Source organism: Mercenaria mercenaria, chromosome 13 (genome assembly GCF_021730395.1).
Source record: "Mercenaria mercenaria strain notata chromosome 13, MADL_Memer_1, whole genome shotgun sequence".
Lineage (NCBI taxonomy): Eukaryota > Metazoa > Mollusca > Bivalvia > Venerida > Veneridae > Mercenaria > Mercenaria mercenaria.
The window spans coordinates 70,934,409-71,222,766 of record NC_069373.1 but is presented as its reverse complement, the minus strand read 5'-3'; the positions used below and the strand labels follow the sequence as shown (position 1 = coordinate 71,222,766).

General features: G+C 35.3%; 4 protein-coding genes and 1 non-coding gene across 6 annotated transcripts; 1 reads left to right on the top strand and 4 right to left on the bottom strand.

Annotated features, from left to right (window-relative positions):
• The first annotated feature begins 7,505 nt into the window (after positions 1-7,505).
• On the top strand, positions 7,506-64,490 carry LOC123529230 (inner nuclear membrane protein Man1-like). The gene is made up of 14 exons (XM_053522220.1): positions 7,506-8,359; positions 14,057-14,088; positions 22,542-22,629; positions 39,678-39,778; positions 44,735-44,817; positions 47,107-47,249; positions 49,562-49,663; positions 51,504-51,615; positions 52,513-52,633; positions 53,214-53,250; positions 55,945-56,035; positions 56,808-56,916; positions 59,401-59,479; positions 60,857-64,490. Exons 1-14 carry the CDS (start codon positions 7,534-7,536, stop codon positions 61,006-61,008), a joined length of 2,076 nt encoding a protein of 691 aa, XP_053378195.1. The 5' UTR covers positions 7,506-7,533; the 3' UTR covers positions 61,009-64,490.
• Positions 64,491-78,123: 13,633 nt separating this feature from the next.
• Positions 78,124-96,117, bottom strand: LOC123528569 (phosphate carrier protein, mitochondrial-like). Of its 2 annotated transcripts, none has more exons than XM_045308381.2 (7): positions 96,092-96,117; positions 90,768-90,862; positions 85,614-85,918; positions 81,841-82,022; positions 81,136-81,308; positions 80,430-80,540; positions 78,124-78,737 (listed from the first exon to the last, which is right to left on the bottom strand). In XM_045308381.2, exons 1-7 carry the CDS (start codon positions 96,100-96,102, stop codon positions 78,577-78,579), a joined length of 1,038 nt encoding a protein of 345 aa, XP_045164316.1. In that variant the 5' UTR covers positions 96,103-96,117; the 3' UTR covers positions 78,124-78,576. The 2 variants fall into 2 exon arrangements, with proteins under 2 accessions (XP_045164316.1, XP_053378193.1); XM_053522218.1 differs by lacking the exon at positions 96,092-96,117 and adding an exon at positions 91,006-91,124.
• Positions 79,120-79,315, bottom strand: LOC123530621 (small nucleolar RNA SNORA53). The gene has a single exon (XR_006682316.1). It is a non-coding gene; the product is annotated as a small nucleolar RNA SNORA53 (small nucleolar RNA).
• A 641-nt stretch (positions 96,118-96,758) lies between the features above and the next one.
• Positions 96,759-97,878, bottom strand: LOC123528570 (uncharacterized). Its single transcript, XM_045308382.2, has 2 exons — positions 97,212-97,878; positions 96,759-96,936 (listed from the first exon to the last, which is right to left on the bottom strand). The coding sequence occupies exons 1-2, from the start codon at positions 97,804-97,806 to the stop codon at positions 96,827-96,829; spliced, it is 705 nt and encodes a 234-aa protein (XP_045164317.2). The 5' UTR covers positions 97,807-97,878; the 3' UTR covers positions 96,759-96,826.
• A 7,912-nt stretch (positions 97,879-105,790) lies between these two features.
• LOC123529037 (uncharacterized) lies at positions 105,791-277,028 on the bottom strand. Its single transcript, XM_053520973.1, has 13 exons — positions 276,967-277,028; positions 273,958-274,156; positions 267,846-267,866; positions 184,571-184,735; positions 142,100-142,172; positions 131,971-132,222; positions 127,611-127,736; positions 124,975-125,016; positions 118,834-118,928; positions 114,447-114,527; positions 113,375-113,581; positions 109,816-110,167; positions 105,791-109,308 (listed from the first exon to the last, which is right to left on the bottom strand). The coding sequence occupies exons 1-13, from the start codon at positions 277,026-277,028 to the stop codon at positions 109,124-109,126; spliced, it is 1,860 nt and encodes a 619-aa protein (XP_053376948.1). The 3' UTR covers positions 105,791-109,123.
• Positions 277,029-288,358: the final 11,330 nt, after the last annotated feature.

The following is a 288,358-nucleotide window of genomic DNA, read 5'->3' as shown; positions in this document are numbered from 1 at the left end:
GACATTTTTTAAATATAGGTATGAAATGGTGGTCACTGGTACGTTTTTAGGTCTAAATTTTGAGGTGATGTAGGGGTTAGTCCCCTCTTGATGGGGAAATATAGGTATGAAATGGTGGCCTCTGGTGCGTTTCTGGGTCTAAATTTTGAGAAAATAGTATTCCTTTGCCAAGATAGTTGCATCTTTGATGATAATAGGTCACTTCTCAGCCAACTCGGAGTGGGCAAGGGGGGAGGGGCACAAGCCCCCATCGGCCCACCCCTCGATCCGGGCCTGACTACAACTTCCATACAGCTACAACTCCCGTACACCTACAACTTCCATACACAGGCCCCATCTAACGCATCCTTATGGTATAGCATTTATATAGTAAGAAAAAAGAAAAGGTAGGACACTTCCGAATACCCATATTCTCTTGTTCATTAATATATGATCGATTTTAATAGAATAGAATTTAAACGTTAGTTGGAAATATTAATTTTAACAAATATATCACAAAAAGTGTTCAAATAAGTACTATTATAGCTATAAAATCGATGTTTTACATTTTGAATCGAGTCCAACATTTGCTTTGCTCCGCTGTTTCCGGATCTACGGTGCGAATATCCTCTGCGATTTCATTGGTTAATAGGTATAGTTTGACAGATACCGGGAAAATCGATATACCTCGGCTATATACCTTCATCATCATTACTTCAATAGAACTGAATGAAAAAATAGCGACAAACAATAATAAACAAAAATGTCAATTCAGTTAGAACAACTAAGGAGCGCTGCTAAGCGTGACCACAACATTATTATATCGGGCCAAGCCGGTACAGAATATAAATTTTTCGATTTATTTTCACGAAATTTTATACCTTCGATACCGAAGGTTTATTTTTGACCACCGCAATAAGGACTACAAATTCACTCCGTTGCAAACCGGATGTATACAAGCAGGGAAGATGTAGAAATCTGAAGTTCGTGGAAAATCGCTGATTTCTTTAAAAATACTGTAGTGATAAAGGTTAAACTTATGCCGTAGGTTTATTACAATAATATCAATTAATTAAGTGTATCGTTTGAACCGTACGTTCTATATTAGCTTCAAATCAGATTTGGTGTTTCGGAAGTGTCCTACCTTTTCTTTTCTTACTATATAATGCTATACCATAAGGATACCGTTAGATGGGGCCTATGCTTCCATACACCTACAACTTCCATATAGTTACAACTTACAGACTTACCAGCATCAGCTACGTCTTCATTACATTTCTGTCAGATCCTTTATCGAAACTGATCGTGTTGTACGCTGCATCATATAGTTAAGAATTAGCGAAAATAAGTTATTACAGCACCGTATTACACCGTCTTAAACCTGTTCCCATCTTCATCGAAACAACGGGCATTTCCGTAGTATCCACAATAAACGCTTGAATTTTATTCACCTTCCTTTTCTTAATCTTTTTTTAGCAGTAAATAATATACAAAATACTTGCTGTTCAATTGTATTAACAATTACTTAACAAGTTTATTCATTCAAACTTATGTCTATTTCCAGAACCAAGATATATCCATTTGCAGAACCAAGATGACGAAAGAATGAATCGGACCATACAAATAACAAATAAATCTGATGTAATAATATGTTCCGATACAAGGGCGGATATGTCACTAGAAATTATTCTATTGCATTAATACACTGGGTCGTTTTCATTAAATATCGTTCTGATATAAATTCACTCACAAGTGTACACTGGGCTTGATTTTTCGAAATTACTTTGTTCTTTTCAAAAAAAAAAAAGAGTGATATAATGACAATGTACGAGGGGTGTTCAATAAATAATGATACTCCGTGTAGAGTTCCGTAATGATTATATTTTTACTTTGAATCTACCGATTTTTATCATTCATATGGCAATTTGTTCCCAATAGATTACTCTATAAAGTGCTGAAAACCGCATTCAAAAATAACCACCGGTTTCGGAACTACACACGGAGTATCATTATTTATTGAACGCCCCTCGTATCAGCAAAATTTCAAAATTTTAACAAAGAAAGACTGATATGCCAAATCGATTTATTTACCGGCACAATTATAGGTCATATGGCGACGTTCCAGCTTTGATGGTGGAGGAAGACCCCAGGTACCCCTCTGTGTATTATTTCATCACGAGCGGGCTCCTGGGTAGAACCACCGACCTTCCGTAAGCAAGCAGGATGGCTACCTCACATGAAGAATTCAACGCCCCGGATGAGGCTCGAACCCACACCAATGAGGGGCAAGTGATTTGAAGTCAGCGACTTTAACCACTCGGCCACGGAGGCCCTATGTCAAATCGAAGTCAAACGTGTTGTGTCAGATATGAGTCAGACAAATTAGGCCTAAAAATATGGATCAAACGTAACACCCCAAATCAGACTGCGTGTAGTTAAACACGACATAATCCAAGCATAAAATTGATATGTCTAGTCCAAATCAGACTTGGTGCACCATATTGAATTTAGACACAGAACCTCGAACCCAAGTTAGACAGGTCCATATGAACATTCAAGTCCGGCATATGAACATTCAAGCCCGAGTAAAATTTGGATCATATATCCCGAACATTATACATCAACTAGGTCAAACTTGATGACTAGAACCAAATACGAACCACATCAAGGTGTGTTAAACGTGAGCCAGATTAGGTGTGTAACATTAAAGTAAGGTCCTGGTCCGAATCTCACCATATAAAGGTTTAAACAGAAACCAGGAATAATACAACTTAGGCTCGATGCCTGTTTCTGCTTATTTCCTTATCCGTACACATATTTGGGTATCTGTGGAAGGCAAAACGCAAAAAAGGACAAAGTTCATGTAAAGACGGAGGACGAAACCGCCCCCCCCCCCACACACACACACACCACCCCACACACCTCTCATGGATTACATTATATAAAGGGCACCGTAAAAAGACAGAGGCAAAATATCTGTGGGATTTCTACGACACGCTTCTTGTGCGTTTTGCCTGTTTTAAGTGCACGGCAATGCCACAGAGGCTTTCCATTGGTTCGTACAAAGCCGCATTAAATAGATTTATCTTTTTTAGTTTTGCTATTTTATACTGTATGCTACTATCAAGGCAAGTGCTTTACAGAACTTACTGTCCCACTCATCTTTCATATTCAGCTGAAAATTATAAGTAAAAGGTAACGGGTAAGAGTAGATGAATTTTTCCACTGTCCCCAACACCTCAACCATTTTATCTAGCCCTTATCACCCTTTTTGTATCTTGCATATAATTTATATGTACTTGTTGCAACCCGTCTGTTACAGTTTCCTTTTGTTGCGGGCCTATTTTGCGATGCATGGCTGTGTGGCTGTGTTTGGGATGCTCTGTGCTTCCAGGAAATCTACCCTTGCCTTTTATCTTTTCTATCTATTGTTTGAAAAAAAAACATGTCTTTTAATCCAAATGCATGACAAGATGATAAAAGAATGTCTTTCAAAATCGGGACTCATTCAGCCTGCCTTCCATCAGCTTAAGGTATTAGGCCCATAGAGTATCTCCTTGTTGAAGAGTATTCAATTTCTACCATAAACCTACTTTGTCTGCAATTTTCATGGGGGCGTAGGTTCAAGCCCCACTGGGACTAAAAAAATGTTTCCTTATTTTTCTTTTTTTCTAGTAAGTTTTTGCTTCTTTCAAGACTTGTTATTGATTTATTGTACAGAAGTGGAAAACATTCATTTGATAAGCGATTTCTTGCTGTTCAAAGTGAATTTACCACTGAAATAGAAGGGGTAGAGTTAGACATCTTTAAAAATACTGAGTTACGTGCGGTAAAAGTTCTCTATTTTGCCTTCATTCTTTAGATTACATATTGTGGAAGAAATGTAGGTAGGTTTTACTTCTGCCCCACAGTTATTTTTGAATGAAGTGAGCAAAATTCAAAACAGAGGATTCAACCTTAATTTTTCAATGTTGGAGACAGAATTCTGTCTCATTAAATCCATTTACTTGAGGCACCCTAGAAAAAAATGATACAGACACTTCTATTTTTTAGTTTTATAATTGTTTACCAATGGTTTGGTGATTCTTTCATAAAAAATAATGGTAAAATGAATTCTCTGCAAACGTTTTGGATAAAGCTCGCCACTTTGAAATTTGTCTCTACTTGAGCTTGAGGAAATACCATAAATTACACAAAATTTATATAAAAAAAAAACGGCACGGTAAAAGTTTTTAAAAATTTGCAATAAAGTGTGAAGCACGGTCAACTGTAAGAATATACCAAGCAAATGCCATTTCTAAACATTACTATTAGGGGCCTAATACCTTAAGAATAAACCTGATGTTGCAAAAAATGCAATGTAATGCAATATTGCTTGGTTATGTATAATAAGTCTAATTACATAATGCTGAAATATACTATTTAATCTGCCCGTAGACCGCTAAAATACTATTTAATTGATCCATACGCGAGAATACGTACCAAGTTGTTGGAAAAGGGCACTTTTTAAAAAGGGTGATAGGTTCGTTCCTTCAAATTACATGCCTGTTTCCCTCATCAGTTGCGTTGGGAAAGTAATTGAAAGAGTGATGTTCAAGTACTTCTATAATTAACTAAATATGCATAGTATTTCATATAAACATCTGGGGTTTTTTTACCTGGTCACTCAGCATTATACTAATTAATTGATAAAAAATCCACTTGTTTGTATTCTTCGATATAAGTAAAGCTTTCGATAGGATTTGGCACAGGGGTCTTATTTTCAAATTAAATCAGTATCGGTTTAGCGGAGTTATCATGAAGTTGATTTCTGTGATATGCAGGCTCCATAACCACAGATCCCTTCTCTAAGGCTCTCCAGTTTATTAAGTTCTGTCCATTGTTTTTCTCATTTAGGACAAAGCCATTATTTTATCTGGGGGCCATACGCCACTTTTCATGGAATTGCACACTGTGCATCATTTAAGATTCCATGTGCAACGCAGTATGAATACATCTGCGGATATCTCTAAATTATATCCTGGTACTTATAACATGTGTAAATGTTGATTTTGTTTGTTTGTTTTGGCCGTTTTTCAACAGTATTTCAGTCATGTAACGGCGGGCAGATAAGCTTACCAAGGTTCCTGGACTCTGTACCAGTATAAACCTGTTCTCCGCAAGTAACTGCCAACTTCCCCACATGAATTATCAGAGGTGGAGGACGAATTATTTCAGACACAATGTCTTTTATGAAATCGTCACGGAGAACATACGCCCGCCCTGGGATCGAACTCGCGACCTCGCGTTCGTAGACCAACGCTCTCCTTACTGAGCTAAGCGGGCAGGCCGTGTAAATGTTGAGTTCTGCTTAACCGGGGCTAGAGGGCGTTGACTATATAGCTTGCATCCCCACTTCCGTCCATGAACAGGCTCAATCAAACAGAGCCTGCAACATTTTCGTTTATGTCGTGTTAGACGACCTGTTTATTTTTCTAATTATCTATAATTGAGCCGTGCCATGAGAAAACCAACATAGTGGGTGTGCGACCAGCATGGATCCAGACCAGCCTGCGCATCCGCGCAGTCTGGTCAGGCTCCATGCTGTTCGCTTTTAAAGCCTATTGGAATTGGAGAAACTGTTAGCGAACAGCATGGAGCCTGACCAGACTGCGCGGATGCGCAGGCTGGTCTGGATCCATGCTGGTCGCATACCCACTATGTTGGTTTTCTCATGGCATGGCTCATATAACAGGCGACAAAAAGTATTTGTAGGTTCAACCTTTTCAAGTGACATGTTAATGCCGGCGTGCCTTATGGGTCTGTTCTTAGTCCTCTTTTGTTCTTAATGTACGTCAATGACATAGCAGATTCTCAGGTCAGTTTTACCAGGTTATTTGCAGACGATAGTACTCTGATCTGTTAGTTTGAATGATGCTAATTATACAGAAGTTACAATCAATCACGATATTCAAATATTGTCATTGAAATGCATGGGCACAACAATGGCTAGGGCAGTGTAACCCATCCAAGACAGAAGTTATGTACTTACTAGTCGTATCTTTTGCAAAAAAATAATAAAAATCTCCCTTCACTTTACTTTGAAAATATACAGTTAACTTTTGTTCAGACGAATTATATAAACACCTAGGAGTCACACTAATCGACTAATGAATTTGGCACTAGCATATTTCTGTTATAGGATAATCGGCGAGTAAGGTTCTAGGAACTATGCGTATGTTAATGTTTAAACTAAAACGGAAAACTCTAAACCAAATTTAGATATCATACCTAATACCAAATCTAGAATAGCCTATGCATCGGTAGTTTGGGATAACTGTACCCTATATGAGAAACAATTATTAGTTTAAAATACAATATGACGCGACAAGAACTGTTTCAGGACTAACTAGATCAGTCTCAGAATTACTTTTGAAAGAAATAGGTTGGATCACATTAGGTGATAGGAGAACAGTGCAAAAGCTAATTTTAGTCTTCAAATAGATCTACAAAAATTGAGACTCAGTCTGACTAAAGTACATCTCCTATTACGCTACGCATAGGATCTGACAACGAGCTATTGATAGCCTCGTTCTGACGACCCTTCCGCTAGCCAATCAAGAGCTAACTTACAACATTCTGCAAGCTTTAAAAAGCCTTGGATTTTGATATCTACAATTTTTGTGTCGAAAGATGTCAGACAGCCTGTTAGCTCAGTCGGTAGGGCACTTGCTTGTAAGCGAGAGGTCCAGGGTTCGAGCCCTGGATTGACTGCAATTTTTTCTTACTCTTTGACATTCGAACAAGTTGTCTGATTGGTTCAAATAAAAATACATTTGTGAAAATAAAAATAACAATAGCCTACTGGAAATCCAAAATATACAGAAGACGTGTGTGAATAGGTCGTTCTCAGATCTTCGTTTAGAAGATCAAGTACTTAAGTCAGATTGATTGAGACTTAACCAGTTATTTGAAAGAACAATTTCCGCCTACTGTTTTTGAAGATATTACCTATAACTTGCGAATAATGATGATTATGCTACAGTGGCTCGCAGGCTCGAGATAAATTCTAGATCAACCATACCATCATCTATCAATTGGTGTAGGCCTATAGACATACGGAACGCTGATTCTTAAGTTTTGAACATTCAAAAGTAAACTTAGAGAAAAGTTTAAACCACCCCAAGTTCCATCGTTTTATCTCTTAGGAAATCGTGTTTTCCGGGTCCACTATGCTATAATTAGGAATAGGTGTAGCAATTATGCAGATTTATTTCTCAATCATTTACGCGATAATCCCAGATAGGCCTACTCTTGTGGAAATACACGTATGAAGATGCAGAACATTTCTCTCTTCGCTGCCCATTGTTTGCCCAAAGACGTGAACTTTTTAACAACACACAGACTTATCACCCTTTAAGTACTTTCAAATTTCATAAGAACATGTGACATAAAATACAAAATAATATAAAATGTCTTGATTAGGTTGGTAAATTGTTTAGGCTTTTGTGCATTTCCCCCTGGATTTAGGCGAATATATGAGCATGCGCAAACTCACTTCCTGTCGATGTGAAAATGGCGGACTCGTTCAACGATGAGAGAATTGCAAATGAATTAAAACGCTTTGGTGAAACAATTAAGCTCCCTATTGATAGAAAAAAGCGACCAATACTAATTAAAAAGCTCAACCATTACTATGCCAGAGAAAATCCTCCACTGAAGAAGGGCAAAGCGTCAAGTAGAGCGCAAAGATTTGCACCGAAACCGGCGACGGCCGAGTTTAGCGATGACAGCCAAGACGAAACCGAAACTAGGCCAGAGAGAGGAAAAGGTCGAATCGGAAGAAATTCTTTAGCGAACAACTCATTTAATCGAGCCTCTCCTAGGAGACTTAGAGGCAGAGACATTGCCAATGGTGCTAATAGTAACACAAGTGAGGACAATCTGCGATTTCGTGGTGGAACAAGCAGGAACAAACCTGTGTCGGAAATATATCCTAATGAGTTTTCTGACAATGATACAGCAGATGAAAGTGTTTATGAAGTTGAAGAACAGTCTATTGGAATAAATACTACACTAAATTATGATGATGGTGACGATACCTTGGATGAAGAAGATTTCAAGCCCGGTTACATGACACGGAAGTCGGGTCCCAAAAGGAGAAAATATGATAATAATATATCAACTATAAGTCAAGCAAACACTTCAAGTAATCATATTAGTTATGATCGTACAAAATCTGGTGGTTCTTCAGAATCTGTTGATCCAAGTGAACGTGGCCATTTCATTTCTAAAACTATACTAACAGTGGTGGGAATATTCTTTATCACCCTTGGTCTTGGTTATCTCTATGTGAGAAGGGATCTTTTCTTACCCAAAGAGGCAGCTTCATCTCAAACAGGTAATATGCAGCCCACCAACTGCTATTAAAGTTATAAGCAGTTAAGAGAAGCTACTTTAGAACTCATAGGCCTGAATGCAGGTCAGTAAGTGTATATTATGGGTATGACTGAATAGTCAAATCTAGTAGATTTCGCGAAATCTAATCAAATTAGCAAAATCTAGACATAAAATGTAAACTAATGAATAATTTTAAAAATTCTTTCAAGCTTTTATTAAAAATATAGATCTACATGTGCATGTCAATTTTCAAGAAAATATACTTATATTTAGGGTGGCTTTGAAGCGAAAAACTTATACGGGTCTTGATTTCGCCCGATTGTACATGCGCGGAAATCTCAAGTGACAGGTAAAACAAGACATAAAATTTAAAGTGATGAAGTTTCTTTTTAAATCTTTTTAGGCATTTATTAAGAATATATTTCTTAGTTTGCATGTCAATTTTCAAGAAAAAATATTTATATATAAGGAGGTTTTGAAACGAAAAACGTATACAGGTGTTGATTTCACCAGATTTTATATGCACAGAAATCTCAAGTGACAGGCAAAACAAGACATAAATCTAAAGTGATGAATCTTTTTAAATCTTTTAAGCTTATTAAGAATATTTCTAGTGCATGTCAATTTTAAGAAAAATATTATATATAAGGAGGTTTTGAAACGAAAAACGTATACAGGTGTTGATTTCACAGATTTTATATGCGCAGAAATCTCAAGTGACAGGCAAAATCAAGACATAAAATCTAAAGTGATGAATACTTCTTAAAATCCTTTTAAGCTTTCATTAAGAATATATTTCTACGTGAGCATGTCAATATTTAAGAAAAAATATTTATACTCAGTATTAATTAGAAACGAAAAATACATAATTTATGGATGTTGATTTTGCCAGATGGTCAGTGACATGCAAAATCAAGTCATAAAATTTAAAGTAATGAATAATTTTTAAAATCCTTTTAATTAAGCTTTTATCGGGAATATAAATATACGTTTGCATGTCAATTTTCAAGAAAAAATATTTATATTTAGGGTGGTTTTGAAGCGAAAAACATACGGGTCTTGATTTCGCCCGATTCTAATTTCTACATGTGCGGAAATCTCAAGTGACAGGTAAAATCAAGACATAAAATTTAAAGTGACGGATATTTTTTTGAAAATCCTTTTAAGCTTTTATCAAATATATATTTCTACGCGTGCATGTCAATTTTCAAGAAAAAAATATTAATATTTAGTATGATTAATAAACGAAAAACTTATAGGGATGTTGATTTCGCCAGATTTTATACTTATTTTCATAATAAACCGGCAATACAATGAGTTAAGGAAGGTGTGAAAATAATTGGACCGTGTTGCTGTGTGACTGTGTTACATGCACGTGTCATAGTTATCAATCATCATCTCAATTGTTTAATACATGAAAGAAATTGTATTCAACAATAATTGGAGAAAGAATGCATTATATATGAATGAAGTTAAGAAAATGGGCCATATCCTAAACATATAACTTCAATTTAATTCTTAGAAAGACGTTTTCATATGGAAAATGTGTTAATGAAAAATAAATTGCAAATCTAAATAGTTACTGTTTGTTACACGTAATAATCTAATAATTGTCGGATGACATGGCACAATTTTGACCGAATGATTACCTGCTGCATTTCGCACCTCCTCAAACGTGTGAGAAAACCACCTTTGATTAAATTATCGTTTATCCCCGCTTAACTAATTGGATTAAATTTAATTTGATTAACTAATCAGCTGTATGTGACGACCGTTGTATCTTCTGTGAGATAAGATTAGTTGTTGTGTATATTGTGTTGAAAATACTTAACTTACAGAAATCAAATTTTTGTAGAAAATGATAACTCTGTATATCAACGGATTACAGTTTCGTGAAAATTGTTGGAACGGGCATAAAACACAATCGCATTATCTAGATACATCTGGAATTATTTTCGTCATGATAAAATCTTAATATCAAATCCAAGTGATGTTTAAATATTAGTGTACTGATTATACACTCATAGACTTTTAAAATCGGTCACGACTATAACTGCTATATTTTTAATAATATTTATATTACACGACTGAAATTTCATTCCTTAAAATTTTAAGATTTGATTTTGCCTCTCAGTTGAGATTCAGCGCATATAAAATCTGGCGAAATCAACATCCGTATAAGTTTTTTGTTTATTAATCATACCAAATATAAATATTTTTTCCTGAAAATTGATAGAACTAGAAATATATTCTTGATAAAAGCTTAAAAGGATTTTCAAAAAATATCTATCACTTTAAATTTAATGTCTTGATTTTACCTGTCACTTGAGATTTCCGCACATGTAGAATCGGGCGAAATCAAGACCCGTATACGTTTTTTGCTTCAAAACCACCCTAGATATAAATATTTTTTCTTGAAAATTGACAAACAAACGTATATTTATATTCCTGATAAAAGCTTAAAACAATTTTTTTAAATTATTCATTACTTTAAATTTTATGACTTGATTTTGCATGTCACTGACCATCTGGCAAAATCAACACCCGTATATATTTTTCGTTTCTAATTAATACTAAGTATAAATACTTTTTCTTGAAAATTGACATGCACACGTAAAAATATATTCTTAATAAAAGCTTAAAAGGATTTTAAAAAGTTCTCATCACATTAGATTTTATGTCTTGATTTTGCCTGTCACTTGAGATTTCTTCGCATATAAAGTCTGGCGAAATCAACACCCATATACGTTTTTCGTTTTAAAACCAAACTATATATAAATATTTTTTCTTGAAAATTAACATGCACACTTAGAAATATATTCTGAATAAAAGCTTAAAAGGATACTAAAAAAAAAATCATCACTTTAAATTTTATGTCTTGATTCGCCTGTCACTTGAAATTTCTGCGCATATAGAATCTGGCGAAATCCACACCCGTATACGTTTTTCGTTTCAAAACCACCTTATATATTTTTTTTCTTGAAAATTGACATGCAAACATAGAAATATATTCTTAATAAAAGCCTAGAAAGATTTAAAAAGAAAATTCATCACTTTAAATTTTATGTCTTGATTTTACCTGTCACTTGAGATTTCAAGAAATCAAGACCCGTATAAGTTTTTCGCTTCAAAACCACCCTAAATATAAATATTTTTTCTTAAAGATTGACATGCACACGTAGATTTATACTTTTAATAAAAGCTTAAAAGGATTTTTAAAAATATTCATTAGTTTACATTTTATGTCTAGATTTGCTAATTTGATTAGATTTCGTATATCGACTAGATTTCGCTATTCAGTCATACCGGTATATTATGTTTACTTATGTGTGTCACATTTAATCACATGTATTAAAGTTTAGCTTTGAACATCCTGTCAAATTCATAGGGCTTGTGGAAATTTGTTCAAGCTATTAATAGTTGGACATGGTTCGCACAGGCCATGAAAAGTCCTTGAATTTGATGCCTATTCCTTGAAAACTACTTGAATTTTGCAACAGTCAGAAACTACTTGAAAACTACTTGAATTTAGGAAAAAACATACAAAAGATGGCAAATAGTCCTTAAATTCGTCGGGTGCGTAGTGAAAACGGACAAACATTATAAACGGACCAAAATAAACTAAAAAACAATGAAAAAAAAACCCAACCGTTACCGCCATAAGGGCCTGCCACGGAGTCGGTGATAGTACGGTACAGTACTGTACTTTACGGGTTTTATGCTCTTTCAAGTAATTTTCACACTGTAATTTATCCGCGATGCGTTGAAGGCAATCTTGTGTTACATTAATTAATTTTGTCCTAAACTGGATTTAAATTGGTTATTTCATGTCTCAGCAACAGTGACATTGCGCCCATTTTAGTCCTTGAAAATGGAAGAAAACTACTTGAAAACTCCTTGAAAACTCCTTGAAAACTACTTGAATTTTTTTTTGGGAAGGTCTGTATGAACCGTGTTGGAGTCAAACAAATTTCTAGAAGTGTCAAATATAATATGGTTCCACTTATAAGAGAAAAAATAAGAAGTTTGATGTTGTACAGTTTTACTTAAATTCAAAATATTCACAACAGCAATGTTTTCATAACATTGGTGAAATTAGTACTTGCTAGTCTAAAGTCATGAAAGTAGAGAATGTTAGGCAGCATTTCTGGCATATTCAAAATAAATTTGTTCATCTCTGAGATCAGAAGTCAACATTAATTTATTAACCAAATTTTAAGAGTATATATAGAAAGTGAACCTTTGATTGTCAATTCTTAAGGTGTTAAATATTCAATAATTGAGATCAGTTCAATTCATCCCTATTGTTGTTGGAAGGGAAAGGTGTTATTATCTGCACTAGTACAAAATTCTCAGGACAGGGGGTTAGGTTTGAGCATACAGACCAGTCCAACATAGAACAATAATTTATTATGCATTATATATTAGAGGTGCGCGGTATTACCAGTATACCGGTAAGCGTGGTACCATCTTCCCGTGGTACGATACCGCGGTACCGTCGAGGGAATACCGGTATTTTATCAACATTATCCCTACTTCTGTTTATTTTTAATTTTCATTGTCTATGTAGCCTTCCCTAACAGCAATTGACACCATGCATGATTTTCCAATTTATATCTCTGGAATTCAAATGCTTAGTATCATTATTAGTTTTCAAAAATAACCACCCAATGGTGCAATTGAAAATGTATGATCGACCACGTGATCCCCAGTCAAAACCTTCGAAAACCTCCAGATTATTCCGTATAGATTGATGATGTCGTGGGCGCACTTGTTTTTACTTTGAGTTTGGTAAATTCGCCGAGTCCCGACTTCTTGTTTAAATGATGATTGTTTAAAATATCCCAGTATGTATTTGCATGTATTAAAAAAAGAAATAAATAGTATGGAATATATGAGTCGAAATTTATTATTTTTTGTTTGGAAACGATTTGATGAAGCCTTCATACTATTTGTTAACGTTACTGGTTTATCAAACGGGTGCACGAATCGAACTTCAAACAAGCGCGACCTATATACATGTGACCCAGTGCTTCCCTAGAGACAATATAGCGTCTTCCGACGAATACACGCTGGTAAAAAATACTAAGGGTCATTAATCTAACTAGTCATTAGTCAAGGTAATATTCCAGTGTATTTATTCTTTAATTCTAGTCAAGTAACTAGTCTTCGTTGTTGCTCATAATAAATTAAGTATTTCTGAGTTGTTTTTTTTTTTTCAATATTTTTATGACCACTACCATAGCTGTAAGTCTTACGATAAATATGGTGGTATACTGTGGTATATACCGCGGTAATTAGGAAAAAACCTTGGTATACCGCAGTGTTTTTTTCAAGGCGGTACCCAGCCCTATTATATATAGGGGTTTTACTGGAAGCAGACATGGAGTTTGAGTGAAGGTGTTACAGGTATTTGAGCGAATGAAGTGGACTGTACTCAGTCAGGTTTCAGAAAAAATAAAGAATTAGCTATATAGCTATATATAGTTTTAAAGTTACCTAAAAGCCAATAGCGAGTAATGCAAAATATGTCAAAATTAAATGAAAAATGGTCCTTAGTGCATCTTAATGACTTGACTTGGTAAGGAAATGTATATAAAAATAGATTTGCAGAAACTTAGTTTTATGATTATGTATAGCTTTTGTTTGAAAGATATGTATAAAATGTATACAGTAAAATGTTCAATGTTTATTTCAGATCTCATGGGGTTCATTTTCAAAGAAGGACAAGTAAGTTAAATAATTAAAATCCTGTTTAATAATGTGATTTGAAAAGATGGAGGCAACTTAGCCTTAAGGAATAAGGTCAGTAATTCGGTCGAAAATGTGCTTCCGTGGTGTAGTCGAAAGAAGTCCATAATAAATAGATCCTAATTTTCCCATTTTTTGCGCAAATTCGTGTAGAACGAGTGCTTTAATCACTGTTTTTCACTACTAGAAGACATTCTGCATGAAATGAGACGGTTTTCATGTTCATACACCCCACATGGCAAGTTTTGCAGATCGAAACCGGAAGTAGGTGTTTATTGCGCGGACGAGAGTAAATATGCGCCATTTTTAGGGTAGCAGACCACAACTGACTGGCATTTCACTAGGAACTACATAACCCCCTATTTTCTTTTCATTTTTTCGTTAATTTGTGATAGAACTTTCCTGAAAAATAGGTGTAGGAAAAAGTGATGTCCTCTAAAGATACGTAAAGACGACCTGAAGTTGTCGTTTTTTATATGAAACAAAGAAGGATTTGAATTACTGACCTTTAACCTATAAGAGCTGAAATAAGACTTTCTCGAAACACATCGCAATTAGTCTTAATAGTCATAGATCGGTTGCTTATGATATAAAAGGGTGTTTTCAATGCAAAATAATAGTGAAATTTGAAATTTTTTGAATTTTGACCATATTTTGAGTAGAAGCGCCTATTCAGCAGCGATTTCTGGGATTAAAAAGCCAATATTTTGTCTCCAGAATGTCAGTAAATGCACAAAATGCATCCTTTTGGGTCTTATTCATGACGGAATGAATGAATATTTCAGAATCCAAGTGAAAAATAATGCAAACGAGTGAAACTTTTACCAAAATATACAATAAAAGGGCCATAGGGCCAAAATTTAGCCCAGTAAATTGGTAGGGGGTGGCTTCTATTAAATGTCTATATTTCTCTAAAATCTCGAAATTTCGCAATGAAACTTGGCAATATGTTTGGTATTACATCTTTCTTGAAATAGAAATGAAAATTGTGTGATATTTGAAAAGAAACATTTCTTATAGGAATAAGGTCAGTAATTCGGTCGAAAATGTGCTTCCGTGGTGTAGTCGAAAGAAGTCCATAATAAATAGATCCTAATTTTCCCATTTTTTTGCGCAAATTCGTGTAGAACGAGTGCTTTAATCACTGTTTTTCACTACTAGAAGACATTCTGCATGAAATGAGACGGTTTTCATGTTCATACACCCCACATGGCAAGTTTTGCAGATCGAAACCGGAAGTAGGTGTTTATTGCGCGGACGAGAGTAAATATGCGCCATTTTTAGGGTAGCAGACCACAACTGACTGGCATTTCACTAGGAACTACATAACCCCCTATTTTCTTTTCATTTTTTCGTTAATTTGTGATAGAACTTTCCTGAAAAATAGGTGTAGGAAAAAGTGATGTCCTCTAAAGATACGTAAAGACGACCTGAAGTTGTCGTTTTTTATATGAAACAAAGAAGGATTTGAATTACTGACCTTTAACCTTAAAAAAATATTCACCTTACAAATACCATAGTAATATAAGATAAGCGGATTCTTTTTAGCTTGACTATACAAAGTATGAAGAGCTGTCCTACTCTAACCGGCATCGACGTTAGCATCCTTTTGCGTCCGCACCTTGGTTGAAGTTTTGATGCAATTTTTCTTTATCTCTGTAATTCAGGGCTCCAGATACTTTTTTTAGCCTATGAGTATTTACTCATCATAATTTTTGTGAATGAGTAAAATTGGTAAAATCTGAAATTGACTACGAATAATTTTACTCCTGAAAATTTGTAAATGTGAAAAAAAAAACAGAAATCAGTTTTATAACATATTTATTGGTTGTATCACCCATGAATTTGTTTGCAGTTCAGTTTCAATTCAGCATTCTAACTTTTGCTTCTTTTTTTCTCATTTGGCTTGCTTTGGCTTCATTGTCACTCGCTACCGAATCCAATACTTTCAACTATGTTTTGGGGATCATTTTGGTTGGTTAAAGAATGCGTCGTGTTTGTTCACTTTTTACATTCTTAGAAAGACATTTTTGTTGTTTACTCCGCATCAGAATTTGATATTTTAAATTGACACCGCTTTAAAATACACTACGATACCATCAATATATATTTCCCAACTATTTGATTTACGCACGCATTGAGTGTATAATATAGTTTAACCTAGGTTTATAGAGTATCAATCAATGTGTGTGTACCTTCAATGTGGGAGAATTAATGACGACCGTGCTCTGTTACGTACAGCATCCAGACGATTCAGATTTTGTTTACGCTAGTAAAAGTCATTGCGTGCGTTTTCTGTAATTTCATATACGTTTTTATACTCTTAAAAATGATCAGACATGCGTATATGCATTATTTCAAAGCGTAATTTACGCTGATATGCATCTTATCTGGAGCCCTGGTAATTACTTGATGGATTTGTTTCAAACTTAAAATAGTTATTCATCATCATCACTCATATCATACATACATGGCATAATAACTCTTGCGCCAATACTTTATGAATTATCCCCCTTCAGGGATTTTTTTCGATTTTGGGGATTATACCAGTTCCAGTTAGATGGGGGAAAATGCATCGTAAAGATTTGGGCAAAAAAGAAATTGATGCAGTGTTACTAATAGCAGTGGGTGGGGCAGCAAGTATGATACTCTAGTGTTTTTGGGATGACATTTTGCACATCTGGTGCTGATAGTGAAAATATTTTGTGTTTGCCTTACTCGTAAAGGTGGCATTATCCAGTTATAGTCTTCTCTATTTACGGAAAGAAAAAAAATGGATTTATAAAATACATTATATAGTAAATTTACTTTTCATTTCGTAGGTGGGGACTATCATGGGATAATGCCGTTAAAGATATCATGCTGTCTCGAAATGTCCTAATATTTGGACTAATTTGGTGTGTAACACTAGAAATAAAAATCCCAACATGAAGACTGTCCCGAAGTAGATGGAATTAAATACCTCTGATTTTTTTATGGGCAGATCAGCGATAAATTGTTTTTCATTTCAATCAATACATCAATTTTAACAAGTATTACTCAGTAATACAAAAAAATGTCCATTCACATCGTCCATATTCTAATATTTTTAGTCACTAACTATTCGTCTAATTTACAGGATGTTTACAAATTGTCTTCTACTGTGAGAAATATCCGGCAGTGTTTGAATGTGATAATGTTTATATTACAGTTTTCAGATGCAGTTTTCGGAAAGGAGTCTGCATAACCTTCCATTTATTTTTTTGTCAACTGAATTTTGGGAATTTTTGCCTTTATTTGGGGGTGGGGGGAACATACTTTTTCAGCTGGGGACAGACATTGTTTACTGGAGTCAGTTATTAATGAAGGAGGAAAATCCCTGCCCTTTGTACTTTGAATTTCAGGTTAAAGTTTTTGTGCACTTTCAGTCTATCTCAATAATGAATTATTACTAAAATTTGATTCAAACTAGAAGACATTGTGTCTGAAATCATCCGTCCTCCACCTTTGATTCGTGTGGGGAAGTTGGCAGTTACTTGCGGAGAACAGGTTTATACTGGTACAGAATCCAGGAACACTGGTTGGGCTAACTGCCCCCCGTTACATGACTGAAATACTGTTGAAAAATGGCATTAAACCCAAAACAAACAAATAAAATAGTTGTTCTGCATCATCACCCATATCATATGACACAAGGTCCATATATCTGGCACCAATTTTTTGTCGAGTCCGCTTGCGGATGCGAAGACATAGTCACTCAAATGGCTGTTTGGTGTATGTGTGTGCGTCAGGGCATCTGTCTGGATTTGTTTGTCCAGACCATACTTTTGACATGCATGGAGCAATCTTGTTTATATTTGGCTGAACGGTAACCTCAGTGAGACGTAGTGTCATGCGCAAACCTTGAGTTCCTATCTCAAAGTCAAGGTCACAGTTGGAGGTCAAAGGTCATGTCAGATCTTGACAGCTTGTTCTGACCATAACTTTGATGTGCATGGAGCAGTCTTGATTATATTTGGCATGAATGTTGACCTCAGTGAGACCGAGTGTCATGCGCAAACCCCAGTTTCCTATCTCAAAGGTCAAAATCACTGTTGGAGGTCAAAGGTCATGTCAGATCTTGTCCGGCCCATAACTTTGACATGCATTGAGGAATCTTGTTTATATTTGGCATGAATGTTTAACTCATTGAGATGGAGTGTCATGTGCAAACCCCAGATTCCTATCTCAAAGGTCATGGTCACAGTTAGGGGTCAAAGGGCGGGCTTGACATGTTCCCATCTAATTATGAATTATGCCCCCTTTTTATGCCCCCGAAGGTGGGCATATTAAAATTGCACTGTGTCCGTCCGTGCGTGACTAAGTCAGTGCGGTAAATTCTTGTCCGGGCTGTAACTCTTCCATCACACTTAGAGGTCAAAAGTTAACATGATGTTTCGTGTCCAGTCCATAACTCTGCCATCCGTGAAGGGATTTTGAAACAACTTAGCATAGACCCCTGGCTTCAAGGTCAAGGTCACACTTTCAAGTCAACTGTTAACAGGGTATGTTTCGTGTCCGGTCCATAACTCTGCCATTCATTAAGGGATTTTGAAATTACTTGGCATAAATGTTCCTCATAATGAGACGATGTGTCATGAGCAAGACACGGACCCCTGGCTCCAAGGTTAAGGTCACACTTAGAGGTCAAAGTTTAACATGGTCTGTTTCTTGTCTGGTCCATAACTCTGCCATTGATGAAGGGATTTTGAAATTACTTAGCATAAATGTTCCCTATAATGAGTTGAGGTGTCGTTTGCAAGACCCAGACCCCTAGCTCCAAGGTCAAGGTCACACTTAGAAGTCAAAGCTCTTTCTTGTCTGGTACATAACTCTGACATTTATCAAGGGATTTGAAAATAATTTGACACAAATGTTAACCATATTGAGAAGATGTGTCACACTTATGAGCAAGGCTTCTTAGGTCAAGGCAGGGCTTTTTCAGGGGGTTTTGGGAAAAAGGCCCCTGGTCATATTGGGAATTTTTAACACGGTAAATTGTCAAATTTGGGAAAATATACTGACAAATTAAGTGAGCTTTTAATTAATATATATTAGTTCAAATCTTCAGTTTTAAATTTTACTGGTAGACAGTATCCCCTTGTGAAATTTTGAGAATTTTTTTTCAGGATTGTGTTCCAATATTGTCTAAAAATACAGTAACTCTTTAGTTGTCATGCTAAAATTTTTGTTTACAGTTTGTTTTCACCAAAGTTATAACTGAAAATATCCAAAAAGTAGTATGGCAAAGTGCCTGTATTTTCGAGTGTAAAAACTGGGTCGCGAAAATATGTGACAATTGATTTTAATGGTATAAGAACTACCTGTCAACATGTTTTGGGTACTTTATTCAATTAATATTTGTGTTTTTATGCATTTTGAGAGGTTTTTGCATACAAATCATACATTTCTTCAGCAAAATCTTGTAGTTATTTTTTGCCGAGGCTGCAGACAGTCATGTTACTAAAAATAGAAACGAGTTGGTTTTTCCAACATTTTGTTTGATTTACTTGGCAAACAAAACTAATTGTGCAAGAATTATTATAGAAAAACAGAAAGTAACTGATTTCAGTTGGGAAATTTTTCATCGGATTGGGAAGTTTTTCCTCAGATTGGGAAAAATAGAGCATATTTGGCATTGGGAATGGGGCCGAATAGCCCCGTGAGATTGGGTGAAAAAGCCCTGCAAGGTCACAAAATGATATGTGAGTTTTTGCGCATACAACTGTGGCATTCTTGGGCCTACTTCGGGGGCATTTGTCACCAATATATTTAGAATTTAATGTTAATTTTGATGCATTTTCACTATATCACTTTTATTATGCCCCCCTTCGAAGAAGGAGGGGTATATAGTGTTTTGCAGATGTCAGTCGGTCTGTCGGTCGGAATGTAGACCAATCTGTTTCAGGATGATAACTCAAGAACGCTTGGGCCTGAAAGTTGATAGGGAGGTTGGTCATCACCAGCAGATAACCCCTATAGATTTTGAGGTCAAAGGTCAAGGTCACATTGGCCAGGAACAGTTGAACGGTTTCTGATCTTCTTGTCCGAAACCATAGGGCCTAGGGCTTTGATATTTAGTATGTAACATAATCTAGTGGTCCTCTACCAAGATTGTTCAGATTATTTCCCTGGGGTCAAATATGGCCCCACCCTGGGGATCACATAGTTTATATAGACTTATATAGGAAAAAACTTTGAAAAACCTCTTGTCCAAAACCACAGGGCCTAGGGCTTCGATATTTTGTATATGACATCATCGAGTGGTCCTCTACTAAGATTTTTCAAATTATTCCCCTAGGGTCAAATATGGCTCCACCCTGGGGTTCACATGATTTACATAGACTTATATAGGGAAAAACTTTGAAAATCTTCTTGTCCAAACCACAAAGACTATGGCTTTGATCTTTTGTTATGTAGCATCATTTAGTGGTTCTCTACCAAGTTTGTTCAAATTATCCCTCTAGGGTCAAATATGGCCACGCCCTAGGGGTCATATGGTTCATATAGACTTATATAGGGAAAAACTTAGAATCTTCATGTCCATAACTTACATCATTCAAATTTGGACCACATGTATAGTTTTGAGTGGCAAGATGAACCTTGACATGAGTTGACCTTGATTTTGACCTAGTGACCTACTTTCACATTTCTCAAGCTACAGCCTTCAAATTTGAACCACATGCATAGTTTTGTGTACTGAAATGAACTTTGATCTTGAGATTGACCTAGTGACCTACTTTCACATTTCTGAAGGTACAGGCTTCAAATTTGGACCACTTACATAGTTTTGTGGTCCGAAATCAAATTTGACCTTGATTTGACCTAGTAACCTACATTCACATTTCTCAAGCTACAGCCTTCAAATTTGAACCACATGCATAGTTTTGTGTACCGAAATGAACTTTGATCTTGAGATTGACCTAGTGACCTACTTTCACATTTCTCAAGCCACAGCTTTCAAATTTGGACCACATACACATTGTTTTGTACTGAAATGAAATTTGACCTTGAAATTTGGAACATTGAAAAATGGCTCAGTGGATGGTGCCAAGATCACTCTGTAATCTCTTGTTAGGTTAATAGGTTAAAGGTCAAGGTGAGATTAAACCAGAATGGTAGAACTTTTGTTTACAGTGAGCATATAATTTCTGTTCCTTGTGCAATTACTGAATGCATCAAGGGGGGCATTTCGTGTTCGACGAGCTCTTGTTTCAAAAAGGCTTTGATTCAAGCTGAATATAGTTGTTCCACATCATCACCCACATCATTTGACACAAGGGCCATAACTTTGGCACCAATATTTTATGAATTATCCCCCTTTTTACTTAAAAGTTTAGGTTAAATTTTTGATGCACTTTCACGCTATCTCTATTATTACCAAATGAAATTGATTCAAACTTAAAATAGTTGTTCCACATCACACACATCTTATGACACAAGGGCCATAACTCTTGCACCAATATTTCATGAAATATGCCCCCCTTTACTTAGAATTGATGCTTTTTCACCATATCTCTGTTGTTACTAAATGGATTTGATTCAAACTTAAAAGTGCTTGTTCCACATCATCACCCACACCATATGATACAAGGTCGATAATGCTGGCACCAGTTATGAGTTATGCCCTCTTTTTACTTAGAATTTAAGGTTCAAGTTGTGATGCGCTTTTGCTTTTTCTCAGTTACTAGTGAATAGATTCAGTTCAAACTTAGAATAATTATTCCAAATTATCAGTCACATGATACGACACATGATGCAAATGAATTTTATCCCTTTGATACATATTTGAGCCGCGCCATGAGAAAATCAACATAGTGGCTTTGCGACCAGCATGGATCCAGACCAGCCTGCGCATCCGCGCAGTCTGGTCAGGATCCATGATTTTCGCTAACGGTTAGTCTAATAGCAATAGGCTTTGAAAGCGAACAGCATGGATCCTGACCAGACTGCGCAGATGCGCAGGCTGGTCTGGATCCATGCTGGTAGCAAAGCCACTATGTTGATTTTCTCATGGCGCGGCTCATTTGATGTTTTGATACACTTTATCTCTGTTATACTTAATTTATTTGACACAAACATCTTTATCTGTTTTAATACTAAATACTTCTGACACAGACTTGAGCTATTATCCAATATCTTCATCCACATTGGAGTCATTAAACACTCCCATTGACAGCTCCAGCTTCCTCAGATGTGCCTAATTTCACTATCCAGCATCGAAATAGTCGAGCACGCTGTCTTCTGTGACAGCTCTTGTTTACTTTGTCAGTAAATATTCAACCTTTTCAGTGTTTTTCAGTTCTAATCTTTAAACAAATAAAGATGTTACAATGTGAAGCTAAAGGGATGACTGAAAAATCATAACAAAACGTTTTGCTTAATTATAATATGTATGTTTTGTTTACTTAAAGATAGAGTACAACTACACGATAAAAGAAATTAATAACGGAGCACTACCTGTTATAAACCAGCTTCATGAAGAATTAGCAGGACGGAAAGGTAACTAGAAATAAAGAATAATTTGAAGCTATTAATCATAGGAATAACAAATATTCTGAACTTTTAAAAGGTCCCCCAACCTTAGTAAAAGTTGTGTAGAATAGAATAGAATGTATTTTATGAACCAGTTTTGGACAATCACTAGCATATAAATCAAATATTGATTTATCATAACATTTCAGATGTAACAAAACCTTGATTCTGACTGATACAGTGTCCCGACAAATTTATAATCTTGGTGGTAGCCCATTGGGCTACCAGAATTTTTTTTTGGTAGCCCAGCATTTTGTACCAGTATTTGCCTAGAAATTTAAACCCCGAAATGATAAACTTGCTCTATCCGACTAACTGGGATGTGAGAATCAAAGTGGTCTGTAACAATGTTTGGTTAATAAATTTAAAAACATCAAAATAAACCTCAGTCCTGTGTGTTTGTTTCCAGTTCCGCAGACACATTCCTATCATATTAGTCTAGGTTTTTGAGAAAAGGGCCCCTGGTTAAATTCGGATTTTTTTACGCGGTAAATTGTCAAAATTAATCATATTAGTTTCAAACCAATTGAAATGAATTACAAATTTTAAGTATCCCCTAGGCCTCACCAAATTAAAAAGTTGTTCATTGGATTTGCCGCTCGTTTATTTTCAGAAACATAAAAAAAAAATTTTTTTTTTTTTTGGCTTGCGCTCGCCCCATTGAAAAAAATCAATCCAAAATTTTTTGGTGCGCTACTTTTTACTGACGTAAAAGTGTATAAATGCTTATAATTCCAGTCCCAGATTGTTCTCAAATGGATTTTAATCAAAATAAATACATACTACGCACACATCGTCTATAATAAATCATAACACTTATATTTAGTTGCATTAAAGTTATTTCCCCTTTATGCAGTTATGCCATTTTCTTCAAACGTTTACCAAATGACATGCTATAAAAATCGATTTTTTAGCTCGACTATTCAAAGAATACCGTATAACCCCGTTTAAACGCCCCCGGGGGCGATGCATTTTACGAAAAATTTGATCCAAACAATGTCAGTAACTCGTATAAACGCCCCCCTATTCATCCCAATTCATGCACTGACATATTAACCCGATACGTCATCGTACTGGGAATCTGTGTAAAGTCGCGCGCTGAGTGACGTGATCCGAGTTAAATTCGATCAATACTGTAGCGTGAATGAACCCAGATGTTTATGTGGATTTACCTGCACGTAGCATATTCAGTACTTACACACAGTAGATTTATTTGTGCCATGCCTGTTGACGTGTTTAAAAGTTTGTGTTAATAAAATGTGGGGTTTTTTTTTGAAATTCATTTGTATTGTTATGGAATTGTTATTATCTGGATATTATTGTGTTGGATCTAGGACCAATTTTTGAAGGTAAGATTTTTTTATTTTCCCAAAAAAACGTGGGGGGGGCGTTAATTAGAGGGGGGGCGTTAATACGGGGTTATACGGTAGTCTAGCTATTCTACTCACCGTGGCGTCGGTGTCACACCTTGGTTAAGTTTTTACATGCAAGTACATACAGCCATCAATTAAAGGCATATAGCTTTGAAACTTTTTTTTTCTTTTTCTAGGTCAATTACCAACCTCTCTGGGTCAAGTCCCATAACTCTGACATGTATTTTGAGCAAATTATGCCCCCTTTTGGACTTAGAAAATTTTGGTTAAAACTTTAACCAAAATTTTCTATCTCCAAAACTAATGCAGATATTGATTTGAAACTTCACATGTGTCTTCGGGGTTATAAAACTAGTTGATAGCACCAAGTCCCATAACTCTGACTTTCATTTTGGCCAAATTATGCCCCCTTTTGGACTTAGAAAATTCTGGTGAAAGTTTTGCGTGCAAGTACCCTATTTCTAAAAGGCATATAGATTTGAAACTTATTTTTTCTTTTTCTCGATCAATTACCAACCTCACTGGGTCAAATACCATAACTCTGACATGTATTTTGAGCAAATTATGCCCCCTTTTAGACTTAGAAAATTTTGGTTCAAGTTTTACATGCAAGTTACTATCTCCAAAACTAATGCAGATATTGATTTGAAACTTCACATGTGTCTTCAGGGTTATAAATCTAGTTGATAGCAGCAAGTCCCATAACTCTGACCTTCATTTTGGCCAAATTATGCCCCCTTTTGGACTTAGAAAATTCTGGTTAAAGTTTTGCATGCAAGTACATACAGATATTTCTTAAAGGCATATAGATTTGAAACTTATTTTTTCTTTTTCTAGATCAATTACCAACCTCACTGGGTCAAGTCCCATAACTCTGACATGTTTTTTGAGCAAATTATGCCCCCTTTTAGACTTAGAAAATTTTGGTTAAAGTTTTACATGCAAGTTTCTATCTCCAAAACTAATGCAGATATTGATTTGAAACTTCACATGTGTCTTCGGGGTTATAAAACTAGTTGATAGTAGCAAGTCCCATAACTCTGACCTTCATTTTGGCCAAATTATGCCCCCTTTTGGACTAAGAAAATTCTGGTTAAAGTTTTGCGTGCAAGTACATACAGCTATTACTAAAAGGCATATACCGTATAACCCCGTTTAAACGCCCCCGGGGGCGATGCATTTTACGAAAAATTTGATCCAAACAATGTCAGTAACTCGTATAAACGCCCCCCTATTCATCCCAATTCATGCACTGACATATTAACCCGATACGTCATCGTACTGGGAATCTGTGTAAAGTCGCGCGCTGAGTGACGTGATCCGAGTTAAATTCGATCAATACTGTAGCGTTTATGAACCCAGATGTTTATGTGGATTTACCTGCACGTAGCATATTCAGTACTTACACACAGTAGATTTATTTGTGCCATGCCTGTTGACGTGTTTAAAAGTTTGTGTTAATAAAATGTGGGGTTTTTTTTGAAATTCATTTGTATTGTTATGGAATTGTTATTATCTGGATATTATTGTGTTGGATCTAGGACCAATTTTTGAAGGTAAGATTTTTTTATTTTCCCCAAAAAACTAGGGGGGGGGGGGCGTTAATTAGAGGGGGGGCGTTAATACTGGGTTATACGGTAGATTTGAAACTTATTTTTTCTTTTTCTAGATCAATAACCAACCTCACTGGGTCAAGTCCCATAACTCTGGCATGTATTTTTGGCAAATTATGCCCCCTTTTGGACTTCGAAAATTCTGGTTAAAGTTTTACATGCAAGTTTCTATCTCCAGAACTAATGCAGATATTGAATTGAAACTTCACATGTGCCTTCGGGGTTATAAAACTAGTTGATAGCAGCAAGTCCCATAACTGATATGCATTTTGGTCAAATTATTCCCCCTTTTGAACTTAAAACTCTTTTGATATTTAACTTTTTTGGGTAATATTTTCCTGCTTCTGGGACAATATTTCGAATAGTCGAGCTTGGCTGTCTTACGGACAGCTCTTGTTTCATTGAACACTGGATGAAAAGAAAAATACTAATTTATTTGATAACATCAATCTGCATTATTTTGGTAAGGGTAAATACTTATTGATGCATGTCACTTATCTGTTTTCTAGCTGTTTTTACTGTGCAAATGATCAGCATTTGCATACGAAAGTTGGTGGGGTAAGGAATTTACATTTAGTAGACTAATGTTAATGCACGTTAATCTCCATTTCAGACTTTAATTGAGACTTTGTTTCAACAAATTTAATATGTTATGAAAGTTTAAAATTAGAAAAAGAGCTTACATAAGACATCATGCCCAACTTTTCTGAATCACAGCTTTGCCAGTAAAAGGGGCATAATAGTCAGAAGCTTTGAAAGTACAGAGCTATTGGTCATTATATAAAACTTAATTAAAAATATTCTATGTTAAAAAGGGGCAGAACTCTGTCTAGATTCAGACTTAAGAGTATTGTTTCTCCAGGTGTAGACTTCGACAGTAAATAACTGTTCTAAGTTTCAGATCAGAAGCTTTAATAGATCTAGTAACACTCACATAGATATTTGATTATCAAAAACTTTGTAAAGTCAGCTAAGAATACTACATTTTCATAGCAGTAAATATTCAAGTCACATAATTATGTATGTGATAAGTATGGTGTAAGGTTATGCATTGTTGTTTATTATATATTTTCTAACAGCATTTTCAAAAGCATGCATTATTTGATTACAGTGTACTGTATGACAATGTTATTACCTTTTTTTCACGAGTTCGCTTTGTTGTGCGTCTGCAGGTCAGATTTTCTCAATCCCTGGGGACTTACTTTTTAATTTAAAAGGGCTATACATTCTATTTTAAGGTTTTTATAAGTCAGTCGAGAGCCAAATGAAGACAAATATATTTCTTCGCTCTTCGCTCGCTCCTGATTTTCTCAAAAACCTAAAAAAATATTTAAATTATTTTTTCGCTCGCCGCCTCAATTTTTTCAGAAAAAAAATCCGATGAACAACTTATCAATTTGGTGTGGCCCTAGTGAAATTTAAAGAATTTATTAGCCCACCATCATCAGATGGTGGGCTATTAAAATCACTCTGCGTCCGTGGTCCGTCCGTCCGTCATTCCGTCCGTCCGTCCGTCCGTCCGTTAACAATTTCTCGTTATCGCATCTCCTCAGAAACTACTGGGGGGATTTTGACCAAACTTTGTCAGAATGATGTATTGGTACCCTAGTTGTGTCCCCCTGAAAATCAGACTGGTTCAACAATTTATGAGTGAGTTATGGCCCTTTGTTTATTTCTATAATTTACATAGATTTATATAGGGAAAAACTTTGAAAACCTTCTTGTCCAAAACCACAGAGCCTAGGGCTTTGATATTTGGTATGAAGCATTATCTAGTGGTCCTCTACCAAGATGATTCAAATTATTTCTCTGGGGTCAAATATGGCCCCGCCCTGGGGGTCACATGATTTATATAGACTTGTATAGGGAAAAACTTTGAAAAACCTCTTGTCCAAAACTACAAGGCCTAGGGCTTTGATATTTTGTATGTGACATCATCTAGTGGTCTTCAACTAAGATTATTCAAATTATACCCCTAGGGTCAAATATGGCCCCACCCTGGGGGTCATATGGTTTACATAGACTTATATAGGGAAAAACTTTGAAAATCTTCTTGTCCAAACCACAAAGCCTAGGGCTTTGATACTTGTAATGTAGCATCATCTAGTGGTTCTCTACCAAGTTTGTTCGAATTATCCCCCTAGGGTCAAATATGGCCCCGCCCCGGGGGTCACATGGTTCATATAGACTTATATAGGGAAAAGCTTTTAAAATCTTCTTGTCAATAACTACAACATTAAAATTTGGACATGTATATTTTTGAGTGGCAAGATGAACCTTGACATGAGTTGACCTTGATTTTGACCTAGTGACCTACTTTCACATTTCTGTAGCTACAGCCTTCAAATTTGGACCACATGCATAGTTTTGTGCACTTGAAAAAACTTTGACCTTGATTTTGACCTAGTGACCTACTTTCACATTTTTGAAGGTACAGCCTTCAAATTTGGCCATATGCATAGTTCCGTGTTTCAAAATGAAATTTGACATTGATTTTGACCTAGTGACCTACTTTCACATTTTTGAAGGTACAGTCTTCAAATTTGGACCACATGCATAGTTTTGTGTTCCGAAATGAAATTTGACCTTGATTTTGACCCAGTGACCTACTTTCTCATTTCTCAAGCTACAGCCTTCAAATTTGGACCACATGCATGGTTTTATGTACCGAAACAAACTTTGACCTTTACATTGACCTAGTGACCTACTTTCACATTTTTGAAGGTACAAGCTTCAAATTTGGACCACATGCATAGTTCTATATTCTGAAATAAAATTTGACCTTGATTTTGACCTAGTGACCTACTTTCACATTTCTCAAGCTACAGCCTTCAAATTCGGACCACATGCATAGTTTTGTGTACCGAAATGAACTTTGACCTTAAGATTGACCTAGTGACCTACTTTCACATTTCTGTAGCTACAGGCTTCAAATTTAGACCACATGCATAGGATTGTGTACCGAAACAAACTTTGACCTTGACATTGACCTAGTGACCTACTTTCACATTTTTGAAGATACAGGCTTCAGATTTGGACCACATGCATAGATTTGTGTTCTGAAGTGAAATTTGACCCTTGATTTTGACCTAGTGACCTACTTACGCATTTCTCAAGCTAAGCCTTCAAATTTGGGCCACTTGCATAGTTTTGTGTACTAAATTAAACTTTGACCTTAAGATTGATCTAGTGACCTACTTTCACATTTCTCAAGCTACAGCTTTCGAATTTGGACCACATGCACAGTGTTGTGTACGGAAATGAAATTTGACCTTGAGCTAGTCAGTAAGTCTTGAAATTTGGAACACTCCAAAATGGCACATTGGTGGGCGCCAAGATCACTCTGTGATCTCTTGTTTTTAAGGATTTTTTCTAAGTTGCTGATTCTAGACAGACCTTGCAAAAAATAACTACTACTTTGTCATGTTCAAACTTTTGTTTACATTTTTCACCCCAATAACAACTGCATTTTCCAAACTGTAGAGTGTGTCTGCATTCGAGTGGAAAAAATCGGGTTGCGAAAATATGTGACATTTGAATTTAACGGTGTCAAAACTGTCTGTCAACACGTTTTTGGTGCTTTGAATAAATGTTAATGTATTTATGTGTTTTGAGAGGTTTTTACTTATAAAATATACAGTTTTCTGGCATGTAGTTAATTTTTCCGGAGGTGCAGATGATCATGTTGCTAAAAATAGAAACAAGATTTTGTGGGACTTCATTACAAACAAAACATTTTTGGCAAGAAATTTCTTTGATTGATCAAAAGTTGATGGGATTTTTTGTTGGGATTTTTTTCTTTGGATTGGGGATTATTTGCTTCAAATTGGGGGAAATGGAGCATATTTGGCATTGGGAATGGGGCCGATATTCGGCCACGTGAGACAAGTGGATAAAATCCTAGCTTTATATATTTTTATACGCGTAGGCGGAGACTGTTTCTGCAGCTACTGTTGAATTTATCAATAATGGGCGGGGTTAAACTACCGTAGTTTGAACCTGTTACAACCGGATAATCATTACACATGGTCAGTTGTTGTTTATTGCAAGCTATAATGGAGTAAATGACTGGATGTTGAATTTGTAAAATATACAATGACCGGGCTACTGATGCTTTAAATTAAAGGTTGCCCATCAGGCTTGCGTCTGGATTTTTTTGGTAGCCTGATTAAAATTTCTGGTAGCCTGCAGGCTCCGGGCAATTGATTTGTCGGACACCAATTAATTTAACTAAACATAAAGTACACATATTACATTTAAATTACCGTAAAAGTACTTATTTCTGCAGGTTTAATATTCTGCGATTTTTAGCTCATCTGATTTTTTGAAAAAAAATGATGAGTTATTGTCATCACTTGAGCGGTTGTCGGCGTCGGCGTCGGCGTTGCCTGGTTAAGTTTTATGTTTAGGTCAGCTTTTCTCCTAAACTATCAAAGCTATTGCTTTGAAACTTGGAATACTTGTTCACCATCATAAGCTGACCCTGTATAGCAAGAAACATAACTCCATCTTGCTTTTTGCAAGATTTTTGGCCCCTTTTGTACTTAGAAAATATCAGATTTCTTGGTTAAGTTTTATGTTTAGGTCAACTTTTCTCCTAAACTATCAAAGCTATTGCTTTGAAACTTGGAATACTTGTTCACCATCATAAGCTGACCCTGTACATCAAGAAACATAACTCCATCTTGCTTTTTGCAAGATTTATTGCCCCTTTTGGACTTAGAAAATCAGTTTTCTTGGTTAAGTTTTATGTTTAGGTCAGCTTTTATCCTAAACTATCAAAGCTATTGCTTTAAAACTTGCAACACTTGTTCACCATCATAAGTTGACCCTGTACAGCAAGAAACATAACTCCGTCCTGCTTTTTGCAAGATTTATGGCCCCTTTTGGACTTAGAAAATATCAGATTTCTTGGTTAAGTTTTATGTTTAGGTCAACTTTTTCTCTTAAACTATCAAAGCTATTGCTTTGAAACTTGCAACACTTGTTCACCATCATAAGCTGACCCTGTACAGCAAGCAACATAACTCCATCCTGCTTTTTGCAATAATTATTGCCCCTTTTGGACTTAGAAAATCATTTTCTTGGTTGAGTATTATGTTTAAGTCAACTTTTCTCATAAACTATCAAAGCTATTGCTTTAAAACTGCAACAGTTTTTCACCATCATAAGTGGACACTGTACATCAAGAAACATAACTCTATCCTGCTTTTTGCAAGAATGATGGCCCTTTTTAGACTTAGAAAATCATGGGTAGGACAATATTTCTATTACACAAAAAAAATCAGATGAGCGTCAGCACCCGCAAGGCGGTGCTCTTGTTTCAAAAATGAGGTGGTATTAAATTTCTGCGTAACTTATTTCTGCGATGTCTTCCTTCTCATGTTGCTGGTATTTATTTCTGCGTTTCTGTATTCACCGGTTGTTTCTTTAATTTCAATTAGACAGGTACGTATTTGTTGTTATTTTGACAGTTATGTTGGCTTCCAGTTTGAAAATAAAAGTTAAAGGATACTGATGTAACATCGTCATCATCATCACAAAATGTTGAGTGTTTTTAGCTCACATGTCACAAAGTGACAGTGTGAGCTTTTGTGATCGCGCAGCGTCCGTCGTCCGTCGTCCGTCCGTGCGTCCGTGCGTAAACTTTTGCTTGTGACCACTCTAGAGGTCACACTTTTCATGGGATCTTTATGAAAGTTGGTCAGAATGTTCATCTTGATGATATCTAGGTCAAGTTCGAAACTGGGTCAACTGCGGTCAAAAACTAGGTCAGTAGGTCTAAAAATAGAAAAACCTTGTGACCTCTCTAGAGGCCATATTTTTCAAAAGATCTTCAAGAAAATTGGTCAGAATGTTCACCTTGATGATATCTAGGTCAAGTTTGAAACTGGGTCACGTGCCGTCAAAAACTAGGTCAGTAGGTCAAATAATAGAAAAACCTTGTGACCTCTCTAGAGGCCATATTTTTCATTGGATCTGTATGAAAGTTGGTCTGAATGTTCATCTTGATGATATCTAGGTCAAGTTCGAAACTGGGTCAGCTGCGGTTAAAAACTAGGTCATTAGGTCTAAAAATAGAAAAACCTTGTGACCTCTCTAGAGGCCATACTTTTGAATGGATCTTCATGAAAATTAGTCTGAATGTTCACCTTGATGATATCTAGGTCAAGTTCAAAACTGGGTCACGTGCCGTCAGAAACTAGGTCAGTAGGTCAAATAATAAAAAAACCTTGTGACCTCTCTAAAGGCCATATTTTTCATGGGATCTGTATGAAGGTTAGTCTGAATGTTCATCTTGATGATATCTAGGTCAAGTTCGAAACTGGGTCAACTGTGGTTAAAAACTAGGTCAGTAGGTCTAAAAATAGAAAAACCTTGTGACCTCTCTAGATGCCATATTTTTCACAAGATCTTCATGAAAATTGGTCTGAATGTTCACCTTGATGATATCTAGGTCAAGTTCGAAACTGGGTCACGTGCCATCAGAAACTAGGTCAGTAGGTCAAATAATAGAAAAACCTTGTGACCTCTCTAGAGGCCATATTTTTCATGGGATCTGTATGAAAGTTGGTCTGAATGTTCATCTTGATGATATCTAGGTCAAGTTCGAAACTTGGTTAGCTGCGGTCAAAAACTAGGTCATTAGGTCTAAAAATAGAAAAACCTTGTGACCTCTCTGGAGGCTATACTTTTGAATGGATCTTCATGAAAATTGGTCAGAATGTTCATCTTGATGATATCTAGGTCAAGTTTGAAACTGGGTCACGTGCCATCAATAACTAGGTCAGTAGGTCAAATAATGAAAAAACCTTGTGACCTCTCTAGAGGCCATATTTTTCATGGGATCTGTATGAAAGTTGGTCAGAATGTTCATCTTGATGATATCTAGGTCAGGTTCAAAACTGGGTCACATGAGGTCAAAAACTGGGTCACTATGTCAAATAATAGAAAAAAATGACGTCATACTCAGTTCAAAACTGGGTCATGTTGGGACAGGTGAGCGATTCAGGACCATCATGGTCCTCTTGTTATAGATACGGTCATGCCAAATAAACACGAAAAATGTCTGATTCTATAATTTGCAAACATTCTCGTCAGTGCATTGTAACAGTATTATAATTTTTGTTATCCCCCGACGAAAGTCGGAGTGATATAGTTTTGGTGTTGTCCGTCCGTCTTGCCGTCCGTCTGGAGCCATATCTAGAAAATGGTTGGGAACAGTGTTCATACCAGGATTTTTTTAAGTGGGGTCAAAGGGCCCCATGATGGCAAAAAATTGGGGACATTTGAAAAAAATAGGGGCCATGAAAGAAAAACTGATTTATATGAAAGGAAAGGCTGTATTCTTAACACTTTTCTTACATGGAGTTCAAGGTATTATTTTCGCGGTTCGTAAAACATAATTACAAAGAGAAAAGTGGACACTTCACAGGTCGCTCAACACGACAAAAACGAAACAAGTCATAATATTTTGACCGTTACCGAAACTTAACCACGGAAAGTCCGACAGCCATGAATGCGGATTTACTACGGAATTAATGTTTGTCGCCTGATTTTGGCTAAGCGGTTAGGCTATTGAGTGGTTTAGCGGTCTCGAACATGTCATCTTTCTTTGGAAATTTGTTCTCCATCGTCTGCTTTTTTTTAACGGTTAGAGAAAAACGTAAAATTGGATTTCTTTTTTCTCCGAATCGCGACTGTTTTTTTTTTGTCCGCCATTGCATAGCAACATTGAAAGCTGTATGTTGTTAGGCGACCGGAGACTGGCTACTATTTTAACATCGACCAATGAAAATGCGCGTTACGTCATCGGAAGAGTCGTATTCGATTCACAACTTCTGGAAGTCGGCTCATTGTAAATGGACTGTTTTCTGAAAAAGTGTGCGCCCAACGGGCGCTATAGGGCAAACTTTTATGCGCCAATACAGTAAATTACGCGCCTGTGGCCCCATGGCGCGGCCTGGAATGAACACTGTTGGGAATGTTTATATAAAACTTCATATACATGTTCACCACTGTTAGTTTTTGTGGCCCGTCAAGTTTCAGTCAGATTGCCCTAGTAACACCAGTTATGGCCCTTAGAAGTTTCTAGTGTTAACTATATAGGGTACTATAGATATGGCAATTTCTGCATCATAACTTTTGATATATTTGATCTAGAACTATGAAATTTAAACAGAATTTAGATCACCATACCATAATGTGGTTGTGTACACACAATTTTCTTCGTATTTATTTTGTAAATTAAGAGTTATTGCCCTTTAATTGTATAAAAATCCACATATTTGTACATAACAAACTTACCATTTGGTAGAATTTCATTAAAATTCTTTCATTCTTTTCCATGAACATTTATTGTAAACATGTGAAGTTGTGTACCCACACCTGGTCACCCCCTTACCTTGATCACACCCCCTCCCTCCCCCCCCCCCCCCCAAAAAAAAATCATTCCTTATTTTAGATTTTTTTCAAACTTCATGTACATGTTCACCACTATGAGGTTATGGGGCCCATCAAGTTTCAATCAGATTGCCCATGTAACACCATTATGTTATGGCCCTTAGAAGTTTCTAAGTTTCTAGTGTAACTATATAGGGTACTATAGATATGGTAATTTCTGCATCATAACTTTTGATATATTTGACCTTGAACTATGAAACTTATACAGAATTTAGAGCACTGTAATGTGGTTGTGCACACACAATTTCGTACGGATTTTTTTTGTAACTTCAGAGTTATTGCCCTTTAATTGTATAAAAATCCACACATTTGTACATAACAAACTTACCATTTGGCAGAATTTCATTAAATTTCTTTCATTCTTTCCCATGAACATTTATTATAAACATGTGAAGTTGTGCACCCCTCCCCCCCCCCAAAAATAAACAACATGTAAGTTGTACCATTTCCCACCTCGCTCCTCCACCCAACCATGCCCACCACTGACCATGCATCCTATGCCCCCCCTCGCCCCCAACCCCTTTACCCATTTTTTTTTTCATTTTCCATCCATATTTATAATCAACATGTGAAATTTTGTTTCCTCACCCGTTTCTCCCCCCCCCCCCCCCCCCCCCCCAAAAAAAAATATATATATATTTATATACATATATATATTTCCATTCCTTTTTTTTCAGCTCACCTGTCACAAAGCGACAAGGTGAGCTATTGTGACTGCTTGATGCTTGATGTCCGTCATCCGTCAACAATTTGTAAAAAAATGGTCCTTGGGTGGCCCCCTTTCAAAATTGTTCAAAGAATTGAATTCCATGGAGAACTCTGGTTGCCATGGCAGCCAAAAGGAAAAACTTTAAAACTCTTCTTCTCAAAAACCAGAAGCCCTAGAGCTTAGATATTTGGTGTGAAGCATTGCCTAGTGGACCTCTACCAAGTTTGTTCAAATCATGACCCCCCCCACCCCAGGGGTCACTTGATTTTACATAGGAAAATCTTAAAAAATCTTCTTCTCAAAAAGCAGAAGCCCTAGAATTTAGATATTTGACATGTAGCATTGCCTAGTGGACCTCTACTAAAGTTGTTCAGATCATGACCTCCGGGTCAAAATTGACCCCGCCCCAGGGGTCACTTGATTTTACATATGAAAATCTTCAAAAAATTTCTAAAAATAAACCAGAAGGCCTAGAGCTTAGATATTTGACATGTAGCATTGTCTAGTGGACCTCTACAAAAAAATTTTAAATCATGACCCTGGGGTCAAAATTGACCCCGCCCCAGGGGTTACTTGATTGTACATAGGAAATTCTTAAAAAATCTTCTTCTCAGAAAGCATAAGCCCTGGAGCTTAGATATTTGACATGTAGCATTGCCTAGTGGACCTCTACTAAAGTTGTTCAAATCATGACCCCGCCCCAGGGGTCACTTGATTTTACATATGAAAATCTTAAAAAAATTCTAAAAATAAACCAGAAGGCCTAGAGCTTAGATATTCCACATGTAGCATGGCCTAGTGGACCTCTACAACATTTGTTCAAATTATGACCCCCGGGGTCAAAATTGACCCAGCCCCAGGGGTTACTTGATTTTACATATGAAAATCTTCAAAAAATTTCTAAAAATAAACCAGAAGGCCTAGAGCTTAGATATTTGACGTGTAGCATTGTCTAGTGGACCTCTACAAAAAAAATTTAAATCATGAAATTGACCCCGCCCCAGGGGTTACTTGATTGTACATAGGAAAATCTTAAAAAATCTTCTTCTCAAAAAGCATAAGCCCTGGAGCTTAGATATTTGACATGTAGCATTGCCTAGTAGACTTCTACAAAATTTGTTCAAATCATGACCCCCGGGGTCAAATTGGCTCCGCCCCATGGGGTTACTTGATTGTATATAGAAAAATCTTCAGAATTTTCTACAAATAAACCAGAAGGCCTAGAGCTTAGATATTTGACATGTAGCATTGCCTAGTGGACCTCTACAAAATTTGTTCAAATCTTGACCCCTCAGGTTCAAATTGACCTAGCCCTAGGGTTACTTGATTGTGCATAGGGAAATCTTCATAAATTTGCTACATGTCAAATATCAAAAAATAAACCAGAAGGCCTAGATCTTAAAGCTTTAGCTAAGAAATTTGTTCAAGCAAGCAACTCTACTCAGGTGAGCGATATAGGGCCATCATGGCCTTCTTGTTTAAATGTTCAAACCTTCAACATGTTAAGTTGTGACTGCACAAACCTTGCCCTCACTCAGCCATGTTCAAGATATCTTACTTGATTGTGTTCTCTTAGGACATCTGTTCTTTTAAGTTCAAATGTACATGTTAAGCAGCAACATCTGGTACCAAACCACTCAAAGACAATATTTCGTTCCAGTTAAACTTCAAGCTCACATTTCAATTAAATTCATTTAATTTTAAAAGCTAAGCTTATTACAGTAAGCATATCTCATTCAAAATAAATTCTGTAGTCAGGATCGAAGTATCATACATTTATTATGTACTCTTTAACCCTTAGCCTGCTGGTGGCGATTGGTTTTGCCTTTGCGACCAGTGCAGACCAAGATCAGCCTGCACATCCGTGCAGGCTGATCATGGTCTGCACTGTTCGCTATTCAGTTAGTAAATTTTCAGTGAACACCCCTTCGAATAATAAATGGTTTTGCCCAAACTGAATGACGGAACAGTCCATTTTAGAAATTTAGCAGGCTAAGGGTTAATTAAACATTTGTTTTCTGTTAAATTGATTTTGACTAATGAAATTATTTGGTTCTTACTAACATCCTTAACTTTTTGGCGGATATATTTTTTTGCCGTTCCTCACCACAAACCCTTTCGGCGGGGGATACCAATTCATCGAATTTGCTTGTTAATCACGCTTTTTTCAAGTCCCATACAAATAATGGTAAATATGACAACTGCCAGACGAATCAGTTAACAATAGACAAAAGTATAATATATAATTTGAGAAAATCGAAACTGAGAGCTGACTGCTCAATGGTGAAAGAAAATCAGAACAAATTCGACATTTTTTTATGGTTTATTCAACAGCAAAACAATAATAAAGCTGTTCTATTATATTACCGTTACTACTAAATTTTCAACTTGATTCGTTAGCATTTGGCTACATGGTTGACAAAAGCCGATAACGCTAACGGACGTTAACTAACCGGATTATAATGGCGGCTTATATCATCGTATCACAGCATGTCAGGACAAAATTTTCTGCGGATTTTAAATCTGCGGTCTTATTGTCTTCCGCAGAAAACGCAGAAATAAAGTTCCCGCAGAAAAAAGTACTTCTACGGTATACTATGCCCATCTTAAATTAAAAATTTATTATAAATTTAAATGTTTAATATAAAGTCCTCATCAAATGTATACAACCTGGTCAAATATAAAATGCAGCTGACAGTGTAGAGATACATTGACAAAAATGGAAAGTCATGCTATGGTTAGTTTGTATATATTATTAGTTTGTCTGATTTTTGAAAAAATGTACGCGGTATTGTCATCACTTGATCGTCGGCATTGGTTAAAAATTTTTGTTTAGGTCCACCTTTTCTTAAAAACTATAAGAGCTACATCTTTGAAACTTGGAACACTTGTTCATCATCATTAGGTGACTATCTAGGCCAAGAACCATAACTCTGATTTGTATTTTGTTAGAATTATGGCTCTTTTTGTACTTAGAAAATTTGAGTTTCTTATTTAAATTTTTGTTTAGGTCCACTTTTTCCTAAACAGACTTCCGGAAAGTCGCCAGTCCGATGGACATGACTGGATTCTTAATTCAGATGCGGTCCGAATAGCCGGCATTTATCGTACCTGGAGAACCGCACCATCTCGGACAACACATTAAAATGGTGTCACTAACATATTATGCCCGGGCAGAACCGGAAAAGAAACGTAAATTAACGCCCCAAAATCGTAGTGAAAAGAAAAAATGTATGAAAATAATAGGGTTGACCGAACATTTAATGAGAAATGGACTAAAAATCGCACTTGTCTTGTATATGATGGAGAAAAGCAACATATGCGTTGCAGTGACATTTTTTTCGGTCCGGCATATTGTTTTTCGGTCTGGCAGATTTTTAGGCATTGCTGGACCCAATGTTTGGCCATTTTTTCCAACTTTCCTGAAGTCTGCTAAATACTTTTAAGAGCTACATCATTATTAGATGGTTAAGCAGACCAAGAACAATATCTCTAACCTGCATTTTGTCAGAATTATAGCCCCTTTTTGTAATTAGAAAATCTGAACTATAACTCTTTTCTTACATATTGCCCAGCTCTTGCAGACGAGCGATGGCACCTGTAGGCAGTGCTCTTGTTGTACCCCCCGACAACAAAGTTGTAAGGGGGGGTATACTGGTTTCAGGTTGTCTGTCTGTCCGTCTGTCTGTCCGTCTGTCCGTAGACGCAATCTTGTGCGCTCCATCTCTCCTTATCCCCTTGACAGAATTTAATGAAACTTCACACAAGTGATCAGTACCAACAGTAGTTGTGCATGGGGCATGTAAGGTTCTTTCAGAAAAAATTTTTGCAGAGTTATGGGACTTTGTTTTTTTGTTACTGTACTATATACATAGACACAATCTTGTGCGCACCATCTCTCCTCATCCCCTTGACACAATTTAATGAAACTTCACACAAGTGATCAGTATCAACAGTAGTTGTGCATGGGGCATGTTAGGATCTTTCAGAGACAAAAATTGCAGAGTTATGGGACTTTGTTTTTTGTTAACATACTATGTACATACAGTCTGCATATGCAATCTTGTGCATGCCTGATCTACCAAACCCTTACACACAATTTAATGAAACTTCACACAAGTGATCAGTACCAACCCTAGTTGTGCATGGTGCATGTTACATTCTTTTAGATAAATATTTTGCATAGTTATGGGACTTTGTTTTTTGTTACTTTACTGTATACATACAGTCTATATACATACAGTCCACGTAATTATGCAATCTTGTGTGCGTCAAATTGCAATGTACTGTGTCTGTGCATGCGGGGGGTACATTCATCACCTTTAGTGATAGCTCTAGTTTTAAACCAATCACAATATTGTTTATACATGTGTAAGTCAGTCACTTCATACTGCCTCACACCTCTGAGGAGAATTATGGACAAATTGCATGTTTGCGGTTAGTGAGAATTATAAAAGTATAAAAACTGAAAGACAGTTCTTTTGGAGACAGTGAGAAGATTTATAAACAAACATCAGGACTGTTAAAAGAAAGGGTAAAAAAAGGATAAACATGTTAAAAGCAGTTAATATTAATCAATGGAGCAATGTTTGGAGGGTAATCTTTTCCACAGGACTGTTGTATGGATAAAGAAAAGAGTAGTCTGAATTGATACTGAGTTGCTGAAGAGGGAGGTGTACTTGTGTCATCTGCAAATAGGTGCACCTGGGACAATAAATTTTGTGATGCATGCAGAAAATTGGGAACAAAAAGCATAAGGGAAAAAGTGGTGTGAATAGTATGATTAAAATATTAAGGCTGAAATAAAATGAAAATTATGAAAAAGTAAGAAAATAATGTATTATGAAACATTTTTAGGAAAGTATCAACTTGGAAAAATACAGCAGAGTGAAATCAGGATGCCAAGGAAAGAGGTGGAAGGATACGTAAATAAATCAATATGGATAAAGGAAAAACATGTAAGTTTCTTAGATGCATTAGTGAAGTAATGACTTACATAATGTAATTGAGGGACTTAGTTACATAGAAGAGCAAGCAGCAGTATAGCTTTTTGCCGTTTCAAGTGGTATTTAATATAAATCCAGCTTCATTTTGATGATGAATTGGACAGTCACAAGTATCGGACCTAGGATGAAAAAAAAAAAGATATATCAGAACACCTGTTTTCATCCCAGATTAAGCAAAAATTAGAAATATATAGTGAAATATGAGCCACCTTAGTTGATACTAATTTGTTTTAGCTTGATTATGATGAAAGCTTTAGGCTGGTGCCATTATCAGGAGATGTGGCCATGACATGAGTGAGGCTGGAGCCCATGACCCCGAATGAGCGTTCGACACCGTAACCACTAGACCACTGCTCCCCTCGAACCTCTTTCAGATGTTATATCAGACTGTTACATTATTTAAGAGGGGCTTGTATTTTGTTATAAATTATTTTTAGCTCCACTGTTCGGAGAATAGGGGTGCTGTTCTACTCGCCCCGGCGTCGGCGTGAGCTTTCTTGATTAAAGTTTTTCGGCAGCCTTTGTTTTTCTTTGTTACTATTGCTTATAAGCCTTATATCTTACTGTAACTTCACATTAACATTGTTCAGCATGCAAACAAAGTATGTGCAGGGGCTAGGCCCATTATACCCAAGGTAAAGGTCACCAAGGTGTTATACTTAGGTTATTTTTAAGGTTAAGTTTTTTTTTCTGTCATATCTTTGTTAATATTGCTTATATCTTACTGTAACTTCACATTAACATTGTCCAGCATACAAACAAAGTATGTGCAGGGGCTGGGTCCATTATACCCAAGGTCAAGGTCACCAAGGTGTTATACATGTACTTAATTGTTATGCCCCACTTCGAAGAAGGAGGGGTATATTGTTTTGCAGATGTCGGTCGGTCGGTCGGTCGGAATGTAGACCAGTCCGTTTCCGGATGATAACTCAAGAACGCTTGGGCCTAGGATCATGAAAGTTGATAAGGAAGTTGGTCATCTGCTGTGTCATCACCAGCAGATGACCCCTATTGATTTTGAGGTCTGTATGTCAAAGGTCAAGGTCACAGTGACCCTGAATAGTAAAACGGTTTCCGAATGATAACTCAAGAACGCTTGGGCCTAGGATCATGAAAGTTGATAGGGAGGTTGGTCATGACCAGCAGATGACCCCTATTGACTTTGAGGTCAGTATGTTAAAGATCAAGGTCACAGTGACCCTGAACAATGAAACGGTTTCCGGATGATTACTCAAGAACGCTTGGGCCTAGGATCATGAAAGTTGATAGGGAGGTTGGTCATGACCAGCAAATGACCCCTATTGATTTTGAGGTCAGTATGTTAAAGGTCAAGGTCACAGTGACCCTGAACAATTAAACGGTTTCCGGATGAAATTTCTCAAGAACGCTTGGGCTAGGATCATGAAAGTTGATAGGGAGGTTGGTCATCACCAGCAAATGACCCTATTGATTTTGAGGTCAGTATGTTAAAGGTCAAGGTCACAGTGACCCTGAACAATTAAACGGTTTCCGGATGATAACTCAAGAACGCTTCAGCCTAGGATCACGAAAGTTGATAGGCAGGTTGGTCATGACCAGCAGATGACCCCTATTGATTTTGAGGTCAGTATGTCCAAAGGTCAAGGTCACAGTGAACAGGAACAGTTAAATTGTTTCTGAGCAATAACTCAAGAACGCTTGGGACTAGTTTCAGGAAAATTGATACTTAGGTTGGCCATGACCAGCAGATGACCCCTATTGATTTTGAGGTCATTAGGTCAAAGGTCAAGGTCGCATTGGCCAGGAACAGTTAAATAGTTTCTGATCTTCTTGTCCAAAACCATAGGGCCTAGGGCTTTGATATTGGGTATGTAGCAAAATCTAGTGGTCCTCTGCCAAGATTGTTCAGATTATTTCCCTGGGGTCAAATATGGCCCCATCCTGGGGGTCACATGGTTTATATAGACTTATATAGGAAAAAAATTTGAAAAACCTCTTGTCCAAAACCACAGGGCCTAGGGCTTTGATATTTTGTATATGACATCATCGAGTGGTCCTCTACTAAGATTGTTCAAATTTTTCCCCAAGGGTCAAATATTGCCCTGCCCTGGGGGTCACATGGTTTACATAGACTTATATAGGGAAAAACTTTGAAAATCTTCTTGTCCAAACCACAAAGACTATTGCTTTGATATTTTGTAATGTAGCATCATCTAGTGGTTCTCTTCCAAGGTTGTTCAAATTATCCCTCTAGGGTCAAATAAGCCCCGCCTCAGGGGTCACATGGTTCATAAAGACTTATGTAGGGAAAAACTTAGAATATTCATGTCCATAACTTACATCATTCAAATTTGGACCACATGTATAGTTTTGAGTGGCAAGATGAACCTTGACATGAGTTGACCTTGATCTTGACCTAGTGACCTACTTTCACATTTCTTTAGCTACAGCCTTCAAATTTGGACCACATGCATAGGTTTGTGTACTGAAACAAACTTTGACCTTGTTATTGAACTAGTGACCTACTTTCACATTTTTGAAGGTACAGACTTCAAATTTGGTACACATGAATAGTTTTTTGTTCCAAAATAAAATTTGACCTTGATTTTGACCTCGTGACCTACTTTCACATTTCTCAGGCTACAACCTTCAAATGTGAACCACAAGCATAGCTTTGTGTACTGAAAGTAACTTTGATCTTGAGATTGACCTAGTGACCTACTTTCACATTTCTGAAGGTACAGGCTTCAAATTTGGATCACTTGCATAGTTTTGTGTTCCGAAATAAAATTTGACCTAGTGACCTACTTTCACATTTTTCAAGCTGCAGCCTTCAAATTTGAACCACATGCATAAGTGAGCATATAATTTGTTCCTTATGCAATTACTAAATGCATCAAGGGGGGCATTTCGTGTTCGACGAGCTCTTGTTAAGGTTAAGTTTTTTTTCTGTCATATCTTTGTTACTATTGCTTATATCTTAATATAAGTTCACATAAACATTGTCCAGCATACAAACAAAATATTTGCAGGGGCTGGGCTCATTTTAACCAAGGTCAAGGTCACCAAGTTGTTATACTTGGAAATATTTTCATGTTAAATTTTTTCGAAAGCTTCATTTACAGACATATCTTTGGTACTATAAGAGATAATGACTTGAAATTAAAAACATTTCTTTATAATCATCATCTGCATGTGTGGTTGCAATCCCCATAACTCTAATTGTATTTTTGAAAGAATTATGCCCCTTAAAGGCCTTTCATACTTGAAGTTTTTTGGCAATCTTCGCTTTCTTGATATAACTTTAGTACAATATAAATCTTCCTTTTAAAATAGAGGTCTCTTATTGACACATAAATTCTACTGTCAAATTGTCGAAGGAGCATGCTGTCTTACGGACAGCTCTTGTTCATTATGACTTGATTTGGAATGAAACAGGGTTTTTTTTATCGATCTGATATTTTTTTCATCCCAAGTCTGATGAATATTTTTAATAGCCGGCCACGAGTGGTTGGGGGGGTTATAGGAATGGTCTCTGTCAGTCCGTCCTTCCGTAACATTTCGTGTCTCGCATCTCAAGGTCAAGGTCATAAAAGGTCAAACATTTTAGCCTTCCATTTTGTGTCCTCGCTGTATGTCCTAAACCCCTTGAAGGATAATCAAGAAACTTGGGTCAAATGATCACCTCATCAAGACAATGTGCAGAACACAAGAGTCAGCCATGTCGTCTCAAGTTCAAGACGAGGTCAAATTGAGGTCAAAGGTTTGAGCCTTCAATTTTGTGTCCGCTCTTTATCTCCTAAACCTCTTAAAGGATTTTCATGAAGCTTGGGTCAAATGATCACCTCATCAAGACAATATGCAGAACCCATGAGTCAGCCATGTCAGCTCAAGGTCAAGGTCACAACTCTGGGTCAGATGTTTGAACCTTCCATTTTGTGTCCGCTCTGTATCTCCTAAACCCCTTGAAGGAATTTCAAGAAACTTGGATCAAATTATCACCTCATCAAGACAATGTGCAGAAGTCATGAGTCAGCCATGTCAGCTTAAGGTAAAGGTCACAACTCGGGGTCAAATGTTTGAGCTTTCTATCTTGTGTCTGCTCTGTATCCCCTTAACCCCTTGAAGGATTTTCATGAAACTTGGGTCAATTGATCACCTCGTCAAGACTATGTGCGAAACTCATGAGTCACCCATGTTGGCTCAAGGTTAAGGTCATAACTCAAGGTGAAAGGTTTGAGCCTTCTGTGTCTGCTCTGTATCTCCTAAACCCCTTTAAGGATTTTAATATGACTTGGCTGTAATATTCCCCTTATCAAGACAATGTGCAGAATTCAAAATTCACCCCTACCAGCTTTAGGTCAAGGTCACAACCTGAATGTTTAATGGTTCCGCCCTTTCACTATCCATAACAATGGCGGGGGATATAGCTGTCTTTCAGACTTCCTTGTTTTTTCTTATACCCTATTTTCAAGATTGTTAAACTATAACTTCAGTAAATGGCACCAGACCATGAAAAGCAAAATTAATTAATGCTCCCCTATAAAGGCATACACTTCCTGTTTAACCAAACCAGTTTCCGTATTCATTAACATCTCATCAGAAACAGCTGTAGAACTTTTAGAGACTTTTTGATTTTCTGCGCAATCTATATGCTCTACAGAGGCTAGTTGCTCTATAAATATGTATAGAAGTACCTTGATCTTAGATTCTAAAATAAGTGTTTGGAAACAAATCTCAAAACACCGGTAACTGATTGGTTGTTTCAAAGCACAAATTCAAAATTAACCAATGACAAGTCTGCATTCTGAGATTGGTTTACAATCTTGGACCAAGGTTTTGGATAAGATAAAGCACTGTCATGATTAATTAAGAAATTATATGTTAAGTTTTCTGATAATTATCTTTAATAATGTTTTGTGTTTGTAGGAAGGGGAGAAGGAAGAGGAGAAGATGAAGCTGCTGATTCTATGCTTGGCACTTATAATCAAATATCCTGAGTGGGATTTGTTGTGAGTTTCTTGTAAAACATTTTTCAGCATGTTTCTTGTTTCAGAATTGTCTTGCATCAGGTATTTGAAGATAACATATTTTAGGCTTGAAGTTTTCATATTTTACAGAGCAACAGATAAGCTGCATATATGGGTAAATACCCAATAAAATTTGCAAAATTCGCAGTAGAATTTTCTTTTAAATGGGTATCAAAACTGATATGTGGAATCAAAATACCCAATTTTCACCCCACTGCATACGTATTATTGTATGTCTTGGTAGTTTAACAGTTGTAGCTTGTAGTTTACAGCATTCACTCACCACGATGCAGTCAAACAGTATCCAAATTTATTGATATGTATAAATAATACACTAAACATAAAGCGTCTCTATGCAGTGACGTAATGGGGAATAAAGAAAATTCATTTAGATATAAAGCAAAAAACTATTATTACTAACTACTTTGATAGTAGTCGGCCTCGGTTTGGGAACAGGATGTGAAAAGTATTTTGAATGACGTACACTTTATCGAGTTGTTCGATGTATTGTTGACAAATAATTTCTGCAGTCCGCCTTCCGGCGATGGTTTCAATAAAAAACTTTCAAGTGAATGGACAAGTAAATGTCTATGGCTGCTCAAAAACTGTACACAAGACATGTGAATAGTTCAACTGAATACACAAAGTGATCCAGTAACATTTATTTTGTTTATTTCTTTGTCCTACAGCTTCATCCGTGTTGAACGCATACAAAATCAATAAACTCCCAACAAAATGCATTGACACCCAATTAAATAAAAAATCCTGGGGTAACATGTTTTAGAATACCTCATTCAGTTCAGCCAATACCCAACTCAAGTCAAAATGATGGGTGTAATACCCAGTTCACTCTGAAAGCTTATCTGTTGCTCTGTTTTGCCTATATAAAGGTTTATTTCTTACAGATAAATGGGAAACAGATTTGAAGGTTTATAAAGTCTGGTTAACCTCACATGTCTATTAGTCTTGCATAAAATTTTGCTGAACACTATCATTTTAGCTTTGCAAGTGTGAAGTTTGCAGAATAATTTCTGTTTTTAGCTCACCTGAGCACAAAGTGCTCAAAGGTGAGCTTTTGTGATTGCCCTTTGTCCGTCGTCAGTCGTCAACAATTTGACTGTTAACACTCTAGAGGTCACAATTTTGGCTCAATCTTTATGAAACTTGTTCAGAATGTTACCCTTAATAAAATCTTGGACGAGTTCAATATTGGGTCATCTGGGGTCAAAAACTAGGTCACCAGGTCAAATCAAAGGAAAAGCTTGTTAACACTCTAGAGGTCACAATTTTGGCCCAATCTTTATGAAACTTGGTCAGAATGTTACTTTTAATAAAATCTTGGACGAGTTCGATATTAGATCATCTGGGGTCAAAAACTAGGTCACCAGGTCAAATCAAAGGAAAAGCTTGTTAACACTCTAGATGGCACAATTTTGGCCCAATCTAAATGAAACTTGGTCAGAATGTTACTCTCAATACAATCTTGGACAAGATTTATATTGGGTCATCCGGGGTCAAAAACTAGGTCACCAGGTCAAATCAAAGGAAAAGCTTGTTAACACTATAGAGGCCACATTTATGACTGTATCTTCATGAATCTTGGTCAGAATGTTAATCTTGATGATCTCAAGTTCCAATTTCAATCTGGGTCATGTAGGATCAAAAACTATGTCACTTGCCTCACCAGGTCAAATCAAAGGAAAAGCTAGTTAACACTGTAGAGGCCACATTTATGACCATATCTTAATGAAACTTGGTCAGAATGTTGATCTTGATGATCTATAGGTCAGATTCAGATCTGGGTCAGGTGGGGGTCAAAAACTAGGTCACTAGGTCAAATCAAAGGAAAAGCTTGTTAACACTCTAGAGGCCACATTTATGATTGTATCTTCATGAAACTTAGTCAGAATGTTAATCTTGATGATCTTAAGGTCAGGTTCAAATCTGGGTCATGTGCGGGTCAAAAGCTAGGTCACCGGGTCAAATCAAAGGAAAAGCTAGTTAACACTTTAGAGACCACATTTATGACCATATCTTAATGAAACTTGGTCAGAATGTTAATCTTGATGATCTTTAGGTCAGTGGGTCAGGTGAGCGATACAGGGCCTTCATGGCCCTCTTGACAAAACAATTTGATGTAATCTTTACTTTGTATATCGTGATATAAATCTTGCAAAACATTTTGAGATAAAATCCATTTCAATTTATCTGGCAGTTATCTCTTCAAGTGAATGATTCATACCCCATTTAGGCCTCCTGTTTTTATTATAGGGCGTATGACCAGTATGGTAGCGAGGCAAATACTGTAGAAGAAGTGTCCATGCTGGAGAGTGTTCATGGTGACTTGCCATTATCACAGAGAATCATCTTGGCTCTATACAAGGTGCTCTATGGACTGTGCCTACTGGTTTTATGTGAGTATCTATATTTTGTTGTTTGTTTGCAGTTGTGTTTCAACTCAAATAGGCAGCTAGATATACAGTAGAAATTTAGCTTTTTTACAGTTTACTCTCGATATTTCCACTCTTAAAGTAATGAAATCCATAAAAAATGAATATATGCATGCCTCCAAATTTCTTTTCCATGTCTCTTAATAATTATGTTATATACAATGAATTTTGTCCATCAGACCAAAGTTTTCACTGCCCGCTCATTATCATATAAACCACTTGGAAGATTTTCCTAAAACAAGCCTCAATTGTTAACGTCACCAAGATCCCAGGTCACTTGGTCCAAGGTCAAAGTCACATTTAGACTAAGGTAAAAGGTCAGTTAGTTTTAATGTTTGTGCTCTTCATTTGAAGGTCAAAAGACAAATAGCTTAATTTTGTGTGTGTTTTATATCATCGAAATTGCTTGAAACTTTGATAAAAAAAAGCATCAGTTGTTTACCTCATCAGGACCATGTGCAGAGAAACCAGACCTTTGGCAGAGCACATGACCTTGGTTATAAAGTTCCAAGGTTAAGGTCAAACTTAGTGGTCAAAAAACAAATACCTTAAATTCATGTCCACTCATTATCAGTTAATTTTACAAAATAAGCGTCATACAGAATGTTATTAGGTCATGGTCAGACTTAAAGGTCAGAGGTCATGGTCACAACATTTTACCCTCCCTGTACCATAGCAGCACAGTGTCCGACAAATTTATAATTTTACTGGTAGCCCAGTGGGCTACCAGAATTTTTTTCTGGTAGCCCAGCATTTTCTTGTAGTTTTCCAGGAAATTAACCATGAAGGTACTAACTTGCTCTATCCGTACCCGACTTACTGAGATGTGAGAATAAGATTGGTCTTTAACAATATTTTGTTAATAACAGAAATCTAAATACACAAAGATAAACATTTCATTCTCTTTAATCATAATATAGAATTACAAGTTGAAGTTAATACAACATCTTATTAAAGAAACATTTTCACACAAGTATCTCTTAGTTTACAACTTAAAAGTCTTAAAATATTAAAATTGTAAATTTCTGTCAGTATTGAGATCAACTTGAGTATTTATACTTTCTATACCGGTAATCACAAATTCGTCACCTTAACGCAACAAAGTCGTATTTTATTATAAATTTATAATAAGATACGACTTTGTTGCATTGAGGTGACGAATTAGATGTTCACAAAATGTATTTAAATTGCAAGTCACTGTCAATATTCCCAGGTGGCAGTATCATTGATTGGTCACCCCTTCCCCACCCTAAGACCCCTGATACAACCCGGAAAAAAATTCTGACATTCTCAGGTGTTCCTTAATATCCCCACCCTACAAGACCCCAGATACAATCAAACTACTGTTTTGATAGTTGAATTTTTTTTTTCAGGATTGTATCAGGGGTCTTGTAGGGTGGGAATATTAAGGAACACCTGAGAATGTCAGAATTTTTTTCAGGGTGGTATCAGGGGTCTTAGGGTGGGGAAGGAGTGACCAATCAATGATACTGCCACCTTTGTCAATATTGAGATCAACTTGAGTACTTGTACATTCTATAAACATTCTATAATCTCTGGTTAAATGTTCACATAATCATGAAATGGTATTGACCAAAGAAATCGGCATTATACAAAAGACTTGTGTAGTAAATTGACAGTTTTTATGTTTTACGTGTTTTTCGCACATGCTGACAGACATGTTACTAATGACTCATTTTACGCTGGTTCCCAGCGTTTGAACTGTCGAAGCAGTGAAAGCGTGGTACCTATCATAATCAGTCGTCGGTAATGTACGAGAGGATCCGATTGAATTTAGAGATTTTGACTGGTACATCGGTCATAATTAACTATCGTTAAATCTGTCGACTTTAATTAGTCGAGCGGAGACCAGTCCACGATAGTTTGCATATTTGATATTCGTAGGCGGAGACTGCTTCTGCAGCCACCGTTGAAATTATCAATAAATGGGCGGGGTTAAATAGGACGGTTTACGACCCGTTAATCAGTACACATGGAAAGTTGTTTATTGCAAGTTACAGTCGAGTAAACAACCGGATGTTGATGATTTTGTTGGGGAGTTTTGTAAAATATACAATTACCGGGCTACTGATGCTTCAAATTTATGGTTGCCCGGCAGGCATCAGCCAGTATTTTTTTGGTAGCCCGACGAAAATTTCTGGTAGCCCGCGGGCTCCGGGCAATTGATTTTTCGGACACTGCAGCATCTGGGGGTATTACTCCCCTTGAATGATAACTCTAGTACTTATAGTCTAGGATTTCTTCTTTGATTGCAGGTGTATTTGTTGGTGTGTTGGGTATTTTTTACCTGAGGTGGCAGAATAAGAGAAAGGAGAAGGCTCAGCAGAAAGTTTATGACATGGTGGAGAAGATAATTGGTAAGATTGTGAACTTGTAGACAACTAGATAGTTTATAAGCTTTCCTGAATCAAGGCTGTTTATATAGGTGAATGGCCATCATCCTTCAATCACAATTTTGCTTAAACATCATATGCCTGAACATCTGGCCAGAATTACAGTTGGTTTCACTTGACTGCCTTTAGGGAGATCCAGATCTATAAATAGAAAAACCTTTTAATATTTTTAGCCCACCATCATCAGATGGTGGGCTATTCAAATCACTCTGCGTCCGTGGTCCGTCGTCCTTCCGTCCGTCCGTCCGTCATTCCGTCCGTCCTTCCGTTAACAATTTCTCGTTATCGCATCTTCTCAGAAACTACAAGGGGGATTTTGACCAAACTTTGTCAGAATGATGTATTGGTACCCTAGTTGTGTCCCTCTGAAAATCAGAATGGTTCAACAATTTTTGAATGAGTTATGGCCCTTTGTTTATTTCTATAATTAACATAGATTTATATAGGGAAAAACTTTGAAAATCTTCTTGTCCAAAACCACAGAGCCTAGGGCTTTGATATTTCGTATGAAGCATTATCTAGTGGTTCTCTACCAAGATGATTCAAATTATTTCCCTGGGGTCTAATATGGCCCCGCCCCTGGGGGTCACATGGTTTATATAGACTTATATAGGGAAAAACTTTGAAAAACCTCTTGTTCAAAACCACAGGGCCTAGGGCTTTGATATTTTGTATGTGACATCATCTAGTGGTCTTCTACTAAGATTGTTCAAATTATCCCCCTAGGGTAAAATATGGCCCCGCCTTGGGGGTCATATGGTTTACATAGACTTATATAGGGAAAAACTTTGAAAATCTTCTGGTCCAAACAACAAAGCCTAGGGCTTTGGCATTTGTAATGTAGCATCATCTAGTGGTTCTCTACAAAGCTTGTTCAAATTATCCCCCAAAGGTCAGATATGGCCCCGCCCTGGGGGTCACATGGTTCATATAGACTTGTATATGGAAAAGCTTTTAAAATCTTCTTGTCAATAACTTACAACATTCAGATTTGGACAACATGTATGGTTTTGAGTGGCAAGATGAACCTTGACACGAGTTGACCTTGATTTTGACCTAGTGACCTACTTTCACATTTCTGTAGCTACAGCCTTCAAATTTGGACCACATGCATAGTTTTGTGTACTGAAACAAACCTTGACATTAACATTGACCTAGTGACCTACTTTCACATTTTTGAAGGTACAGGCTTCAAATTTGGACCACATGCATAGTTTCGTGTTCTGAAATGAAATTTGACCTTGATTTTGACCTAGTGACCTACTTTCACACTCAAAAATGGCACATTGGTGGGCGCCAAGATCACTCTGTGATCTCTTGTTTCTCTTGAACTGCATCATGGATTCACCAGTCCTTGTCAGAAACAAGGTCAGGGTCCTAAATGGATGTTAAGTAGCAACAATGTAAATGTTCTTAAGAAACTTCTATAATAACTGGTCATGAGTTTGGATTATGATGCAGGTTAATATCAATTCATCCAGCTGGCTTACAGAAGGTGGGTGGTTCTGCCTAGGTGCCTACTTGTGCACGAAATAATCTCTTTAGGGTTGGAAGACTCGCCTATGCAAAATTAGTTGAGTTACTGGTGGCATAGCCAAACATAACAAGGACTTAAAACTCTACAGAAAAAAGTCAGTACTTCCAATTCTGCTAGTGCATCTCTGTCCAGTTCATTTTCTTTATAACTTTTCTTTTTGAAAAAATAGTGAAAGTAAGTTTACGTGTTGAAATTGATGTGGACAAAAGGGATGAGAAATTTTAGTCACTTGTTAGACTTACCTTTTGCACTATATTAACTTTTCAGAAATGTTGAAGGATAATTTCGAGTTGGCTGAAAGAAAGAACGACAACAAAAATTACCCGCCTTATATGGCAGTGCAGCATATCAGAGACCAGCTTATACCAGTGTCTAAACGGTAGGAGTGATAATGACGTAAAGATTATGTTCTGTCTTTGAAAAATTGGTTGTTTGGTTAAATTTTAGCATATAGTTACAGTTGGGACAAAAGGCCACAGTTGTGCTTTATTATATGCCCGAAGGGCTGTATTATGTTATGATGCCGGTGTCCGTGTGTTAGCAATTTCGTGTCGGATCTGTAACTCTTGAACCCCTTGATTTTAAAAGAAACTTGACACAAATCTTCACCACATCGAGACGAGGTGCATAGCGCATGTTTTGGATGGCTGTCTTCAAGGTGAAGGTCGCTCTTGGGGGTCAAAGGTCATATGAGTATGTTTCGTTTCTGCTATATAACTCTTGAACTGCTTGAAGGACTTCAAAAGAAACTTGGCACAAATGTTCACATCGAAACAATACGCAGAGCGCATGTTTAGGATGGCTCACTTCAAGATCAAGGTCACACTTAGGGGTGAAAGGTCATACCTTTTTTTTGCCTTCGGGCATATATTGGTTCGCATTGCAGTGCTCTTGTTTATCTTATTGTGATATAAGATTAAGAAGACCTCTTGATGTTGTTTGTTTCAGACAGGCGTAAAGAGTAGTTGAACCACTGAATGTCTGTCTGACTTAGAAATAACAGAGACTTTGTTGAACTAACAGTAATGAGGAAAACATGATTGGAAGTTAGAAATCTGTATTTGTTAGTGATGTTAAATTCAGAGAAAAAAAGAAAAGATCCGCATTATTGTCTTAACATTGTTTTTTTGTTTTTTTTCATAAACTTTTTATCCTCAGATATGTAAAATATGTTAAATATCATGTTGTGGGGAATTCAGACTTATTGAATGTGTAACAACTAGATGATGTTATTCATATTTTTTAAATTAAAGAAATTTTCAAAAAACTGTTACAGGCGTCAAATGCAGTCACTATGGGACGATGCAGTAGAATTTATAGAAAGTAATGAATCAAGGATCCGAGTAGAGACACAAGTTATACAAGGAGAGGAGTTTACTGTCTGGAGATGGCTTCAGGTACTTACAAAGTTTGTTTTTTACAGTGTTAGTATCATTTACAGTAGAATTTCAGTGATGTAAATGTGGACAGATGATGTACTTGGTGTCGGTGTATGTCGTATCAGAACTAGTTTTGTTGACAACTTGCTCCTGCATAAAAGAGTTGGATGTCAAATAACTTCTGATGTATTCCGAATAGTGGAGCGGGTGATAACTCTTGTTTAAATATGGAGTAATTGTGTAATTGTCCTGCATTTGCATGAATTACAGTGTTACATTTACTAATTAATAATATTTAATCTCGTCACAAATACTTTCGTACAAGATATAACTTCCACACATTATTTCACTTCCACACAAGGTATCTTTTCCACACAATATGTAACTTCTGTTCAAGATATACCTTAGATGTAACTTCCACACATATCCCTTCCACACAGTATGTGTCTTTTTTATAAGATTTACCTTATATCCACGCATTGAGTGATGTCATGTATGTGAAAAATCTTTATTGACTTGGAAGATAGAGTTATTTCTTGTGGGTTATTTTTCTTGCATACTGTGATTATCTTGTATCGTATCTTGTTCCATTTTTCAGGCAATGCCAAATGGACACAAAATGTGGCAGGGACAAGGTAGGCATTTGATTTTCTCTGGTAGTTTAAACCACCTTGATAGCCTAGTGGTAGAGTGCCCGCTTCTAGTGTTGGAGGTTGTGGCTTTGCTCCCTGGCTGCTTCATACCAAAGACATGAAAAATTATACTGATAGCTTCCTTGCTTGGCGTTCTGTAGTAAGAGGATAGTTCAAGGACTGGTCAGCCTGGTGTCATTGTAATGTGACTGTGTGGGGTATCATATCATGTGTCCACAGCATGATATTCCAGTGAGGTTGCACTATACAGTTGGGCATTGTGTTCACTGGTACAGGTAGACACTGTCATATATATTACTGAAAAATTATTGGAAAAGAAGCTAATACTGAACACACACACCAATAGTACATAGTGTGTTTAATGGAAGCAGAACCTCTGAATGTTTTGATGGAAAAAAAAAAATTTATGCCGCAAGACAATGTCTCACAGATGAAGGCATGTCCGCTACTTTTACAGTAAACTTTGAATAGAATTACTTTCAGTGTCATTAACTAAGTAGGTATTACATATGAATTGAGATTACTCATATAGTCTGTATAAACTGTAATGAAGAAGAAAATTCAAAATTTCTTTAAATTAGTCTGTCTATTTATGAAAATTTCTTGGTAGTAGTTCAAATAACTATCAGTGTTTTAAGTGTGGGGGGGGGGGGGGGGAGTTATATTCTTTTGAAGTAGATTATATCATTTTTTAGCTTATCTGAACTTTTTCAGGGTGAGCTTTTATTATAGGTGGATAGTCCAGCATCCTGTTTCCTATGTCAACATTTTTACTTAAACATCTCTTCTGAAACTACTGGTTAGAATTACACCAAACTTGGTAAGTAGCATCCAGGCATGGGCCTCTATTAAGTTTGTTCAAATGGTTCACCTTGGCCCCGTTTAGGGGCCGCCAGAGCTAAAAATAGAAAAACCATTAAAAAAAACTTCTCATGAACCACTTGATGGATCTTCATCAAACTTGGTCTGTAGCATCATTATAAGGTCCTTTCCCAAATTTGTTCAGATGGGGGCCTTTGGCATTTTTTAGGGGCTGCTAGAGCCAAAATTAGAAATACCTTTAAAGAACTTCTTTTCATGAACTGCTTAAAGGATTTTCATCAAACTTGGTCTGTAGCAACATTATAAGGTCCTTTCCTAAATTTATTCAAAAGGAGGCACTTGGCCTCTTTTAGGGACCGCTAGAGCCAAAATTAGAAATACCTTTAAACGACTTCTTCTCATGAACCGCTTGAAGTATTTTATCAGTGTTGGTCTGTAGCATCATTATATGGTCCTCTCCCAAATTTGTTCAAATGGGGGCACTTGGTCCCTTTTAAGCGCTGCTAGAGACAAAATTAGAAATACCTATAAACAACTTCTTCTCATGAACCACTGGAAGGATCTTCAAAGTTAGTCTGTAGCATCATTATAAGGTCCTCTCCCAAGTTTTATTCAAATGGGGGCACTTGGCCCCTTTTAGGGGCCACTAAAACTACAAATAGAAATGCCTTTAAAAGACTTCTTCTCATGAACTGCTTGAAGGATCTTCATCAGAATTGATCTGTAACATCATTATAATGTCCTCTCCCAAATTTTTTCAAATGTGGGCATTTGGCCCCATTGAGGGGCCGATAAAGCCAAAATTAGAAAAATTTACTCATGAATCGCTGGAAGGATCTTCGTCAAACATGTTCTCTCCCAATTTTGTTCAAATGGGGGCACTTTGCCCCTTTTAGGGGCCACTAGAACTAAAAATAGAAATGTCTTTAAAAGACTTCTTCTCATGAACCACATAATGTATCTTCATCAAACTTTGTCTGTAGCATCATTATAAGGTCCTCTTTCAATTTTGTTCAAATGTGGGCACTTGGCCACATTTAGGGGCCGCTTGAGCCAAAATAAGAAATAATTTCGAACAACTTACTATGAATTGCTCGAAGAATCTACATCAAACTTGGTTTGTGGCATTATTATAAGATCTTCTCTAAATGGGGGCACTTGGCCCCTTGTAGGGGCCATTAGAACTAAAAATAGAAATGCCTTTAAAAAACTTCTACTCATAAACCGCTTGATGGATCTTCATCAAACTTGGTCTGTAGTATCATTATAAGGTCGTCTCCCAAATTTTTACAAATGGGGGCAGTTGATCCCTTTTAGAAGCCACTAGAATTAAAAATATAAATGCCTTCAAAAAGCTTCTTCTCATGAACCGCTTGATGGATCTTCATCAAACTTGATTTGTAGCATTTTTATATATATATATTTTTCAATTGGGGGCACTTGGCCAATTTTAGGGGCAGCTAGAGTTCAGGCTAGGAACACCTTTAAACAACTTCTAATGAATGGCTAGATTGATCTTCATCAGACTTGGTTTGTAGGATTTTTATAAGATCCTCTTTCAAATTTGTTCTAATTGGGGCAGTTGGCCCCTTTTAGGGGTTGCTAGTGCTAAATGTAAAAATACCTTTTAATGACTACTTCTCATGAACCACTCAATGGATCTTCATCAAACCTGGTCTGTAGCATCAATATAAGGTTCTCTCATAAATTTGTTCAATTAGCCCCTTTAAGGGTCAGATGGTTAAGGTCGTCTTCAGGTGAGCGACTTAGGCCCACTCTTGTATCATATATTAAAAATTTGGAAGAAGACAAGCGTTGACTTTGTCTATAAATTGTATTGTGGAATGTTTTCAGCATTTGGTGAGACAAGTCAGGGTAGTGTGAACAGTTTACCATACGGTCCTACTCCATGTTTGAAAGTTAGGAATATGTTTGATGCAAACACGTAAGTTCTGTCTTGGGAAACTGACACATTTTGTTTAAATTTATCAATATTTGTTTGATTTTGTAGTAGCCATATCATGTGGAGAAGTAAATGTTGGTTGTTGTAGAAGTAAAAATTGATTATTTCTGTACGAAGTAGAAGTAAATGTTGATTATTTCTGTACAGTGTGGTAGAAGAAAATTACTATTTCTGTAAAGATAAGTATAGAAATAACTAAAATCAATTATTTCTGTGCAGTGTAATAGATTAGTTAGACAGCTAAACTACTTTCAGACAGTGGCTGTCTAGGGCAGCAATAAGTGTCGAAAATCAGGTTATAAATTCTATCTGATTGTTCTGTTTTAACCCTTACCCTGCTAAATTTCTGTAATGAACTTATCCATCTTTCAATTTCGACAGAACCATTAACTGGGGTGCATACCAAAAACATACTGACTGAATGGCGAACAGTAGTTCATGATCAGACTGCAAGGATGTGCAGGCTGATCATGATCTACACTGGTCGTAAAGGCAGAATCAGTCGTGTCCAGCGTGATAAGGGTTAAAACATAAGTTCTGGTAAGAAATGCAATAAAAGTCTATAAAATCTTTGATAATCTGTTGTTACATTTGATTTTAATTGAATTGGTTAAGATTTATCTTTATGGTATGTAACCTTTTACTTATCATAGCCATTTGCACATGTATTTGAAGTGGTAACATCGTTAAGGTGAGTTTTTGACTCTACATGTTCTGATTGTACTTTTTACCTTGAGATTGATTGTTGTTGTAGGGAACAGAATGTTGACGATTGGCATCTAGACATTGAGGAAAGTGTGCTAGAAAAATGTAAGGATAACCATGGTATTCTACATATATTTGTAGACAGGACCTCGAGAGAGGTAAGTTTTCTTGAAGATTGTAGATATTTTGCAAGAGCAGTCTTTAGAAATGTAAGGGTAACCATGGTGTTCTACATATATTTGTAGAAAGGACCTTGAATGAGGTAAGTTTTCTTGAACATTCTAGACATTTGTTAGAGTATTCTAAAGAAATGTAAGGATGGACGTGGTATTCTACAAATATTTTTAGAAAGGACCACGAGAGAGGTAAGTTCCCCTCTCAGAGGAGAGTATTCCCAAAGAAATGTAACAAAAGGATAATTTTGCTGTTCTACATATATTTTTGAATAGGATTTTAAAGAGGTAAGTTCACAAAAAAGTAAGAGAAATGTAAAAATAATGGTGTTCTGCATACATTTTATAGAAGATTCTAGATGAGGAAAGTATTCTAGAGAAAAGTAAAGGACCATGGTGTTTACAAGAGGCAAGTTTTTTTTCAAAGATATTATCATCAATAGGGAAATTAGGACTACTAGAGTGTTAACCTTCTTTCAGTTAGGCCACACCAAATTGGCTCTATGTTTAGTGTCCTTGAACCAGTAGATTTTTGGCTGTCTGAGCAAGAAAAAAATATTAAAACTAAAAATGCCTGGGATGAAATATTCTGAAAGACTTATTTCTATCCATTACTGAACTACTACATTAGTTGTAAACTATTTCATCTTAATGAATACTCTGTTTCAACTGCTAAAATGCCTGTGTTATTAAAACTGGGGTATGCTTTTCAGTAGTGTAAGCTTAGATCCACTTTGATATGACCTAGTGCAGTAAGTTGTGACTTGTATCAAGTGACTGTTTAATGTCTATTTAGAAATGAAATCTTTTACCTACAAAGAAACATAAAATAGATCTTTAGAATACTCTTTCAATGAATAATTTACATGTCAAATCTTAATACACACTTTCAGTATGTAATGGACATTTTTAGTAAATAAAGAATTTTTTTTTTACACAAATCCAGATGCCCATTTTGTTCATTTAGAAAGTACTTTCATTTGTGAGTTATTATTGATGAATGTGAAAATAGAATTACTTAATGAGTTCTTTATAGTATTTTTAGCTCACCTGTCACGAAGTGAAGGTGAGCTAATGTGACCGCTTGATGTCTGTCGTGCGTCATCCATCAACAATTTCTAAAAAAATCTTCTTCTTGAAAACCACTGGGCAGAATTACACCAAACTTCACAGGAATGATCCTTGGGTAGCCCCCCTTTCAAAATTGTTCAAAGAATTGAATTCCATGCAGAACTCTGGTTGCCATGGCAACCGAAAGGAAAAACTTCTTGTCCAAAACCACAGGGCCTAGGGCTTTGATATCTGGTGTGTAGCATCATCTAGTGGTCCTCTACCAAAATTGTTCAAATTATCCCCCTAGGATCAAATATGGCCCCGCCCCGGGGGTCACATGGTTTATATGGACTTATATAGGGAAAACTTTGAAAATCTTCTTGTACAAAACCACATGGCCTAGGGCTTTGATATTTGGTATGTAGCATCATCTAGTGGTCCTCTACCAAGATTTTTCAAATTATCCCCCTAGGGTCAAATATGGCCCCGCCCCGGGGGTCACATGATTTATATAGACTTACATAGGGAAAACTTTGAAAATCTTCTTGTACAAAACCACATGGCCTAGGGCTTTGATATTTGGTATGTAGCATCATCTAGTGGTCCTCTACCAAGATTGTTCAAATTATCCCTGTAGGATCAAATATGGCCCTTCCCCAGGGGTCCCAAGTTTTACATAGACTTACATAGGAAAAAAAGTTGAAAAATCTTCTTGTCTGAAACCACAACACTTAGACCTTTGATATTTGGTTTGTAGCATTGTCTTATGGTCTTAGACCAAAATTATTCAAATTGTACCCCTTGGGTGAAAAGAGGCCCTGCCCTGGGGGTCCCAAGATATAGGAAAAAGCTTTACAAATCTTCTTGTCTGAAACCATACGACCTAGGCTTTTGATATTTGGTATGATGCATTGTCTAGTAGTCCTCTACCAAAATTGTTCAAATTATGCCCCTGGGGTTAAAAGAGGCCCCACCCTGGGGTCACTTAGTTATTATATGAGTCATATAGGAAAAATACTTTAAAAAATCATCTGATCCTATTTCCAAGACTGTTTAATTGTAATTACCTGATGACCCCAAGTAATATGATGTCACATGACTGTGACCTTGACCTACTGACCTACTTTCTTGTTTTTTAAGATACAGCCTTGAAATTTTGATGACATACACAGTTTTGCACACAAATCGTAAAACTGAATTTCATTGACCATGAATGTGACCTACAGACTTTCTTAATATTTTATCATCAGTTTGACATTTGAAACATGTAGCTCATATTACTCAGGTGAGCAATCCAGGGTCATCATGACCCTCTTGTTAATGCATATGATGTAAAAAAAAGAAAGCTCCCAAAAATGTAACTGAATGAAGTAAAGATGTTCATTACTGGATTACACAAGAATGTTTGTTTTTCAGGGCTGTGTATACATAAAATGTATCAGTTGTGAAAAAGCCTATGAGGCTTATCAGGCTTTACATGGATGGTGGTTTGATGGTAATATATTTTGATCAGTTTTGTTTAGCTTTATTTAAGATACTCAACACGAAAGAAAACTTTAACTAAAATGTACTTTATTTAGGAAAGGCTCCAGTTTATTATTAGTTGTCATTTTGTGATTGACCCTAAGAATGTAGAGAGTTTTGTTAGTTACTTCACTTTAGTAGACATCTTTCCAGCTGGTCTAAATTATACCTAGGTGCCTTAAAATGTTGTCCAGATGAGCACTTTTGGTATACCCCTGCATCAAGGCTAGAAAATGATGTAACGTCAGTAAGTGATGTAAGCTTGTAAAGATATGCTCAGACTATTTCTGAACTGGATGAGTTCTAGTCTACGTGTACCTAGGCAAGGTTCAAATTCAGCTACATCTTTAATTTGCAATTTTTCAGGAATGGATTTTTTTCGTCAAGACTGAATGAAAAAAGCAACTGTGTTTTTGATCCACAGTGCATAACTTACCAGGTCTAGGGACCCATAAATCCAAGTTGAAACATAGCAACTCATAAAGAATTTCAATTAATATGTTACCAAAAACACATTGCATGCTGTGAATGCCATTATAATGGCTATGGGTATTTGTCGGCAGTTTACTAGACATTTTCATAAGGCATGTTTCGGATGTAAATCTGTGTTTATAAGGCCAACCATTCTGAGAAAGACAATACTATTGATTTACCCATCGTCTTACATTTTAAGAAATGACTTCATACTATCCTTCAAAACAGTTTCTGACCCATATGGTATGCCTTGTAGACATAAATAAAATCCACTTACATTACAGGCGACTGATCCATTTTTTTTTTTGCCATTTTTCTTCAAACACACCTACTACCATTGTTATATGACATTTAGAGATTAAATGCCCACTAACACCTACTATTTTAATTTGACAAATTAGAAAAACATGCATTCAGCCAGGCACTTGTAAGTTATTTCAAATTTTACAGAAAACATTCTATTGCTTTTTACACAAATTTCGTAATCAAAAACTAATGTCTCATTTAATCTTATAAATTTCCCTGCACTTTTTTTTAACCAATCTAAGCTGCTATTCAGTAACTGCCTGACCAAGGAAACTGAAAAATTTTCACCTGCTAAGAAATGCAAGTCCATAAAGTCTCCACTTAGTACTAACTTATTTGAAATCTGCAATTCGTGAGTATGCAGTCAAAATGTGGAAGCTCTACATGATTGCTTTTGTCACACAATAAATACTTCTGAAGTTGCATTTAATATTCAATTTGAAATTTCTGAAAATGATTACAACTGCATTACTAATGATAGCTTTGCTTAAAAGCTTAAATAGTTTTGTTCAGAAGAATGTGAAATTTAGTATCATTATAACTGAACTGGTAATATTATGTTTTCCAGGTCGTTTAGTTACGGTGAAGTATCTTCGTCTAGAGCACTACCATGATAGATTCCCCGACTCAAGGAATAAAAGATATCCACTGAAACCTTCAAAATCCGAGATGCCGTCAGTATCAAGGCCATATCATAGATCTGCTCTCGAAATGACATAAAATCTTTACACAGAGATGGATATTTGCGGAGATTAAATATTACTGCGGTTTGATTGACACTTGAATGTGTGCGAAAAATTGAGCTGAATCAGGTACAAGCGTTGTATTAGATATGTTTGGAATAAAATGATTAAGGTTCTTCCCCTGACATATATTGATTCATGTACAAAGGTCGTTTACAAATTGCCGAACAAAATGGTTTTCCTTTCATTCTTTGAAATTCTCATTCGGTAGAATTTTTATTACACGGAAGTGCAGTGTTAAAATAGTCTAAAAAAACTGTCAGGACAGAAGGAAGTATAATGTATTTAAGACATTCAAAATGCATTATTAAGTGAGATTTTTCTTTGTACTCAAGGATGTTAATCCTGTACAGACCTTGAAAAATCTTTGAATATGTTCCTTAAAGTTCTGTGTAATAAGATTCCCCCAAAATTTAGTACATTACGTCTCATTTCCTCAATTTCATATGAGAGAAAAATGGGAAGTAACAATTTTCTACTGAAACTCTGCTGTATCAAGTGCAGTACAAACTTTTCTGTCAGCCAGGTGTTTAACTGGAGTGTAACTAACAGGTCTTTGTTGACATTATTTAAATATTTACATGTATTTGTGGGTGTTAGCAGATATTGTGAACTAAAAAAATAATGTCTTTGTAGAAGATAGTGGAGGCTGACATTATTTTTCAGGGGTTCATAATATCTGCTAACAGCTGCATTTGGTATTTATGAGACTACCAGTATACAAAAAGAAAGAAACAATAAAGGGTTCATGATATTACAAAAAAAAATTAGCATAATTTAACATTAACATTTTCTACTGTGAAAACCGGGTATCTATTTTTAGACTGAAGTGCTATTTTTACGGCTGGGCCATCATGATCTTGATTGGATAATGTTAAGAAATTTTAAATGGTGCAATATAGGAATTTTGTATAAATATGGAAATACATGTTAGGGTCTTGTGAAATAAGATATTGTAGGACTTGCTAAAGATAGATGGAACAGAAACTTTAATACATTTTAGAGATAAATTTTGTTGATTGTATTATTTTATAGGGCACTGCGTAAAGGTAGTTGATGTTCTTTATAGATGTAAATATTGCTAAGACAGATTATTCTTCATGGAATCTATTCATTATGTTTTTTAATCCTTATGTTAACTGAGCATATAAATTCTTAAATATTTATGAAGATGTGTGAGAAATAAAGTTTGTTTTTTAGCTCGACTATTCGAAGAATAAGTAAAGCTAACCTACTCACCACGGCGGTGTTGGCGTCGGCGTCACACCTTGGTTAAGTTTTTCGTACCAGTCCACATTTTGACAAAGTCTTTTGAGATAAAGCTTTGAAACTTTCAACTCTTGTTTACCATCACCATGTCCAGTTATAGGCAAGAGCACATAACTCCATCTTTTGACTTAGAAATCATGGTTAAGTTTTTTGTACCAGTTCATATTTTGACAGTCTTTTGAGATAAAGCTATGAAAATTTCAACACTTGTTAACCATGACCATGTCCAGTTATAGGCAAGAGTACATAACTCTATCAAGGATTTTGACTAAATTATGGCCCCTTTTGACTTAGAAATCTTGGTTAAGTTTTTCTTACCAGTTCATATTTTGACAAAGTCTTTTGAGATAAAGCTTTGAAACTTTCAACACTTGTTCACCATCACCATGTCCAGTTATAGGCAAGAGTAATTAACTCCAAGAATTTTGGCTGAATTATGGCCCCTTTTGACATAGAATTCTTGGTTAAGTTTTTCATACCAATCCACATTTTGACAAAGTCTTTTGAGATAAAGCTTTGAAACTTTCAACACTTGTTTTCCATCACCATGTCCAGTTATAGGCAAGAGTACATAACTCATCAAGGATTTTGGCTGAATTATTGCCCCTTTTGACTTAGAAATCTTGGTTAAGTTTTTCGTACCAGTTCATATTTTGTGTAAAGTGTTTGACATATGGCTTTGAAACTTTTATCACTTGTTCATTATTGTAGTCTCTATCTGTAGGCAAGAGTACATAACTCTGTCATCTATTTTGGCTGAATTATGGCCCTTTTTGGACTTGGAAATTGGTTCTGTTTTTGTACAATTCCACGTTTTGTCAAAATTATTTGACATATGGCTTTTAAACTTTGAACACTTGTTTATCATCATGACTTCCATCTGTAGGCAAGAGTGCATAATTCTGACAACTATTTTGGCTGAATTATGTCCCTTTTTGGACTTGGAAATCAGTTAAACTTTTCATACCATTCCATATTTTGATTAAACTGTTTGACTTTGAACACTTTATTGCCATCATGGTCACACATTGCCATTTAGTGCAAGACTTATCAAAATCCACAAATACAGGAACATGGTTTAACAAATCTAGTTTTTTCTTTTGTCTGAAAATCTGTGGTAATATTTTGACTCCATTCTTCAATCAATTCTTCAAATAGTCGAGCGCGCTGTCATCCGACAGCTCTTGTTTTGTTTTTTGTAGTGAATGTAGAATATATCACAGAGAAGTGGGACAATTTTATATTTTCTTGACCATGTAGTAAGATAATGTTAAAATCTTCAAGATGAGATATTTTTGATATTCACAAAAAAAAACAAATTATCTTTGTATTTTATGCTTATTTATATTAAAATACAAATTTTGGAACAAATTGTAACCTCAGAATGGGAAACAGGCTCGTAAACAAAATCAAGTCGGAGGTATAGTGGCATTACAATAACACATGCAACATAAAGTTCCATTTCACTTTATTATTTACAGCAAAGCATTCTCCTTTAGTAATGTTATCTGAACTGAGAAATATATTATAAAGAACGGCTACAATTTTCACTCTGTTTTATTGCGAAAATTTAGAAATTAATACAAGTAGATCTGCAAAGTTGTTTCACTCACATTGTGACTGACATGGATTATATCTCACTGATAACTTTAGGTTTTTCAAAGAAAAGTATAAATGAAACAGACTACTAGTTATTATAGTACAGACTGTCTGAAATTTTTATAATATATTAATTTCATTGTCTATTAATTTTTGGAGAAATGAAACTAAAAAAACACACTTTTATTTAAATGTTCTTTTGCATATTTTGTAGGATCATGAATAAAGGGTTCATGTCATGACAGTTAAAGGATTCTAACATAGCTTAGAAGTAAGCAAAGTCTTGTGTTTACAACCATTATCTTGACAAAAGTTATATAACTATTATGTTGATGGAATGGCCACTCGTACTGACTCATAAAAACCTTCTTTATCAGGAACATAAAAATATTTCATTTGTAGCATGTTTAGAATGAGAAAAATGCAATGATTGTTTGATGATATTTGTTCTTCAGTTTGAAATAAAACAGACTTGACTGACAGTTATGATATGAAATGTCACGATTTGAAATTAGTTTCTAGCCAGCATAGAAGTTGTTCGAGATTGTCTCAAATTGAAATAAAAATTAAGAATAAAGATTTAATTTTCTATATTATTCCTTGTTATATGTTAAAGCTCCTGTAGTAATGTCCCTACTGTAAAGAAGTTTGGCGTAGGAATAAGTCCCATGTGTACTTCTGAGAATTGTAATGTATTTGTACCTCATGATATATATTATTTAAGCTTGTAACACAATATTTTTTAGATCTAAGTCGACAGAACCTCATCTGTCTTTAACAAGATCTGATCCATTAACCTTTACCCTGCTAAACTGGTCCATCTTTCAATTTGAGCAATACCATTTATTATTCTAAGGGTAGTTCACTGAAAATTTACTGACTGAACAGCGAGCAGTCAAGACCATGATCAGACTGCACAGATGTGCAGGCTGATCTTGGTCTGCACTGGTTGCAAAGGCAGAATCACTTGCCACCAGCAGGCTTAAAGTAAAAACTCACTCTCATCCATCAAAGGCTTGTCAGATTCCCAAGACTAACCACTAGAGAACCATGGTAAACCTCTGGTATGCGAGAATGTTAAACTTTTCAGGCTAAATATTAAAGTAAAAATTGAACCTTCCTTTTGGGAATGTTGGATGAAAAGTTATGCAAAACGTAAATCAGAAAAAAGTTTTACATTGTTTAAGTATTCCTTTAATGGCTTGAAAGTTCATGTTCTTTATAGGCCAGTTATGTTTACCCTTTATTTACATAAATAGACAGTTCACATGAATGGCACTCTGGTATTTGTGGCAATCCAGTAAAATTGTTTAGTGATTTCCTTCCTTCATAAAATTGTATCAACAGAATGCAATTGGCCCATTTGTATTGCAGGTTTGAGGACCAGCGGTCAAAGCATTTTAAGGTTATTAGCAGAAAGTAAATTGCATTTAAGGTAGTTCTGCATGTTCTGATCAAAAATTTTCTACAATGTTGAATTTGATTAAACCTTGATTTTTCAAAACTTCAGAAAATACTTGGAAAATCTGGCAAAAAGATAGGCACGTGTGCTGAATATTTGCTAGACTAATTTGAAACATTTTGACCTGTTACAAGTTTGCATAATGGGAGTCTATGGGAAAATCACAATTTTGATAACAATAAAATGTATAGGTTTGTTTGCTTGTTTTTAGCTCACCTGAGCACAAAGTGCTCATGGTGAGCTATTGTGATCACGCTGTGTCGGTTGTCAGTCTGTGCATGTGTCCGTTGTCAACATTTGTGTTTAAAAGACATCTCCTCCAAAACCAATGAATGGATTTTGATGAAACTTGGCCATGATGTTCCTTGGGTGGTCCTCTACCAAAATTGTTCAAACGGTTCCGCTTGGTTGCACATAGGGGCTGCCAGAGCTAAAATTAGAAAAACCTTCAAACGACATCTCCTAAACCGATTGTCCGATTTTGAAATAATTTCACACAAATGGTCCTTATGTCACCCTCTGCCAAGGTTGTTCAGATTATACTGATTCGTCAAAAAACATGGCCGCTGGAGGGCGTGGTCACTTTCCCCTATATGTATGTAGTGGAAACTTTAAAAACCATCTTATGTGAAACTGCTGGCCCGATTTTAGAATAATTTTACACAAATGGTCCTTGTGTGACCCTCTACCAAGATTGTTCAAATTATTTTGATTCATCAAAAAATATGGCCACCAGAGGGCGTGTTCACTTTTTAGCTCACCTGAGCCAAAGGCTCATGGTGAGCTTTTGTGACCGCTCAATGTCCGGAGTCCGGCGTGCGTCGTCCGTCCGTCAACATTTCCTAAAAAACTCTTCTTGAAAACCACTGGGCAGAATTACACCAAACTTCACAGGAATGTTTCTTGGGTAGCCCCCTTTCAAAATTGTTCAAAGAATTGAATTCCATGCAGAACTCTGGTTGCCATGGCAACCAAAAGGAAAACTTTAAAAATCTTCTTGTCCAAAACCACAGGGCCTAGGGCTTTGATATCTGGTGTGTAGCATCATCTAGTGGTCCTCTATCAAAATTATTCAAATTATCTCCCTAGGGTCAAATATGGCCCCGCCCCGGGGGTCACATGGTTTATATAGACTTATATAGGGAAAACTTTGAAAATCTTCTTGTACAAAACCACATGGCCTAGGGCTTTGATATTTGGTATGTAGCATCATCTTGTGGTCCTCTACCAAGATTGTTCAAATTATCCCCCTAGGGTCAAATATGGCCCCGCCCTGGGGGTCACAAGTTTTACATAGACTTATATAGGAAAAAAAAGTTAAAAATCTTCTTGTCTGAAACCACAACACTTAGACCTTTGATATTTGGTTTGTAGCATTGTCTTATGGTCCTCTACCAAAATTGTTCAAATTGTACCCCTTGGGTGAAAAGAGGCCCTGCCCTGGGCGTCCCAAGTTGCATATAGACTTATATAGGAAAAAGCTTTAAAAATCTTCTTGTCAGAAATCATACGACCTAGGCTCTTGATATTTGGTATGATGCATTGTCTAGTAGTCCTCTACCAAAATTGTTCAAATTATGCCTCTTTGGTTAAAAGAGGCCACGCCCTGGGGTCACTTAGTTTTTATGCAAGTTTATAGGAAAAATACTTAAAAAATCATCTGATCCTATTTCCAAGACTATTTAATTATAATTAACTGATGACCCCAAGTAATATGATGTCACTTGACTGTGGCCTTGACCTACTGACCTACTGTCTTGTTTTCTAAGATACAGCCTTGAAATTTTGATGACATACACAGTTTTGCACATAAATCATAAAACTGAATTTCATTGAGCATAAATGTAACCTACAGACTTTCTTAATATTTTATCATCAGTTTGACATTTGAAACATGTAGCTCATATTACTCAGGTGAGCAATCCAGGGTCATCATGACCCTCTTGTTCCTATATGTATATAGTGGAAACTTTAAAAATCTTCTTGTGTGAAACTGCTTGCCCAATTTTAGAATAAATTTACACAAATGGTTCTTGTGTGACCCTCTACCAAGATTGTTCAAATTATTTTGATTTGTCAAAAAAAATGGCCGCCGTAGGGCCTGGTCACTTTTCCCTGTATGTATATAGTGGAAACTTTAAAAAAATCTTCTTGTTTGAAACTGCAAGCCCGATTTTAAAATAATTTTACACAAATGGTTCTTGTGTGACCCTCTACCAAGATTGTTCAAATTATTTCCGATTCGTCAAAAAACATGGCTGCCATCACTTTCCTTCTCTGAATCAATAATAGCTAGAGCCTTGATATTTGGCATGTGATATCAGATTTGTAATGTCTACTGTAAGTGTTCAAATTATTGCCCTAGGTTCAAAATGTGTGACATGTATATAATATAGGCTATATATATAAAAATATACCAAACTCTGTACTTACACTAACACACTTGAAGCCCGCTAAGTGGCGTTGGTCTACGGATCGCGGGATCATGAGTTCGATCCTTGCGCGGGGCGTATGTTCTCCGTGACTATTTGATAAACGACATTGTGACTGAAATCATTAGTCCTCCACCTCTGATTCATGTGGGGAAGTTGGCAGTTACTTGCGGAGAACAGGTTTGTACTAATACAGAATCCAGGAACTGGTTAGGTTAACTATCCGCCATTACATGACTGAAATACTGTTGAAAAACGGCGTTAAACCCAAAACAAACAAACAAACACACTTGAAGCCTTGTACACAGGTGAGCGCTTAAGGGTCAATGACCCTCTTGTTTAGAGATTTGCCCATGATTAACAAGAGTGCCAGACTGTCACAAAATACGCCCGTCATCGAACTTGGTCTAATTCAAGAGGCATAATCCAAGAGTGCCTGGGGCGATTTGGGTGGTTATCACATTTGGCCGAGATATTATGCCCACAAACATTGTCGGCAAGTTTGGTGAAGGTCGGATGAAAACTGTTAGACTTAGAGAGCGGACAAGGCTAAATTTGCAGTTTTTCGAGTAATTCAAGGGCCATAATCCAAGAATGCCTGGGGCATTTGGCTGGTTAACATACTTGGCGGAGTTGTCAGCAAGTCTGGTGAAGATCGGATGAAAACTGTTTGATTTAGAGAGCGGACATGCTTTGGACGCTGACCACCGCCACGGGTGTTCACATAATATGCCCCACTCTTTCAGAGACGGACGTATAAAAAAATATAAAACTGGGCTGGATGATGTCACATTACTTTGCTATGGGGACTAGCATTTACTTTTGTCAATTGTCCATAGAAAACATATATTTTTGACATACCAACTAAGTATTCCCTACTGTACATTTTGTAATAGTTGCGCGTGTTGACGATACAGGAAGAAATGGCAGCACTTTTCCGGGTATTTATTTAACACCCCTCATACTGGACCAAGTAAATTCATCCATCATCTATACTGGCTTTATTTCACTCCCACGACGTCGAACGCCATCAAATGACTTATAAGGTACTGTCACAAATTTGTTCCAATGGGAGCACTTGGCACCTTTTAGGGGCCATTACAGCTAAAAATAGATAACCTTTCAATATCTTCTTCTCATGAACCACTTGATGGATCTTCAAGATCATTGGTCTCTCAAAATGTAAGGTCCTCTTTACAAGTTTGTCAAAAGGGGCACTTAGCCCTTTTAGGGGCTGCTAGATCTAACAAAAGCACCGCCTACAGTCTGCAAGTGCTGGTTAATATGTAATAAAAGTGTTATAGTTCAGAATTTTTAAGTACAAAAAGGGCCATAATTCTGACAAAATGCAGGGTAGTTATTTTTGGTCATATGGCGACTTTCCAGCATTTAAAATTTCATCACGAGGTCGACCTAAACAAAATTTTTAACCATGAAACTCAAATTTTTTAAGTACAAACAGGGCCATAATTCTGAAAAAATGCACATCAGAGTTATGGTTCTTGGCCTACATAGTCACCTAATGATGATAAACAAGTGTGCAGAGTTTCAAAGCTGTAGCTCTCACGTTTTTGAGAAAATGCAGACCTGAAAATATTTTAAACAAGAAACTCAAATTTTCAAATTTCTTTTTGACAAAGTGCAAATCAGAGTTATGGTTCTTGGCCTACTAAGTCACCTAATGATGACAAACAAGTGTGCAAAGTTTCAAAGCTGAAGCTCTTATGGTTTTTTGTGAAAAGGTAGTCCTAAACAAAAAATTTCACCAATGCCGACTGATGCAGACGGTCAAGTGATGACAATTAGGGGCGACTATTGAGGCCAATTTTGACTATTGCAATACTATTAATATTGCTGAAAGACTATTGCAATACTAATTTATTGCTGGTTACTATTGCATTAGTTATTGGCCACCATGTTTTATACAGTAAAACTACCAATAAAATATATTTAATCAAAGTTTCTAAGAAATAAAGATAACAGATAGAACTAAATTTATTAATTACCTCCCAGACTTCTCAGTCCTTTATGGTAGTTTTAAGTCCATGAGGTTATTATAAATAATTATTGTAATGGAGATGTAAACATTTTCCGAGGCGCAAATGAAAGCTGGCTTTTCTTGGGTTATAAATTATTGCTATATTTACTAAAATTTCAAAACATTGAACCTATCGATTGTTGAAGGAACTATCGGCTATTGTTATTGGATTGTAACTTTTCTATCAATGCATACTATCAGGACACTCAGGATCGCAATGCATCGATATTTCAATGTATCGTTACACCCCTATTGACAATACCTCATAGATTTTTTAAACAAGAGATCACAGAGTGATCTTGGCACCCACCAATGTGCCATTTTTGAGTGTTCCAAATTTCAAGACTTACTGACTAGCTCAAGGTCAAATTTCATTTCCGTACAAAACACGATGCATGTGGTCCAAATTCGAAAGCTGTAGCTACAGAAATGTGAAAGTAGGTCACTAGATCAATTTCAAGGACAAAGTTCTTTGTACACAAAACTATGCATGTGCATCAAGTTTGAAGGCAGTAGTTTGAGAAATTTGAAAGCAGGTCACTAGGTCAGTCTTCAGGTCAAAGTTTATTTTGATACACAAAACTATGCAAGTGGTCCAAATTTGAAGGCTGTAGCTGGAGAAATGTGAAAGTAGGTCATTAGGTCAAAATCAAGGTTAAATTACACTTCAGAACACAAATCTATGCATGTGGCCCAAATTTAAAGCCTGTACCTTTAAAAATGTTTCGGAACACAATCCTATGCATGTGGTCTAAATTTGAAGCCTGTAGCTACAGAAATGTGAAAGTAGGTCACTAGGTCAATCTTACGGTCAAAGTTCATTTCGATACACAAAACTATGCAAGTGGTCCAAATTTGAAGGCTGTAGCTCGAGAAATGTGAAAGTAGGTCACTAGGTCAAAATCGAGGCCAAATTTTATTTCGGAACACAGAACTATGCAAGTGGTCCAAATTCGAAGCCTGTACCTTCAAAAATGTGAAAGAAGGTCACTAGGTCAATGTCAAGGTTTGTTTCAGTACACAAAACTATGCATGTGGTCCAAATTTGAAGGCTGTAGCTACAGAAATGTGAAAGTAGGTCACTAGGTCAAAATCAAGGTCAACCAATGTCAAGGTTCATGTTGCCACTCAAAACCATACATGTGGTTCAAATTTGAATGTTGTAGGTTATTGACAAGAAGATTTTAAAAGCTTTTCCCTATATAAGTCTATATGAACCATATGACCTCCAGGGCGGGGCCATATTTGACACTAGGGGGATAATTTGAAAAAACTTGGTAGAGAACCACTAGATGATGCTACATTACAAATGCCAAAGCCCTAGGCTTTGTGGTTTGGACAAGAAAATTTTAAAAGTTTTTCCCTATATAAGACTATGTAAACCATGTGACCCCCGGGGCGGGGCCATATTTGACCCTAGGGGGGTAATTTGAACAATCTTAGTAGAAGACCACTAGATAATGTCACATATGAAATATCAAAGCCCTAGGCCCTGTGGTTTTGAATAAGGTTTTTCCCTATACAAGTCTATATAAACCATGTGACCCCCGGGGCGGGGCCATATTAGACCCCAGGGAAATAATTTGAATCATCTTGTTAAGAGGACCACTAGATGATGATTCATACCAAATATCAAAGCCCTAGCCCTAGGCTCTGTGGTTTTGGACAAGAAGGTTTTCAAAGTTTTTCCCTATATAAATCTATGTAAATTATAGAAATAAACAAAGGGCCATAACTCATTTATAAATTGTTGAACCAGTCTGATTTTCAGAGGGACACAACTAGGGTACCAATACATTATTCTGACAAAGTTTAGTCAAAATCCCCCCAGTAGTTTCTGAGGAGCTGGATAACGAGAAATTGTTAACGGACAGATAGACCACGGACGCAGTGATTTTAAAAATCAGACAAGCTAAAAAGTAGAAAACCTTTTAAGTAACTACTTCTCAGGAACTGCTTGATGGATCTTCAACTTGAATCAGTAGTATCGCTGGCGAAATCAGGGCATTTGGCTCCTATAAGGGGCCACTTGAGCTAAAAAAAATCTTTAAACAACTTCTCTAAATAAATATTTCTTTAAATGATTTTTCCCTTGAAATCTTTTAGGATTTTCATTAAACCTGGACAGTGGTTTGTAGCATCCTTGTAAGGTCCTCTCTCAAATGAGGGCTCTTGGGCCATTTACTGTTTTAATACTGAGCACAGATGTTACTATTTATGATTCAGTGAATCACTTTCTTCAACTATATTGGCTGTAAGACCATATACTTCTTTAAGAAACTCCACTGGAACTTGATAAAACCCTTGATAATACCCAACGGGCAGCCTATTCAATTCTACAGGAGATTTATATTATAACTAGATAATTATGTCCACAGGACACAGGACTGGTGTCCCCCAACCCTCACTCTTTTCATGGTTTCTTAACTCCAGGTGAAACATTTTTAAAGACATACTTTAAAATCATTTAATTTCGTGGGCATGAAATTTCGTGGTTTTGGTCAAAACGGCAATTTCATGGGGGATATGAATTTGTGGATTTTAACTTTTAAACGTAAAATTAATGGGAATTTTACTTCTTCGTTGGGATTAAATTTCGGGGATTGACTAAGCCAAGACAAGAGGGTCACTGACCCTAAAGCGCTCACCTGTGTACAAGTCTTCAAGTGTGTTTGTATAAGTACAGAGTTAGGTTTCTTCTATGTTAGCCTTTATTATATACATGTCACACACACACTTTTGAACCTAGGGCAATAATTTGAACAATTAGGGTAGACATTACAAATCTGATATCACACACCAAATATCAAGGCTCTAGCTATTATTGATTCAGAGAAGATTTTCAAAGTTTCTAATATAAAAGCCTATAGTAAGTACATGTCAGACACAGGGATGTGGACATTTTTTTTACCTTAGGGCAATAATTTTAACAAGTATGGTATACATAAAGTAGGGATGGGAACGAATACTGAAATCAATATTCGAATATTTGGTTTGCCATATTCGAATATTCGGCATGTTTTAATTGAATTTTTAAATTTCTATTAAGTGATTTGCATATACACAATATATTCCGCTGTTTAAAACGTGAATCATCGTACGTAATAAGGCCCTAAAAATGTTTGTTTCGGGTAACCTGACCCTACCTAGTTAGACCCGCCGACCCTAGTATTTTATTTCACGACTCTGTGAGTATAATCATGAACATATTTAACTAATTGTGACATAAGAAATTCTACTTATTTTCCATTACATACGAATTATTTCAGGGCCAAACTGTTGAAAACAACATTTCAAAAACATAATTATGATAAAAAGTCATACACACTTACATGTAGGACTGTAAAACACGTTTAAAAATTTGATCCCTACGAGCGTATTCAATTAGCTCAATTATGATTCAGCGGTGACGTCATAAATGTATGACATAAAGTATGATGTCATAATGATGTGACGTCATATAAAAGTTATGCTTGTAACTTGTAACACAAAATCAATATTCTGTTCATAAGTAATTTGCGAGCTGTTAGATAACTAGTTTATGAAAACTTCTTAAAATTGTAATCACAAAGGAATAAATATCTATACGTTCTATATTGGCTATGCAACACTTTCTAACCATGGGGGTAAATTGTAACTGCATATGATCCGAATGACGTATTATGCTGAAAATATAGTATTGTAAAATACGAATTATTTGCGTTGTTAGAATCGAAATAATAAATATGTTCCAATAATTTTATCAGTTATTAAAATATGGGCAGTCGTTCGGATGCGAATAATTAAACCACTCGTGCTACGCACTCGTGATTTAATTATTACGCATCCAAACTCCTGCCCATATTTTATTAAATGATAAAATATAGGAAGAGATTTATTATTTCTTAAATAGCAGGTCGTCCAATTCAAGCACGTGTCGCGCTTTTGTATTACCGCCGCCATTTTGAAATTTTCCATCGGCGTGTAAGAAGCTGACAGACTTGCCGAAGGCAGACTTAATGTCCTTCAACATGATCATATAATTATTATTTCTTCATTTTATTATAAACTACTTCAAAATTTATTTCAAATACGGCTGATTGCCCGGGCGCTGTGGATGAAAACCGTTTCAGTGGACGGTATGAAATCCTAACCAAAACTTTGCAAAAAGATCGCCAGTATCTACAAGTTTGGTTTTTTTTTTGAAAAAAAATAAATATTAAATTTGTTACATAAAACAGGCGCCAATAAAAAATGAACAAAAGATAAAAAGATATCTTATTTACGCCTGGTACAAACTGTTAATCCGTAACGATGACCCCTCGCTGTCAATTATGCATTGCAATTTTCTTGTTAATTGGACCATTTTTGACATGTATCACATTTACCCCTGTTGCAAACTGCTAATCCGTAACGGTAGCCCCTGCCAATTATGCATAGCATTTTTCTTGTTAATTGGACATCTTTTGATATACGATTAACAAACACGAAAGAACAAACGGTTTTATTCTGAAAAATTAGCATGCTTATATTGCTCCAAATAAACTATACTTAATATACACTAATTTACGAATATTCGAATTTGATTTTCATATTCGAATATTCAGCCGATTTTCCAATATTCGAATATTCGTTCCCATCCCAAACATAAAGGGAAAAGTAACCACGCCCCCTGGCAGCCATTTTTTTTGACGAATCGGAATAATTTGAAAAATCTTTGTAGAGGGTCACACAAGAATCATTTGTGTGTAATTATTTAAAAATCAGGTTAGCAGTTTTAAACAACAGGATTTTTAAAGTTTCCACTATACACATATAGGGGAAAAGTGACCACGCCCTCTGGCGGCCATGTTTTTTGATGAATCAAAATAATTGAACCATCTTGGTAGAGGGTCACACAAGGACCATTTGCATGAACTTATTCTAAAATCGGGCCAGCAGTTTCACACGAAGATTTTTAAAGTTTCCACTATATACATTATTGGGAAAAGTGACCACGCCCTCTGGCGGCCATGTTTTTTGATGAATCAAAATAATTTGAACAATCTTGGTAGAGGGTCACACAAGGACCATTTGTGTAAAATTATTCTAAAATCGGGCCAGCAGTTTCACACAAGAAGATTTTTGAAGTTTCCACTATATACATATAGGGAAAAGTGACCATGCCCTCTGGCGGCCATATCTTTTGACGAATCAGAAATAATTTGAACAATCTTGGTAGAGGGTCACACAAGGACCATTTGTGTAAAATTATTCTAAATTTGGGCCAGCAGTTTCACAAAAGATTTTACAAGTTTCCACTATATACATATAGGGAAAAGTGACCATGCCCTCTGGCGGCCATGTTTTTTGATGAATCCGTATAATTTAAACAATCTTGGTAGAGGGTGACATAAGGACCATTTGTGTGAAATTATTTCAAAATCGGACCATCGGTTTAGAAGGAGATGTCATTTGAAGGTTTTTCTATTTTTAGCTCTGGCGGCCCCTATGTGCAACCAAGCAGAACCATTTGAACAACTTTAGTAGAGGACCATCCATGCCAAGTTTCATCAAAATCCATTCAGTTGTTTTGGAGATGTCTTTTAAACAATTGTTGACTACAGATGACTTGACGGACGGACACAGCGTGATCACAATACCTCACCACGAGCACTTTATGCTCAGGTGAGCTAAAAATTAGTCCCCCAGAAATATCAATGATTTCACAGTATGCAACATAAATCTGGCCTAGCCGAGTGAAATCTAAAAGAGAACACCAGGTGCACAACTTATGCTATATATTAATTCTCATATATTTATGGACTAAGTACATTTTAATATACACAGGACACAAACTTCTATTTTTTGACCAAGTCGTGGGCCATAACTCTTGCTAAGTGGAAAAAAAAACTTGTGCACAAATAAACGTGCTGGATAATATTCCTACATGGTTTCACGACTCTTTATGTAAAATAAAGTAGTTTTAAAATATATGCAACAAAAACTTTTAAGCACTTTATGTGTATTTTATGTGTAACTTCACAAGCTATATAACAATCCCCTTGTTTTATGACTCTTAGTCAAAAACTTTTTGTTTGTTTTAGGTTAAACACCGTTTTTCAGCAGCATTTCAGTTATGTAACGACGGGCAGTTAACCTAACCAGTGTTCCTGGATTCTGTACCAGTACAATCCCCCCACATGAACCAGCGGTGGAGGATGAATGATTTCAGACAGAATATCTTTTATCAAATCGTCACGGAAAACATACGGCCTGCCCGAGGATCAAACTCCCAACCCTTGGATCTGTAGATCAGCACCCTCCCCAAATACTTGAGATACATGCGACACTTGTATGCCCTCCAAGCATTTTTCTGAAAATCATTGGCCATAACTCTGATCCAACTGATGGAAATCCAGAACAAAATCCCAGATGCACAACTTCACATGCTGAATAATATTCCTGTGTCATGACCCAAAGTCAAATACTTTTTTAGATTTGTGAAACAAACCTTTATGCCCTTTTATACACTTCTTCGACTATTAAAGTCAATGGCCAGAACTCTGATCTAGCCAAGCAAAGTCCAGAACAAAACCCTAGGTGCACAATTTCAAAAGTTGAATAATATTCCTGTGATGTTTCATAATATTGGGTCAAATACTTTTTGAGATACAGGCTATATACCAATAAAAGAAATTGTTCTTTTTTTCATATAAAATTCAGCTACTTCAGAACAATTTTTTTACAGTTTCTAGATTTTCACTCCGTCGTAGACCTATTTTCCACAAGAAATCCATACATTTGCTTCAAGAAAACGAAAAGAACAAGAGCTGTACGCATGACAGCGCGCTCGACTTTTCTCAGTGCTTGACTCTGAATTAGAGCTTTGCCAGTAAAAAAAATTTTAAGTTAAAAAGTAACATAACTCTGTCAAAATTCAAATCAGAGTTATGGGAATTGTGTCTCCTGGTGTAGACTTTGATAGTAAATAGCTATTTTGAGTTTCAAGTCAAAAGCTTTAACAGTAATAGAGATACTTGACTTTTTACAAAAAATTCTAAGTTAAAAAGGGGCATAATGTAATAAAATTCAAATCAGAGTTATGGATATTGTTTCTCCTGGTGTAGACTTTGATGGTAATAAGTATTTTAAGTTACAAGTCAAAAGCTTTGATAGTAACAGAGATATTTGACTTTATCAAAAACTTAATAAAAATTCTTAGTTAAAAAGGGGCATAATTCTGTTTAAATTCAAATCAGAGTTATGGGAATTGTGTCTCTTGGTGCAGACTTTGATTGCATATAACTATTTTGAGTTTCAAGTCAAAAACATTCATAGTAACAGAGATATTTGACTTTATCAATTTTTTTTTTTAAAATTTTAAGTTTAAAAGGGGCATAATTCTGTCAGAATTCAAATCAGAGTTATGGGGATTGTTTCTTCTGGTGTAGACTTTAATGGTAAATAAGTATTTTAAGTTTCAAGTCAATAGCTTTGATAGTAACAGAGATATTTGACTTTATCAAAAACTTTAACCAAAAATTCTAAGTTAAAAAGGGGCATAATTCTGTCAAAATTCAAATCAGAGTTATGGGGATAGTTTCTCCTGGTGTAGACTTTGATAGTAAATAACTATGTTAAGTTTCAAGTCAATAGCTTTGATAGTAACAGAGATATTTGATTTTATCAAAAACTTTAACCAACGGTGATGCCGACGCCGATTCGAGAGCAATAGCTCGACTTTTTCTTCGCAAAGTCGAGCTAAAAAGGGGTGTTGAATAATATGCAGTGAAATGCAAGTCAACTGAAGTCAGGTACCCTCATATTGCCGCATTTCAGAAAGCGGTCCGCAGAATAAACACACTACTTTCGTTTTCAAGTAAACAACTCGAAAACATGTGAATATTAGCAAGAAGTGTCCTGTTTTATGTAAAATTCATTCCACGAGTGAAATAATGCCCATTTGGCCCCCGATTTACGTGCAAATTCAAGAAAAATGGAAAAATTAGGATCTATTTATTAGGGACTTCTTTCGAGTACACCACGGAAGCACATTTTTGACCAAATTACTGCATTATTAACCTACATCCACTTTTTATGCACATTTTTTACTATTATAGTCAAGGACCATAACTCTGGTCTGGCTGTGTGAGATTCAAATTAAAACATCAGGCGCACAGCTTCCTGTGCTGAGTAACAATCCTGTGAGGTTGACTCTGGGTCAAATACTTTTTGAGATATGCACAACACAAATTCAGGCAGACTGACAAGAGCAACAAGTGCCCCCAATCAAAAATGTTTTGGGGGCATAAAACAGAACTCAAACAAGGATTAACTCACAGATCTGGTCTATTATTAAACAACTCAATTTAATAACTTTTTGTCATTAAAAATTTCAAGCATTATAAATATTATATACACCACAAAAATATCACACGATACATGCCGGAAACTTTTCCTGAAACCTTTTAATACGATACCAGCGTGGAGGTCATAAATGTAAACATGTATGATCAATTTAGGCAATCAAAAAACTCTTAAACACCTGTACAATTGGGCATTATCATCGCGTTAACCACTTTTAGTATATTAATTCAGAAACACAAACACGTTAAGTCTTGTGATTTTTTCTTTTTTGTTCAAAACACTGTTCTATCAAACAAGTTTTTTTTTACATACTTTTTGATTTCATTTCAAACTGTCTGCATCAGCAATAGGTTTCAAAATATTTCTGTCACGGTTTAATTCAAATATCAATTTATTATATCCTATGTTAGACTGTCATTAATTGGTGATGCCAAGCTTTTTCTTCAGACTTTCTGGCATCTCCGGCGGTGGTGGGCGTGGCAAACGGAAGAAGACCTTCACAGAGTCGTAGATAAACCACTGCAGGGCGGTCAGTGTACCAATCATGATAATTCTGGGGAACAGACCCTTCCACATACCTGAAATATAGAAATCATGTCAGTTAACTTTCTGAACACTCAGCGTTACCATTAAGTACCTTCAAATATTCCACCTCTTCATAAATTAAAACTTTCCGCACGAAAAAATTGTATCTTACAGACTGCTGTACTTGTATTACATTGTGTCGAATTCTTTTTCACAACTATTTAGTCGTATCTGGCAGACTGTCCACTATGCCATAGATTTCATACTGGTACTTACATGAACCTGCAGTCAAGGACAAAGGCAAATTTATGTAAACTATTGAACTAAGACTGCAAGAGTGTGCATGCATGTGTGTTGCAAAAACTTATTTTACCAGTTGGCAAGGTGTAAAACAATGGCATATAACTACATATAGACAATTATTTTATGTGGTCTTTTGTCCAAACAAGTGACAATGTAAAGTCTGATGAACAATACAATTACCAGTCACAGGATTAAGGTATATTACTTTACCACAAGAATGACTCATCCAATCCTGACATACAACCAGAGGTTGCTAGCTATCTCTCATCAAACACAGGAAGTGCTGACAAAAGACATAGGCCTCAAGACTGGATTTAAGGCTTGTGGATAATCAAATTGTGTTTACTAATTGCAACAAAGTTTAAACATTGCACCAACCTAGACTGCAATAAAGTAAATATGTGCTACAGGCACGAGAGTCTGGGTGCTCGCTGAATATGACAATGGCACTACAACAAAACATTTATAATTAAGCATTCAAATTACTGCCATACCTGACAAAATGTTGAATACTTATAAACTGCAATATTTTTGTGGAAACAAATTTCCATTTACGCCAATACTTAGAGGCTAGACTACAAACTAATATAAACATACTACAACAAATAATACCTTACAGCATTTACTTTGTACAAACACTAACTAAACCAAATCAAATCAATATTTGGCCATCAGGTACTTTCATGATTTCTTGGCTTACAAATCTTATCCTCATGGCAAGAATCCAGATGTGTCCAAACAAGTGACTGTGCAAGATAAAAATATGCCTCACAGCAAAGTCACAAAATTAAGGTATATTACTGTACCACATGATTGACTCATCCAGTCCTGACATCAAACCATTACAGCTTGTGTTACCTCTTGTCAAACAACAGAAGGCAACCCAAGACTGGATTTAAGGCATGTGGATTTTTAGTTTTACGTTTGCAAAAATGTTTTGTCTAGTTGGATGTAATATATGGCGAGTTTCCAGCTTTAATGGTAAAAGAAGACCCAATGTGCACCTGTCAGACACAGTTGGAGATTTCCTTACCATGATCCAAGATGGCTTGAACTACAGAGGGTAGATTTAAGTGGTTTTAAAGTCAGCAACTTTAACTTCTCAGCCCATTGCAAAAACAACTGCTTGTACAACTAAACCAATGTCAAATTTCTGAAAAATTATGTTGCCGGGTCCAACTCACAACAGACGGGCACTCATGAAACTAACTCTGTAGCCTCTAAGATAGAATAATCTAAAAAGCGCAGTGTATTCCCTGATAAAATATATTCAAACTCTGGCTTACATTACCTGTTTCTCTTTTGTCTAAATCCTTATTCAAGAAATAAAGTATTTAAATCAAATGAATTGCACTTGTGAAAATTTCAGATTAAAGGCCTGATCACAATGTGATGTAATATTGTGTCTAAATATGGTAAAACCTGGAAGTAGCTAACAATACCTTTGAGTCCGAGGGACTTTGCTGCATCTACGAAGTTGCTGCCTGCATCTGTGTTCAACTTGGATACAATGGTATCAGCAGGATGTGACACAATAGCACAGAATACTCCAGCTGAAAAAAAGGTATGTAATCAATTAGTATAAACCATTTTTTGTTCTAACAAACTGAAACAAATGCTCTTACGTTTTACATACAAAATGGAAAAGGAGCAGTGGTCTTGAAGTTAAGGTGGCACCTGTTCAACCTGGGGTCGTGGGTTCAAGCCCCACTGGGTGAGTGGGGTCATGACCATACCTTCTCATATGTCCCCAGTATTGTTTTTTCCAGGAATTGAGTCGAGAGTGGTTCAAATAAACTTAATGCTTCCATAACAATCTAGCTAAAATCAATTAGTTAAAACTAAAACAGTCCTCTGAAAGTTTAACATAAAGGTATTTAATTGGAAGTCACATGAGATATTCAGACAAGTTTTACCAGTGATTCTAGATCTCATACAGTATCAATCAAGTTCCCTCTAAGTAACACAAAACACCTCAACATGATTCATGAATACGAGGCGAAAAATAAACAACTCCAGACTTACTGGGTTTTTTCCACTGTATTGTAAAAGTGCATTTGAAGTCAATCTCAACCTTTAGAATGGTCACCTTGTACTTACCCTAGAGCGATAACCAAGCGGTCTGATTAAAAAAAAAAAAGCTCTTACCAATATATCCAGCCATAAATGTAACAACAAGTTGTTCTCCTTTGGTGCATTCTGCCCTTGGTTTTGGCACAACATATTTGTACAAAGCTTCTACAGTTCTCTCAAAGCAGGCAAACTTCATCATTGTGTACGGAATCTGTCGGCTCCATAATGGGACAATGCCTTTGTAAAACCTGTAATCAAACAAAATTAATAAGGATATTAAAAATTTTTTTTCTTGTAGTAACATACCCATTAGTTCCATAGTACATACATGTAGGTTTTACCTCTAACGACAGTTTTGTAGGTTTTACAGTCCCACTGACACAGTTCAAGTCATATGGTAACATTCAATGCTTATCAAGCTATATTGGAGTGAGCAGGTGCCCCTCTGTGCATTATATCAGACTCAGAAACAGGGAGGCACCTTCACAGAATCACTGACCTTCCACGAGCCATCTACATGACTTCATCATATGATGATAAAATTGAGACCTTTACCCAAAGGAATGAGAACCAGAAAGTGGTTCAGTCATGAACAGTGTACATGGAAAATGACACCCTCATTTTAAGAGCATACCTGTAGGTAATGTACGCTAAGAGATAAAAAGAGCATCCCATCTTGAAAACAAAATCATAATGACCATCTTTTTGCATTTTTCTAACTTGAACAATATTTTGACAAATAGGCATTCATATAAAGAAAGAACATGCAGCTGAACTCACCCATTCATGCCTTCTTCCCTCATGATTCTCGGTGCACCTTCCCGTAATGTTTTACTCCATCCTGGTTTGGTCTGAATTCTCACCTTGACCGACTCCATAGGACACAACGCAATATCAGCAAAGAACTCGGCTGAAGCACTGGCAGCCAAGTATAGAGAGGTTCGCCATAAGTATGCATTTTCCTGCAGTGACATAACAGTTAAAAGCTCAATAATTTTGTGTAACAAACTGATATATCTTCTTTAAATCTAGTTTAATACAAAATATGATGCTTACACTGATATTACAAAATAAGTGGTATGATATGTTTATAAACTTTATAAAAGTTAGTTAATTTCTATAAAATTTTTATTAAAATATGAAGGGTGTTCAATAAATACTTAGATTGGCCACACCGTATTCCCATTAACGGAAATTTAGTACAACTGGTACCATTACATTTTTACAACCAGAATTATGTCCACTAGCAACTGCACATATTAAATCAGAAAGATGTCACACAGTAGTACTGTACAGAAATGAGAATTAGAGTTTATTTAATAACCACAGAGGCCCAGTAGACATTGTGATGTCTTAAATGTAAAATGATCAATAACTGCACAAAAAGTTACATAAATTTCTGCAAAAGAAAATCACCAAAACTCTTTAAATATATAATATTATACGATATCTAATTTTCAAGTGATGTCTCTTTAAAATTTAACGTCAATAGGTAATTCATTCTTTAAGACAGTCATAAGTGGTCTGACAAAAAATTAGGTTCCTAGAACATTTGAAAATGTTAGCAAAACATCAAATAATGCAAGAACCCAGCGTAAACACCGACAGAAACTTCTGAATTACTCTAAAAAAGCGAGATTTTTGGTGGCACCAACAATTATAGGGTCTATGACAACTTTCCAGCTTCGGTTTTTTGTTTTTGTTGGGTTTAACGTCGCACCAACACATTAGTCATACGGCGACTTTCCAGCTTTGATGGTGGAGGCAGACCCCAGGTGCCCCTCTGTGCATTATTTCATCATGTGTGGGCACCTGGGTAAAATCACCAACCTTCCATAAGCCAGTTGGATGACTCACATGAGTTTGCTAGCTTTGATGGTGGAGGAAAACCCCAGACGCCTCTCCCTGTATTATTTCATCACAGGCAGAACCACCAACCTTCCATAAGACAGCTAGATGTCACATGACGAATTCAAGTTTAGGCTTGAACCCACATCGCTGAGAGGCAAGTGATTCAACCTTAACCACCTGACCACGAAGGCCCCCCTTAAATAAAGCAAGTTTATTTGACTTATTTTGAAAGCCTAATAACAACAAGAGATCACAGAGTGATCTTGGCACCCACCAATGTACCATTTTTGAGTGTTCCAAATTTCAAGACTTACTGACTAGATCAAGGTCAAATTTCATTTCCGTACACAACACTGTGCATGTGGTCCAAATTTGAAAGCTGTAGCTTGAGAAATGTGAAAGTAGGTCACTTAAGATCAAATTCAAGGACAATGTTTTTTGTACACAAAACTATGCATGTGCATCAAGTTTGAAGGCTGTAGTTTGAGAAATTTGAAAGTAGGTCACTTGGTCAATCTTAAGGTCAAAGTTCATTTTGGCACACAAAACTATGCAAGTGGTCCAAATTTGAAGGCTGCAGCTTGAAATAGGTAAAAGTAGGTCACTAGGTCAAAGTCATGGTGAAATTTTACTTCAGAACACAAATCTATGCATGTGGTCCAAATCTGAAGCCTGTACCTTCAAAAATGTGAAAGTAGGTCACTAGGTCAATGTCAAAGTTCTTTTCGGTACACAAAACTATGCAAGTGGTCCAAATGTGAAGGCTGTAGCTTGAGAAATGTGAAAGTAGGTCACTAGGTCAAAATCAAGTTCAAATTTTATTTCGGCACACTGAACTATGCATGTGGTCCAAATTTGAAGCCTGTACCTTCAAAAATGTGAAAGAAGGTCACTAGGTCAATGTCAAGGTCAAAGTTTGTTTCGGTACATAAAACTATGCATGTGGTCCAAATTTGAAGGCTGTAGCTTGAGAAATGTGAAAGCCTGTACCTTCAAAAATGTGAAAGTAGGTCACTAGGTCAATGTCAAAGTTTTTTTCGGTGCACAAAACTATGCATGTGGTCCAAATTTGAAGGCTGTAGCTACAGAAATGTGAAAGTAGGTCACTATGTCAAAAACAAGGTCAACTCATGTCAAGGTTCATCTTGCCACTCAAAACCATACATGTGGTCCAAATTTGAATGTTGTAGGTTATTGACAAGAAGATTTTAAAAGCTTTTCCCTATATAAGTCTATATGAACCATGTGACCCCCAGGGCGGGGCCATATTTGACTCTAGGGGGATAATTTGAACAAACTTGGTAGAGAACCACTAGATGATGCTACATTACAAATATCAAAGCCCTAGGATTTGTGGTTTGGACAAGAAGATTTTCAAAGTTTTTCCCTATATAAGTCTATAGAAACCATGTGACCCCCATGGCGGGGCCATATTTGACCCTAGGGGGATAATTTGAACAACCTTAGTTGAAGACCACTAGATGATGTCACATACAAAATATCAAAGCCCTAGGCCCTGTGGTTTTGGACAAGAGGTTTTTCAAAGTTTTTCCCTATATAAGTCTATATAAACCATGTGACCCCCCAGGCGGGGCCATATTAGACCCCAGGGAAATAATTTGAACCATCATGGTAGAGGACCACTAGATGATGCTTCATACCAAATATCAAAGCCCTAGGTTCTGTGGTTTTGGACAAGAAGATTTTCAAAATTTTTCCCTATATAAATCTATGTAACTGTAAGTTATAGAAATAAACAAGGGGCCATAACTCATTAAAAAGTTGTTGAACCAGTCTGATTTTCAGGGGGACACAACTAGGGTACCAATACATCATTCTGACAAAGTTTGGTCAAAATCCCCCAAGTAGTTTCTGAGGAGATGCAAAAAACGAGAAATTGTTAACGGACGGACGCAGAGTGATTTGAATGGTGGGCTAAAAAACATTCAATCAAATGTATTCTTTTACATTAACAGAAACTTACTTCCTCTTGAAGATGAATATTCTTATTTGTCAAAAGATACACAGTTTTTTAATGAGAAAAGTTGTTTAGTATATTTCAACAGATTAAAGGTCCAATACTAAGGAAAGTGAACATTTTAATTTCTTTTAAAAAGCACAGAAACTATTTCATTTTATTGGAAAATGAAAGTTGGTATGTAGAAATTCGAAATAAATCGCAGTATATGTACAATTATTTTTCTATGAAGTATGAAGAAAGTTAAAAAGACCTGGGGGGTCATTCTGTCGATTCATTGAAATTTCAACATAATACACATACATTTCTTTGAGTTCCAAAGACCTTCTGCAAATTTTAACCTGCCAATCTTCATTATTTAGTGTCTTGCAGAAGTCTATGCACTGGCTATGAAAAAAATTGCCAACTCACTTTCCCTTAGTAATGGACCTTTAAAATAAAATTAAATTGAACATGAAAACTATCGCAAAGTTGAAGGTATGAGCTGGGATCTGTACCTGTTACTTAAAACAAATGATCACAAAACAAATATATTTCAGTTTCAGATTTAGTGCATTTGTAATGCTACAATTACTTTTTCAATATAACACCAATTATTCAGACATCCTTGCTGGCTAATTTTGAAGTTGCGGCATCAATCTACGTTTTTTCTGAACAACCCTCGTATATCTCAGATGTGCTACTCCTAATCATACTGAGATACTGATTACTATTTTGTACAAACCTCTCCTAAGAGTCCAGAGTAAAGATTCTTGAAGACCTCATAAAATCCAAATTTACACAGGCCTTGCATAGAATAGCCAATGAAGGTTGGTGCCCATCCAAGCCCCAGACCTCTCATACCACCTTCAGCAATAGTGAGCTTGAAGCCATGTACAATATTTTTGTATTTTGCTGGATCTACTTGAATTCTACATTTGACCAAATCAAGAGGCACAACAGCTGTGTGTGTTATGCCACAACTGAGAATTCCACCAAAGCCACATAGTGCATAAAATTTTCTTGATCCAAACTCACAGCTGTATTCATCTGAAAAAAAAAAAAAAAAAAGGTAGAAAAGCAAATTAAGGATACCAGATCTCTAAATTCCAGATACTGGACAAGATATACATCATATTTCTATTTTTTTTCATTTGTTTTTTAATTTTGTCCACATAACTGAATTCTTTCACATCGTGTATGGGGTTTTGTGTAAGACTCTCTAATCAATATTACAGATATTGTGAAATGGGATACATTAATTTCTTTAGTATTATATATTATCTACTGATTAATATACATTCTAACAAGATCAGCAAATAACCTATATACATGTAGAGCAAAATCGATCTCGGGTTATTCTGCAATAAACCACTTGCGTGCAATGACGTCATCCTATCCAGGTGCGTAACACGATCGTAAAAAGTAGTTACCACTTTTTCTAACACTGTTGATACTAGTATGTCGTGTTAGAATCGAAATAAGTTCCCAAGTGTGATTTATCGTAGAATAAACCGAGTTTTTAGTTCTCATGCAAACAATATATCACTCAGGCCTACGGCCTTCATGATATATTCTTACGCATTAGAACTCTAAACACGGGTTATTCTACGATAAACCACACTTGGGAACTTATTATTTCTTAAGTATACAGTACAATCTGACTAAAGTACATCTCCTATTACGCTACGCATAGGATCTGAAAACGACCTATTCATTGCCTCGTTCTGACGGCCCATTCACTAGCCAATCAGAGCCTAGCTTACAACATCTTGCAAATCTACCTGTAGCATTGACTTTTGATATTTACAATTCTTATGTCGTAATGTATCAAATAGCCGGTTAGCTCAGTCGGTAGGCCACTTGCTTTGTAAGCGAGGGGTCCCGGGTTCGAGTCCTGGAATAACTGCGTATTTTTCTTACTCTTTGACAATCGAACAAGTCGTCTGATTGGATAACATAAAAATAGCAATAATGGAAATCCAAAATATACAGAAGACGAATGTGAATGGGTCGTTCTCAGATCTTCGTTTAGAAGATCAAGCACTTTAGTCAGATTGGTATACAGTATGATGTAAAACAAGTATAACTTGCGCTCTGTGGTATATGTGTTTAATCGAATCACAGACACTTGGGTGTGGAACACTCCCAGGCCCATACCCTAAGCCCCTCTTACTATGCATCTGTATAACCTTTTTTCATCATTTTAATGACTGTGACTAAATACAGAGTTGGTGCACCTGTGATATATTACAGACTCCGGTATGTACCGGATTAACTAAATTTGAAAGAAAATATCTTAAATGTATACATTTTGTAACCATGGTGATACTAACCCTAACCTCTAGTCAGTATATTATGCATTTGATACACTAAATGCATGCGGACATGCAAAAAAATGAGTAATTTTGCCGTGCGCTCCAATGGATAATAATTCCGCGCCTGCGCAGAATGGCTGCACCAACTCTGCAATGAGAAACATTCCATTTTAATTCCCAATGCAAATACTAATCATAAAGTGGGGGAAAAGTTATCCAAGCTTTTTTTTTCAGTGACTGGCTTAAATTCTGTAGAGATAAAAATGTTTGCAAGGAAATTTCTATATATCCACCTTGAAAATCATGTTGTGCATTACTCTTTTTGCAACTTCCCATAATTATATTTCTGGTTAACTTCAATGCAGTACATATTCTTTGCAATGATGAGCCTCAAAGAATCAAACTTTGCTCAAAACTAAACTCAAAGCGAAATTAAAGTTGGCAGATATTTTTTATCCACACTCGCTACTTACTGCTAATCGGACTGTTGATAATGTACGAGATGTCAAAATAAATGTTGAATACACTACATGTCGAAGGCATAATTTAAGCTATGCCTACTTCAGATACTTGTGAGATATTCAAGAGAAGTGTGAAAGCAAATCAAATTATCCGTCACATCAAAGTCAGTGTCGCAGTTATGTCTTTGACACTTAGCACTGAACTGTCAACATGTGCGAGTGCAAAAACAGCATTTTGTAAAAATACTTGTTTGATTAACCAAGCGATTAATTGGTATTGATACATAATTATTTGGTAACTATGGGAAATGACTTGTAAGCAGCTTGTTTTAAAGTATTAGACATTCATCGATGATTGAGGTAGAATTTAAAAAAAACTGATGCAAAGTCTTCCCACTTCTCCTTGAAGTCTCCCTGAGTCAGCATGAGGGAGAAGTGACTTCTCCCAAAAAATTGGACCAAGCTTGAGCCATGAAGTACTTGATCTTCCCTACTGTCAAAAGAATGTGCAAGGAATTCTGCAACGGTCAAAATTTTGCTCCATTCACAAATATTTCAAGCATTCCTGGCTTGTAGAGTAAATAATCATCATGCAGCAACCATTTACTCTGTCGAAAAGTTTTTTTAAAATTTCTTATGTATTCTATTTGCAGCTGTTAAATTCAAGTACTATCATGAAGAACATGTACTGCATTAAAATAAACCAAACGATAGATCTACAGGGTTCAAGCTAGCCCAGAAAAATTGGGAGAAGTGACTTCTCCCTTCAGTGAAAATAGGGAGAAGTTTTCTCAGAACAGGGAGAAGTGAGGCTGCGGGTCAAAACAGTCATTAATTAAACCGTATATTACAGTTTTGATGGTACAACACAAAGGAATAACATTTCAAAACAACACATATTTTACTTATAAGTACAAAATGCCAAGTATCAAATACAAACACACACAGTGAGCATGGATTTATGCAGTAGTTTGAAACATTCATAAATAATACTAAATCAGCATCAGTATTGTAACAGGCATGTGTAGTGTGATTTGTTGTTCGGCTCATGTGTCATGACCCCTTGCATATGCTTTATCAAATTTTGCCAGTCTACATATAACACAGTGCGATTTGCCAGGCTCATCTTCCTTCCACCAGTCAAAACTAACAATAGAAAATTAATTTTTCAATTCTTATCCATGCACACCCCTGTTTCAAACCCCAGCTGGTCAAAATCCGGATATCCAAAATTTCATGTCCGGATACTGATACACTCATAAGCATTGCCCAATTCTCCAGTCTAAAGAATATATTTCACAAATTGTGATGATGCAGAGACAATTTAACAGCACATGACAGTATCTGATATTAAAGTCTACAATGACAATACCTTTTATTGGAGAAAATTAAGAAAAATGTTCATGAAATACCGGCAAGTTGTCACCGCGAGCAGACAATCTGACAGCCTACTTTCGTTTTCAAAAAACTTTTACAAAAAGATAAAAGCTAATGTGTTCTTATCTAAAATTGATTGTGATTGATTTTTTTTGATTGAAATTAAATATCTGTTGTCTGAATTTCAATTTAATTTGTGTATAACACGGATATTTACGTCTGGCAGCCGCAATTAAAACCATACATTACGAACAACTCTGGTTATTATTCAGAGCTTTTCTTTAGGCCCTATCGGTCAATTTGCGAAGGGCTATCATCCTATAATCAGCTACTGACTCTTGCGCCGACATACTTGTGTTTTTGTTTTTATTTCCCTACTTTTGACAGTTTTTAGTTGTTTGTTTTCACACGTGATGCACACACTTTCTATCCGTGATGCACAAAATCAATTAAAGGCAATTTTGTTTCGCCTCGTTTGATTGGTGTTTCCAAAGTTTTCGACCAATTAAAATCATCCTAACGATGTTCGGTGATAGGCGGAGAATACTTTGTTGACAGGTGAAGTTTACAACCCGTAACGGGATAAGTTTCGCTAATTGATTATGTAATGTTTTTACAAGCTGATTAGAAGCTGATATATGTGATATATACATGTATGACAACTGCCTCAGGCGCCAGATTTAAGGGCGACTTGTTTTTCGCTTTTCTGTACAAACAGAGCGAAGTCATCAGAAAAAAAGCGACCACTTCGCTCACGTCGCCTAGAAGCGTGGACCCTGGATCTATGGAAAAAAATTGCAACAAAGTAAAACACTAAATGACAGATTTTGTTTGTATAGTGTGGAAGCAGTTCTCAAGCTGGGGAAGGGGGGTATTTTACAAATAAATGGAAGAGAGGTGTGTGGGGGTAATTTGGAGAAGCGATTTATTTTTGCCAGCCGTGTCGGACTGAAATCACTGAACTGGGAAAAAAAAGCACTGTTCTCATCCGAATTGGGAATTTTGTGTAAGAAACAAAGCAAATACTTCTTCATTCGTATGGTTGCGAAATCCTGTTACCACTTTTAGGTGTGATTGATTCAATTCATACTTTGCTGGCATAAAAGAATATGCTCTAAATTCTAAACAAGTTTTTGCTGATTTGGATGTCGGGATCGCAGATGTTTTCAAGTTTTTTGTTGTTCCTTTTTGCGAATATTTTTATCTGAAAAATTGGGAAAAATGGTCATTTTTTTCAATTTTGGGAAAGGGTCCGTTTTATGGATTCTATTAAAGAAATTTAACAAATTGCTGTGGAGGGACCCAATGGGGAGGAGTGTGTATTTTGGAAGAAGGAGAGGTGGGTATTTTGTGGTAACCATGGTGAGGAAGGGGTAGAGTGGTGGGGGGTTAAAATGTCTCCGTTAGTGGGGGGGGGGGGGGGGGGGGGGGAGGGGTAAATTTTTCGGAAATGGCCCATTAATAAACCAACTACTCAGAAAAATTTACTTCAGTTGTACGATTAGTGTCTGCATAGAGATATACAATGCTTACAAAAAAGATTTTACAGGAGCATTGTAGCCTGGATTGCGGAACATGGTCAAGCATTTCTACACCCAAAAATTATCCTCTGTGCCTGTGGTTTGAATGACCTTGACAAAGAAAAAATTGTCAGGTTCCTGACAGAAAAAGAAATGTAAAATATGAAGCTGTGCTGACCATGAAATAATAATACAATATCGGACAAAAAGAAATACGTTATACCTTTGCCCCCTGAACTGCACTGAAGCGTTTTGAATGGAGTTGGGAAAAGGCTCTTTCTCTGAGCCGGCTTCTCTGTCGATTTGGCCATTTTTGCACTGAAAATATAATACCTTGGTAAAAACAAAAATATAGAATGCGAAGTTGAAATAAACTATTCATTGTGTTTAAAGATTTACATAAATAATTATCAGACATAACCTTTAAATAATACCAAAAAAATCCAATGACAATACCCCACCTCTACACTGCTGGCGTGCAATCTTCCAAAGGACAGAACGGTTAAAAAGTTGATTGGTCAAAATTTTATGACGTCATAGAAACGCAACGGTATTCGCCGTTTCAGTCCGTTCCCGGTTCCTTACCATGATAGGCCAGACACCACTATCTTCCACAGACCTCTAAGGGACTGAACACCACTAAATCCGGCTGTTCATTATTTCATATAAGAACTATATCGCTACTATGGAAAAAGAAAAAGGGGTGTTAACTTTTATATAAGAAAACTACAGTTTGTTAAATACTGGTTTTTCTCTCTCATTTATTTGCTAATTTGTTTTTGTTTGCTCTGTGCTAATGCAGCGAATTATTATTTTTTGTTGATTAATGTTCTTTTCATTTATTGCTTTCAATGTGCTTGCCTATGTTTCTGTCACACCTGCTTGTACTTGTTTCATCCTTAAATGCTTGTAATTTGTACGTCTATGAGGGAGTTGCTGATCAGTTCTTCCCAAATCTGATTTGGGGTGATAATAGATCTTTTTATTAATATAACCATTTTCTAGCTATACACGATTGTGTCGATTTTTCGTTTCACTTTTTTACATGTTACCTGACCTTCTTTATGTCCTTTAGTTATATAATTTAAAAGGAGATCTTTTTATAGCAGTTTTTAGACCCATGGATCAAGATCAGCAAATCCAGCATAGCTTTAATTATGACCTGTTTGAGTTTTCTCTCCTTTTACAGCTTTTATATAATATGTTCTTAATGTTACAGTCAGTTCAAAAGCTCTTCAGAGTATATTCGCGATGTGACTTTTTCAAAAATTATCTTGATATTTCGAACTTTTCTGAAATGTTTATCTCAGTAGCGTAGCTAAAGTTTCCTGGAAATAAAAGGCATATCTAGAAAAACAATTTATTGCAATAATGCTTTAAGAAAAAAAGCTCGTTTTGAATATTATTGTAATAGATACCAAGCATTAACGCGAAATTTTGCGACAAAACATTTTCAAGAAAGAATAAAACATGCAGAAAATATTATTTATGCTGAAATGATTTCAGAAAAAAATGCACATACTTCCTGAAAAGTTTACAATATTATCGTTATTTACCTAGCTATCTCGTGGCAGAAGTAAAGAAGAAATCGCCTCACGCCATATCAACAAAACCAACGTAAGACGCAACATCAGCCGCGGAAGTAACTACTAAAGCATTTTCCAGCATAGGAATTCAGTTAAATCAATGGGCGCTACTGAAAGACCTGGTATCTATCTAGGTCATGTCCCTAGAGCGCCCTATTGTGTGTCCTAGGATCAAGTGCAATATGGAGGATATAAATAATATAACAGGTTCATCCAGGTCAAATGTTTTTTGACAATAAACATTTTTAGAGTTGCTTAAAATTCCGGAATTGTGTCTTGTTAGATCTGAAAAAAATATGTATTTAATGATTAAATTTAACGAAACAAAGATAACTAGACAAATAAATAAGTAAATAAACAATCTTTAAGGATGTATACGAGCGTTTTCTTTTCAGGATATTCGCCATTTTGAAAAATGTTTCTTCGAATATTGCTTTCAAACAAGTTTTGCCAAAAATTAATGCTAAATAATTAAAATATGGCTAATAATGTACCATTTAACCAACTAGAATATACTTTTTGCGACAATTTTTTTTTCACCCTTATTTTTGGCTGGCATTTGCCTAAAATTGACGTAAGATTTACAATGGGGTAGGGGTAGGTAATTTCAAATATCTATTAAAATAGACCAGGTTTGGTTTTGATATTTTCCTGACTGATACATATAATGATAAGCTACAATAGAAATAAAAGTTTTCAAGATAGCTCTTTATATTTTCTAGAAAATATAAATTAAAACAAAAAGAACAAAAAATATCAAAATTCACCAGTTTTAACAGTTTTTTCTTAATAAATCTCTTAGATGCACGGTGACCCGAACTTTTTTTCTTTCCATTTTGAAACATTTTTGTGTGTCATTAAAGCTGAAAATTGTTTTGAAAATCTTAACGTCAGATTTTTTTGTAGATCTAAATACGTTTTTTTCCATTAAAAAGAAAGTGGGTGGGGTGATTATGTCAACATGTAAAAATGAAAGAGATTTGTTAGTGACATTTATGCTTATATAATACTGACATCACCTTGCATACATATTAACCTGTAAGACCTGAAATCCCTATATTATTAAGTGGGATATTATGTGTTTTATATAGTATCACCATTTTTTTCAATTTTACAAAAATTCAGAAATGCTTAAACAGTGGGTGAAGAAAATGCCCTATAAAATTAAACCGAGTTCGGTGACCTGTGTTTTTTCTTCTCTTCTTGGAAACTAATTTTCTTCATCCTCACAGAGTATGACAACATTCTTAACGTTAGAAAAAATTCGTTCCGTAAATACGTCAGATTTCGCTTCTTTAACAATTTAACATTTAAACGTTACGCTAACCGGTAACGACTATAAGATTCTTTCACTGGTTGTAGGTGCAGATGGGAATTTCCGGCCTCGAGGGTAACTGTTTAGGCGGTGACGAGGTTCCTACCAAGTTACCGCCTAAACAGTTACCCGAGAGCCGGATATTCCCATCTGCACCTATAACCAGTGACAGAATCTTTTTCTTGCATACCGATATCAAGATGTAATAATAAAAATAAAATCAGTCGAACGGCTTTCTTTTTCGAACTATTTCTTATAGAAGCGTATTTAAACAAAGCGCGGGAAATCAACGTCCGTAAACAGGAAAGACGTCATGACGTTCCAAAAGACAAATAACAATGTTTTGTTCCGGTTTTGTTTTATCAGTTCCAGCGTAACGTTATGAATATTTTATAAAATAACGTGTTTTGAATCGAGAAATATACTATCAGGAACAAAGAGGAACTGTCAAGATATTGGATTTTTATTCCGTTTTTCGAAATAAAATATAAATAACTACATAAATCTTCTACATATATGTAGTTCGTAATACGTCATTTAAAGCACGAGAGTCATCTTACACCCCAGGGTGTAAGATGGATTTTTCCAGCACCGGTAAAAATACCGGAAATCCCCGTCTGGTATGCAAGAATATAAGATTCTTTCACTGGTTGTAGGTGCAGATAGGGATATCCGGCCTCGAGGGTAACTGTTTAGGCGGTAACGAGGCTCCTTGCCGAGTTACCGCCTAAACAGTTGCCCGAGAGCCGGATATTTCCATCTGCACCTATAACCAGTGACAGAATCTTTTTCTTGCATACCGATTTCAAGAATTATTAATAAAAATAAAATCAATCAAATGGCTTTCTTTTTAGAACTATTTCTTGTGGCAGTGTATTTAAACAAAGCGCGGGAAATCAACGTCCGTAAACAGGAAAGACGTCATGACGTTTCAAAACAAACAACAATGTTTAGTTCCGGTTTTGTTTTATCAGTTGCAGCGTAACGTTATGAATTTTTGATAAAATAACGTTATTTGAATCGAGAAATATACTACCAGGAACCAATAGGAACTGTCAAGGTATTGAATTTTTATTCCATTTTTTAAATAAAATATAAATTACTACATAAATCTTCTACATATACGTAGTTCGTAATACGTCATTTACAGCACGGGAGTCATCTTACACCCCAGGGTGTAAGATGGATTTTTCCAGCACCGGTAAAGATACTGGAAATCCCCGTCTGGTATGCAAGAAATTGTGCTTATTTTCTCTTGAATAAAATCATTGTTTATCGACGAGCTGCGTCCTCGTGATTTAACTCCTTCGCATCTGAACTCCAAACTATTGTCGTGTTAGTATAATTGTTTATCGTTCAGCTGCGCCCTCGTGATTTAACTCCTTCCCATCTGAACTCCAAACTTTGGTCATGTTAAGTATAATTGTTTATCGTTCAGCAGTGCCATCGTGATTTAACTCCTTCGCATCTGAACTTTGGTTTTATAGAATGACAAAATCACTGCTTGGGATATATTATTTCTTAAATATATTCGTTAGACCTACACGTTACGTTTTTCACCTTTTCTTGGATATTGTAGACGGCAATTGGGTGTCTTTTCATCTTGAATTACAGTACAGGCCGTCAAAATACTTTCCGTGAATCGGGAAATAGGCAGTCAGTTACTTATTCAATATTCAAAAAGTAAAGAAAAATGTCAACATTGTTTGGTATATACATGTACCTCTTAAAGATGCTTGGCAGAATAATAAGTGAAGTCCTCAACAGGACCACAACTACAAAAAATAACCGGACACGAAATTCCTGACAATATGCGCGTGTCTATTTTATGTTGATGAAATGTACCAGTTTCATTTCAACTGGATCGACAATGTTGGAGGAGACGAGTACATATGATTCTGCTGTAGCTGTAATATTCCAAAGTCCACATCATAACTACAGAATAAAATAATCGGATATAAAAGTGCTGATAATATGTGCATGTTCACTTTCATGTTGAGAGTATCTAGTTTCATTTCAAATGGATGAAAACAGTAAGAGGAGTCAGGTACGCAACGTTCTGCAAAAGTTCAAAAAGGGTCATAGCTCCAGAAAACTATGATAATCGGACATGAAAGTCCGACAATAAGTGCATGTATACTTCATGTTGATGATGTTTATATCAAGTTTCATTTCAACTGGATGAAAAGTTCAGATGTAGTTGTTATATATTGTGATGTCAAAAAGAAATAAAACGAAAAAAGTCAAGTCCCGATAACAAGCGCATGTCCACTTCATGTTGATGTTGTACACCTAGTTTTAATTGAACTGGATGAAAAACGAAGGAGTTGAGTACGCAAAATTGTGTGACGGACGGTTGGCCGAAAGGAATGACGGACGGACGTACTAACAGTTCAAACACTATATTCGACACCGCGGGGGTGGGGGCGTGGGGTGACGCGGGAGTAAGGGCATAAAATGTCATTCTCGAGATTTTCAAATTGTACACATAGGACTATTAAATAAAAGGTAACAAATAAGTTTTGCAGGCATGCAGGCCGTCGAGACAGGCACCATCTTTTGCCATTGAAAAATAGGTAGGTAAAATGTTGGATTGTTTTGATGTAATCAATAAACTAATATAAGAAGAATTTCATCAACACGAACCTGCTGTTCATTAATTGGAGATAGCATACGGTAGATTTGTATTGACATTTTTTTCTGAATCAAATGCCAAACTGTAGCGTAGTTCTGACCCAGGACGTGTAACTTTTACTTCAAACTACATGTGTATCTCTGTAGGTAATCTCGAAGTAAAGCACATTCATCCTTAGGATAAAGTACACCAAATTTAAATTATACACGTCTTTCAAGTTAAAGAAACGTCATTTAAGAAATGAAATATTTTTTTCGGTGTTCATGCGAAATGAACGACAGAATAGGATAGGCAAATCCATGAATCCATTAAAATCAGCCTTCCGGCCATTCTGTTTACCAGAGAGAACAGCTGCGACGACATCTAAGGAACGTTCTCCATGACTGTAGTCGGAGGTCGTCAAAACAGCGGCCCGTTATCTTTATGCAGTCGCGTCTTTCCTTTTGCTGTTCATACGAAATGAACGTCATAATTTTCAATGGAAAAGAATAGAGCGAATGTAAATATTATGATATTTAGGCCTTGAACAAGTCCGGGTAAAGAAATAAAATGCATTGTTTGGTAGCACTGTTTGTTTAGCTTATAAAGCTCAGTTCCATTATCCGACGGGCTGTTCATGAGCCGACAGTTTATACCATGACTAAAGGTTTTCTTGGAAAATCAACAAAAAGAGAAAAATCATTTGCTGTAATGATATTCAAAAAAGAAAACACTACATTGCGGAAAAACAGCAATAGGCAGACGTTTCACTTCGTGCAAACGACACAGGCCAGTTCTCTACCATCAACATATGGTGGACACGGAACCGATCCACATCTAACTTCTACCGGTTTAACCACATGTTCTTCGTCGTCTCCTGTAGCGAAATAAAGAAGTCATATAACACTGTAATTGAATATGAATTTTGTTACCGATTTTACCGGTAACTAGTTGTTTAATGTTTTTATCGTAAGTGAAAAAGTGGCTAGGAAATTTGATTTTTGTTCCAAAGAATATTAATCGATTCATTGCTAAAATACCAACCTTCAAACCTAAGCTACAAAAATACACTATATCAGGGTATTTTGTGTATTTATTTTAGGCTTTTTTTGGATATTATTCGAAATAAAAGTCATGGAAAGCTAACTTTACCTGCTCCGTGCGTAACGAATTCAAGCCCGGAGTCAAGGCATATGTAGTCGCTGTTTGCGGCCCAAGTTGGCTTACTTGCAACAACATAGCCACGATATTCTTCCGTCCAACCAGAATAACAAGTTGTTCTCCCTGGAATCATTACATGTGAAGCCCTGTTGGATCGGCAAACAGCGCAAGGGATGTCTTGGTTATATGCCAACTTCCCAAACAACAACGTAGAAACACTGTTATCAACCTCGATTTCTGTACCTCTGATTTCCGATCCCCCATTATATCCGTCAACGTATTTCCCCCATGAAGGGATTTCTGGGATGCAAAGATTGTTGGATCCTCCGCCCGACTGGTCCCACTTGTCTCCAGTCATATAGCCGCTGTATAAAAGCTCAGTTCTGTTTTCCGGCGGGCACGTCGTTCTTCCCCATCGGATGTAGGTGTGGCCGACAAGCGATTTTAACGCAGTCAGTTCGTTTTTAAGATTGATAAGTTCCGTCTCAATGTCCACTTCATCCGCGACAAATCGCCGCCGATTCTCTTCAGCAGACGACAAAAAACAAAATATCCACATAAATACTAATTTTAAAAATCTACGCATATTTAAGTATGTGAGCTTACAGATTTTTGTCCTTTCTTCTTAAAAATCATAAAGTGCAATGACATGAACTGTTGTTTGTTATCTTATCTGTTTATGTCTACGACAGTTTGTTACAACAAGTCAAGGCTAGTGTAAGCACCCAGGCTTTTGGATTTCTGACAAATATGTATACAGGATAGTCTAGGAATATTTAATCTGCACTTTTAGTCACTCTTATCGTGTTCCCTGAGTAAATCGCATCATTGCTGTGCCAGTCTTGTCGAGTGGAAAATCTATATATGTTGTTTCAGTTGATCTGTTCTGGTGGAGAAAGCCGTGAGAAAATTGAGCCAGTGGTGAGAAAGTTGTTTGTGACTAAGAGTACGGATTACAAAGAAACCATTTCTATAAATGGTTTGTTGTAGATATGGATCGGACTATGGTGGAGGAACTGATCCTATAAATACACTTTAAAAGATAACAGGAATGAAGTTCAGAGTTTTATATGTTATTTAATTTAACAATAACGTATTCTCAATATATATTAACGATAAAATATGCTTCTTACAGTAAAAATGATAAACACGTAGGAGATTAAAGGCAGACACAGCAATGGACCAGTTGCAAAGAACTACTTTCAGCCATTTAGTTTTTATCAAAGTTCTACTAAAACCATACGATATCTTTCACGATTCTAGAATATAGCGATAGTATAGTAAAGGAAATTTGGTAAACCGCTTGTACCTAAAGCTTCAGAGCTTGATTGCATTTTTGAAAGTTGTTGAAGATCGAACTTTAGAAGTAGATTAATGTTATTGTTATTGTTGCAATTGACCCAGATTGCTGGAACGTGCGTCCTTTTATAAGTGACGCATTGCTGGAATTAAGGGATGCTGGAATGCTGGGGACCAATCAAAATCCTTGACACAAAAAGCGCGCTGTCAGTGTAATCAGGTCAAGTCACAGTAAACATTAAATAATATGGAATTAACGTAAACTGTGCTGCTATAAAGAGATTAAAAGGTAAGGGCAGATACAAAGAATTGATTCAAAAAGGGGAACTGATACAATTGTCTCCGATAAACCAAAATAGAGACGAAAATATAGCGTTCCAGCATTTTCCAGCATTTTCCAGCATTGCGCGTTCAAAGCAAACAAATAGTAACACAGCTAGAGCGTTCCAGAATATTCCTGAAGTTTGCTAATTACATACTCGCTTTCGAATAAGATTTACTTTTGAAACAATCAAAGTTAACAAAACAGTAATCAGTAGCAATATAAATCAGTCATTTAAGCATTCCCTGCAAAATTACTAAAATTCATGCGCAAACATTCATAACAAAAATGGCGGACATATTCAACTTGTAAATACCGCATGCAGGAATGCTGGAAATCGAAATATTAACAAAAGTGATTTATAACAAGCAAAGATTCTCTGATGAAATCAAAGTGTTATGTCAGTACTAAACATACATTCAATGAAACTGGATTAAAATCTGTATTTTACACATGGTGAGTACTGGTACGTATAGTGAATGATATCCGGATACCAGAAAGTTCGGTTATCAGATTTCCAGCTATTACACTAGTATAACTGCGTCATGGAATATAAACAAAACTAGGCCGATATAAGTCTAAGACCACTCGTCCTTCTCATCTGATCCATGTGGGGATTTGTTACTAGCGGAGAATACGTCCATACTGGTAAAATCCAGTGAGGTTAAGTGACAACCACATATAACTGAAACACTAGCAGTTTAAAACCGACCAAATGAAACAAACAACTGACAAGCAGTTCAAGATTTGTTTGAGAGTTTAATTACCCACCACTTTCATTATACAAAATGATAACTAATTTTAACAATACTCAGTAAGGTTCTCTCTAATGAGCTCGAGTTGTTAATTAGTCGACAGTTAGAGATAGACCCTAACATTTTCATTGATAGAAATACGTTAAATATAGTATAGAAATCGATTTCCAAGTCCTTGAAATTAACAAAAATGATTTCACAAATGTACAATGTATGATAATTTTGCTAATATCAATAACAGAAATTTTAAGATTTAATTCAAAGTTGTGATCCGCAAAGAATGTCAACTCTTGCCTTGGGCTAGTACTTTAAAGCAGATATATCTATTAGTTTACTTCCCTTGCAATTACACAATAGAGTAGAAAACGAAACCAGTTTAAGACACAATATTATACATTTTTGCAAAACAAAATCATTTAGGATTTATTAATATGTGTTTGATTTAACCCTGAACCACTGGTTCCTGTGATTTTGTCAACTTACTTATGGTAAAAATTAACTTTTAACAAGCCGATAATAAAATGAAATACCAGTAAGTATTTTATAGTGCAGATAATACAGTTTTGCTTGTATCGAAGTGTCACAATAAAAACACTTTTATATACAGAACACCTGGTAGGATTAGTAAAGGTGCAATTATATTTATCTCTTTTTCCTATGCCTACGACAGTCTAAACATTGAACCAGACGGGTCTACAATAATGATCGAACACAAAAGCAGAAAACTACTGAGTTTAAATCTTTTGTGGTAATGATCTTAAAAAAGAAATACACTGAGAAAAAAACAGCCGTAAACACGCAACATTGCTTTTTTATTCAAAATGAAGACAGCAGGCGGACGTTTCGTAGAAGACAAATTTACTTCTTACAGAGGACACATGCCAATTCTCTACCATTAAAATATGGTTTGGCAGGGAACCGATCCACATCTAACGTCCACTAACTTTACCACATATTCCTCGTCGTCTCCTGCAAGAAAATGGGCATGTAATATAACCCATTATAAGATCTCGTTCCTGTTAAAGCACTGGTGTAGTGTTTGTATATAACATTTACACCATTATTAACAAATGTTCAGCATATTGCCCTTTTTCAGTCAACACTTAGTTCACTCTTATATTTTCCTATACATAGTCCTCAGGGTCAGTGCTTCGTTATGAACAGGTGCACATAAATGTCAATATTGAAGTCCTTCTCTATAAAAATCATAGATAACCAGTTGAATATAAATGCCTTTGTAATACATAAAGCTATTTTATCTACAATACGAAACTGGTCAATCAACTAGGGTATGAAAACATGTGTAAATGCTCAACACTACTAAATCCGGCTGTAAATTATAGTTATATAGCTGTAAAAATGTGCTTCCGTGGTGTAGTAGAAAAAAGTCCCTAATAAATAGATCCTAATTTTTCACTTTTTAGCGCATTTACGCGTAAACCGGGTACCAAATGGGCATTATTTCACTCGTGGAATGTATTTTACTTAAAATAAGACACTTTTCATGCTTATATTCACATGTTTTCGAGTTGTTTACCTGAAAACAAAAGTAGGGTGTTTATTCTGCGGACCGCTTTCTGAAATGCGGCAGTATGAGGATACTTGACTTCAGTTGACTTGCATTTCACTGCATACTATTCAACACCCCTTTTTCTTTTCGTTTTGTTAAAGCAAATGCATGGATGTCTTGTGGAAAGTGAAAATCTAGAAACAGTCTCAAAATGGACCTGACTGAGAAGCTGAATTTTATATGAAACAAGGAACAGTTTTTTTATTGGTATATAGCCTTATTTCATATAAAATCCACTTACTTGATAACGGTTTTTCGACGCTACAATAAAAATGAGAATGAAAAAGGGTTGTTTAACTTTTATATAAGAAAACTACACTTCATTAAATACAACCCGCTGAATTTACTCCTTTTCGCTGCTTTTAATGCATAAAATTCTTACGCCGCGAGTCTTACCTAACATACGAGTATGATAGGAACATGTTCGATAAAATGCTACACATACATACTGAAACGTAGTAGAGTAAAGAAAACACGATGTTATTGAGAAGGAAGCGAGATTATGACCATATATATTTGGACTACTTAAGACTAATCCTGCGGAGGCTTACATTTGATTCGGTAGACAAAGGCTTATGGTTAGAGACCATGGCCATATCATATGGCGCTTACGGCCTTCCATAAATCTAATCACATTTTTTCAAGAACTATATCTTAGTTCAACCAAAATATCGGACGAAAAACATACGAATAGTGATACTTTATTTAAGTAATTTCGTTTGAATGAGACAATCCCCTGTTTACATTGTTGGCATGACGGAAGAAATTCGTTATGTAGCAAATATTTTCAAAATGTATACTAAAATGCTGTAAATGCAGTAAAAAAAATAAATTTTGAAAAAAAAAATCACTTCTTGGGTTTGTTCACATGACTGAACAATCAGAACGGACAAACATTACCTTATTCTCAATTGTACGAAGTAATTTCCATTTAGTTTTTTTTTTTTTGATTTGATGAACTCTAACCTTGTTTACATTTCTTGAAAATCTCCTTGAAAATGCTATAAAAATGTCAAGTATAGGTCCACAATGAAGAAAAACAGAAACCATGAAAATGCTGTTTTAACCAATCAGAACAGACAAATATTACCTTATTCTCAATTGTACGAAGTAATTTCCATTTAGTTTTTTTTGATTTGGTGAACTCTAACCTTGTTTACATTTCTTGAAAATCTTGAAAATGCTATAGAAATTTCACGCATAGGTCCACAATGAAGAAAAACAGAAACCATGAAATTGCTATTTTAACTGGGAAAAAACTTGATGAGGATTTTTAGTTTCCTCCATTATCCGGAATCGCTCTTGATTACCTATTTAGTACTTTTATACCTCCTTGAAAATAATATAAATGGCTGTCAACTTAATCAGATATCAATATTTACTAGGTCCCTTTGCTTCGAATTTAAGCCCAGAGTCGAGGCATATTTAGTCACTGTTTGCAGTCCAAATTGGCTTACCAGCAATAACACAGTCATACTTCATACTTCCGACCGACCAGAATAAGAAGTTGTCGGCAATCTGCACAAGGGATATCTTGGTTTTGCACCTGCTTTCCGAACAACGATGTAGAAACACTGTTATCAACCTCTGTTTTAGTACCAATGATTTCCGATCCCTCATTATATCCGTCAACGTATTTTCCCACGAAAGACTTCTAAAAGGCAATCATAGATCGTTGGATCCTCCGCCCGACCCGCTGTATAAAAACTCAGTTCCGTTATCCGGCGGGCAAGTCATTCTTTCCCATCGCATGTAGGTATGACTAACTAAAATCTATCTCATTTCATTTTGGACACCAAGTTTGGCCAGATATGAAGTAATGAAACGGGATCAAAGGACAATGAAACATGTTTTTGTGAATTAAAAAAAAAGTCAGCCTCGGGAATTTCACGGATTTTTGGTTTTTGGTTTTCTCTTACGGCTGAATTTTCCATAGTACTACCACATGAACTTGATTTACATTCAGAAAATAAAATAGAACCATGTATCTTCCGAAAATTACACCCGACATGTAAAATATGACCGAAACACTCAAATGTTTGGAGCTTGTTTTAGATTGCTTTCTTGCAAGCGTATAGCCAATTAATATCAATTAGCCAGTCGTAGTTTGTCCAAATAGGCTTGCGGAGTGAGCCGATGGTTTTGTGGTATATTTAGTACTATATTAAGTGTTCAAAGGTACTCGTATTTAAAGAATAAATCTAAATCAGACTGTTTCCAAAAGTACTTTTTCCGGGATGTTTTATACGTTGTTCATTGAGGCAGCGCTTTATTTACTGGACATTTTCCTTTCCTAAAAATGATCGCACATATATTCAAACCGGCGACTACATTAAAGTTCGAAACTACTCAGACATGGAACATATTCAAAAAGCAGTTAAAGGCGTTCGCTAGAGTTTCTGTATATACATACGAGATGGGCGATTTTTACCCCGATAACAAAAATATGCAATTAAAGTTCCCCGCAAAAATGCCGATTTCAATATTTTTATTTATTATTATTTATTTGGGTTTTACGGCGCACCAACACAGTATAGGTTATATGGCGCCAAACAGGACTACAAATTTTGATTTCACATCTCATTTACATCGAAATAAAAACATGAGGTATGGAATCAAAATTTGCATACCTGCTGGAATCACCGAGTTACAGGGCAGACAACTCTTTTTTCAATACTGGCCTCGTGTTCACAAAACATTTTCAGTCACAGCTGAGTTTGATAATGAAACTTTGTTTGTCATTTATATCTAAATAGAATGTTTAAAACTAAATTTTAAGTTTTATATCTCTCCCCTGATGAAGAATTTGTGATTAGTCATTCTAATATCAAATTTCGTTGACCTTCAATTAACTTAATGTGCACTTTTCACTTTTTACTTTATGTTAATTTCGTAAGGGTTATCATATTTTCCAATCATGAAATACGGACATGGGCAAAAAAATTTCAAAATGACTTTTTGTCATTTTTTTCTCAGAAAACATTATCATTGTAATAACTTTAAGTGTATACGGCTCAAATGGACCCATACTGTATCCTAGATACGTAACTTCCGCATGTGGACTGCATATACTGAATGACTTTTCAAGGAACGTATATGGTTCTTGGAAATGAATTTGAATGATTGTTTCAGTTGGCCAACTGCTTAATTTTGTAGAATAAACCGTTAGGATACGACGTTGTTTAAGGGGATTTCTAGTTCAGTTACTGAAGCATTTGGGCGACTGCATATATATATATATATATAGTCGTTACATTCGTACACGAGTGAGTTTTGCCACGGGTGCCAGATGGTGGATCATTACTCGAGCTATGCTCGGACAATAGTATTTTTTTTCTTTTATGTACTTTGTAAAGTTGATATTTTTGTTAATTAATCTCAGTAAATTATTTGCTTTTGCTGTTATGTCATTTATGTGTTTCTTTCCTTTCAGAAGAGTTCTTCAAATGGAAGAACAAGCTTTATGTGACACAAGGGTATAGTAAAGCGCCTGTTGTTTTGAGAGCTTTGTTATGGAGTTTTTAATAGTAAAGGATTGTAGTTTACTTTCGAGTAACCCTCAATATTTGAAATTTGTCTGGATCGAACTCTGTCTACTGACCAGTCCTTCTTCCAAGCTACTAGGTGATGAAGATCAATTCATAGGGATAGCTATGTCATATTGGGGGCAATTATCCGTCAAATAGACAAAGGCGTCATCTGCAAATAATCTACATGTACTCTGATGTAGTCAGGGAAGTCATTGATACAAGGCAGGAAAAGATAATGGCTAAAGACTGAGCTTTGTGGAACTCCCGAGAGAAACAGATAATGCATCTGGTATGCAGTCACCAGTCACCACCCTTTGAGGTAATTTCTTCTGGGTAGACTCCGAATGTATTGAGTTTGTGTAATGATTTATGGTGGCCAGCCTTGTCAAAAGCCCCACCAAGTCCATTATTACATATTGTAAGTTTTGTTGGCCATTCTCAAAATTACTGAAGATGACTTGAAACTGATACTGTTCAGACACAGTGAGGAAAACTATGGTGGCATATTTCTGCCACAAGAAAGCTAGGTAGCTATCATGATAATATTCTAAACTTTCCATGAAAGATGTGCATTTTGCAAAATATTACAGCAATAAGTAATATTTTCTAGATATTTCTTTATTTCCTGAAAATATTTAAGCACAAAATTTCACCTTAATGCTCAAAACTGCAATGGGATATCTAAGCAGCTATCATGATAATATTCTAAACTTTCCAACAAACTTTTTTGTACATTTTTCTGAACGCCATTGCAATAAATTATATTTTCTAAACATGCCTTTTATTTTTAGGAAACTGAAGGCTATCGAGATAAACTTTTATGAAAAAGTCAGAATTATCAAGATAATTTCTGAAAGTATCAATACATTTATGTAGCTAAAAGATGGCAAGTGTGAGCACTTACCCAAAACGTATCGAGATAATTATGTAAATTATCGAAATAATATTTCTGGGCAAACTTTCGACTACCAAGATAATCTTTTCAGCAAATTTAATTTTATAAACATATAATACTTTAAGTATGACAACAGCTACCAAACCATCTTCTGGCAGAAATATGCCACCATAGAAAACACTAATAAGAAACAAACAGAAATATTGGAAAGAGTTTATTTTATCACAGATTTGGCGGCAACAAGTGTGAAGAAAACATGTAGTTACCATGGTTACATACAGCGGTGGTTAGTTACCATAGCACCAACCAATCAGTGACAAGTATCACAAGTCATGTGATATGGACGGAATCATAACTCGACTATTCTTGTCAAATATTGACCATTTAAAATCTAGTGTCACATGAAACAGACTTTGTAATCTCAAAAGTACTGAACGTCCCATGTCACACAAGCACTGAATTTTTATGTCAAATTTAGTTTTCTTTATACTTAAAAAAACTATGATGTTACATGTGAATGTCATAACGCTTCTTTTTTTTCCAGACTTTAGACATGGACACTTAGAATACCAGTATTTCAGTTATGTAACAGACGGCAACTAAATGGTCAACATTTGACATCCATCACTGACGATCTACATAAAATATTTCATATATCCTTTATAAATTTCATAAATAAACACAAAACCAATTAACTGGCAATTAAATATTGACAGTTAACAAGACATAAGCCAATAAGGAAGTTTTTACAATCCAAATCATTTTTTTCAAATGCAATGGTATAACAATCAATATTATACAATTTTTGAAAATATAAATAGATGTTTATCAAAAGTATTCTTCATTATAATAATAACCAGGATATAACCTTTTTATAGAAGCAAAAAACAAACCTTAGCCAATAATTTAATCAGATGTACTGTGAACTTTCATTGCCACCAAATTTCCTGGTCTGGACCAAAAAAGCTGTTTTGTGGGAATTTGAATATTCAAATTTGAAAGAGAAAATAATTGGCATCCTGATTCTTTATTACAATTTTGTAAATTGAAGAAACCACAAAGATCATCAAAAATTAGCCCTCCATAGATAATAATGATTGTACAATATAAATCTCCATCTCAATATTTTGAATTAGCAGTGCACAACCTAAATACAATGCTTCTTTTCCCCAGATTAGTCGTAATTCGAGGATTGAGTGCAAAAGAGGACTAAATGCATATAAACGAAGAAGCACATAGACTGCTTCCAACCCTGGTTATTGCAAGTGTATTTCAATATGACAATACATCATAAACATCATTAACATATCATAAAATCATACTAAAAATAAAGCAACAAACAGGTGAAGCACAGAAATCTTAACTAAGATCAAGGCAGAAATTATCTTACTTTATAAATGATAAACTGAAATCAAATTCCTTCATATGTGAAAAGTCCAAAGGTCTGACAAAAAAGATATACAAAAAACTGCTTGAAAATCACATTATATTTCCTCATCTATTGTAATATATTGTCTGAACTGGTAACAAAAGGTGAAAAATTTAACACGAAAAGGGAATCAGATTCTTTGTACTGACAAAAACGATTGTGATTTGTATATAGTTAACACTGTTTTGTTTTTTTGTGATGGCGTTCAGTTAATATAACCAGTTTTCTTGTCTGGTTTGCTCTCTGCAAGTTACAAACAACTGCCCCACATTAATTGGAAGTGGAGGATAAACAAGTTCAGACATACAGTGAAACACTGCAAGCTTGAATAACACTGGCTCGGGTACAAGGGCTCACTTGACTTTATTTTTTTTTGCTAATCCCCTTGTGATGCCAAGCCATCAGTATTTTTCTATATTGCCTTCTGTCAATTTGTCAAAGAGAACATTTCTTTTAACAGGAGATTAAACTTGCAACCTCTTGATTCAGTCTTGTAATCTACTGAGAGAGCTGACAAGGCAGGCTTACACAAGAAAAAGTAAATGTTTATCATTACAAAAATTTACACAATTTTCTATTGCATAAATAAGTACAGATGTAAACAAACAAAACTAGCACAATAGTTGGCAGGCAGGGAAAGACGAAAAAACAGACAGCAGAAATATACAACAGGTAATGTAAAAATAGGAATTTGTGTAAAAAATGCAACAATACATATAAAGCAAAAATAAAGCTATACCGGTAATTCACTAAATATATTCCTACAGTACAAATATATAGATACATGTATAACAAATATAATTTAGGACAAGCTGAATTTTTTTATCACAGACAGGTAATATTATTTTGACATGATTAACGCAGTAGTCTCCCTTCCATTGACGTCATTAACGCAGTAGTCTCCCTTCCATGTAATGATAAATTAGACTGTCTTTAAAGAACCTTGCTTTACCCAGAATTACTTCTTCTCACCATTTTTTTCATTTTTTTTTAAAGCATAAATTTTTAATGAATACTTAATCTCAACAAGTCAAAAAGTTGAATATTTTCTACAACAAAAATTAAGAAGTTTTCCAAATCTTCCTACACTGATAGTCAGAATAAAGAATCAAAAATAACTTTTCAAAGAATAAGATTGTAAAACTTTAACCAGCTCTAAAAATTTAGGACCTGTTTGTAAATAGGTATGATTCTGCCAAAGAAAGAATTATCATCTACACTTTCTTAACAACAGGTTATTCAAATATTTGAAATCTACTGTATTGTTTTTTATCAAACTGATTTGTAGACATGAAACAAATATTTACTCTTTGGCCTTTATAAAGATTAAGCAAAACAACAACAAAAACAAATTATAAACTTCTCGACAGGTACAATGACATAAAATTGATTAACAGTTGTTACAAAACAGTAAATTACAATGAAATAAGAATTAATCGATGTTTTACGATAAAAAACAGATTGTTTTCTTCTATTGGACAATGTTTTTTCTATTGGTTAACGGACAACATTTTCATCCATCTGACAATGTTTATCACAAATAAAACTTAACAGTAACATAACTAAATACTGGTACAAAACTAAAATTGTGTTGTCTTAATAGCCAAAGCTGTATCATAGGTATTGCCAGATTTCAAAAATTTACATGCACATGATGAGGTTGTTTTAAGTAATTTGCTATTATAATACATATTGAACATTCAGGGATGTCTGCCACAGCTTTTACTAGTTCAAATATTTGTTATGCACATGCATAGCATGCTCAAAAACCATGCCATAGAATATATTTTTGAAAAATGTTTAAAACAATGAGGAAATGTTTAATATATAAGCAAAACTTACAAACTATCCGCAACTACAAAACATGAAAAAAAAAATTCTTTCAGTATAACCATGAGTTCGCCAGCTTGTATAAAGACATGAATAAAGGGTAGCACTGTTTTTGACATTTGAACTTCCCATGCACTAGCTGTTTATCTATGCGTCCTTGAAGTGCTAACCAAACTAGGTCAACTCGGCCCTAAACCAATGTAAATGTATATACATTTAATCGTATTAAAACAGTTTTACATTGAAAAAATAATTCATCTTCTTTTTAGCAGTCTACACAACTGGAATATGCGACCACATCTTTGTACGTCCCAGGTTGAAATCTCCCTCTCCCACTGTAGACACCTGTTTCTTGTACTCTACGAGGGCGTGCATGCTCAGAGGTTGCCAGCTGCTTGTGTATGTATTTATTCCCAGGCTGCGTGTTGGTAAAGGTGCCGAATATCGTAACATGGAACCTACAACAGTCGGTATATATTAGTACAATTTCGTATCTAAGTAAAACTATATTAGATTTATATCTTTCTGTCTTTTTAGTGTCTTGTTATATAAAACACCACACAGGTATCACCATGAATTACTAAATCTGCATTAAAAGGTAAAGAAAATATAAAATAGCTTACAATTTCTGACAGAAGCCAGGACCCTTCCAAACTGTCTTGTGTTTGTTCATACCTTACTTAACCATTTACAAGTGGAGTAAAATCCCGTTTCTGGCAATGACAGGAACATTAAATAGCATCAAATAATACCAATAACAAAATGGCTTTCACTGATGAAAGAATAAAACCCTGACACTACTCAAAGAGGGGCTAGAGATAAAAAGTCTAAAACTTTTATCATTTTGCCACGAAGGCCCATAAAGAACTTTTGATATCAAACATACAAGATTGAAAATTTTAATTTGCACAAGTTCCATGATTTTGTCTGAAGTAGGATGTATTGCACTACTTTATTATACTCACTTGGTTTTGAAATATCTGGCGTTGCAGAAATCATTCCACCCAGTGCCGAATATGATTTTGGAACGTCACCCTGGTATGGTCGAGGAATGTCTTTATTTTCTCTCTCACCCTTGTATTTCTCGGAAAATGTTCCTTTTACTGTTGTATCTTTCTCGGATAGGAATAAATATTTCTGTTTCTGTTGTGGTTTATGTTTCCTTGACAACATGTATACCATATCATCATCTAGTGATTGCGTGACCTGTAGTGGTTTTGTCTCTCCCTCATAGTCATCCTCTTCCTGAATTGTGTTTTCATGTGCAACAAGATCTTTTGTTTTCAGCCATCGAACATAATCTGCTACTGTGCTGTCCTGTTTTAAACAATTGCAATTATAAAAAAAAATGAAATATTAATGAATTTTATCCGGTCATTAATTACATTTCCATTTACTTTATACTAATCCATTTTGAAGTGCTTCCCTAAAATTTGGATGGCATAAGAATAAGGTCGTAACCCCTAATAAAACACCAAATATGAAAGTCTTGAAAATATGTCCACTTCATGTTAATGATGTATACCAGCTTTCATTTAATTTTCAGACAGACAGTTCAAACATAATTTGCCTCCTGAGTTTTTGAAACAGGTGCATAAAAAAATTTCTGATGTTATTAAAAGTACAATAAGCCGATAACAAGAGGACCATGATGGTCCTGAATCGCTCACCTCTTCCCACATGATCCAGTTTTGAGTATGACGTCGTTTTTTCTATTATTTGACATAGTGACCTAGTTTTTGAGCTCATGTGACCCAGTTTTGAACTTGACCTAGATATTATCAAGATAAAAATCCTGACAAATTTTCATGAAGATCCATTGAAAAATATGGTCTCTAGAGAGGTCACAAGGTTTTTCTATTATTTGACCTATTGACCTAGTTTTTTAAGGCACATGACCCGGTTTCAGACTTGACCTAGATATCATCAAGGTGAACATTCTGACCAATTTTCATGAAGATCCATTCAAGGGTATGGCCATTAGAGAGGTCACAAGGTTTTTCTATTTCAGGACCTACTGACCTAGATTTTGATCGCAGTTGACCCAGTTTCAAACTTGACCTAGATATCATCAAGATAAACATTCAGACCAACTTTCATACAGATCCCATGAAAAATATGGCCTCTAGAGAGGTCACAACGTTTTTTCATTATTTGACCTACTGACCTACTTTTTGAAGGCACATGACCCACTTTCAAACTTGACCTAGATATCATCAAGATGAACATTCTGACCAATTTTTATGGAGATCCTTTCACAAGTATGGCCTCTAGAGAGGTCACAAGGTTTTTCTATTTTTAGACCTACTGACCTAGTTTTTGACCGCACATGACCCTGTTTCAAAATTGACCTAGATATCATCAAGATGAACATTCAGACCAACTTTCATGAAGATCCATTGAAAAATATGGCCTTTAGAGAGGTCACAAGGTTTTTCTATTATTTGACCTACTGACCTAGTTTTTGAGGGCACGTGACCCACTTTCGAACTTGACCTAGATATCATCAAGATGAACATTCAGACCAACTTTCATACAGATCCAATGGAAAATATGGCCTCTAGAGAGGTCACAAGGTTTTTCTATTATTTGACCTACTGACCTAGTTTTTGACGGCAAGTGACCCACTTTCAAACCTGACTTAGATATCATCAAGGTGAACATTCTGACCAATTTTCATGAAGATTTCATGAAATATATGGCCTCTAGAGAGGTCACAAGGTTTTTCTATTTTTAGACCTACTGACCTAGTTTTTGACCACACGTGACCCAGTTTCAAACTTGACCTAGATATCATCAAGATGAACATTCAGGCCAACTTTCATACAGATCCCATGAAAAATATGGCCTTTAGAGAGGTCACAATGTTTTTCTATTATTTGACCTACTGACCTAGTTTTTGAAGGCACGTGACCCAGTTTTGAACTTGACCTAGATATCATCAAGGTGAACGTTCTGACCAATTTTCATGAAGATCTTGTGAAATATATGGCCTCTAGAAAGGTCACAAGGTTTTTCTATTTTTAGACCTACTGACCTAGTTTTTGACCGCACGTGACCCAGTTTCGAACTTGACCTAGATATCATCAAGATGAACATTCAGACCAACTTTCATACAGATCCCATGAAAAATATGGCCTTTAGAGAGGTCACAAGGTTTTTCAATTATTTGACCTACTGACCTAGTTTTTGATGGCATGTGACCCAGTTTCGAACTTGCCCTAGATATCATCAAGATGAACGTTCTGACCAATTTTCATGAAGATCTTGTGATATATATGGCCTCTAGAGAGGTCACAAGGTTTTTCTATTTTTAGACCTACTGACCTAGTTTTTAAAGGCATGTGACCCAGTTTTGAACTTGACCTAGATATCATCAAGGTGAACATTCTGACCAATTTTCATGAAGATCCATTGAAAATTATGGCCTCTAGAGAGGTCACAAGGTTTTTCCATTTTTAGACCTACTGACCTAGTTTTTGACGGCACGTGACCCAGTTTAGAACTTGACCTAGAATTTACCAAGATGAACATTCTGACCCATTTTCATAAAGATCCCATGAAAAATGTGACCTCTAGAGATGTCACAAGCAAAAGTTTACGGACACACGGACGACGGATGCTGCGCGATCACAAAAGCTCACCTCGTCACTTTGTGACAGGTGAGCTAAAAATAAATGAATTCAAAGTACAGCTATAGGATTTTCTTTCAGTTAAGATTTGACGACATTAATACCAGTAATCTAAATCTGTCTGGAAAACTGGATATGCAAGAGTAACTTCCCTTATGACTAACACCGAGCATTGGCCCGCTTAGCTCAGTAGGGAGAGCGTTGGTCTACGGATCACGGAGTCGCGTGTTCGATCCCCGGGCGGGGCGTATGTTCTTCGTGACGATTTGATAAAAGACAGTGTGTCTGAAATCATTTGTCCTCCACCTCTGATAATTCATGTGGGGAAGCTGGCAGTTACTTGCGGAGAACAGGTTTGTACAGGTACAGAATCCAGGAACACTGGTTAGGTTAACTGCCTGCCGTTACATGACTGAAATACTGTTGAAAAATGGTGTTAAACCCAAAACAAACAAACAAACACTGAGCATTGTTCCAATCGTAAGTAAATCTGCATATCGAGGGTTTAATGCGAATGTCTAAGTGCATATAAATAAAGAAGCACTTAGATTTCTTTTGCATTCACCCCAAGATACGTAACTGAAAACTTCCTGCCCTCTCCTCCCCCCCTTCCCCCAACCATAAACATTCACTGAAAACTTTTTAATCAACTGATAACCCTTAACCCTTATCATGCTGGACACAAGTGATTCTGCCTTTACGACCAGTGTAGATCATGATCAGCCTGTGCGGATGCAGTCCAATCATTATCTGCATTGTTCGCAATACAGTCGATATCTTTTCGGTAAGCACCCTGTTAACAGTTAATGGTACTGTCCAAACTGGAAGATGGACAAGTTCATTATAGGAATTTAGCAGGGTAAGGGTTAAATTTCTTAGCAGATATACTTACAGAATAAAAGTCATCTTGCCAAGATGGAAGATACTGGTCAATTCCCTCACATCTCTCATGGAACTCTGGTAATGGGTTGTTAAAAGTCAGCACCTCTGTCCGGTCCTGGTTTGACACAGAAGCCCGATACATCAAATCTGACTTGTGCCGCATCTTTCGAACTCGTTGCACTCTCCGGTTATCTAATAGCCTTGGCATTTCCGGGAGCTGTAATTTGATAAGTTTCTTTTTTCAACATCTAAACATAAATCCTTCTCAGTAAGGTTAGTTTGGAAACATGCTGTCATTTCCCATAGAGTTCTGATTAAATAGAGTGAAAGAAATCTAAAAATAACGACAGAAAAATCAATCGGAGGAAATGAGAGTTAAGAAATGATACTTCAAAACAGAAAATAAGGAAGTTACTAAACTTGTACTTAAAAATTAACAGCATACCCAGTATTAGTTTGAAGAATCTAATTGTTTTATTAAAACTAAGGAAAAAGGAAAATAAGGTAAAATTTGCCTGAAAAGTATATTTTTACTACCGGTATGATGCAATTTGAAGTCGCAAAACTAAAAACTGGTTAGAGTTTGTTTTGTTTGTCATTTTAAGTCTCTAATAGCCTGAACAGAACGAAGGTTCATTGTGCAGGGTTAACACATGTTTCTTCGTGTTATAATATCTGCTGAAAGCTGAGGGGTTGGTTGGTGCCAAACCCTAACAGGGTGTGTGCACTAACAGTATCCCAATGGATTCTGCAGATGTAATAGCATAAAGCAACCATGTAGTAACGCTATTCTAGCATAAAACATGTAGAAATTTAATTAGATAAAGATTAAGCCAATAAGCGTTCATTTCCTTTTAGACTTGTTTTAATTATGCATTATAGTGCCACTATTCCTTTCTGTTCTGCCATGGAATGTGCACAAATAAAACATTGTATATACTCTTTGTTAGCATACGTTTACTTTCCGGCTGAAGTACCTCTGGAAAATGATAATTACATCAGTTTTATGCTAGAAATTTGATTTTATTCTTATGTTTGAGGACAGGATAATCATAAAAGGTTAAAAAGGCATTTTTACTAACATCGTCCTCTGTGCAGAACATTCGCCGTACTGGAATACGACTTTTCTTCAGAGACTGGCGAGCAAATGAACCGTACGCTTCCTGCAAAACATAACTCAATATAGAAGGAAGAAAAGAGAAATAACAGAGGAACTAAAATCTAGTCTAAGTGAGTTGGTTAAGATAGCACGTATCAAATAATTATTGCTATTTTTGTGATTTCCAGGGAAAAACTTGATTTAATTTCCCAATTTTTTCTATGCACACGGTGCTTTCCTGGCTTGTTCTTCTACTCTAAGAGTGAAAATTCTTTACGGAACACTTCATAGTTTAATAAAATTATAATCAAGAATCAATCAATGGTATATGATACAAGCACTTTCTAGAAATATGTAGAAGCACATTCTATCTGATGGAAATACCCAGAATTTACACATGCCAGGTAAGTTATACAGAAGTGTATCGAAACTGTTAGTAAGTGTATCAGTATAGAACTGATAAAAATCTTACTATTTTTGGTTTCGGGTTTATCCCGATACCAAAGTTAAAGTGTATTTCTGACAATCATAGCATCTTTATTTCATTCCGAATCACATCCAAAGGATGTTCATGTGCTACACAAAATAGTTCCCATTCATGAACAATGCGGATGAATTATCAATGAACAAGCAGTTCTTATTCACTGTTCACAGTTCAACCTGTAACCACTCACACTGACCATTTAGGTTATATAAGATCTATCAATGATAAGGCATTCCAGCTCAGGGTTACATCACAAGCTGGGTCAGGCAGAGTTCATCTCAGATATGAGGCACATTAAACTTGTATTTGTTTCTCATTCATGTATATTCATAGACTGACATTTAAACAGAAAATAAATCTACTAAAAACCTGCAACCATCAGACATTTCAAGGCTTTGATTCGTTTAGGTAAGTGGCTGTTTTCTCTTCTGCACTTTTTTTAGAAATCTAACACAATTTACAAATAGAAACTAATATGCATATGAAATAGACATATATGTCAATTAGTGATATCTGGATACTTTTCTGTTATTTTGCACTTAGAGACAGTTGAAAATTATAAAGATAGACTAGTTCATGGTATTTCATATTTTTACATATGAAATACAGTGCAAGTATGAAGTACTAGTATAACAATTTAACGTAGTTGTCAAATCTAACATCCTTGTTCATTATACTTGTACCATAGATGGGATAATTCTACATGTGTGTCACTTACTTAGTAATCTGACAGCCATATTTTAATTGTAAAAAATTCATGCTTTCAGAAATAATACTTCTTAATTATATATTCAGTAGTGTTTTGAATTCTGATATGCATGTTTGCAAAAATAAAAACATAAACTAACATTATCATTGTTGTTAAACAAAGGGTACATGCAAATAAACATAAATTTGCAAGGTATCTACCTTTTTTTTTGTAGAACATTATTGCACATATCTCCAAGACAACCATACTGTATTAAGGGAAAACCTTCCAATTGATGACTGCAGATTGCTTTATTTCTGAAGCTTGTCTGACACAAAAAACTAGTGCCATATATAGTCTAATACTCAATATATAACTTTAATCATCTGAAATTGGTTTCTGAGAAAATAAATAAATAAAACTTTCTAAATATAACTGAATCAGAAAATAAAGAATCTACAGTTGGAAGACTTGCTAAATCATTTTTTTTTTTAGTCTGCGATTCTACTTTTGTTAAGCTATTCAACTAGAGTACAATTTGAGCGGCTACAGCAAAAAGTTCTATATCTAATATTAACCCTTAGCCTGCTGCAGGCGAATTTAACAGCCTTTGCAAACAGCTTGGAACCAGATCAGACGCCGATTAAATCGGCGTCTGATCAGGTTCCAAACTGTTTGCTACTCTGACAATATTTCTTCCAATTTTGGAGCAAATTGAATGAACTTTTCAATTTTAGCAGACAACATTTCCAGCAGACGACAATTTATCTAGCATGCTAAAGGTTAATAAATGAAGCAACAATTTATTTTGCATTAATGATACTACAGCTCTGGTATCTCGAATTACAAGGGGAATACGAGATAACAGAAATTTGACTTAAAACAATATTTTGTCAACGTGTTTTCAAGGCAGGACTTGACAACATATTTGGGATAGTGGGAATTTTTATATAAGCAAGTTAAAGTTAACAAGTTTCAAAGTTCTGCATTTTGTTTTATTTAATTGTCACTGAAAGAAAATGTTAAGTTCTCTGTTATTTGTCACTTCTTTGGATATTTTGTTTTGTATGGCAGTCAATTAACCTCAATGTTCATAGATTTCTTACATGTATTAAACTATTCTCTGCAAGTAACTTACAACTTCCCCACAATCATAAATCATAGATGTAAATTTGAGCCGTGCCATGAGAAAATCAACATAGTGGGTTTGCAACCAGCATGGATCCAGACCAGCCTGCGCATCCGCGCAGCCTGGTCAGGATCCATGCTGTTCGCTAACAGTTTCTCCAATTCCAATAGGCTTTAAAAGTGAAAAGCATGGATCCTGACCAGACTGCGCAGGCTGGTCTGGATCCATGCTGGTCGCAAATCCACTATGTTGGTTTTCTCATGGCACGGCTCTAACGGTTTCAGTTATCAATGAAGAACACAAGCCTCGTCCTAGACTGTTTTATGCTCTATACCTACTAACTCAAATGGGCCACACTGGATTGTTTTAGTGAAATGGTACGATATTCTAAATAGAGAAAACTATAAACCACCAGTGCAATTGGTTTCTATAAACTGAAGACATTTTCAAGAAAGTATTTTAAATTGCAGATTTTGTCTTTTCTCTGCGCCAAATTCAGGGGTTACCATTTATCTATTTCAACCGAGCATCTAGCAGTTTCGTTTAGCGTACAGATCAAATTAAAACTGGTTTCATGTTCAGTATGGAAATTTATTTCTACTTAATAAAATATCATATAAATGTAAATTTAAAGGCACTTCTCTTCTTTGATCTTATTCTGCTAGACAAACTGCTTGTTTTATAAGCACTTTTGAGAACTCCAAAGTGGTAAAACCTTTTATATTTACTGTCATTAAAATATCTATTACGTAACTAAATATAACTAAAAAAAGACATCTGAAAAGAAATGCAACAGTCATAACATAATCTCAGTGCGAACTTACTGTATATGCTTCTACGTTTTATACAGTTACGTTAGTTTTGTGCTGAAGTGACAAAATTCAATCCTTCTTGGTATTACTAGAATTTTGTAGAAAATTGTAAAACCGGGAACCTTCGTCAGGGATTTATTTTCACTGTATTCGCTAACTGTCCGTATTCGCAAAAATAAATACATAAAGTGCTATTGTTGTTTTAAAAAGTCTCATGTGTTTCACAAGTTTACCATAAAATATTATTGAGAATATTCTACCCCACCCATCAATTCCTTGTATAAAATTAGCAGAATTGTAGCCTTTTTTGAAAATGTGATGTACTTTACAATAACCACTACTTTTTCAGTACACGGACACAATGTGTAGGATGATCCTTTTCTCTGAAATCATTGAATTTGAAGATGGCATTAAATTGTGTGTTCATTAAATAGTGTGGTTTTTGCCAAAAGGACAATAATTCTTCCATTTAAAATTTTATACTAACAAAAATGGGAATTTCATTTGTTTGTTGGAATTTAATTTTTTCAGTTTGCAACAACCACAAAATCAATGAAAAAGTTGATCTCTATGAATAATGTTTTCACAGTATGTAAAAAAATAGCTTCTTCTATATACAGAAAGGTTCTGACATTGTACTACAGATAATCTCCCTCCAATTATGCATGCATAGCTGCATTTTATTCAGAACAAGGAAAGAAAAACATGGACAGCTAATAAGTACAAACTTAAGGTGAAGTATCTTTTACCACAGAGGCCCAACCATTTTGACTTTTGACATAGTTTGCCTTGTACACAACAACCTCTCAAATCTATCCTTAAATGCTAGGCAATAGATGCAGGCATCAGATAGGAAGGCACTTAACTGTTCTTTAACCTTTACCCTGCTAAATTTCTAAAATGGACCAGCCCATCATTCGATTTGGGCAGTACCACTTATTATTCAAAGGGTGTTGACTGAAAATTTACTAACTGAATAGCAAACTGGCATCACTTGCCGCCAGCAGGCTAAAGGTTAACTATTTGACAGCTCACTTAAACCAGCCCGATGGGATTCAAACCTTTCGTTTACAGGGGATGCCTTAACCACTGGGCTAAAATATGTGCATTGGTAGGTATTACCAGGTACTAGTGTTTTTTTCATGGAAACCCATGGAAACATTTTGTTTCACGTGCCAGGTTTTACTGCATTTGTGTAAGTCTGCTTATCTTGCTATTTCCCCTGGCATATACTAATGTTTTATAGTCAGATGATACCTTTAATTCTTCTGGGATAATGTTATCTTCTTTCAGAAGTCTTTGGTTGGAGTCGTACCTCAATGTCTGCCAAAGAGCTTCGGCACCTGCTCGACCTGAAGACAAAGGTCAAATAAAAACATGATGATGTCATGATAGAGTACTATGTCACATAAAAACATGATGATACAACTAAACATGCTTAATGGCGTGCAAAAACATGACATGATGTTACAGCAATTCCTGAACTACCAACATGATCATGTTACATTTGACATTAATGGCAAACAAATGAAAGAAAATGACTCATTAAGGTATAATATGACATAATATAGGAACATGATCATGTTTCAAAGCATGTTTATGTTGTATAAAACAAGATAATGTCCAGTTACGGTAAAATATGACATAGAGGAACATGATCATGCTATAAAACATGTTAATGTCATAAAAACAAGATAATGTCAGATTAGAGCTATTATGTCAAACATGTACAAGGTTGTAAAGCAAAATATGGTAATTTCATAACTATTCAAACATAAAGTTCTGACACCAAAACAGGAAAATGTCTCCAATATTGTATTGTAAGGACATATTTTGCTTGCTATATACTTATAAGAATTAAAATTGAGCCACGCCATGAGCATCCATGCAGTCTGGTCAGGATCCATGCTGTTCGCTTTTAAAGCCTACTGCAATTAGATTAGAGAAACTGTTAGCGAACAGCATGGATCCTGACCAGACTGCGCGGATACACAGGCTGGTCTTGATTCATGCTTGTCGCAAACCCACTATGTTGATTTTCTCATGGTGTGGCTCAAATATTATTTTTGTGCATTTAGATGGGTATAAACCATGCTAGGCCTTCTTGCAAAGCCATTACTCTCATTAGCGATTCTTGGATGACTTGTGAGAAGTCCTAATGTGGTTTATACCGCTCTAAACACACAATATATAACATTCAACCCTTACATCTACATTAATTTTGTACAGTTGTTTACTACACACATAATTTATTTTCTTTCTATAAGTATCAGAAAATTAAAATGAATGTCAGGCGATCGATCATTCTTTTCAACATCTAAATAGAGCAGCCAGAAAGACCTGCCCTCCTTAAATTGCAATTCATGCTTTGATGATAATAGTTTCTGATCTTTATTTAAAACATTCGTAAACACAGTAAAAACATCACATATTTGTGTCAATTCAATTTTTTGAGTGTCAGAAAAATAAGTTTTAGCTGTAATTTCATGCTTTTTAAAAAAAATTTAAGTATTTTTTACCAATGACATTTTGTTTGATGTAAAAATCTCGTGCACAATTTTGCGGAAAGGGCCACAACTCACGATATTACTGCACCAATGCCGTTCTATGAAAATAAGCATGCTTTTCTTTCTATACAAAATCATATAGTGAATGATGAAAATATAAAAACAAAAATTGGGAAATGTCTGTAATTGCATAAAATCTGAATAACAGGGAAGCTCTGGACCCCTTCATCTTAATTAATTCTCTGAATTAATGACATAAAAGATCACATCTGTTGAATCATGCATTCATTATTTCCTCCCTCTTCATTCTATCGAAAATTATGACGTTCACTTTGTATGAAACGCACAAGAAAAGGCACCAAAATTACGATAACGCTGCTAAGTGATAACATATTTGCTCCTACTGTGTGATATGATGCCCAAATATAGCCAGGGAGAATGTTTCTTAGATGACATCGCAGTTTTTCTATCTGGTGAATCGAATAGCTGTTGTTTATTTTTCATGACCTCCAAATACAAATGAATTAATTTCTTAAACAAATTCATAACTTGGTGTTTTTATGGGAACACAAATATGTTGATTTCAAATATAAGTTAAAAGTATAGTTTCAGTTTTGTAGATTTTTTTAAGGGTTGAAAAATCCATGAAAATTTATACAGAGCAAAAAACAATGATTTCACGGTACCAAGATATCTGAAATATCATTTTTTCATGTGTGTGTGTGTGTGTGTGTGTGGGGGGGGGGGGGGGGGGGGGGGTTAACGTCCCACTGACACAATTATAGGTCATATGAAGACTTTCCAGCTTTGATTTGATGGTGGAGGAAGAGACCAGGCGTCTCTACGGGCATTATTTCATCATAGGCAAGCACCTGGGTAGAACCACCACCCTTCTGTAAGCCAGCTTGATGGCCTCCTCTTAAAGAATTCAATGCCCCAATAAAGGTTCAAACCCACATCACTGAAGGGCAAGTGATCTGAAGTCAGCAACCTTAACCATTCAGCCAGAGACCCCTGGCTGTATTTTTGAAAACCTGGCAGAAACAAGTTATCTGAAATATATTTTTTTACCACAAACATAGCATTTCCTGTATTTCTGAAAAAACTTGCATGTCAGTTCTAGAGTAAAAACTTTTTCTCCTGCATTTTAAATGTGGTACTTCATTTTACCATCAGCAAAAATAGCCAAGCTGATACACAATAATTACTGGAATTTTGCTGCATGTTCATAAGAAAAAATTTTGTTCTTTATTTGTTGGCATTTCATTCTTTGTTCTCTTAGATGAATGTACTACTTAAAAAAATAAATGAAATTTTCGCAGATCTAGCTTTTTGCGTCTCCTAAAATTTAGTTACCTGAAAAGTAACATACAAGATTATGGCAAAACAGCAAAGATATATGAAAGTCTTCTGTACTGAATATATATTATTTCATCTCTTCAAAGCCAAAAAATCTAAAATACATGTTTATAATGATACCTAAGTCTCTATTTCTAGATTTCAATGGCATTTTATCAACATTAAAGTTAAAGGAATACCGTATGGACACAGTCATGGATGATTTTTTTAAAAGAACGTCTTTGAAAAATTAAGATTTTAATTAAATAAAAAGAAGTATATAAAATCTGCTTAAATTTAGTTTTTGTGTGTGTGTGTGTTTTTTTTTTAATGAAATGTTTATCCTGTGCATCAATCAATCAAACCTATGTTTCAGAAGATCTTCTCAGGGAGGTAACTTGGCACTTTGCAATCCTGCCTGATTGGATTTAATAAGCATCTAGAAAACCTTTTTTTTTTGTTTTACATTTTGTTACTTCAAAAAGTAACAATGCAGAAAAGAAAAATTCCAAATGAAAAAATTCCAGATATTTATTTGGTGCCATATTATTTTTACCCAAGAGTTAATTTTGCAGCATTTTCTTATGTTTCCAGACATCATCTCTAGGAAATCTACCCAAACAATTCACCCAATTTTCTGCTTGCAGAAGAATGGCCTGTAAAATCAAACTCTAAACCCTGGCTCTGCTTACACAGTTATCACTGTAAAAAAAATCTTGACTATAAAAAACAAGGAAAACACACAAACAAATATAAATAAAATATTAAATTTGGGTTGATCCAGTTAACAACAGAAGGGGAATAACACACATGCAACCAGACGCCATGCTGAAACAGAAATGGTACCATGTCCCTGGGGATGAGGGAGTGTTGTAATACTTGTGTCCCCTGGGGGTAGGGATGACAGCTTAAAGCTTTGTTGAATTATTAAAACAATTTTAAGTACTCTATAAAATTAACCACCTTTCTTATTCAGAAAGACAGAAGCGAAAAAATGTCATGAAAGGTACCAACAGCTTGATTAAAATTGATGCCTTTCTCAACAATGAAGCAAATAAGCATTAAGTTTTAAAGGAATAAATCAGAAAATCTCAGTTTTAAATTCCTAGAAAATTTTCAGGAGTAATGAAATGGTAAGTTTTTACACACTTTCAGAATATTTTATATTTTTTCTAATGACAATCTAATTATTAACAAGTAACAAAGTCCTAAGCTTTAAAGTAACAGTTTTATATTACCATAGATACCCATGTATAATGCACACCCCCGATTTTGGCCCAAAATCCTGGGGAAAAAACATTTTTGGTCAATTTTGAGGTGGATGGAAAACGAAAGAAGAGTTTACATCGACACCGGTAATAAATTTTATTTCCGCGGCGGAGGGCAGCATCGGTCTTGCGGTACTATTGATTTTTGTTTTCTCGAAAATAAAACTAGTAAAATATTGTTTAATTTGTTGTTTTACCTTTTTAATTAACTATTTTGAATAAATAAACATAGTTAAAGATAATTCTCGATCTTTAATAAGTATCATAATTTTTGTGATTTATTAACATTTCTTTCATCAAAATACTTTTAAATTTATATGAAATTCATTTTGTTTGAAAGAAAAATAAACCATTCGATCTTTTACGGAACGTAACGGCAATCTTAGATTTTAGTAGTTTCCCTTTACCAAAATGGCGAACATCGTTAACAAACTTGTTTTGAAGTTGGAAAATTGTCTATACCTGTGTATTATGTGCACCCACGATTCGGGGGTGGTCCCGAGGGTAAAAAAACTGCGCATTATACATGGGTATCTACGGTAATGATAATTTTAGCCTCTGCTTAATTATACAATCAAGCGTGCCTTTTTATCCTATTTTTAAAGCCAGATCATTGCTAAAAGCAAACATTTTGTAGTTTGAGAGATTCATTATAAAACATTCATTTTTTATCGATTAAGTTTTATCTAGGCAATGATTGCTAATAACAGAAGAAAGTATTAATATTTACTGTCATTTTTTTTTAGTCAGATGAAATATGATATAGCAAGATAAAAAAAGTTTCTATATTGAGGGATTTGAGCAAAGCAGACCAAAATCCTCCTTTGTTTTTATGCACTTAGAACATTTTCGCTCTTTCCCCTTGAAATATGTAGTCATTTTTTCTCAAAACAGTCTGAATTTTTGAGCTATATTTTCACCATAAATATCTATAGATAACTATTTCTGCTCTTGAGATAGCACTTTACACATAAAGAATAATTCTTTGACAGATTTCATTTCAAAAATGGAAAAAAAATGTCTGGCATGCCTTAAGATATTTGTTTTGCAAGATGCTTTCTGTTTTCTAAGAGCTGAACATCTATAAGTAAAAAAAACAACTGTTTTATGCATGAATATATCCAAGTTGAGAAAATTCTGTGCATTTTTTTTAACAGAATGCTTGGTTATATCATTTTTTAAGGTAATTTTCCATGAAATTTTCAATTCTAATGGTTTCTTTTGAAACTATTTCTTTGCGTTTAATTTCATTTCGATTCCCATGTTCCAGATTAAAAATCTGCCCCAAAGCCTTGTGTTTCATCAATGAAAAGTTTTAAGAACAGTTGCATAGCAAAAAACGTTGCCACAGTGACATAATTTTCTAAATAATTACCACTGGGAATTCTAAAACTTCGGTGTTAGTGACAATTTTTTCTGCTACATGTATTTTAAAGAACATCCGTTACACTGGTTTGTTCAATTATGCCAATGTGAGTCATGCTATACATAGAGAGAATAATTATCCAGTTACTAGTTCATCCACAGAAAATTCAAGAATAAGCAGAATAGCTGAAAAATTGTCTCATCTACATCTTCAGCAATCACCTGTATTACCCAGTCACTTGCATTAAGCAGCCAGTCAGTTAAACTTCCTAAATTGACTTCTTGTTCTTATTTCAACTTGTCTTAACCTTTACCATGCTAGCATGGACACCATTGATTCTGCCTATGCGACCAGTGTAGATCAAGATCAGCCTGCACATCCGTGCAGTCTGACCATGGTCTGCACTGTTTGTTATTTAGTCAGTAAACTTGCAGTAAACACCCCTTCAAATGATAAATGGTACTGCCAAAAGTCGAAGATAGACAAGTTCATTATAGAAATTTGGCATGGTAAGGGTTAAGTAACACCCCTTCAAATGATAAATGGTACTGCCCAAATTCGAAGATAGACAAGTTCATTATAGAAATTTGGCATGGTAAGGGTTAAGTAACTAGATTGTATTACTCCCTCGGCTGGCTGTTCAAGACAAGATCAACTGACATATATATTCCAAATGATCCATATCAATGAGAATAGGGTGGATTTACTAGCACAACTTTTCCTACCCGTGTATAAATAATTATGGTCAAGTCTAAAATCAGGACATGACATAAAGGTAAATATCGACAGCAGACTGTATGAAAAATGCACAGAAATTTACATGCTGCAAAATATACAAGCGTAATAATAGGGATCACACAGACTGGAGGTCAAGGTAACAGGGGTCACACTGATTCAAGGTCAAGGTCATAATGTTTACCATCTTCGTACTCCTTCCAGTAATTGTCGAACAGCTGATCCACTTGAAAAAGGAACATTATATAAATGATAAGATATTCAGTTTAAAGAATGAAGCAATATTATATATGCTGTGAAAGAAATGTTAAATAGAACATATGTGTCAACTCAAGGTGAGAAATCTATTCATATACACTGACTAGCACACATAGGCTAATATAGGTTAAGTTTTGTATCAGCTTTTAAACATTAACTATATTACTGCACCATATTTTCCTATCAAAAATCAACAATTTATCAACAAGACCATCTCTTCATACAGTGAAACATGTTTGCTTCTATATTGCTTTTCATGAACGTTAGATTTTTTCCTCTCTGTACTTGGACTCAGTGTCTCTCAGTGTCTTTTATGGTCTTCTCGGATCAAGGAGTCCATTCCAATACAAATGTATGACAGAATTCAGCTTATGTAAAAGCTGCAGAGCTTGAGGGGTTTTCCGATTTTCATTACCTCTCCTAAAGAAAAACAAAGCAAATTGTTTTGTTGCTTTATACATTTGTTTGTTTTGGGTTTAAAGCCATTTTTAAGTAATATTTCAATTATGTAATGGCGGGCAGTTACCCTAACCACAGTCCTGGATTCTGTACCAGTACAAACCTGTTCTCCGCAAGTAACTGCCAAACTTCACCACATGAACTAGAGGTGGAGGATGAATAATTTCAGGCACAATGTCTTATCAAATCGCCGGGAAGAAGTTATAGAATTTTAAAAGATAGTCCAACAGATTATATTTTCTTACTGTTGCATTGCATGAAATTCGACTGATCATTGAATTATACTATAAATAGCTATGATAGGTTAATTATCTTATGCCACTTTTACGTGTTGCAGATACGCAGCAAAAGTTTAACAGGCAGGGCTCAGTGGACTTTATACAAAGCAGTGATGCAAACTACAGTATCATCTACTATATTTTGTGCAAAAAAATCAGAGAAATTAATCCATACATACCCCAATTACTAAGATCTGATATTTGAGAAAACTTGTTTAGAAATGATAATTTTGCAACCTTGACTGTTACACCATTTATGTTACTTTACTACAATGAAAGGCTGCTCACTCAAGGATCCATGATTCAAGAACCGTGACTCACTCCAGCAAGAACTGTGACTCGCTCGAGCAAGTCTTCTGGTCCTTGGACATTTTTCTTAAATTTTCAATGTTTGGATTTGCTAGAAACTCTGGATAACCCAAGAATTTTGTTACCCCCTCACAACTTCAAGCCATCAATGTTTAATATACATGTATATATAATAAGTACAGTCAAACTTTGTCACCTGAACTCAGATAATTCAAACAACACCCTTTGATAGAACTCATCGTCAGGTCCCGTCAAAATTCTTATATAATGTATATTGTCCGATGGATAACCCGAACAGATTTTGCTGGTCTTGTAGAGGTTCAAGCAAACAGAGTTCTACTGTACTTTGTAACAAATATGGTCACATAATAAAATGAAGTTCACCAAACTGTACTTAATATTATCCTCCTGTTTGACAGAATGCAGGATTTCAGAATATCTAGGTCAGAAGAACAGTTGTCATAAAATATGTTAGCATAAAATGACCAACTTCTAAAAGTGTGACAGCTTGATACAAAACCAACTTCTGAAAGTGTGACGGCAATACAACATGATTGCAAATGTAATCCACTGCCAGGATAAAAATACTCTGAGAATATTGAAGCCATAAAGATCCTTTTCAATAACTTTATCATATTGCTAGAAATGTTACATTTCTGTACTGGGGAAAAAAATCTAAACTGCACTTCTAGCTTTCCTTTTCTTTAGTTACTTTATTGCACTGCCATTTATAACTGAGATCTGTTGGGAGAAGTCATATAAGTAATTGTAGAAGATGATATATGACATTACTAAACTGCCTTAAACATAATGGTAAAATACTAGAAAATTCAGCCGGGGCTTACTGTACACACTTCCCTGGGGTTTGGGATTTGGGTAACCTATGATCCCTTACAGATCTTATCAAGTTTAGTTTAATAAATCTTATAATACTTTAAAATGGAGAAAAAACTGAACTGAACATAACCTCTGAATTACAGATGTTAAAATGATCACTTTATACTAATATTTTTTTTTTGTTCAGATGACTAAAATGCGAAGTCCACTGGTCTACTAGGTTGTTGAGACAAAATAAAGCTATGAACATACAGTCTATCTACCACACTCTACTTAAAGTATTAAATTTCTTTCTTTGTTCGCAGAATGTAGACATGTTTAGACAAAGTAATGTCTTCTTGTCATTTTTTTTTTTGTCTTGAAATGAAACGTACTTCATCATCATGTAAATGATCCATCATTAAGTTCTTCCAAATTTGTCTGCATTTATCAAACTTCAAAAATATTGCTAAGAATAAATTGAAATACTGTGAAATTATTAATTTTCGTGGGGGACTAATTTTTGTGGTTTTCTTTGTTTAGTCAATCCACGAAATTTAAACCCAACAAACAAGTAAAATTCCCATTCATTTTATGTTCAAAAGTTGAAATCCACGAACTCACATCCCCACAAAATTGCTGTTTTTACCAAAACCACAAAATTCCATGCCCACAAAGTTAAGGATTTTACAGTACACACCTCCTTGTCTGCGAAGTTTTGGATTCGTTTTCTTCTCTTGTGTTTTATTCTCTATCTTGGGATGAAGAAAGTAGTCCGCTTTCTTTCCATACAGTTTGTAAAGCTGCTGCTCATGCCATGGAAGTGCTGGGAAAAAAAAATCACATTTTTCAACAGTGAAAAAATATACAGGACTGCCATTAATGAGAATTTTCTCAAATCCATATCAAATTGAAATTCTTCATAACAGTAGAATCTGGTGCAGTAACTGGACCATCATATCCCCTTATGGCAAGCCAACCTCACACTTACAATAATTTTAATGGTAAAAGCTGATGTTGGTAACTAAGTTAACACTGCTGATTTAAAATCCTGCATGAAACCAAAATATTTGTCTAACTGACAGTTCAACATAGAGTCATTTTCCTTGACATTTCTTAAATTGTACAATGTATCGACAAGACAGGTCACATTGAACAAAATATTCCTAAGACATCTTATACTGAATGCTGCACTGTACAAGGTGCTGTAAAGACAGGTCATACTGTATGAGGTGTAGTCAAGACAGGTAACAGTGTATAAGGTATAATCAAGACAGGTAACACTGTATGAGGTGGCATCATGACAAGTACACTGTATGAGGTGGCATTAAGACAATTACACTGTATGAGGTGGCATTAAGACAAGTACACTGCATGAGGTGTAGAGAAGACAGGTAATACTGTATGAGGTGTAGTGAAGACAGGTAATACTGTATAAGGTGTAGTGAAGACAGGTAATACTGTATGAGGTGTAGTCAAGACAGGGTACACTGTATGAGGTGTAGTCAACACAGGTTCACTGTATGTGGTGTTTTCAAGGCAGGTTACATTGTATGAGGTGTTATCAAGACAGGCAAGACTGAATGAGATGTAGTCAAGACAGGTCACACAGTATGAGGTGTCATCAAGATAGGTTACACTATATCAGGTATAGTCAACACAGGCAATGGCAGTGACTGTACCAGGTGCAGTGATGTTGGTAAGACAGGATATTTTAAAGGAGATGTCCTTAAGGCAGGTTGTAATGTAATTTCATAATGTATCTGTTATCTTCTGAGATCTTTAAGAGTCAGTACAATTCTAAAATTAGCCAGCATTTATTTATAGCAGAAGATCTATCACTTATTCTTTCGTTATCAAATAAAGGAGATATTTTAAGTTTTCGAAGCCAAAAGCAGCAGAAATTGACTGAGTATACCTAATTAGTCCCCTACTGGTTGAAAACCAGTTTTGGGGACTATAGGAATGCTCTTTTCCGTCATTCCGTCCGTCCGCAATTTCGTGTCCGGTCCATAACTCTGTCATCCATGAAGGGATTTTAATATTACTTGGCACAAATGTTCCCCATGATGAGACGACGTGTCATGCGCAAAACCCAGACCCCTAGCTTAAAGGTCAAGGCCACAATAGGAGGTCAAAGGTCAACAGGGCTTTTTTCCTGTCCGGTCCACAACTCTCCCATCCTTGAAGGGATTTTAGTATTACTTGGCACAAATGTTCCCCATGATGAGATGATGTGTCGTGCGCAAATCCCGGACCCCTAGCTCAAAGGTCAAGGTCACAATTGGAGGTCAAAGGTCAACAGGGCTTTTTTCCTGTCCGGTCCGTAACTCTCCCATCCATGAAGAGATTTTAATATTACTTGGCACAAATGTTCCCCATGAGGAGACGACGTGTCATGCGCAAAACCTGGACCCCTAGCTTAAAGGTCAAGGTCACAATTGGAGGTCAAAGGTCAACAAGGTCTTTTTCCTGTCCGGTCCATAACTCTCCCATCTATAAAGGGATTTTAATATTACTTGGCACAAATGTACCTCATAATAAGATGATATGTCATGCACAACTTTCAGACCCCTAGCTCAAAGGTCAAGGTCACACTTAGCAGTCAAATGTTAACATAGCATGAACAGGGTCTGTTTCGTGTCCGGTCCATAACTCTGACATTCATTAAGGGATTTTAATATTACTTAGCACAAGTGTTCCCCATGATGAGACGACGTGTCATGCGCAAATCCCGGACCCCTAGCTCAAAGGTCAAGGTCACAATTGGGGGTCAAAGGTCAACAGAGTTTTTTTCCTGTCCCGTCCATAACTCTGCCATCCATGAAGGGATTTTAATATTACTTGGCACAAATGTTTCCCATGATGAGACGACATGTCATGCGCAACACCCAGTACTCTAGCTTAAAGGTCAAGGTCACACTTTGAGATCAAAGGTCAAGCGGATTTTTTTCCTGTCCGGTCTATAACTTTGTCATGCAAAGCAGGATTTAGATATCAGTTGGCACAAATATTCCCCTGGATGAGACAACATGTCATGCGCAAGAACCAGGTCCCTAGGTCTAAGGTCAAGGTCATATTTAGAAGTCAAAGGTCAAATTCAAGAATGACTTTGTATGGAACATTTCTTCTTCATGCATGGAGGGATTTTGATGTAACTTGGACCAAATGTTCACCACCATGAGGCACCCTTGTTTTTAGAATTACATCCCTTTGTTGTTACTATAAATAGATTTTATTGTAACTTTTTTTATTACTGGCAGTAGAGAAAAATCGAGACCACTTTTCTGTGGTACAGCATGCATGTTACATCCAATTTTTAGGTGTATTTTGACCTATCTCTACCTGGTAAAGAGTTTCTTGTGGACTTATATTATTAATTTTTTTTTTTTTTTTTTTTTTAAAGATTAATTTCCCTTTGTTGTTACTATAAATAACTTACATGATAACATTTTTATAATCAGCCAAAAAAATTCAATATGAAAACAACTGTGGGTTTTTATATATGCACATTTTAATCCAAGTGTGTTGTTATAATGTTATAACATATTGTATATGTAGTACAATATTGTTTATACATCATTGACAGATATCAGTTCATTATGTTATACTGCAGTAGAAAAAATTAGGTGCCTTCCAGTAGGGGACTTTGTATTGCATGGCAATACTTCATTCACTTGTTTATACTGAAACAAGATAAAAGATGTATGTATAAAACTGCCAGTAGATTTTAATGCAAACTACATGTATTGAAAAGAATCTGATGTAGTTTCTGGTCCCCTTCACAGAAACATGGTTTCAAGATATTCATAAGCAGTTTTTTATGTCAATTACTTAACATACCAGTAATATTTGGATTTTGTATCAGTCCTGTACTCACTGGTATACAAAACTTATCACATGTGTGCGTGTCTTCGTATGGGTGTGCATGTGTGTGTTTTTTTTGTACAATCCATTGAAAAAATTAGAGCTGCTGAGGGATAAAATGTCATACTGTGCGAATGAATGGAAGTCTGGATTTTTAATAGTATAGACCTGCAGTTCTTTAGTTCTACATCTTTTTTTCGTAAAGTAACATACAAATTAATAGTTTTACTTGTTGAAAAGCATGCGTGATAATAAAGAATTTGTATCTGCATAAAGTTTTCAGCATAATTATGACTTGACAATATTTTGACATGAGAAGCGCTAATTACCCCAAATTTTGTTCTATTTTTGTATTCACTTATTTGTTCTTGTGACTTCAAATGCCCTTAAAATATATGCCTCTAATGGAAGTTCTAAAATAATTGTGGCAATTTTCACAGAAAATTGGCTAAAAGAGACATTCCTGTTTATATAGTTCCCATACTACTTAAGTTCATTTTACTATCATATTTCAGTCTTTCTTTAGAACATTTGCTGATATGAGCATGAAATATGAAATTCAAGCTGTCAGGATATTTTGTGACTTACATTCATGCAAAGTACATTTTGGATTATCATGTTTTTTAAAACTCAAGAAAACTCCATTAACATCGCCATTAACCTAAAATCGTATCTTGCCCAAATCAGGCTCAAATGTGCACAACTAAGGCTACATTAAATTAAATGCCAATTGCTCAAACACAGAACATTGAGGTAGCAATTTTCAATAGTAAGAAATGAATTCAACATGAAACGTAAGACTAAATTCTCTGCTCTGACTTCCGCAGCAATTTGATTTTGTCAAATGAAACATTGTTTAGTCTTGACTAAAACCTAAGGAAGTATCCATTGCCCATTATAATACACAATTATTGCCTTTTGGTGAGGTTGACATGTGGATTTATCAGGTTAATAAATCCACATTTCGACCTAACCTAAAGGGCATCTATTGTTTCATTATTAAAACCGTGATGACATCACAGCTGGAGGTCAATACATGTTTTTGGCTCCGCCTTTGAGTCAAAACGACATTTTATCATTGATCATGTGACTACATCTAGACCAATGGAAAGGACTATAAATAAAGATATATTAACAATTCTCTTTATCTATATGGTAGAATTATGGTGAAGTATGTAAAGTGCGTATAAAACCTTTAACAGGAGTTGACTCCTTTTGTTCCTCATCCTCCTCATCATCAGAGCCTGGAATATCTGGGGTCGGGGCAACAGCTGGCAATGTCATCTTGAAAGGGTTGCTACGGCGACCACCAGGTGTAGTCGGTGTCGTCGGTGATTTTGACGGTGATGATGTAGCGGATGGTGACGTAGAAAAGGTTGACAATCCATTTCTTGGCTTCGACTTTGTCGCTTGCTTCCCGTCACGTTGTGCTTTTTTGTCTTCCTCTGAAATAACAGACACATTTTAATTTTTATATAGTTTACACTTGAAAGTTTAACCCTTACCAAGCTGGACACGATTGGTTCTGCCTTTGCGACCAGTGTATATCATGATCAGCCTGCACATCCATGCAGTCTGATCATGATCTGCACTGTTCACTATTCAGCCAGTATATTTTTGGCAAGTACCCCTATTAACAGTTAATGGTACTGTCCAACTGGAAGACAGAGAAGTTCATTATAGAAATTTAGCAGGGTAAGGTTTAAGGCAGTGGGCCCATAATGCTGATCTGCAAATTCCTTTCGTTTACATATTCTCTGTACATGATCTCGGCATTCTCTTGTTGATATGAAAAATGACTGAAGAATGTGGAAATTACCTACAGAGAATACCTAACGGCACAGAAATTACTGATTGTCTTAACTGGTCAACCATCTTAAGAAGTTAAACAGCTTTTATTCTTCTACATTAATGTCATTCTCTTGTATAAAAAGACAAAATAAATGTCTGCAAATGAATGACACCATAATGCTTAACACTGAGTGTGTTTCATAAAAAAAAAAACAAGAGCTGTCCGTAAGACAGCCAAGCTCGACTATTCGAAATATTGTCCCAGAAGCAGCAAAATATTACCCAAAAAGGTTAAATATCAAAAGAGTTTTAAGTTCAAAAGGGGGCATAATTTGACCAAAATGCATATCAGTTATGGGACTTGCTGCTATCAACTAGTTTTATAACCCCGAAGGCACATGTGAAGCTTCAATTCAATATCTGCATTAGTTTAGAGATAGAAACTCGCATGTAAAACTTTAACCAGAATTTTCAAAGTCCAAAAGGGGGCATAATTTGCCCAAAATACATGCCAGAGTTATGGGACTTGACCCAGTGAGTTTGGTAATTGATCTAGAAAAAGAAAATATAAGTTTCAAATCTATATGCCTTTTAGTAATTGCTGTATGTACTTGCACGCAAAACTTTAACCAGAATTTTCTAAGTCCAAAAAGGGGAATAATTTGCTCAAAATACATGTAAGAGTTATGGGACTTGACCCAGTGAGGTTAGTAATTGTTCTAGAAAAAGAAAAAATAAGTTTCAAATCTATACACCTTTTAGTAATAGCTATATGTACTTGCACGCAAAACTTTAACCAGAATTTGCTTAGTCCAAAAGGGGGCATAATTTGGCAAAAATGAAAGTCAGAGTTATGGGACTTGCTGCTATCAACTAGTTTTATAACCCCGAAGACACATGTGAAGTTTCAAATCAATATCTGCATTAGTTTTGGAGATAGTAACTTGCATGTAAAACTTTAACCAAAATTTTCTAAGTCTAAAAGGGGGCATAATTTGCCCAAAATACATGTCAGAGTTATGGGACTTGACCCAGTGAGGTTGGTAATTGATCTAGAAAAAGAAAAAATAAGTTTCAAATCTATATGCCTTTTAGAAATAGCTGTACGTACTTGCACGCAAAACTTTAACCAGAATTTTCTAAGTCCAAAAGGGGGCATAATTTAGCCAAAATGAAGGTCAGAGTTATGGGACTTGCTGCTATCAACTAGTTTTATAACCCCGAAGACACATGTGAAGTTTCAAATCAATATCTGCATTAGTTTTGGAGATAGTAACTTGCATGTAAAACTTTAACCAAAATTTTCTAAGTCCAAAAGGGGGCATAATTTGGCCAAAATGAAGGTCAGAGTTATGGGACTTGCTGCTATCAACTAGTTTTATAACCCCGAAGACACATGTGAAGTTTCAAATCAATATCTGCATTTGTTTTGGAGATAGTAACTTGCATGTAAAACTTTAACCAAAATTTTCAAGTCCAAAAGGGGGCATAATTTGCTCAAAATACATGTCAGAGTTATGGGACTTGACCCAGAGAGGTTGGTAATTGACCTAGAAAAAGAAAAAATAAGTTTCAAAGCTATATGCCTTTAATTGATGGCTGTATGTACTTGCATGCAAAAACTTAACCAAGGTGTGACGCCGACGCCGACGCCGACGTGAGTAGAATAGCTAGACTACCGGTATTCTTCGAATAGTCAAGCTAAAAACGGAATGAAGTGTAACCATGAAAGTACAGTTGAAACTGAAACTCTATTTCTTGAACTCTCTCATCTCAAAAGTCCTGGCACAAAATATCACAAAATATCATTTTAAGCTGAATTTCTTTTATCTCCAAGTAAACTCGGGAATGGCTTGGTCATTCAAAAAGAATAGTTAATGGCAGATGAAACTTCATATATTTCAGTCTGTTTTAAATTTTCTGACAGAAACTGAAAATGACATACAAAACTGAATACCAGTCTATTTCAAATCAAGAATCACAGCTATATCCAATCAATGGTTTCTACTTTTGAATACTAAGAGACCCTACGATTGTTAATTACGTACACAAGGGAACTTCCTTCATTTATTTCGGTACTTGTGCACCTAGGAAATTTCAATCATTCTACAGACAGCCATATGCATCTGTTCTACGCAATTTTAAAATGAGCCGCGCTATGGGAAAACCAACATAGTGTGTTTGCGACCAGCATGGATCCAGACCAGCCTGCGCATCCGTGCAGTCTGGTCAGGATCCATGCTGTTCGCTAACGGTTTCCCTAATTGCACTATGTTGGTTTTCTCATGGCGCGGCTCAAATATCCTTCCTTCAGCACAAAGTTTCAAATTTCAATGAATTCATAGTTAGTACTTAAATAAATATCAGCCTTTTGGTTTTGAAGAATATAATCTTCTACTAGATTAGTAACAATATAGCGATGTTTTCAAAAGGAATGAGTTTTAAAACAAAATGTGCTGACAAAACCTCAAATACTTCAGAAAGAGTATTGCACTTTATGTTGTTTGACCTTGTGAACTACCTTATCTACTGACTACAAAACTTCAGGCTAAGTTTGATGAGAATTTTGAATAAAAGTTTAAAACTAGAAAATGCTTTTGTAAAAAAGCGCATGTCTCCCAAAATGCAAACTCCTATAGGCAAGAAGTCAATAGGGGTCAGGAGCGAAAGTCAAAGAGACACTGATGGTTGGCTGCAATAGGGATCATCTACTTGGCATGTCCAGTCATCCCGCTAAATTTCAACACTCTTGGCCTAGTGGTTCTCAAGTCACTGTTCAGGCTCCTGTGACCTTGACCTTTGATCAAGTGACCTCAAAATAAATAGGGGTCATCTACTCTGCATGTCCAATCATCCTTTTAAGTTTCAACATTGTAGGTCAAGTGGTTCTCAAGTTATTTCCAAAAAATGATTTTACATGAACAGGCCACTGTGACCTTGAACTTTAATTGACTGACCCCAAAATCAATAGGGGTCATCTACTCTGCATGTTCAATCATCCTATGAAGTTTCAACATTCTGGGTCAAGTGGTTCTCAAGTTATTGATCGGAACTGGTTATCAATGTTCAGGCCCCTGTGACCTTGACCTCTAACGGAGTGACCCCAAAAACAATAGGGGTCATTTACTCTGCATGAACAATCATCCTATGAATTTTCAACATTCTGGGTCGAGAGGTTCTCAAGTTATTGATTGGAAATGATTTTCCATGTTTAGGCCCCTGTGGCCTTGACCTTTAACAGAGTGATCCCAAAATCGTTTGGGGTCATCTACTCTGCATGACCAATCATCCTATGAGTTTCATCATTCTGGGTCAAGTGGTTCTCAAGTTACTGACCGGAAATGGTTTTCAATGTTCAGGCCCCTGTGACCTTGACCTTTCACAGAGTGACCCCAAAATCGTTAGGGGTCATCTACTCTGCATGATCAATCATCCTATTAAGTTTCAACATTCTGGGTGAAGTGGTTCTCAAGTTACTGACCGGAAATGGTTTTCAATGTTCAGGCCTCTGTGACCTTCACCTTTAATAGTGACCCCAAAATCGATAAGGGTCATCTACTTTGCATGTACAATCATCCTATGAAGTTTCAACATTCTGGGTCAAGTGGTTCTCTAGTTACTGACCGGAAATGGTTTTCAATGTTCAGGCCCCTGTGACCTTGACCTTTCAAAGAGTGACCCCAAAATTGTTAGGGGTCATCTACTCTGCATGACCAATCATCCTATTAAGTTTCAACATTCTGGGTGAAGTGGTTCTCAAGTTACTGACCGGAAATGGTTTTCAATGTTCAGGCCCCTGTGACCTTCACCTTTAATGGAGTGACCCAAAAATCGATAGGGGTCATCTACTTTGCATGTACAATCATCATATGAAGTTTCAACATTCTGCGTCAAGTGGTTCTCTAGTTATTGACCAGAAATGGTTTTCCATGTTCAGGCCCCTGTGACCTTGACCTTTGATGGAGTAACCCCAAAATCAATAGGGGTCATCTACTCTTTATGACCAATCATCCTATGAAGTTTCAACATTCTGGGTCAAGTGGTTCTCTAGTTATTGATCGGAAATGGTTTTCAATGTTCAGGCCCCTGTGACCTTCACCTTTAATGGAGTGACCCCAAAATCGATAAGGATCATCTACTTTGCACATACAATCATCCTATGAAGTTTCAACATTCTGGGTCAAGTGGTTCTCTAGTTACTGACCGGAAATGGTTTTCAATGTTCAGGCCCCTGTGACCTTGACCTTTCAAAGAGTGACCCCAAAATCGTTAGGGGTCATCTACTCTGCATGACCAATCATCCTATTAAGTTTCAACATTCTGGGTGAAGTGGTTCTCAAGTTACTGACCAGAAATGGTTTTCAATGTTCAGGCCCCTGTGACCTTGACCTTTAATGGAGTGACCGCAAAATCGATAGGGGTCATCTACTTTGCATGTACAATCATCATATGAAGTTTCAACATTCTGCGTCAAGTGGTTCTCTAGTTATTGACCAGAAATGGTTTTCCATGTTCAGGCCCCTGTGACCTTGACCTTTGATGGAGTGACCCCAAAATCAATAGGGGTCATCTACTCTTTATGACCAATCATCCTATGAAGTTTCAACATTCTGGGTCAAGTGGTTCTCTAGTTATTGATCGGAAATGGTTTTCAATGTTCAGGCCCCTGTGACCTTGACCTTTGACAGAGTGACCCCAAAAACAATAGGGGTCGTCTACTCCAGCAGCCCTACAACCCTATAAAGTTTGAAGGTTCTAGGTCAAATGGTTCTCCAGTTATTGCTCGGAAATGAAATGTGACGTACGGACGGACGAACGGACAGGGCAAAAACAATATGTCTCCTGGGGGAGACATAATTAAGCTGAGAGTGACATAAAACAATGCTATTAAAGTTACACTATTTCACATCCTGTAAATAGTATCTTTGTACTAGATCTGATGAAAAACAGCTATAGGACATTAAAGTTTTGCATATCCAACAACCCCAATGGTTGATGTTTAGTTCTCAAAACAGATATTCAAAAACTTTAACGTAATTTGTAACACTGAATCAAAATGAAACATTGTGAATAAACCATACATACCAGTAATTTTGGGTATGTTGTTTATCACTGACATACTTAAAGTATTTTGAGATCTTTCGCGCTAAACACAATGTATTTCATACTGACCTGGGAATTAACTGACAAACAGCAATTCATTTCTTACATATGCATGTTTCTAGAAGTTTTCTTCACAATCTGTGTATGTAACACCCATTCTTTGCCGAGAAAAACGGGATTAAAGCTAAGAATTGCATGCCGTTCAATCATCAGAAAATCCCCAATAACTTATCTTTCCGCCTCATCAAGGAAAACTCATGCAAACCTCAAATACATCTATTTCTCCAGGACAGAGTGCCAACATAACATGGTAAAATCAATTAATTCTTTTCAAACTGTAAAACAGCCTGGTAGGGAAAAAAAAATCAATTCTGTTTAACATACAATAATACATTTTTTTTACCTTCGATTGTTTCAAGACCGTTCAATTCCATGGTAAATAAACCAGAATAGTGATCAATTATTCCAATTAATTCACAGCAGTAATTACATCTGAGACAATAAAGACCGCGTATTGATCAATTATATACCGATTTTTAAATGAACAAAACATGTTTTCCCCAGTGCAAATGAATATAACTTTTTTTCCATCCTAGTACACAAGTTGGGATATATGAAAGCCTTTAATCATATTAAGGTTACCAAGCTTAAGGACTAGTGACACACTACATGTACATTATTAATTTGCGCTAATCTAATTCCTTTGACAAGGGCTTAGAGAACGTGAGATTAGGCCACGGGTAATGAATTATAAATCAAACAGTCGAACAAAACAATTGAATAAAACATAACAAAATTTGCAAGGTACAATCTACTCGAAAATTCGGTTATGGCTGTCGGCGATCCATTTGGAAGAAAGATATGTGACCAGATGTAAAGAAATCAACCCAAAGTTCATAGATGCAAAAAACCTGATCTTTAATACAAATTTCTATAAACAATCTTACATTAAAGCCTTATTACTATTCTGTATCTAATTTGAAATCTGACGAGCATTTAAACCCCATTCTCTGCTTATTTGGATGCCCAAATTCTATGACAAGACCACATTTGTGAGGAAAGAATATACACTGAAAAAAAAAAGCTCTCAACTTTTAAAGTAAGCACTGCATAATATGAATGAAAATGACATTAAATGCCGGTAAGAACTTTCGTGGGCAAAACAATCTCCTCGAAACTATTTCAATGCATCAGATGCATACTAAAGTAATTATATAGAAACTGATACTTTCAAACCCGCTAAGTTTAGCAATTTAACTAGCAGCATCCATAAATGGTATCATGTGGAAATGGTGATCCTGTTAAGTCTGTTAATTTCTCTCTTCACAAACCAGAGTGTTTACCACAAGATGCTATATTCATAAAGTTGCTTTTCTGAGGCTGTGAACCACAGGAAGCTAAATGTGTAAATTTTTGTGAGGCTGAGTAACACAACATGCTAAATTTTTTAATTTTTTCTTGAAGTTGTGAACAACAAGATGAAAAATTTGAAGATTTTCACAACTGCACATACAAAAGGGTTCTTGTACATAAATAAGAATATAGTGTAATGTTGACCTTAATAATTAGCAGCAAAGGGTATATAAATGCATAAATAAATTCCAAAGTTTTTGTAAAGCTTAACCAATATACCGGTTGGGTCCAGACCAGTTTCTGGACATGTAAATCTAGAGCTATCACTAAAGGTAATGAATGTACCCCCCACATGCACTGACACAGTACATTGCAATTTGATGCACACAAGATTGCATAATTATGTGGACTGTATGTATACAGTATAGTAACAAAAAACAAAGTCCCATAACTATGCAGAATATTTATCTAAAAGAAAGTAGCATGCACCATGCACAACTAGGGTTGATACTGATCACTTGTGTGAAGTTTCATTAAATTGTGTGCAAGGGTTCGGAAGATTAGGCGCGAACAAGATTGCATATGCAGACTGTATGTACATAGCATGTGAACAAGAAACAAAGTCCCGTAACTCTGCAATTTTTGTTGTTGAAACAACCTAACATGCCCCATGTACAAGTACTGTTGTTACTGATCACTTGTTTGAAGTTTCATTATATTGTGTCAAGGGGATGAGGAGAGATGGTGCGCACAAGATTGTGTCTATGTATATAGTATAGTAACAAAAAACAAAGTCCCATAACTCTGCAAAAAAATTTTCTGAAAGAACCTAACATGCCCCATGCACAACTACTGTTGTTACTGATCACTTGTGTGAAGTTTCATTAAATTGTGTCAAGGGGATGAGGAGAGATGGTGCGCACAAGATTGTGTCTATGTATATAGTATAGTAACAAAAAACAAAGTCCTGTAACTCTGCAATTTTTTATCTGAAAGAACCTAATATGCCCCATGCACAACTACTGTTGTTACTGATCACTTGTGTGAAGTTTCATTAAATTGTGTCAAGGGGATGAGGAGAGATGGTGCGCACAAGATTGTGTCTATGTTTATAGTATAGTAACAAAAAACAAAGTCCCATAACTCTGCAAGTTTTTTTTCTGAAAGAACCTAACATGCCCTATGCACAACTACTGTTGTTACTGATCACTTGTGTGAAGTTACATTAAATTGTGTCAAGGGGATGAGGAGAGATAGTGCGCACAAGATTGTGTCTACGGACAGACAGAAGGACAGACAGACGGATGGACAGACAGACAACCTGAAACCAGTATACCCCCCCTTACAACTTTGTTGTCGGGGGGTACAATAACCTCTTTAATTTGGCATTATCTGTGAAATAGTTTAATCCCAGTCATTCTGATATTTGAGTTTCATATCTAGGAAACAGTTTTTCACAAATAAGTATTTGCATAAATTTCTACAATGACATAAATTATATCATCAGTCTTGTGTTCCACAGCATTTAGACATGTATTAAAATATTGAGGAACCAAATGGGGTACAAAGAATCAAACAATGCTGAGGCTTGACACTACCGCCATGTCATGAGAATGCTGAGGCTCGACACTACCACCATTTCATGAGAATGCTGAGGCTCGACACTACCACCATGTCATGAGAATGCTGAGGCTCGACACTAACACCATGTCATGAGAATGCTGAGGCTCGACACAACCACCATGTCATGAGAATGCTGAGGCTCGACACTACCACCATGTCATGAGAATGCTGAGGCTCGACGCTACCACCATGTCATGGGAATGCTGAGGCTCGACACAACCACCATGTCATGGGAATGCTTAGGCTCGACACAACCACCATGTCATGGGAATGCTGAGGCTCGACACAACCACCATGTCATGAGAATGCTGAGGCTCGGCACTACCATCATGTCATGAGAATGCTGAAGCTCGACCCCTACCACCATGTCATGAGAATGCTGAGGCTCAACACAACCACCATGTCATGGGAATGCTGAGGCTCGACGCTACCACCATGTCATGAGAATGCTGAGGCTCGACGCTACCACCATGTCATGGGAATGCTGAGGCTCGACACAACCACCATGTCATGGGAATGCTTAGGCTCGACACAACCACCATGTCATGGGAATGCTGAGGCTCGACACAACCACCATGTCATGAGAATGCTGAGGCTCGGCACTACCATCATGTCATGAGAATGCTGAAGCTCGACCCCTACCACCATGTCATGAGAATGCTGAGGCTCGACGCTACCACCAAGTCATGAGAATGCTGAGGCTCGACACTACCACCATTTCATGAGAATACTGTGGCTGACGACACTACCACCAAGTCATGAGAATGCTGAAGCTCGACATATGCTGAGGCTCGACACAGTCTCAGTACCACCATGTCATCAGAATGCTCTGACTCTTTTTAAATCAAAATAAGAATTTCCAAATTTACGACATAAGTTATCCTGTAACTTCCTTCTTTTTAGCCAATTTCTAAAATAATATTTTGCCTAAGTACTGTTTAATTTGGATAAACTTAAGTGTCAAGATAATACAAAGACAAGTTGAAAGTAAATTTTCAAAAATATTGTTACCAATAATAATGTTAAATTTAAAATGGGATAGTTTTTTTTCAATGAAATATATTTCTGCAAGTCACCCTCTTATCTTGTTAAGACATGTCAGAACATACAATAAATCAATAGGTAAGTATTGATTTGAGTAAAATGCATTTTCAACAGCATATAATTTACCCCCAGTTATGCTTCATTCTGTGCAAATAATGGACAACTTCCCCACACAAATCACTGGTGGAGAACAAATGACTTTAGACATAAGGTTTTATGTTAAAATTGACATCAAGAACTCTTGCCGCACCCGAGTACACACTCCTGTTCACTTGGTATAAAACTCTACAGAGCCCTAGCTACCAAGCTAAGCATGTGAGCTTCTGATAAGAAAGGAAATACCTATATGGATTGTTTGATTTGAATTGTTAGCAGACAGAATTATTAGATTAAGTTGAAAGTATATACCTAGCGACTGCTTGCAGATCTGTTGTAATTCTTCTTGTTTGGCTTGCTTTTTGGCACGCTCTGACTCTCGTTTCTGGAAATATATAAATAAAATATGTCTTTAAGATACAATGCCCTGTTTAAAAGACACCACTTACTTTTATATCACATACTTATATAGTTTCGATCGATCGAAGCTGAAGGCTGAAGCTATTATGTTCACTTGAGCAATGTCATAAAAACAAGAAACAGTTACTGGTGTCTTATAAGTGATCATATAATGCCTCGGCAAAAAAATACAAAATAACAAAATCTTTAAAATGACCCAAGGTAACTTTGTTTGCAATGAATATTCAGCAGGAAATTTTTTATTCATAAGTTTTATGCATGCCTTCAAAAATTTGTCTCAAAATAGTAAGATAATAATCAATTTTCTATTATATCATGACAATGGAGGAAAAGTGGAACACACATTTTTTTTTTTTCATTTATAACAATTTCAGTAATCTCTGTCAAGGCATAAAGCGCCACCTAGTGGTAGGCATAATTCTTATTTTCAGGATGCCTCCAGTTTTTTTTTAAACCTTTGCCGATCATTACAATTAGTACAAAGAAAAAAAAACAATACTACTATACTGCATAATTATAAACAATGTCATTATCTTTTTTGAAAAGAACGAAACTAAACTTTTCCTATTAGCTTACAGATAATAATAGAACAATGGCAAAAAACTGATTCAAAAATACAATGAAAACCAAGCTTTCAAACGACTGTCTTTCAGTATATTTCAATGCAGTCAAATTTTACTGTAATTTCTTAAACAAAAGAGACAATGAAATAGATATGACAAAACGATAACTCGGAAAGTACAGTAAATACAGTGCATTCAAACATTATAATACAAACCATGGTAAAATTCCTTGCAATTTATACATTTATGTCTTTCTTTCCATTTAATCACTCATGAAAAATTACACACGTATATTTTTTTTTTGTTTCAAACCATTTGCTATTCAAACAATACAGACTGATAACAATCAGTCACACTGCAAATTAGTATGCTTTGTTTTTTATGCTAGAGGCATACAAGTTTAAGTCTTTAAACAAGATTCAATAAGTTAGCCTTTTAAAGGTATTAGTAAGGTTTGAAAAATACCACAGCACAGATATATCTACTCTTCAAACAAGTACGGTCATAGTCAGAGCTAACAAAACGTTTGTGATACTCGTCAACCACTTGAAATATTTGTTAAGACCAAAGATATTTTACACAATTTGTTTGATGCAAACAAAATTTTAGGGCAGTTGAGCATTGAACTTGACTCTATGGAAGGGTTTGTGGGTTTGTATGGATTTGAATGGCAGTCATTTAACTTTATTTCTTGAAGGTTCTGCAGTAAAGAATTGTAACTACAGTCTAACCTGCATATAAGTACCATCCTTGAGAGTGGTCCTTATGTACAGGGGTCTTTATATGCAGGGGTCTTTATGTGTAGGGGTTTTTAAATGCAGGGGTCTTTATGTGCAGGGGTCTTTATGTGCAGGGGACTTTATGTGTAGGGGTCTTTATTTGCAGTGGTCTTTATATGCAGGGGTCTTTATATGCAGGGGTCTTTATGTCCAGTGGTCTTTATGTGTAGGGGTTTCTATATGCAGGGGTCTTTATGTGTAGGGGTCTTTATATGCAGGGGTCTTTATGTGTAGGGGTTTTTAAATGCAGTGGTCTTTATATGCAGGGGACTTTATGCGTAGGGGTCTTTATATGCAGGGGTCTTTATGTGTAGGGGTTTTTAAATGCAGGGGTCTTTATATGCAGTGGTCTTTATATGCAGGGGTCTTTATGTGCAGGGGTCTTTATGTCCAGTGGTCTTTATGTGTAGGGGTCTTTATATGCAGGGGTCTTTATGTGTAGGGGACTTTATGTGTAGGGGTCTTTATGTGTAGGGGACTTTATGTGTAGGGGTTTTTAAATGCAGGGGTCTTTATATGCAGGGGACTTTATGTGTAGGGGTCTTTATTTGCAGTGGTCTTTATATGCATGGGACTTTATATGCAGGGGTCTTTATGTCCAGTGGTCTTTATGTGTAGGGGTCTTTATATGCAGGGGTCTTTATGTGTAGGGGTCTTTATATGCAGGGGTCTATATATACGGTGGTCTTTATATGCAGGGGTCTTTATAAGCAGGGGTCTTTATGTGCAGTTGGTCGTTATATATAGATGGTCTTTCTTCACAAGTTAAAACAATATACGCTGCAATGTTTTAAATTGGAATTTAATTAAGTCATTTTTTAGAGTCAGGTGGTCTCTATTCACAGGCTGTCATTAAACACAAGTTTGACTGGAGTTGCCAAGCAATTAAAAAAATCAAGAGCAAGTCTGTTCGCCCAATGCTGTAGAGGTAAAGGTCAATGGTTCCAGGTTCAGATCTGCAATGTGAGCAGAATGAGAGTTTTATCTGCCTGCTTCTTTACTAAGCTGTCTGTATGAATAAAATCTAGGGTGGGGCTTTAAACATGGCTGAAAGGTTAAGGTCACTGGCTTCAAATCGCTTGCCTCTCACCACTTTTGGTTCAATATGTTGTTAAACCCTACAAAAACAAAAGAACCTAGAGGGAGCAGCCAAAATCAACAAATACTATTTCAGATATTTTCTTTTTCTCAACCCTCTGCCAAAGAGTTATATGTAGCAACTAATGCATTTCAAACAAGAGCTGTCTCCATAGGATGACACATGCCCCCGATGGCACTTTGAATGAATATATAGTTATGGCCGATGTTAGAGTTAAGGACCTTTGACCTATGGAACTGGGTCTTGCACGCGACACGTTGTCTTACTGTGTCACACATTCATGCGTAGTTATTTTAAAATCCATGCATGAATGACAAAGATATGGACCGGACACACCCATCAATGCACTATCATGAAAAATGACCTTTAACGTCTAAGTGTGACCTTGACCTTTGAGCTACGGACCTGGGTCTTGCGCGCGACACGTCGTCTTACTGTGGTACACATTCATGCCAAGTTATTTGAAAATCCATCCATCGATGACAAAGATATGGACCGGACACGCCCATCAATGCACTATCCTTTAATGTCTCAGTGTGACCTTGACCTTTGAGCTACGGACCTGGGTCTTGCGCGCGGCACGTCGTCTTACTGTGGTACACATTCATGCCAAGTTATTTGAAAATCCATCCATCGATGACAAAGATATGGACCGGACACGAAAATTGCGGACAGACTGACAGACCGACAGACCGACAGACTGACAGACCGACAGACTGACAGACGGTTCAAAAACTATATGCCTCCCTTCGGGGGCATAACAAATCGAATGACCTAGTTCCATTTAGCTTTTCTGAACCATAGTTTCCTAACAAGAGCTGTCACTAATGGTGACAAATGCCCCCGCAGTGCCTTGACCTTTGACCTGGTGACCTTGACCTTTGTCCTGATGACCCCAAAGTCAGTAGGGGTCATGTACTCAATAAGTACTATCAGCATGTGAAGTTTGAAGGTCCTGGATGCAGTGGTTAACGAGTAAAGTGCCTTCATGCAAAAAGTTAACGTTGTGACGAACGAACGGACGGACGGACAGTTGAAAACTAATATGCCTCCCTTCGGGGGCATAAAAAACATAGTTCAACAACCAGTGTGATGTTACAAAAATACAATTTAGAAGACCTTCCAGTGATATTTCCTGCTATATATCTGTGTATTGAACTTCAATGCTATTCCCATTGGGTCTAAGCGTGATTAAACTGATAGCCCGTAACACTGAAAGTCCAGGAGACATGCATTAACATCATGAATCCATCAATTCTATGTATATTCAATAAATTCTTAATTGAAATATTCCCACTTCACACCAAATGAACCTTTCATTTTATTGATCATACTGTACAAAACATGATTTTACAATAATGGAATACCTTATATGGAACTTGACTGGAACTATCAAATCTAAGATTTTATTGAAAAAAAAAACAACAACAAACAACACATTCAATGACATTTCAATGCTAACATTCCGTCTTGAATTAATTATGAAAACTCTCGAAACTAAATGCAAGTCAGAACTTGCTTAAGAAGGAAAGTTTCTCAATTCTTCTTGCATTAATGTTAATGTTTTCGAATTCTTTTCTTTGTTGTGTTAATTTTAAAAGTTCAAAATTGACACAGTGTAACTGTAGATTTGGTGATATTCTATAACAGTGGCTATAAGGTACTAAAGTAGCTATTTAACGTTACTGACTATTACCGAAATAAAGAAAATACATTATGAAAAAGTCCACAAATTTTAAGCTTATAATTATTTCATATTATATATTTATTGGATTACTTCCCCTTGCACAAATTAAGCTATTTGTTAAATTTTCTGGACAGCTAAAAATACTTTTACATGCTAAGTCACTAGACACAACAGAAATAAATAAAAAAAACTGACAGCAGAACTTATGAATGCACACAAAAGTTGCTTTAAATTATACATTTCTTTTAATTTCAGGGATACTCGACTTTTTCAAGAAACTTGAGAATATATGGTAAAATACCAGAAAATCTGAAATCTGTTTGCAATGGAGAGATTTTTTTTTTTAAGAAACAGGTGAAAATCTGTCTCTGTGTTTCTCCCTTTTTAAAATGTGACTGTAAAACAAGGTCAAACTGCAACGTTACCCGGGTCAAACCAAAACAATTTTGGTAAAACAACTGAAGACCTACAATTTTGCTTGTACCACACAGCTGTAAACTGGTTCCAAGGTTTAGAACAGGGTGAGACCAGTCTCAACACCCTAGCACTTGATTGGCACATTTTTGAAATTGACCAATAACAGGATACCATTATATAACCGTTATATAACATTGGACCATGGTCCAAAAGTATACCTCATCTGATTGGTTGTTTCTAAGAAACAAGTGGACCAATGGTTTTTAACCACAGGGAAAAAGGAACTTTAAATAAAAACCTCAAGCAACTGTTTGAACTGACTTAAAATGAAATTCCAATACTTCAGCTTTAACAAACTCACTTCAGCATAACATTTAATTGCAAACAGTTGTTAAGTGTCATATCACATGTTGAAACATGTTTCCTCGCAAGAAAGCAAACAAACGGCAGAGCAATAATCAATTGTTTGTCCCATTCTGACGGAAATGTGGACAGAAAATTCAATAAATAATGCAGGTGAGGAAAAAAGGAATCCACTATATAGAAATAACAACCTGTATAATGTTAAATGCAGCATAACCTAGGGCTGTCATTGATAGAAACGATATCGATAGATCAACAATATTTTCTGGTCGATCGATTATCGATTCCCATTTTTAAAAATCGATATTTTACAGGAAAAAAATTCAGTCCAGATAAATACTCTAAAATAACTTTTCTGCCTGCAAAGATGTGGCCTAAGTAACAGAAGTTGTCTAAAAAGGTCATGTCTGAACTTGTACCGTATCAGTCTTTATTAATTTTTATTTCTTTCATTTATTTCATAAATACAAATACAACACAATCAAACAGTAATATGAAATGTAGGCAATAAAACAAAAAATAACATTAACTTATAACAAGATGGTATATAGCATGCACATGAACAAACAGGTTGTTAATCTAACTTTATAATCGATATATCGATGTATCGTCGATATTTGTCTTCCGATTTATCAGTATCGTCGATATGCCTAAGACCCAATCAATGACAGCCCTTAGGCATAACCCTGTTAATGGCACATCTGAATAGCAACTACCTCCATAAAATTAGATATTGTCTTTTTCAACAGGATCAGTAAAAGAAAATTAAACTACAAATAGGGAGTAATAACTATGCATTCTTCTTTTGTTTTGTCTTTTTTTTTGTTGTTGATATTGCCATTAACGTCACACAGGCACAAATATAGGTCATATGGCGACTTTCCAGCCTTTGATGGTAGAGGAAGAACCTAAAATCCCTCTTCTGAGAATTATTTCATCACAGGCGGGTACCTGGGTAAATCTACCAAATTTCCGTAAGCCAGCTAATGTTTACATCCTCATATGAAGAATTCTACAATCTAAAACAACATTTCAAACCCCCAGCTGTGAAGGGCAAGTGAAACAAAATCTATGAACTAAACAACTTGACCACGGAGGCCCCTCAGCAAAGTTAAGACCCTAGCAGTGTTTGTTCTATAAGAATTTAACAGTACTACATATGCCTCATTAATTCTTGAGCATTTCTCAACAGTTTAAATGTGTTTCATATCCAACAAAAAAAATCTGCTGACTCATTCAACTTGGAAACCTCCTTGTTTCTTGTTTCTTATTTTTTTAAGTTTCTACAGTGTTTCATATCCAACAAAAAAATCTGCTGACTCATTTACGTGTTTCTCCTTCAGCATGTCTACATCAATGTGTACAATATCCAACCACAAAATCTGCAGACTTCTGATCTGGATACCAATGGTGTTTCTCATTCAGTATGCCATATCCAGCCACAAAATCTGTTGGTTAATTTGTTTTGGATAACCTAAGTATGTTTGTACATACTCCTTCATATCCAACCACAAAAACTGCTGACTTCTATTTTGGTATCCTCTGAGTGTTTCTCCTTCAGTATGTTTCTACATACTTTTTCATATCCAACCATAAAATCTGCTGACTTATTTGTTTTGGAGCTCCTTTGTGTTTCTTCATCAGCAGGTTTCTACAGTGTAGTGTATCCATACCTCCTGACACTTCTGTTTTGGAAAATCTCAGAGTTTCTCCTGCAGCAGGTCTCTACAATGTTTCATATCCAACCACAAAATCTGCTGATTCATTAGTTTTGGATATCATTCATGTTTCTCCACAAGCAGGTTTCTACAGTGTTTCATATCCAACCAAAACATCTGTTGACACATTTCTTACGGATGATTTGTCATACAAGAAATCTGATTTCAAATGGTGCTAGAAACAATGTATACTCTTTTCACCATAGAAAACCAGGTCTCCTGTTAAAACTTCCCTTCTTTATAATAAATCATATAATGCTTTGTTGAAATCCAGTCCTTTGTAGAGCAAGTCTTGTCCTCAGAAAACCAGAATAGCTTTGTCTAGCACTTCCATAGTGTGAAACCAGGGTAGATTTCATATGTCTACAAACTTATACAACAGTACTTGGCATGATTTGTTCTTCTTAGTCTTGTCCTTCCAGGGCTGTAAACAAGACAGAAAATTTCTTGTCTTTCCTCTAAGCAGATAGTCTTGTGCTTTCCTCTAAGACTGCACAACACAACCACAGCCGCTACCTTAAAAGTCCAACGTGCACTGGAAAAGCTAAAATTCCTTCAATTGTAGAAATGCTAATAGAGTTCAATCCTTTGCACACTGTGAGCCTAGTCTTTATAAAGACTTTATTTATAAAAATCTGGAGAACAGTGACCTATACAATATTTCTTTTCAACTGAATATGATATGTTTTGTCCAGAAAAAATAACTGCTACAGCTTACCACATTTAAAGCCAAAAGAAACATCTAGCGTCAGATTTCTCTGAAAAAATGTCTGAAATACATCTCTTTCTCGACATATGAATTCTGCGATAATATTTGTCAAGCACAAATCTCGTCAAGATAAACAGAAATTGCCCGGAAAACTGCAGCAGAATCGTGCAGATGCCAATTCCATAGAAATAATTTTTTGACAGTTATGTATCAGTGGCAACCGTTACTATATTTTGTAGGGTTTTCAAATAACAAATTCTGATTAATTCTGTGGGTAAATGACAACTTCAAAGATTAGGATGAATAATATAAGGAAATTGTATTAATTGACCCTAGAGCAATTTCTAATTCCTTCTTGAAAGGAAGCACTGGGATCAACTTAAGCTGGACTGAAACATGGCTGTGGGATAAATCACGGAACATCAAAAGTTTTGCACTATTGTTTAGTTTTATATATTTGGAAGAAAAGGCAGATAAAATTATATCAATATGTCATATTTAGAGTTCACTAACCAAATGCTATGGCTTTTGTTTATGTAGACCTAGTTTTATCACTTACTATTGTAAAGTACAGTTAGAAATAGGAAGTGTGTCTGCAAACACATATTGTGACCAAACATTGCTATAGTAGCTCTCTGCTGCTGGAGTTGAAGAAGTTATTTAAAAAGTCATACCAAATACAGGGGCACCCAAAAAAACTTCTCTAGCCAGACACACTTCTACATTGTCCCTGTGTTTCAGCTACCTTTTAATAGCAATTAAAATTAATAAATTAAAATAAAACATTGAAAATACTGTAATTCCACAGCCCAATCAACATTTTCTATCATTAATTCTATGCCATTTTGAAAGCTGAACTACAGTTAAATAGGTCATGTTAATCAGCAGAGGGCAGTTTGATGCCACAATGGTTTAACTTGAGTTACTATAATAGATGATCAAATTAGGCCAAAATCATTATGTGTACATCCTTCTTTCTACTCCTGGTAACTGAGTATTAACATTACTTTGTAAATATTTTAGACCAAGTAAGAACAAGTTCAAGAAAAATCCATGAATTCTTTCACAAAGTTGACAAGCCTTAACAGAATGTCGATATTCAAACTTTCTATACTATCAAATTACCTCCCTTTACACTGAATAATGGATGACTTTGGACGTCTAATAACTACTAAATGGCACATAAAAGAAAATGTTGAACTGAACATTTTGAACAGTACACTTGGATATTACGTAACAATTTTTGAACTCTGTTCAGTTACAATGTCATAGTCATTGTCATTGTAAACAATGCGTCTCCTTGTTGCAAAAAGGTACCATAAGCTTCTTTAATTATCAGCACTAGTTACCTTTTTGCTTTAATGGGGCAGATGGAATCTCAAACATCAATATTTTTTCCATTTTGACTTAAAATTTCGTATCAGGTGTGTGATGTCATTTGTGACAATATCTTAATGGGTACTCTGGCATTAAAAAAAGTACATTAATTAATGTCAACAATTTTCAATTTCACTCAACCCAAAGAACAAAATAATGTCCATCAATTATAACAGCAAATATGTAACATATATACTAAAACTACCATTAGCTTTGCATCAAGGAATATGAAATTACTCTTTCGGGGAGTAATGCTGAACTATAAAACTCACCATTTATTTCAGCTGCAGGACTTTGCATTTTTCTTGATAGAAATCTTTTAACCTATAATAACACAACTCTCAGAAGCTGTAGAATTAAGTCATACATTTCTGGTTCAAAATTTGCTATTTATATAAGTAAGTAAACTTTGCTTTTGTGTGAAATTTTCTCTCAGAAAGCACAAAACATGAGCATTATACAGTACAATAGAATTTCAAATGCTTGCCAAATATCATCTAACACCAAATACATCTTTTCCAAATTCATGCGTAATATTAGTTTTGTTAACAATTCAGAGCGATTTTATTACTACGAATTCCTCTAAATTTCATTTCCAAACTTTTTATGTCTTTTCTGGAAATGAAAAATCATTAAAACCAAACAATTCCTGTTAAAGTTACTACCAGGAAATTTAACACTGAATAAAAATTCATGAGCCAAAAAAAAAGTTCCTGAAATCTTAGAACGCCCGGAAAACGTGCTCACACCAAGATGGAAATAATAGTCATTAAGACTGTTCAGTGTATCCTTCTTTTCTGATCTTTCATGTCAAATATAGACAAAAGAAAAAAAAAATGTCAAATACAGTTACTTTCTGAAATGTGCATTCCAGAAATAGGACTGTAGAGAAAAACACAAATGTCAAATTTAATCCCCCACCCCCACGTTATTTCTTTAAAGCTACTGTGAGAAATCAGCCAGGTTGGTACAACTGGCGTAGGAATTAGAAACAATAACAAAATTGTGTACATGTACCGCAGCACAATAATTACTAACCAATAATCAATGGAAGCATCTGACAGATACGGAAAAAATCGGTGAACGGGAACATTAACTCTGTGTCTGTTTCAAATTAGGCAGTTTATCGGAACCTAAACTGCATTTTTAATGTAATTATTTCAAGTCATTATTATGTTTATAATGGAACATAATATACTGAAAGTTTATCTGAAGTATCACTTCAAAGAACAGTCTGAAATATTATTACATTAACAATATTAAGGCTGAAACGTCATTACAGTTACAATGTTGAGAGGCTGAAACGACATTACAGTAATAATGTTGAGAGGCTGAAACGTCATTGGGTGAAACGCCATTACAGTAACAATGTTGAGAGGCTGAAACGACAGTACAGTAATAATGTTGAGAGACTGAAACAACATTACAGTAACAATGTTGAGAGGCTGAAACGACATTACAGTAACAATGTTGAGAGGCTGAAACGTCATTGGGTGAAACGTCATTACAGTAACAATGTTGAGAGGCTGAAACGTCATTACAGTAACAATGCTGAGAGGCTGATATGTCATTGGGTGAAACGTCATTACAGTAACAGTGTTGAGAGGCTGAAACATCATTGGGTGAAACGTCATTACAGTAACAATGTTGAGAGGCTGAAACGTCATTACAGTAATAATGTTGAGAAGCTGAAATGTCATTACAGTAATAATGTTGAGAGGTTGAGAAGTTGAAACGTCATTACAATAACAATGTTGTGAGGCTGAAATGTCATTATAGTAACAATGTTGAGAGGCTGAAATGTCATTATAGTAACAATGTTGAGAGGCTGAAACGTCATTACACTAACAATGTTTTGAGGCTGAAATGTCATTACAGTAACAATGTGGAGAGGCTGAAACGTCATTATAGTAACAATGGTAAGAGGCTGAAATGGCCCGTTACAGTAACAATGTTGAGAAGCTGAAACATCATTACAATAACTATGTTGAGAGGCTGAAACGTCATTATAGTAACAATGTTGAGAGGCTGAAACGTCATTATAGTAACAATGTTGAGAGGCTGAAACGTCATTATAGTAACAATGTTGAGAGGCTGAAACGTCATTACAGTAACAATGTTGAGAAGCTGAAACGTCATTATAGTAACAATGTTGAGAGGCTGAAACGTCATTACAGTAACAATGTTGAGAAGCTGAAACGTCATTACAGTAACAATGTTGAGAGGCTGAAATGTCATTACAGTAACAATGGTGAGAGGCTGAAACGACATTACAGTAACAATGTTGAGAAGCTGAAACGTCATTACAGTAACAATGTTGAGAGGCTGTAACGTCATTACAGTAACAATGCTGAGAGGCTGAAACGTCATTACAGTAACAATGCTGAGAGGCTGAGACGTCGTTACAGTAACAATGCTGAGAGGCTGAGACGTCGTTGCAGTAACAATGCTGAGAGGCTGAGACGTCATTACAGTAACAATGCTGAGAGGCTGAAACGCCATTACAGTAACAATGTTGAGAGGCTGAAACGTCATTACAGTAACAATGTTGAGAGGCTGAAACATCATTACAGTAACAATGTTGAGAGGCTGAAACGTCATTATAGTAACAATGTTGAGAGGCTGAAACGTCATTAAAGTAACAATGTTGAGAAGCTGAAAGGTCATTACAGTAACAATGTTGAGAGGCTGAAACGTCACTAAAGTAACAATGTTGAGAAGCTGAAACGTCATTACAGTAACAATGTTGTGAGGCTGAAATATCATTACAGTAACAATGTTGTGAGGCTGAAACATCATTATAGTAACAATGTTGTGAGGCTGAAAAGTTATTATTGTAACAATGTTGCGAGGATGAAACCCCATTATAGTAATAATGTTGAGTCATCCAAACAATTGGCATGCTCCTAATGAACAAATAAACAAAATTATGCCATATTAGAAACAAAAAGCATGTTCCTTGACTACTTTTTAGAATGTTGTTTTAAATAAAATTTCTTCTTGAAGCAGTTGAGACAATTATAAAAGCTATACTTAAATATCAATCATGTCATGGTCAAAATTATTCCTTAGTTGCAGAATGCATTTCTAACGAGTTAGCAAAAATTGGAACAAAAAACATAGAAATTAAATTTTTAAAACTAGTAAACATCAAAAACACAAAAAAATTCAAAGTAGTCCAAACACGCAAAGCGGCTGGCATAAATAAAAATTAATTAAACTATTTGAATTAAAATACATATACCCATGAAACAGTAATCCAACTGCAGTGATATCCAATACTGTATCTGGTGACGGAACTGAATCAGTTTCCCTTTTATAGACTTCCAAAACTACAGAACACTTCTCAGTTCTGTAATATTCTATTTTTAGCTCAAAAAATATAAATGGCCCAGTTTGTTCTTGCCTGGAACATTTCCAAAAAAACATAGCGGAGAAATAACCCTATTGATCAATCGTCAAGTCTTTCCTTACTGATACCGGAGACTAAATTCAGTACGAACAAATTATAGAGAGAAATTCCTTTTCTAGGAAAATATAAATAGACACAACTGTAAACAAGTATTTAACAAGGAAATTTTTAAGGCAATTTACCGCACTTAGTGCAATATATAGAAACAATTTATAAAAATCGGAGTGAATGTCTGTGAAGTAGGGCTGTCACTGATCCAAGTCTGTGTAAGTAAATTGTAATAAAGATACTGTAAACTGACTGACAAGGAACAACAAATACGAAAACAGATGTTACTTAGCACTTGCATGTGGTGTACTTGCATAATGGCAAAAAATGACACGCCGAACACAGAACATTTTGATCGATTAAATTTAGAAACATTTGGATTTGCTTAATTGCTTCTAGACTTTTAAACACACTGTGTGACTGTATCCTAGAAATAGTGATATTTCTAAATACTGGTTGACTCCCAGAAATTCATGATATATTAATATCAAAGTGTATCATAGCTTAATGAGATACCAGATACCAAATGAAGTTATAACTTTTTATTTCAGTGCAGAAAATGAACCTGGCTGTATCCTTTTAAAAAAAAAAAAAATACATCTGTACTCCTTTGACAACTTCCAAACAAGGAACAACCAAACATGATCCTGACAGCTTCCCTACACAAAACAACCACACTGAATCTTGACAACTGCCCTGTAAAAAACAAGTCACAATGAATTCTGACAACTTCCCTATCAGGAACAACCTGAGTGAATCCTGGCAAATTTTCCACAAGGAACAACTACAACAAATTATGTTAACTTCCCAACAAGAAAAAAACACAATGAATCCTGACAATTACTCCACAAAAAACAGCTACAATAAATTCTGACAACTCCCCTACAATGGACAACCAGAGTGAATCCTGACAACTTCCCTATAATGAACAAGCATTAATTATAGTGAAACCCAATATCTTTCCTATAAGGAACAACCACAGCAACTCCTAACAACTTCCACACAATGAAAAATCACAGTGAATCATGAAAACTTCCCTTAAATAAACAACCACATCCAATTCTAACAACTTCCTTATTCTTCCAACAACAGCGAATAAATACAACTGTTTAAAAATGCTATGACTTTGGAAAGTTTACCTTTAGTCAGCTGGTGGCAAGCGATTCTGCCTTTTCGACCAGTGCAGACCAAAATCAGCCTGCACCTCCATGCAGGCTGATCTTGGTCTGCACTGTTCATTATTCAGTCAGTAAATTTTCAGTGAACACCCCTTTGAATAATAAGTGGTACTGCCCAAACTGAATGATAGACCAGTCCATTTTAGAAATTAAGCAGGCTATAGGTTAAGATCAATAAATCACAAGCAATATATCACCCTATCAATTTATACTATTTGAAAACACTTAGGTAAGTACTGGTACAGGATCAATGAACATTGGAACTGCTGTTTGATAAATGAAATACTGTTGAAAAACATCATTCAATTTAAAGAAAATAACAAATCTTTTTGAAACCTGTATACTATTCTTATTGTTTTAAACTAATCAAAAATTCATTACCTCCCTTTATAATGACAACAACACAATCTGCAGTTCATTCAAATTATCAAAATAGATGATAGCTGAAGAAAATATCTGAAAATGAACTTTATTCTGCATTACATGAATTAAATTATAAAATTTGCAAAATCTTTGACACTAAATAATGGAATCTGACTGGACAAGGTATCTCTTAAACTGAAAACTTGTCTGCAAAACATGAAATATACAGAAGCTATATATCTAGGGAAGCAGTAAATTTTTATAAAAGATCTTTCAAAAAAGATATAAAAGGTGCATTCTTAAAAGAAAAAATTAAGCTGTGAACAAATAATTATCATGTATGTTTCCTCTGTCCCAAATATAAATTTTACAATTTTTTGAAAAAAAAAATTAATTACACAAATTAGCCGTCATTACTGTGTGCTCCAATAATTTCTTTTCAATACCCTGAATGCCTCGCCGTATAGAGAAATAGTAATTTGACAATCACCTGTAATTTCCTATGTCAATACAATGTATGAGTAATTATTTACACAAAGGCTTTTTTCCGATAAACTATATTGATAGCACTGTGGTCATTCAAGTTATGCAAAATATGAACAAACTTGTCACGCAACCTGTATTTATCAATAAACTGCCGAGCTTGGAAGTATTTCTGAACGTTAGCTACAGGCATCATAATTGAGCCGTGCCATGAGAAAACCAACATAGTGGGTTTGTGACCAGCATGGATCCAGACCTGCCTGCGCATCTGCGCAGTCTGGTCAGGATCCATGCTGTTTGCTTTTAAAGCCTACTGCAATTAGAGAAACCGTTAGTGAACAGCATGGATGCGCAGCCTGGTCTCGATCCATGTTGGTCGCAAAGCCACTATGTTGGTTTTCCTATGGCGTGGCTCATATATAAATGGGACATATGTTCAATAATCATTTGCGGTAATGAATTAACAATCGTAATATACAGTAATGAGTTACATTCTTATTTTGTCTTTCAGCAACGGGGAAAATCGATAAACGTGAATTATAAATAAGATCTTCTAACAATTAGATCTAAGCACCGAATCAATTATTGATGGTGTGCCTGAAAGGTTGCACCTACAACTAATATAGCATCCAAGTCATGAAATATTCAGAAGTAACAACTGTTGGGAAAATTAATCTCTTTATGACATATACTGTTGCGATATTAGCATTTCTTTTTTTCGAATCAGCAGAACATGATGTTGTCAAGTGCGTATTTACCGTTATACCACTCCTTAAGCTTGCCAGATTTCTAAAATGGACTGCATGGTCCATTATTCGATTTGGGCAATACCATTTATTCAAAGCTGTCTTCACTGAATATTTACTGACTGAATAGCGAACAGCGTAGACCATGATCAGCCTGCACATCTGTGCAGGCTGATCTTGGACTGCACTGGTCGCAAAGGCAGAATCACTTGCTGCCAGCAAACTCAAAGGTTAACGATCGACCTATCAGCTTATCCATATGAAATACATTGTCAGCAATTACGTTTCTGATAATTTGATAAAAGATATATGGGTAGGTAAAAGCATGTTTCTTTGCACACCTCACACTTCTGAGTACTGCTCCTTTAACAAATGATTTACAACCTAGAACAAAAAGAACAAAACTACACTGTTACTTAGTACTCTACATATTATAAAAATTTCCGACACTCACGTAATTTTTGAATTAGAACTCCTGCACCTTTGATTATGTACGAAATCGAAACTTACCTAAACTCTTTTCCCAAGAATCGTCATTTAAACATATGAACTTTCATTAACAAAGCAAAGCTAAGTGATAAATACGTAATAACCCAATTACCTTATTTCGAACAGTTTCCTAATGGATTCTTCCATTTATTGAAAAATGTCTTGATAACAGAAAAGTCAGCAGCATTTCCTACTACTATGATTCTGCAGAATACCGTTGCTAAATATAGAAAAACACATCAGATGAAAGTTCAATATCCGATCTCCATCTCCATTCTCTGAGGTAGCTTTGTTCATGTAAGGAAAAAAGACCTGTCATGTTTATTCATGAAACAAAATCTTCCCCTATATATAGAACAATGTTGATCACACAGCTGAGTAGATATAAACAACAGACTGTCAAACTGCAATCGATATGTTTATAACAGCATGTAAAAATTCTAACCATAATCCAGTCTGGTAAATGGCCGTAGTATGAAACAATTCAAAACTCAGCAACCAGTCTCCAATTTTTCAGAACAAACACTAAATTTCTAAGCATCAAAAATGTATAGATAATACAATAGCTGCAAACTGCATGAAATTCTATGATTTCTCTTTAAATGTTAGTTTTTATTTACAATTACCTCCCTTATATAACATGTTGCATGCTACAAATTACCTCCCTGTTATATAATTATAATATAAACAACCTATTAATAAACTTCAAAATATATAATATGATGTGAAAGTGTCATGAAGTAACAACACAAAGTGTCCTGATGCACAGTAATTGGGACCCCATTGGAAATAAGTGATTAATTTTACTTTGATGGGTCATCCCAGGTATTAAGATCATAATTCTTTATTGTATTTAATAAATTATAAAGTATATTTGACGTTTTATAATATTCTAATCAAAGCATTTTAATCTATATTAGCTATTGTATACATGTATTTTTATTGCAATTGTTTTATATAATGTTTTATGATCTTATGCCTGAATAAATTTGAATTGAATTGAATGGAACAGTGACATCAAAAAGTGTCCAGCGGTATGAAATGACATTAAAAAGTGTCCAGAGGCACAAATGACACCAAAAAGTGTCCAGAGGCAAAATGACACCAAATTTAAGTGTCCTTATGCACAGTAACATCACATCAAAAAGTGTCCTAATTCATAAAATGGCAGCAAAAAGTGCCCTGATGCACAGTGACATGAAAAAGTGTCCTGATTTACATAAAGACATGAAAAAGTGTCCTAATGCACATTCATTACAAAAAGCAGCATGAGGCAAATTGACATTAAAAAGTATCCTGGTGCAACTTGGTCATATCCGAGTTAAGAGTTTCAATCATTGTGAAGAAATATTCCATCAAGAGGCACTGATTTCAAATGGTGCTAGAAAATGAAATAGGGATAGACTCTACCCACCACAAGAAGTCAGTGCTCTTGACGGCTAATCTCTCTGCTTCTCATCTCTTCAATAAACACTGCATTCATTCCAAGCTTGATTTTTCTCCAATGTTTGCGTATACCTTATGTTTATACACTATCCAGGAAAAGCTAGACACATCCTCAGCTTCCTCCTCCCTACAAGTCCATTATGAATTTGCTCCACATTATTTATAAATTCCTCCTCTTTGTGAAGTATCTGTTCAGCCATATTTTCTGTGTTCTCTTGCTCTCTGTAAAGTTTTTTTCCTCCCATACTTAAGGCATTCTGTGCCATCCTCTCTGTAAAGTATTTGTCCAGCTATATTTTAAGTGTTCTATTCAATCCTCTGTGTGAATCATGTGTCCAGCCATATCTGAAGTATTCTATACCATCATCTGTTCAAAGCATGTGCCCAGCCATATTTTTGGTGTTTTATACAATCCTCTGCATGTCTCCCTACCATATTTCAGGCATTCTATGCCATCCTCTGTATGTGCCCCCTACCATATTTTAGGTGTTCTAGCTATGCCATCCTCTTTATGTTCCCCTACTACATTTAGGTATTCCACGCCATCATCTGTATGTCCCCTACCATATTTTAGTTATTCTTTGCAATCCTCTGTACATCCCCCTACCATCTTTTAGGTATTCTATGCCATCATCTGTATGTCCCCCAACTTCATTTAGTTATTCTTGAAGCCATCCTCTGTATGTCCCCTACCATTTTTTAGTTATTCTATGCCATCCTCTGTACATCCCCCTACCATCTTTTAGGTGTTCTATGCCATCCTCTGTATGTCCCCCTACTACATTTAGGTGTTTCACACCATCCTCTGTCCATCTTCATTTAAAAATCAGCAAATTAGTATGAAACATTAAAAGTCTGCTACAAGTATACCCGAATATGACACTGGACTAAAACAAAAGCAAGATCATAAAACTTGAAGGCATTAAATCTTAAAATTACTAGACTCTCGAATTCTTTGAATTTTTCTTGATTGGCAAAAAGGTGTTTTCATAGTAAAGACACTGTGAAGAACTATATTCTTTTTAGAGCAAGTAACAATCCACGATTATGTCTGGAAAACTGTTCAAACTAGAGTTGCTTTTGAGAAAAGCACATGTCTCCCACTACTGCCTAATCACCTAAATAGCAGTCAGTCTTTATATACAGTTTACTCACTACAAATATACCTTTGAAGAGTAAAAAGGCCGATTTTGGGTAATTCAAGGGCCATAATTCTGGAGTGCCTCGGGCGATTTGGTTAGTTAATAAACCTGGTTGAGGAGTTATGGTCAAAAACATTTGGTTCAAGTTTGGTGAAGATCGGGTGATAAATGTTGGACTTATAGCGTGGACGACAATAAAAAGGCCGATTTTCGGTAATTCAAGGCCATAATTCCAAAGTGCCTGGGCCGATTTGGCTAGTTATCAAACTTGGTCGAGGACTTATGGTCAAACACATTTTTTTAAAGTTTGGTGATGATTGGATAAGAAATGTTCGACTTAGAACATGGACAAGAGTAAAAAGGCCAATTTTCGGTAATTCAAGGGCCATAACTCCGAAGTGCCTGGACCGATTTGGCTCATTATCAAACTTGCCCTACTAGAGCGCATGCACATTCATCAAGTCAAAAGGACTCCTATACTACTCAGACTGCATGCACATTCCTGAAGCCATGAGTAGTATAGGGGTCCTTTTGGCTCCAGGAATGCACCTAAAATCTGAGCATTTTTCGGTAATTCAAGGGCCATAATTTTGAAGTGCCTAGGCTGATTTGGCTAGTTATCGAACTTGGCCGAGCACTTATTGGCAGACACATTTTGTTGAAGTTTGGTGAAGATGGGATGAGAAATGTTCGACTTAGAGTGCGGACAAGCTTTGTGACAGACAGACACAGACACACAGACACAGACACAGACACAGACACACACACACACACACGGACTGGAGTAAATCAATATGTCTCCCACACCACTGTGTGGTGGGAGATATAATTACCCAAATTTCTTCCAGGAAGTCATAGAGCGAGTGACTTTAATCTGTCAAATGTCTGGATCTAAGACACTTGCTCAAATCATAAACTATTGCTGCTGGAAGGACCAGGAAAAGTACAACACCAAAATACATCAGACCAATTACAGCACAGTATCTGCAGCCTGCATATTCCACAATGAAATTAGTTTCAACACTGCTTAGTATTATGTTAACATGTCTTACAAATCTGCAGTGATGTTTTAGAAGTTTTAACTGAGCTATATATTCTCTTTCCGAGTGACATGAGGATACAAGAACATTTATATATCATTCTTATTGATTATGGCAGTTACATGGTTTAAAATTTCACAAGACAACAGTTACTGTTCATGGAGATGGTGACTTACAGGACTAATTTTGTTGCACTGACATTCATACAGATTGTTAGCTTTTACAGATCATATAAATATGACTAATATTACTGTACTAACATTCCTACAGATTTTGGCATTTACAGGTCAAATTACCAGGACTAGTTTTATTGTACTAACATTCCTACAGATTTTGGCATTGTTTTACTGCATAACATTCATACAGATTAAATTTGGCATTTAAAGGTTAGTTTTACTGCACTAACATCCATATAGATTTTGGCAACAACAGGTCATTGAAAGAGGACCCAATAACATAAGACAAGTGGTCAAAACATCACAAAATTTGAAAAATCAAGTGTCATAACTCCATTGAAAGTCACCAAATCAGATGTGCGGACAATTATGCAGGAGTAGGCTGGCAATGATCTCTGTTATGACATTTTGTATAAATCCACCTGGCAGTGCCAGGGGAATTGTGTGGACAAACTTTGTGACATACAAACAGACTGAAAGACTGACAGATACAAGGACAGCACTAAATCAGTATGTCCCCTTTCCACCTCCAACACACGTGTGAGACATAATTAGTGACCTCTAACTTCAATAAACAAATATACCTATATTACTAACATCTTCAAATCACCATACCTTCTTCTGTTTGATGATAACTGCTATCAAGTGTCCTTTACTCTTAAGAAAGCCTAGACTGGAATCACCTCAGACATTCATTATATAAACAAGAAACAATTCAGATCTGACTTAAGATTTAATGACATTTGATGAATGGCATAGAAATAACATCGAATGATGCGCCGCAGTTAAGTCTGATCTCGTTTAAATATGTTCACTTCTGTAACATTATTTGAGATTTGTCACAGAATCTTATATATATCTCCAGTATAATGTACATTCAACTGAAATCAAATAAAAAACACACACACGCACACAAGCACACACATACATACTTAAAAAAAATCAGATCTTATTGAAGGTTTAACTTTTCTTCCGACATGAATTCTGATTTCTGACTTTATCTTCTAGGTCTATTACTTTTGCCTTCCTTTTTCAGCCATCGATTCTTCAGTTATAAAAACTGTTTCATCAAAAAAGATCATAAATTTTAGAACAGCTTGTATAAAGAAGCTGAGTTATATGAAAAAAAAAAGGGAAAAATGAAAGAAAATATGTGTTCAGTGTTTTAAATGCGAATATATGGTTAATTAATGCACCTACTATATTTAGCAAATCATAATCGTAATTAATATCTTAAACCAAAGTGTACTAGAAATATATAAATAGTATATATTACCTTATTATAACTCTTCCTTCAATGTTAAACATCCTTCATGGTTTAGGTAACAATCGATTTAAAAACATTTATTAATTTATTACCTGCTCAGTTCATAAACCCTTCCGTCACAAAGCCCACTTAATTCAAACTTACGGAAAAATTTTAAAACATGAAAGTTTCAAGCAATGACATGACAAAACGATTTCAATGGACTTTGCGTTATGATTACTTTACTTCTATTTAGACTTGTGTCCAAAATTCTCAAATATGCACAAACACAAAAGGAATATTCCGCCCGAGTACAAAAAATCTTAAAGTAACCGCAAGCTTACACGTTTATAACAATACCTCGATATATACAACTTAGTGTTTTACTGTAATCCGATAGAATTCCTTCATAAACTAAAACCACTCAGCGTAATATCAGAACAAAAATATATGACCCTGGGTACCCATATAATAATCCGGCAAATAAATACCCCTAGGTTAAAGGTAATCCTTTTGACCTTCTGATCTGAAATTTTACTACGCTTAAAATACTACTTCATGTTATTAAGTCATTACTTTAAATCTTAATCCTTTTTTTTTTACAATAATAGTAAAATGTCCAGAGAAAAAATTTAAAAACTAATACCATAGAAAATCTAATATCACAGTCAACAGTATTATGTATGTGCGTTAATTGTTGAGAATACAAACTTGTTGCTTTTTATCTATGCAATTCATGTACAAAAAGGATATACATGTATATATATTTATTTTTGTAAAATTTTGTGAAACAAAGTTAATATTAAAAACAGAAGGTCTCCTTGCAAGTAAGAACCCAAGTATTTTTCCATCTCAGATCTAATTTTGTGCAAATACACACTTTTTTTCTGATAGAGCAACTAAATTCATTTTATTTTTGACTTTTTTCACACAATGCTTAGCAAAAAGTTAAACCAGTAAAAATTCTAACAACCTTTGACCATGCATATATATATATACATACACACACATATATATATATATACATAATATATATATATTTTTAAAAATTGCCAATACAAAAAAATATAAGAAACAACACAATACCTTATTTGCATACATATGCAATCACAGCATAGATCTCCAAACTCCATCTAACGCACTAACTTCTCCCTCCAAAAAAAAAATGTAATGAGAAAAAAAAAATTGACATAATTCCTGCTTCCTAGTAGATTGCTCACTGGCAGTGACAAGCATGAGGGTGAGAAAACCAAACCACTATATTATACAGTACATCTACAAACATTCCTATTGATTTCCCTACATGACCGTATAGATCCTCCTTCCATGAACATTTTCCTTCATTTCTACTCGGAACTCAATCAATATATATTGACCATGGACGCTAGGGGGAGGTTTTCCAGCTACAATTAACCGTTATACAAACCTAAATAGCGATATCGTTTTTTCTATCCCCTATTTCTCTATCCTATAGTTGGCTGTTTGCAGATATAGTTATGAACAACATGCTGTTGCAAAGAATTTTCAATCGACAATGATCTATAACAAGCCAGCTGCGAAACATTCTAGGACACAGAAATTAATCGTTCTGTCGTTAAAATAAACGAGATATGATCTTGATGCTGTAGTAATTATTTATACAAAATCATTTATGAAACAAATAAGAAATTAATCATATTTTTAGTATTTGCTGTTCTCAGTTCTGTCACTTGCTGGTGCAAAAGCTACAATAATAACTGTCACATCGGTACAAAAACTGATTAACTGCAATAACGTTAGGCAGCACTGATCACTTTTTTGCACTAAAGTGACTAATTTTATGCTTGCAACAGTTAAAAATAACCATGTTGTAAAGTTATGTATATAAGTCACACATATCACACATCTTTGAGGTATTATAATATTTGTTATATTGTTGCCTTATTTCCACAATGCTTTTACTAGCTTTTTGATAGTTTTGGGAAACGACGTTTAAAGATTTGAGTGTCTATGACTTTTGCACTACTTACAGCTTCATTGAGCTAAAATTTGGCCTGTTTATGTTAGTTCTACAAAGCCACAAATTCACTATCATACAGAGGTCATAGAGACATACCTAATGACACTAAAATCTTGATTTTGCCAAAAATAGACTTACGGCACTCTGAAATTATGGCACGATATCAAATAAAAAACAAGAGCACCGCCTTGCGGGTGCTGACACTCATCTGATTTTTTTTGTATAATAGAAATATTGTCCTACCCATGATTTTCTAAGTCTAAAAAGGGCCATCATTCTTGCAAAAAGCAGGATAGAGTTATGTTTCTTGATGTACAGTGTCCACTTATGATTGTGAAAAACTGTTGCAAGTTTTAAAGTTTGATAGTTTATGAGAAAAGTTGCCTTAAACATAATACTCAACCAAGAAAATGATTTTCTAAGTCCAAAAGGGGCAATAATTATTGCAAAAAGCAGGATGGAGTTATGTTGCTTGCTGTACAGGGTCAGCTTATGATGGTGAACAAGTGTTGCAAGTTTCAAAGCAATAGCTTTGATAGTTTAAGAGAAAAAGTTGACCTAAACATAAAACTTAACCAAGAAATCTGATATTTTCTAAGTCCAAAAGGGGCCATAAATCTTGCAAAAAGCAGGATGGAGTTATGTTTCTTGCTGTACAGGGTCAGCTTATGATGGTGAACAAGTGTTGCAAGTTTTAAAGCAATAGCTTTGAAAGTTTAGGATAAAAGCTGACCTAAACATAAAACTTAACCAAGAAAACTGATTTTCTAAGTCCAAAAAGGGCAATAATTCTTGCAAAAAGCAAGATGGAGTTATGTTTCTTGATGTACAGGGTCTGCTTATGATGGTGAACAAGTATTCCAAGTTTCAAAGCAATAGCTTTGATAGTTTAGGAGAAAAGTTGACCTAAACATAAAACTTAACCAAGAAATCTGATATTTTCTAAGTACAAAAGGGGCCATAAATCTTGCAAAAAGCAAGATGGAGTTATGTTTCTTGCTGTACAGGGTCAGCTTATGATGGTGAACAAGTCTTCCAAGTTTCAAAGCAATAGCTTTGATAGTTTAGGAGAAAAGCTGACCTAAACATAAAACTTAACCAGGCAACGCCGACGCCGACAACCGCTCAAGTGATGACAATAACTCATCATTTTTTTTCAAAAAATCAGATGAGCTAATAATTAATTAAATGAATCATAATCAATAAATAATTATCAAAATAACAAACTGTCACCTCAATGCAAAACTATTGTACCTGTTTCTTTAATTCAAAAAGCTACACTAGTTTTGCGCTGAGGCAATAACATAAACATTATTAGATTTTTAGAGGAATAGGCAATACTTGAGGCAGCTTTCATTCAGTATAGGATCAATATTATAGCTCTCTATCAGAATATATATACTTGGGTCATACCATTTGGAAAGAATTTTTTATTGTCTTGCTGCTGGTATATTTTTTCCTGATTATATGTTAGTGTTATATCTAAACAGCCCCTGTGAAATAGGTTCATGAACTTCATGAATTATCAAAATAGTTCATGAACTACAAGGAAATGTTCACTTACTTAAATTCATGAACTCTCAAGTTCATGAATATTACTTTCATTTCATGAACTTGTAAATGCAGTTCATGAACATTTCAGAAAATCCATTAAATAATTTAAGAAATTCATGAACTTGAAAATGAAATTCAGATAATGATTGAAATTGTGATTCAGGAACTACAGGGTTACAGTTTTCCCCTGTAAAAGATTTTCTAGAACTAGTGTTAAGTTCTTGAACATTCAAGAACTTCTGAAGAACTTAAAGAATTGTTCCTGAACCAGCATAACAGTTCCTAGACTGTGGTTCTAGAACAATGATGTTTCTTGACTATTGGTTCAAAAACTGCAAAAGTTCAAGAACTTACAGAACTTTACCAGTTCCTGAACAGTTACTGTTGGTAAGACTAAGAACCAAAATTGTTCATGAACACAGGTTCATTAAAAGTACTAAAATTCAAATCCTTTTTCTAGTTCAGTACCAGATCTTGAACCCAATTGTGAGTTTCTGAACTGTTCATTCATTAAACATAAAACTTAGGCTTATTACCTTTTACAATAATGAATAAGTTCATGAACTGCTCATGAATGTTCATGAACATTAAATTCATAATGTCACATGATCAGTTTCCATTATTTTGTTGCATGCTGGGAAATTTTTTGCACATGTGATTCAGCAATTTTTAAAGTTTGTGCAGCAAATAAGAAAGAAATATTTATCATACTACAGTTAGGAATGGCGTAAAAGGAACATAAGTATACTCAGAATATCAAGTAAGTAATTATAGTGTTGTCATAAACCGTTCATTTTAAAAACTATAAAATCCTTTGAAAATGTCACAAGTTTTCACGACCCTGAAGCAAAGCTAGTATCTGAATTTAAATCTTTATATTAAAGTTAATTATACATTGTTTAACTTAATGTTTTGTATTTCATACAGCAACTGTTTACTTCTTATTAAGCTCCTAATCTTACTCTAAACTTAGTTTACTGTTTTTACTCAACATGTCATTTGTTGAGGGTGAAATGACACCAATGAAGGGGAAATAAATCTTTGTTGTGAACCATAGCATTCTTCAGTTTTGTAAATTGTACTCTTTAAGACTCTGTGCTTAGTTAGAATGTTGCAAATGGTAAGTCACCAGTTCAGAAGTTTACTTTAGCTTTCCTTGCACAAGGTGCCAGGTTGAGCTAGTAATGATCGCTGTCTGTTCGTCCTACCATTTCTTTTAAACAACATCTCTGAAACTACTAGGCCAATGTTAATGAACCTTTTATACAGGAATTTTTCTTGTAACAAGCTCTACTGAAATTGTTCAAAGAATTCCATCATATGCAGATCTCTCAGGTTTCATAGTGTTACACTCCTACCGGATGACCTTGACTAAGTTTATGAAACCTGTTTTTTACAAAAATAGTTCATGAATAAAAATTCATGAGTATAAAAATTTATGTTTCATGAAACATGAACAAGATCATGAATATTGAAATTCAGGAAACATAAATTTTGATTCCCATGAATATTTATTCATGAACTATTTTTATGAACCTTTTTCACAGGGGAGCCACTCTCAAAATACAAAATTAATGTTCAGCACACAGATTCATTCAAGCTAAAGAGGTGAATAAATCGAGCTCTCATTGTTCCATTATTTTGCTTAAGCTAAAGATGTGAACATAAATCAAGCTCTCTTATTTCACAATTTTGGTTCTTAGTCTTACCAACAGTAACTGTTCAGGAACTGGTAAAGTTCTGTAAGTTCTTGAAATTTTGCAGGTTTTGAACCAATGGTCAAGAACCATCATTGTCCTACTTAAAAATGACACTTGAACTAAATAAGCACTTAAAGAGGAATAAGGGGAAAACATTGATTTAATTCATACTGGCTTGGTTATTATATAAAGCTGCTAATGAATGATCGAAAATAATCTTTTTTATCTTATTTTAAGGTGTCAAGCACATTTAAGTAACATCTGAGCTCCATTGTGTGCAAACAAACGTTAGGGCTTTGCGACCAGCAAGAACATCCATACAGTTTCTTTACCCCCATATACATACTGTTGGTTCATCATTTTCAAGTTTGAATGCGTGTTCGAGTTTAGCAGCTTTTTCAACCATTTTTCAGGCGTATAAACACTGGTGTCTACTTTCACCATTGAGTGCAATGTCCAACTTTATAGTACTGCCTCACTGGAATATCAGTCCTATTATATAATCCCCTAAATGCTGAGCACCAAGCAAGGAAGCTACAAGTATCATTTTTTCATGTCTTTGATATAACGTGGCCAGGGAGCTAAGGCCAGAGAAAATAAATGTTTAGATTCTCATCCGAATTTTGAGAAAAAATGGGGCGGGTGGGCACTTTTTATTTTTTATTTTTTAATTTGGAAATATGGTATTGTGAAGGTCAATCTGACAAATTATATTTAAAATATCACTGTATTGATATTCTAGTGTGTATTGCTGTGTCTTTGAAATGCTTGTATATGTAAAACCCATTTTGAAATAATTTTGAAATGAACAAAATAATTTTATGTCATAAACTTTTATCTTGTTTATAATGTGATAGTAAATCATTTTGTCTGATGGTTGATTGTATCCTATACAAAAAAGTAAATCTACAACAACGGCAAATTAATATTTGTCTGTTCAGTGTATTTGCAAATTCAAAATATTTAGTTCTGTCAAAGTACAGTCACGATTTTTAAAGAAAACAATCAATCTGTATTTGCTGAGCATGTGCTAAAAGCTATATCAGTGATCGATGTGATATATGATACACTTGCATGCACAGCATATTTTAATCCTATTTCCATATCTATGAAACAAATAGCGCAGTAATTCAGTATACTTTGCACGTGAAAATGGCATGTCAGGCTTCCCCACGAAGGCAAATGTCCATGTTAAACACAATTGAAATATTGAAATCCAGACAACAGATACTTATTTCTAATCAATAAAAATCAATAACAATCAAATAAGGATAAGAAAATACACTGGCTTTACCTTTTTCTAAAAGTTTTTGAAATCGAAAGTAGGTTGCCAGAACGTCTGCTAGTCGTGTGAATTGCCGATATTTTATGATCATTTCTCTTAATTTGTCATAATAAGAGGTAATGTCATGGTAAATTTTAATATCAGATACTGTCAAATGCTGTTAAATTGTCTTTGCATTACCATAATATGTTAAACATTTTCTTTAAACTCTAGAATTATGCAATGTTTATGAAAGTGTACCTGTATCCGGACATGAAATTTTGGATATCTGGATTTTGACCAATAAAAAATTTCGAGGCGGGGGGTTTCAGATAGGGGCGGGCGGGGATGAGAATCTAAAAACTAATTTTCTGTTGCCTAACCCCAACTTCCCACCACTCAAAGCAAATGCTCTACCACTAGGCTACTGAGGCGGTTTTCAGCACTTGATAAACAAACAGGTAGCATCTAGACGCAGGGACATGCAAGGTTGATCTGGATTCATACTGGTCATAAAAACTTAATGACTCTCACAGGGACACTCATTTTATGGCATTTTCCACTTTTTGAATATTCTCTTTATTAATTTTATTAGTTTATTTCCAGTCAATATTGGTTGCATAACGAAGACAGGCTAAGGGAGGTAATCATAATTTGACAATGATGTATTTCTGAAAACTTTCAGCTTAACATATCATTGTCAATGCACATCTTTAACAAATGCAGTACAATATATAGTTCTTAAATTCATAACATACCTTAGCCAAAGTATAGTTTTTCTTATACATTAAGTCTATGTAAAACAAGTGAACCTCAGGGCGGGGCCAATTTTGAACGCAGGGTTATTATTTGAAAAAAATTGGTAGATGACCACTTGACAATGCTGCAAGCCAAGTATCTAAGCCAGTTTTGGAGAAAAAGATTTTTTGTTCACATAGCAACCAAAAGTCTGCTTGGAATGGAATTCTTAGAACAACTTTGGTAGAGGACAATGGAAGGAACATCCAGGCCAAGTTTCATCAACTTCAACCAGATGGTTTCAGAAGAGATGTTAATTGAATAAAAGTATGGATGGAAGGATGACTAGATGGCTGGATGGATAGAAAATATAAATAGGTTTTGCTGGTTCATCCCCCATTTGTCCCCCACCCCCAACTTTGAGATAACTTCTATGCCATTGTCGTAAGAATGTGTTATTACTACAGAAGCTTTGTTCCTGGTTTTCTTGAAACTGCTGACTTAAAGGCATGCTGTCTTTGAATGGTCCAATATTCACCAGACAGCATTTGATTATTTGAAGAATTATCAAACCTTTCAGATGTTCCATTCTTGGCAGATTAAGATCAATTTTAAGCCATACATATGCTGTACATCGATTCTAATGCTACGTGTATCAAGGCGTTGTCTGACACATTATTACAAATGTGGGTTACAATGTGACATACCATGTAAAGTAAATTAAAAGGTTGATAAGAAAAGGCTTCAAATAGTACAATAGGTGATCACATTGTTTTTCATTTTATCGCTAAATTTAGGTATTAAAAATACCTTTTTCTTTGTATGAAAATCTGGGATGTTAACCAGTCAGAACATGAGCAATAAACAGAATATTTACAATACATAGGACAGTTTATTTAAATCTATATTCCTATAGGAAAAGAAAACTGAGCAACAACTGTTTAAATGTAAAAAAAAAAACAAGAATTATTCCACATATAAGGACTCTCCATCACAAATATTGGAGAAAAATGTTGCACAAAAAGAGGGAGAGAAGCTAGTTATTGTCTAGCATCCATTATGGTTATGATTCATAAAGCCTGGCAACTCCCGAGAGGGCTCCGTTGGTAAGAAGCATCTATATTTAAAATCATCCCATAAGCTACGTTGCATTAGCAAAATCCATATTCCCGATGCCTGGCCATTATTTCAACATTCTCAATTACGGGACACAGTGTATTAATCAATTGAGAACAATAACCATTTCATTCATATTGCATAGGGTTCGTCAATACAATACTTTTCCATTAAAATCAGATATTTACTTTCTGGATGGCAATGTAAACATTTTAGTAGAAATTTTCTGTTGGTTAGTGAACTTGAAAGAGATATCAATGTTTCGATCCATTTGTTTATCCAAAAGGGAAGAATATATAAAAATGGGTAATTATTTCATCAAAATATTATATTTTTCCTGGTTTATTTTCCAATATTCAAGTTTAGATCAATTTTAACTTCCTTCAGTGATCATAGTAACTGGAGTCATTATTTGCAATAAAAACAAGCACCTGGGTGATTCAGATGACTGCATTTAATGTCTCTGTTTCATTCCACCTCAAGAATATTATATCTGCAATATGTGCTCTGAAAGATAGTGATAACATTCAATCAATATCACATGACAGCAAGAATAAACTATAGTTCCATATGCTCTAAAAACTAGGAGCTAATCCTTCCATATATAGGCACAAGATAACCAAATAATCTTATTTTTACGAAAAAAAATAAGACAAACTGATGTCATGTAGAGTAAAACTTGATTCCAAAATAAAATGCTTGAAAAAACTAATCAGGGAATGCTGAAAAGTTGTTGAAGTACTGACAGTTAAGTGACTGATGGCAAAACATTTAATCTTGTCTGGGAAGAATCAAAAAAGGAGTAACTGGCAAAATACTGTAGTCAATTATGAAAGGTACTTAATCATTAATGCAGACAAAACATCAGTACATCAATACATTAGTTGTGGAAACTAAAGCAACAAATCTGCTTTTAAAAGTCTTTTTTTTTTTTTTTTAAAAATGCATCACAGTAAAAGCTATTCTACTTTATTTAGTCATGCAGTTGAGTAGCATATGCTTTAATCATATCATAATATATTACTGATTTTTTAACTTGGACATAAACAACTTCATATACTGCTGTTTTGTTTTTTTTTGCTTTCAAAAAGAATACTTCAAGACACAGATACATGTACACAACTCTGTTTCCTTTCAAAGGAAATAAATAAAATCTGATCGACACGGTCACATTTGAAGATTTCTTAAATCGAATAAAATGTCAACTGAATGCATCGCTGAGAAAAAGATGGAGATTTGAAACAAGACTAATGGGATTGCTGAAATTCAGAGATACTGCCATCTTTTCAAGTTGCTCTATGTTGTTTTTCTCTGACACCTGCTGTACTGACAATGTCATCATACACTAGATGTTCCCACTGTATACAATGTACTATAAATTGTTAGGATGGCAGGTGTATTTGCAATTTCTTTCCACAGAAACCTAATATGTGGCTGGGTCTGAATAGTTGTCTAGAAACAGACTGCTTTACAATATTGGTTATGGTAAAGTAACTGATGCAAAATATTTGCTTTCTTATAAGATTTTTTTTATTTATCACCGAATCACTGTTTTTGTCCAGATCTGCTGCCATAGCAACCACACGTAATTTCCATAGCAACAAAATAAAAAGATGAGTTTATTCTCTATACTGTGCTATCGCGATCTCTCCATGTACAAAGTTTCATGAAACAAGAGGACCATGATGGTCCGGAATCGCTCACCTCTTCCCACATGAGCCAGTTTTGAGTATGATATCGTTTTTTCTACTATTTGACATAGTGACCTAGTTTTAGAGCTCATGTGACCCAGTTTCAAACTTGACCTAGATATTATCAAGATAAAAATTCTTTCCAATTTTCAAGAAGATCCATTGAAAAATATGGTCTCTAGAGAGGTCACAAGGTTTTTCTATTTTTAGACCTACTGGCCTAGTTTTTGACCGCACGTGACCCAGTTTCGAAAATGACCTAGATATCATCAAGGTGAACATTCATATCAATTTTCATGAAGATACATTGAAAAATATGGCCTCTAGAGAGGTCAAAAGATTTTTCTAATTTTAAACCTACTGACCTAGTTTTTGACCGCAGTTGATCCAGTTTCAAACTTGACCTAGATATTATCAAGATGAACATTCAGACCAACTTTCATACAGATCCCATGAAAAGTATGGCCTCTAAAGAGGTCACAAGGTTTTTTTATTATTTGACCTACTGACCTAGTTTTTTATGGCACGTGACCCAGTTTCTAAACTGACCTAGATATCATCAAGGTGAACATTCTGACTAATTTTCATGAAGATCCATTCAAGGGTATGGCCTCTAGAGAGGTCACAAGGTTTTTCTATTTCAAGACCTACTGACCTAGTTTTTGATCGCAGTTGACCCAGTTTCAAATTTGACCTAGATATCATCAAGATAAACATTCAGACCAACTTTCATACAGATCCCATGAAAAATATGGCCTCTAGAGAGGCCACAACGTTTTTTCATTATTTGACCTACTGACCTACTTTTTGAAGGCACGTGACCCACTTTCGAACTTTACCTAGATATCATGATGAACATTCTGACCAAATTTTATGGAGATCCATTCACAAGTCTGTCCTCTTGAGAGGTCACAAGTTTTTTCTATTTTTAGACCTACTGACCTTGTTTTTGACCGCACATGAGCCTGTTTCGAACTTGACCTAGATATCATCAAGATGAACATTCTGACCAATTTTCATACAGATCCCATGAAAAATATGGCCTTTAGAGAGGTCACAAGGTTTTTCTATTATTTGACCTACTGACCTAGTTTTAGATGGCACGTGACCCACTTTCGAACTTGACCTAAATATCATCAAGGTGAACATTCAGACCAAATTTCATGAAGATCTCATGAAAAAAATGGTCTCTAGAGAGGTCACAAGGTTTTTCTATTATTTGACCTACTGACCTAGTTTTTGATGGCACGTGACCCAATTTCGAACCTGACCTAGATATCATCAAGGTGAACATTCTGACCAATTTTCATGAAGATCTCATGAAATATATGGTCTCTAGAGAGGTCACAAGGTTTTTCTATTTTTAGACCTTCTGACTTAGTTTTTGACCGCACGTGACCCAGTTTTGAACTTGACCTAGATATCATCAAGATGAACATTCAGACCAACTTTCATACAGATCCCATGAAAAATATGGCCTTTACAGAGGTCACAAGGTTTTTCTATTATTTGACCTACTGACCTAGTTTTTTAAGGCACGTGACCCAGTTTCGAACTTGACCTAGAAATCATCAAGGTGAACGTTCTGACCAATTTTCATGAAGATCTTGTGAAATATATGGCCTCTAGAGAGGTCACAAGGTTTTTCTATTTTTAGACCTACTGACCTAGTTTTTGATGGCACGTGACCCAGTTTCAAACTTGACCTAGATATCATCAAGGTAAACATTCTGACCAATTTTCATGAAGATCTTGTGAAATATATGGCGTCTAGAGAGGTCACAAGGTTTTTCTATTTTAAGACCTACTGACCTAGTTTTTGACGGCACGTGACCCAGTTTCGAACTTGACCTAGATATCATCAAGATGAACATTCTGACTAACTTTCATAAAGATCCCACAAAAAATTTGACCTCTAGAGTGGTCACAAGCAAAAGTTTACGGACGCACGCACGCACGCACGGACGACGGACACCGCGCGATCACAAAAGCTCACCTTGTCACTTTGTGACAGGTGAGCTAATAAAACAAGAGCTGTCTGTAAAACAGCACGCTCGACTTTTCTCAGTGCTTGACTCTGAATTAGAGCTTTGCCAGTAAAAGGGGCATAAATCTGTCAAAACTCTAATCAGAGTTAGGCCTAAAAAAAAAAAAGGTTTGTTTCTGGTTTCCCGACCAACCGTCTTTTTACCGCCGACCGTAACTTTTTTAAGGATCCCCCGAAAAAAAATAACCGACCCGTTTTCTGCCAGAGGAGTGCCGCAAAGTGTCGCAGGTACGAGACGGAACTATACGCCAAATATCGGCTGAAATATTCTTTGATGCGTCCCGAGTTAGAAAGTTCTGCCCCATGTTCACCGTCATAAACAGAAGTATGGCAGTAGGCGGAGCGTCTTTATGTTAATTAGCTACTAATAGATGTCAATCACACCACGTACCGATTGACATCTCATGGTTTGTATTCAGTACAATAACCCCTGTCATTATCAGATGTTTATTGATCAATGTGTAAAAGTTAGTTGATAAACAATGCAGCTTTAGATTATCTTAATTGTTTGCACCACTTGATAATTAGCGGTATGCAACTTATATTGTACTGTTATATGTCTTGCCTACTTAAAAATACAAGAGGACCATGATGGTCCTGAATCGCTCACCTATCCCCAAATGACCCAGTGTTCAAATGAGTATGACGTCGTTATTTCTATTATTTGACATAGTGACCTAGTTTTTGAGCACATGTGACCTAGATATCATCAAGATAAAAAATTCTGACCAATTTTCATGAAGGTCCATTGAAATATATGGCCTCTAGAGAGGTCACAAGGTTTTTCTACTATTTGACCTAATGACCTAGTTTTTGAAGGCATGTGACCCACTTTTAAACTTGACCTAGATATCATCAAGGTGAACATTCTCACCAATTTTCATGAAGATCTCGTGAAAAATATGGCCTCTAGAGAGGTCACAAGGTTTTTCTATTTTTAGACCTACTGACCAAGTTTTTGACCGCACATGACGCAGTTATGAACCTGACCTAGATATCATCAAGCTGAACATTCTCACCAATTTTCATGAAGATCCATTGAGAAATATGGCCTCTAGAGAGGTCACAAGGTTTATTCTATTTTTAGACCTACTGACCTAGTTTTTGATGGCACGTGACCCAGTTTCGAACTTGACTTAGATATCATCAAGATGAACATTCTGACCAATATTCATGAAGATCTCATGAAAAATACGGCCTCTAGAGAGGTCACAAGGTTTTTCTATTTTTAGATCTACTGACCTTGTTTTTAAACCCACGTGACCCAGTTTCGAACTTGACCTAGATATCTTCAAGGTAAACATTCTGACCAATTTTCATGAAGATCCATTGAAAAATATCGCCTCTAGAGAGGTCACAAGGTTTTCCTATTTTTAGACCTACTGACCTAGTTTTTGACCACACATGACCCAGTTTCTAACTTGACCTAGATATCATCAAGGTGAACATTCTGACCAATTTTCATGAAAATCCATTGAGAAATATGGCCTCTAGAGTGGTCACAAGGTTTTCCTATTTTTAGATCTACTGACCTAGTTTTTGACGGCACCTGACCCAGTTTCGAACTTGACCTAGATAGCATCAAGGTGAACATTCTGACCAATATTCATGAAGATCTCATGAAAAATATGGCCTCTAGAGAGGTCACAAGGTTTTTCTATTTTTAGATCTACTGCCCTAGTTTTTAACCCCATGTGACCCAGTTTCGAACTTCACCTAGATATCATCAAGATGAACATTCTGACCAATTTTCATGAAGATCCATTGAGAAATATGGTCTCTAGAGAGGTCACAAGGTTTTTCTATTTTTAGACCTAATGACCTAGTTTTGACCCTCTGTGACCCAGTTTCGAACTTGACCTAGATATCATCAAGATAAACATTCTGACCAACATTCATGAAGATCTCATGAAAAATATGGCCTCTAGAGAGGTCACAAAGTTTTTCTATTTTTAGACCTACTGACCTAGTTTTTGACCCCACGTGACCCAGTTTCGAACTTGACCTAGATATCATCAAGGTGAACATTCTGACCAATTTTCATGAAGATCTTTTGAAATATATGGCCTCTAGAGAGGTTACAAGGTTTTTCTATTTTTAGACCTACTGACCTAGTTTTTGATGGCACGTGACCCAGTTTCGAACTTGACCTAGATATCATCAAGATGAACATTCTGACCAACTTTCATAAAGATCCCATGAAAAATGTGACCTCTAGAGTGGTAACAAGCAAAAGTTTACGGACGCACGGACGGACGACGGACACCGCGCGATCACAAAAGCTCACCTTGTCACTTTGTGACAGGTGAGCTAAAAATATCTTGTAGTTTAAAATTTTTGCAGGATCCCTCTTTGTGTGACTGGCAACCTGACGGGCTGATGGACTGGCAGCCTGACTGACTGATGGACTGGCAGCCTGATGGGCAGATTGACTGGCAGCCTGACGGGCAGATGGACTGGCAGCCTGACTGACTGATAGACTGGCAGCCTGACAGGCTGATGGACTGGCAGCGTGACTGATGGACTGGCAGCCTGCCTGACTGATGGACTGGCAGCCTGACTGACTGATGGACTGGCAGCCTAACGGGTTGATGGAATGCATGGCGGGTTGGCAAACTTTAATCAACAGATCTTCCTAGCCTGTAGTAAGAACACTGTAATGTGTAACATCACATCACAGTATATCTGAATCTTCCCACTGGTGCCAGACCAGAAAGAAAATGCCGGCCTCTGTACATGTTATACCCTACCCCTAGGTATTCTATAAGAACCATGGTCATGAACGGGAAAATATACTTACCCTTTTCAATCATACAATTCTCAACTTAAACGCGAAGTTCGGTGAAAGGGTACCTAGTATATTGAACAAGCGATAATATATCTTCCAACGTGCACCAGTCACATTGTCTCAATATTCCATATTGCTGAGATTATCAACATATTTTAAGCTTTCGTCAACATTACAGAAAAAACTTGCGTGACCTTCCCTAATGAACATCCGGCAGTGAGCACATGTTAGGCGAAACGTAAACAAACAAAAACAGAATTTAAAAAAAATCACAATTTTACACTAAAACTCGAAATGATGAAAGAAATTCATCTTGTATATGATTTTTAATTTGAAATCATACATTGGTCAACATCTATTCTGTTTATTTTATTTATTTTGCACATTTATGCTGCATTTTCACATATTAGCGAACATGTGTAGTAAAATGACGATTGACATACATTTTTACAAGAGCCAATCAGAATGGTTTTGTAATCTAGAACGGAACTTCACCAGGGAAGTTCAAGCAAGTTTTTTGTGTAACGTTGAAAAAGCTATAAACTACGCGTTGTTTTTGTAAGATAAGAAGTATTGAAGAAATGTGACCAGTACACAATGGAAGATAAATTACCACTTGTTTGATATCCATAGTACACATTTACCGAACTGCGTGCTTTAGGTATGAAATGCGCAATTGAAACGGGTTAGTATATTTTCCCCTTCATGACCATGGTTCTTATAGAATACCTAGGGGTAGGGTATAACATGTACAGAGGCATTTTCTTTCTGGTCTGGCGCCAGTGAATCTTCCTAGCCTGTCACAACATTGTGATGTGTAACATCACGTCACAGTATATCTGAATCTTCCTAGCCTGTCACAACACTGTAACGTGTAACATCACGTCACAGTATATCTGAATCTTCCTAGCCTGTCACAACACTGTCACGTGTAACATCACGTCACAGTATATCTGAATCTTCCTAGCCTGTCACAACACTGTCACGTGTAACATCACGTCACAGTATATCTGAATCTTCCTAGCCTGTCACAACACTGTCACGTGTAACATCACGTCACAATATATCTGAATCTTCCTAGCCTGTCACAACACTGTAATGTGTAACATCACGTCACAATATATCTGAATATTATGTTGCACAGTAATCCGAACATTTGGGAAACTATGAAGTATGCCCTTGAAATTATCTCTGGCACTTACTCATCAAATGCCAGATTTGCATGAACAGACAACATAAGACTTTTTCAATGTAAGAATTTTAGAATCAATATTGCACACAGTCAAAGATGGTTTATTAATTACAAATAAAAAATGAACATGATTGTTGATTCAGATAAAAAGTTTCAAAGTGTTAACTATATACATATAGCGAAAATGAGAACTGATAATTGCAGCGATGTTTACAGAAAAAGTAAAATGGGAGGTTCTCTCAAAGAAAACTTCTGCAAAATTACCATTATACTGATACCTGCAGCTATACCAGTTTCAAATAAGAAGAATTTCACAGTTTCCATCAATTATTGATATAATACAAAGAAAAAAAGAGTACCATCCTCTGGTAGCTATGGAATTTTTGCACTTTGCTTTTACCAGGAAATGTTTCTACCAAATTGCTTTGACAGTAGTCCTGATGTTTTAAATGAACTGATTTGCATGCAAAGTTTTCTACTGGTATATTTAAAACTAGTTGTAACATTTGGCGGCCATGTTTTTTAGCTATAATAAAAACAAACTTGTTAAATAGTGAACATCAACAATATATTAGCTTTAAACAACAACACACGTCTTTAATCAACTGTGATCAAGGGAGATAATTTAAAAAACAATTGCATCAAAACACAAACTCAAACATACCAGATTTTATAAACTTGTCCTCCTGAAAAGAGCAAAATTTACAAACTATTATCCTTAATGAACTAAATTCAAACATCAGGATTAAAGTTAAAATGAAGGGAGGTAAAAGCATCAAGTTTAATTCAAGGGAGGTAACTGCATGCACTAGTACCTCCAGGGGCAGTTAATTCAAGGGAGGTAACAACATCAAAATATGGGTAAACTGAAGATAAATCAAAGGGAGGTAATATCATTCAAACATTTTTTAACAAAGGTGAATTGAGGTGAGGTAATTATTGGCATCAAAGTTTGAATGAATTACAGTTATATTTAAGTAAGATAATAACAGCAAAATGTGTGAAGTTAAGTTGAATTAAACAGAGTTGGCAGAACTTTAGTTAATTAAAAGGGAGTTTACAGTTTAACCATTTTATTTCCAGTTACTGTTTCCAACTATGTGCTGCACTATGCAATGTCACCCTTATATTTAAAAGCAATTCCTTGTAACCTTTGCAAAAAGGACATTGGAAAGATTGAAACATATTTCTACATACATTATCTTTAGAATTCTAAGCCCCACCAATTTCTTCTGGGTATATAAATCTGTATTTATGTGAAAAATCCAACATTTCAAAGTGTAACACATGTATTATTTGAGTCATAACGTTCAAATTAAATAGCACTAAATTGCATTGCTGGCTTCTAATTAAATTTCATCTCTTTCCAGTATAGGAGTTTAATAGTTAAAGTGGAAAAATGCGCATTTTTCAAGTACAAATCAAGCTGAAGTAGATGTGTGAGAAAAAAAGGGTGAAGGAAATTACAGCTTTTAACCCAATATAACAAACTCTTCCTGTTACCAGTACAAGATAAATACTTTCCAAATATGACTTTTCTTATTTTGACTGGGGCAGTCATTTTAAGAAAAGTCAAACTGCATGCAGGAGTTGCTTCCCTTCAACTACAGAAATCTCTACCTATAGGTAAGGGAGATCACTGCGTAGAAGACTGAAGAAAAAAAACTATTATCTTATTAGTCTGATTTCTTTATTTCTAGAGCATCAACTTCAAATACTTATGCGGCATTATCGTTAATTTAACACATTTAAATGCACAGCAACCGGAAATTGCTTTTATAAAACATTCACCAAAAACACACTATGTGCAGTAAGATGCGCATAATGCCACTTTAAATGTTGTAAATTTACTGCATGTCTTTATTTTGAAGTGTCTTTTAGCAGATACTTCATTCAAAAGGCTTTTAGCAGTAATTTATTGTTACCACTGTATATAAATACTGTTAGCTAAGTAATTATTACAAGCTTATAAATTATACAATATAAACCACGGCTAACTTACATAAAATTTAAAGACACTCGAGACCTAACAAATATTACATTATAAGGAGATATATAACTTGAGCTATCACTGGAAGTGAGCTAGATGCCATGATTTCAATTTCTTACTAACAGCACTGAATTTATTCTTCTTCTTAAGAGAGTAAAAATGTGCTAATTTTCCTATAATTAGGTTCTAGCAGAAAGAACTAATTTGGAAAAAAAATGCAGGCATTATTTAGTAGCTTATTAAGGAAGTCTCTGAGGATTTGTTTTACAGATGTCATTTGCTGACCTAATGACCTACTTTTCCAAGTGATTGGCCAACAGTCAAACCTGTATATTAAGCATGACACAACCTGGCTACTTAAAGCATAAGTGGTTGCTGAGAACAAGTAGCCACAAAGGCAAGTTCAGCTGTTTTAGCTTTAATAATATGTAGAAATAATTGCATTGACTCTTTATATAGAATTTTCTGTTAAAATATATTTTATCAGTGTTTTCTGTTAAAGCAGCCAAATGTGAATCTGTACTCTCTTCACTTTTTTCCTTTTTGCTTTCACTTGAAGTAGCGCTCTTGTTCAATGAGCTCCATATGAGCAGACAGAGATATAGTTAGGGAAGTTATACTCATATGTGTAATATTGAGTAACTAAATTCAATTGCATATCTCCTTTGTGCAACAAATTGCAAAGGCACTACAAGCCTTTATAATAGGGCAGACTTGGGTGTTTCTACTACATTTTCTTAAGTAAAAAACTTTACTGAAGTGTAATGGGAATGGAAAATTTACTGCAAGCCGTAACAACTTGTCTTCTGGTTTAAATTCTGATCATTCAACCAGAAGGTCATTGGTTTCAGCCCAATTGGGGTCACAGCTGAACCTTCCCAACTGACACCAGTACTGGTTTTGCCAGGAAACGGACTGCAGAGTGCTTCAAACAAGCCTTATAATAGCCTTCATCACAACTGAGCCAGAACAAAATTAGTACATGTATAAACTAAGTTTACTGCAGCTATATACAGAGTTTCTAAATACTGCTATTTAAAATTAAGCGATCTTAAAGACCTATTTTTGCTTATAAATGTACAGATTCACGTATGGAAACAAAATCTAAAGCATTTATGTAACTGGGTTGAGTGGTTGTGGTTATTGGCTTCATAATCATTTGTCTCTCACCACCAAGTTTGAACCCTGCAAGTGACTTAGAATTCTTTATGTCAAGAAGCCATCCAGGTCAGTCTAATAGAACGCTACTTATTTCTACGAAGGTGCCTGCTTGTGACTAATATAATGTGCACAGCGTCACCTAGGGTCTTACTCCACTATTAAAAAGCAAGAAAATCATTATATGGCCTTAATCATACAATATGCATTGTGTCACCTTGGGTCATACAGTTATTTTAGGCAAGAAAATCTCCATATGGCCTAATTTTTGTCAGTATAAACTTAAAAAATCAACACAAAATAAATAATTCAAGGGTTTGAAGTAAAAATGTCAGTCATTAAGGTAATCAATGTATCAATATAGCCATTAAAATTTATAGTATTTTTTGAAAACTCAAGGCTGCTTAAGAATAAAAACATTTTTTATCACTCTTGTAAGCTGAATGTATGAAAAATGAAAACATTTTTGGTTTTTAATAAAGGATCTAACACTTTATAATAAATGCGAAAATCTCACTTTCCAATATGATTTAAATTATTTACTTTTTGGTAAAAGTGAGGACAAGACATTTTGCTCCAAAACGTTTTCTCTACACACCTGAAAAATTGATTCTTCTTTCAATCATGAATATTCTCTTTGTTATGTTTATATTTCCGAAAAAGAAAAAAATATAGACTTCAGCTTTTGAAACAGAGTTTTGTTTTATTCATTTATGTCTGGTTCTCAGATCAAAGGTTTCTTCCTTACAATAACAGAAGAAGATTGTAGAACTGAGTTTAAAGTGAATCCTGCTATATTGGTTAAGGCCTAACTATACTAAAGGAACCAGCATGGGAGCTATCTGGTCTTGTCGCGTAATGGCGGACAGGTTTTTGAATACTAATTTTTCACTTGGCATGGCCACAGATGTCTAAATTAAAGTTGGTTTCTGTTTAAATTTCATTGTGGATGTATTTTTGACATTTGGTTGAAAAAATGGGAGAGGAGGTTGTATTTGGTGAAGTGAAACTCAATTTAAGTATGAGTAGTACTTCCAGGTCACAGCAGTGTGATTATGATGTGATTTTACAGTAAGCAAATGTGACAAGAGAAATCTCATTTAGAAGATAATTTTATATGACCCCTACTTTTCTCTTCTTATCATAACTCTGTCAAATGAATGTAAGGATTTGTTCTCTGAAATGGGTCTAGCTATGTTTGGTAGCTCTTTAAAAAACGTCAGTTTCATATAGAATATACAGGGAATACTATTTAGTGGTGTGTGACCTTAATATCCAGTACTCAGAAACAACCAGTCAGATGCTAGAGTTTTTGAGACTGGTCTCCAAACTTTTGATATGAATCTAAAGTCTATGCAACTAAGTTGGTGACCAGTCTAAAAGTTTTAAATTTGAGATCATAACAAACCAAGCAGTCTATCAGGTCCACTAATTATATAAGTAATGAAACCTGTGTCTCAGAAAGTTGCTCTCCCATTAAATTTTGCCAGTTAACAGTTGATCTCAAAATCAACCATCCATTATTTGAGATTTTAGACTTGTCTCCAAACATAGTTTTATAACCTCTAAGCCCCTTATATTTACCGTGGACATTCACATACAGCTTGCCGCAGTTGTTATTTATTCACAATTAATTCTCACACACGTCCTGTACCTCAGTCTCATATTAACTCAGTTGTCTTTTCATATGAGCACCACTGTGCAAAAACCAATGTAACAGCTTTGCGACCAGCAAAGATTCAGATCAGTGCACATACTGTTTATTTATCCCTATATTCATACTGTTCATTTATCAATTTCAGTACTTGTATGCAACCAATAAGTGAACAGTATGGCTCGAAAACAGACTGCACAGATGTGCAGGGTGATCTGGATCTAAGGCCCTAACTTAGGTTTTTGCATAGAATGTGCTCTTATATGAAATCAATCATATTTTGACAATCTCTCTGCAAGATTTCTTTCCCTGCTGCTTTGGAAGGCAAGGTTTCTATAGAGACACTTACAATACTGTATTAAAAAGTAAAGAAAAGGATTTACTGTAACAGCTAGTGTTATGTAATGTGCAGTATCTGGGAATTCAGATCATTTCATTGTTTTCTTTTCATTAGTTTCCTATCAACTTTTGACAACATCTGAATTAATGTTTGGTGGAGACAGACATAGTGATTGCAAATACTTGCTTTTTACCAGCTACTGGTCAACTAAAACTGTTGTCTTACCAACATACACTGTGTATTTTTCAACAAATGTGTATTATAATGTTTTGAGGTATAAAAAGCACTAATAATAGCTTCAATTAAACCTAAGAAATATGGTTTATTACCTATCTGTGAAAACCTAAATGCATATGCCTAACTGCATTAACAGCAAATCAAAACATAATTTTCAACCTACACTTTACTCATCTTTCATTCCTTGTGCCAAAAAGCTTTACATTTTACTATGCCACATTGCACTGACCACATTCAAGCAGAAGAGGCATGCAGTCATTTATTCTGTAAAAAGAAATCCATGCCAAATATAGACAACAATTCACTTATAACTTTTGATATTTCTAAATGTAGGCAACATGCATGTGGTCAGATGATGAGGTGGGTGTGTGTGTAGGGGTGTGCTTAAAGACATGAAAGATTATATAATATTACCTCCGTCTCAGCTTGTAACTGTTGTTTGCGTCTTTGCTGGGCATACTCGTCTTGTTTGCGTATCAACTCTTGTTGCAGGGATACCTTCTCTCGTAGCACTTCATGGTCTTCGAGTCGAACTTCTTCCTTCGCTTGGTCCCATTTGTTTGACAAATCTTCATATCTCTGGAAATACATGAGAAATAAAGACCATTAAAAATGTGTAATTGTCTCCACGCGTAAAACAAACGGAATTCCGTTACACTGTAACTGTCGTCTGTCATGTTGTTGAGGTAGAGAGCAAGCACCAAGCCCAAGAATCATAATGAGCAACTCCTGTACACATAGTCTAATGTGTTTCATGTAGTTAGCTAGTAGACTGGGCTTACGATAATACCATTCACGTCTTTAATCAGGCTGGCACCATCTTAAATTCTGAGAATCAGTTAATACCTGCAGCTAAGACTTGTGAACAATTAAGGTATTAGATCACTAATAGATACCTCCTTTTTGAAGAGTATTCAATTCCTACCATAAACCTACTTTTACTGCAGTTCTTAGGGGTGCGTAGGTTCAAGCCCTACTGGGACCAATTTTTTCCCCCCTTATTTTCCTTTTTTACTAGAAACTTTTTACTTCTTTCAAGACTTATTATTGATTTTTTGTACAAAAATGGAAAAAGATGAATCTTATAAGCGATTTCTTGGTGTTCAAAGTGAATTTACTACTTAAACAGAAGGGGTAGAGTTACACATCTTTAAAAATATTGAGTTACACGCGGTGAAAGTTCTCTATTTTGCTTTCACTCTTAGATTATATATATTGGAAGAAATTTAGGTAGGTTTTACATCTTCCCTAAGGTTATTTTTAAATGGAGTAAGCGAAATCCAAAACAGAAACACATCATTCGACCTTATTTTTTCAATGTTGAAGTATGAATTCTGTCTCATTAAATCCGTTTACTTGAGGCACCATAGAAAAAATGATATTGACATTTTTATTTTGTATTTTATAATTGTTTACCAATAGTTTGATGTTTCTTCTATTGAAATTAATGGTAAAATGAGTTCTCTGAAAACGTTTTGGATAGTGGCTATCACTTTGAAATTTGTCTCTACTTCAGCTTGAGGAGATACCATAAGTTATTCAAAATTTATAAAAAACGGCACGGTAAAAATTGTTAAAAATTTGCAAAATAGTGCAAAACACGGTTACCTTTCAGAATATACCAAGCAAAGGCCATTTTGTAAACATTACTATTAGTGACCTAATACCTTAAAACATTCTTGAATATTATCAGTTTCTCCCATAATATAAATAACTAATGAATTCTTAAGAAATTGAAAGGCTTTTTACTATCAAAACCCAAAATAGAAATAACAGGAAAAATACAAATAAAAGATTATCTAAATCTGCCTCTAAACTGATCATCTCTAAATAATGGTAACCTCTACCATAACTCCATATTTATTTTTACTTCTAATATCATTCTCATCAGGAGTGTTATGGCTTCCATATACTGGGGAAAAAAGAACTCAGTTTATGCCAAAATGCACCAGTTAATTTAATAGCACATTGCAGAACATCACAAAGAATTCTGTTTCATAAATATCAATATTTTACGCTGGAAACTGTTTGCCATTACCAACCACTGAATTGCTTTTAAGTTTAGTGCAAACTCTTCAAATGAAACACTTCCATTTGTAGATGATACAACAAATCAATTTATTTTATGATACAACCAGTCCATTCTAGATAGTATAACAACCAGTCCATTCTAGATAGTATAACATGATTACATAAATAAAATCTGCACTTTCTAGGGCAATTCAAGCTTTCTGTACCTCTCCTTGCAATACAGGTTTTTCTGTATGAAGCTTCCCGGAGCATTGTGCAAGTTTTCCTGTCAATACAAGTGTTTCGTCTATTAACCTTCTCTGGGCAAAACAAGTTTTCCAGTGCTTCACCTGGCAAGTTTTTTCTGTATTAAACTTCCATGGGCAATAAAAGTTGTTTTTTTCTGTACAAAACTTCCCTGGGCAATACAAGCTTTCAGTAATTAAGCTTCCCTGGGCTATACAAGCTTTCAGTAATGTCCAGGTCAATAAACTTGCTGATAACATGAAACATAATTTAAATTTTAAAAGTTTATGATATTAAACATAAACAGGAATATTATCTGTCTGTTGGTGACCAACTCCCTACCGATGCTACAGTATGGTAATTTGACAGAGTAAGACGTGATAAAGCCTCTGACCAGAAATCTATATATTTTGGTAGAAAACACACAAACAGTGTAATCTTACAGAACATCGGCAAGTGATTTTGCCTTTACATGTAGCTTAGTGCAGACCAAGCACTTTTGTGCAGGCTGATCTTGGTCTGCACTGTTGGCTAATTCAGTCTGTAAACTTTCAGAGAACGTAAGTGGTACTGCCCAAACTGAATGATATTATAGACCTGTCCATTAAAAAAATTTAGCAGGGTAAATGTTAAGTCAACGACCTTTATTTTTTGACATCGACCAAACAAACCATTAGATGTAAATACATTCTATCCACTATCGGTGTTAAAAAAGGCAGTTATCAGAAATTCTTCCTGACAAAGGGAAGCTATATGGAAAGAACCTGCATAAATTTCTAGGAAAATAGACCTTAATTGGATCTCCAAGGACCTAAATATCTGACAATGCCATAAACAATAATCATTCCAAAGAAGATCATGAACAGACGCTACCTACAGAAAGATAAATAAAAGAAATTTAGTATCATATTTTCATAGAGTTTAATTAGAATTTATTAAAAGGACAATCACCTTACCAGAAAATTGAAGACAAAATAAATACAAGTACAAAGGTTTCAAATTCATTACAAAACAAACCAGACAGATAGATTTTTTTTAGTGTAACCTGTAAGAGGATAGAAATGCTATGCCTTGTCATGTACAAACAGGATATTAAGAACATAGACATACAGGCAAAAAAAATGGGCAAAATGACACAGATGCTGATGAACCAAATTAGGATGCCAGTTTGGACACGGATGCTGATGCAGATGCATACATTGATGAAAGGATGCAATAAGTCTACAATGTCTTATTCTTCAAATAATTGAGCTAAACATGAAAACCAAAGCTTGTATGTAAGCTTATTTATACGCACCACCAGTAACCCATATAGGAGACTCCTCCAGAAAAACTGTTAGTAATGGGAGGATAGTGCAAGATACAGAAGATGCTCCAATTCCAGAAGAATCCCTGGTTCTTTAGCATGTCAGGTATAAAGCAACATAGTATACACAGGACTTTTATCCCAATGTTAGTAATTTTTAGTTGGAGGAGTGGGGGCTCAAAGACATGACCCCTGGTTTCATTGCAGGCAGTATGTGTTGCCACTGGACCACTGCATCCGCTCTTAAAAACCATATTTGTCTTCCTGTGTTTTTAAAGATTTTTTCCTGCTTCTATATATTTGAGTAGCATGGACAAATATTTTTTTATAATACATATAACAGCTATAGAAAAATGGAAAATAAAAAACAAGTAAAAGCTTAAATAAAACATACTATACAAACAAGATTTCTTTACACAGACCCTATTTCAACAAAAATTAAAAGAAAATAATTGAAAGAGACACCTTTTCAAAGCTTACTGATCCTGTATTTTAGGTGAATACAAATCCTGCTATATTTATCTTTTTGCTGTTTGATAGTGATAGAAAGGAAGGACAGTTTTATATCCCAACCACCTTTTTAGGAAATTTTTTCTCCATTACACATGTTATTACCTCCCTTCAGTGGTCAAACATATATTATTACTTCCCTTATGAAGTAAAATATATTTCTAAAGTTTAATGATAAACAAAATTTCCATTTTTTCTCTCAGTTTCTTATCAATGCTACATAAGGTCACATAAGCCAAATGGAAATTTACAGGCAATCTTAAGAAAGGGGCAAAAAACAGATTTTCATATTCATATAATATAACAAGATCAAAGGGAGGTAATTAAAACTGACAACCTAATATCAATTGTTAACTTTTTACAGTAAAATTTTCTAAGAAAATATTTGACATGTATAGTAAGTAACTTATGTCAGAATTATTTTATTTGAAATTGCAATCAACATTTTGCTTAAAAAAACCCAAAAAAAACAACAATTAATTGAGACTTAATTAAGGTACTTGCCTGCTAAGTAAAAATGTATTCCAAAATTTACATAGCAACAACTAATCAAGCGCATCCCAAATAGGAATATTCTTCAGATGGCACGAGAGAAAAAACTCAACATGTCAATACCGCTATTGCTTTTTACAAGTCTATGGAATCGCTTCCATTTTTTCTGCACACTTTGAATGGGGTCTTTTGATACTGTGAGTTTACATCAATATTGGCCCGTCAATACTGGCCTGTTTGAAGATCATAATCATGTAGATCAAATAATGAATAATGCATGCTGTGGTATTGATGCACGACCTTGTGTGCACCGTGTGAGAAACCTTGTTTGAGCAAAATAAATTGTTACCTAATTACAGGAATGTTTTTTCATGTTCCAACAATGTATTTTATAGTTCTATTATTTATTTGATTGTTTCTTGTATCAGGAAACTCAACATAGGATATCTAATTAATGAAGACACTTTAACATAAGTGAAGAATAAACTTGGAACAAAAAGAAGTTAAATCGTGACAAATAGAGGTTAAGGGGGGAGAGATAGGGGATGACTACCGGTATGTCTGCTTCATATAAACCACTGTATATTGTCATCTCGGTACACACATTTAAGTGTCTGAACTATACATATTTCTGAAAAGTTTTGTGGCAGACAGTCAGACACACAGAAAAATGACTGAACTCTGGAATGCACCACCTATCATTACAAAGTAACAATTAGTATTGAGGAAAGTTATATGTTCCAAAAATTTGAAATAAAAGTTGTTCATATTTCACTATACATGCTAAGAGATGCTCTTTTGATGAAATTCAAGTCTGTAACTCTCCAGTACTAATTTACATTCACTGAACTGACGACTAACTTGGAAATCTTGGTAACCGTAAGTGCTGCATCGCATGCAATCCAGAAACATCAATTTTCTCTACAAAAAACTATATAAATTTTTCCAAACTAAACAAAACTAATTTCACACGACTTTACAAAACTGTTACATTCACAAATATATTAGTACACAAACATAATATCCTTGTTAATCCTATTCTACAAAAGGAAGAATTATAAAACCTTAATTTCAAACGACGATACTCCAGAACACTGACACACTGTATGACAAACACTTCACATAGAATATGATACACTGAAATAATATACTTTTTATACCAAAAATGTTTAACTCAAATTTTCATGCTACACCTAAATATCATACCATCTGCTAAATTACCCATAAAAAAATAGTATTTTTATACCAGTCTATTTATATGACAATACACACATTGTCAATAAGGTTAATTTTCGAGCCATAAGAAATGAAGACGTATCAAAAAATTACAAAAATACTGTCATTCATTTGTATAATTACCTGAATGCATTTATATTTATAAATACCATTGCATGTTATGAATTTAATGATCGTTAAAATTTTGTATAACTTGTCATACAAATTTTATTTTTTTAAAAAGTACATATATTTGATGAAAGTAGGACTTTTAAAAATTGTTAGAATGATAATATTTTGAAAATTCACTAAATTTTATATACAAATAGCAAATACTATACATCATATAGAAAATACTATATACCAAAAGTAGTAAATATTGTTAACTATGTGGTATGAAAATCATTTAAAATTATTTACATGTAATTACCGGTAAGTGGTAACTCTGTCAATTAGCACTCAAAGAAATAAAACTGTAATAAATGTTCAATAAAATGTCCATAAATAATTTGCAATTTCAATGAAAATCCCGTTCAATGACCGTATCAATTTACCTTTGAATGTCAACACAGGGCGCACAACCCCTAATCCGTCAAAAAGTTCATTTGAGGCAACTCGTGTTTTTATTTTACACAACCAATATCCCTGCAACTTTGGGTCTCTGTGTGGCAGCATTGTGGCTTAATCACAGTTTGAACGTACATGGCCTGTCCGATCTTTGACAAATGAGAGAAAATTTATCCGTTGATCAATGTTAGAAAATCGTTAAAACCTTGCGACGCTCCAACACCGTACAATTTGCGAACAATTATAAGCATTCAGCTGGATCACCGAGTTACTCTTAACTATTATTCTATAGGCTTAAATTACTTTAGAATATAAAAAGTCACAAAACTCTTGTTCAAGTGAAAAGACTTTTTAGCAATTTTTATTTTTCAAACTAAAGATTTCTTAAGCCATGCGGAAAATAATTTTGCTTTGACAAGATATGGTTTTATTTAATAAGTTACTTAAATAATGCTGTCACAGGGCCATACGAAAAGCAGGTCATGAAAAGCTATTACTAAGCACATGTCATCATTTAAGATTTTCAAATGGCAAAATTCAAAGTGACCATGCAATTCATTTATCATTAAAGTAAAAAACTATTTCAGTTAAAATCCAAATATCTTATTGTACCTATTAATCAAAAAAGAAAATAATAGAAGCAAGAATGTTCATTATTCTTGATAGAAAAATCAAGCTATACTAATGAATATTGTTCAACAAAAGCTGTTAAAAGACTGTGCACTGATGTCTGTTTGAAGACATTCCTCACAATAATAACTTACATACAAAAAGCTTGAGGGGGTTGGGGTTAGCTGTAAGATGGAGATATGGAACCTGGCTCGTAATTGTAATTTCGTACTGCAGAAGACTTATGAATAGTTTGAAAGCATTCAGTAATTTAAAAGTAGTTCCTGAGAAATCTGGCATTGCTTACAGGTAAAAATTTAGCCAAATTTTGAAAGCATTTGACCCAGTAAGTTTTGAGATTATCTAGCTACATGCAAAACATAAGCAAAGTTTACTCAGTTAAAAAACTTGCTTACAGACAGAACTTCTGTAACATGGACACGGATGCTGATTACTTAAAGCTCTAATATTCGAAATATTTCAAACAATTATGCTCAAAAAACCTTTAAACAAATTGATTAACTTTCAATTTTCATAATAAATACAAATGATTACAAAAAGATACATAATGTATCAACTTCTGTCACAAATTTGCATAACATTACATTTTGTATGTAAGTACGTAAGGAATACTTGCGAAATAGAATGTACAACTGTATAAGAGTGAGCTTGTACTATAAATAATTAACATGTCAAATAAAGAAGCATAATTTAATATGTTCAGGAGATATTTTTATCGGCTTACACAGCATGAATGATCAGATAAAAGCCTGCCGTGTATTATCGACAATAGCAAAAAACCAACGACTGCTACTCAAAATACCGCATACAATACAAGCTGATGAATACAAACAAGAGACACAGTCGACAGTACGGTAATTTTGGTAATTGATATACCCGGCTTCTTTGCAACATGAAACCTCTTTTTCAAAATTTAACTTTAACATGAACATATTGTATGAAATTATGTACACTGGCCAAAAATATGTATACTGACATTAAAGAAAAAAAGGACACGCCACATTTAAAATAAAGGTAATGAGGATTCACAATATACCTTACTCACTATAATGTTTCTATGAACCTTGACCATGACCACTTGCACTTTTACGTTTATACGGAACTTAATGTGAAGTAAAAGGCTAGAATGCATTTTCCTTTCCTCAGTTAGGGGGAAAAAAAGAATTATTATATGAAAAATTACATAATGATTAAAGTTCCGCAGGTTTTTCTAATGCAATTCATTTTTATATTTATTCAAAGCCATAAAGAAGTCAGTTTTACAAATGTCTGTCTTTCCTATTAGGAAAATACTGAAAAAGAATGAATATCTTCTCAAAATTTCTATAAAAGGGAGGTAATTAATACTAATATAATTTATAAATTTGACTGGATCTGACAGTCAGATAATTATATAAGTAAATGGAATTTAAGAAAACCTCTACAAAAGAAAAAATATTTAAGAAATAATATATTACAGAAGAATGTTTTAATCTGTTTAAACATGACTATGAAGTTATACATCTGAGAAATTTACCCGACTATCTTCTGTAAAATATACCCAATAAGTCTTGGTACTGATCATAGTACGGACAAAGTAGTGCTGACAAATTTCACATAAATTTTGACCCACCCTATATCTTAGCACTCTTCTACAAAACTTACATGCACAAATATGGCCAAGCAATCATCCCTGCTTTTAAGCAAGCAAATCACATGAACATGGTCTACCATGTGATTACAAAATGGTAATATGCTTGGCAACTCCTGGTAAATCAATTAATGTTCATAATCAACATGCAAGTTATTATTAAGCCAAAGTCTTCAAGATAATTATGAAAGTATTCAATCTTCTTACGTCTTCCAAATAATTTTGTTGTTTACATTTTAATGCGCATGTCTCAACACCGGAAAAAGTAAATCTGATACTTTTGAATTATTTTTTAGTTTTTTTAACTCCTATTACAAGCAAAACATATTTAACGGGTGTAATATGTAAACTTTGTACATTGAAAAAATACAGCTCGGCTGAAATTCAGTGCATTTTATTCGTGACAGCAGTATTAGTACTGTACCCTCATAGGAAAGTCACACTGTGTTGGAGTTTGTCCTATACACTGAAATAAAAGAGATAAATATCATTGAAGTGCATTCAATCAGACAGACTATATTGCTGATAATTTATCAACTGATCTGTCTTTCAGATCTTAGAAGGAAACAAGAAATCACAATTAAGTTTCTGTGGGAAACCTGAGAAAAATCCTATGTATAAGGATGACATTCTGTGTTAATTGCTATCACCATCCTGTGTCAGCGTTTTGCTTCCTGACTGAAACAGTTAGCTACAGGCCATCAAATAGAAGCAAAATCTGATATCCTCTGGGGGAAAAAAACATAGGCATAAGCATTTGACGGTTCAGAAACAGTTTTCCATTTCATAATCACTGTGGTCTTGACTTTTGAGTTACTGACACCAAAACAATAGGGGGCAATCATCTATACACACCACAAGCAATTACCCTAGGAACTTCTACTACATTCTCCAGTTATTGACCGAAATGACAAACCAACACACAGACATTGGGTCCCTCTCTTCTTCAAAGAGGCATGATAAAGCATTTTTGAATTATTAGTAAACACTGGAGAAACCTGTTAAAATCAATGCAGAAATGTCTGCTTGTATTCAATCATATTTTATATATTATACCAGATTATATCAATATATTACACCAGATTTATATTATAGCGCCCTTTATTTGATAAACAAGTTCAAGGATATTTTACATAGTGCAAAGCCAGCCAAAAAGGATGACAAATTCATCCCCTACTAGTTCGGGCACAGAGGGATCTGACCAGAGGGACAGAGTGGGACAAATCCCCCAGAACAGAGAGACCGAAATCATTTTAGATACAGGTCCGTCCAGCTAACTTAACACTTTGCAAATAAAAGTCTGGTTCTTTAATGTGTCCCGTGCATAGCACCCATCTTTCGTGGGAAGAACCAGCACTGGCCTCTTAGTTAGGTAGGAGACACTCAAGAACATCTCAGAAATTTCCAGTGCCTGAACTGGGATTAGAACCCCAGACCTCTGGATTGACAGTCAAGCATCTTACCATTAGACCACTAGGCCACCAGGTATATACATCATCATGCATATTCAAATTTGTAGAAACCCTACTGATACAGAACAGAGGCTGAAGCTGGGTCAAGTAGGATAGCTGCCCCTATACTTCTATAGTCCAGCTATAAACGTACCTTGAACCAGCCTTTCGTAAAGGAATCAACCACTTTATACCATTAGCTTGCTAAATTTCTAAAATGGACTGGTCCATCATTCAATTTGGGCAATACCATTTATTATTCAAAGGGGTGTTCACTGAAAATTTACAGACTGAATAGCGAACAGTGCAGACCGCAGATGTGCAGGCTGATCTTGGTCTGCACTAAAGGCAGAATCACTTGCCACCAGCAGGCTAATGGTTAAGCTTCCTATGTTAACAACAAGAAGAGATAAAAGCTATAACATTACAAACAGATTAACCATGATCTAAGAGCAGTTTTGATTAATAATTTCTAGTTTTATTTCCCAAAAGATGTGTCAGTCAAGAGTCTCATTTGATAACTCTACAGGTCATAATAAGGTAAATGTAATGATGTCTCCTGTAATTACAAAACAATCTAAGCCTCTGGAACTTAATACATTGAAATTGCTTTCCAAAAAAGTCATCAGCTAACAGAATTGCTTCAATGTTATTATTAAGAAACATTATGTCCGTACCTAAAAATGTGGCAGCCACATTATAAAGACATTTATAATGACTCTAAAAAACAACTGTCTTACTAAGTAACAAATAATAATGCACTCAACTACTTGAAACCCATCTCCACAGAACAAGTGGAGCCTGGCATGGTGAAGCAGTCATTTCACTTTGATGATGACCTGTGACAAATTCTAAAGCTTGATTAAGTCACTCCTGAAAAATTTGCTAAAATGCAAAACTTTTGAGATTTAAATGTAGACACTGATCCAAATACATAACCTCTGATTTGGTATGGAATTGACTGCAATCTTCTGTACAAGCTGCTTTTCAATAAATACTCAGGTGAAATATTCAATCATAAAATTTCATTGCTCAGCAGAAATTCATCTGCAAATTGAAGCCACTTAAAGTAATGAAATATAGCTTCAAAAGAGGAGCAGAATGCACTAGTGGCAATAACCATAGCAAAATGCAAACAAACATGATACTTTATTTAGATTGAAAATTCCCATGATAAAATGTAGTACAATTATGATACATTAAATTCTTTGACTAGGTTTCTAAAAACCCTCAACCCAGAAAACTTAAATGTAACAAACTCTAACATGAAAAGAAGGAACATGGTAATGCCAGGAAAACAAGGTTTTCAATGTTTGTGGAAACTACTTTGAAATGATGCTAAAGACTTTAACATGAAACAAGAAACAATGCTAAAGACTTTAAAGACTTTAACGAGAAACAATGCTAAAGACTTTAAAATGAAACAATGCTAAAGACTTTAACAGGAAACAATAATGAAGACTTTAACGGTAACAATGCTAAAGACTTTAAAATGAAACAATGCTAAAGACTTTAACAGGAAACAATGCTGAAGACTTTAACAGCAAACAATGCTGAAGACTTTAACAGGAAACAATGCTGAAGACTTTAACAGGAAACAATGCTGAAGACTTTAACACTTTAACAGGAAACAATGCTGAAGACTTTAACAGAAACAATGCTAAAGACTTTAAAAGGAAACAATGCTAAAGACTTTAAAAGGAAACAATGTAAGACTTTAAAATGAAACAATGCTAAAGACTTTAACAGAAACAATGCGAAGACTTTAACGCAAACAATGCTGAAGACTTTAACAGGAAACAATGCTGAAGACTTTAAGACTTTAACAGGAAACAATGCTGAAGACTTTAACAGGAAACAATGCTAAAGACTTTAAAAGGAAACAATGCTAAAGACTTTAAAATGAAACAATGCTAAAGACTTTAACAGGAAACAATGCTGAAGACTTTAACAGCAAACAATGCTGAAGACTTTAACAGGAAACAATGCTGAAGACTTTAACACTTTAACAGGAAACAATGCTGAAGACTTTAACAGGAAACAATGCTAAAGACTTTAAAAGGAAACAATGCTAAAGACTTTAAAAGGAAACAATGCTAAAGACTTTAACAGGAAACAATGCTAAAGACTTTAACATGAAACAATGTTAAAGACTTTAACATGAAACAATGGTGAAGACTTTAACAGGAAACAATGCTGAAGACTTTAACGAGAAACAATGCTAAAGACCTTAACAGGAAACAATGTTAAAGACTTTAACGAGAAACAATGCTAAAGACTTTAACAGGAAACAATGCTGAAGACTTTAACAGGAAACAATGCTGAAGACTTTAACAGGAAACAATGCTAAAGACTTTAACAAGAAATAATGCTAAAGACTTTAACATGAAACAATGCTGAAAACTTAAACATGAAACAATGCTGAAGACTTTAACATGAAACAATGCTAAAGACTTTAACAGGAAACAATGCTAAAGACTTTAACATGAAACAATGCTGAAGACTTTAACATGAAACAATGCGAAAGACTTTAACATGAAACAATGCTGAAGACTTTAACAGGAAACAATGCTAAAGACCTTAACAGGAAACAATGCTGAAGACTTTAACATAAAACAATGCTAAAGACTTTAACATGAAACAATGCTGGAGACTTTAACATGAAACAAGAAACAGTGTCAAAATACTTTAAAATAAAACCTGGTGCCACAAACATTTGACTTGAAACAGTGCCTCAAGCTTTTAACATGAAACTATGCTACAATAATTTAAGATGAGATAGTGTCAAAAGCCTTTAAGATGAGATAGTGTCAAAAGCCTTTAAGATGAGATAGTGTCATAAGCCATTAACATGAAACCATGTCATAAGCCTTTAACATGAAACCATGTCTTAAGCCTTTAACATAAAACAATGCTACAAGACTTTAACAGTATCACAAGACTTTAACCTGAAACAATTACTGCTACAAGACAGTGTCATAAGACTTTAACATGAAAAACTGCCATAAACATTTAAGAAGAAAAAGTGCCACCATACTCATGTGTGTCAAGTAGAAGTAAATAACTCATCTGTTTCACTTAGAACAACTGGTAAATGAACCAGAAATTTACAATTCTAGTTGAGAGAGCTATCAAAGTGATGAATTTCTCTAGCACAAATGATAAACTGTATCTTGCTATGATCAATTATTGGTTACAGTAAATGAAATTGGTTCCATTTCATTTAACTAATTGTTTTACCACACTCTCGGTTAAGCAATTTTTTTTTTTGCTGCAGCCATCAAACTTTAAGTTACACAGCCGACAAAAATGGCCACAAGTACAAGCTAAACTGGCTAGATAAGCAAACATTACAAAAGCATGAGAATGAAAGGCAAAATATTTGTATAAACTAAGAGTTAGAGACTTTGAATCTCTTGCCCTCTCACTGTCGGGAGAGGCCTCGTCTTGGGTGTAGAGTCTTTCAAGCCAGGAGAAGCAATCAAGCTGGCTTATGGAACATCAGTGGTCCAGATGTACACTCCTGCCTAAAATAATGCCTGTACAGGCACCTGGGATTTTCCTCTACCATCAAACTCTAGAAAGCCACCAATATGACAGGGTGTAATTGTGTTGGTATGATGTGAAATCAAACATAAAACAAAAACAATAACAAGAGGGCCCTGAAGGTCCTGTATCGCTCAACTGACCTAGTTCTTACCCAAGAAAACCTACTAGATTTTATACAGACAAACACTTTGACCATGTTTTATGTGAATCAGGTAATTTAAAATCATTAACGAAATGTTTTCAATGATTTGACATAGTGACCTCTGGTACCCCACTTATGAACTTGACCTAGAATTCATATGGACAAACGTTTTGATAAATATTCATGATGATCAAGTTGAAAAAGTGACCTTTAAAGTGTGAACAATGTTTTTCAATGATTTGACCTAATGACCTAGTTTTTACCAAAGTGTCCCGGTTATAAATTTATCCTAGATTTCAAACTGACAAACATTCCCAGCAAGTCTCATGAAGATCAGGTAGAAAATCTGCCCTTTTGAGTGTTAACAATGTCTTTCTAACATTTGACCTAGTGACCTATTTTTTGGCCTATATAATCCAGTATCAAACTTGTCCTAGATTTCATAGAGACAAACATTCTGAAAATGTCTTGTGTAGAGTGTTACCAAGATACAACCTAGTTTAAGATCTCAGGTAACCCAGTTTTGAAATTGACTTAAGGTATTAGATCACTAATAGTAATGTTTTCAAAATGGCCTTTGCTTGGTATATTCTGAAAGGTAGCCGTGTTTTGCACTATTTTGCAATTTTTTAAGGTTTCGATGGAGGCCTTGAGAAACAAAAATCAAACAACACCAAATCATAGATAGAAAGACTTGTTTGACATGAAAATTGAACAGCATGTAAAACATGTATATTACTTTACGAAACAAGTGTCAGTATACTGATACAAACATTGAATTCCGAAAAAGAGCTGCCCAAAGGGGCTCCACTTCCGGACAGTTAAACGCCTTTAAAAACTCACCATTTTCAAAGAACTGTTGCACATGTTTGTTTTGATGCATTTGCAATAGCGTGCGAGTGGAGAAATTTCACGTAATAAGGTGGAACATAGTTTTCAGCAATTGTTTATCCTTTTTTCTTTACAAATGGCATTCATTTTCAAAGGGAGACAACTTTTTCTCAAAGATTACTTAAAATAATCGGAAAAAGTTGTTTCCCTTTGAAAATGAATGCCATTTGTACTTAAAATAATCGGGAACAGTTGTCTCCCTTTGAAAGTGAATGCCATCTGTAAAGAAATAAAGATAAACAATTGCTGAAAACTGTGTTCCACCTTGTTATGCGAAATTTCACCACTCGCACGCTATTGCAAATGCATCAAAACGAACATGTGTAACTGTTCTTTGAAAATGGTGAGTTTTTAAAGGCGTTTAACTGTCCGGAAGTGCAGCTCCTTTAGGCAGCCCTTTTCCGGAATTCAATGTTTATATCAGTATACTGACACTTGTTTCGTAAAGTAATATACATGTTTTATATGCTGTTCAATTTTCATGTCAAACAACTCTTTCTTTCTATGATTTGGTGTTGTTTGATTTTTGTTTCTCAAGGCCTCCATCGAAACCTTAACAACTTTTACCATGGCGTTTTTTATAAATTTTGAATAACTTATGGTATCTCCTCAAGCTTCAGTACAGACATATTTCAAAGTGATGGCCACTATCCACAACGTTTGCAGAGAACTCATTTTACCATTAATTTTAATAAAAGAAACATCAAACTATTGGTAAACAATTATTAAACACAAAATAAAAATGCCAATATCATTTTTTCTATGGTGCCTCAAGTAAACGGTTTTAATGAGACAGAATTCATATTTCAACATTGAAAAAATAAGGTTGAATGCTGTGTTTCTGTTTTGAATTTTGCTTACTTCATTTAAAAATAACATTGGGGCAGACGTAAAACCTACCTAAATTTCTTCCACAATACAAAAACTAAGAGTAAAAGCAAAATAGAGAACTTTCACCGCATGTAACTCAATATTTTTAAAGATGTGTAACTCTACCACTTCTGTTTAAGTAGTAAATGCACTTTGAACACCAAGAAATCGCTTATCAAATTCATCTTTTTCCATATTTGTACAAGAAATCAATAATAAGTCTTGAAAGAAGTAAAAACTTAAAAGAAACAAGAGGACCATGATGGTCCTGAATCGCTCACCTCTTCCCACATGACCCAGTTGATAAACATTCAGACCAACTTTCATACAGATCCCATGAAAAATATGGCCTCTAGAGAGGTCACAACGTTTTTTCATTATTTGACCTACTGACCTACTTTTTGAAGGCACGTGACCCACTTTCGAACCTGACCTAGATATCATCAAGGTGAACGTTCTGACCAATTTTCATGAAGATCCATTCACAAATATGGCCTCTAGAGATGTCACAAGGTTTTTCTATTTTTAGACCTAATGACCTAGTTTTTGACCGCACATGACCCTGTACGAACTTGACCTAGAAATCATCAAGATGAACATTCAGACCAACTTTCATACAGATCCCATGAAAAATATGCCCTTCAGAGAGGTCACAAGGTTTTTCTATTATTTGACCTACTGACCTAGTTTTTGAAGGCACGTGACCCACTTTCGAACTTGACCTAGACATCATCAAGATGAACAATCAGACCAACTTTCATACAGATCCCATGAAAAATAAAGCCTCTAGAGAGGTCACAAGGTTTTTCTATTATTTGACCTACTGACCTAGTTTTTGATGGCATGTGACCCACTTTCAAACTTGACCTAGATGTCATCAAGGTGAACATTCTGACCAATTTTCATGAAGATCTCATGAAATATATGGCCTCTAGAGAGGTCACAAGGTTTTTCTATTATTTGACCTATTGACCTAGTTTTTGATGGCACGTGACCCAGTTTCAAACTTGACCTAGATATCATCAAGGTGAACGTTCTGACCAATTTTCATGAAGATCTTGTGAAATATATGGCCTCTAGAGAGGTCACAAGGTTTTTCTATTTTTAGACCTACTGACTTAGTTTTTGACGGCACGTGACCCAGTTTCGAACTTGACCTAGATATCATCAAGGTGAACATTCAGACCAATTTTCATGAAGATCTTGTGAAATATATGGCCTCTAGAGAGGTCACAAGGTTTTTCTATTTTTAGGCCTACTGACCTAGTTTTTGATGGCATGTGACCCAGTTTCAAACCTGACCTAGGTATCATCAAGATGAACATTCTGACCAACTTTCATAAAGATCCCACAAAAAATGTGACCTCTAGAGTGGTCACAAGCAAAAGTTTATGGATGGACGCACAGACGGACGGAAGCACGGACGACGGACGCTGCGTGATCACAAAAGCTCACCTTGTCACTATGTGACAGGTGAGCTAAAAAGGAAAATAAAGAAAATAAATTGGTCCCAGTAGGGCTTGAACTTACGCCCCTCTAAGAATTGCAGTAAAAGTAGGTTTATGGTAGGAATTGAATATTCTTCAAAAAGGAGGTTCTCTATTAGTGATCTAATACCTTAAAGATTTTGTTACTCAGCAGAAATTCATCTCCAAACAGAATCTGATGCTATTTAAAATACTGAGATTTCGTTATGGAACTAAACTTCAAAGCAAATGCATGTAACACATATTGCTGTAACTGTTGCAAAACAATGAGACTTTATAGCGACAAAATGGAAAATTTAAAGTTCCCAAGATAAAATCTAGGAAGAATTTGATATAGCAAAAAATATAAATCTATTCCAAATTTTAGTGAACCATAAAATTCTTATTTTTTCTTTTACTGGGTTCTAGCATCCCCAAGGATTTTTAGAGTCTAATTTCATATTGATTCCATTGAAATTTTATAGCTACTGAAAGAAGTGAAAAATTGCCGCCAGACTTTTTGTCTAAAGAGTGTCAAGTGAAAATTGGTCACAGGAAAAATGATAAATGAAGCAGAAATTAGATTATTGATAGAATATTTTGTGCTTAATGTTTCTATCTTTAATTAATAATTGGTTACAGTTAACTAAGCAAAAATAATTCTTTTAATTAACTGGTGTTTCAAAAATGCATGCATGTTTGTATAGGCATGGCTTTTTAACCCTTAGCCTGCTGCAGGCGAATTTAACAGCCTTTGCAAACAGCTTGGAACCAGATCAGACGCCGATTAAATCGGCGTCTGATCAGGTTCCAATCTGTTTGCTACTCTGACAATATTTCTTCCAATTTTGGAGCAAATTGAATGAACTTAACAATTTTAGCAGACGACATTTCCAGCAGACGACAATTTATCTAGCATGCTAAAGGTTAATTTGCTTAAAATCAGTAACTTACAACCTGCAGCATGCTGAAAGCTAAACTAAGTGATGTACATTATAAGGCATACAAAATTTGAAGATGATACTTCACTTATATTAAGCATGATTATAACAAATTTCCAGAAATAAGGAACAATTTCAAATGTCGTGATTTTTAAATGGTTACAGCAAACATGCTTAAAGTGAATTTTTACAGAATAATCACTAATTATTATACTATGTGTTGCTCTAGTAATGTCTTCACTCTGAATAATGTAAATTTCCTACAGAGAACAAGCGGTCTTGATCAAAGTGCAAAAACCAGTTACTGTTAACTATAATCAACTTTTCATGGGGGAGATTGACACAATATATTGGTCAATCAAGTAATCACATTCTGTAAGTAAATTTTAGCAATAGGACAAAATCCAAGGCACAATCAATCAGTTCATCATATAAATCTGTTTGTTAAACAAATACTGTTTAAAAGGCATTTTGTTCGCTTTATGTTTATTACAAACTCTGTATAGAACAAAAAGATGTTGCTGGTGAGAAGAAGTAAGCTATAACCAGAGTTTACTGTATACAATAGTAAAAAAAGTAATGACATTTGTCTCCTCTTCTTTAGAGGCGATGTCAGATTTTTTGTTTCTATTTTGTTTGTGTTCATCCATAGAAAATGCAGATATAGGAGCAGATGTCATATTCTGAAAAATTTTCTATTTTCAGCTCTGACGGCTCCTATCCCAGTTGAAAATGATGGTTTATTACCATGGTAATTCATGGTTTACCATGGTAGTTCATGGTCATGGTACAATGGTTTACCATGGCTGTGGTAATTGGCACCATGGTCATAAAACATGGTATCAGACCATGGTCAAAAACCATGGTTTACCATGGATGTGGACCACAGTCAACCAAGGTCCATGACCATGGTCGACTGTGGTGATTATTGACTATCATAAACTGTATAAATATGAATTTGAAAGGGTTGTGACAATACATGACAAATGCAGTCTATATCTATTTTTGCAAGTCAGGTCTTTATCTCTCCGTGGTCGACCATGCTCCTGACCATGTTTTCACCAAGGTCAACCATGGTCATAACTTTGTCTGGGATGTGTAATCATGAAGAACTGTTTTAACAACTTTGAATGAGGACAATGGCATCCATTGCGAACACCCTGGCCAAGTTTCAACAACCTCTGTCATGTTTTCAAACATATCTTTTGAAGAAAACTGTTAACAAAGGGATGACAGACAAAAGACTGGGAACTGTGAGTGACCACATTACCTCACTAAAAGCACACTGTACTCAAAACCTGATGAAATAAACAAACAGAACAATGGCAGGAGAATGTTTTAACATCAGCAATTTAGTAAACACACTTGATATGATACTGAATCAAATAAATTTGTGTAAAATTTCATTATTCAGCAGAAATTCATCAACAAACGAAATACTACTTAAAGTAATGCAATTTTGTTATGTAACTTGAAGTTTCAAAGCCTGGGAGCAGAAAGCATCAGAGCAAAAAGCACAAAAAAAACCCTGATGAAAACAACATACAAAATTTAAAGCCCATACAGAAATTCCAGGGTTACAAAACAAAGTCTGAGATTAGTATTTAAGAATACAGTCCTGGCCATGCCAACAGTCAGTTTTTTTTCCTGGAATTCCCCATGGGTTTTTGTAGTCTAATTTATCATTAATTCCATTGAAATTTTATAGCTACTGATCATGCGAACAAGTGAAAAACTGCAAGGAGAATCTGAGTGTAATGTGTGTCAAGTAGAGGTGTAAAACACAATTGTGCCACAAAAGAAAGTCGATACAGCCAAACTTCGTTCATTCAAACTTGACATTTTCTTGTAAAACAACTGAAGCAAGAGAAAGAAAGCTTTCTGATTTAATTTCACTGACCCCCAGATCATACCAAAACAAAACAAGAGCACCGCCTTGTGGGTGCAGATGCTCATCTGATTTTTTTGTCTCTGTAGAACAGAAATATTGTCCTACCCGTGTGTTTTTATGATATTTTCTAAGTCCAAAGGGGCCATAATTCTTGCAAAAAGCACAGAGTACTGAGTCAGCTTTTGATGGTGAACAAATGTTGCAAGTTTTAAAGCAATAGCTTTGATAGTTTAGGAGAAAAGCTGACCTAAACACAAAACGCCGACCCCAACGATCAAGTGATGACAATAACTCATTGTTTTTTTTCCCAAAAAAACAGATGAGCTAAAAAGGAAAATTTTTAGGTATCAGAAAACTATTGCTGTATTTCTTAAATTAGGCTCTAAAACTTAGTAATGGGATACCAGAGGTAAACTGCCTTAATTATAAAGCCTTATATTAAATGACAGTTAAGTACGTATTCCTCTTTGGTGTATTGGTCAACAGAATGCAACAAATCTGGAGGTCAGTGCCTTTAATTTATTTGTACCTTTATCAGGTGTACCAACACAGTACAATTATATGGCACCAAACAGGACTTAAATCAAGTTTCACATCAAAATTTTTTATATCTGCTGGAATCACAGATATACAGTTGAACAAAAGAGAACATACCCTATTAGTCAGCTCTTACTAATCGTGCAAAGAAAAGTCAGTGGTTCCAGTTCTTTTCATACAGTTACAACCTGTCCCAGATCCAAATGGGACAGGGATTTTTAAACCCTTATCATGCTGGACATGACTGATTCTGCCTTTGCGACCAGTGTAGATCATGATCAGCCTGCACATCCATTCAGTCAGATCATGATCTGCACTGTTCGCCATTCAGTCAGTATCTTTTTGGTATGTTCCCCTTTTAATGGTACTGTCCAAATTGAAAGGTGGACAAGTTCATTATAGATATTTAGCAGGGTAAGGGTTAAAACAGCAATCTGTACTGACACAAACAAATCTAGAACCAATATAAATTAATGAATAAAACAACATTTTAATACAAGAGGACCATGATGGTCCTGAATCGCTCACCTCTTCCCACATGACCCAGTTTTGAGTATGACGTCGTTTTTGCTATTATTTGACATAGTGACCTAGTTTTTGAGCTCATGTGACCCAGTTTTGAACTTGACCTAGATATTATCAAGATAAAAATTCTGACCAATTTTCATGAAGATCCATTGAAAAATATGGTCTCTAGAGAGGTCACAAGGTTTTTCTATTATTTGACCTACTGACCTAGTCTTTCGAAGGTACGTGACCCTGTTTTGAACTTTACCTATATATCATCAAGGTGAACACTCTCACTAATTTTCATGAAGATCTCATGAAAAATATGGCCTCTAGAGAGGTCACAAGGTTTTTCTATTTTTATACCTACTGGCCTAGTTTTTGACCGCACGTGACCCAGTTTCGAAACTGACCTAGATATCATCAAGGTGAACATTCAGATCAATTTTCATGAAGATCCATTGAAAAATATGGCCTCTAGAGAGGTCAAAAGATTTTAATAATTTTAGACCTACTGACCTAGTTTTTGACCGCAGTTGACCCAGTTTCAAATTTGACCTAGATATCATCAAGATGAACATTCAGACCAACTTTCATACAGATCCCATGAAAAGTATGGCCTCTAGAGAGGTCACAAGGTTTTTTTTATTATTTGACCTACTGACCTTGTTTTTTTAGGCACGTGACCCAGTTTCAAACTTGATCTTGATATCATCAAAGTGAACATTCGGACCAATTTTCATGAAGATCCATTCATAAGTATGGCCTCTAGAGAGGTCACAAGGTTTTTCTATTTTTAGACCTACTGACCTAGTTTTTGACCACACATGACCCTGTTTCGAACTTGACCTAGATATCATCAAGCTGAACATTCAGACCAATTTTCATACAGATCCCATGAAAAATATGGCCTTTAGAGAGGTCACAAGGTTTTTCTATTATTTGACCTACTGACCTAGTTTTTGACGGCACGTGACCCACTTTCGAACTTGACCTAGATATCATCAAGATGAACATTCAGACCAACTTTCATACAGATCCCATGAAAAATATGGCCTCTAGAGAGGTCACAAGGTTTTTCTATTATTTGACCTACTGACCTAGTTCTTGATGGCACGTGACCCACTTTCGAACTTGACCTAGATATCATCAAGGTGAACATTCTGACCAATTTTCATGAAGATCACATGAAATATATGGCCTCTAGAGAGGTCACAAGGTTTTTCTATTTTTAGATCTACTGACCTAGTTTTTGACTGCACGTGACCCAGTTTCGAACTTGACCTAGATATCATCAAGATGAACATTCAGACCAACTTTCATACAGATCCCATGAAAAATATGGCCTCTAGAGAGGTCGCAAGGTTTTTCTATTATTTGACCTACTGACCTAGTTTTTGAGGGCACGTGACCCACTTTCGAACTTGACCTAGATATCATTAAGATGAACATTCTGACCAATTTTCATGAAGATCACATGAAATATATGGCCTCTAGAGAGGTCACAAAGTTTTTCTATTTTTAGACCTACTGACCTAGTTTTTGACGGCACGTGACCCAGTTTCAAACTTGACCTAGATATCATCAAGATGAACATTCAGACCACCTTTCATACAGATCCCATGAAAAATATGGCCTCAAGAGAGGTCACAAGGTTTTTCTATTATTTGACCTACTGACCTAGTTTTTGACGGCACATGACCCAGTTTCGAACTTGACCTAGATTTCATCAAGGTGAACGTTCTGACCAATTTTCATGAAGATCTTGTGAAATATATAGCCTCTAGAGAGGTCACAAGGTTTTTCTATTTTTAGACCTACTGGCCTAGTTTTTGACGGCACGTGACCCAGTTTCGAACTTGACCTAGATATCATCAAGGTGAACATTTTGACCAATTTTCATGAAGATCTTGTGAAATATATGGCCTCTAGAGAGGTCACAAGGTTTTTCTATTTTTAGACCTACTGACCTAGTTTTTGATGGCACGTGACCCAGTTTCGAACTTGACCTAGATATCATCAAGATCAACATTCTGACCAACTTTCATAAAGATCCCATGAAAACTGTGACCCCTAGAGTGGTCACAAGCAAAAGTTTACGGACGGACGGACGACGGACACCGCACGATCACAAAAGCTCACCTTGTCACTTTGTGACAGGTGAGCTAATAAACTGAGGGAAACAAAGATGAAAATAATCAAGTATAAAATACCACTACTCGGCAGAAATTCATCTACAAATAGATGCTACTTTAAGTAATAGGATTTACTAAGAAACTTAGCTTCAACATGGACAAAAAGCATTTCTAGCAATAACCCTGTAACAAAGAGCAAACAATCACAAGGCTTGATGATGACAAAACGTAAATTTTAAAGTTCCCAAGATAAAGTCCAGGATAAATAATGATACAGTTATACTCCACTTTGTAGTGAAGCACAAAATTCTTATTGTCTTATTTCTGCTTGATTCTGGAATCCCAAAAGGATTTTATATCGATTTCTCCGAAATTTTCCAGCTATTGATACAATATAAAATGAAGAAGGGCTGTCCATAAGAAAAATCAAAAGTAAGATTCACCTACTTAACTTCAACACTAAATTTTCCATGTCTAAAAATCAAGGTATTATTGGCATTAAATACAATCAAGAGGTATTGAACTTGGTCATGCCAGAGATTTAATGACTAAGAAGCCTTGTGCAAAGTTTCAAACCAATATATGCAATGGCTACTGAGGTGTGGTCTGGTAGCAAATTAGCCATGGCTTGATGGGAACAGCAACAGTTAAGACCAGACAAGTAGAAAACTATTTTTTTATTAGTCAAGTTAAAAACTGCTGTCAGACTATGTTTAATGTGATCCAATATAAATTTTGTTACTCAAAGAAAGAGTCAAGTAACCAAATACTTTTAACATTCTAATTAATGCTCATGCATGCCCATACTCAAAATTCAAATAGAAAAATGGGTACTGTGGTACTAAAACAACCTTAATATAAATTGATGCATTGTTACTATATAACACAGTTAACTTTCTAAATGATATTTTAATTAACTTATCCCATGTTTGTAATATGCCATTTGAGTATGTCCCACATGTTCCTGTAATTGTACCAATATGGCATCAGTGTACAGCTAAAATGGCTGAACAACTAATTTAATAACAAGAGCTTTCACTAATGGTGACAAATGCCCCCACAGCGCCTTGACCTTTGACCTGGTGACCTTGACCTTTGACCCCAAAGTCAGTAGGGGTCGTGTACTCAATAAGTACTATCAGCATGTGAAGTTTGAAGGTCCTGGGTGCAGTGGTTCGGGAGTAAAGTGCCTTCATGCAAAAAGTTAACGTTGTGACGAACGAACAAACTAACGAACGAACGGACGGACAGTTGAAAACTAATATGCCTCCCTTCGGCGGTGTAAAAAGGCTATTTTTTCAAATAATCAAACGTTTCTTAGAGGTGGATATTTATGTTTCACAGTGAAGCACCAGTATGGAACTAAAAGGATATAATTATAAACAAGAGATCACAGAGTGATCTTGGCGCCCACCAATGTGCCATTTTTGGTGTTCCAAATTTCAAGACTTATTGACTAGTTCAAGGTCAAATTTCATTTCTGTACACAACACTGTGCATGTGGTCTAAATTCGAAAGCTGTAGCTTGAGAAATGTGAAAGTAGGTCACTAGATCAATTTCAAGGACAAAATTCTTTGTACACAAAACTATGCATGTGCATCAAGTTTGAAGACTGTAGTTTGAGAAATTTGAAAGTAGGTCACTAAGTCAGTCTTAAGGTCAAAGTTTATTTTGGTACACAAAACTATGCAAGTGTTCCAAATTTGAAGGCTGTAGCTTGGGAAATGTGAAAGTAGGTCACTAGGTCAAAATCTAGGTCAAATTTCACTTCAGAACACAAATCTATGCATGTGGTCCAAATTTGAAGCCTGTACCTTCAAAAATGTGAAAGTAGGTCACTAGGTCAATGTCAAGGTCAAAGTTTGTTTCGGTACACAATCCTATGCATGTGGTCTAAATTTGAAGCCTGTAGCTGCAGAAATGTGAAAGTAGGTCACTAGGTCAATCTTAAGGTCAAAGTTCATTTTGGTACACAAAACTAGGCAAGCGGTCCAAATTTGAAGGCTGTAGCTTGAGAAATGTGAAAGTAGGTCACTTGGTCAAAATGAAGGTCAAATTTTATTTCGGAATACAGAACTATGCATGTGGTCCAAATTTGAAGCCTGTACCTTCAAAAATGTGAAAGTAGGTCACTAGGTCAATGTAATGGTCAAAGTTTGATTCGGTACATAAAACCATGCACGTGGTCCAAATTTGAAGGCTGTAGCTTGGGAAATGTGAAAGTAGGTCACTGGGTCAAAATCAAGGTCAAATTTCATTTCGGAACACGAAACTATGCATGTGGTCCAAATTTGAAGCCTGTACCTTCAAAAATGTGAAAGTAGGTCACTAGGTCAATGTCAAGGTCAAAGTTTATTTCAGTGCACAAAACTATGCACGTGGTCCAAATTTGAAGGTTGTAGCTACAGAAATGTGAAAGTAGGTCCTAGGTCAAAATCAAGGTCAACTCATGTCAGGTTCATCTTGCCACTCAAACCATACATGTGGTCCAAATCTGAATGTTGTAGGTTATTGACAAGAAGTTTTAAAAGCTTTTCCCTATATAAGTCTATATGAACCATGTGACCCCCAGGGCGGGGCCATATTTGACCCTAGGTGGAAAGTTTTAACAAATTTGGTAGAAAACCACTAGATGATGCTACATTACAAATATCAAAGCCCTAGGCTTTGTGGTTTGGACAAGAAGATTTTCAAAGTTTTTCCCTATATAAGTCTATGTAAACCATGTGACCCCCGGGGCGGGGCCATATTTGACCCTAGGGGGATAATTTGAACAATCTTAGTAGAAGACCACTAGATGATCGTCACATACAAAATATCAAAGCCCTAGGCCCTGTGGTTTTGGACAAGAGGTTTTTCAAAGTTTTTCCCTATATAAGTCTATATAAACCATGTGACCCCCGGGGCGGGGCCATATTAGACCCCAGGGAAAAAATTTGAATCATATTGGTAGAGGACCACTAGATGATGCTTCATACCAAATATCAAAGCCCTAGGCTCTGTGGTTTTGGGCAAGAAGATTTTCAAAGTTTTCCCTATATAAATCATGTAAATTATAGAAATAAACAAAGGCCAAACTTACTAAAAAATTGTTTTTGAACAGTCTGATTTTCAAGGGGACACAACTAGGTACCAATACATCATTCTCACAAAGTTTGGTCAAAATCCCCCTAGTAGTTTCTGAGGAGATGCGATAACGAGAAATTGTTAACGGAAGGACGGACGGACGGACGGACGGAAGGACGCCGGACCACGGACGCAGAGTGATTTGAATAGCCCACCATCTGATGATGGTGGGCTAAAAAACAATCTAAATGTCATACTTGAATGAAAAAATAAAGTCTTAATTTCAACATAAAATATATTAGCAAAAATTCATGTTCAATTTAAAGATATTTCATCATGCAACTTAGCTTCAAAGCTCTGATGGCAATGAAACATTCAACTAAGACCACATGTAACAGATAAAAATCCAGGAGTAATATCACATAGTGCGGCAAGACATAAATTTCTTCCTTTTTCTTTTGCTTGGTTCTAGTGTACCCATGGGTTTTCAAAGTCTAATTTAATATTGATTCCCTTGAAATTTTATAGCTTTTGAAACAATAACAAGAAAAAAAATGCTTTGAGACTCACTTAAATCTTAAGGTAGTTCTGCATGTCTGATAAACAGGAAGTATTATGGTGAAACATCATTTATCCCAAAAATGTAGAATAAAGCCAGGATTCAGCATTTAGAAATGAAAATCATTTTATTAATTTATGACAGTTGGTGAGTAAATTTATTACAAAGGCAACAATACTATCTGTCTAAAATTAATATATGATATTAAAACATCTGACACTAACAATTATATTCCAAATCAAAGCACTGAAGTACTGAAGGGGCGATTTTCTTGTCGTTCTGAGGGAAATTTTAGGTTCGAACCCCGCTACCCACCGGACTGTTAATGATTATGGTCTAGTCCTGTTCCTTCCCTAATATGATGGTTAGGAAAATTGATGGACCCGTAATAGTGTACCTCCTTTTTTGAAGAGTATTCAATTCCTACCAGAAACCTACTTTAACAAAGTTTTCAGGAGGACGTAGGTTGAAGCCCCACTAGGACCAAACGTTTTTTTTCCCTTCATTATTATTTCTTTCATCTAGTAAGATAAACTGTTTTTTCAAGACTTATTATTGACAAAAGCGAAAATTTTTCATTTGATTAGCAGGGCTCTGGAAATTTTGATAACTCAATCGGTCCGAAACGAAAATCCTGACATCGGCGCTACCCCACCCACCGCATTCCCAATATTACATATTTTGTAAAATAGAGTAAAGAAATAAGCATGTCATGCATTAAAACTGAGTTACCGGTCACAGCGAGTTACCATACAACGAAGACAGTTATTCAGTGTTATATGTGATCGTTACTTTGTTTTTCCTGCAAGGATAAAATTGCCGTCATTGACACCGTGTAGTAACTATCTAAAAGCCAACGCACTTGATTCGGAAACCGTATACATGGCAGATATTTTGTGATGTTTTCCTCATTCTTTGACGGAATTCTATAAATCAATGTGTCAAAGTGAATTAACGACACATATTCTCTGCAAAACAGCCTCAGTATTTTAAGAATACTTTTGCCCACAGACCGAATGTGTTATGTTATGTGAATGCTGAGATCGAATTTCCGATTTATAGAACCAAAAGGTCACGCGGGTTGGCCACAGATATTTCATTTCACTTACGTTTTTACTTCAATAAGCAACTACATTTTATAAAGTTATATGTTCTTTTCTCATTTAAACAAAATTTTTCATTTTGAAACACTTTTTAAAAGCCCAATTTTTAAACAGGGGCCACTCCGGTTTTCTTTATCATTCATGTTTGCCATTTCCATTTTTTTTTCTTTTTCTTTTTTGTACAGTCCTGTTTAAATGACGATTTCTGCACTTGTTTCAACTGGAGCCCCAAAAAATGAATCATGTATTTTTTCAAATAAAGTAATTATAAAAAACATTTTTAATCGGTTTTCCGTGTGATGTCTCTTTAAATCAAAGACCTATACTGTACATGATTAAATGAAAGTGACCATTTGTTTTTTACCCGTAAAACAAACATAACCTTTTGAAATAAACCATCCGTCGGATTCTAAAAAAAGAAGTGGATCCCCGTCGAAATGATTTGGATCCAGTCAGAAACATTTGGAAACCAGTCAAAAATGTTTAAGATATTGCAGTCGGCTGTCTGCAAACATTAAAGGATGTGCAGCGCGAGCGCTGATTGCATCACGTGCTATTACAGACCGATTATCAAAGTGACAATCAGACCAATTGACACGTTTATTGATTATCTGAAGGTGCGACCAACATTTTCCTGTTTGGGCGGGTTGGTCGTGTTTTGAGATATCAGAACCGAAATTTATACTTTTCTCCATTTTTACGGGAACCGATTTTTTTTCGTTTTTTCACTTCATGATCGGTCTGAAAAGTCAAAAATGGGTCCAAACCAAAAAACCCGGGCCCAAATTTCTGAAGCCCTGTTGATTAGCCATTTCTTGCTGTTTAAAGTGAATTTAACCGCTGATGCAGAAGGGTGAAGGTTTAGACATCTTTGAAAATACCCAGTTACATGTGATAAATGTTCTTTATTTTGCATTTATTCTTTAGTTTACATAATGTGGAAGAAATATAGGTAGGTTTTTCTTCTGTCCTATGGTTATTTTTGAATGCAGAGAGCAAGGCCATAATTTTTCAGTGTTGGAGCGTAATTTATGTCCGATTGGATCCTTTTACTTGAAGCTCCCCAGAAAAAATGTTATCGATAGTTTTATTTTGGTATAATGAATTCTCTGTGATCGTTTTGCGCAGTAGTTTTCATTGTGAAATTTGTCTCTGTTTGAGTTTGAGGAAGTAACATAAATTATACAAAATTAAAAAAAAAAACACATACACAAAAAAAACACGACACGTTAAAAGTTGTTTAAAAATGCAACACAGTGCAAAAACAATGTTAACTTATATACTGTATCAAGTTAATGCAATTATTAAGCATCACCATTCCAGGTCCACTATCTTAATATAACCTGAAATACAGTTGAAAACGGGTGTTTAAACAAAAATCGCTTACATCTACCCCCCGCCCCTCCCCCCTGAAAAGCACTTTTTAAAATATTACTTTAATGTTTCTAAAACGAACTTGTTCAGTATAAAAACTGCCAAAAAACACCCAAAAAAAACTGCCCGTTAAATCAAATAATATTATTTTTCCTTCTCAAGGGAAGGAACACTTAGGTGAACAAGTCACACTTGACTGAGCATCTAATGGATACAAGGGTATCGTCAAAGGAATCCGAATTCCCGTAGGGCGCCGCCATCTTAGACTCATGCCTATTCATTACAAATAGCCTCTAGCCCAATATGTGTTTAACCATAATTAATCTTTATTTCAATCTTTAGTGCAATACAACCACGTAAAATAACAGAACAACAAGACACAATCATAAAGTTTAAATCATGTAACTCCTCAACTGAATATATCATAGTAAAGAATCGAGATTAATGAAATGAATATGCATCATCTAAAAATAGACTCCCGCCAAAAAAAGATTATGTAATGAAATTGTCCCTGGTCACGTGATTTTTTTGTTTCTAACGTTTCAGATTTGCAAGTGCTTTCTTTTGTGTACCTTTTTTACTCTTCCAATCAGGTTTTCGAATCGTAAATGCATGTATGAAATTTCTTTGTGTTAAGTGTGCAGGTACTCGCTGGTGTAGTCGTGTGATGAAAACATCCAGAATTGGAATACAGACTGCAAGACAAATGAATGCTTCCAAATAGCATAATAATGTACTGCACTTGCTTATATTAAAAAAAACAAACTAGATGTGTGTCCATAGGACACAGGTGCCCCCCCCCCCCCCCAATCCTGCCACTGTAACATGATTTTATGACTCAGGTTAAATAATTTTTAAGATGTTTGCAACACACACTTTTAAGAACCTTATGTGTATTTTTCACTTAGTTAGCCATAACTCTGGCCTAGCTGAGTAAACTCCTAAAGAGAACAATTCACAGGCTATAAAACAATCCTCTAATGTTTTATGATTCTAGGTCAAGTACATTTTAACATACTTGTTTCACAAACTTTTTTTTTTGAGTTTGGACAAGTAGTCTGGTCTTGTGTAATGAAAAAGCTTAAAAAACAAAATAAGTCAGGGGCCATAACTCCTACAAGACTGAATGAATCTGGATGCGAAACCCCAGGTGCACAACTGCACATGCTGACCAACATTCCTGTAAACTTTGGTGACTCTAGGTCAAATACTTTTGAAGCTACGTGTGACACAATATTAAAATGACCAATTTATAAATAAGTCAGGGGCCATAACTCCTACATGACTGAATGAATCCAGATGCGAAAACCCATGTGCACAACTACACATGCTGACCTACATTCCTGTAAAGTTTTGTGACTCTACGTTAAATACTTTTGGAGCTAGGCACGACACAACACTAAAATGACCAATTTTTACAAAGTCAGGGGCCATAACTCCTACATAACTGAATGAATCTGGACGCGAAACACCAGGTGCACAACTACACATGCTGACCAACATTCCTGTAAAGTTTTGTGACTCTACGTCAAATACTTTTGGAGCCAGGCGTGACACAACATTCTCCGAAGGACAGAAGGATAGACGGATAAGAGCAAATCTATATGCCCCCACCACTTGTGGGGGGGGGGGGGGGGGGGGGGGGGGGCACAAAAAAAACAACTCTGGATTATGATAAAACTGTTAATACTTTGATTAGTTCTTAAATAGTTAAGTTTGCACCATGACAGAACATATTTTTCTCATTGCATTATTAAACATTTGTAACATAATGCTTAAACAATATCCCTTCAAAAGCATATTTTTATATGCGCTAGAAGGAACGGTTTGGTAAGCTAAATCGTGTAGTTTCTATTGTAAGTGTAAACGTTATTTCTGTAGTAAAATATAACATGTACGCTGTTTCGGTATACAAATCGTAAAATTTTCTTCTCACGTTTATTTTTAAAACTTATGCTCCCATTTTACATTATTCATATTTTGTGCTCATTATTTATTGCATTATATGCAAAATCATACCTAGTAAAAGTAATACTTTTGTTAAACATATAATTAATAATGCGCATCAACATTTATTATTGTTTGATGAGCTATTTATAGACCGAGGTCATAAGTTATAACAAAGTGGTCGCTGGAATCCCGTTTCCATTTAAACAACATAAACATTATCTAAGTGTTTTTTGATAAAATTTTAATTCGATGTTTTGTATATTTTTGTTAAGTAAGTGTGTGTATTATGTCACTGAGGTTTACCTTACCAAAGACGAAAAAGTTCCATTCATACAGATATTTCATTCATAGGGGTCGAATTAATTTACCATCATTATTAAATAATTTTCTAATGTTATCTGAAAAGATTACAGAGAGCTGCATGACATAAACATATACAGAATCAGGTAGAAATTATAGTATTCAATGTATTTTAGACAGCTATACATATTTATATGCCATACATGTTATTACTGTTCTGCTGAAATGTTAGGACTATTTCAGCCTCAGGGGCAACTGTTTACTGTACGTGTTCTTAGGCATATGGTATTAAGAGAATCTTAACCATATAGTTCACTCTGGGGCTCTAAAATCGCCCCAAAAATGTCTCAAAATTAACCTGAAATGTCTCTTTTATCATGGGCAAGTTATTACAACAAGAGATCACAGAGTGACCTTGGCGCCCACCAATGTGCCATTTTGGAGTGTTCCAAATTTCAAGACTTACTGACTAGCTCAAGGTCAAATTTCATTTCCGTACAAAACACTGTGCATGTGGTCCAAATTCGAAAGCTGTAGCTTGAGAAATGTGAAAGTAGGTCACTAGATCAATCTTAAGGTCAAAGTTTAATTTGGTACACAAAACTATGCAAGTGGCCCAAATTTGAAGGCTTAGCTTGAGAAATGTGTAAGTAGGTCACTAGGTCAAAATCAAGGGTCAAATTTCACTTCAGAACACAAATCTATGCATGTGGTCCAAATCTGAAGCCTGTATCTTCAAAAATGTGAAAGTAGGTCACTAGGTCAATGTCAAGGTCAAAGTTTGTTTCGGTACACAATCCTATGCATGTGGTCTAAATTTGAAGCCTGTAGCTACAGAAATGTGAAAGTAGGTCACTAGGTCAATCTTAAGGTCAAAGTTCATTTCGGTACACAAAACTATGCATGTGGTCCGAATTTGAAGGCTGTAGCTTGAGAAATGTGAAAGTAGGTCACTAGGTCAAAATCAAGGTCAAATTTTATTTCAGAATATAGAACTATGCATGAGGTCCAAATTTGAAGCTTGTACCTTCAAAAATGTGAAAGTAGGTCACTAGGTCAATGTAAAGGTCAAAGTTTGTTTCGGTACATAAAACCATGCATGTGGTCCAAATTTGAAGGCTGTAGCTTGAGAAATGAGAAAGTAGGTCACTTGGTCAAAATCAAGGTCAAATTTCATTTCGGAACACAAAACTATGCATGTGGTCCAAATTTGAAGACTGTACCTTCAAAAATGTGAAAGTAGGTCACTAGGTCAAAATCAATGTCAAATTTCATTTTGAAACACGGAACTATGCATATGGCCAAATTTGATACCTGTACCTTCAAAAATGTGAAAGTAGGTCACTAGGTCAAAATCAAGGTCAAAGTTTTTTCAAGTGCACAAAACTATGCATGTGGTCCAAATTTGAAGGCTGTAGCTACAGAAATGTGAAAGTAGGTCACTAGGTCAAAATCAAGGTCAACTCATGTCAAGGTTCATCTTGCCACTCAAAAATATACATGTCCAAATTTTAATGTTGTAGTTATTGACAAGAAGATTTTAAAAGCTTTTCCCTATATAAGTCTATATGAACCATGTGACCCCCGGGGCGGGGCCATATTTGACCCTAGGGGGTAATTCGAACAAACGTGGTAAGAACCACTAGATGATGCTACATTACAAGTATCAAAGCCCTAGGCTTTGTGGTTTGGACAAGAAGATTTTCAAAGTTTTTCCCTATATAAGTCTATGTAAACCATATGACCCCCAGGGTGGGGCCATATTTGACCCTAGGGGTATAATTTGAATAATCTTAGTTGAAGACCACTAGATGATGTCACATACAAAATATCAAACCCCTAGGCCCTGTAGTTTTGGACAAGAGGTTTTTCAAAGTTTTTCCCTATACAAGTCTATATAAATCATGTGACCCCCAGGGCGGGGCCATATTTGACCCCAGAGAAATAATTTGAATCATCTTGGTAGAGGACCACTAGATAATGCTTCATACCAAATATCAAAGCCCTAGGCTCTGTGGTTTTGGACAAGAAGGTTTTCAAAGTTTTTCCCTATATAAATCTATGTAAATTATAGAAATAAACAAAGGGCCATAACTCACTCATAAATTGTTGAACCAGTCTGATTTTCAGGGGGACACAACTAGGGTATCAATACATCATTCTGACAAAGTTTGGTCAAAATCCCCCCAGTAGTTTCTGAGGAGATGTGATAACGAGAAATTGTTAACGGACGGACGGACGGACGGACGGAATGACGGACGGACGGACCACGGACGCAGAGTGATTTTAATAGCCCACCATCTGATGATGGTGGGCTAAAAACAAGCATGCCAACCTATACATTTTATTTCACCATATTTATTATAGGCTATATGTTTATCTACTAATGTGATAAGTTCCATTAAAACCTACATTGTAGAAAAAATTCTGTTTGCAAAAATGTTATCAAATTGTTATTTTCTCATAGACTTCAATTATGAAAAATAATAATGTGCAAGGTTAAAATTTTTCAAATCAGTCTAGCAAAAAAACAAGCAATGACCCTACCTCTTTTATTTGCTGAATTTTCTAATTATGTTTTAAAGTTTTTAAAAATTCTACATAGTAGTAAAAATTCTGATCAGAATGTGCAGAACTACCTTAAGAGACAGTGCCACTACTTAAATGTACTGTAAAACCTGATATTTTGCACGTCTGAAAGACTGCTTCATTTAAAATTGGCAGAATATTTACAACGTCATTTTGTGTTACTTATATAAACAGTAGCATGCACCTCTGTATTTTTTTCCCTGCAAATACGGACAGTTGGGAAATACAGCAAAAATAAATCCCTGCAAAATATTCAGATTTTACAGTAACGGAACCAGATATGCAATTCTGATAATAAACTGGAAATCTACATGCAAAAATGAAAACAGTATCTAGGTTTAATCAATTATTGGTTACATTCAATGGAACTTGATTTAACAAGTGGAACTGATCCTACATTTTCCAGTTATATGTAATTGGTTGTGTTGACAAGTAATGGAATCAGTCTTTAAACAAAAATGCCTGTATGTATGGGAGGTGGTTACCGCCAAAACTAGTAAATATACAATCCATTCATAAACAAGTCAGTCAGTGCAATACATTTCAATGTCGTCTAGTTCAAAACTCCATCCCATCCAATATATTTACACTCAATGCATTGTATTTTGAAACCATTTAATACAAAACTTCATTCCATCCATTTAATCATGGAATGATGCATTGAAAAACTTGGTGCGATGCACCGTAATATGAAATCATCCAATAACAAGAGGACCATGATGGTCCTGAATCGCTCACCTCTTCCCACATGACCCAGTTTTGAGTATGAAGTCGTTTTTTCTATTATTTGACATAGTGACCTAGTTTTTGAGCTCATGTGACCCAGTTTTGAACCTGACCTAGATATTATCAAGATAAAAATTCTGACCAATTTTCAAGAAGATCCATTGAAAAATATGGTCTCTAGAGAGGTCACAAGGTTTTTCTATTTTTTGACCTATTGACCTAGTTTTCGAAGGTACGTGACCCTGTTTTGAATTTTACCTAGATATCATCAAGGTGAACATTCTCACTAATTTTCATGAAGATCTCATGACAAATATGGCCTCTAGAGAGGTCACAAGGTTTTTCTATTTTTATACCTACTGGCCTAGTTTTTGATCGCACGTGACCCAGTTTCGAAATTGACCTAGATATCATCAAGGTGAACATTCAGATCAATTTTCATGAAGATTCATTGAAAAATATGGCCTCTAGAGAGGTCAAAAGATTTTCTAATTTTAGACCTACTGACCTAGTTTTTGACCGCAGTTGACCCAGTTTCAAACTTGACCTAGATATCATCAAGATGAACATTCAGACCAACTTTCATACAGATCCCATGAAAAGTATGGCCTCTAGAGAGGTCACAAGGTTTTTTTATTATTTGACCTACTGACCTAGTTTTTTAAGGCACGTGACCCAGTTTCAAACTTGACCTAGATATCATCAAGGTGAACATTCTGACCAATTTTATGGAGATCCATTCACAAGTATGGCCTCTAGGAGGTCACAAGGTTTTTTCTATTTTTAGACCTACTGACCTAGTTTTTGATTGCACATGACCCTGTTTCAAACTTGACCTAGATATCATCAAGATGAACATTCAGACCAACTTTCATACAGATCCCATGAAAAATATGGCCTTTAGAGAGGTAACAAGGTTTTTCTATTATTTGACCTACTGACCTAGTTTTTGATGGCACGTGACCCACTTTCGAAAAAGACCTAGATATCATAAAGATGAACATTCAGACCAACTTTCATACAGATCCCATGAAAAATATGGCCTCTAGAGAGGTCACAAGGTTTTTCTATTATTTGACCTACTGACCTAGTTTTTGAGGGCACGTGACCCAATTTCGAACTTGACCTAGATATCATCATGGTAAACATTCTGACCAATTTTCATGAAGATCTCATGAAATATATGGCCTCTAGAGAGGTCACAAGGTTTTTCTATTTTTAGACCTACTGACCTAGTTTTTGACTGCACGTGACCCAGTTTCGAACTAGACCTAGATATCATCAAGATGAACATTCAGATCAACTTTCATACAGATCCCATGAAAAATGTGGCCTTTAGAGAGGTCACAAGGTTTTTCTATTATTTGACCTACTGACCTAGTTTTTGAAGGCACGTGACCCAGTTTCGAACTTGACCTAGATATCATCAAGATGAACGTTCTGACCAATTTTCATGAAGATCTTGTGAAATATATGGCCTCTAGAGAGGTCACAAGGTTTTTCTATTTTTAGACCTACTGACCTAGTTTCTGACGGCACGTGACCCAGTTTCGAACTTGACCTAGATATCATCAAGGTGAACATTCTGACCAATTTTCATGAAGATCTTGTCAAATATATGGCCTCTAGAGAGGTCACAAGGTTTTTCTATTTTTTGACCTACTGACCTAGTTTTTGAAGGCACGTGACCCAGTTTCGAACTTGACCTAGATATCATCAAGATGAACATTCTGACCAACTTTCATAAAGATCCCATGAAAAATGTGACCTCTAGAGTGGTCACAAGCAAAAAGTTTATGGACGGACGCACGGACGGACGCACGGACGACGGACACCGCGCGATCACAAAAGCTCACCTTGTCACTTTGTGACAGGTGAGCTAAAAAGTTACAATATAAGCTATTTATAGTAAAACAAAGGGAAGTAATTCTAAAAACAAGGGTGCCTCATGATGGTCAACATTTGTGCCAAGTTACGTCAAAATCCCTCAAGGCATGAAGAAGAAATGCTCTGGACAAAGTCATTCTTGTATCTGACCTTTGGCCTCTAAGTGTGACCTTGACCTTAGATCTAGGGACCTGGTTCTTGCGCAAGACACTCCATCTCATGGTGGTGAACATTAAGGATTGTTGAATTACAGACCGGACAGGAAAAAAGCCATTTTAGCCTTTGACTTCCAAGTGTGACCTTGACTTTTCAGCTAAGGGCCCGGGTTTTTTGCACATGCCACATTGTCTCATCCAGTGAAATATTTGTGCAAACTGATATTTAAATCCTGTTTTGTATGATAAAGTTAAAGACAGGACAGGAAAAAAAATCCTATTGACCTTTGATCTCCAAGTGTGACCTTGACCTTTAAGCTAGGGTTCTGGGTGTTGCACATGTCAGGTCATCTCATCATGGGGAACATTTATGCCAAGTAATATTGTAATCCCTTGATGGAAGACAGAGTAATGGACCAGACAGGGAAAAAAAACCTGTTGACCTTTGACCTCCAATTGTGACCTTGATCTTTGAACTAGGGATCCAGGTTTTGCACACGACACATCAACTCATCATGGGGAATATTTGTGCCAGGTAATATGAAAATCCCTTAATGAATGACAGAGTTATGGACCGGACACGAAACAGACCCTGTTCATGCCATGTAAACATCTGACTGCCAAGTGTGACCTTGACCTCTGAGCTAGGGGTCTGAAAGTTGTGCATGACACATCATCTTATAATGAGGTACATTTGTGCCAAATAATATCAAATATCCTTCACGGATGGCAGAGTTATGGATCGGACAGGAAAAAAGCCCTGTTGACCTTTGACCTCCAAGTGTGACCTTGACCTTTGAGCCAGGGGTCCGGGTTTTAAGCGTGACACATCGTCTCATCATGGGGAACATTTGTGCCAAGTAATATTAAAATCCCTTAATAAATGACAGAGATATGGACTGGACATGAAATTGCGGATGGACGAAATGACGGAATGACAGACGGAACAGTGCATTCCTATAGTCCCCGAAACTGGTCTTCAACCAGTAGGGGACTAATAAATAACAAACACAGAGATGCTTTTGAGAAAAACGCATGTCTCCAACTGCCTAATCATCTAAATAGTAAGTCAGTCTTTATATACTGTTTACCTAGAGCACATGCGCATGCGCTTTTTTGACACCAAAAAGGCATCCATTTGAGTTCAAAAATGCGCAAGAAATTTCAGCATGTTTGGTAATTCAAGGGCCATAATTCTGAAGCGCCTGGGCCGATTTGTCTAGTTTTCGAACTTGGCCAAGCACTTATTGGCAAACACATTTTGTTCAAGTTTGGTAAATCGGATGAGAAATGTTCAACTTAAGAGTGCGGACAAGCTTTGTGACAGACAGACAGACAGACACACAGACATGAGTAGATCAATATGTCTCCCACACCAATGTGTGGTGGGAGACATAAAAAGGGGCATGCCTTTGTGAGAAAGCAAAACAGTGTTATGGAACCTGAGCACTACATTGACTGTCAGAACATCACAGTGAACATTCCTGCAACCATACCAGTTAACATCCTAAAGACAAATCAAGATGTCAATGACGACAAACAGGTGAATGCAGTGGCTCTACAGATTCTTCATACAGTATGTCAAGCTAAGAACTTCTTTAACTATTGTACCAGTGACAGATATCAAATTGTTAACTTCTATATCTTAATCATAATTTACAATTGTAACACTTAATTAAGTGCAAGCAACTTCTCAATAAATGGTTTGGCATTACAAAGGGCAATAACTCTTGATCTAAAGTTTCAAGTTGGCCAACTACTGATCTTGGCCTACATGTTAAGACTTAAAGTTTGTATGAAATTGGTCCTAAAAATTGTGGATGATGAACGATGCACACAAGCATTATTATAGCTTTCTCCTTCTCAAAAGGTACTAAAAAATGCAATTACCTTTTTCAAAATATGCCTTAAAATGTCCATAGAATGCACCTACAGCAAAATGAATTTCAACATTTTCTGAGATAGCATATCCCCTTGACCCACTAAACAAACAACTTGTGCCTCCGCATTGCCTTTTGTCAAATTATGCCCCTAACAGCTCACACTAAACAACAGTTCAAATGCATTCAGACTATTCATGCATCATACCAAAATATGGGGTTCCTGGAATCTGCTGCATAACAGTGATCATTTTAATACTACAGATACACAGAACATTTCTGTGGCACAGGCACAGCAGCAATCACATGGAAATAAATGATCAAACAAACTTAATCCTTATCATGTTGGACACAACTGATTCTGCCTTTGCGACCAAGATCTAAACTGTCCGCCATTCAATTAATACCTTTGTGGTAAGCACCCCTTTTAACAGTTAATGGTACTGTCCAAACTGAAAGACGGACAAGTTCATTACAGAAATTTAGCAGGGTAAGGGTAAATCATGCTCTTAACACAACAGAAACAGTAATGGTTCTTCAATCAGATTATCAGCATTTTTAAAATTGCAGACTATATAAATGCCTGCAGATACATTTATGAATTAAGAGTTATCTTCTGTCACAAAATTTCTGTCAGTACCTGTAGATTAACCATGTTTGCAACAGCCCTGATCAATCAAGTGATCCCTGTGAGACACCAAATGATACATCTGCTTTTCATTATATTGTAAATACAGATTTTTGACAATTGCATTTTTAATATCCAAACTTTCTGTCTAGAGTATTGGCTAGCCATAAATGCATAGTTTCCTCCTTTATATAGTTAAAGGCCATTCCTCTTTTATAGTAGTCAATAGTTACTTGTATTTTCTTAACAACATTTTATTTATGTTGCCCGTATGTTTATGGCATGCCAACTGTCCAATTATTATGTGAACCCTGGTTCGCGGTCGAAAAACTATGAGTAACAATCAATAAACCAGGTTTTTCAAAATACTAACCTATATTTTCGAGCGAAAACATAAGACAATGTGCGTAAACCATAGTTTACGCTCGTGAACCGAGGTTTACGTTCGATAAACTAGGTTTCTCGATTGAACTATGACTTGGTCGTTATCCTAAGTTCACGCTCGAGCATGAACCTATGTTTACTGGCATAAAACTGGGTTCACAAAGGTTAACCATAGTTTACGAACGTGAACCTATGTTAACGACCGTGAACTTGTGTTTACAACCTAGACATGGGTTTATGACTGTAAATATAGGTTCACACTTGTGAACATAGGATAACAACCGGAAATCATAGTTTTGTTCGAGAAACCTAGTTTATCAAATGTAAACCTAGGTTCACATTCATAAAGTATGGTTCAAGCTCGTAAACCCAAGTTCACAGTCATAAACATAGATTCGAGTCTGTAAACTTTGGTTCACGGCAAGCCAGTTATCAGGTAATTATGTTCTTGGTCGAAAATTAGGATCATCGAATACTTACCTATATTTTCGAGTGAAAACACAGGATAACGGGCGTAAACCGTAGTTTATGCTCTTGAACCCATGTTTATGTTTATCACTAGGTTCTCAATTGAGCGTGAACCTGTTTACGAACTCGAACCTATGTTTATGATCGAAAATCATAGTTTTGTTCGAGAAACTTAGTTTATCGAATGTAAACCTAGGTTCATGCTCCTATACCCAAGTTCACCGGCATAAACATAGGTTCACGTCCGTAAATGGTCGTAAACTATGGTTCACCCATGTTCATGCCCGAAATTCATAGCTGATTTTATAATCCTACTATATCGACCGTAAACCATGGTTTATGTTTGATAAACTAGGTTTCTCAATTGAACTACGAATTTTGGTCATTATTCTATGTTTACGGTCGATATTCTATGTTCACGCACGTGAACCCCGGTTCAAGCTCATAAACCATAGTAACAAACGTTAACCTATGTTTATGACCATGAACTTGGGTTTACAAGCGTGAACCTAAGTGTACGAGCGTGAACTATTGTTTAAGGTGTTATCCTATGTTTTCACTCAAAAATATAGGTTAGTGTTTGAAAAACCTGGTTTTACGTTTGAAAAACCTGGTTTATCAATTGTTAATTCCATTTTTTCGACCGTAAACCAGGTTTCACGTAATTATTGGATAATAATGGCGTGCCATATATGTTTGTATAATATATGTAATAGTTATTGGTTGAGGAATAGGTCTGCATTGTGTTTATAGACCTGTGAGGGATTTGTGAACCGAGTGAGCGTAGTGAGTGATGTTTTCAAATCTCCTCACAGGTCTATAAGCACAATTGAGACCTATTCCGAGAATGATAACTGACTTACCTACATGGAATTTGTGTTTATTCCGAGTGCAAATATTTTTTTTGTAGATGAATAGCTGACATATTGTACTAAAGCCTAGGTATTTTCAAATCATTAGAAAGTGCTGAAAGTTGACTCCCCATTTGCAACAAAAAAGAAAAGAAAAAAGGAGTCCACACACATACATTTAGATGGAGGTGACATCTGCGTGTGAACCATGACTATAGACCAATGCAAAGGCAACTTTTGTTTTCAAGTTTAGCCTGTGTACTTTCATTTTCTTTACTTCCGGAAAAAGCTGAAGGTCGTCGTCATCATTTTCTGTGTTGTCAAAGACATAAATATGCCTGGCGAGATCGTATAGAGGATATGGATATATATAGGTATAAAGATATCATGAATGCAGGTTACGCAGAGGTGCAGGAAATTCACAGGAAATTAAGGTACATCTGTTTCTTGTGTCTTCAGATTAAATAACAGTTTCTTCTCAGAAAGAATGTTAGATTATATACACTTAAAATTATTGATCAAGAAAACAAGAAAGCAATTTTGCCAGCTCTTCTTCCCTGGTTAATTAATTCTTTATGAACCCTCATGGTATTAGAGTCAATAAAGTTTGACATAAATGGGAAACTAGATAAAACAGTTGGTATAAAACTACATCATTTTGGTTATGGGTGAAAACAAGAAATAAACATTCTATCGAAATGTTCCAAGCCTCATTACTGCCTAAACAGTTAACCTCAGGCTGGATATTCTGACCTGCACCTATAGTCAGTGACAGGTTATTTCTACTGCATGCTCTCTGCAACAAAAAAATAAAACTAAAATCTCACTTATGACTTTTGTCTTATAGTAGCCTAATATCTATGTGACCGCTGGTGCCGTAATGAAAATGTTGTTAAATGGGATGTATATGATATACAGTCAAACTTCGTTCGCTTGAACTACCACCCTTCGCTCGAACTCATCAAATATGTACTGTTTATATTAATTGATGGTTAGAACTGTCAATAACTTGGATAAATTTTGTCAATCCCATCTAATTCAGGGGAACGTAGCTGGACTGTAGTTAAAAAAAACATTCAGATGTGACTTAAAGCTGTCGCTAAATAAAATTTGCTTAATACAGATGGCCGCATGTACCATCCCTACTGCTTTTTGGCCTTGTGCTTCCTTTTTCTTTTGTTACATAAGTATACAGTAAAAGATACTGTATGGGTCCAGCCAACTTTGGTTGTAAATTTTCTCAAACTAAATTTATATATATTTTTTACGTTATTCTGTTTGGAGCAAACATTTGATTGGTGTTACTTAAAAGAATTTCAGTTACAACCCGTTGGAAGCAAATATTTACCGCAATATCACAATGATGTACCTCCACTCTCTAGGGATTACATTTTCACAACAGAATCTTGTGCTTCATATACAACAGGTCAATACTTTTTTTTATTATTTTTCTTCATTTAACCATCATGAATTTTTGAGTCAATATCCCCTTTGATCTTCTGAACCAGAGCAGTAGATAATCAATGGCATCCCCCTGGAGTAAAATTGTTTAAAACAGTGCATCCGGTAAATCTATGTTGTTAATATTGATGATCAACATTACATTGTTCTAGTCATGTCAAAATATGTAGCTTCAATACCCACAACAAACATTTTCCAGATACGCCAATCAAATTTTGTTTTTATTGTGCATCATGTTTTTGCACCTTCTAAAGCTGATGTGAAGTAAAGCAGCAGAAAACATGATGTTTGATGGTTTAAATTATTTATTTTTATTGTCTTTATAACAAATTTATTTAACAGAGAAAGGCACTTATTCAAGGAGGTTAGAGATTTAACAAAGGACATCAAAGGACAAATGAATTAGCAAAAAGGGAGAAGAAAGGTTACAATGAAATAGGAAAAATAATCAGCAAAGTACGGAAATTATTATGAAATAAAAAAAATAAATTTGCCAATAAATTTTATCCTTCTTAATCAAAATGATGAAAACAAAACTAATATCAACTAGGATTGATGTGTCAAGTGACTTTCTAACCACCTGATTACAGTTTTATGACAGCTACCAAAGAATCAAAAACATAAGTTATTCCCCTTAGCTTTGGAGAAGCCACTTGCCCAAAATATGACTAAAATAATATACTTATGGAAGCTTGACCATTTTTTGTTTGTAAGCTTATTTATAGTTGTCCAAGAAATATATTGACATAATTTGGATACCTACCTAACAGAATATTTTGAATTTTGTGTTTACTGCATTTATGTTTCTTTAGTTGACTATAATAACTATCAGACATAAAATTCAAATGATGGACTGTATTTTCACTGAATTACTAAATACCACAGCCTTAATTTAAATAGAATTAATATATACCAATGTTTCTCTTCAAAACCTTGCCTTTCATGTGTTTTCAATATTGACTGTGAAAGTAAACAATAATCATAGTGTCAAAAACTGTATCAGTTGTATGTTCTGAACACTTTTCATGACATTAATCCCTTTCCTTAGAATGTGATAATTAATTATTTCTTTGATTTTATTTCAATTTATCGTTTTTTTCCCCTACTCAATGTCTAAATTTCATGAAGCAGCCATATTTTTCATGCATAATGGAATCATTGTCATATCACACTCAAATCATACAAAAAATGTTCATGTTTAACCCTTACCCTGCTAAATTTCTATAATGGTCTTGTCCATCTTTCAATTTGGACAGTACCATTAACTGTAAAAGGGTGCATACCAAAAAGGTACTGACTGAATGGCGAACAGTGCAGGTCAAGATCAGCCTGCAATCTGCACTGGTTGCAAAGGCAGAATCAATCGTGTCCAGCATGTTTTAAAAGGGTTAAACCACAGTCATATTTAGATCTAGGATAAAAGAATAAAATCATGTTCAATAATGGCCATGCCATGGTTTGACAAAAGTTGGCTATGGTAACTTTGTTTTAAATGTGGTTAACAGTGGTTGACCAGGTTCATGTCTTGCAGGAGCCTGAATTTACATACAACAACAACAACAAAAAAAACAAGTCATGATGCTGACACAGACAAAGAAAAACCACCGAGTACAATAGCTGTACCTATTCTTTGTACAGTCGAGGCAATAAATTTGCATGAAGATCCATTTCTAATGAAATGGAAATGAAATAGATTAGAATGGACTTAAATCGTTCAACAAGCTTATTGAGTATTGAAGTCGCTGAAGCAAATAAGTAGAACCCGTATGCTATCTTGCATATATGGCAGCAAACAATGAACAAGTGACTTACAATAGGTTATTTGGCGGCTGAAAGCCAGACTCCTACTGGTACAGATTACATTATGAAGCATCATTAATTAAGTTACAATAATGAAATAAATTAGATTCTGCTTAAATTATTGATGACAGTCTCACATTTGCTTATATACTTTCATATAATTCTCAATTACATGCAGATAGATCAATGGTGCAAGATTAATTTAATTAAAAGTATATAAAAGCAGCATTACCATACATTCCAGGAAACAGAAAATGTCAGAATGACTGCAGAAGTGAAAGATGATAAAGAAGGCAATTTTCTGCAAACAGAAAAGTTTGTTGAGCTTACTTCTGACAAGTTTAATCCATTCTATCACCATTATGCAATATTTTATCATTTTGACTATTTGATTTTCTTCATTTACATTCACGGCTACTAAACGCTAGCGCCACCACCAAATTGTGGTGATAAGGAAAAGAGCTATCGACATTTCCGTGGTGCAGCTATCGCCCGTTTCTGCTTGTAAACACGTAAGTAAAGTTTATATTTTGTCTTATATTTTCATTGATAGAACTTTTTTCGAAAATCGGAGAATGTAGTTCCGTGTAACAACACTTTTACTACAGGTTGGCTGTAATTTCATTAAAATATTATGCAAATTGTGGTGCCAGGAGCTTTTCTCCCGAATTTGACAGTGGCATATTTTCATATCTGCCAGTATTCGAACACCATTCCGATGAATTGACACACTGTAAGAACATACCTGCGCATGCAAATGGTGTAAAAATGAATTACACGTATTCCCATACACCAAACAATTACGAAAACCACAGTAAAAAGTTAAAACACGATATTTTTTAAAGTGGTGGCGCTATCACTCAAGTGGTGGCGCTATACAGTAGTGGTGGCGCTGTTGTATATGATTAGTGGCTGATATATTCAATTTTAATATACAAGTCAAATGGTTTGTCGCGGCCAGAAATTTGTACAAACCGGACAGAAGTTGCGAACTTGTCATTTGTGCAGGAAAGAAGCGTTTACCATAATGTCCAGTACTGGCCAGGTATAGTGACCATGCACGGACACAGCCAATTTTCTCAGAGGGGGTCCGATCCCCTGCCCACCAACCCCCACCATGGAAATTTTGAAATTTAGCACTTCATTTTTTGCATTCTGGGACAGTTTTATGGACTAATCCGTTAAATTTGGGAAAATGATAAAATCAAGCTTTCTTGAAGGTAAAATTCTTAGTTTCTTTTAGATAAATAATATGAATTATGTCGGGGTCGTATATAGCAGCAGCCACATATACTTTACATGCAGTCCTAATGTTGCCTTTTTCGAAAAACATTTTCTTTCCTTCTTGTCTTCTTTCCTTTTTTAAAGATTTTCCAGAGGTTGTCCGGACCCCCCCCCCCTGGATCCGCGCATGGTGACATATCATGCTTTCTGTTTATGCAGGTAAACTTGTGTTTGGTTAAATTTCAACAGAGCACAATTGTCTGAACAGTGTACAAACTCATTACTGTTTTTTCAGGCAAGGGTGGAAAAAAAAGTGGTAGACAATGAAAGCAGTAACATTTTTATTAAAAAAAAAACAATGAGACAAACATTTCCAACATCTTTGGACGGTTCAAAAATCCCATGTTAAACATACGATAAAGCCCGAAACGCGTGAAAATGTTCCGAATGTAAATCGGGTGAAGTAAGCGCTCTATGTGATAGAGTTAGATTATGCGTCTAGATTGATTAAATGGGCGAGTCTACTTACTTATTACTTGAGGATGAAAAAAAAACGTGTTTTTTAAATGTTGCTCTTAAACATCGGTAGCGGTTGAACTACTAAAAGTACAACAACAGTTAATTCACAACAAATCGTACGGTATGTTTTATAATCAGTAGAAGCTAGTCGTATTTACGCTTATGAGACCTGTTTCACCCACAGGTAAAGAATTCACAGGTCCATCATGAAATATTTTCCCCAGCACGCATATACTTGTCCTATTCAATATGATCGCGATCAATGAAAACGTCTGTCTGCAAGCCACGGAAATTTCTACAATATACGATGTTATCAACCTATCCCACACTACACCCAAATTACGTTACTCAACAAAATACATGTAGTAAACTCTACATGATCGTAAAATAATCTATATGTATCTGGATTCAGATTGTACATCTAAGCTCTATTGATTAATCGTATTTAATCGATTGGAATTGAAAACGTATTGTACTTACTTTTCAGAAAGAATTGTGAAAGTAAGGTCTTCTGTTTACAATGACATGCAAACGACGTATAAAAACAAAGGGGAGTAACTTTCAGAATCAGAATATAACAAATAAATTCTACACTATCTTTAAATTATTTCCTGAACACAAATCTATGTTTGAAATAAAAGTATTGCTACTATTTTTCTTGGCCTTGAATTTAAAATACTCTTACGTTTGTATTTAAGTAGAATATTTAAAAGTTAGAAATAATTCTACATTAACATTTTAAACAAAGAAAAATATTTTCTTGGACTACAAGAGTCCCAAAGGTCTGTATTTTGTTCTCTTTTTTTTCTTGGATAGAGAATGTTTCATAAAGGTGCAGGAAAATTATCAATTAGAAAATGTTGGTGTTTGTTTTGTTCCGAATGCGTCAGCAGTTCGTATTATTGAATGCCGTAACAGCGCCACCACTACTGTATAGCGCCATCACTAGAGTTATAGCGCCACCACTTTTAAACATTCTTGTATATTTCTTCTAACACACGATTTTATTATTCATGGTGTGTGCCTATATAATTATTTATCATTTCTACACCATTTGCACGCGTAGGTATGTTCTTACAGTGTGTCTGTTCATCGGAATGGTGTTCGAATACTGGCCGATATGAAAATGTGCCACAGTCAAATTCGGGAGAAAAGCTCCTGAGACCACAATTTGCATCTTATTTTAATGAAATCACAGACAACCTGTAGTAAAAATGTTGTTACATGGAACTACATTCTCCGATTTTCGAAAAAGTTCTATCAATGAAAATATAAGACAAAATATAAATTTTACTCACCTGTTTACAAGTAGAAACGGGCGATAGCTGCACCACGGAAATGTTGATAGCTCTTTTCCTTATCACCACAATTTGGTGGTGGCGCTAGCGTTTAGTAGCCGTGACATTGGTTTTGTCCAACTGATATTAATAAATTTTGTTCTTTACTTGTTTTATTTTTGCTCTCTTATACTAATTTCTTTCACAGTGTTTAGGTTTTGAATGTCAGAAAATTTATCTTGCACATGGTTTTGATGCTCTTTTGTTTGTTCTTTTTTAGTTCTTGGATGTTTCCGGCTCTTTTAAATAGCTTAGTCCCTTTAACATTTCATTTTTCTAATAGTCTTGGTCCCAGGATATCTTTTATTTCTGATGGTTTCAAACTTGACATTTCCTTTCAACATGATATTAAACTCTTTCCTGGAAAATTCATTAATTTACAATGTTTTTACTTTGATATTTCTCCATTCACATGGTTAAGGCACTCTTGATATTTCTTCTTTTGTAATGATGATTTAGGACAGCTGACATTTCTGTCACATTGTTTCAACACTCTGATATTTACTTCATCGGCATGGTTTTAGCAGTCTTCATATTTCATCACTCACATGGTTAAGGCACTGTTGATTATTACTTCTTTTCATATGTTTTCAGCATACTTCATCCACATGTTTTCAGCATACTTCATCAACATGTGGTAAGCATGTTTTCAGCATACATACTTCATAAACATGTGGTAAGCATACATGTGATAAGTTCAGAATCCCAAAACTGGAGGTTTGCCATTTTTCAGCTGGAGTTGGGGTCTCAAAACTGGAGGTTTTTTATCGACATAAATTAAGCATGCAGACACATAACTTAGAGGCAAAATCCAACATTTTTGGCCACACAATAATGTATATAAGTCTACACCTGAAGAAACAATCCTCATAACTCTTGATTTGAATTTTGACAGAGTTATGCCACTTTTTAACTTCATTTTTTTTGTCAAAGTTTTATATAATGTGTAATATCTCTGTTACATTCAAAGCTATTGACTATTATGCAACTTTTACTGGCAAAGCTTTAATTGCCCCTTTTGCTGGCAAAGCTTAAATTCAGAGTCAATCACTGAGAAAAGTCGAGCATGCTATCTTACTGAAGCTCCCTCTTGTTCTAACTTTAATTTAAACTTTCTTAACAGATTAAATTTGTAGAAACAAAGTCTCAATTTAGGTCTGAAATGAAGGTGAAAATGCATTAACATTATTCTACTCGAGGACTTTAAAAAAAACGAAGCTCTAAATTGGTCTGAACACAACTCCATGGCCAAGTCTTGGAAACAGTTCCTGATGCAAAGTACCTTGGGGTCACTATATCCTCAGATCTTAATTGGAATAAACACATCAATTTAGTCACGTCCTAAAGTTCGAGATGTAGCTTATAAAGCCCTAGTCCGGCCACAGCTAGAATATGCTATCTGTGTTTGGAACCCTTACACCCAACAAAACATCCACCAGATCGAAATGATTCAGCGGTGGGCAGCGCCATGGGTTAATAATGACTACTCCCCTTACAGCAGTGTCACAAACATGCTATGTCAGCTGTGATGGCGTACCCTTGAAGATAGGAGATCTGATTCATGCCTCCTTATGTTCTACAAGATAGTGAATGGTTTGGTTGCTGTGCCACTCCCCCCCTATGTCAGCCCCCCATCCCATCTAACAAGACATATGCATCCCCACTCCTATACTCAGATCCTCACTCCCTGTAATTACTATAAGTACTCTTTCTTTCCAGCCACCATAGTGCTTTGGAATTCCCTTCCAGTACAACTTGTGCAAGCCCCCACCCTGAATCAGTTTAAGCAGGGTGTGACCAAACTTGTACACAATGCTTAACATGATAGACCTGTTTTTAAACTGCTTTTATCTGTAAATCATTCTTGTTCTTAACACTATCAACTGTATTCATACTTGCAATACACACCATGTATTACTTTTATCCTCCTATCCAATCTACTTTTAACTTCTTGTACAGGCGCGCAGCTGCACATAATACTCGCAGAGAGGAGTGTTGCAGTATAAATAGATAGATAGCATACTTCATCAACATGCAGTAAGCATGTTTTCAGCATACTTCATCCACATGTTTTCAGCATACTTCATCAACATGTGGTAAGCATGTTTTCAGCATATTTCATCCACATGTTTTCAGCATACTTCATCAACATGTGGCAAGCATGTTTTCAGCATACTTCATACACGTTTTCAGCATACTTCATCAACATGTGGTAAGCATGTTTTCAGCATACTTCATCAACATGTGGTAAGCATGTTTTCAGCATATTTCAGCCATGTGTTTTCAGCATACTTCATCCACATATTTTCAGCATACTTCATCCATTATGTGTTTGCATACTTCATCTACATGTCTTCAGCATACTTGTTTTCAGCATACTTAATCCACATATTTTCAGGATACTTCATCCATAATGTATGTTTTCAGCATACTTCATCCACATATTTTCAGCATACTTCATCTACATGTTTTCAGCATACTTTATCCATAATGTACATTTTCAGCAATCTTGACATGTTTTGTTTCACATGGTTTTAAGGGGTTCTGATATTTCTGTCACATGATTTTGACACTGATATTTCTGTCACATGGTTTTGGCACTGATATTTCGTCACATGATTTTGACACTGATATTTCTGTCACATGGTTTTAAGGGGCTCTGATATTTCTGTCACATGGTTTTGGCACTGATATTTCGTCACATGATTTTGACACTGATATTTCTTTCACATGGTTTTAAGGGGCTCTGATATTTCTGTCACATGGTTTTGACACTGATATTTCTGTCACATGATTTTGACACTGATATTTCTGTCACATGATTTTGACATTGATATTTCTGTCAATGATTTTGACACCGATATTTCTCTACTTACATGGTTTCAGATTCTGATATTTCATTTTTCACATGGTTTTAAGGACTTCTGTTCTTTTGTCTTTTAGCCTCCTTTGCTGGAAACTATGAATAAGCTGACATGTATTATTTCCCAAAGAAGCTTTGTGCATCCCATTATTCAACCTCCGCTTGCAGCAATATTTCAGATTTATTCACAAAATTTACATATTTAAATAAATTCAAGGGAAATGTCAAGTAACAATCTTTTAATTTCCTAACACTGATATAAAAGTGTCTGGTCTCTGTCTAAAATCCTGTTTGTATTCAAGGAAAATTGGAAAACATATTTTCTTTGACCTATTTGCTGAGAATAAACATTGAAATGCATTTCTGATCTGCTTTCTGCAAAAGAAGATGGGAACTACTTTCTTTTAAGGGAACTACTTTCTTTAAAGGGAACAGAACAGTGGGAGGTGCTCTCTCATTAATAACAAACACCTTACACAAATTTGAGACAGCCAAGAAAATAATCATCTTATATCTCTATAAAGGAACTAACTAAGTGTTTTATTACTTTAAGCACTTTTCTAAATGTCAGCACTTTTAGTTAATTACACCATGTGAAGACTAGTTTGATCTTCATTAAGCTAGTATTGATTCTTACTTCAACGAAAAAGTCTTTTTAGGGTCATTACAGTTACTTTAAATATGATGCTTAACACTGGTATCCAGATTTTCAGGGCAACTGCTGTTAGACACTTTTTGTAAGCCAGGTCCATTTAGGTTACAAAACGTAAGTTTAGGGACCAGTCTTATACTGAAGCCTTGACATTGGTTCATTTTAAATTTACATCCAGAAACAACCAATCAGATGCTGCAGTTGTGGTATTAGAGAAAAATGTTTTTTCTCGGGCAAGAACAAATTTATTTTAATTTCAATTATTTTTGTTATTTGTATCTTAAGACTTGACCAGACCAGCCTTCTTATTATGAGCACAGAAACAGGATTTGTTATACATGTACTGTGAAATCATTTAATTTCGTGGGCATGAAATTTCGAGTTTTTGGTCAAAACGGCAATTTCGTGGGGATATGAATTTGTGGATTTCAACTTTTGAACACAAAATGAATGGGAATTTTACTTGTTCATTGGGATTAAATTTTGTGGATTGACACAATCACAAAATCCACGGAAATTAGTCCCCCACGAACATCCACGAATATTAATGATTTCACAGTATGTACGAACAGTAATTAGATGTCAGTGCATAGAACTTCATCATAAAATTTTTTAGTGTGAGAAAAATCGGCAGCCAAGGATTCCAACTAGGGGCACTGGGACTAAGGGACTTCCAATGCTCTTCTGACCAAATTATAGTGCTGCTCACACATTTTCTCTAAAATTCATGACCAAGTTCTATTGTGTGATACAGATAAGGTTGATTCTTGATACAAACAATGTAATTACTTGCGACCTATTCTTACAAGTAACTCAAAATAACAAGCAATTCTATTTTCAACATTACAAAGTTAATTTGTATACATACACATCCAATCACATTAAAACAAAATTGAGCTCCCGTAAACATCAGGCGGAAGCCCATTACCAGCAGTCTAACTTTGCCATCAATTTTCATTTCACTTGTACAACACAGACATTTCCATATTGCCTGCTGACACCCCATCATTCCCATGAGAGACCTTTTCTCCAGAATAACAGTATTTACTTCTTCTCACATCCATCTCTCTCAAAAACTTGATAATAGAAGTAAAAATTCTTAACCATCTAGTAAAGTGTAACAAGAACTGTGGTCAACCATTTAGTAAAGTGTAAAAAGAACTATGGTCAACCATCTAGTAAAGTGTAACAAGAACTGTGGTCAACCATCTAGTAAAGTATAACGAGAAGTGTAACAAGAACTGAGGTCAACCATCTAGAAAAGTATAACAAGAACTGTGGTCAACCATCTAGTATAGTATAATGAGAAGTGTAACAAGAACTGAGGTCAACCATCTAGTAAAGTGTAACAAGAACTGTGGTCAATCATCTAGTAAAGTGTAACAAGAACTGTGGTCAATCATCTAGTAAAGTGTAACAAGAACTGTGGTCAACCATCTAGCAAAGTGTAACAAGAACTGTGGTCAACCATCTAGCAAAGTGTAACAAGAACTGTGGTCAACCATCTAGCAAAGTGTAACAAGAACTGTGGTCAACCATCTAGCAAAGTGTAACAAGAACTGTGGTCAACCATCTAGCAAAGTGTAACAAGAACTGTGGTCAACCATCTAGCAAAGTGTAACAGGAACTGTGGTCAACCATCTAGTAAAGTGTAACAGGAACTGTGGTCAACAATCTAGCAAAGTGTAACAGGAACTGTGGTCAACCATCTAGCAAAGTGTAACAAGAACTGTGGTAAACAATCTAGCAAAGTGTAACAAGAACTGTGGTCAACCATCTTGTAAAGTGCAACAAGAACTGTGGTCGACCATCTGGTAAAGTATAATAAGAACTGTGGTCAACCTAACCATCTAGTAAAGTGTATCAAGAATTGTGGTCAACCATCTAGTAAAGTGTAACAAGAACTGTGGTCAACCATATAGTAAAGTGTAACAAGAACTGTGGTCAACCATCTAGTAAAGTGTAACGAGAACTGTGGTCAACCATCTAGTAAAGTGTAATGAGAACTGTGGTTAACCATCTAGTAAAGTGTAACAAGAACTTTGGTTAACCATCTAGTAAAGTGTAACGTGAATTGTGGTCAATCATCTAGTAAAGTGTAACAGGAACTGTGGTCAACCATCTAGTAAAGTGTAACAAGAACTGTGGTCAACCATCTAGTAAAGTGTAACGAGAACTTTGGTCAACCATGTAGTAAAGTATAACAAGACAAGAGATGTGGTTAACCATCTAGTAAAATGTAACAAGAACTGTGGTTAACCATCTAGTAAAGTGTAACAAGAACTGTGGTCAACCATCTAGTAAAGTGTAACTAGAAAATGCTTTTGTAAAAAAGCACATGTCTCCCCCAATGCATAATCATATAGGCAAGAAGTCAATAGGGGTCAGGAGTGAAAGTCAAAGGGACACTGATGGTTGGCTGCAATAAAGATCATCTTCTTGGCATGTCCAGTCATCCCACTAAATTTCAACATTCTGGGCCTAGTGGTTCTCAAGTTACTGTTCAGGCTCCTGTGACCTTGACCTTTGATCAAGAGACCCCAAAATCAATATGGGTCATCTACTCTGCATGTCCAATCATCCTATTATGTTTCAACATTCTAGGTCAAGTGGTTCTCAAATTACTGTACATAAATGATTTTACATGGCCAGGCCCCTGTGACCCTGACCTTTAATAGAATGAACCAAAAATCAATAGGGATCACCTACTCTGCATGTTCAATCATCCTATGAAGTTTCAACATTCTGGGTCAAGTGGTTCTCAAGTTATTGATCAGAAATGGTTTTCAATGTTCAGGCCCCTGTGACCTTGACCTTTAACAGAGTGACCCCAAAATCAATTGGAGGCATTTACTCTGCATGTCCAATCATCCTTTAAAGTTTTAACATTCTGGGTCAAGTGGTTCTCAAGATATTGATTGGAAATGGTTTTCCATGTTCAGGCCTCTTGTACCTTGACCTTTAACAGAGTGACCCCATAATCAATAGGGATCATCTACTCTGCATAACCAATCATCCTATGAAGTTTTAACACTCTGGGATAAGTGGTTCTCAAGTTACTGACTGGAAACAGTTTTCCATGTTCAGGCCCCTGTGACCTTGACCTTTAACAGAGTGACCCCAAAATCAATAGGGGCCATCTACTTTGCATGAACAATTATCCTATGAAGTTTCAACATTCTGGGTCAAGTGGTTCTCAAGTTACTGACCGGAAACAGTTTTCCATGTTCAGGCCCCCATGACCTTGACCTTTAACAGAGTGATCCCATAATCAATAGGGGCCATCTACTTTGCATGAACAATCATCCTATGAAGTTTCATCATCTTGGTAAAGTGGTTCTGAAGTTATTGATCGGAAATGGTTTTCAATGTTCAGGCTCTTGTGACCTTGACCTTTGATGGAGTGACCCTAAAAGCAATAGGGGTCATCTACTCTGCATGACCAAACATCCTATGAAGTTTCAACATTCTGGGTCAAGCGGTTCTCAAGTTATTGATCGGAAATGGTTTTCAATGTTCAGGCCCCTGTGACCTTGACCTTTGATGGAGTGACCCCAAAAACAATTGGGGTCGTCTACTCCAGCAGCCCTACTACCCTATGAAGTTTGAAGGTTTTAGGTCAAATGATTCTCCTGTTATTGATCGGAAATGAAGTGTGATGTACGGACGGACAAACGGAAGGATGGACAGGGCAAAAACAATATGTCTCCCCAGGAGAGGGGGGAGACATAACAAGAACTGTGGTCAGCCGACTAGTAAAGTGTAACAAGAACTGTGGTCAACCATCTAGCAAAGTGTAACAAGAACTTTGGTCAACCATCTAGTAAAGTGTAACAAGAACTGTTGTAAACCATCTATTCTAACACGACTTGATTCATTTTCCTATTCAACAAAGAAGGCTGAAAGTTGTGTGTTATTTTACAATACTCTGTTCTGACGTCACAATTATTATGTCACAGAGTAAAACGGCATAGCGGCGCATTGAAAAAGAAGCACGTCGTCAAGGATATACTTTAAAATCCTTGGTAATGTGTTAGAATCGAAATAATATTAAAAATTATTTTGCCTAAAAATAATTACATTTATTTTCTCAGGAAATTAATGGATATCTTGTTGCTAGGTGTGTAAACTATGAACTATCGTTGTTGTCAAGTAATCTAGTTTTGTGATCTATTGGTTACCCGTCTAAACACAATAGAGTAATGATGAATGCCTTAGCGTCTGGGAACCACTCAAGCGTTATATTAACTTCAGATCACGTGCAATATTCACAGTTGAATTTAAGGTCTACTGGCTAGCGTTTCAGATCAATGTTAAATTGAATAGCTAGATCTATATGCCACGTGGACGATGCAGAGCGCGCCAGGAACGTAGAGGCAAGCCAGCTTGTTTAGAGGATGACCAGGGAAAGCAAACAAAAGACGGCGGATTTGCCAGTAAATCCCAGGCATCAAACAAATGCTGGTAGGTCTGTAATCATTGATTTCAAACATGCAAATAATTTTGCATTCTAATAATTACCGTTCTTCTGTCGAGAATCTAAAAATGGGGTGTGGCGGCCCTAATTCTCATAATTTGCAGATCTGAACCAAAGCATTAGCGTTTCTCATTTAACAACTGTAAAAATTTGTTTTCTCGTACTTCCAAAACACGAGATTCACAAATAGCATTTCCGCTAACTATTCGCAAGGTGCTCATAGAGCAAGTTAGTGACGTCACATTGCTTAGGACGAGGACATTTTGCACATTTATTTCTAGCAATTAAATAGCAAATTTGCAGAGGGTCTTACATTAATCTCGCCTTGAAGCTTAAAGGGGCCGTTGAATTGTCTAAATAGTGAATGGCCCAGTATGCGGGTTAAGTTTGGACAAGTTTATCAAAACTGGGCAGAAAGATTGTAAGGAAAACTAGCGTCTTTGATAGTAGATAAATTTGTTTTTTTATTTATATTAGTAGCTCTATGTCAATTGATGTTCAAGTAAGTTTTTCTCATATATGCGCTTACAATCACCGGCCATCGCACAGGACCAGAAGAATCTACCGGCATGCAAACGCAGGCACCTGCATAAATAGGTATTTTTCACGGCAGACATTTCTTTTAAAAATCTGACCAGGTTACACAACATAGTTCATTGATACGAAAACAGCCTTTATCGCCTTAATTCATGGGGTAAAAGGTTGGATTCAGTTTTTTAACTGATTAATTGGGACATAATTCTTTAACTCAAATTTTTATTCAAAGCAAATAAATTTTACCTAACCTATTAGTTATTTCGTTCAAAGGTTGAACCAGAGTTGTATTATACACCATTATCACGAAAACAAACGATCTGATTGAAAGTTTTTTCAAGACAAAAAGGTCTCATACACAGGTTTAATGTGATTTCATTTAATCTGCATGTGATGTTGGCAAGATTTGCTGCGCATGTCTGTTAAGGTGTCAATTTATTTATATTTATAGTTACATGGTTGAATTAGGTTCGTTTATAGAACAAATTAATATAATTGTGGTAAAGGTACTATATTTGATTTAAGAAATCTTACTCATTTTACTTTTTGGCAAATTTATTGTGGCCGAGAAAAATTCTGTCGACCGCGGGGGCGATCTGGCGTGCTTTCGAATGTTGTCGTAGTATGGATGTTACTGTGTAAAAGGTATTGCTCTAGTGCTTTGGCAATATCTGACTAGCCTTGCTTAAATGTGTCATAGCCTTGCTTATGTCATAGCCTTGCTCATTATAGTATAGTTGCCTTGCTTAGAATTACAGTACGTTGCCTTGCTCCGTTGGTCCGCTAAATATTCCTTCATTACTTCGGCAGCCAACCGTCGAGTTATGGGGAATGTTTAATTTACTGTGGTGTACTGTAGCCTTGCTCATTATAGTATTTGCCTTGTTTAGAATTACAGTACGTTGCCTTGCTCCATTGGTCCGCTAAATATTGTGGTGTACTGTAGCCTTGCTCGGTTTGCTTAGAATCACAGTATGTTGCCTTGCTCCGTTGGTCCGCTAAATATTCCTCATTACTGTGACAGCCAACCGTCAAGTTATGGGGGGTGTTTAATTTACTTTGGTGTACTGTGGTATCCCTTGCGCTCGTGTGGTGCTGATTGTTGCTTCCACAGCCAACCGTGGAGTAATGATGTGGTGCTTTACGGGCGCATCTGGTTTCCTCCTGGTCGACAGGGTTACTACAAACAATGGAGTGGCCAAACTTTGCCAAACTATTTATAATAACTTTTATATATAAGTGTGAATTACATATACGACTTGTTGCTTGCAGTATCATATGCACCTATAATCAGTATAGCCTATGTGAGTGTCATCATATCTAAAATGTACAAATAAACATGTAGTAAACTGTGAATATTGCAGTCGTTTCTTGTGTATAATTTCGGGTAGTAAAAAAAATCTCATTTAGTGATTTGCTCTTGAATAAAATCATTGTCATTCAGATGCGTATTATAGTATCACTCGGGCTGCGCCCTCGTGATATAATTCCTTCGCACATGAACTCGAAACAATGATTTTATTCAACAACAAATCACTGGATGAGATATACAATTTCTTAAGTAAAGTATAACAAGAACTGTGGTTAACACCCTTTTGAATAATAAGTGGTACTGCCCAAATTGAATGATGGCCCAGTCCATTTTAGAAATTTAACAGGGTAAAGGTTAAATGTGACCTTGACCATACTGGTACCATTTCTATTTCCTGCCTTAGCCTTACTAAAATCTTTAAGTTTCATTTCAATACATCTGTCCAAACTCAAGTAACAGAACAACTTGTGTTCAGGTCAGCTAAACAGCACCAGTGCCATCATCATCAGATCACTGAATCATAGCTTTTCTTGTAGCTTCATTTACATATTGACACAAATGATTTAAAATTTATTATTTCATTTTTGAAAAGTAGTTTCAATATCACTGAATACAATACCTTCAGAATTATAAATCACTTCCTAAAGTCTTGGAGTCAGTAACATTTGTAAACAAACAAATTGTATTCCATGTTAATAAAAGGAAATAACTCATAAACTGGTATCAACTTTCAACAAAGCAAAACATGTTCTAGAATTCAGATGATTTTCCTAAGAAAAAACATCCAAGCTCTCATTCTATGAAACTTTGAAGTCTTCTCTCCTTTCAGGCTTTTCTTTTGCTATCGTGGTAAAAGAAGAACAAAATCATTACAGGGTAATGTCATACTGCAACTTTCTGATAATTCAAGGGATTTGTTAAAACTGGGTGATATGCTAGAACAGTTTCAACACAGCACAGCCTATTTTGGTTAAGAGACCTTTGAGTTGAGAGACCTTTGTAGAAATTCAAGTATCTGACTGGTTGTTTCTGAAAACTCATTTGAAATTGACCATTGGCATGGCTGCAATCAGCCCAGTTTTGAAATTGGCGAATGGTCAATTGTATTATCAGACATATCTTAATGCCAAATTAGGGCAAAACTATAACCGAATTACCAACAGTTATGGTTTGAGATATATAATATTTCAAAACAATCACTAGTTTTTGACCATATTTTCTGTTTAAATATTTGTCCTGTTTATAAGTAGATAATTTTCAAACAGTATAATTATCATATCCCTAGCTTGGAGAAAAACATTATTGCATAAAGATAAAACAAGATATCTAGGGATATTTTATCTCTCTAATTTGGTCTCAATTTCTGAGTCTGCATTATTTTTAAGATAAAACAGGATATCTATGGATATTTTACCTTGTTGAATTAGTCCATTGCTAAGATAAACAGAGGATAGTTCATTGTTAAGATAAACAGAGGATATATAGGGATATTTTACCCTGTTGATTTAGTCCATTGTTAAGATAAACAGAAGATATCTAGATATATATATAATCTTGCTGATTTGGTCAATTGTTCAAGATAAAACAGGATATCTGGGGATTTTTATCATGTTGATTTGGTCTTTGATCCTGGGACTGTGACTGCATAGTGTTCAACCATTATAAGCAAAACAAACCTGCACTACCACATCTGCTAGTATTGGCAGTAACCTATAACATTTAGATGCAAATCAAGTATTAAAACTCATTTGAATCTTTAACAATATATACTTATAACTTCTAAATAAATTGTACAAATAATCTCAATGGCAAAATTGTGATAAAATCATCTGTAATTCAACTTCCTCCAATAAATGTCTTGCTTTTAAAGCAAATAAACATGTGAAATCTTAAGCAGAAGAAATATTTTCATAACTGATAAACAGCACTATATTATTCAAGAGTAAGAGGGAACATTTCAAAGACTGTCTTGGCATATACTTGTAATTCGAAAAACCATGCCTTCACGTAATATGAATTCCAAGAAGAACTGAAATTGTAGTACTAACCTTGTCACTGGTATATACAGATCAATCAATGTGGAAAGCTAACTCTCAATTTTCTTCAAAGCTCTTGAGAAACCCAGAATGATGCTTGTGATAAGCTCTTGCATGACTCTGATTAATTTAATCAAGCTCATATTCCTTCCTCCAAGTTTGAAGAGCTAATGTCAGAAATCCTGCTGATGTGCTTTTATGTGTATGTCAATGGAACATCCAAGCTTTATGCTCCAATAGCTAGTTATGAGAATGAGAATGAAACTATTCACCATAGACACCATGAAGAGTTTTTTTTTTGACAGAAGCTATTCATTGCAAATTTAATAATCTTGTCCCTGTTAAAACATTGTCAACTGTCACAGAGCAGGGGTCATTCAAGTCCACGTGATTTGCTGTTAAAATAATTGTAGAAGTTCCCGCCGCAAGTCCCCTATAAAAGCCATGTGACCGGCTTATTCAGTGTACCATTACAATGCCTTGTTTTCATAGAACAATTATCAATCGTTGTTTGTTCAATGATCAGCAATGTGTAACTAGAGTGTACATTATAAAGGTTATTGATACGTCAAACGGCTCTTTAGAAATTAATGCTTTTAGGTGTTATTCTTTCGTATTTGTAAAAGGGACATAAAAGTATAACTTGCGAGCCAATGCACACTGTTAAACATTAAAACAAACATTGCAAAATTCAAAAGGAGTTTCAAACAGAAGTAAATTCAAAGTAACATTATATCTTGTTATTCTGTTTACCTATGAAGCCCCCTTTGTGTGCAGTTGAAATATAAAAGATGAATCTTCTTTGAACCTCATTCATAAACTTCCTTTAGAATGATACATTTTTCATTTGAACAGTCTCAGTTTTAAAATGCCTGATTTTAGATTCTACATGCAGTAATAGGAGGGTCCTAATGGTCCAAAGTTGGACACCTGACTGTGACCTTGCTTCTGATTTTTACCATTTAATCCATCATGTGGTTCATGTGAAGAAGTTGTTAAAAGGATTTTCTGTTTTCCTAAGTGTAGTAGAACAGAACCATTTGAAAAAACTTGAGAAAGTTCCATGAACTAGGATGATTTTGTAGAAGTTTTTGAAGATTCATCCAGTGCTTCTTGAAAAGAATTCAAATAAATTAGATATATCTAATATCTCACAGAATGTAAGGTGCTCTTTTAACAACAAGGAAAGGAGCCTGAAAATAACCCTACAATAACACCCCCATAATCTATATGTTACTATCTTGAGACACCAACACATTTTACAACAGTTGTTTTTGCAATAAAGTTGCCTCCTGAAAATTTAATCGCTTCTCCCCCATTTCTTCTCATGTAGAATTCAATTACTTATTAATTAGTCTCAGAGGGGAAATTAATGGAATAATTTCCCAGGTAAATTGTTAATTATTCATTGACAGTAACTTTTATATCTGGGGTGTAGATGAATTATACTGAAGACTGGGACTCATTTTTGACTATAACTAGCAGGTACCAGTAGCCACATAAAATATTTTACTTCTGACCTGGTTATTTTTATGCAGGTAACAACAAAGTCAAATAAAATATTTAACATCTCTCTGAGAAAAAGAAAGAATTGATACAAAGTGTTGTCACAGGTTCTATTAGGGTATAATACACGACTACACGGTATATCATATTTTAGTGTTATCTCAGTATGTACTGTTATATTTTTCAGATATATTATTAAGTCTCTTTATTCTTATTTTGAAGAATTTTCTGTTCTAAATTTTAGAACAAAAATATGTATCTTGTAAAAAAATTGAAATAACCTTAGGAATTTAATCGGTTTCCTAACTTTGCAGGATATTAACGGCAATAGCGGTAATAGACAGCTGGTGCACACAATTTGTAATTACATATTACAGCAGCATTATAACCCAGTACATTGGTTAATACTGAGTAACCAAAATGGCAAACTTAATTAAGCTTGTATTTAAAGTACGCAGCAAGATTGCAGTTGCAATCTTAACAAGTGTGCGGCAAACTTGTTTCAGCGTGCAGCAAGATTGCAATTGGAACCATCGCAACAATTATTTAAGCTTGCGCAAACTAAAGCTAGTTGTTTTGTGCGCTTCTTGCAACCTATTTAAAATCTTGCAAGCTTGAAAGGGTACGCACGCTTGCGATTGGAACCCTAGCGATCTTAATTGTGACCTTGCAAGTTTGCACAATCATAACAAGATTGCAAGCTTGCGCAATCGTGCAAGCTTACACACACTTATAGGAGTGTGGACAAAAAGACAGTTGCGAGTCTCTCGCAACCTTGCATATCAGTGACTATCTTCGTTGGCATTATTTAGGTTTGTGAGCAATCTATGTACTTTCTGTAATTTGACAAACTGCACAATTTATAAAACTTTCACACTTTCCATGAAATGTTATTTGTAGTGATCAGTAGATAAAGACTTAAAAATCAGGACAATATTTTTCAAAACAATGTATTTTGACATAAAAAAATTTGATACCGTATTTTGGTGTGTATAGGTCGCACTTTTTCTACCCATTTTGCTGCCTGAAAAAGTTCCTGCGACCTATACGACAGAACATTGCCAGCAGAGTTTTTTTTCGAGCCAATTTTCTGACCGTAGCTCTCGCAAAATTACGTGCATCTGTCACGAACGAACAAAATGGATAAAAATTATCAATATCGGCGGCCTTTCAACCAATAGCGGTTACTTTCAATATATATATCGTAAATAACCCATACAGACTATTAAAATTACGAATTACTTTAATTCAAAGATGTTTTTGCAATTTCAATTACGTTTGTTTCTACTTTCGTTTTACTGGACGCCATTGACATGTACTCCGGGTTGGATAAAATCCAGACAGATCCGTTATCCATTCCAAACATTGTTTATACTAATTCTTAGCGTATTAAAAAACTTAAAAGATAATTTTTTACTTTTGATTTTTAAATAAAAGAAAAAAAAATCCAAAAAAGAGATATTTTGTTAATCTCAGAATCAAAAGAACGCGGTTAATTACATGACGGGGAAAGGTGTTATAATTGCTGTGCAAACAATTCACATTTAAACTTGCATAATTACAGAATGTAAACGCAAACCGTCTGCTGCCAATTAGTGTCAAAAAGCCGCTTTTCTTTGATGTAGTCTGTTACCGATACTACTGTTGGTACGAAACGGTTGGGATCGAAAATAACACAGTCCGATTTCCACCAATCAGGTTCTGATAATAATTCAGTCCGCGGCATCAATATGGCCGCCGCCATAACTTTTTTGCCGGTAAATATTAAATATTGCTGGGTAAAAAATCCGAAACTTAACTGCAACTAATACGCTAGAACTTAATTTTTCCGACCATTTCCAGAGCAAAAATTAGATGCGGACTATACATTACCGCGACCTATACACCCCAAAATACGGAATTGGTTAAATGTATTACCTCCCTTTTATACCTATCAATGAACTAAAAGAGTTTTAAAAACGTTACAGGATTGCAAGCTAGTCGCAATCTTAAATAGTATTAAGATCCCAGGATGCCCGCTGCAAGCTAATTGCAAAGCAAAACTTATCCACAAACTTAATTTCTATGTAACCATCTGCAAGCATTATATTACATGACTGCAATCTTTTTAAGATTGCAGTAAGCTTATGGCAAACTTCTCACAAGCTTGCTGCATGCTTGTATTTTGGTTTGAGATAGGATCTATGCAAATTGCAAAAAATTCACCCATGTGCTAAGTTTGGAAAAATAGCTAAAACCTGAAACTGGTTTCTAAAAAACATCAATATTTTTCTTCAATATGTCTACTCGATATTCTTTTGTAAGATTACCTGTGGAAAGGTAGGAAAAATTCTGCTGAATTATAGGGTCATCCTTTAAGTTCTGTCAAAAATTTGACTTGTTACATTTTTTTGTTTCTGTTGCTCATTACCCTATTACACAGAGAGGCTCTTACTGAATTAAATTTTCAGAAGAAAGCATATTTAGGGTAATCTAACTCCAGTTTCCCTCTAATTTGACCCGCTGACCTAGGCACATAGCTTCTTGATTAAAGAATTACATCAAATTCTCCTATTAAGGACTTTCACTATTAGTTTTCTTATTTTATCATTGCATATTTAAATTTGTTACCTTATCCAAATACTTGCTATTCAAGAAAAAGCTTTCTTTAAACCCCAAAATAAATAAAACAGACCTTTTTCTTGTGCTCGACCAAAGAAGCATTGCTTTTGACTATACATATCTTACGCGTAACAGTGATTCACCAACTTAAGACTTTAACAAAATTTCAAAGTTTGGCACGTTTTAACACAAACTATTTTGCTTTTCACAAAAATGAGGAAAATATGCAACAAAACAACACAAAAGGAAATGTGTTTTACGGTCACATAACAAAGAAACACTACAGTTTAAGATATTATCAAAATATTTTTTCAAACACTCAAATGTTAAAAACCTACCGAAAATTGCCAAAGACGATCGTAAAATAGATAATTGATAGCACTACAATATGACATTCATATTATCAATTTTCTGGTGTATGGGCAATCATTGTTATGGTAGTTTTGATGATTTTGTTGAAAAAAAGAGAAAGGGCATTAAAATTTTTTGTCTGAGTAATTTTTAAAAACGATACCTGCACTCTTTAGAATTGAAAATTTTAGGCCAAATTAAACAAAAGCAGAACAGATAAGAGAGAGAGATATGGTGCACCTACAAATTTTGAAATTTAAAACAGACATTTGCAGCAATCGATATGAAAATTAATCTTCAATGCAAACCAGTTGGCAAAATAGTGTCTGATTTAAATAGATGCTATATTTGGTAATAGTGTACCACATGATATTTTGCCTGCAAATATAGAAGTCTTATTAATTAAGAAACCTATATATATATACTTACTACTAACAAATTCAGTGAATTTGTATTCCCTGCCAAAGAAGTTGTTTTGTGAATGAGGGGGCTATACATTTTGATAAATATTTAATTTCCAGATATGCTCAAGTTATGTACAAAAGGACCATGCAACAGGTTTGTTTGTTCTTATTTTTTACAAAATCAAGGGGAAAAACTCTGCCCTATTATGATCTATATTTGTATTAAGTTTCAAGAAGATCAATCAAAGGGTTACTTTGTCTTGTAGGAATTTATGAAATTTAAAACAAAGGGCAATAACAATGCAGTTACTGAAAAGATCCTGATGAAAGATATGCAAGCAGCACTACCCCATAACAATCTACATTTCTATTAAATACCATGAAGTTCCATCGATGGATTACTTTGTTATGCGGGAATTCATTTATGGATTGTAAAATAAAGGGAAATAACTTTGGTTAATGAAGAGATCCTAACAAATTTGGGCAAGCTGCCACCACCCTTAATTTAGTGACCTACATTTGTGTAAAGTTTTGTGAAGATCCAACCATAGGTTACTTAGACACGGTCAAAAATCCCTATCTTTTACCAAATCAAGGAGAAAAACTCTGCTTTTACTGGGTCAAAGGGGATAATACTAAGAGTGAGCAAAGGTCATGTAGTGATTCTAGCTTAAATACTTTTTGAATTGTATAGCATTTACATTTTTTTTAAAAACAAATCAAGGGTAAAATCTCTTACTGGGTCAAGGGGGGATACTCTATAATGTTAGCAAAAATCATGTGCTAATAAATAATTATGTGAGGTTTGGTGATTCTAGCTAATTAACTACTTTTTGAATTATAAGCATTTCCAATTTCAGACAGAGGGAGGGATGCAGGCATCAATGGAAGAACAATGCCAAAACAATATCCCTCCACCTTCAGCAACAGATAAAAAAGATGGAGATTTACATTAGCTACAAATGCATTGATCTTATTGATAAAGCTACTTAAAAAACTTTTATGATTTGCCAGGTGCAAGTCCACATGTATTACTGAGAAATCTGCTTACAAAAGCCATAAAGATTTGCCTGCAAGTGCCCTGGTATAGTTGAGAAAAAATACGTACTGCAAGTGCCCTGGTGTTGTTGAGAAAACAAGAGGGCCATGAAGGCCCTGTATCGCTCACCTGACCTACTGACCTAAAGATCATCAAGATTATCATTCAGACCAAGTTTCATTAAGATATGGTCATAAATGTTAGTGTTAACTAGCTTTTCTTTTGATTTGACCCAGTGACCTAGTTTTTGACCCCACATGGCCCAGATTTAAACTTGACCTAAAGATCATCAAGATTAACATTCTGACTAAGTTTCATGAAGATATAGTCATATGTGTGTGTTCGGGTTTAACGTCTTTTTCAACAATTTTTCAGTCATATAAACGACGGTGAGATATAGTCATAAATGTGGCCTCTAGAGTGTTAAAAAGCTTTTCCTCTGATTTGACCTAGTGACCTAGTTTTTGACCCCACCTGACCCAGATTTGGATTTGATCTAAAGATCATCAAGATTAACATTCTGATCAAGTTTCATTAAGATATGGTCATAAATGTGGCCTCTACAGTGTTTACTAGCTTTTCCTTTGATTTTACCTGGTGACCTAGTTTTTGATCCTACATGTCCCAGATTCAGACTGGACCTTGAGATCATCTAAATTAACATTCTGACCACGTTTCATGAAGATACAGTCATAAATGTGGCCTCTACAGTGTTAACAAGTTTTTCCTTTTTATTGAGGGTAACATTCTGAATAAGTTTCATTAAAATCGGGTCAAAATTGTGACCTCTAGAGTGTAAACAAGCTTTTCCTTTGATTTGACCTGGTGACCTAGTTTCTGATCCCAGATGACCCAATATCGAACACATCCAAGACTGTATTGAGGGTAACATTCTGACCAAGTTTCATTAAGATTGGGCCAAAATTGTGACCTCTAGAGTGTAAACAAGCTTTTCCTATGATTTGACCTGGTGACCTAGTTTTTGATACCAGATGACCCAATATCAAACTCGTCCAAGATTTTATTGCGGGTAACATTCTGACCAAGTTTCATTAAGACTGGGCCAAAATTGTGACCTCTAGAGTGTTAACAGTCAAATTGTTGACGACAGATGACGGACGACTGACTGACGGACGGACGGACAACAAAGGATGACAGACACAGGGTGATCACAAAAGCTCACCTTTGAGTACTTCATGCTCAGGTGAGCAAAAAATATTTCCCTGATTTTTAAGAGGACAGAGGACAGCATGCCCTTCGAAGCCATATAATCTTATGATTATTGCACAGTGACATATTGCTTATTGCTCTTTTATGGCAGCATATGTCAGTCACAGACTGATGCATGTTTTGTGTAATATGTTTTATTTTCTTCACTGTAAAGGATTTTCAAGTCATAATAAAATCGTTACTGAGTCACATACTTCATAATCATTAAAAAATCTGGAACACATGTTAGCTTTTTGTTTGTTTAAATCTGAATACAGGTATGAAAACAAATATGCAAAGATGGAAAAGTGATGCCTTTGTGCTGGAAGTGGAGGATGAGAAATAGCTGCCACATTTCTCTGGAGATTCTTGTCTGGTCTATAACTCTATCTTCTTTTTCTGGGATCAGGCCTAAACTTGCAGCAGTTCATCTGCGTGAAGTGACCATGAATGCTGCTATGGTCAGGACCTACATGTACAATACATAACTTGTATTAAGTACTATGCCTGTTTTTAGAGTTACGTGCCCTTTGGTTGAATATTGCACTCAGATTGTAAAGGGGTGTATCTGCATAACTTATAGAATTGTACTTGTGCATATTATCATGGCATATAATTATGTACTTTGTCATATGTTGGTGTTATTGCCCCTTTAAATTTAATAAAATACTACATAAAACATAACATATTACACTTAAATTTATATAGATTACAGAACTGGTTTCCAGATAGGCATATTATAAAAGTGGAATATTGACTGCATCACTTTCACAGTGCTTTTGAAGTTGCTGCTTCGGTGTGCCAATCTGTTTTCTTGCAAAGTTTATGTACATTTGACTTTTTGTACATCTAACACCTTGTCAGCCAATATACCCATTCACTGTGTCCAATGAATGCAATTTTAGTTTTTAGCTCACCTTAGTTACATTAGTTCAGTTACATTATATATGCAGCGATATCAGTATCTATCGTCTGTCACTGTTGTCGTCTATCCATCACTGATAATTTTACTGTTAATACTCTAGGGGTCACAATTTTGGTCTAATCTTTATAAAACCATGTCAGAATGTTTGCCTCAACAAAATCTAGGGACAGATTAAAACTGAACTGTCTAGGATCAAAACCTATGTCTCTAGGTCAAGTGATAGAAAAACCTTGCTAATATATTTTCTACTTAATCTACCTGATACCTGGTCAGAATGGTTGTATTTAATCTAAGGTTTGATTTGAAAAATAAGGTCGCTAGATGAAATAATAGCAAAACCTTATTACACTCCACTGGCCATATTTTCTACTAATCTGTATCACACAGGGTCAGAAATTATGAATGTTAATTATTTTCATGAATTTCTGAAACTGAGTCATCAGAAGTCAAGAACTAGGTCACTAGGTCAAATTGTAGAAACACTTAGTAAATACTCCACAGAACATATTTTGCATGAAACCTGCTCTGAATGTATTTCTTTATGAAATCTATGTAAACTGGGTCATCTTGTGTCAAAAACTAGGTCATACTTATTCTTAATTAAATATTACAATTTAACTAGTAAGTTACAGGTCAAGGTCACTATGGATACTGTAAACCATCTCTTAAAAAAAAATTAATATGTTTTCTCCTTTAAAAAAGTGGTATTCATGCCTATTAATCATATTTAGTGATAGCTCTAGTTGAAAAATGAGACGTGATAAAATTCGTGATAACATATGAAGTCAAATACAGAAGCTTTTAAACCTTTTTTCTCAAATCTTAAACTATCATTTTAAATACGACATATGTATATGTTAACAAATCGATACGATTCTCTGAGAAAAGGAACTATCATAGAATTTATTGCGTTGTAACATGCAACAACACACATGTATTGGAAACTCTCAACTATTCTGCTGTTACAACAGTTTTTCACACGCCAAAAACAAGCTCAATTAGTGCTAATGGCAATTAATCGAGCGTGTGTTTTGTCCCCGGATGTCTGCTTAGTATCTAACCTTCTTTGTATCCATTTGCTTTAGAATATCAACGGATGTCACTAATAAAGACTTTTGCAGAAAAAGGTACTATTATAGTAGTTAGAAAGCAATAAATTATAACAATGTAAAAGAGTTCTTTCCCTTCTGCAAGCCGGCAGGATGCCTTTCCTATAATTAAGAATTTAACATCAGGCCTCATGGTTACAAAACAACTTTGTCTCAGAATGCAGCCATACCATTGGTTGATTTCAAAACCTTCTGAAACTGGTCTCAACATTAGGTTTATATAACCTTGGACTCTACAGGTGTTAGGCTCAGACCGTATAATTATGTGGAAGGGCAAGTGGATCAAAATCAACGACCTCGACAACTCAACCAAGGGTCACCTAGTGACATAAGCATATGACATCAAAAGCAGTAAGGAACCTGAGATCAGTTTATACTAATTTATTTAAGCTCGACTGTTGCTAAAAAAGCTCAAAGCTTTTTTGAACATTTTTATATGCTCAAGTCTGTTTCCTGGAAAAACAAATACTGGTGTCAATTATGAGAAGGCATGGTCATGGTCCTAAATTATTCAGATGTCTCAGAAAAGTTGGTCAGAAATACAAGGAAAGTCGGTCAGAAAATACAACACTATGCTGTAAAACTCCTTGCAATCACAGTGCAAAAAGGTAGACAGGAAAGTTAAACCTTGCTATAAAAAGCCTGTGGTCTATATTCTATATGAGCAGTGCCATGAGAAAACCAACATAGTGGCTTTGCGACAAGCATGGATCCAGACCAGCCTGCGCATCTACGCAGTCTGGTCAGGATCCATGCTGTTCGGTTTCAAAGTCTATTGCAATTTGAAAAACTGTTAGCGAACAGCATGGATCCTGACCAGACTGCGCGGATGCACAGGCTGGTCTGGATCCATGCTGGTCGCAAACCCACTATGTTGGTTTTCTCATGGTGCGGCTCATATTTAAAGCAATGTTTCTTTATCTGAATGGAATCACATACAAGAATATTAATCCATAATGTCAGTTAACTAATTGACTGTAATAAAGGTGATTTTTTTTAACAGTGCCAAAGACTCAGAGAAAATTTAAAGATTTTTTAACACATTCAGTAAAACCATGTGTCAATTTAGGTAAGATTGTTGTGCTGATTTAGATATAAGGAATTGGTTTCTTAGCGACCGAAATATTTGGCACTTCAATTTTTTAAAAAAAATTTGCACTTTAGTTTTTCCTAGAACAATCATTCACTTAAAATGTAACAGATTTTAACAATAAAATATGATGAAAGGCCCATTTTGTGCCTAAGTCACTCATCTGGGGAGGACCATGACCATTTGAGCTTTCTTCTGACCAAGTTTTATGAACATCCTTTATGCACTTCATCAAAAGTTATTTCATGTTTTTTTTTCATATTTCGCTGTGACAATCCAAAAATATGTGACCATCAGAACAAATTTCATGATAAGAAGATATTGTTTAAAGGCTTGTTTTAAGATTTTCATCCCTAGAAGCAGAACTGTTACAAAGATGCTACAGACCAAGTTTGATGAAGATCCATCATGCAGTTCTTTAGAAGAAGTTGTTTAAAGATATTTCTTTTTTTAGCTCAAGCAAACCCTAAAAGGTACAAAGTGCCCTAATTTTAACAAATTTGAAAGAGAACCTTATAATGATGCTACAGACCAAGTATGATGAAGATACATTAAGGGGATCATGAGAAGTTGTTTAAATGTTTTTCTATACTTAACTGACAATAAAAGAGGCCAAGCTGAACCATTTGAACACACTTAATGGAGGTCCATGCCAAGATACTACTAAGTTTACCCCTCATCGATGTGGGTTTGAGCCTCACTCGGGGTGTTGAATTCTACATGTGAGGAAGCCATCCAGCTGGCTTACGGAAGGTCGGTGGTTCTACCCAGGTGCCCACTCGTGTTGAAATAATGCACGGAGGGGCACCTGGGGTCTTCCTCCACCATCAAAGCTGGAAAGTCGCCATATGACCTATAATTGTGTCGGTGCAACGTTAAACCCATCAAGATAAAAATAAATAACTAAGTTTGGTATATTTCTAACCAGTAGTTTCAGAGGAGAAGATGTTTACTGGTAAGTAAAAATGTTGACACAAGACAATGGATGAAGGAAGACGGACAATGGGCTCCAGACCATTCGCAAGTTCAGGTGAGCTAAATATATTAGTGCACCATTTGGGTACAATTTTATTTTATTTTGTTTCATTACAAGACTTTTAATAATGTTATACTAAAAACTATCAACAATTTACATTATCTCTGTACGCCATTTTAGAATTATAAAAGACATGATTGTGCGAGTTGAGCTACAGTTATCACCAAAGAATGTCAAACATAGATTTAAATTCCATAAGGCTCTAAAAACAGATGAAACAGTCCAAACAGATGTTACATATTACTACACAGTTTGAAAAGAACTACTTTCATTACTAAACTGGACTTACAAAATATAGTTACAGCCATAAAGGGAGGTAATCAAAACCATTGGATTCAATAAAACCTTCTACTATCTTAATCAATATCCAAATAAAAGCGAAAACAATAATGGAAATTAGGATATCATAGCAAGAAAATAATATGTTTTTCATTCATAATAAACAAAGGCATTATGAGCCTTTGAAGCAAATGCATAACTGAACGGAAATTGCTGCGTGTCATTACAGTTCTGCTACCTCGATACTGCTCTCGACGAAAACAATTTATTAAATGACACAGGAACATTTCAAAAATGCTTTAGATTATATGCCAGACATAGAAAACGTAAGTATCATAAATATAACATCTAAATAAATCAGGGACCGAGTGGCCAAGTGGTTAAGTCACTGACTTTGAATCACTTGTCCCTCACCAATGTGGGTTCGAGCCTTACTTGAGGCGTTGAATTCTTCATGTAAGGAACGCCATACAGCTGGCTTACGGAAGGTTGGTGGTGCTACCCAGGTGCCCGCCTGTGATGAAATAATGCATGGAAGATCCTCCACCATCAAAGCTGGAAAGTCACCATATGACCTATATTGTGTCCATGCAACGTTAAACCCAACAAAAAAAATTAAAATCTAAAGCGAACAAACTGATTTTGGAACATTTATCCACAGTGAAAAGATAATTTACAATAGCAACTGCCGGAAAGTCAGAAGAAACATTTTGTTTAGATAATAATCTAGCGTTCCTCTTTAATGAAATAATGCACGGAGGATCCTCCACCATCAAAACTGGAAAGTTGCCATATGACCTATATTGTGTCCATGCATCGTTAAACCCAACAAAAACAAAAAAAATCTAAAGCAAACAAACTGATCTTGGAACATTTATTCCCAGTGAAAAAATAATTTACAATAGCAACTGCCGGAAAGTGGTCGGAAGAAAAATTTTGTTTAGATACTATCTAGCTTCCTCTTTGATGGAAATACGGATGTAAACATCTCCATAGCTTTTCAACTGATTTTTTTTCTTTTCTCTGTTTTATAATAAACACAAGGTATTGTATGGAATTTCATCATTTTATTGTTACCTTGTCTCAGTCATCATGAAGTTATATGGTAAAGTTTCTCGACTAAGTAAATATTTTGGCAGATATGGGTAACTACAGACATTTTTTATGACGTTATATGGTTTATTTCTCTCAGTTTTTGACAGAAGTCAGTGAACTACATATGTATGACAACATTTTAGTGAGAACTAACGTGGAATATAATACTTTTAGGATCATAACAAAGTCTTGTTTACTTAACATACATATGTAACAAATAAATGAGGCAACAGATTGAAAGATTATGAATATGAAAAATAAACTATTTGTATCATATATCTTTCGGACATCTACCGGCAAAAAAAAAAAAAATGGGTGCGGGGAAATAAGGACAATATTGATCATGTAATTACCTCCCCTGATTTCTTCTTGTTTTTAAGGAAATACCTACATATACTTAAAACAGCAATGGATATTGTGTCCACACTATATTAGGACTATATCCTCATCACCACAATGTAGTGTTTACATTAAAATTGTTGACAGATAATGACAGCTTTATGATATGGTGAGTTTAAAATATTCAGCTTCAATTTTTAAACAGTATGCTTAACATGCTTAAGCATGTGAAGCCATATTTCCCTGTTGCATTATGTTGCTCTATTTGACAGCTATATTTTTTGTGCAATATTTTCCTGCCACTTAAATTGTCATAATCAAGTCACTGCAATATCTGTGACACCTTACTTGCAATAGCCGTATCTATTACCACTTTAAAAACCATAATGTCCCTATTATGTTTGTAAAATTTGCCTGCCATCTCAACTGACTATTTTACCTTCAACTTCCATAACTACATCTCTACAACTTTAACTGCCTGCCATCTCTATTGGTCATTTTTGCCTGCCACTTCTGTGGGAAACCACATGTTCCCTGCAAAGTCTGTAATACTTAAACTGTCAGACTGCCATCTCAATTGTCTATTTCTGCCATTCTCCTCCATAACCACAGGTCCCTGCAATGTCTGTGAAACTTTAATTTCCTGCCATCTTTATGGCCATATGTCCCTGCAAAGTCTTTAACAACTAAATCTAATTGCCTGCAATAACGATTTGCCTGCCACTTCAATAACCATAATGTACCTGACCTTTGACAGACCATATAAACTATAATATCTGTAGTTCTTTTTCAAACCTTTGACATTCATAAATGTTTGACTGCACCTTTTAGCACCTTCTCTACAAGTCTTATGTACATATCTCACTTTTTGTTCATGTTGCAGAACAAAACAATATCTAACATGTGTTTAAACACAAAGTTATTGCCTGTAAGTATTGACAGGGCACTCATTAATCTTTGCCAGTAATATTTGTGTCTTAAAATATCTACATTATTGAAATAACACTTATGTTAACAGATGGCACGGTGACGTAGACTTCCATGCACGTTATCATGGGTTCGATATCACCTCAGACTTTTTCTTTTAACTGTGTAATGTAATATTATCAATATTGCTTTTGTTCTTACATTATTCTATGTAACATATTTCACGATCTTTCATTGTTTTCTCTTGCGGTATCTATTTTCTGGAAATGCTAGTTATTTGTGTTTTCATCTAAGATACTTTTAAAGATTTTGATTTGACATTTTCTACAACGGTTTACTCAAATACACGTAAACGTACCATAAATATCATGATAAATTTGATCAGATAGGTGTGGCAATTTTCCTGCTTGTTCAGTTTGCAGATAAAATTTGACAAAAAGTATTGCCTGACGTAGGACTCGAACCCACAACCCAGAGATTGGCAGCTAAACCTTTTATCCACACAGCTACCTGCACATTCGACAGTATGTCAATTCAGAAATATAATATATGCAATAGTTATATCGCTATTTAGATTCGGACACCAAACATTAACGGAATATTCATGGGTGCCAGGTCAATACTTACGGACAATATACATGGATTCAGAGATAATAACTGTGTTAATTTAGGTTTGTTTTTGTACAGACATGTCACCTTTCATATTCATCAAAGATTCCTTGAAAAAACAACAAGAGGGTCATGATAGCCCTAGATCACTCAACTGAGATTCAGGGCTTACACATGTTAGAGAGTGTGCAACTTTGAAAGAGGACCTTAATATGTTCCAGGTGTTGGAAGTTCCAGAGGCAGTAGAAGTTGATAACATAAATTAGTGTGACAGATGACAAACAGTTCAAACACTATAAATTATACTTCTTAGGTCCTTAAAATTGGGTGGAAAAACACACATTGACTATTGAAGCAGGCTGAGGGTGGTTCATAAGAAGAAATTGTTTAAAGGTATTTCTATCTTTAGCTCTAGCAGCCCCTGAAAGAACCTTAAAATGATCCTACTAACCTTGTTTGGAAAAGATCCATCAAGTGGTTAATGAGGAGAAGTCATTTATAGGTATTTCTATTGTTAGCTATAGCATCTCCATTTGGAGAAACTTGGGAGAGGACTTTATAATGATGCCACAGACCAAGACTGTTGAAGATCCATCATGGGGTTCATGAGAGGAAGTTGTTTAAAGGTTTTTATTTTTAGCTCTGGCAGCCTCTAAAAGGGTCCAAGCTGACATAATTGAACAAACATGACAGAGCACCATGCCAGGATGTTACTGACCATAATGGTTTGAACCAAAATCAAATCAAGCAAAAACAAAACAGATGTTGAAAAATGTTGTAAACAAAACAGATGTTGAAAAATGTTGTAAAACCGAATTCAAATTTCAGCCAAATCAAAACAGATGCTGAATATTGTTGTAAAACCAAAATCAAGTCGAGCCAAAACAAAACAAATCAAGATGAAGATTTACTGAGAATTTGAGGTCAATGATTCACATAATTTCAATGTAATTGCTTGTACAACAGTCTAAACTTTTGTTTCCAAAAGTGAAAGGAAAAATCACCCACTTCATTAAGTCTATTTAACATGTACTGACATGACTCAAAGATCTTAAAGACAAGCAAAGAATCCATTAGATATCTGATATGGCACTTAAAACAATACGAAATCAGTTAGGCTAAATAGACTATGATTGGGACGCAGTATGGAATTACATGTTATAGTCTAAAAACTTCATGAGCGGCACCATTCACATGCCATTCCCTTGTGATAAAAAAGCAATCAACGGAAAATGCGAGCCTCTTTGTTGCATGCGGAATCGCATCTTCAAATAGAACAATATAAAAAAAACGTGGCTTCATAAATATTTCAAATGGGCTCTATTTGATAGCATTCTTGCAATAACTCTGGTACATATTACAGAAAATTGGAAATAAATAATCAATTTTCGTCAACAAAACCAGTCACTATATACATATTACAATACAAAATTAGACACCGAAAAGTATTTATTTGTACCAAATGGGGATTTCATATTGCAATCAATTTTTATATAATCAACAGATAAAAAATGACAAGAATATGATAGATGGAAAGTCATCCATTTTCTACAAGTGACATCTCTAATTAAGAATTGGTTCCCTGTTTCCATAGTATTCATAAAGGTTTGAAATAACACTAGGCATGTTGTTAACCCATTGAATTACTTCTCACATCATTTGAAATGCCCCATGCTGTGGTGTATTTTGGGCAAACTGGACAATCATGTAACATAATCCTATAAAATGTTTAAATGTCATAACAATTTTGTCCATTTTCATAAAAACTTGGACTTTTACAAATCTTGCCATTCTTTTTTTGATTTTCGTCAATAATTTACATAACAAAGTCAATAATACCAAACCTATGTCATGACTCCTTCTACCGAACAGGATCTGCTTACTAATCACATTACTGTGGGTTCTCTCTCTGGCAGCTGTATATCAAAGACGTGAAAGTTGTACTTTACAGCTTCCTTGCTTGGCGCACAGCATTAAGAAGATAGGTCTAGGACTGGTCAGCATGGATTCAATATGATGTGACTTGGTGGGGTATCATGTCACATGTTTAAAGCGTAATATTCCAGTAAGACAGCACTATGAAATTGAGCATAATAAATGTGCTCACTGCTACATATAAACAGTTATTTAAATATGACTAAAAATTTGCTTAACGCAAACAGGTACACACATACTGATCACAAGACACAAGTGTCTTATTTTGAAGTTTGCAACATGTACAGATGATCAACATGATAAACTTCCAACTGGATTAAAAAGTTGCATAAACAACCTTATAAAACAAGCAAGGACAAATGCACAATAGGATTAGTCACATATTCTTAAAATGCAGCTCACTGAAAAAGAAAACCTACAACAGGATATCGAGTTCAACCATAAGGCTATCAAAGATTATTATATGAGATCGCCTATTGCTGACCCCGTACACGAAAAAAATCCCCCCCCCCCCACACACACACATTCCTGTCATTGTACATTGTAAGTTTCATGACTCCAGGTGAAATACTTTCTAAGTTGTTTGCAACAACAACTTTTAAGAACTATGTGTATTTTTCACTAAGTCAAGGACCATACCTCTGGCCTAACTAAGTCTTGACCTATCAAAAATGTTCTATTTACTAAGCATTAACTATGAAAACTCTCCATATTTTTCAGCAACTGGTCTCCAACTTCTTCTGAGATGCTCAATATGCAATATGTGCACGAAATAAAAGTGCAACCGGCTACATTTACTGGGGAGGATCCTATTTTTAAGTTGGAATAACTTCTGGATCACATTTGCAATTGTACCTGAATGTTGTACAGTCGAACTTCATTCTCACCTGCAAAATTTGTTCGAGTTATCAGTATTTCGAGCCATCAAAATTTGTATACATTATATAAGGATTTTGCCAGGACCTGATGTGCTCGTCTGAAGGGTGGTGCTCAAATTATACAAGTTCGAGTGAACGAAGTTTGACTGTAATATAAAATGTGATGTATGCATGTGTGTATATACATAAAATATGATTAAACAATAAATTAAACAACGTTACAAAGTTAGTCAACAAAATCTAGGCAATAAACATGAATAAAACGCTTGTAAAAAAATCTACTGTGGTAACTCACACAGTAAAATATTTGGTTTAAAACAATAAGAATTACTGTACATCGCAGTAGTAAATGACTGATTTTTGACATCAACCTTTTATGCATTGGTATCTGTTACAATCTACATCATATTAAAACATATGCCTCAATAAAGTACGCAAAGGGATATATTGCTTGCAGAAAAAAAAAAAGAGTGCAAAGTTACATTAACATGCCTTAATTAGGTCGATAAAAACATCTTATATTTTGGAGCTAAGGGAAATAATCTAATATATTGGTCAATAAGAGAAGTCTTAGATTTGCTTCCCCTTTCAATAGGCATGAACACACTAAATAGCAGTCTTCTTTATTCTACATAAATTGACAGCAGCACACATCAGGACCCATTTTTAAATGTTTGTAACTAATACATTTTCTCAAAGAATATTGTCAGTGCTGTCTAAAAATAATAAAAAGTGGGGGTCATGATTGAAAAATATTTTGAGCAAAACACACAAACTGCAAAATCAGCCAAAACAATTGAGACCCTAAATTGTAGTTGTGGTGTATTTCCATGACAAATTCTGTCATGCTTTTATATCATTATGAAAATGCTACCTAAATGTAAAGCATAGAACTGTCATGACATTGTGATTGCAGCAAAAGATTGCAAAGAAAATATGGAAAATAGCTTTTAACAGAGCAAAAAAAACTTTAGTTAGAACTATCTGAATCCGCCATTATGCGATAGCTGTTTTTTTGCACCATTTTCATATTGAGTGTCTGTATACCTCAATATGTGCTTAAAGAAACAGCGATAGTCTTAAGTTAAGAGCATCATATATATAAGATAACATAATTATTAATTTTTCAATTTATTAATTCTACACTCATTTACTATATAATACGAGGGTTGATCCAAAAGTAATGTCACTGGAGCCATAAAAACATGTATAATGAAAAGAAAGTAACAGAAGTTCTTACCCAAGAACTTTAATCTACAGTGCAACCTCTGTACAGCAACAACCTTTGAGAGATACAAATATTGACTGTGTTGTACTGGAGAGGTAATTTTACAGTATATTTCGGGAAATTTTGATGATGTTGTTGAGAGGTTTTTGCTTAATGGAGGGCCGCTCTGGAGAGGTTGTACTGTATTTGTAATATTTATTGAAAATATCATAAATAATTATTATTTAATTATTGAGATATCGATATACACAGAAAGCATGGGAAAGAAGATCGCCACAAGTCCCTGACATTATTGACGTCAGAAATTGATATGTTTGTCAATATGTGCACTATATATCAAACTTTAATCCACGAGGATGACACCATAGTTTTCACAGTTGCCTACTAAAAGACATAATTACATATTATAATTTCATATGAGTAGTTGTGTAGTTTTGATGTTAGTTGATGATTGCCTTTGTTTGGTTGTTTCTTACTGTTTATGGAAACGCTATTTTTGTATGCGACGAAATGTTGTCTGGGGTAAACTTCAAAGTTCTGTATATTTAAAAAGAAAACAGTATTTGACCATGTAGTCATAATTGAATAAGCTTACATCTTAATTTAATTTCTTTAATACAACAATGAATAAATGCGCAATGGACGAAGTGATCGACGTGTACATTTATTGTAACTTCTGGATCAACCCTCGTATATAATATACCTTTTTCTTTTAGTATAAAAATGTAAAGTGAAATGCATCAATCTACTTTAGAAATTTCTATTACAGTCTGAAGAAGAACTTTTAGTGAAAAAATAAAGTAAAATTATTACACTAAATTTAAAGAATGAATTAAGTTCATATTTTTAGAAATAAAGGAGAAAAATCTGCTGAAAGTAAACATTAATGTTAACACAATTATTATTATTATTATTATTAAAACAAAAAAGCAAAAAAAAACAAGCTAGTTAAAACAACACTGCAAAGGTCAAGGCCAAATGTTGAAGAGAGAATTTATCAATAAAAAGTCAAGGTCAAGTGACAACAGACATAAGTGTCAAAATCACATGGTCAAGGTCAAATGGTGATGATAGAAACTCTCAATATCATCAAGGTAAATGTCAAATGATGATGATAAAAACTATCAATATCATAAAATCAAGGTCAAATAAAAATGATATTACTAAATACAATTGATAACTTAATACTACAAGGTCATATATGTTTAGCAAAACTTCCATAAGTTAACCTTATTTTATATCTTACTATTGGTTCTAAAGCATGTAATAAATGTAAGTGAAACAAGTGTACCCAGTCTAACAACTGTACCAATATCACCAACTCATATACAGCATCTCAGCCACATGAACCATCTTGCATAAATCTATGAGATTTAAGTAAGTGTACCCATAATTGATAATCAACAAATTACATTACAGATATATGCAATTTTGGCATTCTTCAGTATACTGGGTGCCGACCAGTCACCGGACAGAAATCGGGGTTTTTCCTTTGCCATTTTATGAAAAAGTATCACTAAAACATGAAATTTGCACCGTTTAATCTTCAGCTCATTTGTCATTTGAAAATTAAAAAACTTAATCAATCAGACGTAAAACATTGGATATTTTGAGGCTTAAAAGGGTAATGAAACGCACCTCATAAATCAACATGGCAGAATAGTCACCGGACACATATTTAGAAGACTGATATTACTATTTCACAATGGCATTTTTCATGATAAATCGTTGATCATGTCCTTCTGTCATCTGTGCCTTCTAAAACATGTTTTCCTCCATATTCAAGGGGTTAAACTATACACAGGGATGAACTACGTAACAGCAGTGTTTTACCTGTGTTACCATTTAAACGAAATTCTATCAGCAGAAAATATCTCGGAGCTTATTCCACTGGCGATCACTCTGAGCCAACAAAATCTAATCTATTTCAGTTTGTGCTGTTTTCAGAAAACCAAAAAAATCTATAAATATGTTTTAATAGAATTGAAGCTCAAACTGGGGGTAAATATATATAAATCGATTGTGTTTTCTGGCCAATAGTCACCTCTCTTTCAGTATTCAACACATGGCCCAAGCAAATGCAGCCGTTGATACATTTTGTAAAAGTAGTATTTTTACTAATATATTGTGAGGAATGAATCAAAAAGTAAACTATCGTCTGCAGTTCCTTGCTATAATTGTTTAAGACCCACTTGGTGCTCCTTAAAATAATGAATACTGCGCATGCGCCCTGCCATTCCAATGCCCCAATGTCAGAGGACAACAGTTTTGTAAACACGTGATATATGGTACAATATTCTGCGTTTATACGTACTTGTCAGGTCAATGCTGATATATGACAGTCAAAACAAAATGTCGAATGTTTCTGATTAGCTGGTAACGGCGATATAATCGAAATAAAGTCGCAATTACGTTTGTTCCGTATATATTCCTATCCGGTGACTGGTAGGCACCCAGTATACTAATATTCATGTGCATGTTATGCAAAAATAGTCAAATACAGGTCCACTACCTTAAATGTGAAAATTCAATACAAAGTTGCTATTAAAAACCAAAACATTTCATACTTGTCAAGCTCATATGTACACTGGCAACAGCTGCCACTCAAAGTCTGAATCATCAAGGCAATTCAAACCTTCTAATAGAGAGTCAACTAACCACATACATGCATGTCATAGACAAGAGCAAACTCACTCAGAACAAGGAGCTGCATTTCAAAACTAACAAGAGCTGTCGGATGACAGCGCGCTCGACTATTCGAAGAATTGACTGAAGAATGGGGTCAAAATATTTCCATAGATTTTCAGACTAAACAAAAAAATAGATTAAACAAAAAACGTTCCTGTATTTGTGGATTTCGATTAGTCTTGCACTAAATGGCAATGTGTGACCATGATGGCAAATATGTTAAGTTATATGTAAGGCAAAACATGGACTTATATGAAAAATTTAACTAATTTCTAAGTCCAAAAAGGGCCATAATTCAGTCAAAATAGTTGACAGAGTTATGTACTCTTGCCTACAGGTGGAAATCATGTTGATAAACTAGTGTTAAAAGTTTCAAAGCCACAGTTCAAACAGTTTTGACAAAACGCTGACTTGTAAGAAAAACTTAACAAATTTCTAAGTCCAAAAAGGGCCATAATTCAGTCAAAATAATTGTCAGAGTTATGTACTCTTGCCTACAGATGGAAATCATAATGATAAACAAGTGTTTAAAGTTTAAAAGCCATATGTCAAATAGTCTTGACAAAACATGGACATTTACAAAACAGAACCAATTTCCAAGTTCAAAAAGGGCCATAATTCAGTCAAAAAAGATGAGAGAGTTACGTACTCTTGCCTATTGATACGAAAAACTTAACCAAGATTTCTAAGTCAAAAGGGGCCATAATTCAGTAAAAATGCTTGATGGAGTTATGTACTCTTACCTACAACTGGACATTGTGATGGTAAATAAGTGTTGGAAGTTTCAAAGCTTTATCTCAAAAGACTTTGTCAAAATGTGGACTGGTACGAAAAACTTAACCAGGGTGTGACGCTGACGCCGACACCGACGCCGACGTCGACACCGACGCCGTGGTGAGTAGGATAGCTCTACTTATTCTTCGAATAGTCGAGCTAAAAATCATGCCCCCGGTATATGACCAAAGTTGTTGTTTTTCAAGTTTGAAGGTGGAGAATATATGAAGGTCAAGGTCATCATTATAAAGGTCCGTTTGTAGGTCTTGCAATAAGGTTTGTTGAGTGTGAGTATGAACTAAATTTGGTCATTAATGCGAGCTGTAGGACCAAAAATGTTGTTAAGGTTTAAGTTTGAAGGTGAAGGTCATATAGGGTCACGGTCATTTATACATATGTCAGTTTGTAGGTCTTGCCACAAGGATTGTTGAGTGTGAGTATGAACTAAATCGGGTAATAAATGTGGGCTGTAGGCAAAATAGTTAAATCTGGTTAACCAAAATGTAGAGGGTTTAACTTAGAAGGTGATGGTCATATGAAAGTCAAGGTCATCTACATTAGGTCAGTTTTGCCACAAGGTTTAATGAGAGTGAGTATTAACTAAATTGGGTCATTTATGCAGTGCATAGGACCATAAAATGCTGTTTTATTAAGGTTTTAAGTTTGAAGATGAAGGCCATATGATGTTCAAGGTCATCTATATATAGGTCAGTTTGTAGGTCTTGCCACAAGGTTTAATGAGAGTGAGTACTAACTAAATTGGGACATTCATTATGGGCGTAAGACTATAAAATGTTGTTTTATTCAGGTTTTAAGTTTGAAGGTGAAGGTCATGTGATATTTAAGGTCATCTGTATATAGGTCAGTTTGTAGGTCTTGCCATCAGGTTTAATGAGAGTGAGTACTAAATAAATTGGGACAATTATGCCGGGTGAAGGACCAAAATATGCTGTTTTATCAAGGGTTAAGTTTGAAGGTGTAGGTCATATGATGTTTAAGGTCATCTATGTATAGGTCAGTTTGTAGTCTTGCCACAAGGTTTAATAAGAGTGAGTACTAACTAAATTGGGACATTCATGCTGGGCGTTAGACCATAAAATGTTGTTTTATTCAAGTTTTAAATTTGAAAATGACGGTCGTATTATGGTCAAGGTCATCTATATATAAGTCAGTTTGTATGTCTTGCCACAAGAACTGTTGAGTGTGAGTATGAACTAAACCAGGTCATTAATGTTGGCTGTTAGCCAAACAGTATAACTGGATTTTTTAGTTTTAAGTTTGAAGGTGAAGGTCATCTATATATAGATCAGTTTGTAGGTCTTACCACAAAGATTGTTGAGTGAGAGTATGAACTAAATAGAGTCATTAATGTGGGCTGTAAGCGAAACTGTAAAATCAGACAGACAGACAGTTCAATCGCTATATGCCCGGGGGCATAACAAACTTTCCACAATTTTACAGCTAAGTTTCAACATAATAGTTGCGAGTCAACAAATTCTTCTGAAACAGGAATACAAAATACAGGCTATAAAGAGAAATTTTCAGCAATAAGGATTCGAAAGGCTGGGTGCCTGCACATATAGTGACTGACCATAGTTTCTTAATGCTGAATATCACTTTTTGTATCATAGCTCGGTGCATTTTCTTAACAAATTTGGTGCAGGTAATTCGTATACACTGAGTACAGGGTGCGGTAACTAAGTGTGCAGGTATTTAATACCTGCACGCTAGTTACCGCACTTTTGGATAGGAGAGTATGCCAGCATGTCTGGAACAGTAGACAGCGAAGTGTATTTTATTGATTTTCTGCTCTAGCATTGGTTTATTTTACCTGGGCTTTATACATTTGTAAAGCAAGGATTTTAAGTACTCACTGAACTGCTGTATATGGCAATGTGGAACGCCTACAACTACCATATATGGATGGCTATGATACAAAACAGAAAGAACATTAAAACTCTCTGGTAAACGATTTATACTCGGGGGCTATGCCCCATCGTACAAATCGTTTACCCTCGAGTTTCAATGCTCTTTCTATTGCATAGCCTCCATTTAACCGTTTCCTAGTTTTTCCATGCAGCTCTAAGTTGTTCAGCCTTTTAATGATTGGTCTTCATAGTGAAAATATGTCTGACATGTACAAGTTGTACAATCTAGATGAAATAATACTGGAATATTTTGAAAATCTCTTGCATGTGATTGGTTGAAAAAGTAGGGTAAAGTCTGTAACTAGCATATTACCAACACATCAACTCACATTTAAATATTTATTAAAGAAAATAATGTTTAAATTTACTCTTATGACATTCTTTCATTATAAGTATTTCCACTAATATATACTGTATTTTCAAAGAGGTCAGGCAATCATTTTGCAGCCATCACATTTCATCACTTCAGGGCAAAAAGTAGATGAGTGCTTCTATGTACTATGCAATTACCTTCTTTTTGCACTGAGGCGCAATTTATTTTGTTATTTGTTATTTTATTAATTCAGTAAGGTTATTAGCAACAGTTATTATTAGAATGAGTTAAAGGTCAGCATTACCTGATTATTTTCCCTCTCCTCCTGCATAAATAGGCAATGTAAAATATTTATTAAAACTGTATGTTTTAAATTAAGGTAGAGCACCCATAATGACAATTGGCATTCAGATTTGATTACATATTCTTTCATTCTATGGTTGTTGCAGGAAACTGTGTACTTGCATGCGCTACATTAATGGCAAAAGAATAACAAAATAACATGTAAGAATAAGTTGGAATACCTTAAATGGAAATTGCCAATAATAGCTATGGTTGCAATAGGAGAGATCGTGTTTGTAAACAAATCCGTGTATATTCTATTTTTAGAACTGATAAGACCAAGATCGGGTGGGCAGACGCCGAGCGACCATGTTTTTTGTTAACAGTGATGTTTTTCTAACTGCTTAAATTTTCTTAAAACATATATAATATCAAATTTTTTTTGATCAATGGAAAGGATATAAAACAAGCAATTTATTGATAACTTTTAATTATTATTTCGAAATAAAATGGATTAATTATGAACGCTTAACTTACAGTGTTTTTTCCGAAAGTTTGGAGCATCGCTACGCCGCTATTAAAATCATATGTCATTTAAAACGGTAATTCATTTTCAAAAGATATTTGAATAAGAAAATATGAAAACCGTAAGCATTTCAAAACTTTTTGAATTTTTAAAATCCATAAATGAACGAAAAAGTTATTAAAAAATAAAAATTCCGATCCCATACACAAACGATGTAAAAATATTTTGTTTTGCCCACCGCCAGATAAACAGGTGTTGATGCTTGACGTCAGGGTGATCTCTCCTATATCTTAAATGGAAATTGCTCATAACAGATATATGGTTGCAATACCTTAAATGGAAATTGCCAATAATAGTTATGGTTGCAATACCTTAAATGGAAATTGCTGATAATGGATATATGGTTGCAATACCTTAAATGGAAATTGCTCATAACAGATATATGGTTGCAATACCTTAAATGGAAATTGCCAATAACAGCTATGGTTGCAATATCTTAAATGGAAATTGCTCATAATAGATATATGGTTGCAATACCTTAAATGGAAATTGCCAGTAATAGTTATGGTTGCAATACCTTAAATGGAAATTGCTCATAATAGATATATGGTTGCAATACTTTAAATGGAAATTGCTCATAATAGATATATGGTTGCAATACCTTAAATGGAAATTGCCAATAATAGTTATGGTTGCAAAACCTTGAATGGAAATTGCCAATAATGGAAATTGCCAATAATAGCTATGGTTGCAATACCATAAATGGCAAATAATTAACATGAAAAAGATGAGGGAAGGGGTAATTGTATTACACACCATGAGTGTATGATGAATCTGAATCAATAATGACTGAATAAAAAAAAATACATATTATTACATGAGCAAAAATACTTAAAAGTATGTATTTGTTTCATTTATTTTATTTCTTCTCAACTCATAGAATAATATGCAAGTGAAATAATCAATCACTAGTTGCATGTCAGCCCCTGCGAAATGAAATGCATGAAGTCATGAATTTTTCATACTTTCAAGAATTGTTCATGAACTATTCTTGATAAATTCTTAGAGCTCTCTTCATGAAGTTTTATTCATGAAGTGAGGTGTGTCCCACTTCATGAAGATATGAAGAATTATTGAAGGATTCACAAAATTCTTGAAATATTCATGAAATGTTCAAATAATAAAACATGAATATTTTATGAATTTAATATTCTTAAAATACTATGTGAAGTCTAGTGAAGTCTGTAATTTTCACAATGTGTTATTTTAAAAGTGCACTAGTTTGGGCGCAAAAATTGTAGGTCTTTCTTTTTTGTTGTTCATAATTATTTGTAGCTGCAGTGTGTATTCTTTTCTATAGAAATGCTGTAGAAAGGAATAATATAGTGTAGTGGGTGCTTTTTAATCTGTACTTTGATATTAATGGCAATAGTTTTATGAAGACACAACTGTCATCAGTTTTCATGAACTTGGTATCATATCTTACATTATAAATAGATAGGTATTGTAACTCACAAAGCTAGTATTTCACCACTTTCGTGGCAGTCAATACCTGTATCTACAAGCAAATTAGTGCATCTGCTCATCATTTTTGGCTGCAAATTCTAGCTCAGACAAATATGAATATCAGGGTGTTCTTCATGAAATATTCAAAAAATGTTCATAATTTTGTCCATTAAGTTTCAAGCATTTTTTTTCATGCATTATTCTGATTTCATGAATGAAATATTCATGAACAGAAAATGAGACATTAAAATAATAAACAAAAAATCATGAACTCTTCATGAAGTACATTTTCAACAATTTTGGTCATGACTGTTCATGAACTGTTCATGAATAAGAAACTATGAACAATTTCATAAATAAATCCTGGATATTACCACTTAATGATCAAGAGCTGTCTCCATAGGATGACACATGCCCCCGATGGCACTTTGAATGAATAGTTATGGCCGATGTAAGAGTCTTGGACCTTTGACCTACGGACCTGGGTCTTGCGCGCGACATGTCGTCTTACTGTGGTACACATTCATGCCCAATAATTTTAAAATCCATGCATGAATGACAAAGACATGGACCGGACACGCCCATAAATGCACTATCATGAAATATGACCTTTAACGTCTAAGTGTGACCTTGACCTTTGAGCTACAGACCTGGGTCTTGCACGCGACACGTCGTCTTACTGTGCAACACATTTATGCGTAGTTACTTGAAAATCCATCCATGGATGACAAAGATATGGACCGGACACGCCCATCAATGCACTATCATGAAAAATGACCTTAAACGTCTAAGTGTGACCTTGACCTTAGAGCTACGGACCTGGGTCTTGCGCGTGACATGTTGTCTTACTGTGGTACACATTCATGCCAAGTTATTTGAAAATCCATCCATGGATGACAAAGATATGGACCGGACACGAAAATTGCGGACAGACCAACAGACGGACAGATGGTTCAAAAACTATATGCCTCCCTTCGGGGGCATAAAAATTCATAAAGTTGCCTGTTTCAGACTCCATGAACTCTTCTCCTGGCAAAACATCTGGTCAATCAGAACTCAGCTAATTTTGGCTGTGAGAAAACTCGGCTGCAATGGAAAATCTTTGCCTGGATGACAAACTTCCTCATTATCAAACCTATGTCTTTTTGTTATTTTGTATAAGAGGCTGCTTTACAAAATCAGCATCTTGTACGTATGTTATATGACTGCACGTACAGTACAGGGCTCGTGATATATGTTCAGAGGGGTAGCTACCTGTACAACAAGAGGACCATGATGGTCCTGAATCGCTCACCTGTTCCCACATGACCCAGTTTTGAGTATGACGTCGTTTTTTCTATTATTTGACATAGTGCCCTAGTTTTTGAGCTCATGTGACCCGACTTTGAACTTGACCTAGATATCATCAAGATAAAAATTCTGACCAATTTTCATGAAGTTCCATTGAAAAACATGGCCTCTAGAGAGGTCAAAAGATTTATCTAATTTTAGACCTACTGACCTAGTTTTTGACCACTCTTGACCCAGTTTCAAACTTGACCTAGATATCATCAAGATGAACATTTAGACCAACTTTCATACAGATCCCATGAAAAGTATGGCCTCTAGAGGGGTCACAAGGATTTTTTATTATTTGACCTAATGACCTAGTTTTTGATGGCACATGACCCAGTTTCAAATTTGACCTAGATATCATCTAGGTGAACATTCTGACCAATTTTCATGAAGATCCATTTAAGGGTTTGGCCTCTAGAGAGGTCACAAAGTTTTTCTATTTTAAGACCTACTGACCTAGTTTTTGATCGCAGTTGACCCAGTTTCAAACTTGACCTATATATCATCAAGATAAACATTCAGACCAACTTTCATACAGATCCCATGAAAAATATGACCTCTAGAGAGGTCACAAGGTTTTTTCATTATTTGACCTACTTTTTGCGGACACATGACCCACTTTCGAACTTGACCTAGATATCATCAAGATGAACATTCAGACCAATTTTTATGAAGATCCATTCACAAGTATGGCCTCTAGAGAGGTCACAAGGTTTTTCTATTTTTAGACCTACTGACCTAGTTTTTGACCGCATGTGACCCAGTTTCGAACTTGACCTAGATATCATCAAAATGAACATTAGACCAACTTTCATACAGATCCCATGAAAAATATGGCCTCTAGAGAGGTCACAAGGTTTTTCTATTATTTGACCTACTGACCAAGTTTTTGAGGGCACGTGACCCAGTTTCGAACTTGCCCTAGATATCATCAAGGTGAACATTCTGACCAATTTTCATGAAGATCTTGTGAAATATATGGCCTCTAGAGAGGTCACAAGGTTTTTCTATTTTTAGATCTACTGACCTAGTTTTGACCGCACGTGACCCAGTTTCGAACTTATCCTAAATATCATCAAGATGAACATTCTGACCAACTTTCATAAAGATCCCATGAAAAATGTGACCTCTAGAGTGGTCACAAGCAAAAGCTTACGCACGCATGGACTAATGGAAGGACGACGGACGCTGCGCGATCACAAAAGCTCACCTTGTCACTTTGTGACAGGTGAGCTAAAAAATACAAAGCTGCTTACACATAGTCCTCAAAATATGGAACAGAAAGTACAAAAATGCAATTTAAACAGGGTCTGGGTAGGGTATATACATATTCTATGCCTAAACAGTGAACATTTATTCCATTTTATTCTGTCTTTGGTTGATAATCAAAAGTTCTATCTCCATTATACTACAGAGCATTAAATATGGCCTTGGGATGGTTGTACATTACAAATCTCTTAACATTCGCCATGATCTCTTCAATGGTGCTTGTCATTATTCAGAATGTGTGCCCTACTTTAAAAAAAAATCATTTTCATTTTTCTTTAAACCTAAAACAAACTTTCTGATAGAAGTTTTGGACTTGCCGTAACACGTTTGGTGTTACTCTGACACCCCCGAAATGTCCTTTTAAGCATCAATGCACGCTACTCCTGATGTTAACAACTTTGAACAGCTTTGTCACATTTATTTGTTTAAGGTCACTTGTACCAGATGGTTTGCTAGTGACTATAGTTTTTTCAAACACCTTTATAATTATGTCAATATTGTAATGGGTTTTGTTGTTTTTTTCCCGAATTTTAAGTTTTTGTGACGTAGTACAATAAGGGCGCAGAGTGTATAAGCACCAGTGTGGCAAGGTTTCTAATTACTATAATGCCAAGCAAGATAACACAGTGTTCTGGAAAAAAACCATACCATTAAGTGAATTACCAATAAAAAATTTCAAGAAATGTTTGACAGAAAGCAGTGTGACTCCATTAGTTTGTCTCATCTTGACAATGTTTATAGTTTTTGTTAAGGATTTTAAGAAATACATTGTATTATAAATCGGGCTTGTGAAATGGCAGTGGGAAAATGACAAGTCACAAAATCATATGATTTTAGCACAAAATGAAAAACGAAAGTACACTGTCTAATACTGGCCTAATTTGCTTGAAATTTTCCTAAGATAAGATAAGCATTTTCTTGGTTCAAACATAGATCTATAGTTCTCTTGTGTACAGTGAATTTGTTGAATGATATCAATGCCATTCTTTAAACGTCTAAAATAAAAGTAACTGAAATATTTTCATTCATGAATATCAACATAAAAATTTATTAAGAAAATCACCATAAATTTAAAACCATTTTGAGGAACCTTAAATACTTCCAGCTTTTGGAAAAGATGTAATGTATATAAAAATATTTTTTCTGTAATATATATACCTATATGGAAATTAATTTTATAAAATTTACAGGAATTTTATTGTGGAAAGTGTCCAGATTGCACCACACATGTTTTAAATAACTCTAAAGGACAGCACTGTCCCTGACTCCTCAAGGTAATTTGCATAGACATTCTAGAAGTCCTAGCTATATGCCTCTGATATAATAAATTTCTCAGTATTAAAATAAGGTGATTACTTATTTGTATCGAGGACATTTCTTTTTAACTGAGGCTCAGGAAGACAAAGCACTATTAAAGGCAAAAATGAAATAATTTAATGATCAACTTTTAATGTAATTATCAAAGGTCTATCACACCACTATATAAGTACTATCTCACCTGGTCATCCGACTTCCTGGACTTTTTCCCAGCAGATTTCTGACCACTTGTTGTAACTGATCTTGCATTACTTCGAGCGCTGGCTACTGAGATATAGTCTGACCGTTTGTGAGAATTGTGTTCCAAGGATCTTGTGTCCTGCAGACTTCCTAAAGATTTCTCTTGACTACATTCATGTTTGCCGTGTCTTTGACTTGGGCTATAAAAATGGAGCACCACTTAAACTAACATTACTGTTTGTCAGGGGCGTGCCTGGGCTTACGCCTGTACGTAGGTGCCTGTACGCACATGCGTACAGTTTGAAAATAGACCCAAAAATATTAAAAAAGCTAAAAGACATAGATTTCATAAAATTTGAAAAATCAACCAAGTTCTTTTTAAAATAAATCCTCAGCATTAAACAAGCTGCCTTTTTTTGTTATACTTATCATATAGAGACATATCAATAATTCAAGCGTTTGTTTTACATACTTTCATTCATGGTTAACTCCTTTCGGTACATCACCATTGGATTATCACGAGTTCCGAATGATGTTTGCATTACGCGAAATTTCAAAATGTCAGACATTATGTTAATGTCTGCCTACCATGATGTTTTTAATCAAACAGGGATACTAGACAAAAACCAAAAACTAGAGCTATTGGATGATTAACATGGGACAATGTCCATGCCTTACTTTCCAACCAGGTAAGTATTAGCATTATATAATCAGCCAAACAGACAGTTTGACACTAGGCCTAAAAAAGAAAATTCTTTGTTTCCGGTAACATGCTAAAAAAAATTAGGGTAGGTAGGTCGAAAAAAAAATTTTTTTTTGATTTTTTTTTATTATTTAGGGAGACTTTTCGGAAATTATTTATTTGTCAAAAAATGAATACAAATAAGGGAATAAGGGGGTTACGCCTTTAGAACATCAGTAAGTTGATTTCTAACATCACTGGCCATGTTTAAAGCATAAAAAGTGGAGTTTTGCAACTTTTTGTTAAAAAGTTGAAAAAAATATTCTCCAAGGCCATAAAAACATTTAGGGTCGGGCCAAAAATTTAGGGTAGGTCGGGATACTGATAACAAACAATTCTTTTTTTGTACGCCCTATGTAAACAGTTCAAAACTGTTAACATCTTATTATAAATACTCTAGACTACCAGTTGTTGAATGTAATTGAATGTAAACAAATACATGTAGATCTAGAAGTGATTTCGTTAAGTTTGCTCTTAAATTCTTTTCAGAGTATAGAATAATCACTAAGCTGAAGATGTTGTTGTTGCGTGTAACAATGCTTCGTCATAAAAAACGTAGATTTCTCCAACATTTTAAAACGTTTAATACAGCCAGGCCCGAATCTAGGCACGGCCCTAAGGGGCACATGCCCCACCTCCCCCACAGTTGGCTGAGAAATCAAATATACCCATCAAAATTGCACCCAACTATTTTGGCAAAGGAATGATATTTTCTCAAAACTTAAACCCAAAAATGCACCAGAGGCCACCATTTAAATCTTTTTCAGGGGAAAACTCCCCTGACCCCTTTAAAAAGAGGGTAGTACCTTATTCTATACTCTGAAAAGACGGATAGCTCAGTGGTTTGCACACTGGCCTTCCAATCCTGAGGTCGGGGGTTCGATCTCCTGCAGCTACATGGGAATTTTCAGAAACGCTTTTCAGTGTTTCCCACCCAACTTGAGGTGTATTGGTCAGGAACCCAGGCAATCCTTGCGTGTATCAGTGCTATACACTGGGCACGTTAAAGAACCAGGCTGTCTATTCGCAACGAGCTAGGCTAAGTTAGCCGGACAAGCCTGTATCTGATTTCTGATCTGTCATGGGGGCTTTGTCTCACTCTGTCCCTCTGGTCAGATCGCTCTGTGTCTGTACTAGTAGAGGATGAATTATGCGCCCTGTGTGGCTGCATTTGAACTATGTAAAGGACCTTTGAACGTGAAATTGATCATGAAAAGGGCGCTATATAAATCTGGTATAATAACAATAATAATAATAATACCTTCTCAAGTTCTCATGTTCCTTAAAATTTAGACCCCAAAATGCACCAGAGGTCACAATCTAATAACTGTATTTGAAACTATTCCGGAGGAGACACCCCTGACCCCATAAAAAGAGGGGAGTACACTCTCCCATTCATTAAAATTAAGACCCAAAAATGCATTAGAGCCCACCATTTCATACCTGTATTAAAAAAAATTCCAGGGGGAACCTGAGCCCCTTAACAAGAGCAGCGGGCCCACTCCCGTACCTACATCCACTTGGCGCTACGCATGTCGCCGGTGGCGCCTTCATTCTAAACTGGTGCCCCCAGTAGAATATTACTGGACCCAGGCCTGTAATGTGAGCTAGATATAAATCAAATCATTCTATTTAACCTTTAACTTTTAAAATTTTCTTGGGGGAGATCCCCCAAACCCACACCTAACCCACCCCTGTGCATACAAAGTCCTTCAGGTCTGCTCCTGTTTGTGATAATGTTTGTAATCCAATACAATTATATTTACTAGACAACATAAAATTTCTGTAAATATAAGAAATGTATAAAAGTTTGAAATCTAAAATATTATTGACAAGTAGATTCTAATCAATTTCGAACCTAGATATTAAGATAGATCTAGATTAGTCCAAATAATTAGACGTGAAAAAAGTTGTCATTTGAGTTCAACGTTCAAAATACTCACATTTTACAGCTTTTTTCGACATAAAGTGATATGCATGAGTTATGTCAGGTCTTATATTTTGGACTAGATCTAGATCTGGACATTTTTATTTTAATTTCAAGCTAGATCTAGACATTATAATATTTTAAATTATAGTGTCATGGAATAAAGACTATGTCTTTTAAAGCTGCTTCAGACCTGTTATGACATGGGTAAAATACTATGTTAAAAGGTGAAAATCCAATAGATCTACATGTCCTAGCTAAATTATTAAAATTGCTTTTTGTTGACATTATTTCATGTGTCAATCGATTCTAAATATAGAATTTGATTAATAAATACTCACGTTGTCCCAGGAACGTAATCTGGGTTATACTCCTTCAGAACATGCGGGTTATTGTCTGTCATCCTTATTTCTTCTCTCTATCCATCTTCAGCGTTAGGATAATTTACCCGCGGGGCACCATGCCAGGTCACACGAGTTCAATAATTTGTGTATCACATGACCTTGTCCTATGGTTACCTTGATCATGTGACCAAACAAACTTTCCCGCCAAATGTCAAATTGAACAAGCGGAAAGTTTTAAACAAGTTCGTAGATTAAAACAGCAGGGGCTGGAGCAACTATGCAACCCACCTCCTCCTTAACATTTTTCGAAGATTACATACTTTAAGCTGGTAGTTTTAAGAACTCAGTATATGTTTTAATAATGTTTACTACGATAAGTGTTTACAAATAGGTAATCGGTAAATGGACCTGCTAATAACGGCACAAGCCCTGTGCACTATAAAGTGTTTTGTTCTGTTGACTTTAGGGAAACAACTGAAAACGATCACGATCTACCTGTTACAGTGTTAATAATACGACACAATTTCGATCAGCTTTGAGAACGATCCTATTTATGTCAGTGAAAGCAGTGGCGTGTTTGAGCGACCTGGTCAGACGTCAATCCACAAAGATTATTCGGGTCAAATATATAATGGAAAGGAAAATGTGTTAATGATTAAAAGATTAAAAAACATGGGTGAAAGGTCAGATTATGGTAACGGATGTTTGATGTTGCTGCTAGCAACACTGAACTTCTCAAGGGATGAATTGAAGAGATGGGAGACTATTCCACAGAACATACTATCCCATATGAAAGTCAGGACTTGTAGAACAGATGATGATAATGTCCTGCATTCCATGATATAGGCATGAGATAACCTTCCACGAGGATTGCAACCAGATGCTGTGTAATTTTTTATATAGATCTAAACGACAGTCGGGAGTCTATGCTGAAAATTCCACTCAACCGAAACCGCCCTATTAAAAGTTCAAAATGACATTCTTCAATCGTTGGATAAGAACAATGTGACTATTCTTGTGATGCTTGATCTCTCTGCAGCATTTGACACTATTGACCACGGGACGTTGATTCATCGCCTTGAACGTCACTTTGGTGTTACAGGCAAGCCACTCGCATGGATGATGTCATACCTTAGTGACCGCTACCAGACCGTATGCATAGATGGCGAGCTATCACAACCAGTGCTAATGAAGTACAGTGTACCCCAAGGGTCTGTCCTGGGGCCAAAGAACTACACAATGTACACAAAACCAGTCGGAGCTATCTGCAGAAAGCACGGACTGAACAATCATTTCTATGCGGACGATTCGCAGTTATATCAATCCTTCAAACCAATAAATAAAATGTCTATTGAGGAGACCATTCATCGCGTTGAAAGTTGTTATAAAGGATATAGTAAGTTGGATGAATACTAACATGTTGAAACTCAATGCTGAAAAAACAGAATTAATCATATTTTCATCTGAACACAAGACACAATCTGTTTCAAACATATCTGTGAAAGTGGACGGCTCTGAAATCAAACAATCAGGCAGTGTCAGGAACCTCGGTGCTTTCCTGGATTCGAACATGAGGATGGAGCAACATGTGAATAGTGTGTGTAGGAATTCCTATGCACAGTTGCGGCAAATTAGTCACATCAGACAATATATAACCGCAAACGCAACCAAATCTCTAATCAACTCTCTTGTTACATCACGTTTGGATTATTGCAACTCTCTTCTATATGGAATTCCAAAACGGTCAATGAACAAACTGCAATATGTCCAAAACACGGCAGCTAGAATCGTAACCAGAACATCCAGATACGACCATATAACGCCTGTTCTGCGTGAACTCCATTGGCTTCCTGTGCAATGTAGGGTAGAATACAAAATTATAACACATACATATAAGGCACTCAAAGATCAATCACCAGCTTATGTAGCGAACATGCTAGAAATATATACACCATCCAGAAATCTGAGATCGCAGAATAATGCATTAAAACTAGTGGTGCCCAAATGTCGAACAATACGATTTGGTGACAGGAGCTTTCAGACAGCTGCTGCGAGGTTATGGAATGCCCTCCCATCTGGCATAAGAGAGTGCAAGACCGTGCAAAGTTTCAAAAAAGCGCTAAAGACGCATTATTTCATACAATTCTTTGGCAACTAACATCTCACTGATTACCTGATTTATAATGTAGGTACTTTGCCGGCCAATTAATTACTTTAATTAAGAACTCCAGTGTGACAGAATAATGTTGGCGGTGTTTTTTTTTTTTTTTTTTTTTTTTTTTTTTTTTTTTTTCTGTGGGATGTATCATGGATGTTCTCCGGACCGTTTAGGTGGGGATTGTCCCAATCATCCGGGTCGGTTTGCATGCTGTGATGCATTTTGCAGACATCATACTGTTTAATTCTGTCTGTTCAAAATGTAAGATATCTTCTGTTCTATTCTGCTCTGACCTGTGTCTTTGATAGGTCAGTTAATGTTTTATGATATTGTATTTTTGTTTCATGTTTTGATCTGCCTACCTTCCAATTTAAAATGCTTGGTATCTTATTACCGTAATGTAATTTTAATTTCTTCTATAATAGTTCAATTCCCATTTTTTTATTGAACATTATATAAATGTTTTTATGTAAAGCACTTTTGAACGTATTTTTATATGAAAAGAGTGCTATATAAATGTGGTATATAATAATAATAATAATATGCGCCGGAAATCTAACCTGTGCCATATAGCATTTCAGTGACACTGGACGTGCGGCTACAAAGTCGGGCATAGCCCAAAGCGCTGCAAGTCTTTGAATCGCCTTTTCTTGTTCTATCTGATTTTGTGTGTATTTGTATCAGACTTCGGATGTGCATTTCAGGCAATAAATTTGAGCCTTAAGGTCTTGCGAAAGAAACCTAGGGTTTTATAACCTTTTCAGCTGACCTGTTTATGTGGACTTCCCACGAGATATCGTGTGAAATGTTTTTGTAATGAAGTGCATAAAATATGCACGTTTTAATGAACAAAAATCCTAGAAAGGTACAAAGCGAGGTACATAATATGGAATGGGACAAAAAAGCCAAGTATTAATGCATCTACCTACAACGGTGTTCCGTTTCGATCATCAAGATTTTTATTCGTGAACCCCATACCTCGAAAGTCGAAACAACGAAACTACAATGATGGAAGTCCAAATCACGATGGCAAAAACATGAAACTTCGATGGTGAAAGTCGAAATCAAGAAACCACGATAACGAAAACGCGATATCATTTCGCATTTTCACCACAGTGGTTTCGTGTTTCCATCATCGTGGTTTCGACTTTCACAATCGAACTTTCGACTTTCATCATTGTAGTTTCGACTTTCACCATCGTGGTTTCGAAAGTTTGATGATGAAAGTCGAAACCACGATGATAAAAACACGAATCCACGGTGGTGAAAATGCGAAATGATACCGCGTTTTCATTATCGTTGTTTCGTGATTTCAACTTGATTCAGTTGTCTCAATGCTTTGGACATGTTAAAAGCGTGATTCGAATACTCGTATAATACAAATTTGAATATCCGGCTAAGTGGAATCGCAAACAGAACATCAGGTACACAACTTCACATGCTATGTAACAATCTTCTAATGTTTTATGACTATTAAGGATGTACGAGCGAATTTTTTCTAACGATAAGAATTTTTTCTTACCCTGTGAACTTGAAGAACATTTCTAAGACAAACAAGAGCAGAAAAAAACATAGGTCACCGAACTCGTTTTAATTTTATAGGGTATTTTCTTCACCCACTGTTTACGCATTTCTGAAATTTTGTAAAATTGAAAAAATGTTGGTACTTTATAAAACATATAATATCCTACTTAATCTTATAGGGATTTCAGGTCTTACAGGTTAATATGAATATATGGTGATGTCAGTATTATATAAGCATAACTGTCACTAACAAATCTCTTAAAGATTTACATGTTGACATAATTATCCCACCCACTTTATTTTCAGTGGAAAAAAACGTATTTAGATCTACAAAAAAATTCTGACGTTAAGATTTTCAAAATATTTTGCAGCATTAATGACACACAATAATGCTTCAAAATGGAAAGAAAAAAGTTGGAGTCACCGTGCATCTAAGAGATTTATTACGACTGTTAAAAAGTTGTGGATTTTGATATTTTTTGTTCTTTTTGTTTTAATTTATATTTTCTAGATAATATAAAGTGCTATCCTGAAAACTTTTATTTTATTTATAGCTTAACATCATATATATCAGTCAGAAAAATATCAAAACCAAACCTGATCTACTTTAATAGATATTTGAAATTACCTACCCCTACCCCATTGTAAACTCATCAATTTTAGGCAAATGCCAGCCAAAAATAAGGGTGATTTTTTTCTATATGTCAAATATTTTTAAGATATATGCAACACAAACTTTAAATACTTTTGGAGATACATGTGTATTTCTCACTAAGTCGAGGACCATAACCCTGGTCTCGCTGAATGAAACTTGACGCTTCTAATGTTTTATGACTCTTAAATCAAATTCTTTTTTAGATAAATGCGATACGAACTTGTATGCCCTTTATGCATAGTTTTGACTAAATCAAGGGCCATAACTCTGATCTGTCCTACAGAAATCCCAAACAACTCCCCCACCCCAAGTGCACAACTTGACATCCTATTATGTTTCATGACCCTAGGTTAAATACGGTTTAAGGTTCGTGCGACACAAACTTGTCTGTTTTGCCCTTTTATGCATACTTTGACTATGTCAAAGGCCATAACTCTGACTGAATGAAATCTCAAACAAAACTCCAGGTGCACAAGCTCACATGATAAATAACACTCCTATAATGTTTCATGCTAGGTCAGATACTTTTTAAAATACATACGACACAAACCTTTAAGCCCTTTATGCACATTTTTGACTAAACAAAGGGTCATAACTTTGGTCGGCCAGTGCTATCCCATTGAAAACACCAGATGCACAACTACACATGCTGAATGACGATCCTGCGAGGTTTGATGATTCTGGGTAAAATTCTTTTTGAGATATGCACGACACAAAATCGGACAGACAGACTAACAAGGGCAACTGATTCAAACATGTGTACTAATCCCCAAGGAACTAAAGTGATTTTCTCGCAACTTAATGTTAACTTATAAAACAGCAAATTCATATGGCTGAAGTCTCAGAAATTCCCAGTGCCTTGGCCGGGATGGAAAAGCTAAAGAAGACGAAGAAGAGTACCATAAGGATTGTTTCTGTTAGTATTTATCGTGAAATGTGTAGAAAAATATTTATAAATATAATTACTTTGCGTCTTCTTATATATACGAAGGTTGCAGCTCGGTGTCGGAGACGAAAACAGTTTTATTCGGAAATAAATTACTACTGGGCATGACTAGATACCGGAAAGGGCCCTTTCCGTGATATTTGATCGGAAAGGACCTAACATGATCGGAAAGGGCCTGCCATATGTTTATTATTGGAATTTATTTAACTATTTCTTCATATTTCATTATGGCATAATAAAAGAAAATAAATTAAGAAAAAAAAGTTATCAATTTGTTATTTTTAAATGAATTATAGACAAAATACAAGTCATGGCATAAACCGCGCTGATCGGAAAGGGCTTAACATGATCGGAAAGGGCCTGCTTTATGTTTATTATTGGAACTTATTTTATTATTTCTTCACATTTCATTTAACAAATGAAAAAGGAAATAAAAAAATATCCATATTCGATTTTTAAATGAATTATGGACAAAATACAGGTCAAGACATAAACCGTGCTGATCGGAAAGGGCTTAGCATGATCGGAAAGGGCCTGCCATATGTATATTATTGAAAATTGTTTATTTATTTCTTCATATTTCATTTATCATAACAAAAAGAAAAGAACATACGGTAAAAAAAATATCAATTTTTGGCTTTTAAATGAATTATAGGCAAAATACGCGCCAGTACATAAAGCGCGCTGATCGGAAAGGGCTCAACATGATCGGAAAGGGCCTGCCATATGTTTATTATTGGAAATTATTTATTTCTTTCTTCATATTTTATTTATCAAATCAAAAAGAAAAGAACCTAAGAATAAAATAACATTTTTTTTTATAATTTTTAAATGAATTATTGTCAATAAACGCGCCAGTACATAAAGCGCGCTGATCGGAAAGGGCCTGCCATATGTTTATTATTGGAAATTATTTATTTCTTTCTTCATATTTTATTTATCAAATCAAAAAGAAAAGAACCTAAGAATAAAATAACATTTTTTTTATAATTTTTAAATGAATTATTGTCAATATACGCGCCAGTACATAAAGCGCGCTGATCGGAAAGGGCTTAACATGATCGGAAAGGGCCTGTTATATGTTTATTATTGGAAATTATAAAGAATAGATTAAGATATATATATATATATATATATATATATATATATATAATATATATATATATATATATATATATATAATATATATATATATACATATATAATATATTATATATATTATAGATTTTAAATGAACTAAAGACAGAAAACCTATTAGTGAATAAAAGCGCTGATCGGAAAGGGCCTTACTTGATCGGAAAGGAAATGTCTTGTGTTTCCTATAATAAACAACAGATAAAAAGGTTTAAAATTTATTATATAAATATTTCACATCTTAATAAATAGGCAATGTAACACAAGAGAAGTATAGTATAAATTATCACATAATCAAACAAATCAGGGAATATGACGAATTCATTTAACTTTTTCAAAATTCAGATACATTTAATGTGTTGCTATTTTCTGTTTTATCTAATTATTATAACTTATCAAAAGAAGGTTCAATATTAACAAGAGCAAAGTACAACATGAAATAGAAATTTACAAAGAAATGTGATCTAGTTAGAATCTCATATATCAAGTCACATAAAAAGATCAATATATTGAAGATTAATACCAACATGCTAAATCTTCTCAATGAATATGTTACAGCATATACATCTATTAACATTATATTAACATGGTATGAGCAATGTACAACATATGTATATATTTACATTATTTACATGGTATAAACATGAAACATAAATTAACAAATAAATGTGATGAAGTATAAAGATTGATCTCATTGATGAAGTTTGAATCTCACATATAAAGATTGATCTCATTGAATATGTTACAGTATATACATCTATTAACATTATATTAACATGGTATGAGCAAAGTACAACATATGCGCCTATTCACATTATTTACATGGTATATTACCAGATTAAATATCAACATTATTCACTAAGCACACAGGATTAGTATCACAGAGGACAACATGCAGTCGGCGTGTACTACACCCGGTGAGGTATAAAACCCCCCTTACCGACTACAGCCGCCTCTTTGCACTTTTTGATGGGGTTCTGGAACGCTCCGCACGTTTTCGTTTCCTTTGATTAGGTTTTCGGCCAGCTGATGGTGTTTTGATGGCCGTTCTCGAACCATCTGAAGAAACTACCTCATTCGGCTTAGATCTTCCATAGTCGGATAAAAACCTTTTTTGTTTTGCGTTCTCTTTGATCTTCCTCCAACGCAGACCACCGATCCATTTCTATAGCGTTATGAGTATATCGCTCTGCAAGTCTGAAATTACCTGCATCCCGTACTGCTCTACATCTTTCTTCTTGTTCTCCTATTACAATATCATAGAGTTTGTGTACAAATTTCGGTAGATCAAACAGTTTCCACTGGGTGGCAGACTTAAGAATGTGGTTCGCACTCTCGCAGTTATTGTTGGTCCAAGTCGGTTCTATTTTCCTTTTCCTCACCGGTTCAATGACATGACTTTCAAGGAGTGGTCTTAACTTGTTCTCAAAATATTGAGTGAAGTTCTTATCTCCTGTGCGCACATCTTTTTCAGCTAACAACGATCTTAAGTTTCTTACGCGAGTGGAGTAGGTATCAATGTCTGTGTTTTCTAGAAGACCGGTTTCGCCGTATATGGCTTCCAAAATTTCTTTTCTGTCCTTCAAGGGAATACCCACCACGTCCTCCATATACTTGTTTGTATTCTGTCTTAGATGCCTGGTACATAGCACATGTGTACAACCACTGAAACACCTACTTATAGAGTTCTTGAATGAGAGTTCCTCGTCACTACCGATCGTTAAATTAGATATTTCATTGTCTGACAAGTTATCTGCTATTTCGTGGAAGAACGACGAATAGGCTTTGGTTGTTGACGTCTGATGTATTAGCGTTGGTCCAAAACATATTGGATGGTCACCAGTGGAACGTTTCACGACTGACTGGTCTTTGTAGACTGTCGGGGTAACGTGGAATTCGCCCAAGTTATATGTCTTATCTACACCTAGTACGCAACCATTGTCTTTGCCGCAGAATCTCTTTATGTCAGTAATTTGCTGTTGTGTGTACAGTGTTACCAGTGGGAAATTCATTCCATTTACGTGCTTCACGCTTTGAACGAATGGGTGATTTTTCGTCATTTCCTCGACACTAATGATTTGATCGGCGATGTTCTTTGAATGCCCGCTTGATTCTTTATTTGATAGTTTAAATTTCATGTTTCTTAATTGTTTTTCATTTCTCTGCTTATCGAAATCACTTTTTATAGTTCTGTTATTTTCTCTTTCAACGTCCTTTGCTGGTCTATTTTCAACTTGACGTTCTAGGGTTTCACGGACATGCTGCTTAGTTCTATAGTATTTGATGTTTTTACTTTCATTCTTCACCCTACCATGATACGCACGACCTGGAAAAGTTCCTATATACTCCACAATTGCGATTTCATCTGAAACCTCCGGCAAAATCTCGGATGATTTCTCTATCCATGTAATTCTCTTCTTGAACTGTTCATCGCCACTCGGAGAAGCTTTCAGAGACTGGTAATTTCGGTGAATACATATGATGGCATTCTTGTCTGGTTGTGGGGTAAGAGGTATGAACTCCCTTTTGTTTTTCATTTGTTTCAATGTGCGTTTAGAAAACAACATGACAAATTAGATATACCAATATATTTTTTTTTTATATCTACGAATACGTATTTTTTGTATAAACGTATACGATAATGATTTTTAAATACATATGTTTTATATTTCAGGTATGTCTTCTTAAACATCGGAGGAAACAATATTGTCAACTACTGTTCGCCCGCTGATATATTTACAGACATCAGAGATATAGTAGAAGAACTTAGAGCAATTGGCGTGGAAAGAGTTTTCGTTTCTTCAATCATAGAAAGAGGGAAATTTCCTGAGTGGACTGGAATTACTAAAACTGACTTTAACTACTAAAACTGACTTTAACAAAATACGAAAGTCTGTTAATGAAAAACTGAAAAAGTATTTAAAGGAAGATTATGTAGATACAGGAAAACGACTACGATACCCGAGACATTATGATCGTGACTTAGTACACCCTGGAGAGAAGGAAGGAGGAATGAAAATGTTTAAATCTACTATTCACCGCTGTTTTAGTAAAACCTTGAATTAGTATTGATACGTTCAAGTATATATGTGTACTGCTTTATAAGCATTTCTTGTGCAAAAATAAAAATACTATCAAATGTACCTGTTTTTTTTTCTTCAGTTCTTCAATTTGCAATAATAACAACAAGTATTAAATTAAATAAAAGCTTATCATATTAACTGCACTTACCTCACAGAATATACAATTCGTCTTACACTGTTCCGTGCAAACGGTACACACATAATCCTTAGCCATTTTGCTTAAGAAACATGTATGCTAAGAATCAGGAGACTTTATACCCAAAACATTTAGCGGCATTGTTTGAAGAAAGCAATTAAACTTCATAAAGGCTATTATATGTCCAAAAGACAAAGTGAATAAAAATATTTTTATAATATAAAGACATTATTTGTCACATGGTACTTGTGTGTGTTTACAATTATACTGATTAACTGATGTAATCAATAGGTGTGATAATCCAATCATACCTTATCAGGACTAATCAGAGGCACGTGTTTGTTACGCCGCATATATTCAAAGACCGGTCCTCTCCGATCAGCGCGGTTTATGTCATGATCCGTATTTTGTCTATAATTAATTTAAAAATCGTAAATTGCTATTTCATAATTCATAATTTATTTTCTTTTTTATTTGTTAAATGAAATATGAAAAAAATAAATAATTAAGTTCCAATAATAAACAAATAGCAGGCCCTTTCCGATCATGCTAAGCCCTTTCCGATCAGCACGGTTTATGTCATGACACGTATTCTGTCTATAATTCATTTAAAATTCGAGTATTGATATATCTTTTATTTTAAATTATTTTCTTTTTTATTTGTTAACAGAAATATGAAGTAATAATTAAATAATTTCCAATAATAAACATATAGCAAGCCCTTTCCGATCATGTTAAGCCCTTTCCGATCAGCGCGGTTTATGTCATGATCCGTATATTGTCCATAATTCATTTAAAAATCGAATATTGATATTTTTTGATTTTAAATAATTTCCTTTTTCATTTATTAAATGAAATGTGAAGAAATAATAAAATAAGTTCCAATAATAAACATGTGACAGGCCCTTTCCGATCATGTTAAGCCCTTTCCGATCAGCGCGGTTTATGTCATGACTAGTATTTTGTCTATAATTCATTTAAAAATAACAAATTGATAACTTTTTTTCTTAATTTATTTTCTTTTATTATGTCATAATGAAATATGAAGAAATAACTAAATAATTTCCAATAATAAACATATAGCAAGCCCTTTCCGATCATGTTAAGCCCTTTCCGATCAGCGCGGTTTATGTCATGATCCGTATATTGTCCATAATTCATTTAAAAATCGAATATTGATATTTTTTTTTATTTTAAATAATTTCCTTTTTCATTTATTAAATGAAATGTGAAGAAATAATAAAATAAGTTCCAATAATAAACATGTGACAGGCCCTTTCCGATCATGTTAAGCCCTTTCCGATCAGCGCGGTTTATGTCATGACTAGTATTTTGTCTATAATTCATTTAAAAATAACAAATTGATAACTTTTTTTTCTTAATTTATTTTCTTTTATTATGTCATAATGAAATATGAAGAAATAATTAAATAAATTCCAATAATAAACATATGGCAGGCCCTTTCCGATCATGTTAAGTCCTTTTTGCGAAAAGGGCCCTTTCCGGTATCTAGTCATAGCGATTACTACTACCAGAAAGAAATGAAAGTAGGTAAATTGAACAGTTGAACTGGTTTACATGCTATTCTGGTTAAGAGAAGGCTATAATTTGATTTATTTCTGAAAGTTGCATAAATGTCACATGTTGACATTAGCCAGAATTGCCTGTGTAGTGTTCACTAATTGTTGAATCGTCTATAACGATTGGTATTCGGATACGTTTATTTCGGACAAACTTCAAGAATTTCATGGGC

Coding starts and splice junctions, on each gene's coding strand:
- LOC123528570 (XM_045308382.2), bottom strand. CDS start 97,806: ATGCGTAGATTTTTAAAATTAGTATTTATGTGGATATTTTGTTTTTTG. Junction 96,937..97,211: donor ATTCGTTACGCACGGAGCAG/GTAAAGTTAGCT, acceptor ATTTCGCTACAG/GAGACGACGAAGAACATGTG.
- LOC123529037 (XM_053520973.1), bottom strand. CDS start 277,028: ATGACAGACAATAACCCGCATGTTCTGAAGGAGTATAACCCAGATTAC. Junction 274,157..276,966: donor GATTACGTTCCTGGGACAAC/GTGAGTATTTAT, acceptor CCATTTTTATAG/CCCAAGTCAAAGACACGGCA. Junction 114,528..118,833: donor TTATCCCAGAAGAATTAAAG/GTATCATCTGAC, acceptor TATGTTTTGCAG/GAAGCGTACGGTTCATTTGC.
- LOC123529230 (XM_053522220.1), top strand. CDS start 7,534: ATGGCGGACTCGTTCAACGATGAGAGAATTGCAAATGAATTAAAACGC. Junction 49,664..51,503: donor CATGGTGGAGAAGATAATTG/GTAAGATTGTGA, acceptor TTAACTTTTCAG/AAATGTTGAAGGATAATTTC. Junction 53,251..55,944: donor CAAAATGTGGCAGGGACAAG/GTAGGCATTTGA, acceptor GAATGTTTTCAG/CATTTGGTGAGACAAGTCAG.
- LOC123528569 (XM_045308381.2), bottom strand. Junction 85,919..90,767: donor GTGCAGTTCAGGGGGCAAAG/GTATAACGTATT, acceptor TTTTTTTTTCAG/ATGAATACAGCTGTGAGTTT. Junction 82,023..85,613: donor ACTCTGGACTCTTAGGAGAG/GTTTGTACAAAA, acceptor ATGTCACTGCAG/GAAAATGCATACTTATGGCG.